This window comes from Diabrotica virgifera, chromosome 9 (genome assembly GCF_917563875.1).
Source record: "Diabrotica virgifera virgifera chromosome 9, PGI_DIABVI_V3a".
NCBI lineage: Eukaryota > Metazoa > Arthropoda > Insecta > Coleoptera > Chrysomelidae > Diabrotica > Diabrotica virgifera.
This window is the reverse complement of record NC_065451.1, coordinates 36,115,936-36,367,092: the sequence shown is the minus strand read 5'-3', so window position 1 is coordinate 36,367,092 and position 251,157 is coordinate 36,115,936. Positions and strand designations below refer to the sequence as shown.

Here is a 251,157-nt window from a genome sequence, read left to right as displayed (position 1 = left end):
GGTCAGATCTTCGTCCTTGACCAATTTTCGCGTTAAAATCTCCAATAATATATGTGATTTCGTTCCTTTTCGGAACATTTTACAATATTTTTTAAACCGGACTTGGATTTTTTTTATTTGTAAATAAATTAATTAATTGGGCACCTAAAAGAATATTCCCGTGTTAAATATAAAATGAATATACAGTGCGGTTGACAAGTTGTAAGCTGTATTTTAATTTTTTTCTAGTTATAGCTCTCGAAATTAACATAATTTCAGAATTTAAATTCAAAATTTGACCAGAAAAATCATTTTGCCAAAAATTCGAAGTATACCACTAAATTTAGTTTTTTATCCTCTTTTCAACTGAAAAATCCATTTTAAAAAAATTTAATGTACAGGGTGTTGTTTTTGGGTTGGAATATTTTTCCAATTTTTTTTAATCCGGACCTGGATTTTTTACAATTGTAAATAATATAATTTATTGTACACCTTAAACGATATTTGCGTGCCAAATATAAAATAAATATACAGTGTGGTTAAAAAGTTATGAACCAATTAAGAAAATGGCAAAATAGATAAAACACTCAGTATCTTTGTTATTAGTGGAGTAAGACCAATTAAGTATGGTATTTTTGAGACCGCCTAAGTGTCCTCTTTCTGCAGTTAACGTATGTTACTTTCCCAATGAAACACCCTGTATAATTTTTATTCTAATAAGTTACAGGGGTGAAAGGAAAAGAGAATATTGAGTGTGATTTTTAATTTCAAATTTCTCATTCAAAAGAAACATTTTGTTTATTCTAAGGGACTTTCGGCCATCGGTAATAATGTAATCTTTCATTCTGCGTTCAAATTTTTCAAAAATATTTATTAGTTTTCTCAGGATCCGAAAAAAATGAATACGTTTAAATATTATCGGTCCGAAATTTTGCGCCTACGCTCTTTTAACAACTAAAGATTTATTACAACTAAAACAATAGAAATGTATTTGACAGTCTTGTAGTTATTAAGATATCAAGGTTATTATCCATAATACCCGAGGTGCGTTCAACATTTAATGCCCGACTAAATAATTTTTATAGGCAAAAAATCTGAAGAATTTTTGAGTTAATTAGTAGATATCTAGATATTACTAGTTTCAAATAAGTAGATTTTTCTACGACCACTGTTCCAAATGCAATTTTCTGCACAATTTTATGTTAACAAACTTAATATTTTCTCACAGAATAACTGACAGTAGTGTGCAGAAAAGTGACGTTTCTGTGCCGGAAAGTTCTTTTTTGCATAGTACCATTACATTTCTCAAAATAATCATAAATATAATTAGGTATACCATGTTTTGATGAAATGGTTTTGTTTAGATATTAGATTTGACAGAACTTTACAAAAAAGAACCGATTTAACTACATCTCATGTCCGAGAAATCTGGAAAATTCGCTACTTTAACACATTATTTTTGAACTTTACATTTGGTATTCTACAAATGACTATCTTATTCTGAGTAACGCATATACTTATTCTGTGTACATATGTGGTTAAAGTGTAGAAAAATATATAACCTGTAAGACAGGTGATATTATCCTTAATTATCGCATAGAAATTAAATTATTTATTATTTATTAAATTATTAACTGTTTTATTTTACAATTTTATTCTTAATAAATATTTTATAATAATTATCAATTAATCAATAATAATTTAGCAATCTCAGCAAGATACGTCGAATGAAGTATGGTGGAAATCCGTGACCAACTCTCCTAGAATTTTTATTCAAAATTGTTCCAATGTTACAATGTACATAACTACAATTAAGGCAGTGCATTATATTTTTTTCATTATTTGATTTGGTCTGAAACAAATTCATTATTATATTTCAATATTCACACGTTCGTAAAAATTTTTACCCACCTTAACATTTTTTATTAACCATTTATCCATTATAAAAAAGTATTTTCACAAACCAAAACTTATTTCAACAGACGTTTACTTAAGCACTGCACTACATAAAATGAAAATGAAACTAAATCGTGCGTGAATTAGCTTTCATAAGTTTAAAGACTAAAAACTAAAAACTCATATATAACATCGGACGGCAGACGGTTTTTGAAATTTGAGGATTAGTATGCCTTAAGTGGACGCACTTGTGCATTTAAATTCTAAACAAAAAAATTGGCACATGTCCCTTTTGTCAAAAGATGAAATGTATCGGATGTCACTAGAATTCATCCAGTATAGAAATTTGGGTGGAACCAAAGAAAATTAATGTGTTGTTGGTGTTGGGAATATATGGATGAGAAAGTTTTAGTAGGTGGTAGATACACTGAAAAATATACGCAAATATCCGATTTATTTAAAGATACGAAGAAGATACGACAACTCTCAAAAAGGTACGCAAATCGGATAATTATCCGCCGATTGGCAACACTGGTTTTGACAAGCAGTTGGTACACACTAGAGAACACAGCAATCCGACTTTTTTACATCCACATTTGGCACTGCAACCTTTTTTGCAATTGCAAAAAATAGTGTTAAGGAGTTTTTCTGGAGCAGGTGGGAGTAAGGTTTTAATCGGTTCCAGGGTATTATCTATTAATTTCCAACCCCAGTCTTCTGGATTCAGTTCATTGCCTAGCCATGTTTGAACTTGATAATATACTCGATACAAATGTTGAAAAGCAGATGCTGATGTTGGAGGAAGACATGATACTTGTACTTGTTTCTTGTTTCTCGTATTTTTTACAAAAGTTAAGTGTCGGTATTTATCAAGACAAATAATTTTTTTTTTTGAGCTCCATAAAATGCAAGAAGAAAGCTGAAAGAAAGCTGAAATGTTAACTGACAAATTAACAGCTGCGAATATTGAAGTGAAACAAGCTAAAAATGACGCAGATGTCCTTATAATTGAGACAGCAATTGAAAAATTTAAGGCAACAAACACAACAATTGTAGTTGGTGAAGGTGTTGATTTGTTGGTACTGATTACTGCAAGGACTCCAGTAGATAAAGTTATTTATTTTCTGAAACCTGGAAGGGCTCAACAGCGAACAGAGATATATTCTTCGAATAGTTTATCGGCTTATCCCAAATGCCAAAAGTACATTTTATTTTTACATGCGATAACCGGCTGCGACACTACGTCCGCAATGTACAGAAGGGGCAAAACGTCAGTACTTAAATTATTCGAAAAAAAAAAGATTTGACTGACTGCTGTAAAGTTTTTACAGAACTTGATTCTACACCGCAAACAATAATTACGGAAGGAATTCGCTTTCTTCTTGCGGATTATGGAGCTCCAAAAAAATTATTTGTCTTGATAAATACCGATACTTAACTTTTGTAAGAAATACGCGAAACAAGAAACAAGTACAACTATCATGTCTTCCTCCAACATCAGCATCTGCTTTTCAACATTTGTATCGAGTATATTATCAAGTTCAAACATGGCTAGGCAATGAACTGAATACTAATACTGATAACTAATAGATAATACTCTGGAACCGATTAAAACCTTACTCCCACCTGCTCCCGAAAAACTCCTTAACACTATTTTTTGCAATTGCAAAAAAGGTTGTAGTGCCAAATGTGGATGTAAAAAAGTCGGGTTGCTGTGGTCTCTAGTGTGTACCAACTGCCAAGGTCAGTCTTGCTCAAATGTCTAGTTTAGTACAACAGAGGAAGACTCCTGTGATTTTAATGAAGAGACCAATGACTCAGTCACATCTGAACAATTTTTTGAACATCCAGCAAGAGGAAGAGGAAGAAGATCCACAAGGAAAAGAAAAAGTTTTCCTGTAGGAAAGGAAGAAGATGAAATCGAAGAAGACTTGACTGTTGAAGTAGACTTTCAAGAATATGAATCTGATTAAAATATCTAAAGAAATCAAAACAATAGTTAACCTAATAATCAATAGCCATATCAATAATCAATATCAATAATAAAGTAATATTTAGAACTTGACCGGTATTGTTTCCTTAAATTATCCTAAAATTGTCAAAACAGTTAGTGGAGTAGGCCTACAGGGGAAACCACGGTAAAAAAAACGCGCCGAGTACACTACCTCACAGGTGGTGTGGAAACGTGTGCATATCATGTATAATGTGACTTTTTGAAGCGCGATATCTCAGGAATGGCAACTCTCAGGAAAAAAATAGTAACGACTATTTTTGTAGAGAATTTTAAGATCTACAACTTTGGTTTAAGGTTTTTTTTTGATAAAACTTACCGTTTTCGAAAAAAATCCAAAAAATCTCAAATTTTGACCTTTGATCCCGAATAACTTTTGACGCACACATGGGATCGATGGGGACTTTTTAAACTTTATTTGTTATGGTATACCCTAGCTCTCCACCAAAATTTGGCTCTCCGGCAATTTTTGTTATTTGCCAAGCATTTTGATGTCTAAGTTGACCGGATTATTATTCGTTCTGTTTATTTTGCAGCATACTATACTGTATTAATTGTAGTTTAGCTCTAGGCCGTAAAATCATAAAAGTATCGCAAAAATCATTTTTTGAATAAAATTTCATTGTAAGGTTAGTTTTATAAGGGTTGAAGATATTAAATACTTAAGAAATTAAATTATACATATAAAATAAAGTTGCAGATATAAATAAGTACATAATTGCAGAATTTAAAGTTGCAAAATATTTTTTACAAATTTTTACTTAAAGTAAATAACCCATATATCTGCTATTTTTAATTTTTGGTAAAAAAGGGTAGTTTTCACCCCTTAAAATCAAGATCACCTATTCTAGTCATATCACTTTTGAAGAGGAAGGCAAGAAAAGGTCACTTGCAAAATTGCATCTAAATTGAAGCGATTCTTTAGAATTCGGAGGTTTTGCAATATTTTACCGTGAGTGAATAGACTATTGAGGCTAAAATATTCCCCTGTGTACGTGAAATCATGTGTTGCGTATTGGTATTATTCGTTTTCCATTCATTTCCATTGTCCCTTTAAGTGACGTTATTCTAGAACTATTAAATTTTTATTTGCTTACTTAGAAATCATAAAAACGTATTACTATAACATAATGTCCCCTGTTTTGCATTAAAAATGGTATTTTTGGTTTTATTTTTTCGTAAAAGTTTGAAACAATATAGTGGCGCACTAATCTGGTTTATAACCCATTAAGATACTTAGGACCGGGCTGGCTCAAAAAATACCTTGACTTCAATCGGAAGGCGCCAGACCAGCTCTGTTAAGGTGTGGGGTGCCATCGCTTTAGATTGAACACCGCAGCATTTTTGTGACACTTAAAGTCCATCCTAATGTCATCTAGGATGTGAGCACGCCACAACCGGTGTCGGAAAGTTGGCCGAGAACACTTCGTCGATGGAAAATTAGTCGACAACATTTGGTCGACAAACAGTTGGTCGAATGCACAATTCATCGAATGTACAATTCGTCGACGAACATTTGATCGAATGGAATTTTCGTCGACAAAGACCCAAAGGGAATACTACATGGCGGAAACACGCCAATATATAAAGTTAATTTCTTTGTACAGCATCTCGCATATTTCGTTTTGTCCACAAGTGCCCCCAAATTTGCTCCGTTCGCAAGTGCGCCGACACCAAAGAGAAGAACGGTACATCACTAATTAAAATATCGGTTTATATTTGCTGTCTACTCTCCCACAGCAGCCAATTTTTTCATCAAATTAAAAAATAATTACGATTTAGAAAAAAAAATTAACAAAAACCCCAAAAAAACAAATTTAAATATTTACGAGTAAAATACAATATTCCAGTTAACAAAATAAAAACCAATAATCCATCGTTTCTCGCCATTAATCCCTTTATCCTAAAGATAAATAAAAATTTGTTGACGAAAAATCCATTCGATCAAATTTTCGTCGACGAATTGTACATTCGATGAATTGTGCACTCGACCAACTGTTTGTCGACTAAAATGTTGTCGACTAATTTTTCGCCGATGAAGTGTTCTCGAACAACTTTCCTAGACCCCGCCACAACTGCAGCTCAAAGCTGATTTTTGGTGTTAACCGCTAGAAGACAACCAACAATTACAGCACCTGTATTGGTTATCGACTTCTAGAGGGCACGATGGGTAACCATAGGCTGTGATACTGTAGGAAATGGTCTCCATGAAACCAATCTCCACGATCGGAATCCATTGAGATGTCTATCTACCTCTAGAGGCAATCACGCTGCAAGATTAGAGTGATGTCAAGAATATCAAAATTGGGTACCACAGAGGTGGTACAGTAATGGTATGGAGTGGAATAATGTTCGGTCGGTAGCAGAACGCACCTAGCTTTTCAAACGACTTTCTTACAGCTCAGTAGTACCTCGATACCATTCTACAATTTGCTGATTCGGTTGGTCAAAACTTCCACCTCATGAATGATACGTTACACATGTCGCACGCCCAGTGATATACTGGCTTACCAACCTTGTGTTACCTTGACCAGCACAATCCCCCGACCTGACATCCCAAAATCTAGACATTTTTAAAATTGTCTACAAGCCCCAGATCCCCGAACACCCAAGGGCAGTCGATCTGTGCTCGGTGATTCCGTTGGTATCCCACTTCAGCATCGAAGTCCTCCGATTCTGCAGCACCTTCTTCTTCCAGCTAGCGTCCTCGGTTGTATTTTCAGCAACCAGCTAATCTCGCCTCATAAATTTAATTGGGTCTTTCGTTTGTTCCTATCATCGGGTCTTTTCTCGGCTTTACAAACTTCTTGGCACATGTTGTACCAGTCGGTTTCCGTATCCGCTGACTTTCTCTTTAGATGAACTGTTGTGGCTAATGGAATATCTTCCACCAAGAAAAACACTATTTCCAAAATATTTTATAGGGACAGCTTCGAATTGATCTTATTACTGAGATCGGTGTAGTGAAAAACATCATTACTCTGACGCACGGTCCGTGTTACTTGGCAGCCCTTGCGAGGACAACGCTAAACTGGCATCAGTTTTCCATCTCGATCTCTTCGTGTTTTCTGCTACATGGCACATGTGTTCGTGCATCTCGGTGAGCTCGCTTCTAATTTGCAGTACTTTTTCCCTTGCAGTAGTCTACCCAGTTCTTGGGGTATGTCATTCCATGCCCTAATTGTGGCAAGGTTGAGCATTATCTGCTTCGCCAAGAAGTCCGTGTTGTTGGAGAAACATCACAGCACACTCTTCTGATAAAATCACGCTTCTGTAGAAGTCTTTAAGCAACATTCTCGTTCCAGATATTGTGTTGTTGACAGTCAAGACTTAACTAATTTTGTAAATCTACCACAACATCTTATTAGAAAAGAAGGGTTGATATCTGCACAAACCGTTTTGGAAAAAGATTATGGTGTTATTTATATAATGGAAAAGAAAAAAGTTTATTATACAATGTGTCCCGAAAAGATTGGTCATAAATTATACCAGACATTCTGGGGTCAAAAATAGTTCGTTTGAACCTAACTTACCTTAGTACAAATAATGTGCTCATAAAAAAGTTACAGCCCTTTGAAGTTACAAAATAAAAAACGATTTTTTTTTCAATATATCAAAAACTATTAGAGATATTTTATTGAAAATGGACATGTTATCATTCTTATGGCAGGAACATCTTAAAACAAAATTATAGTGAAATTTGTCCTCCCCAATAAAAATTTTATGGGGGTTTTGTTTCCTTAAACCCCCCAAACTTTTGTGTACGTTCCAATTAATTCATTAGGGAGTTTTTGTTGCTACGTAACGTACGCATCTCCGTATACGTAAAGCAACTAACGTGTCGTAGAGGATGAATGTTAAAATAGGTAGTTTTTGTAACTGCCTTAACGTAACGTAAAGCAAATCGTAAAGTCATTTTTAAATTCCGTTGACATTAAAAAAATAAAACAATGTTCACACAATATACAATTAATATACAAATGTAAAAAAAGATAAATGAATGATGAAATTGTATGGTTTTAATTGCTTCTATTTAAATATAAAAATATTATTTTTCCTTAGGTTAAAATTTTTTATTTTTGTTTATACCTACTTTTTAGTTGTAAATTATTGTATACCTACATCAGAATTCCAGTAGGTATAATGTAAATAGTGTGGTAATATTTATTTGAAAATTTTACTGAAACTAGGTCATTTGTTTATCTAGTTATTAATTGTGGTGATCACTGTATTTCTTAAATTAATACAAGATTTGTTTGTTTTGCTTTATTAATAGACAACTTAAAAACAATAAAATTTTAAATCTATTATGAAGTTCCAATTTCCAATTACAAACACAGAATAATTTTACTCAAATAGACTAAACCAATAACCAATATAACCTTAAATTTAGAAACGAGTAGTACGCTGATGAAATGTTCATTTGGTAGGTAATCGGGCAAGATCCTGTGTGCATTCGGTGACTTTCGGCTCGATAGGGATGCGTATGAACCTAACGTACCAGCCCGTAACCTTAGGTAATACGTAGCGCGATACGGGAGTTCAACCATTAATGCGCAAGCGTATATGTCAAAAAGATGCGTTACGTTTACGTATTTGTGTGCACAAAAACTCCCTATTATTGTGGTACCATTAGTTAAACACCTACGTTTTTAAAACTTTTTTGCCTCTTAGTATTTTTTCGATAAGCCAGTTTTTATCGAGATGCGCCTTCTTTTTTAATATTTTTACATAAAAATTGTATGGGGGTTCTGTTCCTTTAATTCCCCCAAATGTTTGTGTACGTTCCAATTAAACTATTATTGCGGTACCATTAGTTAAACAAACACAGTGTTTTAAAACTGTTTTGCCTCTTAGTCTTCTTTTGATAAGTAACCTTTTATCGTAATGTGACTTCTTTTTCAAAATATACCTAAAAATATAAATTATAAATAAATTTTCAGATTATTAACAGGTTTCTATAATCGTACTTACCCATATACAAATATGTGGTGGATTCGACAAGTATTTAAAATATCTCGATAAACACTGGCTTATCGAAAAAGTACTATGAGGCAAAAATGTTTTAAAAACATTGTGTTTAACTAATGATGCCACAATAACAATAATAATTTAATTAGAGCTTACACAAAAGTTTGGGGGGGTGTTAAAGGGAACAAAACCCCTATAGAATATGGGGTGCACAAATTTCACTTCAATTTTTTTAAGATGTTGCTGCCATATGTATGCCACATGTCCATTCTCAATAAAAAATCTCGAAGAATTTTCGATATATGAAAATAAAACGATTTTCATTTTGTAACTTCAAAGGGCTGTAACTTTTTTTATGTGTATATTTGTACTAAGGCAAGTTAGGTTCAATCAACTTATTTTTGACACCAGAATGTGTGGTATAATTTATGACCAATCTTTTCGGGACACCCTATATATTCCTGAAAATGTTTATTACTACTTAGCAATAAACATTTTGCCTAAAAACGGTTGTTTCCCTTTAATTATTGTGTGCAAACCCTTCTGAGAAAAGATTAACGTGTTGTTTAGTCGCACAGGTAGACCGCATCCCTCGGTAGACCGCAAGCCATAGTAGAAATGTGACAGTAGACCGCATACTATTCTGGACCAATTCTTTTTTGAATAAATTAATATATGTCTACAAAGGCCCGCGGGCTGGTGGGCCGGTTGGCCAGTCCGGGCTTGGCTATACTGCTAGGATAGTATATAAGAATGCAATACAGTAACCTTCTACCTTTTACCTTGCACCTTCTACGTTATAAATCCATATTTTTTTTGCATATCTAGTATTACCAAAATTTGAATCGATTTTCGTGTTCAAAATGGAAAATTTTGCATGGAGTATTGCAATAATAATGTGTACTTTACTGCTCAACAACAATCCTCTTGCAGGTAAGCTAGAATATTCTATATCTTTCATAAGTGTTTCATGCAAAATAATATGTAGTCTAGGCGCCAAATAGAGGTCACCGTGTCCCTTTCAATTCTGATGGAGAAACTCAACGGTTTCTTATGGATTTTTAGCTGCTGATTACGAATTTCGAGGGGGGATTTCGATCCGAGTGGTCAAAAAATTGTTATAAACAATTTAATTGTTTATAAATTGTTTAAAGGCTCTGGCTCATAAACTAAAAGAGATAAAAAAGAATATTTGAAATAAAATTTGTTCGTTAATAAAAAACGAAGAAAAAACGTTTACTAAACGTAAATCCAACAATTATAACTCAAGATATTGTAAAATTGGTGCACACTGCAAATTGCAAATTGCAAAATAAGTATTTTTCGAAGCTTTATCGACCGTAACTCGGTTTCTACGGATGCAAATGAGCCTTGTTGAAACCTGTTAAAATTTTTCAACAGGTCTCATTGTAAAGCTTAATGAATAGGCTTCTAAACAAAGTTTATTAAATTACTTTGACTTTATCTATTTTAAAGTTATACCCGTTTGAGTTATAATTATCTTAAAAAATTGTACATTAATTTGTTTATAATGGTTTGAAGCAAATTTGAGCTATAAACATTTAAACTTTAATTAACAATAATGGTAGAAGAAATCAAAAGCAACATTTTGGGCTTACGAAAATGTTCGTAAGTTTATTTTTGGCCAAAATATATATTATATATTTTAATAGCGTGCTCTGAGGCGTAAGATCGGCTCGTAAAGGCCGCGTAAAGGTTCACGCGCTAACTTCTCGATGCAAATTATAATTTCTATGTATATATACGTTATCTTTATTTTTCTTTTTTAAAGATCCTAATAAAATTTTATCATATAATTCTTATAATTAAATCATCATACTGTACCTCGTATCACCTTTTATTCTATTTACTTTGTCTTCTATTTTTTGTACTAAATGAGAAAAAAAAAACATTAAAAACTAATATTTCAGAAATATAACTAAAAAGTAAGTTGATATTATTTATTAATATACTATTTTTACAAACATTTTGTATCATGCATCTGCATCCAGATATACAGGGAATCTCAGCTTTTTTTACATCTGCATAAGTTCTTAGAGAAATTTTTACAGTTACATGGTGGTACTAAGTCTGTTCTTGTAAGCAGTAGAACTAAAACTTTCTAGGGCTTCAGAGCTAATTATCTATATGATATCTGATATCCATATAAAGTGAATCCAGTTCTTTTGCAGCATCATCAAGGCACGTCAATTGTGTGTATGCCGCCTCAACATACATGCTCGTTTTATATGCAATGATGATGCTGCAAAAGAACTCAATCCATTTTTATATGGATATCTATACTTACATACTTGACTGTGAGACGATATCTTGTTGTCTCAAATTGTTCGTTTTGAGTTCTTCTATCATTATTGTTAATTAACCTTCGGAGTACGAAGACTGGGTCAAGCGTGACCCGAAATTCAGTTATTTCTGAATATTTTATGAAATAATTTTTTTACAAATCCGATTGATCGTAAGTTCTCCTTATTTGTTTCAATCTATTTTTTCGTATATAATTCGTGAACATGCAAATTGCAGTTTTTCCTCTACGTAACATCTATGATGCCCGGTCAGTCCTGACCCGGTCTTCGGATTTTGAAGAATATTTTCAATATGTTTGTAGGTACACCTAAATCGCAGCCGTCTCTGTTTACGGGTATACGTACAGTGGAACCCCGATAAGTCGGCCTCCGATAACCCGGAAGTCCGGCTAACCCGAACCGATTTTCATCAGACAAAACAAACATTTTTTCACTTTGACTAAGTTTTTTACCAAGAAATAAATAATACTGTATACAACTGTACGTAATTTAGATTTATTGTGCATATTTTATGTATTTCATGTTTTTGCAATTATAATGGAGTTTATCTGTAACTATACCGTGTTTTATTAATTTTTACCATATTCTCCGGCTAACTCGGATTTTCGATAACTCGGATCGGCCGCAGTCTCGATTAATCCGACTTATCGAGGTTCCACTGTATTCAAACATATGGCCGGAGCAAATTTACCTATGCCCGTTTTCTGTAAGGTATTAAAATCTGGCCGCTGGAGCGAACTAGTATATGCCCATGGGTAACCATCTTAAAAAATATAAATACAATAATTTAGGATTTTGTTTGTTTTTTGTTGAATTAAAGATACTGTTTAATAATACTGACTATTTAAAACATCCTTATAAAAAAAATGAGAATGGGTCACGCTTGACCCATCATCGTAATCTAAGTAAGTCAAATAATCTCCGTACTCCGAAGGTTAAGGTGATACAGTAGCGATCAACAGGTAGCCAAAACGCGTTCCAAGATTGCGGCTGTAATTTTGAATATTTTTTCGAGATATTTGGCACACGTATTCGTAATATAATAAAGAATGGCGGTACAGGGCCCAATTTAAAAAATATAATAATATGTGGAAATTACTCTGTAATTAAATACAATATTAAAAAAACGAGCCTGTACCGCCATTAAGAAGAACAAAAAAATACACTTTCTTCAAATAAACTTTTTTATCCGATGCCTAGATTTTGTGTCATTTTGGAACTACTAATGAAATAAAAAAAATTGGTAGTTCCAAAATGACACAAAATCTAGGCATCGGATAAAAAAGTTTATTTGAAGAAAGTGTATTTTTTTGTTCTTCTTAATGGCGGTACAGGCTCGTTTTTTTTTAATATTGTGTTTAATTACAGAATAATTTCCACATATTAATATATTTTTCAAATTGGGCTCTGTACCGCCATTCTTTATTATATTACGAATACGTGTGCCAAATATCTCGAAAAAATATTCAAAATTACAGCCGCAATCTTGGAACGCGTTTTGGCTACCTGTTGATCGCTACTGTTTCCTCTTAAAGTATAAATGTTTACAGCTCAAATTTGCTTGAAACCCTTATAAACAAATAATGCACAATTTTTTTAAGAAAATTATAACTTCAAACGGTCAGCAACAATACAATATACACTTTGTCATTTGCAGACGACCAACTTGTACTAGCGCAAGACTACGATGATATAGAATATATGACAAGGAAATTAATAGAGGAGTACAAAAAAGGTGGTTTGGAAATAAACATAAAGAAGACCGAATATATGTGTATCGGTGGGACACAGCAGGACCTTACACTGGGGAATGGCGAAATTATTAAACATTGCGACGCATATAAATACCTTGGTATGACCATCACACAAGAAGGAAGCGTAGACCGGACGATAGAAGAAAGAAACAACCAGGGAAGAAAAGCAATTACCCTTCTTAATAGCATCCTCTGGGACCAGTCAATATCAAACAACAACAAACATAGAATATACAATACAATTGTTAAGAGTATAATCACTTACAGCAGTGAAGTATGGCAAATAAAAGAAAGATACAAGAGAAAACTTGAAGCAACAGAAATGGATTTCTGGAGGCGCTCAGCAGGAAAATCAAGATTAGAAAGGGTAACCAACAACAGAATTAGGGAAATAATGAATGTGAAACACACAATAGTAGATGACATTAGTACCAAACAGCTTAGATGGTATGGACACGTACAAAGAATGTCCGAAGAACGACTCCCGAAACAAATCCTAACGTGGACCCCTCATGGTAGACGAAAAAGAGGAAGACCCCGCCTGAGTTGGAGAGAAGGCATAAATCGAGAAATGAGAGAAAGAGAATTGGATGAAGACCTTTGGATGGACCGAAGTGAATGGCGACTAGGCATCGGAAGACGTAGGAGAACGTTTTAAAACCGATATATATATATATATATATATATATATATATATATATATATATATAACTTCAAACGGGTATAACTTTAAAACAGATGAAGACAAAGTAATTTAACAAACTTTGTTTGGAAGCCTATTCATTAAGGTTTATAATGAGATCTTCTAAGGCTCATTTGTATGCGTAGAAGCCGAGTTACGATCGATAAAGCTTCGAAAAATAATTATTTTGCAATTTGCAGTGTGCACTAATTTTACAATATCTTGAGTTATAATTGTAGACCAGGGCAGATCTGTAAAAAAATGTCTATTTTTGAATGTGCGAGGTGGCATTCGGATTTTTCCAGACAAAGTTAGGTGACAACGTCAACAATAATAATTGACTTATGCTCCTTCTTAAATATGCCCGGAACATTAATAAAAAGACACATTTTGACTACAAAAGTTGATAAAAATATTCATTCTAAGCAAAAAATATTCTATACATTTTTTGATAAAATTGATAGTTTTCGATTTATTCGCTATCGAATGTGTTGGTTTTATATCGAAAAAATCAATGTTTTTCCATATACTCATTATTACGATTCACTCAATTTTTGCCGTAGAAAATAGTATATTAAGTATGAAGAACGGTAAAGGTTTTATACCGATCGAAGACAATTGTTTGGAGGAGGAGCGGAGCGACGACTCCAATTATTGTCTGAGATCGGTTACCCTTAACGTTCGACATGCTTATAACGTTTTTTGCACGATTGATACCATTATAAATTATAAAATTAAACATTTTCGTCATATTGACTAGTTTCATTCATTTTATCAAGATAGATACTTTGGTTGTTAGGTAGTAACTAGGGTGCATAACAACAATGGAGGATTAAGTTTTTATTTGGTTGTCAATAATTTTAAGTACAATTTTGATTATTATAAATTAAAATATGAGCGAAAGTGATAATATTACTAATGTATGCGATTCTTCAGGTGTTTCTGTTAGAAGTGAAACCACAGCCCAAACAAGTGGGATTTCATTAAATAATTTAACAAATTGTACCATAAGTTTCAATATTAATAAATAATTCGTTAGTTTTCTTTATTCTTTCAAAAAATAAATTAAAATTAAGAGATTTTTTAACTCGACGGTAAGTGAATTACTTACCGTCGAGTTGGAGTACTTACCGTCGAGTTGGATTACTTACCGTCGAGTTACTAATAAATGTCACCTACTGACGTAAAATCTGTCACGGTAAACAGTCAAAAATGATCAATCGTGCAAAAAATTTTTTCAAACCAAGTTCTTGGAAATTAAATTAGGTACCTACAATTTTATATTTAAACATTTTTTCGTATCTCTGATGCTAAGCTTTCCATTCTGAAGAAAATGACATTTTTTACCAAATTACAAAAATTCGTTACTTGATTGTAACTCCAGTTTTTGAAGTTATATTTCTTTACCGGCGATAGAGGGTGAATTTTTATATGTTAAAACCTATCAGCCCGGCGCATGCGCATTATAACTTTGTTCTGATTGGATGTTCAAATGACATGTCAAAAATTATCCGATATGGCAGCTGTAGGACAGCTGTGGTTTGGAGGTAAAGGTAAAGGTAAACAAATGTATAATATATTAGTTTTATTGTTGTGAGGACAGAAACAAAAAAGTACATAATATTGTAGTGACTTTTAAATAGTTTTTAAAAGCAACAGGTACGTAATAATTGTTAATGTATCATGGGTATAAACCTACCTATTTGATCTGCCAAAATACATAGTATGTAATACATACTTTTATTTATATAATTTGATTGCCATCAAAATTTCTATCAATATTCACCTAATATATTGTTTTCTTACTCTATGTTTTGTTGTATTTTTTCAATTCTAAATCATTTCAATTCAAAATTAAAATAATTTGACAATGTTCAAAATATCAAAATATCACAAGTTTAATCCGTTTAGTTAGTCGATCTTCGTAAATAATGACACATAGTGTCCGTGGCTAAGCGTTGAAGGCGAATGAATTCCAATACCAACCGCGCTTATCAGTGCTGGTTCGAGTCCCAATAGAATTTTTCTTTTTTGTTTTTTTTTAATACATTTTATGATTGTAAGTATATTTATTATATAATTGTATTTTCAGAAAATACGTATTTAGTTAAAAAAATTTTCGACAATTAATGTTCAGACATCATTTGTGGCTTGTTTAATGTGTTTGTGTGTGTTTTATTCTTTTATTATTTTAATTTTTGGCACTGTTCTAATAAAAATGTTTGAGAAGTAGTAAGTACAAATTAGTTTAATATTTAAACAAAATATAAATAAAAAGTATATTAATTTCGTTTAAATCATATAATAGAAGTATAACTTCTTACGTGCGTACAAAGTACACACATATTCTTTTTTTTTTTTTTAAACTAATCATTCTAAGCCAGTTAAACTTCTAGAATAGATTAATAATACATAAATAAAGAAGAACGAATAAGGCCATTGACTAAAAATACCGCTAACATACATTATTATGCTTCCAATTGGATTTCTCCTTCTTTTTTTCAAAAAAATATATTGATTTTTTAACCGTAACTTTTTTATTTTTTATCCTAGAAAGTTTGGTAAAAAAGAGTTTTGTAGGTTTTTACAAGACCTATAACCCTGTTAAGTTAAGATCTTTTTAAAATCCTCAGTCGCAAAAAGAAATGACTTTGAAAAGGTTGGTTAAGTTGGTTTTTGCATGCTATTCCAAGTTTTAATTGTCAACAGCTCACTCAATTTTTGCCGTAGAAAAATTTTTTTGTAAACAAGGTTCTTGGGAATTAAATAAGCTACAATTTCATATTTGAACATTTTTTTCGTATCTTTGATGCTAATCTTTCTATTCTGAAGAAAAGGCCATTTTTTCCAAACTACAAAAATTCGTTATTCGCTTTTAACTCCATTTTTTTAAACTAATCATTCTAAGACATTCAAATTTCTAGAACCTATTACTAATACATAAATAAAGAAGACCAAAGAAGGTCAAAGACTAATTTTAATTAGGGTGGTGATTAGGTGGTTGCTTCCAATTACTTTTTCGCTGAAAAAAATAGGAACTAACATTTTTTTCGTTATAAGTCACTTAATTTTTGAGCTAGAGACTTTTTTATTTCTGGAGATAGTATGTTGTTTATCCTTAACTGTCGAGCAGGTTGTTGCTTCTTGCTTATCAGCATCCACTTTGCCTTCTTGAAGTTGAGGCTCAGGCCGTATTCATCACTAAGTAAATTAACCCTTTCCATTGCCTGTTTTAATTCATGAATGCTAATGGCAAGGATCACCGTGTCATCGGCATATCTTATATTATTGGTTAACCCACCGTTTATTTTTATGTGCTCATTTGAATTTTCCATACATTTTTTAAATATTTCCTCGGAATAAATATTGAATAGGAGTGGGGAATAATATACACCCCTGCCGGATACCACTTTTGATCTCCACACTTTCATTAAGTTCGTTGCCAATTTTTACTACATATATTTCTGTGTTCCGTAATAATATATGTTTGCAGGCCTTTTATGCTGTATTTTGTCGAAGGTTTTCTCAAAGTCAACCAGACATATGAATACGTCACTGGTGACATCTCGACATCGTTTTATGAGCGTTTGTAATAGTAGGGGAGCAAAGTATGCTAAATGTGCAGTCACTTGAGCGCTGAGGGAACCTATTGGGTTGTGATTATTAGGTCCTCAAACCAAAAAAATTAAGTAAAATTTTCCATTTTAGTGGGGACTTTCCATTTTTTAATTTAATTTTCCATTTCCAACAATAGTTTTTTCCGATTATAGTGCCATCTATACATAATTCGAAAAAATATTTCGAATAAAAGTAGCTTATTTTTACGTAAAGAATTCAAATCTGCAATAAAAAATTGGGGCTCCTATTTAAGATTTTAAAGTAACCCCTCACCCCAGCTCCTTGGGGGGTCGTGTTTGCTACCATTAGATAGATTCTTCAAAAATATTGAATAAGTGTATTTTGCAGTTTTTCGATCTGATGTTTATTTTTCGATACACCGCGGGATTTGTATTTAAAATTTTAAATTTACCCCACACACCTCTCCGTGGGGAGTCACGTTTGGTATCATTCGATAGATTTTTGAAAAATATTGAAAACGTAGTTTTTAGTTTTTCGATCTGACGTTTATTTCGTGAAATATTCGCTTTTTTTGTGAAACTTTTTGACTCACCCATTTCCTTACGCCCCGCTCAAATCGTCAGATTTTTTAAATATACAGTCTTATGCATATACTTAACTTACCTTATCTTAATCTGACAATTTTGAGTATTTTTAAGGATATATTTTTTTCGGGCCCCCCTTAACGAACTCCCCTGTGTTAAGAGCCAATATATGGTAGAGGTACATCTGCAGGGTACCAGGTTTCTCCCCATATGATAATCTGACGCGCTTAAGTAACTGCTAAAATCCCCGCTTGGGCTCCCCTACCATAAGTATATTAAATAACTCCTCTTCAGTGACAAAGTCTTTTCTAAATCCCAGTTGGTTTCCTGTTATATACTATCGTTTAGTTTTTTGTAGACACATTCATGGATAGAAAACTTTTAAAACAAGGTTCATCAAATTGATCGTCCTATATTCCACACAATTCATTGCGTTGGGTTTTTTTGGGTATTTAGCCTAATAAATGACCGTTTTGGAGTGTAATTTCCAGGGGCAACTCCGAATTGCATGAAAATTTGGATTTATGTTCTACTTACCCTCCACTTTAAAGTTGAATTTGTGCCGTTGGTTGCTTTTACTTGGTGGGTGACATTTACCCCTTCTCGGGGGGTGAAAAACGCGTGTTTAAAATAAGGCCGAAAATGGATAAATTGACTTATTTTAAGCACCTTTTGTTCTATAAAGTTTTTTACGTAAGTCAATACTTTTCGAGTTATTAGCGATTTAAAATGTTTGTTCGACAAAAAACTACGTTTTCAGACCGTTTTTGCCAAAGAACTCAAAAAGTAAATACTTTATCGAAAAAAATATTTTTAGCAAAAGTGTAGCCTATAAAAAACGAAAAACATGGTGTACAAGTAAAGTCTACAAATTGAGTAGAAGCAAAGTTGTAGCTCATGAAAAATACGTTCTTATTCGTCTACTTCCAAATCGAATAATTCAACGCGAAATCACCGAAGAAAGAAGCGTTTTTCGGGAAAGCCTTAACATTTTTAAAGTATCGAAAAAAGCTTATTATTTGTTTTTTACAAAAGTTTACAGCATCAAAAATAAACGAGTTACACTGAAAAAAATTGGGCCCCTTTTTTTTGGTAAAAAAATCGTGAAAACCTCCCTCTATTTAACACCCTAAATGAAATTAATCATTTGGTTTTACCATCTATTTTAACTGTGTGTGTATTGTTTATATGATCTGTAAGTTTGATTGGTGTAAAGTGCTTATTTTTGAAAACATTTGGTTTTATATTAAAAAAAAATTTCTAAAAATTTTTTAAAAATTTCATTTTTTCAAAATAACTTAAAAAGTATTAGTGGTAAGAAAAATCCTAAAGAGCAAAAAAATGTAGGTTTTGCTATTGTAAATATGCTAGTCTATTTTGTTTCTTTGTATGACAAATATTGGTTAAGATATGGCTGTTCAAAATTTGCATATACTCGTGATTAGTGACCCATTCAAGCTTTCTCAATTATAACCCTTTCAAAAATAAACACTTTAAACCGGAGAGACTGACAGATCATGTAAAAAATAGATGGGTAAGTAAATTGTTTGTAAAGCGGTAGCGATTAATTTCATTTGGGGAGTTAAACACAGCGAGATTTTCATGATTTTTTACAAAAAAAAAAGAGGGCCAACTTTATTTTGAGCGTAACTTACTTATTTTTAATGCTAAAACTTTTGTTAACAATTAAAACAAAGCTTTTTATAAACACTTTAAAAAAGTTTAAATAGGTTTTTCCCGAAAAATGCTTAATTTTTCGGTGATTTCACCTTGAAATATTCGATTTGGAATTAGACGAATAAGAACGTATTTTTCATTAGCTACAACTTTGTTTTTATTTGATTGATATACTTTACTGATACGCCATTTTTTTGGGTTTTTCATAAGCTACACTTTTGCTAAGAATATTTTTTTCGATAAAATATTTACTTTTTGAGTTATTTGCGAAAGACCGTCTGAAAACGTAGTTTTTTTTGTCGAAAAATCAACATTTTCAATGGCAAATAACTCGAAAAGTATTGACTTACGTAAAAACCTCTATAGAACAAAAGTTGCTTAAAATCAGTCAATTTATCCATTTCCGGTCTTATCTTGAACGTATGTTTTTTCACCCCCAGAAGGGGTGACTGTCACCCCCCAAGCAACCAACGGCACAATTTCAACTTTGAAGTGGAGGGTAAGTAGAACCTAAATCCAAATTTTCATGCAATTCGGAGTTGGCCCTGAAAATTACACGGTATCGCCGAATTTCCCGTTTATTTACTGGGCTAATTGGGATGAACTCAGATATTAGCTATTCTTTCGGAATTTTCCCGGTATAATAAAGTTGGATGAATAATTTTACTAGTAGATATACCTATATGGTTCTCTGTTCACTCTGTTGTTGAATGAATTTTTATATGCAGAATTGGAAAATACTATGTATTTAGTATTTAAAATAAAATGTTCTTGGTCCATCTTCCATCTATTAATCTGGAAACATGTCCAACCCAGTTCCATTTTAGCGTTGTAATTCTTTTAACTGCGTCCGTAACACCAGTTTTTCTCCTAATTATTTTACTTTAAACTCTGTCTCTGAGGGATGTATGCAACGTTGACTGATTAAAAAAAAAAAACTTTTATTACAAAAATGAATTTTTTTTTGAACAAATATTTAATTTATGTTATCACCCAATCAACTGATTTATTCAAACTAGAAAAAAATCAGGCCCGGATTTAAAAAATTAGTTTGTTTAGGTCTTAGAAAAAATTTCACCTTGTATATGTTTTTTGAAAACTCTAATATGAATTTTACAAATAAGACAAATAGGCAATTAAAATGGCATATTTATTTTTTCCTCACACGATTACTTATTTTTTTTATTAAAAAATCAAATTTGACTATGCATAAAAAGTTTGGCAAAATTTTTGCATAGATTTAAAAAAATTAACTTTTTTTACAAAAATTAATTTACAAAAACAACGTTTTTCTTAAAATTAAAAGTTTTACCATTTTTTTTTCTATAACACGTCTAGATCTAAAACTTCCCATAACACTTCTTTTGGACTCTATAGTTTAACATAGACGTGATCAAATTGATAAATTTTAAATTTTTCCACCTAATTTTTGCGATTTACAAGTTTGCAACTTTTACAAGAAGAAGACTGAAAGTCTACAACAATTTTCATAGTCTTCATAATGGTAAGAGGTATGTGCTGTAAAAATTTCAGAAAAAAAAATATTAAAATGGAACAGAGTTGTAGCGAGTTAAACCGGAGTTCATTTTTTTTTCATTTTTAGAAAATTTCGATTTTGACAAATTTGATTTTTTAATAAAAAATTAAGTAATCGTGTGGGGAAAAAATAAATATGCCATTTTAATTGCCTATTTGTCTTATTTGTAAAATTCATATTAGAGTTTTCAAAAAGCGTATACAGGGTGAAATTGTTTCTAAGACCAAAACGAACTATTTTTTTAAATCCGGACCTGATTTTTCTCTAGTTTGAATAAATCAGTTGATTGGATGGTAACATAAATTACTTATTTGTGCAAAAAAATTAATTTTTGTAATAAAAGTTATTTTTTTTTTAATCTATGGTTCACTTTACCAAACTTTTAATTCATAGTGAAATTTGATTTTTTTATAAAAAATTAAGTAATCGTGTGCGGAAAAAAATAAATATGCCATTTTAATTGCCTATTTGTCTAATTTGTAAAATTCATATTAGAGTTTTCAAAAAGCGTATACAGGGTGAAATTTTTTCTAAGACCTAAACGAACTAATTTTTTTAAAGCCGGACCTGATTTTTTTCTAGTTTGAATAAATTAGTTGATTAGGTGGTAATAGTGTAACGATTGGCCAAAATAAGAGACACATCGATCTGACCGTTCAAAAATTATGACGAATACAAATTTCTGTCAAAATGCGAAACTCGCCCTGTATATTATTAAACAATGGGAGCAGACACTTTTTAATGGTCATTTGTTATTACCCATAGGAGCCTCTATACGAGGTAGGAGTATGTACAGTTCCTCATGACTCACCCTGTATAAACGAAATGACAAGCTGATAGGTCTGTAGTTTTCAATTTCTGTTAGATCCCCTTTTTTATGCAATATTATCATAATGGCACTATTCCATTTTTCTGGTGTAATTCCTTCAAAGAGGCAGTCATTTTAAAGAAATTTTATTTCTATACATAAAAAGATAATTCAGTAATTTTAGTTACTATTTTTCTCTCGATATTTTTAGATACCCACTTCAGAATATTTGGTGGAGATGAGGCTAATATAGAGGACCACCCTTGGATAGTTTCACTTTATTTGGGTTCTAGACGCCTCTGTGGTGGGTCCCTGCTGAATGAAGATACGGTTCTTACAGCAGCTCACTGCTTTGGATTGTAAGTTTTGTATAGTAAACTCTCTTGTAACAAACACCTCCCTTCGCCGACCACCTCCTCTTTGCGAACGGTTTTTAAAACAAAAATCAGTCTACGATATATAAACCTGTACTTTTTAACTCCTTTCAACGGACAATCTCAACAACGGTCGCAGACAGTAAATTAGGAATGGGAAAAACCTACCCGTTATAACCGAAACCTGGTTTTTTTTTTACTCTACAATAATCGGTTTTCCGGTTGTTGTTTGTCCCGGTTATAACCGGTTTTTCTTTTTACAGTAATAACCGTTGAAAACCGGATTAGCTACTACCTCTGGAAAAAATAATGCATTCAGAGCAAAAATGGGGAAATTTTTCACCCTCGAGAGCGCGATGAAGAAATTTTCAGCTGACCTAAACCGAAATCGATTTGACAACACTGTTGACTGATTTCTATTTTCAATCCCAATTAGGTACGATCCCAATACCATTTTATCGATCGATTATCTTGGTATCGATATAATTCTTTCGATAGTATCGATGTGATTAATATTTATATCGATTTGAATGGAGTATGGAGTATACAAACTAAATTAATGTAACATTGTAACTTAATGGTTATTGGCTATTGATTAAAACAACCGACAACCAGTTTTTGGATCAACCGGTTTTTTGGACGGTTATAACAGCCAGGTTATACCATAAGTAAAAAAACAGTATAACCGAAAACCGGTGTTTTGTCAAAAACCGCTATCTCTACAGTAAATGATGTATAAATGGATATACTGCGGGCAGTAAATGATAAAATGAACATTTTTTCCGAAATATTTAACAATATAATAGTAGATTATACCACGAGTCAATAATGATGGCTATTATTCCCGAGGAATATTTACGAACCGAGCCGCGTTAGCGGCGAGGGAGTAACATTCCGAGGGAATGAGAGCCATTATTGCGAGTAGTATACTCTACTTTATCTACGACAAATTAATTAATTTAAGATTTTTAATGAACAACTTTATTTGTTAAAAACATTAAAATTAGTAATAGTACAATTAATAAACTGAATTGGTTGAGAATCATCATTAACTTTAGTAGAGTTTTTAATACAAATATTTGGGATCTCGATTGCTGTAGAACAAGAAGATGGTACATTACTGTTTATCTCTTTAGCGATAGTATCTGCTGTAGTTGCCTTGTTTCTCATAGACTGATCAATGTATCCTTCAGCTACCTGTGTTGACTTCCAGCCCCCATGAAGCTTTAATCCAGTTAAATCGCCTCCTCCATCAATATACAGAGTGGCAGATGATCTGCGATAACAATGGCCGGTATAACTTTGAGGATTTGGCAAGTTTAAATATTTGGCAATCTGCCTATCAATATCTGCAAATTTGTTCTTTCCTATACGTTGTAATGTACATTTAGATTTTTGATAATTTAGAAAGAATGAATTTATTTTCACATGTGATGGACGGAGATCGATGTATTTCTTCACAATATTGTAAAACGTACTGTTTATGGTAAATTTTCGTACAATTTTGGTTTTAGACTTGGGGATTGTTATTAATAAATCTGTTTGGAGATCCTTCACGTCTTGTATATTCATTTGATAAAGTTCGTTTGAGCGGCATGCACCCATAATTCCAATGATCAATATTACCTGAAGCAAATAAGCATATGAGTTTTTGAATAAATCAAATTAAATATGTATATTTACCTTATGTAAAAGATAAATTTCATCAGGAGCTTTGTCAATAAATTTCCTAATTTGCTCTGGGGTTAGAGTGGAAGACTTTTTTGCTTGAAATCCTTCCGATTTTCTCTTTAGAAACGCTCTTAGTTTGCCGTATTTTTCCAGATCAACGTCATGGTTTATTCTCAACATAGATTTAATCATTGAATAGAATGACTATAATGAAGACGGTTTATATTTTGCACTTAATTCAGCGAAATAGGCCAGCAGAACATTTTCGGAAAATGATTTCGCGTTGTTTCGAACACGCCATTCGTTGAAGGTTGCGTACGTTTTATTATAAATGGATTTCGATGTTTCAGGTATTAAGGTAGATGCTGTTGCTGTAGCTAGTTCTACAATTTCTGGTGGTGTACAATTAAAAGATTCTTCATTTTCGTCCATCTCAACACAAACTGTCAAATATACTATTCGTTTGACAGTGACACTTTTTGAGGTTGATTATTTTGTTTCCGTGGTGAATTTTGTGATTGTTGTGCCAGAGGGATTAATAGCTATTAATCCCGCATTATTAATCCCTAAGGGATTATTATATGGCATTATATTGCAAACACGACAAGTATAATACATATATTATGTATCAGTCGTAGATAAAACAACATTATTTCTTATTTCAAATCAATACAGATATGCACGAGTGATAGTTGATATTACTGTTTACGTCATCAGTACTAAGTAATAAAAATCTTATATGAGTTTGTTGTTTCTTCTTCACACTTTTTAATTGTTTAGCAAAGCAAGAACAATAATAAATTTCACTAATGCGTGTGTGTCGGTCTATGAAAGAAATGGTGCTACCAAGAACATTACTCTGATAATAACGTTGTTAAATGAAACGTGGATTTTTGCTAAAGGTGGAATCAAACGGATTTGGTAGGGCAATGATATAGAATCCATAAAACACACCGATACTAAGGGAAGGAGACATATTTTATTGTATGCTTTTATTGATGGAGCGACTCTTGTGTTTTTTAAATTTTGAGTGTTTTGATATCATTTTATCGGTAAATACTTACCTCTACAATTTAGAAACAATAGAACTTTTTTCTTCTATTTTTGTTAATAACGTTGTAATTTTTAGCTCATCCCGATGGAGATCATACTCTATCCTAGCAGGAACTGATGATATAACTCAGTCAGGAACAAAAATTCAAGTTAAAAATGTGAAATTACATGAAAGGTACATACCTTTGTTGGTTATTAATGATATAGCAATTATTAAGGTATGTATCATTATATAATTTAAGTCAAAGTTTTGATTAAAATCATAACGGTATAAAAACATTTAATACAAAATACTGTATAGACCAGTAAGGATCTGTTTTTAGGTGGATGTGAGAGGTGACATTCAGATTTTTGCGGATAAAGTTAGGTGATAACTTCGTTAATAATAATTGATTTATGCTCCTTCTCAAATATGCCCGGAAAATTAATAAAAAAATAAAGTATTGAAAAATTAAAAAAAAAATCATTTTTTTTTTCTACGTTTTTGGTTATAACTTAAAAATATTTATTGTAGAACAAAGTCCTATAGGAATAAAACAAATATAATTAAATTTTCTATCAGATGCGATTAGTTAAAAATGTCTTAATTTATCAACCTTGCTTCAAAATAGCAATAAATATAAAATAAGGGGGCAAAATAAACCTGTCTTTATTCAATGATTTTCCATCACTTAGGTTACACTTGGAACCTTCCTAATTCACTTAGAAAAATTTTTATGATGTGTTAAAACCGTACACCAAATTTCATTAAAATTGACTTACTAGATTTTGCATAATAATTTTGCAATCTAAACGTTTTTTTTTTATTTAAATTTTTTAAAATCTTGCACAACAAAAACTAGAACATACAAAGATTTGTCAATTTTTTTACATATAAAGAAGTACTGCACCGATCTAATGTACTTTACAGAATTGAAATCGGATTATTTAAGGGGCCCCAGCAATGTTTTAAATTTATAAACAATTTTTTGGCTTATAAACAAATTAGTGCTGTGGTCAGGAGGGGGTGCTACGGGCTCCTTTATTTAGATGGACTTACCCAAGTTTTTTATGTATTTTGACCCGTAGAACACGAATTTTTTGGGTAACAGTTGATCCGGATGTCGATAAGATTGTTATAAACAAAGAACTTGAGGAATTACATAAAATCGATTTTTCGCAAAATAAAACATTTTTTTGTATTTCTTGGGTAATTCTAAGTAAAAAATATTCTTACAAGTTTTTTCGTAGGATGCATAGTTTTCGAGATAAACGCGGTGGAACTTTCAAAAAAGAAATTGCAATTTTTGAACGCGAATAACGTTTGATTAAAAAATAAAATAGCAATTCTGCTGACAGCATTTGAAAGTTTAAGTCAAACTATACCGATTTTAATTATTTGCATTGCTAAAAATTAATTTTTTTATTATTAAAAAAAGCTATTTGTTTATAAGCCAAAAAATTGTTTATAAATTTAAAACATTGCTGGGGTCCCTTAAATAATCCGATTTTAATTCTGTAAAGTGTATTAGATAGGTAGAGCACCTCTTTATATGTAAAAAAATTAGCCAACTTCTAAATGGTCTACTTTTTGTTCAGAAAGATTTTAAATCATTTGAACTTTTTTAAAAACATTTAGATTGCAAATTTATTATGCAAAATTTATTAGGTCGATTTTAATTAAATTTGGTACACCATTTAAGTATGTTACAAAGAATTTCCTAAGTGAATTACTAAGGTTCTAAGTGCCACCAAAGTGGTTAAAAAATATTGAATAACAACAGACTTATTTTGCCCCCTTATTTTGTATTTATTGCTATATTGCAGAAAAGGTAATACCTTAAGACATTTTTTTCCAGTCGTATATCATACAAAATTCAATTATCTTTATTTTATTTTTCTACGACTTTGTTCCAAAACGAGTCGTTTTAAAGTTATAAACAAAGAAAGCAGAAAAAAATCGATGTTTTTCGAAATTTTTAAATATTTAAATTTTTTTATTAATGTTCCGGGCATATTTGAGAAGGAGCATAAGTCAATTATTACTACTGAAAGTGTCACCTAACTTTATCTGCAAAAATCCGAATGCCACCTCTCACATCCAAAAATAGACGTTTTTTCGCATATCCTTACTGGTCTAGTATGCGGCAAGATAAACAGTACTGAAATGCATAATATGCCTTCAAATTTGTATGTGTCCTGCTCCGAAACATACTGATTGGTTTCCGAACGTAGTTGTTATAACTTACGTGAATGTCGTGTTAATGTTAGGTGCTTCAGGATGGTATTCAGTTCGGCAGAAAAATTTTATCGTGGAGTGCTATTTTCGGTCGTACAGAAAAAGGCGCAAAAACGGTGCAAGCTTAAAATCGCCAATAGTTTTAGCAGAAGGTGACAACCTGTCACACGACCAGAGAGTCTCTTTGAATACTGTAATGTACTCTGCCTGATACATATGATCCACCGACCGTTTGACGTTTCGTAATTGCGGACGAGAATTACAGATTTATTCGTGCCAGAGGGCATCTTTAACATCTGTTTTATCGGAAACGTCGTCGTGAATAATGTTTGCAAATCTATTAATATCATGTAAACCTTATTTTCTATTAACCTTACTACTAACTGAGTATCGGGACCAAGTTTTCGTTGTAATTCTGCCACACTGAACAGACAGGAAGTGAGACGGAAATTATAGATCTCCCCTGGCCTTCTATGATTTTAGCATTTCGTTGATTTGTAAATAATAAAAACCACGAAGGCGTTACCAGAAACTTCTTCTTCTTATACTTGTTCTAGATCTGTCGATCTATTAATTCCGATGTTGAAGTATTTCTTGATAGGTAGACTGCCAGCTATCTCTACATCTTTTTGGTGGTCTCCCCGGTGGACGCTTGTCTGCTGGTTTTCCTTCTAGAGCAATTCTTGGTAGTCTGTGCTCCTCCATTCTTTTTACATGACTGAACCATTCTCTTCGTCTTTGCCTGCCCATCTGACTACATCTTGCACGCCACATTGTTCCCTGATGATAGTGTTTCGTATTCTGTCTCTTCTTGTCTTCCCTGCTATTGATCTTAGTGTCTTCATTTCGGCTGTTCGTAGCATGCTTTTGGTTTTATTGGTGTCTTCTCTTGATTCAGGATGTCATAACAGGTCTGATGCAAATTTTATTAATTCTAACTTTGCTGTCCATTCTCATATATGGGTTATTCCAGACCACATCTCTCAAACATCCGGACAAGACAGCGGCCTTGTTAATTTGTCCTCTTAGCTCTCTGGCTGGTTCATGATAACTTGATAACTTTACACCTAGATATTTGAACTGGTTTAGCTGTTCTATGGGTTTCCCCTCTACTACGAGCTTGCATCTAATTGGGTCTTTCGCAATGGTAATGCATTTTGTTTTCTGCGTGGATATGTTCATGTTGAGTCGTCGACAAGCTTGATGAATCGATAAAGTTGTCTTTGTAGGTCAGCCTCGTCCTCTGCAATCAGGGCTGCATCATCCGATGAATCATCCTCATAGCACACTATACTGATTCTACTGTGGCTGAGTCTGTATCCTAGTTGGAGCGATTCCACCTCTTCTATTATTTCATCCATTAGCATATTTAATAGAAATGGACTGAGGCTGTCTCCCTACCTGATTCCTCCTGGTGTTGGTATGTTGGCCGTAGTGGTGCCGTTTATTTTAATTTTTGTCGTGTTGTTATTGTTCATTTGTTTTATGACTTCAAAAATGTTTACCGGTATCCTTTTTTGCTTAATTTTCTTTATTATATCGCTAAGACTGACACTGTCAAATGCTTTCGTTGAAAAAAACCAGAAACTTGGTTTCAATAAAAGTTTTATATTCAACGAAAACTTTTCGTTTATAAATTTGCAAAAGTCTGTGTGTTATTGCGTGGCCGCTCCTGCAATACTTAGGATGGACTTACAATACAAACTTACAATATCGATGGACTTATATGTAGTTTTGTCTTCTGAATCCAAATCTGAAAACGGCATTTCAATATCTCTAACCGTCTTCGAGATAATCCACCTCAAAATCTAAAATGTGACGTCACAATCACAATGAAATCTTTGATTAAGAAGTAGGCTACTTTTTTAATCTGAATTTGTTAAGCAAAGCAAATGTTATTATTTACATTTAAGTTTGACACTTCGTGAATTTAGCTATTAATAAAATATAAATGACATTTTATAGTGAATTTAATTATTATATAAAATAATATGTGTAATAAATGTATAAAAATACAATTTGAGTATATTTTGAAAGCAATAATACATATTATACTATATTAATAATAAATCAGTAGAAACGATTATATTTAAATTTGGTAAATTATAACTCCACTCGACCAGCGCACGACCACACAACTCGAAACACAAGTACGCAAATACAATTGCGTGAAGCGTGGCGCAAAGCCGTGGAATTTACGAGACTCGCTCGGTCTGTAGATCCAAGTAAAGTTCATCAGTAAAAAATATCTTTATCATGTATGTATTATTTATTTTACAATATTGGAAAATTATTATTTAAAATGTGGTTTGGAATAAAAAAAGTATGTCCTGATATATGAAATTACATCCTTCTAATGGAAAAAAATATTTGACCAATTTTCTCAAATTATGGATACCAAAATCATTTTCATTTATAACTGTTGTATTTTTAATTTGACGAAGAAAAGTTATTCTTCATAAAAATCTCTTCTTGGTCTAAGATTTATGATGAATCAAATTTTATTAATTTTATACGAGGTATGTTAAAAATATGAATTTCGAGTAAAGTATCTTTATAGTTCACAACATTTAAATTAGAATGATATACTTGCACACTAAAACATAATTTTTAATTCTAAACAGCTTTTCGTAATAGCAATTTTCTATATTATGAATTTAAATACGTATATAAACAAAGTTTTCGTTATGATAATGCTCGCATTTTCAGCTTGTTAATATTGTTTTTAATTTTAATAAAGTGGCATTTATATTAAACTATTTCAGCTGGTTGAAAAAGTTGAGTTTTCCACGAAGATTCAACCAGCAAATTTGCCAAGCCAAGGTGACCAATTACCAGTGGGAACATCGCTTGTAGCTGCCGGTTGGGGAGCATCTGAGGTATGAGTAGGCACTTGTACAGATATCTACTGGATTAGATGTCAGATTTTATTTTACACCATGTATGTTTTTAGATAAATGGGCCCCAATCGGATATTCTCAAGTCAGCTGAAGTGAAAGTTCTTCCTCAGAAAACTTGCAATCACCTAAAAATATTACGCAAATGGGTTATATGTGCTGGAGATAGAACAAACGGTGTTTATAAGGTAAATCTTTTTTGCTTCATTTTGGGGCCCCAAAATTAATATTTGCAGCAAAATTCAGCTTATTCGCATGATTTTGAGGTGAAATCTCTCTCGATTGGACTAATAATACTCTGGCAAATGTATTATATTCTTGTAAAAGTTTTAGTCCATTCTTTCACGATTTTTGCTCTAAATTTTAAAGAAGCGCTTGGATTGACATGAAATTTGGCATATGCATAATGTCAAAGAAAAAAAGTGATATTGTGCCGATGTGGGCTTTTGCTCTGGGGGTGACTTTCACCCCCTCTTGGGGTGAAAAAATGTAAGTCTGAAATAAGTCCGGAAATGGATAAACTGACTAATTTTAAGTAAAGTTTGTTCTATATAGCTTTTCCGTTAAGTCAACACTTTTCGAGTTATTTGCGAGTGATTATGTTCATTTTTCAACAAAATAACTACATTTTTAGACGGTTTTTCGCAAATAACTCGAAAAGTAAGTATTTTATCGAAAAAAAAAACGTTCTTAGAAAAAATATAGCCTGTAAAAAAGTAAAAAAAAAATGGTGTACGCGTTAGGTCTCTGGACCTCGTAAAACCAGAGTTATAGCCAATGAAAAATAGATTCATATTCACCAAATTTCAAATAGAATATTTCGAAGTGAAATATCCAAAAAATTTAGCACTTTTTGGGGAAAGCCCATTATAACTTCTTTAAAGTGTTTTAAATAAGCTTTATTTCTGTTTTTATAAAAAGTTTCTAGCATTAAATTTAAGCAAGACGCTCAAAATAAAGTTGGTCGCTTTTTTTGGCAAAAATCGGGAAGACCACCCCCTAATTAGCAACTTAAATTAAATTAATCGTTACCGTTCCACAAATTATTTTACTTATGTTGTGTTTATATGATCTGTAAGTTTCATCGATTCAAAGTGCTTATTTTGGAAAAAATTTGGCTTTAAAGTAAAATTTTTAAAAATTATAATTTTGTTTGCTTTTTTTCAAAATAACTTTAAAATTGTTAGAGATACCAAAAATCTCGAAAAACAAAAAAGACAGCATTGCTTTTCTGAATATCATGTGTTTTTTTGTTTTTCTCTTAGACAAAAATTGATTGAGATTTGGTGTTTCTAAATTTGCATACATTCGTGATCAGTGACTCGTTCAACCTCTTCTAACTACAGCCCTTTCAAAAATAAGGACTTTGAACCGATGAAACTTACAGATCATATAAAAAATACATACATGAGTCAAGAAACTTGTGAAGTCGTAACGATTAAGTTCATTTGAAGTTCTAATTAGGGGGTGATATTCCCGATTTTTTACCAAAACAAAAAGTTACTAATTTTATTTTGAGCGTAACTTGTTTATTTTTTATGCTAGAAATTTTTTTATAAAACAAAAATGAAGTTTTTTTTAAACAGTTTAAATAAGTTGTAATGAGTTTTCCCCGAAATGTGCTTCATTTTTGGTTATTTCACGTTAAAGTATTCCATTTGGAATTTGACGAATATGAACCTATTTTTAATTAGCTATAACTCTGCTTCTACTAGGTATCGAAACGTGATATATACACCATTTTTTTTTTAATTTTTACGGGCTATATTTTTGCTAGGAATGTTTTTTTCCACAAAATACGTACTATTTGAGTTATTTGCAAAAAACCGTCTAAAAGTGTGGTTATTTTGTTGAAAAATAGTACATTATATACCGCGGGACTGAAGTAGTACATTTAATCCTGAAGGTAAAGTTTATGGCCCGACCGCAGGGAGGGCCATAATTTACCTGAAGGATTAAATGTACTTCAGTCGCAAGGTATATACGATACTTTTCGTACTTCCGGTATGATTTTATTAATTATTTCAATAATTTCAATCAGTTTTTTCTCTCTTCAACTCATTTAATAAACTGTCTTTAAAATAAGTTACCATAGTAACATTGCGTTGTGACAGTTATAATTTAGAAACATTGTCATTACTAGTGTCATTGTAAAGAAACATTGTTTGTGATTTAATCGTTCCGGGAGTTTCGTCAATATTTAATCCCGGAGGGATTAAATGTGACACTTTAGTACCTGTCACAAGGGAGTGAAGTTGTCACTTTAGGCCCGGAAGTACGAAAATTAACATATTCACTGGCAAATAACTCGAAAAGTATTGACATAGCGAAAAACTCTATGGAACAAAAGTTACTTAAAATTAGTCAGTTTATCAATTTCCGGACTTACTTTGGACGAATACTTTTTCCCCCCAAAAGGGGGTGAAAAGCACCCCCGGAGCAAAAGCACATATCGGCACAATATCCCTTTTTTTCTTTGACTTGTTAGCTATGTGTATGCCAAATTTCATGTCAATCCAAGCGGTTCTTTAAAATTTAGAGGTTTTGCAATATTTTACCGTTAAAGAACGTACTAATATTTGGAATGCGTTTAATTAATAGATCAAATCTAACATTTGTTTTTAATAGAGATTTCAGTTCTCTGCAAATAGTTTTCTCATGACCTTTGATGTAAAATAGTTACAGGAATTCAACAATTTAGAATTTTTCATTGGGTTTTTTATGGCCCTTTTGACAGTTCACCACGCGGTATAAAATTTTTACGTGAAATCGATTTTTTCACAGAGAGGCTGGGGTGTACATACTCTTTACCTTTATCGAATATTACTGTCCGGTTTTGACCTTTAAGCGTGACCCATAGCAGTGATATGTCTACACTTTAATGTGTCTACACATATGAATATTCAAAAATATCATATTGGATGACTAAGGTTTTTGTTTTGTTTTGATCATAATTTGATATATTATATATAGAAGTAGACACACGAAGTAGTTTATCCTCTATCTTAGAATATTATTTAAAAGAAAACAGTAAATTTACATTAAAAATTTATCATTCATTCATGAAGCATTACAAACCCTAAACTAAGAACTAGAGTTAACGCCATGGCGTTCAAAATCCTATTCTTGGTTGAAGTGTATTACTCCTCTATGCCATTTTATAACTTGTTTGACACAGCTTTGCTGCCGTCGTGACTTCGTGACTCTTTTTCATTTCTTCTTGCCCTTGTACTGAACTTTCCACTCTTTAATACTCATTGCTCTTATGTCTTCTTCTATAGTGGTGTCCAGTTAGGTAACCTTTTCAACATATCTGAGTGTTGGTGCCTCTGTATATGTCCTATCCATTCCAAGCGAATAGCTTTTATCTATCTGAATATATTTTCGTCCCTTTAATTCTTCATCAAATTCCTTTTCTTGTTACATTGTTCTCATTTGTTTTGTTTCAAATTTCAGAAAGCTATCCTCCCTTTCTTGTTAATCGTCATTGTTTCCATAATAGTCTAAGATCCGAATAGAAGGTCGAAATGTACCCATCTGCTTGCCGGATGAAACATTTATTTTATTAAATTCCATACATAGACAAACACGACCAGCATGGGTTGCCTATCAAAATCGTGTCATAGCTATCCTTATGGAGGGGCCGTAGGGGTTGAAATCAACATTTCAAGCATATTTTTGTGAATTATTTTTGGAAGTATGATAAAATTATTTTTTTTTTAATTAAATAAGCGTATTCAGTATAATTCAAAGACTACTCAAAAAAAAAATTTAAAGAAAAATATTGAAAAATGAGCCAACGGTGGCGAATTTTTAAAGACACCTTGAAAAAAAATGGATTTTGCGGTGGACATTCGAACTAATCATTGGATCAGAGTAAACAAAAAATTCAAAAAGATTTTATTAGCTTATATATTTTTTGCACGATTGATAATTTTTGATTGTTTACCGTGACAGATTTTACGTCAGTAGGTGACATTTACTAGCAACTCGACGGTAAGTAATCCAACTCGACGGTAAGTACTCCAACTCGACGGTAAGTAATTCACTTACCGTCGAGTTAAAAAATCTCTTAATTTTAATTTATTTTTTGAAAGAATAAAGAAAACTAACGAATTATTTATTAATATTGAAACTTATGGTACAATTTGTTAAATTATTTAATGAAATCCCACTTGTTTGGGCTGTGGTTTCACTTCTAACAGAAACTCCTGCAAAATCGCATACATTAGTAGTATTACTAGTATTGCACAATATTTTTTCGGCAAAATCTATGTTATTTTGAAGAGAATCTTCTACATAGCTTTCTGCCACTGTCGATGAACGCCAACCTCCATGACGCTTTAATCCGAGGACATCAACACCTTTATTAGCCAAAAGCGTTGCTGATGTCCTCCTGAACGAATGGCTAGTATAGTTCTCGGGATTAGGCAAATTTAAGAATTTGGCAATTTGAGAAGGCCAGCCCCCGATTGTCCCTTTCCCTATTACTTGAGCACAACATTTTCCTTTGGCGTATCTTAAGAACAAATGATTTGATTTTACTTGTAATGGACGAAGTTTTATATACTTTTGCAGAATTTCTAAATATGGAATTTTATCGTCTGGTTTATTAACGACTGTAAAAGTACGCTGGATGTTCGTTTTTGTATTGGGTACTTTTACAATCATTAAACCATCGGTTTGTTGGATGTCATTCATAGTAATATTATATAATTCTTCTCTTCTACAGGCACCAGATATTGCCAATATCATTGCGACCTACAAATTATGAAAAAATCTTCATTAGAGTATTTCTTTTACCTAAACTAGCTTATATTACCTTGTGAACTAGAAATTCTTCATCCGGTGCTTCCATCAGAAATTTTTCAAATTGCTCCCGTGTAAAAATGCTCGCTTTCTTGGGCCTATAGCCAACATTTTTTCTCTTCAAATACGCGATCAAAGTTGAAAACTTGGAAATATCAATGCCATCATAAAGAAAAACGGTGGATTTAATCATTGAATATTCTGCCCAGAGGATTCCAGGAGCTTTCAACTGCATATGTCTTTGAACGAAATATGCCAATAGAGTCTTTTCTTCGATTCTTAAATTCTTGCCTTCGCACCATTTTTTAAAACTTTGGTAGGTATTTTGATAACGGATTTTGGATTTTTCGGGAATAATTGCGGAACACCCTTCTTCCCAAGCCCGTTCAATTTCTTCAAATTCACTTTCGCTCATATTTTAATTTATAATAATCAAAATTGTACTTAAAATTATTGACAACTAAATAAAAACTCAATTCTCCATTGTTGTTATGCACCCTAGTTACTACCTAACAACCAAAGTATCTATATTGATAAAATGAATGAAACTAGTCAATATGACGAAAATGTTTAATTTTATAATTTATAATGGTATCAATCGTGCAAAAAACGTTATAAGCATGTCGAACGTTAAGGGTAACCGATCTCAGACAATAATTGGAGTCGTCGCTCCGCTCCTCCTCCAAACAATTGTCTTAGATCGGTATAAAACCCTTACCGTTCTCCATACTTAATATACTATATCGAGATAACTCTGTCGTGTTTTTTTAGTTATAACGATTTTTGACTTTTTGGTATCACTCAGAATTCAAAACATCGAAATTTTTTACACAAAAAAGGGCGAACATTAACATATTTATTATTGTTAAATAAAAAATAAGCATAAAACAAAAAATATATCGACAGCGTTACCTCTAGGAATGTCTAAAGAAAATAGATACCAAATTCCAAGTGGGTCGGTCAAGTAGTTTTTGAGTTACAATGCTACAGTCTTAAAAAAACAGTTTTGAGAAAAAAAAGCGTTTAAAGTATTGCCAATTTTAAATTTTCTTTTTATTTATTTTATTTTCAATTTATTTTTTGTCTGTCAAATCGTAAAATGATCCACACCGGAATATCTTTTTGAATCGCGGAATAATTTACAAAAGAATATGAGAACAGCTGTTGACCGTTGTTTATTACGTTCAAGCGTGCTGGCGCGAACCTACTGCAAAGCGAGTCAAAGCGATATTCAACACTAGCTCCCTACCTTCGACTCGCTTTGCAGCATCTTCGAGCCAGCGCGCTTGAGCGTAGTGAGAAACGGTCAACAGCTGTTCTCATTTTCTTTTGTAAATTACCCCGCTATTCACAAAACATATTCCGGTATGCATCACTTTACCATTTGACAGACAGAAAAAAATTGAAAATAAAAGTTGACAATACTTTAAAAGCGTTTTTCTCAAAACTGCTTTTTTCAAAGCCTCTAGACATTGTAACTCAAAAACTACTTGACCAACTCACCTGGAATTTTGTACATATTTCCTTTAGACATTCCTTGAGGTAGCACTGTCGAGATATTTTTTGTTTTATGCTTATATTTTGTTTAACAATAATAAATATATTGATTTTCACCCTATTTTCTCTAAAAGATTTTGTTGTTTTGACCTTTGAGTGATACTAAAAAGTCAAAGATCATTAAAACTAAAAGAAACTTGACAGCGTTACCTCGAAAAACCCATAAACTAATAAAATATTTTTGAATTTTTTGTCTATTATGATCCAATGATAAATTCAGATGTCCACCGCAAAATTCATTGTTTTTTGAGGTGTCTTTAAAAATTTGCCACCATTGGCTAATTTTTCAATATTCTTTGTTGAATTTTTTTTAATATTCTTTGAATTATACTTAATATGCTTATTTGATTTAAAAATAAAATTATTCTCTCATACTTTAAAAAAAATTCACAAAAATGTGCTTAAGATGTTAATTTCAACCCCTACGGCCCCCCTTAAGGATAGCTATGACACGATTTTGATAGGCAACCCATGCTGGTCGTGTTTGTCTATGTATGAAATGTAATAAAAAAATGGTTCATCCGGCAAGTAGATGGGTACTTGGGTACATTTCGACCTCCTTTTCGGATCCCGTATAAGGTTTTATATTTCATCGTTGTTCTCTTAAGCCGGCCACTCACGACACTGTGGTGTCGTTCGACAAAATCGTCGATGATATCAATTATTCTGCAGTACTGTAGCATAGAAACCAGTTTCTCTGTGGTAAAATTGTAACGATTTGGTTGGATGCACAGTCATACACGATCAAAATTTTTGTCAATTAGTCGAATTAGACAAAACTAAACAACGCCGCAGTATCGTGAGTGGCCGGCTTTGCTTACAGTCTTGCTTATCAAGTAATAATAATTTAAAACATTTTAGGGTGATTCAGGAGGTCCTTTAGAACATGATGGTGTAGTAGTAGGTGTTGCATCGTATGTGACTCTAGATTCTAACACTTACGGAGCATTTACCAATGTCGCCGATTACCGTACATGGATCAAAAGAACAGCTGGTATTTAATTTGTCTAGAGTAAGATTTTTTTGAAAATAAAATGATGAGACTTGGTTGTTGTTATAAAATACGTATGTAAATATTGTTCGTTTCTCATTTCTCAATAAATTTTGATTAAACAGAAATATTAACTTTGATGTAAAACAGCAAAAGTTTTTTTTATGTATACTTATTGCAACCACCACATTTCTCTCTGTGTTTTAAAGATTCACTGTTTTCTCCAGATTAATATCTTTGGAACATAGTGTTGAATTTAGACACCCTAGGACCTTTTCCCTCGGCTAATCCCTTCTTCTATTTAAGTTTCAGCATACCTAGTCACCATGGCGATAAACTAAATAATAGGTTAAAACTCACGGTTATTAGACTTTATTACGGTTGTCTTGTCCGACGGTGGTGGGGGGACTTATATTTTTGACTTTACGTCAAGAGTTTACATTCCCATATTTTTAAATTATTTTCGAACATTGAATGTGTGTTATTGTGTATATATGTGTATTATTTGTGTTATTATGAAATAATAAGACAAATAGTACACATTTTATCTTATACCGGGTGGTGAATCGTAAAAAGGGCCATAGGAAACTCAATGTAATATTTTGAATTGTTGAATTCCTGTTTCCCTAATTATTTTACATCAAAAGTCATAAGAGAATACTTGTAGAGAATTAAAATCTGTATTAAAATCAAAAGTTAAAATTGTTCTACGATTTAAATGCATTCCAAAATTTTGAAAAATATGATACATTTGCCACAATAGGTATGCCTGTAAAAGTAAGGCCACACGTTACTATTTAACTAACAGTGCTCATACCATTGACTGAATAAAAAAATCTTTATTATTAATCCTTTCTCCGCAATTGAGGGTATCTTATCAACTGTATTGTTTTTAAACAATAGATGATAAAATAAAAATATTGACAGTTCAAAAATGTGAACATTATTGCATTGTGTGTGGCCTAAGTTTGGGCTGAAAACTAAAATGTATTACATTTTTACAAAATTTTGGAATATGTTTAATTACGTAGACCAATTTTAACAGTTATTTCCAATACAGATTTCAATCCTCTTCAAATAGTTTCTAATGTCTTTTGATGTAAAATAATTATTAGGGAAGCTGGAATTCAACAGTTCAGAATTTTACATTGAGTTAATGCAAAACTTTGACGCATGTCAAAATTCTCAATGTGTTTTAATTGTATTCATTTTTTTCGAATCCTGAGAAAACTAATAAATATTTTTGAAAAATTTAAACTCAGAATGAAAGACTACATTATTACCGAGGGCTGAAAGTCCCTGAAAACTTCTATAATGTTTATTTTAATAAGTTACAGGGCTGAAAATAAAAGAGAAATGTGATATTTAATTTCAAATATTTCATTCAATAGAATCTGCTTGTTTATTCTAAGGGGCTTCCGCCCTCGGTAATAATGTAATCTTGCATCCTGCGTTTAAATTTTTCTAAAATACTTGTTTTTCTCAGGATTCGAAAAAAATCATATTACGATTCAAATGACAGTAAACTCTCGTGACATAATCTCACCCTTAATGTTCATTGGTTAGTCGATTTAGGCAACCGTAGTAATGTCTAAGAACCGTGGTTAAAACTGAGAAATATCGACAGTCGCGACATCAGAGTAATTTCAAACCTCTACTGGAACCAAGAAATCAAAATATGACTTGAGGATCAAATGTCTGAAGAAATAGAATGTCTTCGGGGTGTAACACAGGGCTGTATATTGTCACCACTGCTGTTTAATATTAGGACCGTGCAAGTTCGGAAAAGCGACACCTGGTTTCATAGCTCAGCAACATTTTTCGCACTTTTAATTATATTGGCCAATTATATTTGTCCTGGTTACTGGATAATTATTGTCAAGGCCATAGTACAAAAAAATAATAAGAAGAAAAAGTAAGATTCAGGGTATGTGATTAAAACGTTTAAAACGATTAAAATCAAATGTTATTATAGTAGGGGAGCAAAGTATTAAGTTATGAAGACCTATTGGGTTGTGAAGAGTAGGTCCTTAAACCAAAAAAAGTTAAGTAAAATTTTCCATTTTAGTGGGTGCTTGCCATTTTTTAATTTAATTTTCCATTTCCAACAATCGTTTTTTCCGATTATAACGCCATCTATCCATAATTCGAAAACATTTTTCGAATAAAAGCTACTTATTTTTAGGTAAGGAATCCACATCTGCAATAAAAAATTGGGCTCCCATTTAAGATTTTAAAGTAACCCCATCCACCTCTCTGGGGGTCGTGTTTGGTGCCATTCGATTGGTTTTTCAAAGATATTGAATAAGTGTATTTTACAGTTTTTCGATCTGATGTTTATTTCGTGAAATATCGCGGGATTCGTATTTAAAATATTAAATTTACCCCCCACCCCTTTCTGTGGAAAGTCGTGTTTGCTATCGTTCGAGAGATTTTTAAAAAATATTAAGCATATAATATTTTTTAGTTTTTCGATCTGTCATTTATTTCGCGAAATATTCGCTTTTTATTGTGAAATTTTGGGACTTACCCATTTCCTTACGCCCGGCTCAAATCGTCAGATTTTTGAAACATACACTCTTTTGCATGTACTCAACTTACCTTATCTTTATCTGACAATTTCGAATTTTTTTAAGGATATATTTTTTTTTCGGGCCCCCCTTAACGAACCCCCTGTGTTAAGTGCCAATATATGGTAGAGGTACATCTGCAGGGTATCAGGTTTCTCCCCATATGATAATCTGACCCGCTCGAATAACTGCAAAAATCCCCGCTTGGGCTCCCCTACCATTAAAATGTAGTCTTCTTCTTCTTGTGCCACTCCTATCCGAGATTGGAAATCATCAAGGCTACCCTGACTTTGTTTACAGCTGACCTAAAAAGTTCATTAGTGGTGCAGCCAAACCACTCTTTCAAATTCCGCATCCACGACATTCTTCTACGGCCTGGATTCCGTTTTCCTTCTATTTTTCCTTGCATTATATTTTGAAGTAATGCGTATTTATGACCTCTCATCAGGTGACCCAAATACTCGAGTTTTCTTCGTTTTATCGTTAATAAAATTTCTGGGTCTCTTCCTATCCTTCGTATTACTTCAAGATTTGTGATTCTTTCAACCCAACTTATCTTCAGCATTCGACGGTAGCACCACATCTCGAAACTTTCAATATTTTTTATGTTGTTCTGTTTGAGAGTCCAGGCCTCTACACCGTATAATAGCGTGTTAAATACGTAGCCACTTAGCATTCTTAATCGTAGAGGGATGCTTATATCTCTGTTGCAGAAGAATTTTCTCATCTTTATGAAGGTGGCCCTGGAAATTTCGATACGTCTTTTTATTTCATTGTTTTGGTCTCCAGTTTCGTTTATTAAAGTTCCCAAGTATTTATAACTTGATACTTTTTCAATTTGAATGCCGTTTATACTAATATGTGCTGGTTGTGTCATGATTTTACTGAAGACCATATACTTGGTTTTTTTGATATTAATGTTTATGCCATAATTGTTGCAAGCAATATTTATGTTTGTAAGTAATCGTTGTAATTCTTCTACTGTTCTTGCAACTAGTACAGTGTCGTCTGCGTATCGAATATTATTTACAACCTCTCCATTGATTACGATTCCTTCATTTGCTTGCAAAAGGGCTTCCTGACAGATGCTTTCACTATATACATTAAATAGCAGTGGTGGCAAAATGCATCCCTGCCTTACTCCTCTACGTATTTCTATTGCTTTTGATATCTCGTTTTCTATTTTGATGTTAGCTTTCTGATTCCAATATAAGTTGAAAATGTAGTACTGCAAGCCAAATACAGTTAATTAAATTTATCTTTATATAATAATTTCATATCATGTCAATATTGTGGAGCAATACATTTATAATTTGTCTTCTTCAATGACAGTAGGTATGAAATATACGTCAATTTGACAATTTCAATTGACAATATGATTTGTTTAGGAAAGTTGCAAGGTTTGTCCGCTATTCGCGCACGATCGTTTTTCGTATCCCCTCCAAGTACTTGCACACCGCGAATATGCATTTTGAAAGCTATCGGTGTAAGTATTTCAGTTGAAACGATAAAAAGAAGAGCTTGTGTGTCCAAGGACTATATAGCAGATAGTTAGTTACAGGATCCCGAGTTAACCAGGAAGCACAAGATTGATCATCTAAATTGGTGTCTTCAACGCCAAAACAAAACTGGAATACTAGAAATTGGCAAAATTTGCTACCTATTTTCATATGAAACCATGATTTGTGTAAAATCAGATGTTCAACGAATTCGTATACTCAGAGAGCGAGGAAAACAAGCAAGAGCGGAACTGCCAGATCTGTTCAGAGATAATAGAGAGGAAGTAGTGTCATGTTCTAGCAAGGCATTATGATCGGTAAGAAATCCCTTAATTTTCATCCAACCAAGTTTAATAGCTCCAAGGTATGTTGATTTGATTCTATAACCTGTAGTTAATCTCCGTAGAGGTGCAATGGAAGACAATTTAATTTAGCTTTAATTCGCTAAAAATAATAAAATATATCAGTTGATCCCATATAAGTTTGGTTGTGTCTTAGTTGTGTGGTTGTGTCTATATATAGCGAAGCTGTCTACCAAGAAGCTTTAAGAGAGGGAATGATGGAATGATCATAAATGGTGAAATCCTTAACAATATAAGAAATGCCGATAACACTGTCATATGCACTTCAACTCTACAAAGTCTGACAAACATATTGGAACGGCTGACCGAAAAGTTTTTCCCATAATATTATGGTATTAAAATGAACTTCAATGAACTTTGAAGAAAACAAAATTCATGATCATTACAAAACATCCAAAAGACAACGAGACACTCCAAAACTCTATATTTAATATCAAGATAGAAAGGATAGATGTATAGAAATATTTAGGAATACTGTTTAGTCAAAACGCAGAATGAACACAAGGGATGAAAAGCCGTATATAAATAGCAAGGGAAAAATCTTGTGTAGTAGACCTAAGAATGGATATATGGTTAATCAGAGGGAAGAAATTAACAGACAATAGTTATACTATATATAGTATAAATATAGTATAACCTCGTTATACTATAGTCTGCTGCGTTTGATTATAGAGGACAAAATAAAAAGTAAAAGAGATGCAAGAAGAAGACGAACTTTCTGGTTACGAAATCTAAGGGAATGGTGAATGGTTTAATCTGAGGTCTAACCAACTAGGTATTTAGAGCTGCTGTAAGTAAAATAAGAATTGCCATGTTAATATCCAACCTTCGATAGAAGATGGAACTTTAATCAGTGGCGTAGCTAGCCCCACAGGGGCCCCATATCAAAGTTTGTCGCGGGGCTCTTTTTAACCTCTGATATGGCATAGTGCAAAAAAAAATGTTCAACAAAAGAGGCAAAAACCTTTGTATGGAATAGAAAACTATGCTTTAATGTCACTGAAAGTTTTACAATTTTACGGAAAAAGCTTACAAAGATTAGGAAAAGAACAATAACAAATACAGTTTACTGAAATTGCATAAATCGTCAATATTATTACAAAATAAAAGATAATGAAATAAAATAAAACAATACAGGGTGCTTCATTAATAATTGGAAATATTTTAACTGTAGATTCCTAGGCTCAAAATATTAAGGGTTAACCCAAATCACCTACTCCGAAACTGCTTCCTAAGGGAGCTGGAGTTCTTTGAAGATGGTGTCTTTTAATGACTTTTTTTAAATACTTCTAGAATTTAGAACACTTCTATTTATAAAAACGAAAACTGGTACGTCGATTTATCTTCCAGAGATAAATCGATTTCATAAATAGCGAATTTCTAATACCGGTCATATGCGTCCTCTTTCTGTAGGGCAACGGTTATTTTATCGCATAACTTTTTTGTATTTGACTTTTAAGCATTTTTGACACTGGATTATTAAATCATGAGGTATTCTAGTAATAAAAGTTACTCTTACTTTAATTCGGTAGGATACACCGTTTTATAGAAAAATCGAATTGAAAATGTTTCGTTTTTTGAATTTGAACAAAATTTGAAAAAATTTTCAAAAAAACGGTGTATTTTACCGACCTAAAGCAGGAGTAACATTTAGAACTAGAATACCTCGTAATTTAAAATCTAGTGTCAAAAATGCTTCAAAATTAAGACACAAAAAATTATGCGATAGAATAACCTACCGAAAAACGGACGGATTGACTTACCCAAAACGGACGCATATTACCTGTACTAGAAATTCGCAATTGATGAAATAGATTCATCTCTGGAATAAACGTACCAGTTTTCGTTTTTTTGTTTTCATAGTTTTTTTTTGAAAATTATTCTCAAATTAAAAACACAAAATTTTCAAATCAACATTTCTAGAAAACGGTGTATTCTACCGGCTTAAATCAAGAGTAGCTTTTATTACTAGAATACCTCACAATTTATAATACTCCAGTGTCAAAAAGGCTTAAAAGTTAAAGACAACAAAGTTATGAGATAAAATAACCGTTGCCCTACCCAAAACGGACGCCTATGAGAGGTACTAGAAATTTCCAATTTATGGAGACTATTTATATCTGGAATATAAATCGGTGTAGCAGTTTTCGTTTCTCTAAATAGAAGCGTTCTGGAGGTATTTAAAAAAAAGTAATTACAAGACGCCTTCTTCAAAGAGCTCTAGCTCCTTTAAGAAGCATTTTCGGACTAGGTGATGCGGCTTAAATCTTAATATTTTGAACCCAGGAATCTACAGTTAAATTATTTCCAATTAATAATGAAACACCCTGTATATTGCAAAATTTAAATAAAATGCAAATTCCATAATATTATAACCTTAGGAACTAATGAGTTCTGCGTATAACACGCAAATATAGATAATAATAATAAACCTAATAAACTGGAATAAACCAATGTCGAAAAATAGATTTGAATTGTTGAGACTCATTGTTCTAAAACAGATTCAGTTTTTTCAAGCCAAGGGTAAATGGACATTGAAAATGAACGTAAACTAAACAAAGAAGCTCTGTACTTTAACGGCGAGCGACCGGCAAATACATAGATATAGTATTTTTACTACAAAAGCGATATTTTTGACGTAAGAGAACTGTCAAAACATTAGAATGTGACTTTTCATTATTGCCATGTTTATTATAAACATGGCAATAATGAAAAGTCACGTTCCAATGTTTTGACAGTTCTCTTACGTCAAAAATTTTGACCTACGTAATATCGCTTTTGTAGTAAAAATACTATATACCTAAATACAATTTATAGATAAAAAACAGATTACACGAAAATATAAGCAAACAATACACAGTGTTTCAATGTTTCAAATATTCAAAGTTAAAGCCATTATAAATATTGCAATTTGGCATTATACATTAAACAATGTCTCACACACAGCAACGATGAATAGATAATAAAAAGTAGCTTTAAAACAAAAAAGATCTGTAGTTATAGAAAAGCGAGAGGCAGAAAATAGATAGATAGGCCTACTTGTACATAAATTTAGTTTATATACAGATAAAGAATTCATTTCACGAAAATGTCGATATCCAAACAATACGCACCGTTCAAAGCGTTTTAATAGTGAAGTAATTAATTGTACAATATTTTGTTCAATTTTTTGAATGGAATTTTATTTCGACATGCCGCTCTGGGGCCCTTGAATGTCGGGGCCCCGTATAATTGATACGGCTGATACGGCGGTAGCTACGCCTCTGAACCTTAAGAAGATACTTCTCTTGATACTTCCATAGAAAGCAAGTAACGTCACCCAAGTTACAAGTAAATAATAATTCTGTATAATAACAATAACAAAGAAACCTTTTATTGACTACTTGATATTAAAGTAAATACAATAGTTTAAAAGTGCTTAATTAACATTAATTAACAAGTAATATTGGAAATAATGAATATTCTAAATCCTATTATAAATAATGTTATCTATTCTGATGACCTTGACCAAAAAATTTTATCAAAACACATGATAATGAATAATTATTTAACTATTTGTTGCATTTTTGTAGTGTTAGTTTAAATATACCTACCTCAAAAATGGCTTAATTCGTTTATCATTCATTTCATTAAGTTTAAAAGCAGTGACATGAATTATAGCACTAGGAAAGCGTTGTATAGAGTCATCTTAGTGTTTAAACATCCAGTTAAATCCTATAAAAAAGTGTTGAAGACATACCCAGTGTTGGTGCAATCATTACAGACGGGTATTTTGTATGGATGTAGTGACGTGTTAGCACAACACTTTGTTGAGAGAGTGCCTTTGAGTGATATCGACACGAGGAGATCCCTTATTTTTTCAACGGTTGGAATAATCTATACAGTAAGTTTCCAAATTATCTATATAAATAAAAATGAATGTTTGTATGTATGTATGTATGTATGTATGTATGTATGTATGTATGTATGTATGTTTGTATTGTATGTATGTATGTATGTATGTATGTATGTATGTATGTATGTATGTATGTATGTATGTATATATGTTAGTGATGTAACGAATGTCATTTTTTGAACATTCGCGAATACGAATGCGAATGCGAATATCTGCTACCGACATTCGCGGATGCGAATGCGAATGTTAAGTTTTTTTTAATTTGTTTCTATTTTTGTAATGTTTCGTAAGTTTATAATGAAAAGTTAATTGATATTTAGTGTAAATCAATCTGAATCTTAAGCTTTATTACATAATACCAAATAATAAAAAAAGTGAAGGCTGATAATGTGATTATACAAGGTTAAGTTCTATCTATCTATTGCCCTTCATTTGTCCAAAGTTGAACGTAGGCCTCCCCCTTATTTTCCACTCTTCTCGGTTCGGTGCTAATGCTGTCGATCTGGTACCTGCGTATCTTTTTAGGTCATCCGGCCATCTCGTCTGTGGTCTGTCCCTTCCTCTTTTGTAATCCCAAGGTCTCCAGCGAGTTATTGCTTCTTTCCATTTTCCGTCTCTTTGTCTTCTGTTGTGTCCTGCATATTTCCATGTGAGAGTAGCTGCATGTTTGAGGTTGTTACCTTTTCTTAATAAAAAAAGATGAAAAGTGAATAGATTTTGATTTTATTAACCTAATATTATCTTAAAATTATTTTTTTTTCTGGTGTTCATATTCGCAAAACATTCGCACAAACTTCGCGAATGCGAATATGCAAAAACATGCGAATATTCGCGAATGCGAATGCGAATACGAATATTCGTTACATCACTAATGTATGTATGTACGTATGTATGTATGTACCTTACAGACTCGCAAACTATGCATTTCATCATATGATGACCTTAGCAACTTTGTCGTTATCGCGGGGCGGGAGTCGGGATCGGGACGAAATTAAATTAAAATTACGAATTAAAATTAAATAAAGTGTGCGATATTGTAAGATTTGTGAAAAGTCAAAGACTGCCATAGATGTGATATGTGTAGAGACAAGAAGATACAAAAACACTAAAGAAAATATTACAATAGATGCTGACACACTGACAAAAAAAGGAAGGTCCAGAAAGAGATGGTTGTTTGACTTAGAAGATGTTATAATGTGGTTTCTAATGTTATTTAAATGAAACCAACATTATTGTACTTTATTAATTATTTATTCATTTAACATGGTCATCCATTATACAATAATCATCCCAGTTGCCAACTTCTAGACAAGTGACAGCTGAAGTCGACAATCCCTCTCATGAGGTGTGTTCCGCTACACACATATTACTACAAAAGTACAATAATGCTGGTTTCATTTAAATAACATTATAAACCACATTATAACATGGCGCAGTCAGACCAGTCGCTGGCAAATAAGTAATCAGAGTGATTAAATAAGCAGCAAATTAAGTAATTATGGGTGATAATAGGGGCGTTGCTCCAATGGCCATGAGTGGCAATGTTGCTGAAAACTGGAAGATTTGGAGGTCCAGGTTTGAAAACTACCTTATTGCTAGTGAAATAAGCAAGAAAGATGGGGCTATACAATGTGCCCAGGTTCTGCACTACATTGGTGAGGAAGCCTTTCGAATATACACAACATTTTTGCTTGAAGATGAAAAAAAAAAATAAATTACAACCTTTATTAGATAAATTTGAGAGTCATTTTTTGTCAAAAGAAAACCTTACATTTGAAAGATATAAATTCTTCTCATATAAACAATTACAAGGTCAAACTACTGAACAATTTGTCACAGAGTTGAAGAAAATGGCTATGAAATGCAAATTAGGTGACTTGCAAGATGACTTAACCAAAACTATGGTAATCTGTGGCCTAAGTGATCAGTATGTGAAAAAGGTTTTACTTCAAGAAGAAGACAGCCTCAGCCTGGATAAAGTAGTGGAAAGGTGTATAATTTTAGAAGCCTCGGAAGAGCACAGCGAACATATGTCAGGAAACACTAGAATGGTTGATACAGTTAACTCACTGCACAGTTTCAAGTCCAGGAAGGAAGCCAGTCAAAGTCCACAGCATAAATCATGGTTTATAAAGAAGATTAGCGGCTGTTCAAGATGTGGGGTAGCCATTTGGTAAATAAGTGTCCGGCTTATGGTAAAGAGTGCAACTTTTGCCATGTTCCCAATCATTTTGAAAGCAAATGTATGAAGAAAAAGAACATGAAGGTAAATGAGATAATACAGAAAGTAAGTAAGTTTTGATAATTTAGTAGTAAATGATAATTTAGTTTTGATTGGTTCAATTGATAATATAGATTCTATAAATTCAGCTAAAGAATGGACCACTAATTTATGTATAAATAATAAAAATACAAATTTCAAAATTGATACAGGTGCAATGGTTAATGTTATTTGTAACGATTTGTTTAAGAAATTAGGCTTGAAACATAACATTATAAAAAAAACTGATTGCAAATTAAGATCTTATACGGGAGATCCATTAGCTATCTTGGGTAAATGTAATTTAAAATGTTTCAGAAATGATCAATGTTATGACCTAGAATTTTTTGTGGTTAAGGGAAATACACCAGCAATTTTGGGTCTGGACAGTTCTGTGTCACTAAAATTAATTAAAAAAGTTGATTCTTTAAGTACAATACAAAATAACGAATACAAAAATTTAATAAATGAATTCTCTAATGTTTTCCAAGGAATTGGATGTATCAAAGAAAAATGTTCCATTAAGTTGTTGCCTAATAGCAAGCCTGTTGTACAACCAATCAGGAAGGTACCATTTCCTTTAATGCAGCCTTTAAAAGTGGTCCTAGGGGAGTTGGTTGAAGAAAATATCATTGAGAAAGTACAAGGGCCTTCTGACTGGGTAAATGCTTTGGTTTTAGTCAGAAAACCGAACGATAAATTGAGAATTTGTCTTGATCCTCAGGATTTAAATAAAGTAATTAAGAGAACATTGTCAAATATCAACTTTTGAGGAAATTTCTAACAAGTTAGCAGATTCTGTAATATTTAGTACCCTAGATGCTACAAATGGATTTTATCAAATTCCCTTAGACAGCGAGAGTGCTAATTTATGTACGTTTGGTACACCCTATGGCAGATATAAATTTTTACGCCTGCCATATGGAATCAAATCTGCTCCAGAAATTTTCCAAGATCGTTTCAAAGAAATATTTGGTGGAATTGAGGGTACAGATATATATATTAATGATATAATAGTTTGGGGGAGAGATAAAAACGAACACGATGAAAGATTAAGGGTGGTTTTTAAAACTACAAAAGATATTGTTTTAAATGAATTGAGACAAGTTATTTTAAATGGATGGCCCAATAACTCTAAAAAACTTAAAGATCAGATAAAACTTTTTGCTCCTTTTAAATCAGAGTTGACAGTGGTAGATGGGTTAATTTTTAAGGGTAAGTGTTTGGTTGTACCAAAAATTTTACAAAGAGAAATGCTAGACCGCATTCATTATAGTCATTTAGTTAAAAATAAGTGTATTAAATTAGCCCAGGAGTCCTTATATTGGCCTGGCATGGTACAACAAATTAAAAATAAAATTTCTCTATGTCATCAATGCTTGACATATGCAAATTCACAAAATAAAGAACCTTTAGTACCACATGAAATACCACATCTACCTTGGAATAAAGTATCTTGTGATATTTTCAAAATAAAGGGTAGAAAATTTTTACTAATAGTAGATTATTACTCTAAATATATTGAATGTGAAGACCTTGATCATAACAATACTTAGTGATAATTTAATTAAAATTTTTAAGCGTGTATTTGCACGACATGGTATTCCATTGACATTAATCAGTGATGGTGGTTCACAATTCACATCAAGAGAATTTAATGATTTTTGCAAAAAATGGCAATTTTAACATATTGTAACATCACCTACTAATGCTCAATCGAATGGCATGACTGAACGAAATGTACAGACAGCCAAAAAAATGTTTAAAAAAATTATTGGAGAAGGGAAAGATATAAATATGGCTCTTCTCCACTACAGATCAACACCTGTTATTGATAATATATCTCCTTCTGAACTCTTAATGTCTCGGAAATTGAGAACTAATTTACTGACAACACAAAATGAAGCTCTGCCTAAAGTTGCTGACGTACCCTATAAAAATATTATTAAGAAAAATCAAATTAAACAACAAAATTATTATAATGTAGGTAAAAGATCATTGCCTGAACTGCAGCCAAATGAACATGTTTATGTCCAAACTCAGCCAAGAGGCAATTAGTTTCCTGGTAAGGGTTTAGATAGAGTTAGGGACAGAACTTATAAAGTACAAATGAAAAATGGTTCAACTCTATTAAGGAATAGAAAATTTATCAAAAAATTAAACAAAACAGACAATGAAATGTCAGAGACAAACCATTATTCATTTAGTACAGAGGAAAAAGACACACCTAGTTGTAGTAGTAGTAGGAGGTCAAATATTATATTGAAATGCCAATTGAGGTTGAACATTCTAGTGAAAACTGTGTAACAGATAACATTATTGAATATAATAGGCTCCAAGCAACAACCTCAAATCGTAACAATGAAACTCTTCTGAAAAGTGACAATATTAGTGTAAATTCGGATCCAGAACGGGACAGTGATGAAAGTGAATATGAGGAGTGTATTACCATAGTTGTTAATAAAAACAACTCATCTGATTCAGATTCAGACTTGGAGAGAAAAATTATAAAGAAAGTCAATGTTACGGCTTCTGGTCGCATTTCAAGACCTCCTCCAAATTTGAATAGTTTTAAGTAAGTTTAAGTTTTTTGTAATGTTAAATTTAATGCTTTTAGAAAGGGAGATGTAGTAATATGTGTGTAGCGGAACACACCTCATGAGAGGGATTGTCGACTTCAGCTGTCACTTGTCTAGAGGTTGGCAACTGGGATCATTATTGTATAATGGATGACCATGTTAAATGAATAAATAATTAATAAAGTACAATAATGTTGGTTTCATTTAAATAACATTAGAAACCACATTATAACAGAAGACGACCTGAAAACTATCAATGTAAGACAATGGATAAGAAGGACATAAAGGAGGTCTAAATGGAAGAACATAGTCAGACAAGCAAAGTTTATTTATGTTTATGATGTCAAAAGAAGAACCGTGTTCGATAACTGACCAATTATTACTAGACCAGTTATCCCCGCAAGGCGTCTACCGGTGTCACTTCTTACTCAGTAAACAGCAATATATTTGTTGATGTATGTATCAAGCGGAGCAGTGACGTTTATAATCGCAAGTTTTTTGGGAGTTTGCTGAAAACTTTGAGTGTCCATGTTCCTGGCAAATAAAATTAATCGTGCCTTGAAAAACCGAGATCGTTTAATATTTACCCACCGCAAAAATATTACTTATCAGAATGAATTAAACGATACTTTTATATTAGGTAATACATACATATATATTTTTTAATTATTTTTGATTTTCTGCTAATTTTTATTTATTGAACTTTGACACATTATTGATTTATTTCTAAGGCGGTACGAAGTTTGCCGGGTCAGCTAGTTAGATTATAATATATAGAGTCGGAAAAATGAAAGAATACCCATGAACGATCACATCAATCACTTATTTTGTATTTGCAGTCTTTTTCTATAACAAACGTTTGTTATTTATAGAAAAAGACAGCAAATACAAAATAAGTGATTGATGTGATCTTTCATGGGTAATATTTTATTTTTCCGACTGTAGACTGCTCCGTCTCCTTATAGTTTATCTAATTTTATTTTTTTCGATTTTATTTTACGATGTAAATTCATATCAGACCATTCTTAAAGTTACGGTAAATTATTTTCCAGAAATATCTTAAAAGATTAAAATACATTCATTCTTACCTATATTTCTGGGTAACATTTGTCATTTGTATCATAATCCTCTTTAGAAAGTAGGTATTTGAAAAGTTAGGAGAGTCAAGCAGTTATTGTCCCCTTCTGAGAAGGACAATGATAAACGGTTTTTAACGTTTTGTAATTAGGGAGTTTTTGTGCACACAAATACGTAAACGTAACGTATCTTTTTGACATATACGCTTGCGCATTAATGGTTGAACTCCCGTATCTCGGTACGTATTACCTAAAGTAACGCTCTGATCGTTCAGACGCATACCTATCGAGCGAGACGAAAGCACAGTATAAAGAGGTACAGTAAAACCTCTTCCATGTCGGCACTTTGATCTCAAGAAGTAATACCGGCAGTACGCAATTGGTAATTGTGACCCGTACGTTTCTATGCGACTAGCAATGCGAGAGTGGGGCAAAAGCGACTGAGAACATTGCGTGGTCGCCATGCGCGACTAAAGATTTTACTTCCAATTTTTTGGAGAGTGTTTCTACTGTCCCTCTTTATACTGTGACGAACGTTACCGAATGCACAAGAGGATCTTACCCGATTACGGCGATTACCTACCATATCAACATTTCATCAGCGGATTGCCCGTGTATAAACATTTAAGGTTATATTGGTAGTCCATTTGAGTAAAATTATTCTTGGTTTGTTATTGGAAATTGGAACTTCATAATAGATTTAAAATTTTGATTGTGTTTTAAGTTGTCAATTAATAAAGCAAAACAAACAAATCTTGTATTTAAGAAATACAGTGATCAGCACAATAACTAGATTAACAAATGACCTAATTTCAGTAAAATTTTCAAGTAAATATGAACAAACTATTTACATCATACTGGAATTCTGATTTAGGTATATTAATTTACAACTAAAAAGTAGGTATAAACAAAAATAAAATTAAAACTATGGAAAAATAATATTTTTTTCTACAACCGTGTTAAAAATGCAATTTTTAGCACTCCATACGAGCGTTAAAAATGCTACTTTAAGGCACTAGTGCTTTAAAAAAAAGTTTAAGGCACTGCAGTTCGTATTGACCGTATATGCAATTTTGATGTAATCTCAAAAAAATATAAAATTTGAATGTCAGTCAAGTTCAAGTAAAAGTTTTTGTAGATATTGTCCTGTAATTACGTTTGTAGAAAAAATATTGTATGATATGCGTGTTAAAAAGTACATTTTTAAGGCACTCATGTGAATTGCAGAACTCGCTTTCGCTCATTCTGCAAACTTTCACAAGCGTGCCTTAAACATGTACTTTTAATACTAATATCATAAATAACCATTATATTTAAATATAAGCAATTAAAACCATATAATTTCATCATTCACCTTTACCTTTTTTATATTTGTATATTAATTGTATCTATTTTGTGTAAACATTGTTTTATTTTTTTAATGTCAACGGAATTTAAAAATAACTTTACGTTACGTTAGGCAGTTAAAAAACTACCTATTAACGTTCATCATTCTTACGGTACGTTAGTGCTTTACGTATAGGGAGATACGTTACGTTAGGTAGTTACTAAAACTCCCTATTACGTTTTTTCCAAAGTGAAATTTTTTTGGACAGATATAGCCATTTTTATTTTCCCCACCACCAGGGATTTCTGGTCGAGAGCTCTTTTGTAATTTTAGTAGTATTCAGTAGCGAACGAAAATTAGATCTGTAAACACGTATAGTAGGGTGGGCCGAAAAAACTAAAATTATTTTTTCCAAGTCGTAATACCGCGGAAAAGTTGCGAATATATGAGACTAAAAAGGGGTAAGAATTTAAAAAATTTCGGTTTATACTTATCTTCCATTCGCGCATGAACCATAAAGTTTGCCGAAATTGGTAAAAAACTGATTTTTTGCGATAATTTTTAACAGATTAAATTTAGCGTGGTTCCTTTTGTAATAGCTCATTTTCTCATTCTTAATAACCATACTAACTAAATTTAAGCGTGTTATTAAAATCTCTTAACATTTTCCGTTCGCGCATAAGGCATAAAAATAGCCAAAATGTGACAAAATTGGAATGTGTTTAATTTTTCGTAATTAAGAGTTTAGTTTAGATGAATGAAAATAAAACTCACATATACATTTTGTTGAACTTGTATTGAGAACACTTAAAATAAACACACTTTAAACACATCATTTTCAGAACTTTAGTAGGCTATTATTTAAAAATATTGTTTTGAATATAGAAAAAACCAAATTTTTTTACGAGATGCAAGATTTCAATTCGACAATATGGTCCCATATCCACCAGTCCATTGTTCGTCCAGTTCATCTTGTATTATTTTAACACCTTTTTGCTATTACATAGTAGAAGGCACTTTGAACTGTGATTTCTGAGTAAAGTCCGGCATTTCAGACCTTGATAACAATGTTGTTCTTATGAAGCCGTCGCGATTCTCAGGTCCACAAACTTTTCCAGCGGCTTCTGTTACGAGTTTTACACATCGTTCTACTGCCTGTGTATGAACAGGAAAAGACTTTAATATTACATACCAGTTAGGGGCTGAATCACTCTGAATAATTAATGTTATTTCATCATCATTTATATCTTTTAATAATGGAGGAGAAGATAAGTCGCAGTCTAACCAATGAATTATTTCTGAATAGTCTCGACATTCAAAATTTAGTTTTGGCGGATTGAATATTCTAATGTTAGATCTTGTTTTATCTAGCTGTCTAGCTTTCAGAATTCTGCGAAGTCCAAGCTCTCTTATATGTTTTCTGTTATCTTGTGTCATGGCCAACATCAAATGTTCAGGATGGGCGAAAAAAGCTAGACAGCTAAACAGAGACAGCTAGATAAAACAAGATCTAACATTAGAATATTCAAACCGCCAAAACTGAATTTTGAATGTCGAGACTATTCAGAAATAATTTATTGGCTGGGCTGTGACTTATCTTCTGCTCCATTGTTAAAAGATATAAATGACGATGAAATAACATTTATTATTCAGAGTGATTCAGCCCCTAACTGGGATGTAATATTAAAGTCATTTCCTGTTCATACACAGGCAGTAGAACGATGTGTAAAACTCGTAAAAGAAGCCGCTGGAAAAGTTTGAGGAGCTGAGAATCGCGACAGCTTTATAAGAACAACATTGTTATCAAGGTCTGCAATGCCGGACTTTACACAGAAATCACAGTTCAAAGTGCCTTCTACTATGTAATAGCAAAAAGGTGATAAAATAATACAAGATGGACTGGACGGACAATGGACTGGTGGACATTGGACAATATTGTCGAATTGAAAACTTGCATCTCGTAGAAAAATTTGGTTTTTTCTATATTCACAATCAATAGTTTTAAATAATAGCGTACTAAAGTTCTGAAAATGATGTGTTTAAAGTGTGTTTATTTTAAGTGTTCTCAATACAAGTTCAACAAAATGTATATGTGAGTATTATTTTCATTCAACTAAACTAAACTCTTAATTACGAAAAATTAAACGTGTATGAAATATCCAATTTTGTCACATTTTGGCTATTTTTATGCCTTATGCGCAAACGGAAAATGTTAAGAGATTTTAATAACACGGTTAAATTTAGATAGTATTGTTATTAAGAATGAGAAAATAAGCTGTTACAAACGTATCCACGCTAAATTTAATCTGTTAAAAATTGTCGCAAAAAATCAGTTTTTTACCAATTTCGGCAAACTTTATGACTCATGCGCGAATGGAAGATATAAACCGATATTTTTTAAATTCTTACCCCATTTTAGTCTCATACATTCGCAACTTTTCCGTGGTATTACGACTTGAAAAAAATAATTTTAATTTTTTCGGCCCACCCTAACGTATAGTAATCAATAAAGTAATATTTTATAGTAACGTATACTCACGGTAAACTAACCGTGGGTCAAACATAGACTTTAATTAAATTTAATTAAATAAATTTAACCATATCTGATAATACATTTTTCTGTGTTACAGGGCCCCATTGTAACATTATGGTATAGATTTCTTTCCAGAAAGATTGGAACAACAGGCAATATAGTAACTATTAAGAAAGTAATCATCGATCAATTTGGTTTCGTACCATTCTTCCATTTAGGCTTGCTAACCACACTTAACACGTTGCATGGCCAGAACATTGAAGATCTTAGAGATCAATTGAGATTAAAATATTTCGATATACTTTTTGCAAGCGTTAGATTATGGCCCATGGTACAATTGATTAATTTTAGGTTTACACCTTTGAACTATCAAGTTTTGGTGAGCCAAAGTGTTGCTTTATTTTGGAATGTTTACGTATCTTGGAAAACTCAACAAGGCGTTACAGAGAACAAAAGTGGTAGTCATAAGGACATAGTCAAATGTCCTTTAATATCAAAAGCTGTTTAAAAGTTCAAAGTTTATAGACCTGGATCAAGCGTACCAAAAAAAGGTGATTAATAGAAAGCTAAAAATTTGTTAATAGCTTAACGGTGTCTAGTCGGACAAACTGTGATGTACGGGAACACTGGAACAGGGGAAGCTTTAATTGTGGAACAGGTTAAAAATTTGGAACGTCAGACTACGAAAACGTCCCATGTATTTTGTCGGACGACAGAACTTCCAATTGATTTGTTTTACCCTTTCATTAAATTCTTGTGTAAAAAACAGACTGGTATTTACCAACAACATAATTCCTGTCATTTGTCATGTTCTACGTGTCGGACTTATGGAAAATGCCCAATAAATTTGTCAAACAAACATTTTTTCACATATTATAATATAAAGTTTGCTATTCAATAAACTTAAAAACAACCTGCTAATTTTCACAATCATAAACTTTGTCACTTTCCAAAATTAAAATCACGTTCCACAATTAAAACTTCCCCTATTTCAGTTTTCCCCTACATCAAGTTTGTGCGACTAATTACCAATTTTCAGCTTGCTATTAACCAACTTTTTTTTGGTACGCGATATCAAGGCCTATTAGAAAAAATCAAACCTCATAAGATGCACAATAATGTATAAAACAAAATTTCTATTTTTTAATATTTTAAATATTTAAACCATAAACCGCACCAGTATTCATCTTTAGGTTGTTTAATAAAGTTTTAAATATTTATTAGATATATTATATTTAAATTATTATGGTTTACACGTGATTTTAATTAATTTTCTGTTAACATACTAAGTTAAGAAATATTTATTATTTTCTAGCTGTAGTTTTTACCTTCTAGTACTTTTAGTAAAAATAAAATAAAAATTTTACAAGTTGCAATTACCTAAAATAAATTACAAGTTGCTAAAATTGTAGTAGCCCCACAATTGTACATTGTAGACAAATACAAATATCTAGGAACATTGGTTAGTCAAAACGCAGAACAAATACAAGAGAATAATGCCTGGCTGCACCAACACATCATAACACATTCGCGGTCATGACTGCATATGAAGTCATTTACTCCATAAGAATACGTGTATCAAATGACAGCGTGTCCGCGAATGTGTTAAGCTTGAGATGTGCCTTAAGCTCAGCTTACGAAACATACGCGTTGTACCAAAGAGACTTAGATCAATTTTCAGCTTGCCACAATAGGGCTTTTCGTTCACAGTCATTTGTTTCGAGCTTCTGTCATATGTCGTATAATCCGTGTATTATTATATTATTCACAGATTATACAACATATGACAGAAGCTCGAAACAAATGACAATCGATGAAAAGCCCTATGGATTGCCATGTGAATTGCATAAATAAAAATTGAACATTATGGTGCAACGTAAGTGAGTCTTAGAACGGCCCTATCTATAAGCTGAGCTTGGCTAAGCTGTAGCTTAAAATTTGTTGAAAAAAAATGAAAGAATACCCATGAACGATCACATTAATCACATATTTTGTATTTACTGTGTATTTTCGATAAATAACAAACGAGAGAGTTAGATTATTAATAATCTGAATAATACGTGATTGATGTGATCGTTCATGGGTATTCTTTCATTTTTCCGACTGTATAAAAGCAGCAAGGGTAACATTTGTGAAAATGAAACATCTATTATGTAGTAGATACCTAAGAATGGATCTAAGGATAAGGTTGTTGCGCTGCTACGTTCTTACAACTTTGCTCTACGAATCTGACGTCTGGACATTGAAGCAATTCTTCTTCTTCTTTACGTGCCATCTCCGCGAGGAGGTTGGCAATCATCATGGCTATTCTGAGCTTAGATGTTGCTGCCCTGAATAGTTCGGTTGATGTGCATCCGTACCATTCCCTCAAGTTACGCAACCATGAGATTCTTCTTCCTGTACTTCTCTTGCCCTGGATTTTCCCCTGTATAATTAATTGAAGTATGTTGTACCTCTCATTACGCATAACATGCCTCAGGTACTGCAGCTTTCGTGTCTTGATGGTTTCCAATATTTCAGGTCTTTTTTTGACTCTTCTCATGACTTCGTTGTTTATTACATGCTCGGTCCATGATATCTTTAGGATTCTTCTATACACCCACAGTTCAAATGCTTCCAACTTTTTAGTAGTCGACGCGTTAAGTGTCCATGATTCTATCCCGTAAAACAGAGTCGAGAAAATATAACACCTTGCCAGCCTAACTCTCAAGTCTAATTTCAGTTCTCTTGCACAAAGTACCTTTCTCATTTTATTGAAGTTTGTTCTTGCTTGCTCTATTCTACCTTTGATTTCTTTGGGGTAATCGTTTATGTGATTAATTATTGTGCCAAGATAGTTGTAGTTTTCAACTTGTTCTAAAGTTTTACCTTTAATTGTCAGGCTTTCATCATTATTTTGGGTCTTTGATATCCTCATAAATTTAGTTTTCTTGATGTTTGCTTTGAGGACGTCCATTAGCTGTTTGTGGCGGACTTTATCGAAAGCCTTGTTGTAATCTGTGAAACCGACGTACATATTCTGGTTCATATCCAAGCATCTCTGGATTAGTACGTTGAATGCACAGAGAGCTTCACGGGTACCTACGCCTCTACGGAAACCAAATTGGGTTTCTTCTAATTGAAGCAATTAGAGATTAAGAAATTGGAACCTTTTGCATGGCATGAGCGTTGTTATTATTGAAGAATGCTGCGAATATCATGGGTAGACAGAATTAGCAATATTGAATTCCTTGCTAGGGTTAATAAGAGAGAAGAAAGGGTACATACAAAGTTAAGAGACGGAAGCTTGAATATTTCGGTCATATAGTAAGTGGTCACGAAATCAAGAAATTCATTAGGTTGTTTGTCGACCTACGGAAAACCTACGACAGCGTTCCACTGAAGAAGCTGTGGCAATCGATGGAAATAGAAACAATAGTTTGGGTTTTGTTTTAGTTTTTTTGTTTCTCAATTTCTAGAAAAAACGTAAACTTAAAACATAAACTCAATTGGCCGTTTAGGGGAAGATCGTGGTTATGACTAAGATTTAACTAAATTTAAATAATCTTCTTCTTCATTGGCGGATTGATACCTCTATGTGGACAATAGGGAACTTGCATAAATTTTTAAATTCGAAAAAAATGTTATAAATCACAACACAACATAATTTAAATCATGTATCAAAGATAAAAAAGTTTTGTTTGTCTTTCGTTTGGCCCCTAAAGACGATTAGAAATTCAAATTAAAACAGGTGGTCCAAAACGCTTCGTGACGTCACTTGGTTTTACATTTACATTTTTCCAATAAAATAAACAGAATTTTAAATTAGACGTTATAAACGTCAGTAGAAAATACAATTATTTTACGTTACAAGTGTTTTTGATCGTTTGAACTATTCATAGAAAAATTCGTACTTTTACAAAATTGTTTTATTTTCAATAGTAAACCTTCGTTCCTTTCCTTCAAAAACAGTATAAAACTACAATTTTAACAAACTGGTATATATTATTACAATGACATACGATAAATGTCATTAGAATATAAATATTTTTGACTTATTCCACGACGATGAGCTTGCCAAATACCCAAGTAGGTGGAGGCCAATAAACTAAAGAAGGAGAAGAAGAATATACCTAAATATAAGGTTGTGTCTAGGTATACGTTACCGTGTACGCAAATAAAAAAGTTAGAGTGTCAGTGATTTCTTATTTTTTATTTGTTTCGTGTTTGTTTTTAAATTAACTACGGAGTGTGGACAATTATTTAGTTCTTTTAATGAGTTTAAGAACATTTTAAAACAGTACGACAAAGATCAGAGACTATAAATTAATATATATTTTTTTTAGTTATAAATGAAATAGTATGTATTACCGTAAAAGATTAAAATAAAAAGAAGACCTAAAGCTTTCACAATAATAATTAACTTGTTCTGAAGCTATTATCCTTGTGGCATTTTTGTGGCATCAACTATTCTAAATGGGAACTAAGCCACAATTTAACCAAAAAATGATTTTATTAACGTTTCGACGTTTAAATCGGACGTCGTTGTCAAAATACAAAATATTATTAAATTAAACAAAAATGGTGTTGCTTAGTAAAAAATTTTTCTAATAATTTATTTAATCTGACTAATTTTTGTATTTTGACAATGACAACATATTTTGACGTCGAAACGTTAATAAAATCATTTTTTTAGTTAAATTGTGGCTTATTTCCCATTTAGAATAGTTGATTATAATAATTAACTTACGTATAAAAATTATTTTAGCAATATTTTGTACGTGTCATATCAACTAAATACATATATTTATTTTGCTAACCTAAATATATACTTTTATATATACATTGATTTATTACAATTAAGTTTGAAACATCTAAATAGTTCTGCTTCCCTTCCCTTAACAAGTATTTTTCTATCAAACAAACACTAAACATATCAAAATAGCATGTATCAAAATATACAGTCACTGCGCACGTTAAATAATGAAGTCACTGGCTTGATCAAGTTTAATTCGCGTGTACTTATAGTCGGTTCGCTAAACTCGGACGCAACTTTCTAGTGACTTTAGTAATTTTTTTTTTGGAAAGTTAGGTTGCCAGACTCGACTGGAAATTACTACACAACCCAACATACGTGCGCATAATCAACATTATTAATAGTAAACAGACACAAATAACATAAATCTTACGACAAGCAATAATTATTTATTTACACCATAATATAATGTATTGATAACAAATGAGAAAATTATTTATTGTACAAAATAAAAATATTTTGTAGAAATAAACTTCACAAAATTTTATGAGATTAGTAGACACTCCCACTATTTCTAATAATTCTTCTTTTTTTAATGAAAGATTAAGTTACTTTCAGCGGCTAATAGCGTGAGGTAGGAATTTTTGTGTTGTATGTTTCCTATTCCGAATGTGTCAAAAAAAATCTCGCGAGAGCGAATGTAGTATACCTAACTTTTTTATTTGCGTACACGTTAGAGTGTACCTAGACACAGCGAAATATTGTCCTTTTCATGATCATTTTTCAGTGCGTAACAAATGATAGGAAAAAGGGTAAGTCCGTGATAATACACATTTATGACATTTATTCTAACATGACATTTCAGTTAAATCTGACAGTTGTCACATTTTATTTTCAATTTGGAATAGAAACAAATCAAATGTGTTTCTTGCATTTATAAAATGGTATTTTCTTTTATTTGTATAGTCTTATAAATTATACAGATTATATTTGTAATATTATTATCTAATTAAAAAAAAATATTTTTTTATTATGGCGCCATCTATCGACAACTAGAATAACTAGAATAAATGTTATAAAAATGTCACCGACGAAATTTAATCACTGACGTGCCTTTTTTCTGTCACATACAATTTAATGCGTTAGAAAGAAATCGAAAAACTGTGACGCACTGAAAGATGATCATGAGAAATACTGTATAACCATAATAATAACTAATGTAAAACTATGTGACGTCACGGGTCGTATGAACTATTTTATACCGCAGAAGACTTTAAATATGTATTTCTAAGTTATTACGAGTTTTTGAAACGTGAAATTTTGGAAATCTCATTTTTAAACAAAACTGAACATTATTATGTAACAAAAAAAATGTACAAGTCCCCTATTCGATTTAAATATCAGGTTCGAATTGGTTTTTAATGCCCTATTGTCCGATTCTTCTCGATCGACGATGGTAAATAAATGGATGAAGTGTGGAGTAAAAATACGGTTTTATTGACGGCTACTGATAATTAAACTATAGTTGTAGTCCAGGAACCAAAGCTTTTTACCTCGCAATTTTTACAGAATGGATCAATGTGCTTGAAAATTTGAGAACAAGTAGTGGATAGTCCATGGATCAAAATCTATCCCAGCAAACAGACCGACGTGTTAATTACGTGAATTTTGGGTACATTTGTCACCAATATACGTAAATTGCTTACGTGAATTTCACGTGAAAATTTGGTTGGAATGTCACATTGAAAATACGTCTTTAAATTACGTGAATAACTCGTCTTCAATAGACGTGTTATTTACCTTAAATAGCAATAAAATGTTTCCGGAAATTCACGTTGCAAATACGTGTTGATTAACGTATATTTTAGGGAATGTATATATTAGTATTCACGTGAAAGATACGTCCTCAGTTCACGTGAATAATTCGACCTTAATTAACTTATGAATCACGTAATTATTATCCTCATATGATATAAATAAAACAAACATAATATTAAGTAATAACAATGTATTTATTTAGTAGAATTTAGAGACTTTAAAACATTTGTCTTGTATAATTATTATACAATATAATGAACCAAAAATGGTACCGACCTAAAGACACATTAAAAAATTTGCCAACACAATACACAACACAGGTCACTTTTTATTTCTAGGAGGACACTTCGACACTTTCTTGTTTTTTTCTAATTGCATCATCGGCGCTTCAACCCTCCAGCAGTGAGGTAAACGTTAATACGAAAGACATTATTATAAATAAACCCGCCTAAAATAAAACGAAGGAAATAAAGCTCTTCACGTTCAACTTTCACTTTTTGTTGTGAGAAATGTGAGAAGCTGATATTAGAGGTTATGATCATCGATTTTATAAATCGATTATTTTTAAATTACAGTTAAACTATTCTACTTACTTTAAATCAGTATTACGTATTTTATTTTTGTTTTTAAATTTCTTCTACTGTTAACTAATTGGTCTTACTAAAAATCTATTTCAATACCAGAATAATATAAAAAAAATAATCCTATCGAAACTATCTATTATTCGATAAATCGGTTAATTTAGTTTTCGAACCAACTATGTTAATCATGTACCGTGTGGTCACGTGATAGTATTTAAAGGAGGAGAAAGGCTTGGTAGTACGTCATCACCGCGGCGATTTGAAAATTAGAATCAACATCATTTTAGCTCCTGTAATATTTTTAAAGAAAAAAAATAGCGTAAAATCAAGGTTGGATTGGAATAGTTGTGCTAAATGATTTTAAAAGCGAAATCATAAACTTTTTGTTTAAATATTGGTATTATTTACATTACTTTTACGTAAAATACATCTAATTTTTCGACGTCCATAAAATACAGTGAGTAAAATTTAAACGATACGTATTTAACCAACACCGTTGTAAAATTTTGTTTTCCAAAATATTTCTCAAAATTTAACCAAAGGGAGTTATTTCTGTTTCGTGATTATTACGTGAAATAAACGTACCTTTGCAATGTAACCGACATTCACACCTATAATAAAAAACATGTACTATATTCGTCATTATGATTTTATATTATTCTTATGTCAAACATGTATAAAGGAAGCCCTAATATATAGGTGAATGATTTGGCACTGAAATACGTTTTTTTCCCGTCATAAATCGCCGAGTTACGTATTCGTTGAAATTTGCCGTAAATTTAACGTAATCATCACGTAACTGGGCTCAAACCTCTTTGCTGGGATATGATGCCGACAGGCGCTTTTACCATGGGGGTGGTTGCCACCCCATCTCGGGGTGGAAATTTTTTTTTATATTTTGACCACAAAATTTAATAAAAATATTCATTCTAAGCAAAAAATGTTCTATACATTTTTTTGATAAAATTAATAGTTTTTGATTTATTCGCTATCGAAAATGTTTTAAAATGTTTTAAAAAATCAATGTTTTTCGATGGTATACTCATTTACGATTCACTCAATTTTTGCCATAGAGCAAATTTTATCAAAGCAGGTTCTTGGGAATTCAATTACCTACAATTTAATATTTTAACATTTTTTCGTATCTCTGATGCTAATCTTTCTATTCTGAAAAAAATAGCATTTTTTACCAAATTGCAAACATTCGTTATTCGCTTTAAACTTCAGTTTTTTAAAAACTAATCATTCTAAGCCAGTCAAACTTCTAGAATCTATTAATTATACATAAATAAAGAATAACAAATAAGGCCAATGACTAAAACACCGCTAACTTACATTATTATGCTTCAAATTGGATTTCTCCTTGTTTTTCAGAAAAATATATTGATTTTTCAACCGTAACTTTTTTATTTTTTATCTCATAAAGTTCGTTAAAAAACAATTTTGTAGGTTTTTACAGGACCTAAAAGGTTATTAACGTCAAATATTGTTATAATTCGCAGTCACAAAAAGACGTGGCATTGAAAGGGTTGGTAAAGGTGGTTTTTGCATGATATTACAAGTTTTAATTGTCAATCGCTCACTCAATTTTTGCCATAAAAATTTTTTTTTGCAAACCAAGTTCTTGGGAATTAAATAAGATACAATTTTATATTTAAATATTTTTTCGTATCTCTGGTGCTACTCTTTCTATTCTGAAGAAAAGGGCATTTTTTTTACCAAACTACAAATACTCGTTATTCGCTTTTAACTCAATTTTTTTAAAAACCAATCATTCTAAGCCGATCAAACTTCTAGAACCTATTAACAATGCATTAATCAAGAAAACCAAATCAGGTCAATGACAAATTTTAATTAGGGTGGTGATTAGGGGGTTGTTTACGATCACTTTTTTGCTGAAAAATAGGGGCTGGCATTCATTATAAGTTACTTAATTTTTTTAGCTAGAGATTTTTTTATTTCTGGAGATATATATTTTCAAACACTTTAAATTAGATTCAACAAGTTATCCTCGAAAAATGCATAGTTTTCCCGTCCTTTGACTTTGAAACTACAATATTTAGCATTTGACGAAGAAGAGGCAACATATATAATAAAATATAGCTCGATTACTATTGGTCTTAAAGAAAATAAAAAAAAAATGGTTTTGTTTATTTTTTCAAAAGGTACATTTTTGTTAAGTAAAGTAGTTTTGATAAAACGAAAACGAGTTATTAGCAGAAAACTTATTAAAAACATTGATTTTTTCGATATAAAACTAACACTTTCGGTAGCAATTAAATCGAAAACTATTAATTTCATCACAAAAATATATGGAACGTGTTTTGCTTAGAATGAATGTTTTTACCAACTTTTGTGGTCAAAATATAATAAAAAATTTCCACCCCCAAGATGGGGTGGCAACCACCCTCATGGTAAAAGCGCCTTTCGGCATCATATAGATTTTGATCCTTGGACTATCCACTACTTATTCTCAAATTTTCAAGCAAATCGATCCATTCTGTAAATGCGAGGTTTTTTCCTATTTTAAGCTTCATTACTTGGACTAGAAGTAAAAAATGGAAATACCACGATTTGGCAACTTATTTAGACATTTCACTGGACTCTAATTATTAAAATATTACTCGATCCCAGTGTTTCAGTTATACACAGTGAAACTATAAAAGTTTAGGAAGTTAAGAATAATGTGAGATTACAAATTAAGGGATTAATTTGAGATTGAACACTATGGAAGGTTGTCACTCCATCTTTTGCGCGGTCGGCCGATATTTCTTCTACCAATTGGTGATTTATCTCTTGCTATTTTGACCACACTGTCTCCGCCATCCTGGTTATGTGGTTGTTCTATTCTTTTTATCTATTTAGTGTCGATTCGTTTATACACAGTACGTTACATTGCCTTCTGATATCTTCACTTTTCTTTAGATCTCCCAGTGTATTTCCTGTAATTCTTCTCGGTACTCTCATCTCTGCCGTTTCCAGTAGTCTTTGTGTTGGGGCTCTATCGGGCCTTGTTTCTGATGCATATGTCATTATTGGTCTTACACTGTCTTTATAAATTTTTGACTTCATCTCAGTGTTAATATGTCGGTTTCGCCATAATATAGTGTTATTAAGGCATCGTACCAGTCAATTTGCTTTTTGTACCTGATTTCTCACTTCTGTGTCCAGGTCTCTGTAACTTGACACTGTAATTTTAATGTATTGTACTTCCATTACTTGTTCAACACTGATACATATAATTCATATTAGTCCAGGAACCGAAGCTTTTCCCCTCACATTTTTTACAGAATGGATAGATTTGCTTGAAAATTTAAGAATAAGTAGCGGATAGTCCAAGGATCAAAATCTATATGATCCCGAAAGGCGCTTTTACCATGGGGATGGTTGCCGCCCCATCTTTGAGGTGGAAATTTTTTATTATATTTTGACCACAAAAGTTGATAAAAATGTTCATTCTAAGCAAAAAATGTTCTATACATTTTTTTGATAAAATTAATAGTTTTCGATTTATTCGATGTCGAAAGTGTTAGATTTATATCAAAAAAATCAATGTTTTTCGATATACATAGGTACTCATACACGATTCACTCAATTTTTGCCGTAGAAAAAAATTTTTTTAACCTAATTCTTGGGAGTTAAATAACCCACAATTTCATATTTAAACATTTTTTCGTATCTCTGATGCTAATCTTTCTATTCTGAAGAAAATGGCATTTTTTACCAAACTACAAAAATTCGTTATTCGCTTTTTCCTCCATATCAGTTTTTTTTAAAACTAATCATTCTAAGCCAGTCAAACTTCTAAAATCTATTAATAATACATAAATAAAGAAGAATGAATAAGGCTAATGACTAAAAACACCGCTAACTTACATTATTATGCTTCCTATTGGATTTCTCCTTTTTTTTTTTTAAATATATTGATTTTTCAACCGTAAGTTTTTCATTTTTTATCTTAGAAAGATTGGTACAAAATAATTTTGTAGGTTTTTTCAAGATCTAAAAGACTATTGATATTAAATTTTTTTAAAATCCTCAGTCGCAAAAAGAGGTGACTGAATGGGTTGATAAAGGTGGTTTTTGCATGTTATTACAAGTTTTAATTGTCAATAACTCACACAATTTTTGCCGTAAAAAAATATTTGCAAACCAGGTTCTTTAGAATTAAACAAGTTACAATTTTATTTTTAAACATTTTTTCGTATCTCTGTTGCTAATCTTGCTATTCTGAAGAAAAGTCATTGTTTTTCAAACTACAAAAATTCGTTATTCGCTTTTAACTCCATTTTTTAAAATTAATCCTTCTAAGCCGGTCAAACTTCTAGAACCTATTAATAATACATAAATAAAAAAGACCAAATAAGGTTAATGACTAATTTTAATTAGGGTGGTGATTAGGGGGTTGCTTGCGATCACTTTTTCACTGAAAAAAAAAATGGGGACTGACATTATTTTCATTATAAGTTACTTAATTTTTAAGCTAGAGACTTTTTTTATTTCTGAAGATAGATATTTTTAAGTACATTAAATTAGTTTGAACAAGTTGTCCTCGAAAAATACATAGTTTTCCTGTCTTTTGACTTTGAAACTACAATATTTAGCATTTGACGAAGAAGAGCCAACATATATTAAAGTATAGCTCGATTACTATTGGTCTTACAGCAACTTAAAAAAAAGTTTTGTTTATTTTTTCAAAAGGTACATTTTTGTTACGTAAAGTTGTTTTGATAAAACGAAAACTTTTGGAGTTATTAGCAGAAAACTTATTAAAAACATTGATTTTTTCGATATAAAACTAATACTTTCGATAGCGAATAAATCGAAAACTATCAATTTTATCAAAAAAGTGTATAAAAAGTTGTTTGCTTAAAATAAACGTTTTTATCAACTTTTGCGATTAAAATATAATAAAAATTTTCCACCCCCGAGATGGGGTGGTAACCACCCCCATGGTAAAAGCGCCTTTCGGCATGATATAGATTTTGATCTTTGGACTATCCACTACTTATTCTCAAATTTCCAAGCAAATCGATCCATTCTGTAAAAATTGCGAGGTTTTGTCGTATTTTAAGCTTCATTACTTGGACTATATATTTATCTTTTGTATTTGAAGTAGGTACTTAATTTTTTTACTAATTTAGTTCATTAAGAAATTGTGAAGGGTGAGTCATAAATGAAACATGACATACTAATTGTACGAGGACGAGGTATAAATCAAATACGCGTTTTCTAATAAGAAAACGAAAACAAAGAATATTCAAAAGTAATTCAAGGAAAACCATTGAAAAAACAGCTAGCCGTTCCTAATTTTTACAGACACCTCAAAAAATAGATTTTGTGGTGGACATTAGCACTTGTCATTGGATCATGGGAAACAAAAAATTCAAAAAGATTTTATTAGTTTTAACGATTTTTGTCTTTTTGGTATCACTCAGAAGTCAAAACAACGAATTTTTTTGCAAAAGGGGCGAAAATCAACATATTTATTATTGTTAAACAAAAAATAAGCATAAAACAAAAAAATATCTCAACAGCGTTGCCTCACGAAATGTCTATAGAAAATATTTACAAAATTTCAATTGGATCGGTCAAGTAGTTCTTGAGTTACAATGTCCACTACCTTTGCAAAAAAGCAGTTTTGAGAAAAACGTGTTTAAGGTTTTGTTAACTTATATTTTCAATTTGTTTTTGTCTGTCAAAGCGTTGAGAGATGCACACAGGAATATATTTTTGAATCGCGGACTAACAAACAACGTTAACTAAACAAAGTTAATCAACATTTTTTTTTTATTAAAAGGGGGTATTACCCTACCCCAAATTAAAGATAACTATGATCATATTTTGATAGACAACCCATGCAAGTCGTAATTGTCTATATATAAAATATGATAAAAAAATTATTCATCCGGTTACAAGAGACTGTAGATTCAGATTTGCAAAGAAATAAAAAACAAATGTTTTACTGTACAAATATTTATTTACAAGCTATTTAACTTATTTTCTACGTGATATCACCTGTTTTCTTATAAGAATACCAGCCACGACCAACACCGATAAAGAAGACACTGCTATTAGTCCGTATTTAACACCATTTGCTATTTTCACAACTTTGAAAAATTGGTTGTTTAGAATGTTTATAAGATCGTCTGTCAAGTCAGCACACTGAAATATAGAAATTTTGTGTTAAAACAAGCATAGTTGACAGGCTATTTCAGCTATAAACATGCACGTATACTTTAATTAACCATCATGATAGAAGAACTCAAAAGGAACGATTTGAGCTTATGAAAATGTTCGTAAGTTTATTTTTGGCCAAGATATCGATATTTTAATGGCGCAATATCGGCTCACAGTCAAGTAAGTATTTTTTGACTCTTTATCGATCGTAACTCGGCTTCTGCGGACGCAAATGAGCTTCTCAAGGTCTCATTTTAAAGCTTATGTAATAAACTTCTAAACAAAGTTTGTCAATTTACTTTATCTTCATTTGTTTTAAAGTTATACTCGTTTGAAGTTATAATTTTCTTAAAAAATTTGTACATTAATTTGTTTATAAGGTTTTTATTAAATTTGAGCAATATTTATACTTTTCTAAATCCAATTGCATATAAAACGAGCATTTTATGTGGCGTACACACAATTAACGTGCCTCGAAGATACTGCAAAAGAACTTGATTCACTTGTATATGGATATCATATAGATAACGAAACTCTGAAGCCCCAAAAATTTTAATTTTAATGCCTTCAAGATCAGATTTAGTACCAACATGTATTGTAAAAATGTCTCTAAGAACTTATGCAGATGTAAAAAAGCAGAAATTCCCTGTAGAGAATGTCATTAGAATGCCTATATCTCGATGCAGATACATGAAAGAAAATGTTTTTGAAAATAGTATTAATAAATAATATTAACTTACTTTTTAGTTATATTTCAAATATTAGTTTTTAATTTTTTTTTCTCACTTAATACAAAAAATAGAAGACAAAGTAAATAGAATGAAAGGTGATACTAGGTACAGTATGATGATTTAATTATAAGAATTATATGATAAAATTTTATTAGGATCTTTAAAAATGAAAAATGAAGATAACGTATATAATATACATAGAAATTATAATTTGCATCGAGAAGTTAGCGCGTGAACCTTTACGCTTTGATTGTTAATCGTCATTATTGTTAATTAAGGTATAAATGTTTATAGAAAAAGACTTATAAACAAATTAATGTACAATTTTTGTAAAGAAATTATAACTTCAAAGGGGTATACCTTTAAAACAAATGAATATAAAGTAATTTAATAAGCTTTGGAAGCCTATTAATTACGCTTTAAAATGAGACCTTCTAAGCTCATTTGCATGCGTAGAAGCCGAGTGAGGATCGATAAGGCATCGAAAAATACTTATTTCGCAATTTGCAGTTTCATTGTGCACTCATTTTACTATATCTTGAGTTTTAATTATTGGATTTAAGTTTAGTAAACGTTTTTTTTCTTCGTTTTTTATTAAGGAACAAATTTTATTTATAATATTTTTTTCTATTTTTTTTTTAGTTTATGAACCAGAGCCTTATAAACAATTAAATTGTTTATAACAATTTTTTGACCACTCAGATCGAAATCTACCCTCAAAATTCGTAATTAGCGGCCAAAAATCCATAAGAAACCGTTGAGTTTGTCAATCATAATTGAAAAGGACACGGTGACCTCTATTTGGCACCTAGACTACAAAACGCAACGGCTAAACTCACTAAAATACCGGTATTCATTTGTTTCGAAGTCGACTAGCATGCTGACTTATGCCCAGTCAGCCATGTTGGTAGGTAGCGCATGCTGAACGCGTGGGAGACTCCCACTGATTCGCCATTTCCGAGGACGCCAGCTGACTTATGGAAGCTAGGACAAATAATTCCCGGACAAATAATCCCGGACAAAAAATCCCCACAAATTATCCCTGGACAAAAATCCCCGGACAAGAAATCCCCGGACAAATAATCCCCGGACAAATAATCCCCGGACAAAATATCCCCACAGAAGATCCCGGACAAATAATCCCCACAAATTTGTTTGGACAAAATATCCCCACAAAATATCCCGGACAAAAAATCCCCAACAAATATTTGCTGCCGAATAGTTCTCTAAAAGTTTTCCCGAAAATTTACCAAATTTCGAATTCCAATTCCATGCCGAAAACTTCAAATTTTACGTGACAAAATGAGAATGAGCTAAAGCCCCGTTCTCTTGACAGGCGCTTAACGCGTGTTTTGATAACGCGCGATTAAAACTACATATTTATATTTTAGTGAAGACCGTTCACATGCTAACGCGCGTTTTAGGTTATTAGAGCAGGGCATTTAGCACTAAAAACACCCGTATAAATAAATTTTTAAATACAGCACCTAGAGACTTGCAGTTTTTTGTATTATGTTCAGGATGACGTCAGGAAAAAAGACTACTATTCAAAAATGGGTGGAAATGCATAATTGCACTGGAAAGTGCATAAAATGCATCCCAAATTGCACAAATATAAAAATAAAGTCAAAATCAGTATACTAAGGAACAAAATTTATTATTTGGGCGGTTTTGGGGGTCACTGAATACGATTACGCCATCAGAACTGATCCCCGGATCACCTGGTGCCCAAGGTCACGGCAAGAGACGTCATCTTCCGGAGTTTCGATGGTTTTCGGCATTAAATCGATGCAAACGGATTACTCGGGGGTTTTAGGGGTCTCTAAATACGAATATGATATAAGAATTGACCTCCGGAGTACCTGGTGTCCAGGGTCGCAGCTAAGGCACGTCATCTTCTGGAGTTTCGAGGGATTTCGGCACAAAATTGTTGTAACTGGACTACTCGGGGGTTTTGAGGTGGTTAAACACAAAGATGCCATCAGGATGGACCTTAGGGTCACCTGGTGCCCAAAGCCACTGTAAGGGACGTCATCTTCTGGAGTTTCGAGGGCTTTCGCTATCAAATTGATGCAAACGGATATTATTTACCGGTTTTTGAGGTCGCTAAACACGAATATGCCATCAACACCGAACTCCCTGTGCACCTGGAGCCCAAGCTCACTGCAAGGGGCGTCCTCTTTTGGAGTTTGAGAGATTAAATTATATTGATAAAAATGGATTAGTCGGGGGGTTTTTAAGTCGTTAAACACGAATATGCCATCAGAACAGACGTCTCGATCACCCGGTGCCTAAGGTCACTGCAAGGGACGTCATATTCTGGAGTTTCGAGGGCTTTCGGTTTTAAATTGATCCAAACGGATTACTGACGTGTTTTGGGGTTACTAAACACGAATATGATTCCAGAATTAAACTCCGGAGTATCTGATGACCAGAATCGCTACTAGGGCACGTCATCTTCTGGAGTTTGGAGGGTTTTTGGCATAAAATGAATGCAAATGGATTACTTGGGGAGTTTTTGAGGTCGCTAAACACCAATATGCCATTAGAATAGACCCACGGAGCACCTGGTGCCCAGGGTCACTACAAAGAACATTATTTTCTGGAGTTTCGAGAAATTTTGACATTAAATTGATGCAAATGGATTACTGAGGGGTTCTTGAGGTTGTTAAATACGAATATGCCATCAGAACCGAATCCCCGAGAACTTGGTGCCCAAGGTTATTGCTAGGGCCGTCATCTTCTGGAGCTTCGAGAGTCTTCGGTACTAAATTGATGCAAGCGGATTACTCATAGGTTTTTGGGGTTGCCGAACGCGAATACGCTATCAGATCTCACCCTCGGAGCAGCTGGTGCCTAATGCAGGTCATCTTCTGTAGTTCAGAGGGTTTTTGGCATTCAATTGATGCAAAAGGATTACTTATTAATCGGATTTTGGCGTTGTTGAATACGATTGCGTCAACAGAACAGACACCAGAGCACCTGGTAGCTAGGGCACGTCATCTTCTGGAGTTTTGAGGGATTTCGGTACTTAATTTATACAAATGGATTACTCATGGGTTTTTGAACATAAATACGCCATCATAACAGACACCGGAGCACCTGGTGCCTATAAGGCTCCTTATCTTCGGTAGTTTCGATAGTTTTCGGTACTAAATTAGTGTAAACGGATTACTCTTGAGTTTTGGGGTTGCTGAATATGAATATGCCATCAGACCAAACCCACGCAGCATCTGGTGATTAAGGCAGGTCATCTTCTGGAGTTTTGGGTGTTTTCGGTATTAAAATGATGAAAACGGATTACTCATGGGTTTCTTAGTTACCTGAACACGAAAACGCCATCAGAACAGACATTGAAGCACCTGGTGCATAAGTGCTAAAACACGTTATCTTTTGGAGTTTCGAGAGTTTTCGGTACTAAATTGATGAAAAATCAATAAAATCAATTTCTTTTTGGTTTTGGGGTTGTTGAACACGAATATGGCTTACATGAGGAATTCTGGAGTATCTAGTGATTACTGTAATCACTAATAATGTCAACGCATAATAAAACTCATGTAAAAAATTAAATATATAAACATAGTAGAGTTCGTATTCCGTGAACCCAAAAACTCATGAGCAATTCGTTTACATCAATTTAGTACCAAAATTTTTCTAAACTCCATAAGATCATATATCTTAGGCACCACGTGCTCCGGTGTTTGTAATGACGGCGTATTTGTCTTCAGCAACCCCAAAAACACATGTGTAATCCGTTTGAATCTATGTAATGCCGAATAATTTATTTTTAATAGTTTAATGCCGAAATTCCTTAAAACTTCAGAAGATGACGTCCCCTGGGCACCAGGTGCACAGGGGTTATTTGTGATGGCATATTCGTGTGTAGCGACCTCAAAAACCCTCCAGTAATCCATTTGCATCAATTAAATGCCGAAGACCCTCGAAACCCTAGAAGATGACGTGCCCTAGTAGCGACCCTGGGTACCAGGTATTCCGAAGTTCAAATATGATGACATATTCATGTTTAGCGACCCCAAAAACCCGTAAGTAATACGTTTGCATAAATTTAATACCGAAATCCCTCGAAACTCCAGAATATGACGTGTTCTAGTAGCGACCCTGGACACCAGATACTCCGGAGTTCAGTTCTGATATCATATTCGTGTTTACCGACCCCAAAAAACCCGTGAGTAGTCCGTTTACATCAATTTAATGCCGAAAACGCTCGAAACTCCAGAAGATTACGTGCCTTAGTAGCGATCCTGGGCACCAGGTACTCCGTAATTCAATTCTGATGGCATATTCGTGTTTGGCGACCTCAAAAACCCCCGAGTAATCCATTTGCACCAATTTAATACCGAAAGTCCTCGAAAGTCCAGAAGATGACGTCCCTTGCAGTGACCTTGGGCACCAGGTGATCCAGAGGTCTGTTCTGATGGCATATTAGTGTTTAACCACCTCAAAAACCCCCCGAATAGTCCAGTTGCATCAATTTAGTGCCGAAATACCTCGAAACTTCAGAAGATGACTTGCCTTAGTAGCGACGCTGGGCACCAGGTACTCCGTAGGTCAATTCTGATGGCATATTAGTACTTAGTGACCCCTAAAACCCGTAAGTAATCCGTTTGCATCGATTTAATGCCGAAAACCATCGAAACTCCAGAAGGTGACGTCTCTTGCACTGACCTTGGGCACCAGGTGATCCGGGGGTCAGTTATGATTGTGTAATCGCATTTAGTGACCCCAAAAACCCCAAATAATAAATTTTGTTTCTTAGTATACTGATTTTGACTTTATTTTTATATTTATGCAATTTTGGATGCATTTTATGCACTTCACAGTGCAATAATACATTTCCACCCATTTTTGAATAGTAGACTTTTTCCTGAATTCATCCTGAACATAATGCAAAAAACTGCAAGTCTCTATGTGCTGTATTTAAAAATTTATTTATTTTGTGCTAAATGCCCTCGTCTATATTAAAACGCTCGTTGACATGTGAACGGTCTCGAGTAAAATGTCTGTACATAGTGTAATCGCGCGTTATCAAAACGTGCGATAAGCGACTGTCATGAGAACGGGGCCTTAGCTCATTTTCCATAATCTTCCAGGATTTTTGAAAAAACTCACACTCTTTTGTCACGTAAAATTTGAAGTTTTAAGCATGGAATTGGAATTCGAAATTTGGTAAAATTTCGGGAAAACTTTTAGAGAACTATTCGGCAGCAAATATTGCTTGGGGATTTTTTGTCCGGGATATTTTGTGGGGATATTTGTATGGATAAGGACTCCGACTTATGCCCACCCCTGTATTTTCGCCATTGTAATAACTTTACTTAAACTCACCTCTTCAATCCATATCACAGGCAACACTGTAGGCTTTAATTTTTGAGTAAACTGGATGTATTCGATATTTCTTAACACCACGTTAAGTTGGACCCTCTTCCTTCCTTGTAAGGGAGTGCCAGTATTCTGCAATAAAATTAGTATGTGATTTGGTTATAGTTAAAAGAAGAATATTTGTTATTTGTTAATAACTATTTTTTTCGACAGAGCATGATAAAATCACTGGTGATATGTTTCAGGTCATGGGATATAAATGGGAGAAAGTATGCTTACAATTATTATTCCTGGAATTAATAAATAGTTCCAAATGACTGGAAGATGGAGATGATAATATCAATTTATAAAAAAGGCGACCAAAACATCTATAACAATTATCCTTCAATCACTCTACTAAGTATCTTCGTCCTCTTATGGTGACTATCCGTTCTATCAATAGACTTAAAACAACTTAAAGAGCTATTGACAGACTTATGATAAATGGAGAGATCATATGAGAAACGAAGATCTAATAAGAAGAACCAAAGTATAAGATGTTATCGAAGCTATGGCAAAATCTAAATGGAAATGGGAACGACATGTGGTAAGAGAAAAAGAAGAGAAGTCGGCAAAAAAATAGAACAATGGCGACTAAGAGCACATAAACGAGGCATAGAAAGAGCTTAAAAAAATGAATGACGGCATTCAAGAAAAGGTAGAAGGGAGCTGGCACCAGATAGCTCAAGAAAAGCGAATATGGAAAACACAAGGGGAGACCGCTGTTAAGGACTGAACCAAAAGAAGGTGATAAAAAAGAAGTGTTGTGTAGTATAGTATATATTAAATATATTTAAAATACTTACTGGCTCAATCAATAAATAGATGCCATGTTTTTCGGGATCTGGCGAAGTCACTCCTTGTACTCCATTAATGTATGACTCATCAGCGTGGAGGAAATGGGGAAAGGATAATAGCAGAGGAGCACCTAAAACAAATATATTTACAATAAGACACTGATGTGTTTTAGATGATGGTCTTATACAACCCCACTTTTCCTTATTATCTACTCTATTTAATGGAGTAAACCAAAATAATATTTCACAATACTAATACCACAATCGTCTATGCCGAACATATCATCAGAGCTTCTCTTAAAGATCGCCCTGAAGGGGCCAGAGTCAATGGAATTATCATTAACAATGTAAGATATGCCCATGACACCTTAATATTAGCGGAAACAGAAGACCAACAAATAATATTGATGAACATACTATCAGAAGAAAGTCACAGACTGGGCTTGGCTATTAATCTTTCCAAAACCAAAATCATTGTATTCCACAAGAACCCCCATGAACAAATTACACCCAACATACAAATCAATGGTATCACACTTCAGAGTTCCAAAAACTTCATATACCTGGGCAGAGAGCTAAACAGTCAGCTAGACCACTAAAAAGAAATTAGAAGACGCATTGAAATATCCAGATCTGGCTTCATGAACATGCGTAAAATGCTCTGTAACCCCAAGCTATCAGTCACAATAAGATTGAGAACACTAAAGTGTATGTGTGGTCTCTATTACTATATGGCTGTGAGACCTGGACATTAAAACAGTATGACGTCAACAAACTGAATTCATTCGAAATGTGGATGTACCGCCGAATGCTAAGAATAAGCTGGACCAGCAAAGCTACAAATGAAGAAGTACTGGCAATAATGAACACACGTCCTGATCTGGTCAATACAATCAAAATTAGAAAGACGTCATACCTAGGACACATAATGCGCCATAGGGAATTTGAGCAGCTTCAGGTAATATAGAAGGCAAAATCGAAGGCAAATCGAAGGTAAAAGGGGTATAGGAAGAAAGAAAAAATCCTGGCTCCGAAACATCAGAGATTGGACCCACACAACAGGGAATGACTTAATCCATCAAGCCCAGAACAGAGAGAAATTTGCCATATTGATCGCCAACCTCAATAGAGAAGGCACTTAGGAGGAGAAGGAATACCACAATAATTTTTCTCCTCGATGGAGGCCGTTGTAGACTTCATCCGTGATCCAGGACAAAGAAACCTTCGCAGGTACCTACTAGATTACCGGGTTAGGAAACATCTGGAATCTGCTGACAGCATTATCTATACCATAGGACTATCCTAAAGGAGTTCCTACTTGCTACCGGCTTTAATATGATTGTATGTATTTTATGACTGAAAACGAAAGTCAAATATTTGGTCTACAGTTAAACATATCAAAGACAAAGATCATGCTAGCGGATAGACTACATAACAACAACAACCATCCACACATAACCTCGATTGACCGGTTTGAGATTGTTTTTTTTTATTACTCCAATTTATTTAACAATCTGTTCCGTTAGGAAAAATCAGTTAAAGTTATGACTTTCTTAGGCTATGACATGTAGGTAAGAATTCCAATGAAAACTTTCCTTTCTAAATTATCAACAAATGTATAGATAGTACTACTAGTACCTAAAATAAAGTAATACTTAAAATAGTTCTAATTTATCTAAAACCTATTTTGTAAGTCAGTTGGTTTATAACGCTTCAGTCTGCGAACTTCATCCTCCTTGTTTAATAATTCACTCGAGAAATCATTTGGATGCGCACTAAGTCTTTCTTCATACTTTTCACTGTATTTGCTGATTTCTTCTTTGATGCTAGGAACTTTCAGGTCTCTGCCTATTATTGCGTTGGGGACGTACCATGGAGCGTGTACTATGGTTCTTAATGCCTTATTTTGAAAACGTTGTATGATTTTCAAGTTAGAATTGCTGGCTGAGCCCCATGACTGTATGCCAAAGGTCCATGTGGGTTTAAGTATGGCTTTGTATACCACTAACGGCCGGTTTCACAAAGTCAAGTTAAGAGATAACCAGAGGTCACCCCAATATATTATAATGGGGGAACCTCTGGTTATCTCTTATCCACAAGTTAACTTTACTTTGTGAAACCGGCCGTAATTTATTTTCAATTGACAGTCTTGAATGTCTGCCCAGAATCCAATACATTTTTTGAAGTTTGAGTCCAAGTTGCTTTCTTTTGGTGAAGATGTATTTTCTCCATGTTGGCCTTTTATCTAGATGTATGCTCAGGTATTTGGTTGTATCTACTTGTACTAATTGTTTGTTGTTTATTTATACTGGTGGGCAGCTCTCTCTTCGCATGGAAAATGTCATGTGGGTCGATTTTGTTTCATTAGCTTTCAGTTTTTTTTTTTAGGTTATAGAATGGGAAACAAAGAAGTAAGAATACTCTGCTATGCAGACGACGTAATATTGATAGCCCAAGATGAAGATAGTCTGCAAAGATTAGTCCACAGATTTAACATTAAGAGCAAAATAATTCAATATGACAATTTCATCTCAGAATACCAAAACAATAGTAATCAGTAAAGAACCAATCAGATGCAAAATAGAAATTGATGGTATCAGTATTGAACAAGTAATAGAAGTAAGATACCTTGGAATTACATTGTCAAGTTACGGAGAGCTAGATAAAGAAGTGAGAAATCAAGTATAAAAAGCAAATAGATTGGCAGGATGCCTTAATAACGCTATATGGCGAAACCGACATATTAACACTGAGATAAAATCAAGAAATTATAAAGCCAGTGTAAGACCAATAACGACATAATATGCATCAGAAACAAGACCCGATACAGCCACAACACAAAGACTACTGGAAACGGCAGAGATGAGAGTACCGGGAAGAATTACAGGAAATACACTGAGAGATCGAAAGAGGAGCGAAGATATTAGAAAACAATCATACGTACAGTGTATAAACGAATGCACACTAAATAGAAAAAATAATGTAACAACCACATAACCAGAGTGTGAGAGACACGTGTGGTCAAAATATCACGAGATACATCACCAATTGGCAGAAGAAGTATCGGCCGACCGCGCAAAAGATGGAGTGACAACCTTCCATAGAGGTATCAATCCGCCAATGAATAAGCAGAATTGCTTATAAAAAGGAAGAAGAAGAAGAAGAAGAAGAAGAAGCTTTCAGTTTTCATTTTTTAACGATTTTTCTATTTTTTTTAAGTGGGCTTGTAAGTTATGCGAAGCTCTTTGGGGGTCTGTGTGAGATGCGATAATACCTGTGTCATCTGCGAATGTTGCCACTGTTGTAAATCTAGTTGTAGGTAGGTCAGCAGTAAATAATAGGTATAGTAAGGGATCGAGTACACTACCTTGTGGGACACCGGATTTTATTTTAAATAGTTCTGAGCGAGCATTTTGAAGTTTTACTAATGAAAAGCGATCTGTCAGATAGTTTAAGATTGTGAGCCCATACTTAGGCCTGGGATCATTGATCACAAACACAAGGTCACTAAGCAAACATCTCTCCATCGAAGTCCATCTCCAACAATTAAAGTACTTTGGACATGTTACGAGAAGAGACTCAGAAAACTCAGAAAACTTATTATCCAAGGAAAGGTATAGAAGGCCAAAGATCACGAGGAAGATTTCCAACAACACGGATCGACCAAATTACAGAAATATTGAAAGAAATGACCAGAGACAGATCTTTGAAGACAGACAATTCACGACATTACGATGACCACTATACTCCCTCCGAGGGGAGGTCAGGACTGAAGAGAGAGATTATTAGGCGGACAAGAGAATTCTCCAGTTTATGATGTATATCAAGCCCATATATTTATCAAACATTTATCAAAATCAAATATTCTTCTTCTTCCTCTTTATTAAGGAATTCTTCTTGTTCTTTGGCGGATTGATATCCCAGCTAACAGTGTTCGTATATATGACGTCAAACAAACGTCAACATTTTGGGAGAAGTTTCGTCAAAAGTTACGTCAAATTTTACCTAAAATATACGTATAAAAGTCACAGCGATGATACGTAACAGTTTAACGTTATTTCTACATAAGCTTTTCAACGTCACAAAAACGTCACTTTCTAGCTGAATTTTCGGTATAAATAATATATAAAAAGGACTTAAAATTATTGTGTGAATAAAACCACATACATGATGCTGATGACACATTTATTAAATATTTGAAATAAACATTTATTATATATTTGACTTTTATATGAGAGGAAGATACAAAATTATTAATAGCTACTTTATATAATACATAAACATACCCTTAAAGTAATCTTCATTCTTAAAGTGTAAACTGCATACAAGGACTAGGCTCTTATCCCATGTTTAGAAGATACCTATTTCCATACATTTCGTTTTTCAACTAAACTGCCATTGAATATAATTCTATCTTGTTTATTCTTTTTAGGGAAATAATGAAACGATAAATTCCCAAGTAGCAATTTGTCGACGCGACAACGTTGTCTACCGCGTGGCAACGTTTTGTTACAACGTTGTTATTGCCTAGAAGACGACCCTATTCTGCACTAATTTGGTGGACGATTTTTGAGTTGTCTTGACGTTGCCTAGGCAACCTCCTATGAAGCAACATCGTTTCGTAAGCGTTGCATAAGACAACTGAAGCGACTATAAAAAGAACCTGCGCGTGCAATGGTTGCTCAAGGAGTCAGACTAGTTATGTTTTTTTACCTATATTTTTAACACCTGTATGGTGAATGCGAAAACCAAAATGGTAACTATTTTGACATCGTATTAGGTATTTAAATTTATATAAATACATAAAGGACTTAAACAAAATTACCTGATCTGAAAATTTATAAACGCATCTCAGATTACCGTCAAATATGGATATTTCACCTTTAAAAAACACACGCGCTACTTTTTTACGACATTTTTGACAAAAAAATATGCAAATTTAAAAAAATCAAATTTTAATATAAAAGTTAAAATTTATGTTAAAGATGTTCTGTATAAATTTAATGTATTGATGGTGCTTTTAAAGGTATCAGAAAAAGGTATCATTTTTTATATTCTGTATTTTCATTTTCTTTACATCCCAAAAATCTCAAGTAAAACCAAAATGGTGAATTAAACAATATTACCTTATTACTAAAAAAATACCTTATTACCAACCCTAGACCGATAAGACAACTTAGAAGTCCAATCGCCAACCAAGCCCGGCCGCGCTGACTATCCCAACCATTTTAGAACGCACCCTCTTATTGGGTGACAGAGAGGTCATGTGACCAGTGTCAAAAGTGTAGCATTCTCCTTAACAGCGTTGCCACATTTTGGAGATTTCTACTTTTTTGGTAGATTTTTGATATTTTTTAAAATATTCTAGTAGGTAATATTGTTTAGTAGATTTTTGTTATATTTCAACATTTTGTTATGACTAAAATAAAATTTGCTTTTTAATAGTATTTACCCCATTTCTAAATTAATTTTCACACATTTGGTTACAATTTCCCAATCCGAAAATAAGACCGAAAATAAGATTCAGAATAATTAGGTCATTACCGAAAATAAGATTCAGGACGTAGATGATGAATATTACAGAGAAATGAAACTGGAAACTGGATTCTTGTGTAACAAACTTGCAGATTTCAAGTAACAGTGCAAGCAGTATTTCAGGTGTTATTGAAGAGTTCTGGCATTCGGTGAGCCTATTAGAAGCTAACGATGGAAAACTAAAATATCTAAACATATGTAACTTTGCAAAACACAAAATGTTGTGTTCACGTGTTTCTAATGTTAAATGCGAAACAATTGTTTGAAGAATTTGATCCAGACATGCAGCTGTTAAAATTAGTGGATGACAAAATATTCTAGTTGTTAAATGTACCTATTCATTTTTTTCGAATCATGAGGAAACTATAATAAGTATTTTTGAAAAATTTAAACGCAGAATGAAAGACTGCATTATTTAGAAAAACCAAAACGTTTCTTTTGAATGAGATATTTGGAATTAAAATGACACTACCTTTTGTCTTTTTTTCACCCCTGTAACTTATTAAAATAAACATTATAGAAGTTTTCAGGGACTTTCGGTCCTCGGTAATAACGTAATCTTTCTTTCTGCGTTTAAATTTTTCAAAATACTTATTAGTTTTCTCACGATTCGCAAAAAATGAAAACATTTAAAATACATTGAACATTTTAACGGGCGACATTTTGCGCCTATCCCCTTAAGTTAGCTGTTGTTTTTATTATCAAAAATCCCAAATATATCCCAAAAATCCTTAAGTATATTTTAGTTTTTGATTTAGTAGATTTTAGCTAAAAAATGGTAATTACCAGTTGTTGTTTGGGAATAGTTAGGTTTCCAATTTTTTGGAATTCCTCTTGGGACAGTTAAGACGGATATGCAGATTACTGTATAAGTATACTGTATTTACATGGCCTAAAAAGAATCTACTGATTTTGTGAAAGCAAAACTACTGAAAGAGTAAAAACTGACCTGGCAACCCCCTCTAGCAGGCAACCCCGTCTAGCAGGCAACCCCGTCTAGCAAAGCTGATACAAAGATTGAAAGATTAAGGTTATCAAATCTACTGATAAAACAGTGGACAATGGAATGGAAACCAGCTATTAAAAAAACAAACAAACAGGTTGTTAAATAAATCGAAAATTTCCAGCAAAATAAAACATATAATAATAAGAAAAAAATAAGGCTATAAATTCTTTTTCTCCTTCTGAAGTTGCCGCAAAGGTGTCACACACCTAGAACAACACCTAGGGTCGTGACAGACAACTTCAGAGTCGGCCAGGGCGTAAATTAGTTTAGCATTATAACGTTTTTAAGTCGTTGCGATTGTTGAAAAAACTGAACTGTGATACAGTGGAACCTCGTTAACTCGGATTAATCGGGACCGCGGCCGATCCGGGTTATCGAAAATCCGGGTTAGCCAGAGAAAATGGTAAAAATTAATAAAACACGGTATACTTACAGATAAACTCCGTTATAATTGAAATAACATGAAATATATATGCACAGTACACATCTAAACTACGCCTTTATCAAGAATTAGTTTCTTTTCCATTGTCACTACAACATTTTTATGTTTTTTGCCATTACGTAGACAAAAAAACACGCAAACACAAAATATGAATAGATTTACGAACGATTACAGAACGAAAGCGAACAATACAACTGTACTACACACAATACCCTCTCAATCCGATGTTATGTTATTTAATAACAGTGAAGACTAAGACCATTGTTTAAAAAAATAATTTTTTAATAGTCTTTTTAAACAATGCTAAGACAGTTTGAAATAAATACTACAGGTGCTTGTTGTTTTCGATAACTTGACAATGAACGTCGTGTGCCATGAGTCATTTTTACTATGGTATATGTAGTTCAAGTTCAAATTACACAAATACCCATTATCTCTCAAATATTATATTACATACATTTTTATTGATGAAATGTTTGTCTGATAAAAGTCGGTCCGGGTTAGCCGGACTTCCGGGTTATCGGGGGCCGACTTATCGGGGTTCCACTGTATGTAGTTGTCACAATGGTAATAAATTAGTTGCCCGTGTAACTAAAGGTATTACTTAAAGTTGTAACATCGCAATGTCAGTCGGGATAGGGGACGTTGGCCGAAACAACTTAAAATGCTCTCGGGCAACGTTATATACAGTGCATTTGTTTGTACTGACAACCAATGCGTCGAAAAATTGCTACTTGGGTTACTATTACGCTTTATACAAGAATCACATTGAGGCACACAACAATAATAATTTGATTTTTTTGCCATAACTCAATTAAAACAAACACATTTTAAGCACGCAAATGTAAGGTTATGTATTAATATCTATTTGAAAGGTTCGAAATAAATACGCGATGGCGCTGCAGTCTTAAACGAGATTGCCTTACGTAGCCTTACTTACCAAAAAGCCACGTTTTAGGGACGAATAAATTCATACGTATTATACCTACCAAAAAGCCACGTTTCAGAAACGAATAAATTCATACGTATTATATAAGTATTAAAATTTTGTATCAGTAACGTCATTTTTTGATAGATGTTACGTAACAATACAAAAAAACCTAAATTAAACGTTAAGGTAACGTTATCTTGCTAGCTGGGATGTCTATGGGAGGTTGTCACTCCATCTTTTGCGCGGTAGGCCGATGTTTCTTTTAGAATAGAATAGAATAGAAATATGCTTTATTGCCATGAAAAATTTTACAATTTTATCGACAAAGCTTATAAATAGTAAAAAAAACAAAACAGTAACAATCCAATTTACTAAAATTACATAAATCGTCAATATATTTAAATAATAATAATAATAATGAAGTTAAAACAGAAATAATCAATTGCAAAAATTTAAATAAATTGCAAATGCATAGTGTACCTAATAATTAATAAAAAAGGTTTAAAAGTTAAAAAGTTAAGCTGCTGCATATGACACCCAAATATAGATAAAAAAATAATAAAAATACTACTTGTGCAAAGGGTACTGTAATTTCTTAGTTATTGACTAAAAAAATCTTCTACTGAATAATGTGGTCTTTCAGACAGGTAGGCTTTTTTCAGTTTACGGAATTTGTGGAAAGATGGTGCCGATTTTAGTTGTAGGGGGAGATGGTTGTACATTTTTTTTGCGGAATATAATATCGATTTCTTTGGACGGGGTCGGCAAATAGACGTCAAACGTAGAATTTCTCGTGAAGTAGTCATGATTAGGTCTTGGTGGAAAGACATGTAGATGTTTACGAATTAAGCAAACAGTTTCTAAAATATACAAGGATGGAAGGGTTAAAATTCTGTGATCTTTGAAATAACTTCTGCAATGTGTTGTTCTTCTGATGCCAAACAGATATCTTATTGCTCTTTTTTGTAATTTGAAAATAACATCAAATTGGGCAGCTGTACCAGAGCCCCAAAAAAGGAAGACCATAACGAAGATGTGACTCGAACAAAGAAAAATATTTTATTTTGGAAGATGCTAAATTGAGTTCATTCGAAACAGATCTTATATGTATAGTCGGTTCGCTAAACTCAGACGCAACTGGCCAGATATTTTAGTCGATAATTTTTTTGTTTTTTGCCAATTTTGCAAAAATTGGCAAAATTACTAACTATTTAGTGATTATTAACTATTTAGTAATTATTTTTTGCCAAGTTTACTAAAATTGGCAAAATTACCGACTAAAATATCTAGAAAGTTGAGTCTGAGTTTAGCGAACAGACTATAGCATAGCAAGCTGAAGAGAGTTTCTTCCGTAACAAATCGATATGGAGGGACCATTTAAGCTTGCTGTCTAAAAAAATACCAAGAAATTTTACAGAATCAACGGTACTGATCTGGCTGTTATTTAGAGGTAAGGGTTGAAGAGCTCCTTTATAAGACAATGCTACTGTTTTATCTACGTTAAACGAGAGTAAATTTGAGTCAGACCAGGTTTTTATTGGAAGTAGATCAGAAGTTATAGTAGCATGAAGAGTTGCAATATTTGAGTTGCTCCAAGTGATACTGGTATCATCAGCAAAAAGAAAGATTTTTCCATCGATTTTTAAATTAGTGGTGTTATTAATAAAGATAAGGAAAAGTAGAGGACCCAATACTGAACCTTGAGGTACACCACATACAATGTTTTTGAGACTAAAGTCTGTATCATTTGCTCTAACCAGTTGTTTCCTATCATCCAAGTAAGATTGGAACCAATCTAAAGAAATTCCTCGAATTCCGTAGAAATTTAGTTTTTTTATCAAAATGTTGTGATTTACACAATCAAAAGCTTTGGCGTAGTCACAAAAAACGGTGGCAGTGTGAAGATTATTGTTCAGTGCTTGATAAACCTCATGTAGTACAGAAAACATGGCATCAGTGGTGTATTTATTAGTTAAAAAGCCGAACTGATTTTGTGATAAAATGTTGTTTTCAACTAGAAAGGACATAAGTCGGGCTTTTATGAGTCTCTCAATGATTTTGGAGAGTACTGATAGTAGTGCAATAGGTCTATAATTGCAGGTATTAGATATTTCACCACCCTTATGAAGAGGAATAATGATGGCTGTCTTCAGGCACTCTGGAAATTTACCTTTCTCAAAAGAATCATTAATTAGTGAGATGAGGACTTCTAACACATTTTCTGGAAGATAAAAAAAAATTTTTATCGATAGACCATCAGTACTACAGGAAGATTTGCTTTTTATACTATTGATTGTTTGGATCATTTCAAATTTATCGACTGGTTTTATAAAGAATGAATTCGAGACCTTTCTTGAATTAGGGAGATAGGAAATGGGATCTTGTTGTGGCAAAATAGTTGATGTAATATTTTTAATCACATTAACAAAGTATTCATTTAGATTTTCAGGGTCTGGAAGGGAAAATGTTTGAGCAGTGTGGGTTTTATTTCGAAGATCGTTAATTATGGACCAAGTTTCTTTTGCAACACTTTTGGAGCTTCCCAGACGGTTCTGGTAGTAGACTTTTTTAGCTGATTTTATAAGTTTAAGATAGGTTGCACTGTACTTGGTGATATATTCAGTAATAGAGACGTTGGTAGTAAATTTCTTGATATAGAGAAGAGAAAGCATATTCTTGGAAGATATTCGGATACCTTTAGTAGTCCAGGGTTTGTGATGTTTTGGCTTAATTGCAATTAAAGGAAATGCTTTATTGAAGATGCAGATAAGCTTATCTAAGAATTCACTGAAATTATTATCCACGTCCATGGCAGGAAAGCGCCACTAAGTGGTTAAGCATAAATTTTGGAATTTACGAAAGTTCCGGATGGAAAAATCCTGCCTAAACGTCGGGTTTTCGAGGAGGGTTTGCTGGAGATATTAAACTTCGTATAAACTGCTTCATGATCAGATAGTCCTGCATTAATAATTGTAGAGTGGACATCAAGGGGTGAGAAATCTGAGACTGTATAATCAATTATGGTAGATGAAGTTTTTGTAATCCTTGTAGGAGAATCAACGTGCATTGTTAGACCATACGATTCAAATATGTTGACCAAGGATATTTGTGTAGCACAAGCAGCAGCATAATCAATGTTAAAGTCCCGCATAAAATTTTTCTACTTTTATGGGGCAGGTCATCTAACAAATTTAGCAGGTTCTGAAAAAATAGTTCCGCGGAAGAAGCAGGTGATCTATAAATGGAAATAATATAAAGATTTTACCGATTGGTGATTTCTCTCTTGCTATTTTGACCACACGTGTATCCTCCATTCTGGTTATGTGGTTATTCCATTCTTTTTATATTTATTGTCCATTAGTTTATTCACTATAAATTACATTGTCTTCTAATGTCACTCCTCTCTTGAGCTCTCGCCGTATTCCCTGTAATTCTTCTCAGTAGGTACTCTCATCTCTGCCGTTTCCAGTAGTTTTTGTATTATGGCTGTATCGGATCTTCTTTGTGATACATATCAACTATTTTTAATCGAAAATAAGCCACAATTTTACTAAAAAAATGATTTTATTAACGTTTCGTCCAAATCTGATGCTGTTGTCAAAATAATAAAATTGTGGCTTATTTCCCATTAAAAATAGTTAATTGAAAAAATTCCACAAGAAAATAGCTTCAGAACAACGTTATGATACATATCATTATTGATCATATATACTGGCTTTATAATCTCTAGACTTTATCTCAGTGTTAATATGTCAGTATAGCCATATAGTGTTATTAAAGCATCCTGCCAGTCTATTGGCTTTTTCTACTTGATTTCTCACTTTCTTTGTCCAGGTCTCTGTAGCTGGACAACGTAATTCCAAGGTATTTTATTTCCATTACTTGTTCAATTCTGGTACCATCAATTCCATAGTCTTTTGCTCTTATGTTAAATCTGTGGACTAATCTTTGCAGACTATCTTCATCTTGGTCTATCAATATTGCGTCGTCTGCGTAACAATTTTTACTTCTTTGTTTCCCATTGCGTATCCTCTTCCTTTGTTGACGCCTTTGATGGCTTCATCCATTGAAGAGCATATGACTCAATGAGTCTCCTTGTCTTTTATTCCGCTGCCTATGTATAGGTTCTGTAATTTGGCCATCTATTCTGACTTTTACATTTTGTTGTTTTGGTAGATGTTTTCAATAGCTTTTATGGTATCTAGGTGGACCTATTATACAGAAGATGGAATATATCTTTATATCTCTATATTTTTTACATTTATTAAGTTAAATATTTAAGGATAAAAGTAAATACAAGAAATGCCTGTGCTATCATGTGTATTATAGCAATATTGGTATTCAAAACTCCATGTAAGTTACTTACCAAAACAGTCGTATACATCTATAACTCCATTCAGATAGCAGTCACGTACACCGTTGGGATTGAGAGTTCTCCCTGTACAAAAGCAATCTTCCTCAACGTTTGCTAATTTCGAATAGAACGTATCTGATTTTGGCTCATAACGGTATCCTTCTATATCCTTGTATGTTCCTGTGCTACTGTAAGAAACTTCCACTCTCCTAAAATTATATTTAAATATTAAAACATCGTTACCTTATTACTTATATACAGGGTGGGGCATTAGTGTGACAAAGTCCAATTACTCGTTTGTTGTAAGAGATACGAAAAAAAGTTATTTAGGTAAAAGTTGGGGCACACATAGTACCATATTTTAAAAATATCTTCAAATATACAGGGGCGTCCGTATTGACAGGGTGACACAAACTTATGTTTTTTTAAATGGAACACCCTGTATATTTTTACATTGTTGAATTATTCTCGAAGTTTACTTTCTTAAAATATATGGTTTTGTAATATTATACGAGGTAGTTTAAAAGTTAATTACGTTTTTTTGTTAATTTCGTAGCAAAATCTACACCCTGTAGAATTGTAGTGATTTGACATTAAATTTTCTATTTACATTTAAACGATTTTTAGTATAGTCTACTACTGTTAACCATTAATAGTATAGCGAAATGTTTAATTTTAGTATACAGGGTGGGTCGAAACTCGGAATGAGTATTTTCTGAGTTTTCTTAAATGGAACACCCTGTATTTTAGCATTGTAATGAAATTATATTTTATGGTACTTTTTTATTTCTTAAGCATTCCCTATACCTAAGTGCTTTAATTTGTAAGTTATTCGTTATTCTTTAAGAAAACATTAATTGCAACAAAAATTACGTAAAATTCCATTAAGTAGCCGTGAAAATATCAAATCAAAAGTAATTTTCCAAAAAAAAAATCCATAATAATCTAGCCGGATCCTTAATTTATTAATATTGGATGAGATATCCAAATACATTTGTAGTTAAGGTTGTTGGTGCTTAAAATATGAATCAAACATACACAATTCTGCCTAGTTGGCTATGTCACAAAATTTGCTTAAACATTTGACATTATACTATTTATATAGTTCCAGTTGATTTGATACCATTACTAATATTAATTTTTCTAATGAGGAACGGATTAAAGTGGCTTTGTGCTAGGAGAATATAACAAAAATGAGCTACTTGCAATAAAAATTTATCATCAGCAATTTCCTGATAGACGACAACCAAAAGGAGAAACTTTTGAAAGTATACTAAAACGGTTTCAACAGACTAGATACTTAGATTGTAAGAACGATTGTACTAATATGCAGATCCTCAGTGACACTAAGGATTACATTTAATTGCTATTTTCTTCACTTACAATGGTTTTTATTCGAGCAGATTTATCATAATCTAAGTGATCAGTCCGTTGAAACCGTTCTAGTATATTTTTAAACGTTTCTCTTCTTAGTTGTCGTCTATCAGGGAATTTCTGATGAAAAATTCTTATTGCTAGTAGCACATTTTTGTTATATTCCACTAGCACCAAAATCTTATTATTCAGTTTCTCATAAGAAAAATACATATTAGTAATGGTAACAAAGCAACTGGATCTATAAAAATAGTATAATGTCAAATTTTTAAGGAAATTTAGTGTCATAGCCGACTAGGTAGAATATTGTATGTTTTTATTAATATTTTGCGCACCAACAACTTTAATTAAGAATTTATTTGGATATTTTATGCAATAGTAATAAATTAAGGATCAGACTAGATTATGATGTATTTTCTTTTCCAAAAATTATTTTTATTAAATTTTTTCACAGCCACCTAATAATATTTCACTTAATTTTTCTTGCAATTAATATTTGGCTTAAAGAATCACGAATAACTTACAAATTAAAGCACTTAGGTATAGGGAATGCTTAAGAAATAAAATAGTACCATAAAATATCATTTCATTACAATACTTAAATACAGGGTGTTCCATTTAAGAAAACTCAAAAAATACTCATTCCGAGTTTCGACCCACCCTGTATACTAAAATTACACATTTCGCTGTACTGTTAATGTTTAACAATAGTAGACTATATTGAAAATCGTTTGAACATAAAATAAAAATTTGATGTCAAATCACTAAAATTCTACAGGGTGTAGATTTTGCTACGAAATTAACAAAAAAACGTAATTAACTTTTAAACTACGTCGTATAATATTACAAAACCATATATTTTAAGAAATGAAACATCGAGGAGAATCCAAAAATGTAAAAATATACAGGGTGTTCTATTAAAAAAAACATAAGTTTGTGTCACCCTGTCAATACAGACGACCCTGTATATTTAAAAATATTTTTAAATTATGGTACTATGTGTGCCCCAGCTTTTACCTAAATAACTTTTTTTCGTATCTCTTAAGACAAACGAGTAATTGGACTTTGTCACACTAATGCCCCACCCTGTATATTTAATAATAGTCGAAGAGCTGGGAGCGGATTTTGTGCATGATAAGTAATATGGAAAAACTATACGTGGATATGTTGAATTAGTTGTGTACATGACTTTCCCCAACGGCCGGAAACCAGAGTGGGGGACGAGGGTAGTTATAAGGGGTCAAAGTCGCGGTTTTTATTATTTTTTTATGACGCTTACGATCGAGATAATGCACTAAAATTTGGAAATAAGTAGGTCATCACGTACCTAAATAAAATCTTTAGGGGCGCAACGCTGCGAGGCCGACAAAGGGGTGAGGGTAGGGGTGAATATAAAAAATATAAGGGGCTTTTTGCGCCGTTCTTGATTGAGATAGTCCACCAAAATTTGGGTGTAAGTAGACCATGGCATAAGTAACTAAAATCCCCAGAGCCGGAAACCAGAGTGGGGGAAGAAGGTAGTTATAAGGGGTCAAAATCCCGTTTTTTATTATTTTTTTTTGTGACGCTCATGATCGAGATGGTGCACCAAAGTTTGGAAATAAGTAGGTCATGACGCAACTAAGTAAAATCTCCAGGAGTGGAACGCTGCGTGGCCGACAAAAGGGGTGGGACAGGGGTGAATATAAAAAAATTTAAGGGGTTTTTTGCGACGTTCGTGATTGAGTGCACCAAAATTTGGGAATAAGTAGACCATGACATAACTAAGTAATATTCCCAGAGGCGGAAACCAGAGTGGCGGACGAGGGTAGTTATAAGGGGTAAAATTCGCGGTTTTTATTATTTTTTTTGGGAGTAAGTAGATCATGACATTACTAAGTTAAATCTTCAGGAGCGGAACGCTGCGTGGGGGACAAATGTTGTGCCAGGTCACAAAAAAAATAATACACACTGCGACTTTGACCCCTTAAAACTACCCTCATCCCCAACTCTCGTTTCCGGCTCTGGGAATTTTACTTAGCTAAGTCATGGTCTACTTATTCCCAAATTTTGGTGCGCTATCTCAATCTATAACGTTGCAAAAAACCCTTTATATTTTTTATATTCACACCTACCCCCACACCTTTATCGGCAACGCAGCGTTCCGCCCCTGGAGATTATACTTAGTTACCTTATGACCTACTTATTCCCAAATTTTGGTGCACTATCTCGATCATGAGCGTCACAAAAAAAATCATAGAAACGGCGACTTTGACCCCTTATAACACCCCTCGTCCCCCACCTAGGGTTTCCGGCTCTGAGGATTTTACTTAGTTATGTCATGGTCTACTTATTCCCAAATTTTGGTGCACTCTCTCAATCAAGAACGTCGCAAAAAAATCCTTATATTTTTTGTATTCACCCTTGCCCCACCATTTTGTCGGCCACGCAGCGTGCCACCCCTGGAGATTTTACTTAGTTACGTCATGACCTACTTATTCCCAAATTTTGGTGCACCATCTCGATCATGAGCGTCACAAAAAAAAATAATAAAAACAAAGACATTGACCCCTTATAACTACCCTCGGCCTTCGGCCCCCACTCTGGTTTCCGGCCGTTGGGAGTCATGTACACAACTAATTTAACATATCCCCGTATAGTTTTTCCATATTACTTATCACGCACAAAATCCGCTTCTATCTCTCTGACTATAACTTTATTTTAATTTAAAACACTTAATTTATTAGTCTTTATTTTTAACTTATTTACACACCCTATTAGGTATGTATTATTATTTCATTTTTATTACATTTACTATTTACAGTAATAGGCGTGGATCTCGCATACCAAAAAAAGTTGATTAATAGCAAGCTGAAAATTTGTTAACAGTTTTAACGCTGTCTAGTCGGACAAACGTTGATGTACGGGAACACTGGAACAGGGGAAGTTTTAATTGTGGGACAGTTTAAAAATTTGGAACGTCAGATTACGAAAACGTCCCATTCATTTTGTCGGACAGAACATCCAATTGATTTATGATGCTTTCATTAAACTCTCATGCAAAAATCAGACTGCTATTACTAACCAGCATGATTCCTGTCATTTGACATGTTCTTCGTGTTCCACTGATTAAAATGACCAGTCGGCGTGATAAACACCAGTCTGATTTGTGCATGAAAGTTTATTGAAATGGTAACAAATCAATTGGACGTTCTGTCCGACAATATACATGGAACGTTTTCGTAGTCTGACGTTCCAAATTTTTAATATGTTCCACAATAAACTTCCCCTGCTCCAGTGTTCCCATAAATCAAATTGTCCGACTAGACACCGTTAAGCTATTAACAAATTTTCAGCTTGCTATTAATCAACTTTTTTGGTACGCGGGATCCAGGTCTATAAGTTTTCGACACACACTGAAACATATAAGTTATATACAATTATTTATTTATAATTTATATTTGACCTTTATAATACGCGACATTCAGATAACGACTGTGTCCGATTCATAAAAGTTTTCAATTATACAGGGTGTAACGAAAATACAGTTCATAAATTTAATCACATATTCTGGGACCAAAAATAGTTTGATTGAACCTAACTTACCTTAGTACAAATGTGCATATAAAAAAAGTTACAACCCTTTGAAGTTACAAAATGAAAATCGATTTTTTCCAATATATCGAAAACTATTAAAGATTTTTTATTGAAAATGTACATATGGCATTCTTATGACAGTAGCATCTTAAGAAAAAATTATAGTGAAATTTGAACACCCTATAAAAATTTTATGGCGGTTTAGTTCCTTTAAACCCCCCCAAACTTTTGTGTACGTTCTAATTAAATTATTATTGTAGTACCATTACTTAAACACAATATTTATAAAACTTTTTTGGCTCTTAGTACTTTTTCGAAAAGTCAGTTTTTATCGAGATATTTTGAATATTTATCAAATCCACCACATATTTGTATATGGTTAAGTACGATTATGGAGACTTGGTATTAATATGAAAATTTATGTATGATTTACATTTTTAGGTATATTTTGAACCGTATTAAAAAAGAAGCCATATCTCGATAAAAGGTGCCTTCTCGAAAAAATACAAACAGGCAAAAAAGTTTTAAAAACATTGTGTTTAACTAATGGTATCGCAGTAATAGTTTAATTGGAGCGTACACAATCATTTTGGGGGTTTAAAGGAACCAATCCCCCATAAAATTTGTATGTTAACATATTAAAAAAGAAGCCGCAACTCCATAAAAACTGCCTTATCGAAAAAATACTAAGAGCCAAAAAAGTTTTAAAAATATTGAATTTAACTAATGGTACTTACTACAATAATAATTTAATTGGAACGTACAGAAAAGTTTGGGGGGTTTAAGGGAACAAAACCCCCATAAAATTTTTATGGGGAGCACAAATTTAACTATAATTTTTCTTTAAGATGCTGCTGCCATAATAATGCCACATATCCATTTTCAATAAAAAATCTCTAATAGTTTTCGATATATTCGAAAAAATCCATTTTCATTTTGTAACTTCAAAGGGCTATAACTTTTTTTATGTGCATATTTGTACTAAGGTAAGTTAGGTTCATTCGAACTATTTTTGGTCCCAGAATATGTGATTTAATTTATGACCTGTATTTTTGTTACACCCTGTATACAGGATGTCCCCGAAAATAGTGCGATCTTTTGAGGTATGGAAATAATACGCAATGTAAAACAAAAAAGTCCTATAGCATTTTTTTCTAAAGTTAACCGTTTCCAAAAAAAAATTACATTGTTCTCCATATAAGCGAACTTTTATTTTCATAAAATTAAATAATCCGGCATCACTGTATAAGAACTGTTTGTGACTTAGGTTATTGACACCAGAAATATAGGTCAGACAGGTAGATACCTGCAAAATAGGTATACCACACCATGTTCGAAAATCAAACAAAACAAGAAATGGTTTGTTGGTTCAGGAGGAAGACAGGGTTTAATGTAAATACTAAAGGCCCATTCTGCAACTATTTTTGGATTGTAATTCTCTATCTTTAGATTTTTGTATACATGGTTGTCAGATTTCAATTTGCATACCAAAATGTATTTTGGTTTTTTGGCCAAACGATTGAATTTAGATAAAAATGTTATAAGACATTTTTGCTCTACATGGTGCCTTCTACCTATATCTTTAAGGAACGAACTATTTTCAGGGACACCCTATATTAGTCCACCTCTATTCTCGAACCTTCTATTGAGGCGACATCCAGTCTGCTAAGGCTTCCAGTCTTTTCCATCCTATTCGACGCGAACGCCGAATAATACGGAATCAGTAGACTCTGGTAGACTCGCAGTACCTGAAAAGAGGTACTTGGAGACGGTTATTTACAAGGGTCCGATTTAGAGGTCACTTTCAGGTGACTGACGTATAGTCGGCTCGGAAATTCAACAGCAAGTCCTCTGATATCAACAAAACCGTAATTTAATCCAGACATATTAATATATTTTTTACCAATAATAATAAGATATTTTAACCAAATAGCGTTTCAAAATGTGCAGAATAGTTTTTTATTCGGTTCCGCTAATGAAATTGCTTTTTTGTCCTTAAAAGTAGAAAAAAGAAGTTAAATTTCTCTTGTTTATTATTTTATCCTCTACTAATCTTAACTGTACTAATATGCAAGTTGACTACTAATGACGAATATACATTATTAATGTCTCTTTGGACATGTCCATCTTTGGATATGCAGGCCTCCCCAATAGGACCGGATTTAAGGGAGGGCAGGCTGGGCAGCTGCCCGGGGCCCCCACAAAGCCCAAACTTAAAAAAATCAGCACATCATTCACACATAATAATTTTTGTGAATCGATTAACTATGGTATTTCGGTATATGGAAGGTTTCACTGCTGTTAAAAGGTTTCTCATATTTTTGCCAAATCACGGTCATAAAGCAGAAGATATATTAATGACATTTTTGCAAGAACATGATACCGATTTGAAAAACTGCAGGGGACAGTCCTAAGACAACGCGTGGATTCTGTGTGCCGTCCACTCTCTAAATTTTGTTGCAAAAGCTGCAGCTGAGGGTTGTCCTGCTGTCACTGCATCCTTTGATTTCTTAGAACAACTATATGAACTATATGTATTTTTCACTTCCTCTCCATAGAGATACAACTTGTTAGTCGGATGTTTAAAAGCTGCGCCTTTAAGAGAAAGCAACGCCGACCGTTGCAGAAATATTACTTTTCCTAAAAGAGTAGGTAAATACTACTGCTAAGATGATCATCTAGAAATGATGCCGCAAAAGCACTAGTTAAAGGTTATAAATCAGATTAAAGGAGCAATATCAAAAATTTCAGCAGACGGTGAGCAACAATTTAAAACTCGTAGCGATGCAAATGGTTTGTATAATCGAATGTGTTTACTGGAAACAGGAATATTCCTGTTTCCAGGAAATCATAGAGATGACAAACAGCACAATTCGTATTCCCCAAGATCCAATTATTGACCTTAATTCAGTAGTGGCGGCACTTAAATCACTTAAAGAATTTATACTCCTTTTAAGAATATTCGACTGACACCACTGCTCACTCATTGAAGCTTACCGCTTACCGCCTTATATTAGCAATGATTAAGATAAAAATCTAGTGGTCGACTGGTACAATATGTACAATTTTTCATTTAATTTAAAGAGGAAATCGCCTCATCAAATATAAGTTAAGAATTTCAAATGTACCGACGGCTAAAAGAGAAGAATGTGAATGATGCGTTTCCAAACGTTGAGATGACACTTCGTTTAATTATATTTATTTCTGGTGCTAACTAACTGAATGGAGAGAGATCAATCTCAAAATTTAAGTTAATTAAAAATCGACATCGGTCTATGATGCGCCAAGAGCGTTTGAATCATCTCCCTATAATGAGCATATTGAACACGATGTAGGGCCCCTAACAACCCTAACTTTTGTTTTCTCTCTTATCCACTCCGTTCTCCCTTTATACATTAGTCTTATGTGCAACATTTGCCTTTCCATTGCTCTTTGCGTTTTTATGATTTTGTCCATGTTTGCTTTTGTAAACGTCGTGCAAGTTTGGGAACCATAAGAGAAAGAGCAGGGAGTACGCATTGATTGTATACCTCAGCCTTAAGATGTGGTGGATATCTTTTGTTTTTAAGGATGTAGCTTAGTTTACCATATGCCTCCCATGCTAGTTATGACGCCCATGGGCGGTACGTTAATTATATAAAAACGAAATAAAAGAAAAAAATTATTGAAACACTACATCTTAAATTAAAAATAATTAGAAACAATTAGAAATTCTAAACCAAATAAAATTTTTAGCGAATTAACTGTTCAAACAAACCACCACCTTGTGCCGAACAAATACTCTATTAAGCTGTAAGCCGAATTTAGTTAAAACGAAGGGGGCATGCACCACACGTGATAGAAGGCGCACGTCCTCGGTGTCGCCCCGTTTCGTTGTATGATAAACTAGCTAATACTTTTTATATCAGACGATCCGTCAACGTGCCCGGTAAACCCGTAAGACAGCCGTGTCGTTCCCGTCCTAACATAAATGCGGCTTTATACAACACCTTTCTCATTGAGTTCATTAACCTTCATGTTTTGGCTAAGTTGGATTATCTTTTGTATCAGTTGCTCCAAGTTGGTGACACGCTGGAATATTAAATAAAATTTAGTTATGTTTACGACTTTCTATTCTTTCCGCAATAGGACCACTATTATCTATTTAAATTGGACCTCTATTTGACATCTAAACAGTGTTGCCACATCTAATAGACGGCCATAATACTACAACAGTTCCTATTGCACCCACCTCTCTTTTTGTATAAAGATAAACACCAACAAACCAACATAGAAAAAGAAGAAGTGAAGAAGAGGTTGAGGTTAGACAAATTCTCAAAAAGCCGGTAAAGTAAAATAACGCCAAAAAACTAAGAAGATAGTAGTGTAATTTTGATTATAAAAATACACAATTAACTCTTAAATACTTAACAATCAATATAAAATGCCAATAACCAGAAGCGGTGCAGGTGCAGGCGCATCAGGAACTAAACAATCAGAGCAAAATGGTAAAAAATCCGCTAAAGTAACAACTAAAAAGACGAAACCCAAAGCATCCAAAAGGGACGCTGGTGAGGAAGTAAATGAAGTACCAAAAAAATCACAGAAAGCAGCTGTTGATGAAAATAATGTTGCGCCCAAATCGAAGAAATCTAAAAAAGTGAAAGATGCAGTTACTGAAGAAGCTGAATCTGATGCGGAAGTAAATAATGATGTTCCAAAAAAATCACAGAAAGCAGCTGCAGATGAAAATAATGCTGCGTCCAAATCAAAGAAATCTAAAAAAGGGAAAGAGGCAGCTGATGAAGAAGTAGAATCTGAGGATGCCGATGGAACCATATACCAGTTTAAAGCAAATGATATTAAAGGTAAGGAAGGTGGGAATAAGCCACAGAAATCAAAATTTTCATTACTTAAATGTTTAAATTGGCGTTCGAAAATTGTTATAATGTGTTTATACCTTATTTTTTTAATAACATGTTAGGATCCCATTATACAGGGTGTCAAAAAACTCTCCTTACAAAGACTAGAGATTCCTCAGATAATTTTAAGACAATTCCACCCAATTCATCTAGTGTGAAAAATGCTTTCTACAGTAGCTAGGGCTCTTTTGATACATCCAGAGCGCTTCTATTTAGCAAAACGAAAACTGGTACACCTATTTTTATCTTCCAGAGATAAATTGATTTCATCAATTATGAATTTCTAGTACCAGTTATTTTATTCAGTTTTGGGTATGCAACAGTTATTTTATCAACTTTTTTGTCTTTAATTTTTAAGCATTTTTGACACTGGGTTATGAAATCAACCCATGCAAGGAAGACTATAGTAACTCAAAAACGTTACATTTCACTTACTATTACGGTATTATTCTTCTTTTTAAGCTGTATTTGGTAGAAAAGTATGGTAAATCAGGTATGAATTTTAAGGCAACCAGTAAAGCATTTGCATGTATATAGTAAGTTTACTGACCCACACTCCTGCAGGCAAAAACCATAGTAAGTTGAGTTACTTTAGTCTTCATTGCAAGAAACAGCCGAAGGTATTGCAAGTTTGAGTCAAACTGTTTGACTTACTATAGTTTTCTCTAGTAAGACTCTAATTTTAGTTATTCCGATTAACTATAGAAATGTATTTTATTATAATTTTTTAAATAGTACTGCTTTGCTTCAATAAATCTGTTACTAATAAGTCTAGTCTAGAATAAGTATTTTTTCATTAACTGTTTCGACCAAAAATATAGAAAGTCTACAAAATTTAGCAAAAAACCTATTTTTGTTATCTTTGATCTGTGAAATCCCTTAAAACACGTTCGCACCTAACCTAATGATACTAGACGTTCCTCAGAAACGGATATGGGTTTTTAGGTAAAAAACAGGAATATTGGATTAAAACTCAGACACATGGATTAGTATACAGATATTTAAACATTTTTTTTTATTTACTGAGCCTGTCAGTAAACTGGTAGTCAGGATATAGATGTATGTTTTTAACTATATACTGAATACTAGTATACTGGCAGGCTAATCTAGACAAAATAAACAACAATATTCGCTGTATAATTGGGAAAAAATTGGTCTTATTTTATTATTTTTTTTATTACCGTAAAATGGGGTGAGATTGATCTCCCGGGGTGACATTGATCATTTGTCGTTGTATCACATATATGTAGATACAACCGGCCACAATGTAAAATTGTTTCTGGTTGTGGCACTATTCATTTCTTGGATATTGACTATGATCAGTTCACGTCGTTGTTAGTTTGCAATTGCCATTGGGAAGAAGTTTTGTGGCTTTGAAATTAACCATAATTTTTGGCCTATTTTTATACTTTGTGTACTTTTGATGGTAGAGAAAGAACAGAGGTAAGTTTGCTATTTCTAGTGTTATAAAATTATTTTGTATGGTTCTGTAATAATAATTTTAAGTATCTAGCATTTTAACTAACGCCAGCTTTTTTAAGATGGCGGATAATATTGAATGGGGTGACATTGATCAAGTAATCAATCTAACCCCACGTTACGTAAGTTCCAGAAATTAATTTATAATTTTTGTCACAGATTTAAGAATATCAATCACAATGGGAAGAACGTACAAAAGACAATTAGGCACTAGAACGTATGGCAATTTTAATGAAGAACAAGTTAATCAGGCGCTGCACGATGTATTGGAAAATGGATTATCGCTAAGAAAAGCCGCAAAAAAATTCAAATTGTCCTACGGAACTTTAAATAACAAGTACCATGGAAGGAAGATTAAGAAAAGAGGTGGACAATCTGTATTCACATAATATGAAGAAGAAGTAGCCATTCTAGCCATTATAGAAGTAGCCATTTTAACGTGTGCAGATTAGGGATATCCTCTAAGTGCAATGGATTTGAGAATGTGCGTTAAAAGTTTTTTGGACAAAACTGGTAGAAGTGTATCTAGTTTAAGGAGAATATTCCTGGAATTGACTGGGTAAATAGCTTGTTGAAGAGACACGGAGGTATTGCTGGTAAAAGATTAGCAACTAATATTAAAAAAAGCCGAGCAGAAGTATCTCCGGACCTGATTAAAAAATACTTTGACAATTTAGAACAAACGATTGAAAATGTTCCAGTTGAAAATATTTTTAATTACAACGAGTCCAACATCTCAGATGACACCGGAAAAAAATTGTGCATCTACCGAAGAGTATCTACCTATGTCTGTCAGGTAAAAGGAGTTTTAGAAGAAGAAGAAATCGAAGTTCAAGGCCTTAAATCAGCAGGATCGAGGAAGATTTTCAAAATAATTAAAAATGACATATCCACTGTTCCCTTCAAGGAAGTAGTTGCCTTACTACCAGATCCAACACTTGAGACGATTTCTGATAGGATACAAAAATATCATTTTCGCGGAGAAATTAATATAAAAGAATGTTAAATCAAATTTTTTTTTATATATAAATTGTTCTGAATTACATTTTTAGTTGTTAAAATATGTTTTTTTTTGTATAAATAAAGAATAGTACAATAAAAATAGTGTGATCATTCTCACCCCGCATGATCAATCTCACCCCTTTGTAAAAATTCGAAAAACTGTCTGACCGAATTAGTCAGGGTTAAGATTGATCATATTCTATTTAAAAGCACTACTGTTTCATGCTATAAAATCATCATGATCAATCTCACCCCAGTCACGGGTCTAAGATTGATCACCCTTTTTTTTATGAGATAAGTGGATTTTTTTAATAATTAAAACAAAACTAGTGTTAAATCACTACTCTTTAGATATTATTATAACACGTGAAGTGTTTAAATATAGAACAGTAACAAAAACGTTTAAAATATAAATAAAATAAAGGTAAAATTGATCAATCTCACCCCATTTCACGGTACAAAAGAAACGTAATTATCATTCTAAATAACTATAAGAAATAAATTTATTGATTGACTTGTGTATGGAACAGTTTGTAGCAAGGAACTATGCATAGTCCTGGTGAGTCGGGGCAGCTGGGACAATAATAACTCGACCTTTTTCGGGCATTTTGCTTAGTGCAATATCGGCACCGTAAAGTGGAAAACTGACGGAACGTGGCGCTACATTCTGAGTGAAATAGAAAAATGTAACAGAAAAAGATAAAAACTGAAGGTGGGATTCACCCCACGTGAAATAGATTAAACGCAACGTGAAATAGAGAAATTTCTCTAAAAATTTTGTGATTTACGATCCTTGAACAAATACAAATCCCTTATTTATGGTTATTTATGGTGAGAGTGGAGTGGATTGCCTTGTTTCATCGGTTGGCGGTGTTGGCGGTACAGTGACACACTTCAAAGACCCTTCAACTGGGCAACTGAGGGTACAATCAGTGTCGTCGTAATTGTGTGGTATAACTACGTTGGACGTTGAAATTAGTAGACACTTGAAGCTCGCTTTAACACATGCTTCAACCTCGTCGTGAGATTGGGGTTTAACATACCACTTTAATTTTTTTCCGTGACCGGAACTTGTTCTGGGTAATGCATATTGTTTGCAGTTGTTTGAACCTGAATAGCCTTGTTATTGTCGATAACGTCCATTACTATGCTCTCACGAAATTGCAAAAAAGAAGTTTTCTTATTCGATGCTCACTTGTAGATGTAAAAGCTGTTCCAAATGCATATGTCTAATAGATGGAAAAACAATTTTCTATACCACCGAAGTGTTTTTCCTGGTACCGAGTAATATTTAATTTAATATTTCTTACCCTGGAATATTTGTATTATCCATATTTCATCAATAAAATTCACCAATATCACCATATAACCTTAAAATTATCACGTGCTCTAAATGTGTCGATAATATTGTTTAGGAACGAACTACCAGTATACTGGCAAAGATTACAATATTAGAGACTACATACATATACAGCGTCTACATCTCGTTCCTTTACTCCTGGTCTGCGTGAATATATAAAGCATTGAATTTAGTAGAGCTGTGAGCTAGTAAAGTGGTAGTCAGTATATTACCGAGAACTCGAACTACCAGTATAGTGGTAGTCAGGTGCGAACGTGTTAAAACCCTCTATATACAGGGTGGTGAATCGGAAAACGGGCCATAGGAAACTCAATGTAAAATTTTAAACTGTTGAATTCCTGCTTCCCTAATTATGTTACATCAAAAGTCATGAGAAGTTATTTGTAGAGGATTGAAATCTGTATTAAAAACAGAAGTTACAATTGTTCTATGATTTAAACACATTCCAAAATTTTGAAAAATATAATGTATTTACCGCAGTAGGTATGTGTGGGCATGTTAGGCCACACATTACTATTTAAGTGACAGTGAGCACACTATTGACTGAAGAAAATATCTTTATTATTAATACTTTCTCCTTAACTGAGGGTATCTGATCAACTTTATTGTGTTTTAAACAATAAATGATAAAATAAATAAAGAAATTGACAGTTCAAATTGTTAATATAATAAATTCATTGTCACCGAATGCAATCTTATATACATTATTGCACTGTGTGTGGCGTAACTTTGGCGCATATTGTATTATATTTTACAAAATTTTGAATAATTATTGTTCGTAGAACAATATTAACAGTTGTTTTCAATACAGATTTCAATTCTCTACAAATAGTTTCCTATGACTTTTGATGTAAAATAATTAGGGAAGCAGGAATTCAACAGTTTAGAATTTTACATTGAGTTTCCTATGGCCCGTGTTCCAATTCACCACCTGGTATATAATATAACAGAAATTTAAATTTGTAAGATGTAAGTCTTCCAAAGATAACGTCATTTACTGTTACTAAGTATAGAGTAAGTATGTTTTTTTCCCTAATTGCTTAACTAACTATGCTAAGTCTACAAAATTTAGCAAAAAAATGTGTTTTTTGTTACGTTTGAACTGTGAAACCCTTTAAAACCCATTACATATAATATACCTAAAATTTCAGGTTGTAAGGCGTATTTCTTCCAAAGATATCGTCATTTCTTAGAGCAATCTCTTTGCGAAAAATTTTCAAACTTGATTTCTCAGTTCAACGTCAAAGTTCAATGTCGAAATTATGAGGTATTCTACTACTAGCAGGTTTTCTTGCTTTAAGTCAGTAGGATACACCGTTTTCTAGAAAAATCAGTTTGAAAATGTTTCGTCTCTTGAATTTGAAAGTTAATTTAAAAACTATTCAGAAAAACGAAAAGTGGTACGTCTATTTATCTTCCAGAGATGAATTAATTTTATCGATATTGCCAATTTGCGTTTTGGGTAGGTCAAGGGTTATTTTATCTCATAACGTTTTTGTCTTTAATTTATAAGCATTTTTGACACTATGATTATTGAATTATGCGGTATTCTGGTGCTCAAAAGTTACTTTTGCTTTGTCGGTAAAATACACTGTTTCTTTTTTGAAAATTTGTTTCAAATTTTTTTCAAATTCAAAAACCGAAAAATTTTCAAATCGATATTTCGTCCTCGTGGATGTGAAGAGAGCTAACCCACATTTGCTTAAAAATGATCTAACTCCAGCATCGCAATCAGAAAGAAAGATTTCATATTGTAGTGAAAAGATCTAAGTGAATATGTAACATGTTCACTTAGATCTCTTCACTACAATATGAAATATTTCTTTCTGATTGTGATACTGCAGTTAGATCATTTTAAAGCAAATGTGGGTTAGCTCTCTTCACATCCACAACGACGATTTCTAGAAAACAGTGTATCCTACCGACTTAAAGTAAGAGTACCCTTTTAATACTAGAATACCTCACAATTTAATAATCTTATTTATAATAATAGTAAGGGTCTTCTAATGCGGCCGATATTATAGTGGTAATTACATTGTCGTCACATCTTCCGTATTTCTGGAAATCTAATAAACTTTCTTATTTTAAATGGAACACCCTGTATAATATATTGTTTGCGTTTTGAAGTTCTTACAAGATACTGATTATTTTTCATGTTATATTCCCTATACCTAAATGCCATAATTTCGGAGTTACTGCTACATTTATTAAAAAAAATTTTTAACCAAATTATAAAAATCAATGTTTTTGGCCTGGATATACATTATTTTAGGTTCTTTGGATAATTGGAAACAAAAAAGGTCTTTTGTATTTAGGTTCTTTGGATAATTGGAAACAAAAAAGGTCTTTTGTAATTTTCCTCAAAAGTTAATCGTTTCCGAGTTATAAACAATTTAAACCTGAAAAAAATCAAAAAATGACGATTTTTAAGGTTCAAAACACAAGTAAAAAATACTATTTTTGAAACCACAAAGCATCTAAATTCAAGTTCAAACCTTATTTTATCAGGTACCGATAATTAATTTGGTCTTATGTAATTTTAAAACATTAGTTTTTAGTTGTTGATCACCAGTCCTCTCATATGCGCTTTATTAACAATTAAAAAAAAAACAATGTTTTAGAATAAAATATGCCAAAAATTCTTATAGAGAGCTGATAGAAGATGGTTTAAGCTTGAATTTAGGTACTCTGTAATTTCAAAAAATTTTCTTGTTTTTGAACCTTGATAATTGTCATTTTTCGATTTTTTTTTCAGTTTTAAATTTTTTATAACTCGGAAACGATTAACTTGAGGGAAATTACAAAAGATCTTTTTTGTTCCCAATGATCTAAAGAACCTAAAATAATTTCTACACTGGCCAAAAAAATGTAATTTTTAAAATTTGTTTAAATTTTTTTTTTAATAAGTGTAGCAATAATTTCGATATTATGGCATTTAGGTATAGGAAATATAACATGAAACATAATCAGTATTTCTTAAGGACTTTAAAACGCAAAAAATATACAGAGTGTTCCATTTGAAATAAGAAAGTTCATTAGATTTCCAGAAAAACGGAATATGTAACAACAATGTAATTACCACTATAATATCGGTCGCATTAGGAGACCCTGAGCCACCAAAATCTATAAAAGTTAGTCTAGTGGTTTCCGAGAAATTGCTGTGTTTCCATACTTTCTCGTTCCCCTGTATATATTTTGCAAAGGAGAATAGGGAGATTGCATAGTTTATGGAAACAATGAGTTTTTTATGCAATGTGACATTTTTTGACACCAATTTTTTGTTAAAACTCGTTATTTTAAAAATGTCATAGACGTGTCAAATTACATCATTGGAAATTGGACGTCTATAGACGTTCTGTCCGTCACTGTGTTAAAAATGTTTAAAGCATAGAGTTATATATTAGCATAGAGAGAGTGTCTTTCAAAGCGAAGTGACGACACCATCTTTTTTATTTGGTTTAGTGCTGTTTCACTCTTGCGCATAGTAAAGCTGCTACAGTTGTCCTCTTCCGTGCCTATATTCACACTGAATGTCATCCTAGATTTTCGATACAATGTGTTAGAAAGAGATGCAGCAAACCAGTCCATGAGATCTTGTCGTCAGGAAGCGCGGAAGGTAGGCTCTCTCTATGTTAATATATACCTCTATGGTTTAAAGACAAAAAAGTTATGCAATAAAATAACTGTTGCCCTACCCAAAACGGACGCCTATGACCGGTACTAGAAATTGGCAATTGATAGAATCGATTTATCTCTGGAAGATAAATAGGCGTATCAGTTTTCGTTGTTCTAAATAGAAGTGTTCTGAAGGTATTTAAAAAAAAACTAATTACAAGGCGCCATCTTCCAAGAGCTCTAGCTCCCGTAGGAATCATTTTCAGACTAGGTGAATTGGGTTAAATTTTCTTAAAATTATCTGAAGAATCTCCAGTTTTCATTTGGCAGGAGAGTTTTTGGACACCTTGCATAAATCATACGTTTTCTTAAGAGCACACAGTAGTGATCAACAGGTAGCAACAAACACGGTCCAAGATTGCGAAAGTTCTTCGAACTTGCAAAAGTGAGGCAACAGTGCGTCGGTAATTCGACACTGAAAGTAACGTTTATACTATCAAAAACAATAATTTCTATACACATAGGCGTGAAATGTTGCCAAGTCAGTGACGTTTGATTTCTTGTTATAAAAAAATCGATTTTTAGTAGTTCCAATGTGACACAAAATCTAGGCACGGGATAAAAAAGTTTATTATTTAAAGAAAGTGTATTTTTTTGTCTTTCTTAATGGCGGTACAGGCTCATTTTTTTCAATATTTTATTTAGTTATAGAGTAATTTCCACATACTAACATATTTCTGGAATAGGGAACTTGCAAAATTTTTAAATATTAAAATGATATTAAAAAACATAAGGTAACATGATCTTAAAACGCTTGCATGCGAAAAAAAACCAATATTTTTAACCCGTACGCTAATTACGACGCTTTGAAAATGCTATAAAATTGAAATATCTTACGAGGCTCTTGAACGTCCTTCTATTGGTTCGACGTCACGGGCCACGGTCAACCGGGCCTAGCAGTCGGAAACAACGCGATTAGGGTAGGTATCACCGGTATATTACATTTTAATCGTCTTTAATGGAAAATTCCTAGGTATTATTTATGTTCATCTTATATATTGTAATAAGTAGTTCCCCAATCAGCTTAGTTTTAAACTGAAATTGATAAAGTTGAGTGCTACTTTGTAAAGAGTTTAAAACGCATAGGACGAGGGTTTTTCAAAAGGTCAACCTGACTAACTTACCTACCGTTGATGTGTTCATGGTGGCAACTTTTATAAAAAGTAGTGAAAGCTATTCTATTGGAGAAATGCGAGGTGTCAAGGCAAATAAGTAAGAGTTATTAATAAGCATGTTTAAACCGTTTATAACAATAGTTTGGTACCATTATATTATAGTATACGGTTTACCCCTTGGGTTTGATCTACCTACCTCTAGCCAAAGGATTTCGTATATCCTGGAAAAGATTATGGTGTAATTTGCATTATAATAAAGATTCTATTTTATTGTAATGTTTATTAGTACCTACTGGAGCCAACAAAATCCTTCTTTACAAAGTTAATAATACGCATAAATAAGAAGAATCATTATTGTAATTTTACAAGTTAATATCTTTATCATCTCAGCTTATACTTACACCGCATCCCTCGGTAGACCGCAAGCTATAGTTGAAACCCGACTGTAGACCGCATACTATAGTAGCACCAATACTTTTTAGTTACTCTTACTTTTATTACTAAAGTTTTGTTTATTTTTAAGTTACTTGTTTCTTCTTTGTTCTTCAACACAAGAAACGACAAAAGTAATTTCATAAAAAAGAACTTTTTGATACATGTCAACAGAGATAAAATGTTAATATTTTGCCTGTCACAGAAAAAATCATTTTTGCCACAGAGTAAAACAAGATATTTCAACTATATTATTTATCTATGGGCAAACTGCATTAAATGCAATAGCCCACCGAACGGGCAAACGATACAAGTGGCCTGTGGCGTCAGACCCCAGCTCTCGCTTTTGAAGTTGTTTGAAACGGAAATTTTAGGCGCGGAACTTTGACCATATGTTGTACGTACACTATTCATTGTTTAGACGTAAAATTTTGAATATAACATTTTAAAACATAAATTAACAATTTTATGCAAAAAAATTTTTTAGTTCAAGTTCCCTATTGGGCTCTGTACCGCCATTGTTTATTATATTACGAATATGTGTGCCAAATATCTTGACAAAATATTCAAAATTAGAGTCTCAATCTTGGAACGCGTGTGTTGCTACCTGTTGATCGCTACTGTTTGCTCTTAAAGATATCGTTTATTTTCACCTAAAGTTTGATATAAAATTTGTTTGAACCTGTACTGAATTACATTTTTATTTTATTTTACATATTTGATCAGGCTATTTATTTGATGTTTATTTATTTATTTGTTTATTCACGGGCAAGCCCTATTCAGATATAAATGTTACAGTGTTCTAAATTATATAACATAATTATACAATTATATATAACATTAATGTTAACCAATTATATAACATAAATTATCATAATATAACATAAAGTGGTTTGAGAAAAAATAATGCTATGAGTAGTACAGTTACAAAAAAGAAAAAAAAAAAGGAATAAGATAACATTAGGTCAGTACAAGTACAAACAAAAGATATCACTTAAATCAAGGTATAACGGTTTTGAGTTATCTAATACATACAGGTCATGTAACACTTACTAATCACAATACAAAAGCTCTGGCCGAAAATATTAAAAAGTTAAAAAGTTAGGGAAGAAATATGGTTTTTAAAGCGGGAAACTGATATATTAAAAATTTCGAGGTTATTTAATGAGTTAGCTAATCGAAGAGTTCTAGGAATAAATGTGTTGTAAGAATAATTGAATCTATGAAAAGAGACATGAAAGGTTTGCACCTGCCTAGTCGAACGACTGGGGACAAATAGAGATATTTTGGAGAGAAGCTCGGGGCAGTTACACAGCCCCGTTGATAATTTTAAATAAAATTATCAAGTCTCTTTGTTTTCTGTGTACCTCAAGAGGAGGTCAGTTCAGTATACGCTCTAATACAGAATAGTCGTAGTATACATGCATCTTAGTGGCAGTATATCTCAGAAAATTGTGTTGGACAGCTTCAAGTTTCAGTTTATGAGTAAAGTAATAGGGGGACCAAATTGTGGAACAGTAATCGAAATGAGATCTAACCAGGGAGAAATAAAGGGATTTAATAGCTGAGATGTTTGTAAAGTCTCTGGTGGTTCTTTTTATAAAGCCAAGCATCTTCATAGACTTCTGTATTGTACTGTAAATGTGTGATTTATAACTAAGGGCGGAGTCAAGGATCACACCTAGATCCCTAGTTTCAGAGGCAGAATGTAAGGTCAGATTATTTATACTATATTCGAAGATGATTGGATGATGAGTTTGGTGGAAACGAAGAATATGGCATTTGGATGCATTCAAACACATACCATTTTGCATACACCAGTTAGATAGGCGATCAATATCACCTTGTATACTAAGTGAATCAGCCTCACATGTGATTATTTTAAAACATTTTAAATCATCAGCGAATAACAAAGTTTCACTTACTTGGAAACAGGGTATTAGATCATTGATAAATATATTAAACAACAGAGGTCCCAAGTGTGATCTTTGTGGTACACCTGAGGTAACAGAGATGGTATGAGAATAGTGATGATTAACCCTGACAATTTGTGATCTTTGCGTAAGATAGCTCTTGAGCCACTTCAATATAAGGCCATCAACTCCGTATAAATAAAGTTTATGAATCAAGAGCTCATGGTTAACTTTGTCGAAAGCTTTGGAAAAGTCAGTATACACAGAGTCAACTTGTAAACCCCTCTCAAGAGCATCTGTCAAAAAATCAACATATGTTATGAGACCCAATTCTGCTGATTTTTTGGATGTAAATCCGAATTGTTGGGCCGAATAGCTCTAAGAATACAAATGGGACGATAGTTACCTATATCCGATTTTCGACCTGATTTATATATTGGAGTGACATAAGAATTTTTCCAGTAGTCTGGAAATTCCCCTGTTAATAAAGACTTATTAAATATATAAAAAAGTGGGCGCGATAGAATGAAGCTGAATGCTTTAAGGAAAGTGGGGGGAATTCCATCAGGACCAGGACCTTTGTTGGTATTGAGTTCAGACAGTTTTTCGTAGATTTTTGAAATTTCAATGTGATAATTAGACACATTAACCAAAGGTGAAATCTGGGTTACATGCGGATGTAAGGATTGGTTAGTATAGATGGAAGAGAATTGGTTAGCAAAAAGATTAGCAATATCAGTTCCATTGAAGGCAGTACGATCTCCAAGAGTCATTGTATTTGGTATAGCGTTATTTTCCCTTTTACTACTTACAAATTTCCAAAAGGATTTAACGTTATTAACAATAGAATGTTCGGTACGTTGAATGTAATCAGCATAACACTGTCTTGATAAAAATTTACATCTAGTTCTTAAGTTACTAAATGCTGCATAACTTTCTGGACACCTTGTGCTCTTATATATCTTGTGCGCTGATTTCTTCTCGTGAAGCAACTTCTTCAGTTCAGAGGAGTACCAGCATGGAAATTTCTTATCACAGATTTTTTTTAGCGGAACAAAACGATCAATGATGGAATAAAAAATGTCGTAAAATACAGAAACTATGTCAGAGAGCTCTTGTCCTTGAAGTGCATCATCCCAATTAATTGCTTCAAGAGAAGAACGAATTGCTGCATAGTCAGCATGAACAAAGTCATAATAATACTCTTCACCAGATGAATGATCATTTGTGATTTTGAGTGGCAAACTGCATTCAAGCGGATGATGATGTGTGTCCACTGGAATTAAAGTGTCGATAGCCTTCAATACAGCCTTCAATACATCCAATACAGTGTCGATAGCCTTCAATACATACAATCCCAATGGAGATAAAATGAGATCAAGTGTAACTCCTCTATCGTTGGTTATTTCGTTGGTCTGGAAGAGATTGAGAAAAGCACAGATATTGGATATAGTTTCAATAGAATCAGCTTCAGGTTGTGTAGCTGTAGGCTGAGGAGAAGCAACGGAACAATAATCATCGACATCCCAAACTGCAGATGGAAGATTAAAATCACCCAATAGAAAAAGGTTTGCTCTATCGTATTGCTCGCTTATAGTGATAAGCTGTTCAAAGTATGATTGGTATAAAGTAGCTATAGATTTAGGTGGAAAATATACTGTACCGATTATAGATTTGTTATTAAAGAGAACAAACAACTGTTCAATCGAAGGATCAGACTGAATTTGATAAGAAGGAATTGAGTTCTTAATGGCAATCAATACTCCCCCACCTCTACTGAAGACACTGGAGTCCTTAGAGCGGTCGGTTCTGTAGATATTGTAGTTGAGAAGCCCAAGTTAATGTAGTTGATGTTGCGATTTCCATATTGGAAATCGTTCTAAAGAAAATACATTTTATATTATAATTATTGTTCTTTATAGGTAACGAAGTGTCTCTGGATAAGTACAAAGGACATGTATGCATTATAGTGAATGTCGCATCTAAGTGTGGACACACTAAGACCAATTACGAACAGTTAGTTGAGATTTTTGATAAATATTCCGAAGATAAAGGGTTACGGATCCTAGCTTTCCCTTGCAATCAATTTGGCAAGCAAGAGCCTGGTGATAATGATAAGATCTGTGAATTCGCTGAAAAGAAAAACGTCAAATTTGATTTATTTGAAAAAATTGACGTGAATGGTAAAAACGCTCATCCCTTATGGAAATTTTTGACCAGTAAGATAAGTGGACCAAAAGGCAGCAGTATAGCTTGGAACTTTGCAAAATTTATAATTGATCGAGAAGGACATGTTGTGGAAAGACATGCTTCAGCTGTTAAACCATTAACACTAGTAGAAAATCTTGAAAAACTTTGGTAATGTTTAGAATTAGTCATGTATCATCTAATAATTTTGTTATTGTATCGCACTTATTTAGAATATTTCTTGTTTTTGATCCATGTTTAACGTTTTTCATGTAAAATGTTTTGTTGTTTTTGGAAATTTTTAACTGATAAAGTACGTGGACCAAAAGGCAGCAGTATAGCTTAGGATTTTACAACATTTGTAATTGGTCAGGATGAAAACGTTGTGGGAAGACATTCTTCAGCTGTTATGTTAAACATCTTTAAAAATTTTGGTAATGTTTAGAATTATTCATGTATCGTCTAATAATTTTGTTATTGTATCACATTTATTTAGAATATTTCTTGTTTTTGATCCATGTTTAATGTTTTTCATGTAAAATGTTTTGTTGTTTTTGGAAATTTTTAACTGATAAAGATACGTGGACCAAAAGGCAGCAGTATAGCTTAGGATTTTACAAAATTTGTAATTGGTCAGGATGGAAACGTTGTGGGTGTGGGAAGACAACCTTTAGCTGTTAAATCTTTAACACTATTAGAAAATTTTTAAAAACTTTGGTAATGTTTAGAATTATTCATGTATCATTTAATAATATCATGTATCATCATTATTAAATGATACATGAATAATTCTAAATGTTACCAAAGTTTTTAAAGATTTTCTACTAGTGTTAAAGGTTTAACAGCTGAAACGTTGTGGGAAGACATGCTTCAGCTGTTAAACCTTTAACACTATACTAAATTTACAATCAAGATGCAGTAGTAATAAACAAAACAAAACACGTTAAATGCTACTAGGAGCACTCCCGAATCATAATTTACAATGTATATACATTGTAAATCCCAAATCATGATTTCCAAAGTTTATACATTGTAAATTATGATTCGGGAATGCTCCTAGTAGTATTTAACGTGTCTTGGTTTGTTTATTTCTACTTCATCTTGATTGTAAATTTAGTATAGTCGAAAATCTTTAAAATCTCTGGTAATATTTTGAATTGTTTACGCATTATTAAATGATACATGAATAATTCAACATTACTAAAGTTTTTAAAGATTTTCTACTAGTGTTAAAGATTTAACAGCTGAAGTATGTCTTCTCACAACGTTTCCATCCTGACCAATTACAAATTTTGTAAAATCCTAAGCTATACTGCTGCTTTTTGGTCCACGTATCTTATCAGTTAAAAATTTTCAAAAACAACAAAACATTATTATCGTATCACACTTATTTAGAATAATTCTTGTTTTTGTTCCATGTTTAATGTTTTTCATGCAAAATGTTTTGGTGTTTTTGGAAATTTTTGACCGGTAAGATTAGTTTGGACCAAAAGGCAGCAGTAAGACATAGCTTACAAAATTTATAATTTATCAAGATAGACGTGGATCCCGCGTACCAAAAAAAAGTTGAGTAAGAGCAAGCTGAAAATTTGTTAATAGCTTAACGGTGTCTAGTCGGACAAACTTTAATGTATGGGAACACTGAAACAGGGCAAGTTTTAATTGTAGAACAGGTTAAAAATTTCGAACGTGAGTACCACGAAAACATTCTATGTATTTTGTCGGACAGAACATCAATTGATTTGTTACCTACCCTTCATTATACTCTCATGCAAAAATCAGACTGGTGTTTATGACCAACTGCGAATTTTATTGAGTGGAACATGAAGAACGTGTCAAATGACAGGAATCATGTTGGTTAGTAATAGCAGTCTGATTTTTGCATAAGAGTTTAATGAAAGGGTAACAAATCAATTGGATGTTCTGTCCGACAAAATACATGGGACGTGTTCGTAATCTGACATTCCAAATTTTAAACTGTTCCACAATTAAAACTTCCCCTGTTCCAGTGTTCCCATACATCAAAGTTTGTCCGACTAGACACCGTTAAGCTATTAACAAATTTTCAGCTTGCTAATAATCAACTTTGTTTGGTACGCGGGATCCAGGTCTAAGAAGGAAATGGCGTGGAAAGAAATGCTTCAGCTGTTTAACCTTTAACATTAGTAGAAAATCTTTAAAAAAATTTGGTAACATTTAGAATTATTATTCATGTATTACATATTTTTTCATATATTATTGTCATCGCAAGTGTTAAGATGTTTTTGTTCCATGTTTAACCTTTTTCCAGTAAAATGTTTTTGGTGTTTATATTTTATGATGTTTCTGCAGGTATTGAAATAAATAAACAACATTTCAAAATAAATAAATAACGTTTTTATTAATAAACTTATAATTGGCCTGATTTGAAATATACAAAAAATTATATACATGGCAGGGCTGGATTTACATATGGGCTGAAGGGCCTTTAGCCCAAGGCTCTAGAATTCAGGGGGCAGCAAATTTTGTTAAAAAAAAATAAAAAATGGCAGGGAGGCGGCAAATTGTGGATAGCCCAGGGGCGGCAAATCTTCAAATCCGCCTCTGATACATGGTGTGGGATTAGTGCTAGGAAGTCCAATTACTTGCTCATTTTTCATAGGGGATACGAAAAAAATTTAAGTTGGATATACAGGGTGTCCAGAAACTCTACCGACAAACGAAGACAGGAGATTCCTCAGATAATTTTAAGACAATTTAACTCAATTCATCTAGTCCGAAAATACTTCCTAAAGGAGCTAGAGCTATTTGAAGATGGCGTCTGGTAATTAGTTTTTCTTAAATATCTTCAGAACGCTTCTATTTAGAAAAACGAAAATTGGTACACATATTTATCTTCCAGAGATAAATCGATTCCATCCATTGCAAATTTCTAGTACCGGTCATAGGTGTCCGTTTTGGGTAGGGCAACAGTTATATTATCGCATAACTTTTTTGTTTTTAATTTTTAAGCATTATTGAGTCTGGATTATTAAAATGTAAGGTATTACAATACTAAAAGATACTCTTACTTTAAGTCGATAGTATACATTGTTTTCTAGAAAAATCGATTTTAAAATTTTTCGTTTTTTGAATATCAAAAAAAAATAAAAAAAAAACTATTTAGAAAAACAAAAACTGGTACGTTTATTTATATTCCAGACACGAATCGATTTCATTAATTGCGAATTTATAATACCTGTCATATGCGTCCGTTTTGGGTAGGTCAACGGGTATTTTATCGCATAACTTTTTTGTCTTTAATTTTTAAGAATTTTTGACACTAGTTTATTAAATTATGAGGTATTCTAGTAGCCAAAGTTACTCTTGCTTTAAGTTGGTAAAATACACAGTTTTTTTTTTGAAAATTTTTTTCAATTTTTTTTTCAAATTCAGGAAACGAAAAATTTTCAAATCGATTTTTCTAGAAAACAGTGTGTCCTACCGACTTAAAGCAAGAGTACCTTTTAGTACTAGAATACCTCACAATTGAATAATCTAGTATCAAAAATGCTTAAAAGTTAATGACAAAAAAGTTATGCGACAAAGAAACCGTTGCCCCACCCAAAACGTACGCCTATGACTGGTACTAGAAATTCACAATGGATGGAATCGATTTATCTCTGGAAGATAAATATGTGTACCAATTTTCGTTTTTCTAACTAGAAGCGTTCTGGAGGTATTTAAGAAAAACTAATTACAAGACGCCATCTTCAAAGAGCTCTAGCTCCCTTAGGAAGCATTTTCGGACTAGGTAAATTGGGTTAAATTGTCTTAAAATTATCTGAGGAATCTCCTGCCTTCGTTTGTCGGTAGAGTTTCTGGACACCCTGTATATTAGGCCACACTTTAAAAGTATACATCTCCACCCATGCTGACAGGATGCAACAAACATATTTTTTAATAGAACACCCTGTACCTATATTTTTAAACTCTCCTCGATGTTGTCGTTTTTTAATGAAAGGTTTTGCAATGTTGTCTGCAGTAGTTTAAAAGATAACTAAATGTTTTTATTAATTTTGTAGCAGTATTAATACCCTGTAGAATTCTAGAGTTTGACATCCAAAAATCTATTCATATTCAAACGATTTTTAAAATAGTCTATTGTTGTCTAAAATGATTTACATATCGAAATATTTAACTTTGGTGTACAAGTCTAGTCAAAACTTACAATGAGTATTTTCTGAGTTTTCTTCAATAGAACATCCTGTATTAAATTTTACTTTTATTATATCTTAAGCAGTCCTTATATATAATTGCTTTAATTTGTGAGTTATTCAAGAGTGTTCAAAAATGTAAAAACATACAAGGTGTTCTATTAAAGAAATTAAATTTGGGCCACCTTGTCAATATCTCCTGAGACCCAGAAACTGTAAAAGAAGCCGAGGACGACCAAAGACGACATCAAAAGAGTATCCTCAGAGTAGAGAATACTGGAAATAACTGAGAGAGGCCTATGTCCAGCAGTGGACGCGATTGGCTGATTAATGATGATGGTCCAATAATTTGGTATATTATGCATGTTATTAGAAAGGGTACCCCCCGTTAAGATAGGCAAAATGCCCTCACTCTCAGAATTCAATTTTTTAAATTTTTTTACGTTCTGTGCAATTAAAAAATGAGATAACGCGGATTTTAACTCGCCACCCCCTTACCCCTCCCCCCACAGCCAAAAACGTAGATTTTTAGATTTAATTTTTTTTAGTTGGGTTGCAATTGCTTTAAAAATTTCAAAAAATTCACACGTGTAGCTGAGGCTTTTACAAAATATGTCCATTTTTTATGCAACCTTAGGTCGAGTTTACTTAACCTCAAATTTTTTTTTAACTTTTTTAAAACCTATAACTTTTTTTTGGAGGGGGCTGCAGGTCCAATTTTTTTTGGATTTTATGTATTTTATCAAAAGCTATCTCTCTGATTTTTTTCAGATTTTTCTGTCAGGTGCGCCATCTTGAAAAATCCGGAAAACTGTTTTTTTAGGGGGGTTTTAGGGATTTTCTCCATTTTATAGACTGCAACATAGATCAACTCAAAGTTTTGTTAATAGATTATGTATAATTTGAAATAAATGAGTATTTTAGGATTATCAAAAATTGGGCAAAATGCCTTTAAACCCCCCAAAAACCATGATTTTTTAAGTTATGTAAGGGTTTTTGCGGGCTTAATGATATTATTTTTTGAGATCGATACAGCCTGAATATTTTTTTTTTATTTTTTTACGTTATATGTGAATAAAAAATAAGACTAATCGCATTTTTAGCACACCACCCCCCCCCCCCTGCCCTACAAAAACGTCAATTTTTTTATTATTTTTTGTTTAAAGTTGCAATTAATTTAAAATTTTTATGAGGCGTCTACAAAACATATCTATTTTTTATAGACCCGTGTTAGGTCGAGTGTACAATACATATAACCTCAAAATTCCTTTTTTATTTTTTTAAAACGTATTTTTGACTTCCAATCGATATTTTTTTAAAACGTCCAATGAATATTGTACTTCTCTCTCTCTCTCTCTCTCTCGCGGACGGCAGCTTCAATACATGCTTAGCGCTCATTTTTAAATTTAAAAATAATAGTTAGTAATAAAATAATGACAAAAATTTCTTTAGGCTATTGCAGGGGGGCTTTAAGCTTTGAGTTGGTCACTTTATGACTTTCATAATAATAATTTTTAATCGAGTTATTAAGCCTTGAAAATGGCAATTTTCGCGTTTTTCAAATTTGAAATTGTATGTAACTCGACAACAGTCAATTTTATAGAAAAATCACAAGATACCTTTTTTGCTCAGCTTGATCAAGAGAATCTAAAACAAATTTGTCCGAAGTGAAAAAATTGATTTGTTGAATTCGTTTAAAAAAATGTTTAAACAATTTTCCGACCGCGGTACTGCCTGGCACCTTGTGGATTTGTTATAAGGACCTGTTTTTGAGTAAGTTTGTGCAAAAAAATTAATCGGAATAAGTTACCTAACGGGACAAGCATACAGCGTGGACTATTTGCATTAGGAGCCAAACGTAGATGGTTTGTAAAATACACAAAAGACAAAAAAAATTAGCAGCCATCGCCAAAAAAAATTATACGTACCTATTAAAAAACAAAAAAAAATGAGGTTATAATATGTACACTCGACCTTCGGGTCCATAAAAATAGACGTTCTGTAACAGCCTCAGCTCTGCGTGTGAATTTTTTGTAATTTATAATTTAATAATTAGGTACTAACTATTCTAAATGCGACATAAGCCACAATTTAACTAAAAAATGATTTTATTAACGTTTCGACGTCCACCACGGACGTCGTTGTCAAAATACAAAATATTAATAAATTAAACAAAAATGTTGCTTGGTAAACAAATCTTCTAATAATTTAATTCAATCTGACTTAATTAGTTCTATAACGCCACATGAGGCATATTTTCGTTTTTGGACGCAAAAGTTAGTTTATTTATTTTCATTCAATTTGCAACCCAAGCAAATAACCTATACCGTACCGAGCTGTACTATCTGATTGTCTTATCGATTTGTTTATTTTCAATAAAAAGCTTTATTAATCGTCCCAAACCATTTTTTCAGTGCGTCACAGATTATCGAATTCTCTCTATCGCATTACAGATGGACAATAAAATCATTTTTTAGTTAAATTGTGGCTTATTTCCCATTTAGAATAGTTAATTACAAAAATGCCACAAAGAAATAGCTTCAGAACAACATTTATAATGAATGTAATTGCAAACCAACTTAAAAAAAAAAAAAAAAAAAAAAAAAATTGATATTTTTGGCTTTGGGGGAGGGGGAATAGGGGAAGTGGGCTAAAATTGCGGTGAGACCTAATTTTTTAAAATCATATAGAACGTAAAAAAATATAAAAAATATTCAGGCTGTATCAACCTCAAAAAATATAATTAGACCCGCAAAAATCCTTACAAAACTTTAAACAAACACGGTTTTTGGGGGGTTTAAAAGTGTTTCGCCCAATTTTTGAATATCCTAATATACTCAGTTATTTCAAATTATACATAATCTATTAACAAAACCTTGAGTTGATCTATGTTGCAGTCTATAAAATGGAGAAAATCATCAAAACCCCCCTAAAAAAACAGTTTTCCGAATTTTTCAAGATGGCGCACCTGACGGAAAAATCTAAAAAAAAGTAGAGAGATAGCTTTTGACAAAATACATAAAATGCAAAAAAAATTGGACCTGCAGCCCCCTCCAAAAAAAAGTTACAGGTTTTACAAAAGTTAAAAAAAAATTTGAGGTTATGTACACTCGACCTAAGGGTCCATAAAAAATGGACATGTTTTACAAAAGCCTCAGCTACACGTTTGAATTTTTTAAAATTTTTAAATCAATTGCAACCCAACTAAAAAAAATTAAATCTAAAAATCTACGTTTTTGGCTGTGGGGGGAGGGGTAAGGGGGGTGCCGAGCTAAAAATCTGCGTTATCTCATTTTTTAATTGCACAGAACGTAAAAAAATTAAAAAGATTGAATTCTGAGAGTGAGGGCATTTTGCCTATCTTAACGGGGGGTACCCTTTAATGTGTCAAAATCGAATTCAAAATTAATGTTGATATAAATATACAATTTCAAGATAACCAACTTTTGGTTACATATATATTAGGATCGAATTTTGATAGTAGGTTAGAAATGATCAGTGATGCCCATATCACTGGAAATGATTGACTCGTCACCGGTGTTGCCAAACTGATAGAAATTTCCCTTTTTGCGGGATTTCTTTAACATAAACACAAAAGGGAATTTTTAGTCCAGTCTAATTAAAAAAAAATCAAAAGATGTGAAAATAATTAAACTTGTCTTCTCCCTCTCTCTTTGCAGCAATTAAAATGATAAAATTGATCGAAGTTGAAGTTATTTCTTTCTATTTAATCTATTTTATTATGAGTGGATCACAGTCTTACAGATTACAGTCCAAAACCGACCGAATGGGGAACTTGCGCATTTTTTTATTACATAATAGTGTTCAGTTTTGTATAAAATTTCCAAAATTTCACGCCTCAAAAACTCCTAATAACTTAAAAGTAGGTACCTACAAATTTAAAATCTGTGTATTTAAACCATTTCAAACGACCCAAAAAGCGCACGAACACTTGTCACGTCAATGAACATCACTATATTTTATAATGACATTTATCGAATGTCATTGTAATAATATATACCAGTTTATATAAAACACTCTTAGGGGAGTGCATATAGATTTTCACTTTGGAAAAAATCAAACAAGATAGAACTTTTTGTAATTTCATTAAGAAATGTTTAATAAACAACACATCAAAACGTTCTACTCGAGAAGTGGGTGCTTCATTTTTTATTAAACAAATGAACTACGAAATTAAACAAATGAACTACGAAATTAGATGTTTTTTTAAATAACTCCGAAAATATAAATTTTAGAAAAAACTGACTTTTTTTAATGGCATGGACTTGTCATTCAGCCAGTCACAACATTAGTATTAGTGTCATGTGTAGTGTGTATGTTGAGTAAGTGTCTTGTTACTTTGCAAAGTCGACGTCATTGTCTTTGCAAAGAGACGCTAATTGTATCCGAACGTCTGCGGTCCCTCCGGTAAAATTGACTTGACCATTGAAAAATTCAGAAAATTTTACAAAAAAAAACCTTATATAAAGAATTTTCTCAAATTAAATCTGTATCTTCTATATTTTTTTATTTATAACGCTAAAGTCACCCTTCTCACAAACATTGGCGCACTGTAAACTAACGTACGGCGAAGTGCACGGTTGAGTTATTTTAATGTAATTCTTTAACTAATGGATCAAATGAAATTTTACAAATTAAACATGAAAGACGAATATTTAAGCTATCTTATGGTTATAATAGAAAGAAATAAAATGTATGGGCATAAGTACGGTGTGGGCGGAAAGTGAGCCTTACATGAATTTTGTTTAAAATTATTTAAAAATGTGTAACTAATACAATTTTTTCAAGCATCTTTCTAAATGATGTTTCATTCAAAAAAAAAATATCAAAAATTTAATTCAAATGATTTGTAAGTGCTTTTTTAAAGCTTAGGATGTAATCTTTAAAATGCACTAAATTATTTGACTTTAGAAAAGAAATAAACTATTTCTTTTTAAGAAAATTAAGAAAGATAATAAAAACCGAAAGTTACCAGCTAAAAAAATGTCTATACAAAGTGATCAAAACTTTGTTCTGTAAAACTTACCTAAAGTACATTTAATAATAAGCTTTAACAATAATAAATGTTCAGCAAAAAAATTTTTTTTAGCTCTTATACAGTATGTCTGCGTAACTTGGAACCTATTGATAACTTTTTTATTATTTTTTATTCTTTATAAAATACATCGTATATAATCTAAGATGCAATCATCAAACATCAAATTTAATTACTGTTATACGAGGTATGTCAAAAAATATGAATTTCACTCAAGAGCAAAGTACCTTTACATTTCACAATATCGAAAATTGTTATTAAGAAAAGTTGTTTGGAATTAAAAAAAATGTTTTAGTGTTTAATTACATCCTTCTAATTAAAATATTGTGAATAATAAAGGCACTTAACTCTTAGAAAAATTAAAAAATTTTACATACCTCGTATAAAATTAAAAAAAGTTTGATATCTGCTGGTTTTATCTTAGATTTTAGACCAGGGAGAGCATTTTATGAAGAATAACTTTTTTTTCGTAAAAGTGATAATAAAATAGTTATCATGATGATGGGTATCCGTAATTTGAGAAAAAATTGAATTTTTTTTTCTATTAGAATGATGTAATTTTATATTTAGACATAGTTTCTAATTTCAAACAACTTTTCATAATAGCATTTTTTGGTATTCTGGAATATAAAGGTACTTTACTCTCTAACGAAATTCATATTTTTGACATAACTCGTATAAAATTTATAAAATTCGATATCTGATGGTCGAGTTTTAGATTTTTGACTATCCAGAGCATTTTATTAAGAATACCTTTTTTTCGTAAAATTGATAATAAAAAAGTTTTCCATGTGGTTCCTACCTACGCAGACACACTGTATAAGAGCTTATCTGTACAAGAATTTTCAAATTGCAATGCCATATTCGATTTCAGCATAATCAAAAACAAAATAGAAACATATTTGATCAAAGTGATATGATGAATTTAACGCTATTTTTATAATTATTTATACAAAACAATTGTTATTGTTTAAACAATTAATAAACAATTAGCGGCCAAATCTGCGAGTAGAACTTTTTACTTTAACATGTATATAAACTAACAAAAAAAGTTTTAGAAAAATAGAAGCTTGTTTGAATTTTTCCGAAACAATGCATGTTTTCGTTCTAATTGCACTCCCCTATCAAATAGTAGTCAGAAATAACAACTATCAAAATATTTATAAGACTGACTGTCAAATGAATGCCAAACCTAATGAATTAATGGCGAGGACTTCAAATACTATGATATGATGCCACGACCAATGAGGGCGTCTTTTGGGCTGCCTGCTATAATTGAATTTTCTCTCGATTTTAATCGTCTTTAAGGGCCAAACGAAAGCCAAAAAAACTGTTGTTTCTTTGATATATGTTTTAAATTACGTTCTCGTGGGCGTACTGCGAAAATCCATTAACTCCATTTTTTTCAATTTTCTCATTTTAATACCATTTAATCCGCAAACATCAATATGAACAGTAAAAACCGTATATCTCCAAATTCGTCCTCCACCGTGCTTATATCGGTTCATTCAATGACACAGAAAATCAACTATCTCCATCTTGTTTTAAGTTTTCATGAATAAAATAATGTTTTTCGAAATATCTTTATGTACATGTATGTGCACACCACCTGTGGATAAAATCCTTCAAAATCATATCCAGGTACCAAAACTTGAGCAGCCAGGGTACCAGATTTTTAAGAGGTAGCCATAAGGTATAATAATGTTTAAATGCGTTTTTCTCAAAACTTTACTTTTGTGAGTTAGTGGATTTTCCCAGTACGCCCACGTTCTGTTGTGATTTATAGAAATTTTTTCGAATTTAAAATTTTATGCAAGTTCCCTATCGTCTTATATTTGGTACCTACTCTCTTTATGCCTTACGTGTTAATTATAAATTGTTGGGGTTTGGAGCTGAGTATTTAATAAACATGAGTGATAATAATAATAGTAATTTATTTAGTGATATCGAGGTTAAAAGTAGTCGGCAAGTAAAAAAATAAAATAAGCAAACAAAAGAAAAAACATTGATGTTAACCCTTAAGTACTAACATCTTAAATCAATTACGTAAACACTAACTAACCGCCTGACAGACCGGTTTAACATTTTAGCATTCATTTTTGTTTTTGTTAAATATTTTAATGCAAAAAAATATCTCGATGACTTACTGAAAGTATTGATTATCTAAAAAACACAGTAATAATTACTCTAGTTTTTCTGCATTTATTAAAATAAAAAACAACAAGAATGGAAGGATTGTTTGTGTACCTTTTTACTCCTGAAAAAAGTGTGATAAAAATTAAACAAATTATAGAATCTTATTAAAAATTTATAATCGAGTTAAACAAAGAGTAAGAAAAATGAAAATAAAAAGGTTTTTAAAAAATGTTAAAACAAAAAAAAACTGACAGGTACTATAGTTAGTACAGTATAGCAATGGTAGTCAGTAGCAACATTTTCATCGCAAATTGATGCCACTTGGCTTATGTCGACTTCTATCATCTTCAACCTCATCAATCCATTTCAAAAGAGTTTTCTCAGGGTCTTTATTCCTATTTGATGTTTTTTGACGAACTGGGGCACATGTGTAATGAAACTGGGCACAAGCACTAACCGTCTATTAGACGGAAATCACACTTTGAGCCTAAATATCTTTCTAATAACAACCTGCCGCAAATTGCCGAATTCAGTACTATTAAAGAACAACCCAACTTGAAAAGTCATAAACGGGTGACCTTCAAAATTTTCTAGGAAGGGAAAATCCCACTTTCGACAAGCGATGCCGTCTGAGAGACGGGGTGTTAGTACTTAAGGGTTAAGTGGTTAGAAGTTAATTAGTTTTGATGGGAAATAAGCCACAATTTAAAAAAAAATGATTTTATTAACGTTTCGACGCCCAAATCGGGTGTCTTTGTCAAAATACAAAAAATATTAATGCATTAAATAAAAATGTTGTTGCTTAGTAAAAAAAATTCTTCTAATAATTTATTTAATCTGACTCATTTATATCGGCAATTCAGACATATATCATCATCATCCAGCCTTCTGCATCCAAAGTTGAACATAGGCCTCCCCTAATTTCTTCCAATTTTGTCGGTCTTGGGCTTTCTGCAACCAATTCCCAGCAATCCTTTTGACGTCGTCTGTCCATCGTGTAGGTGGTCTACCTCTACTTCTTCTGTCTTCTCTTGGTCTCCACACTGTAATTTTTTGGGTCCACCTCCCGTCCTTCATTCTGGCTACATGGCCCGCCCAATTCCACTTCAGCCATGCTACTCGCTCTATGACATCTGTGACGCCTGTCCTTCTGATTTCTTCGTTTCTGACCCTGTCTCTGAGAGTCAGTCTAAGTAGTGACCGTTCCATTCTTCTTTGGGCCACTCTAAGTTTCGTTGCTGTAGCCTGGGTTAACGATAATGTTTCAGCGCCGTAAGTCATGACTGGAAGCACACATTGGTTGAACGTCTTCCTTTTCAAATAATTTGGCAAGTTGCTCTTGAAGATGTCTGATAGAGCTCCATATGCGCCCCATGCTAAGGTAATCCTTCTCTGTAATTCAGCAGTTTGATTGTCCCTGGCAATTTGGATTTCATGCCCTAAGTATTTATATTTATGGACCAATGCTATTTCGTTGACGTCGACTTTTGGATTTTCGCTTTTGGTACCAAGTTTGTCATGTATTGTGTCTTTCCAAAATTTACGTTTAAACCAACTTTTTTACAGGCGGCATCTAACTCAGTAAGCATAGTTCTAATCTCTTTTAAGTTGTCTGTTGTAAGAACTATGTCGTCTGCGAATCGTAGGTGGGAGAGCCTTTCACCGTCGACATTTATTCCTTTGGCGTCCCACTCCAATTGTTTGAAAGCATGTTCAAGGACTGCCGTAAAGACTTTGGGAGATAACGTATCTCCCTGTCTAATTCCTCTTTTGATTTTTATAGATTTGGTATCTTTGTGTAGTCGGACGGCCATGGTTGCATTATTGTATATGTTCGCTATCAGTTTAGAGTACCGATAATCTATACGACTTTCCTCCAATGCTCTCACTATGCTGTTAATTTCAATCGTATCAAATGCTTTGCGAAAGTCTACGAAAGCCAGGACCAATGGTCGGTTGTATTCGATAGATTTTTCTATAATTCCTTTTATGCAGTGTAGGTGGCCGTTATAGTGCCAAAGTTTTTCCTAAAACCCGCCTGTTCTCTAGGTTGGTAAAAATCCAATTTTGTTTCCAGTCTATTTGTTATTATTCTTGTGAATAACTTGTATAGGTGGTCTAATAGGCTTATGGGCCGGTAATTTTCGAGGTCTGTTGGATCGCCCTTTTTGTGTAATAAGATGGTAAGTGCACTGTGCCATCTTGTAGGTGTTTCACTTTGGTGCAGGCATAAGTTGAACAATTCCTTTATGTTGTTTAAAAGTCTGTCTCCTCCAACCTTTACGGCTTCTATAACGATATTGTCTTCTCCCGGAGCTTTATTTCTTTTCATTTTTCTCAATGCGTTCCTGATTTCGTCTGTTGATATATCAGACATCAATTCCGATCCTTGGTTGACTAACCTTTTTCCTGAATCTTCTAGTGACTCATCATGGTTTTGTTGGCTGTTGTACAGTTCTGTATAGAAGTCTTCTACACCCAACAGTGATGTTTCTGCATCGTCTGCCTTTCTCCCCATTTTAGCGTTAAAGTCGCCGCATATTATGGTATAGTGTGTTGTTGTATCATTTAAGGCTAGAACAATGTCATCGTAGAATTTCTCTACTTCGTAGTCCGCATGGCCACTTGTTGGGGCATATACCTGTACGATTTTTAAGGCATACCGTTCATTTACTTTTAAGGTTAAAGAAGCTACTCTAGTACAGAAACTTTTTACTGATATGATGTTGCTTTCATGCTTTCTATGTACAAAGAAGCCAACGCCTCCTGTTGTTTCAGTTTCACTACCGATCTGATAGAATAAATGACCTGATTTCAGCTTTTTCAGGCTTTCTTCTCTCTGTTTTACCTCGCTAACGCCTATCACATCCCATTTAATTTTCGACGTTTCTGCTTCCATCTCTATGATTCTGTTTTACCTCGCTAACGCCTATCACATCCCATTTAATTTTCGACATTTCTGCTTCCATCTCTATGATTCGTTCTTCAGTTGCCAGGGATCTAGCATTATATGTAGCGACGTTGAGTTTTAAGGGTTTTCTAGGTTTGGTATGTTTACTTATGTCATAATCTTGTCCCCCCCAGAATCCGAGTTCGTGGGACAGACTATCAGCCCACATAACAATTTCATGTTCTTAGTATATTCATAGAACATACTTTTCAGAAAAAGTATATGCTGAGAATATGCGTAATTACCATTGGGAATGTGCAGAGCAGATGCTGAGTATATACTACATTACAGTACTTAAACGTTCTATGTATATACTTAGAATGTACTACCGCACTTCTTTTCAGTATATACCAAGAATATCCGTTTTAGAACATTCTAAGGAGGTGCTGTAAACCTATTTATATACTTAGAATGTACTACCGCACATATTTTTAGTATATAGGAAGAATGCACTTTTTAGTATATGGGAAGAATATTCCAAGAGTGCTATATATTGCTCAGAAGTATGTTTTCAGCATCACCGAATCTCATCCTAGGTTCTACTTTCTACTAAATTTACATATTATATATGAGAATGTAGTTTGTACATTCTACAATATTACTTAAAAAGTAAATATGAAAATATATAAATTTTTGTTAGTTATATAAATATTATATAGGTAAGTAGGTATATATATATTTAGGTATATATTATATTTAGTTTATTTGCATATAAAAATAAAAATGCTGAATATACCTATAGTACCCAAATATATATTATGTAAAATATGTATGTAAATAACTAAAATTTATATGTTGTTTATATGTACCTATATACATACTTACTATTTAAGTATATAATATTGAAGTACCAAAATGAATTTTTTATTTGTAAGTTGACCGCAAACAAAATAAATAGGTTAATTATGCATGTTCCTATTCCTTGTAGAAATACTCGGTCTTCCTCATAACACAGCACAAACCAAAATACACATCCCGCATAGACAGTGATAGTGTTGAGTGTAGATACAAATAAATGCCAAATGCCTTGCCTAACTGTTTTTCATATTTTGTATTTTGCCTTTGTTCCCAACCCCTTACCCCTTATGCAGGTATGAAGCGGTCGTTTCCTCTTTGTTTGTGGGTTTTGGCTCAGCTTATCTGAATGTCAATTCCATGTAAAAATAAAATTCTAAGAATACTCATGATAAACTTATTAAACCAAAATAGTAAATGCATTTCAATGATGAAAGCGAAACGAGAATTTCTCCTTTTTCGTTAATACAATTAATTTTTAAACATTTTTACCATACAATTAAAACAATTTTAAATAATGAATTCGGTAGTTCAATAGTACTGCCTACATACATATATTTTTAAATTTTATTAATTATTCATAACGAAGTTGATAATCTGTTAGCCTATATATAGGCTAACATTATTCTTCCTATCCATACACATATTCCTTTTAAGATATTTTAAAAGTACTTATAAGTATGTGTCAAGTATATACTTTTATGTAATATTCGATAAAGGTATATTCTAAGAATAAACTTTTTTAAATATTCCGAGATACTACTTACACGAATGTACTCAGTATATTCGGTACGAGGATATTCCTTAAAGTATATGCAAAGAACATGAAATTTAGAATGTTTTTTACGGTACATGCTACGCTTGTACTACGCATATACTAAAAAGAATTTACTCCGACGAATGTTGGTAGTATATGCTTTGAACATGATGCGAACATCATTGTTATGTGGGAGTTTAGTGCGAGATTCTGGAAGTTTTTTCCTACTCGCCTGGGGTACTTCACTTTTAGATAATGACATTTTCATTTCGTTTTAGGGGGTATTTGGCGTGATTTTAAAACCTGCCGCGCTTGCCAAGAGGTGTTGGCCGGTTTTTATCGGAATTACATTTCCTTAATTCCAGTTGTTACAGTTATTCCCCTGATACTCGGTCGTCAGGGCCTCGTTTGTGGTAACAGGGTTCACCAACGTGAAGGTGAGGTTGACATTTGAGTAGGAGAGGCTATTTGAGACGCATCACTACCCCACCAGAACCCCCCCCCCCCCAGACATATATTATACATTTTAAAGTAGAAGACATTTATATTTATGAGTTGCGTTCCTGGGACGACTTTATTGAAAGATAGTTCATTCGATTACATGAAATCAACCCCAACTCAAGAATATCCGTCACAATAAAACCATAACATGTGATCTGTCTTTAAAAAGACAACCACATGCAATGGTGATAGTAAAATTCTCGCGCTAGAGATTCCATAGTAAATCACGAGGGAAAACCAGGAAAAAACCTCGTGATACTATCCCGACATCGTAAGTATTTGGTCTTACTTTAGTTTACTCTCAAAACTAATACCAAATTCTGACCTTAATTTTAGAAGTGGTTAGAAGATTTTCGTGTTATACTCTTTATCCTTTGTTATGAACTTTTATGTACGTTTTATGAACATATTTTCAAATTATCACAAGGAAAAAAATTCCTGTAAGGTGAGTCGGGGTAAAATCGCACCAAAAAATGTAAACATGAAATTTGTCTGACAATTGTAAAATGAAAATTAGGCACAGAATTATAATAATATGCATACTCTACTTTCAAGACATACTCTATTCATCTACAAGGTTAGATTTATAGTTAACAAAACTGTATTACTGAAATATTAAAAATAATAATATATAGTCAGTGTCCGATCTTATACCTACTTATGGGGCAAGACCGAACAAGAGGTCAAAATTGTACAGAACATTCATTTGTCCTAATAAGGTGGAAGTTCGAATTCCGGTCTTCCCCAATGAGAAAATAAATTGTCTGTGCAAACGATGGCAGTAATTTAGTATTTTATTTAAGTCAGTATATAACAAGAAATAATGTAATGCTTATGAACAAAACGTTTTATGCTTTATGGACATAAAAGAAAGTCCCATTATAACTAAATGTGTGCTTAAGTAACTACAAAATAAAAAGTAATTTCTGGTGAAACTTAAAAAATACAACATTAATAATTTTAGCACAAGTTCATGCCAGAAAATTCAATATTGAAAGTCATATATGAGCCTCGACGATCTTTCTCAGGTTCTGGTAAAATCATTACAATTGTATCTTTCGTTACAGTATTTTCGTCGGGTTGCTCGGGCCAAAAAAACTGGGCACTGTTATGCTTATGTTTTAAGCATTTTACCAGGTATTCATCATTCAATGTGTTCACCTTGAATAAGGATTTATTTTGTGTGGGGCAAGACCGAATAGCTAAATTTAGTTAAAAAAAACACACTAAATCTAAGAATATTCACTTCCTAAAATAAGTGTAAGTAAGCACGCTCAAACTTTGGTACCATCCAACTAATCCGTAAAGCAAGCGAAAGCACTACCGGTGACGTGATTTTACGAAGTAATCCGAGTTACCGCGACTGTGGACGGTCTTCCCCCAGATTCGATCTTACCCCGACTCACCTTACTGTATATATAATACTGTATACCATAAATCATAAAAAATAAAAACCTTATAAGAATGGATAATGACAGAATACCTAGTAGAACGCCTAGTGGAACGATGGTGGGACGTCGGCCAGTAGGAAGACCAAGGAAGAGGTGGATAATTGGAGGAGTGCAGCCATAGACGGAGATACTTGGAGACAGATACTGGGGGAAGCCAGGGCTCAACCTGGGCTGTAGCGCCTTAGGAGAGAGATAGAGCTTGTTCAATAGTAGAGATAGAGTACAATCTGAATTTCTTAAGCTTCTTGATGATGAATCTTTAAGAATACTATGTAATATCTTCAATAATATCTATGACACAGGTAATATTCCAAAAGATTGGCTAGTCTCAGAATTTATTACGTTACCAAAGAAACAGGAAGCAAAACAGTGCGGAGAATATAGGCTAATAAGTCTAATAAACCATACATTAAAACTTTTTCTTAAAATTATACATTGTAGAAGAATATACAAGCTATGCGAAGAGAGAATACAAGACACACAGTTTGGATTCATGAAAGGCGTAGGTACACGAGATGCACTGTTTAGTCTACAGGTATTATTTCAAAGATGCAGACATATGACTTGCGATATTTACACCTGCTTTGTGGACTACCAAAAAGCATTTCATATAGTTCACCACCGAAAAATGATGGATGTTCTAACAAAAGCCCAAATGGATGAAAAAGACCGGCGTATAATACAACATTTATACTGGAACCAATCAGCTACAATAAGAACAAATCTTGGAGATAAACCAACGAAAGCGATCCAGATTCTACGAGGCGTTAGACAAGGATGTATACTTTCACCTATATTATTTAACCTATATTCAGAGGACATATTTAGTGAGAATTGCGAACATGGAATACTCCTAATAATGGAAAACGCCTAAAAAACATCCGTTATGCAGACGACACCGTTATTTTTGCAGACAGTTTGAACAGTTTACAGCAACTAATAAACAAAATAAGTGAATAATTGATAATATTGCTATCGATAAAAGTGACTATATAATAACAAAACAATAGAATTTTTAAATAACCAAAATAGTATAACACTAAACAAAAACCCCACAGAAAAATACCGAAAACAAATTAAACTAGCCATTGAAAATTCAAAATCAATACTAAATCCAACAGAACAGAAATACCTTAATATTATGAACCCACAACCCCCTAAATTATACTCTTTTATTAAACTACACAAACCTGACCACCCAATAAGACCTGTAGTTTCTTTTTATACAGCTCCGTCATATAAACTTTCAAAAAAACTGTCAGATATTATTACAGAATACACTAAATTTTCACCTAAATTCACCGTAAAAAATACACTAGAACTAGTTAATAAAATACAACATTTTCAATTGCCCAACAACTCCAGACTAATTTCATTTGACGTAAAAAATCTTTTTCCTAGTGTTCCTCCTACAGAAACTTTTGTTTTAGTTAAAAACCTTTTAGAACATAATAGTACAAATCCGATCATTGCATCTGAAATTTTACACCTTCTTGAAATTTGCATAAATCAAGACTATTTTGAATTCAATAATTAAATTTACACAAACAACAGTGCAGGACATATTATGGGTAATCCTCTAAGCCCATTACTATCAGATATATTTATGAACCAACTTGAAACAACAATTTCTAAACACCCCTTATTTAAACAGTTCTTATATTGGTGGAGATACGTGGATGACATACTAGTCTGCTTTACAGGAACTAACAGACAACTTGACCAATTTCTATCATACATTAATTCACTTCATAGTAATATTGAGTTCACAATAGAAACAGAAAAGAATAATTCCATAAACTTTCTAGATGTAACGATTACCAGACTACACAACAAACATGAGTTCTCCGTATATCATAAACCTACCCATACTGACACAACTATACACAATTAATCATCCCATCCTACACAACACAAATTAGCAGCCTACCATAGCATGATACATAGACTGACAGAAATTCCTATGACAAAAAATAACTTCGAGACAGAACTAAATATCATTAGACAAATAGCAGTAAACAATGGCTATAACGAACAAACAGTTAACAACATTTTAAACCAAAAACTCCATAAGAAAGCCTTGAAATTAGTGTATCCACCACCACAGAAAGAACCCAGTACCTTCTGCTCTCTCACATATACTGGCAAAATAACAACAAAAATAGCCAGATACATAAAAAAGAAAGGAATAACACCAGCTTTCAGAACTAACAACAACTTAAGCAAACAATAAAAGCCGAAAGAGAAAGCAACTACAGAGTGGTGTGTACAAACTAACTTGTGGTGACTGTCCGAAAACTTACATCGGTCAAACTGGCAGAACTTTTGACAAACGGATAGCAGAACACAAAAGGGCTTTCAACAATAGAAAAATAGACACTTCTACATACGCACTTCACCTTCTAGATCATAATCATTCTTTCAATGAAGAGTTTCAAATTCTACATATTCAAAATAAAGCTATCACTTTTAGAATCAATGGAAATTAATAAATTGAAAAATACAGATATAATTCTGAATGACCAACTCGAGACAAACAGCTCCCCACTCCTCAACCTCTTCAGTTAAAGACTTAAAAAGGCAAACACATTGTAAAATATATCACTTGAGAAAGGCACTTTGCCGAAACAGCTGTAGTAATAACATAGTTGTAATAAATTTTGTGGAAGTATAGAAAAACAAACGTTTTTCAGTGTTTTATTGTGAGATAAAATAAGTGAAAGATTTCTACTACTTACAAGTAAATATATCAAAAACTAAATTTATAGTCATCAGCAAAAATAAAATTAGAGACGTCCAACTGCTCATGAAGAATACACCAGTGGACCGAGCAAAACAGTATACTTATATGATTCAGTCAATTTGTACTCTACGAGCTCTTTATAGTGGGAAAGTTTTGGGGTAGTTCTGATTTCTTTCATTATATATGGATTTTGGGCTGCTGAGTCCGAATATGAGGTTTGCGGACAAAATTTCTTGCCGAAACATTGAAAAAATCGCGAGAAAATCGAAAAATTTGAGCTTTTTTCCGCTTTTTTGCTCAAATCTCGAAAACTATTAACTTATTTATTAAATGGTCTGTTAACAGAAATTAAAGTACTTAAAATTATCTACAAATATCACTATTTACTTGTTTTTTCAGACAAACTGTTCGGTCTAAAATGCAAGTTGAAAATTGCCAATTTTTAACGGTCTCGACAAAATCCACTTTTTACATTCCAAAATTTAGTTTTTATTAGAATGCTGTCATTTGATAAATTTCTGCTAGTTTTCTGTACAAATAATAAATGTTCGTTCATATATGAATATGGTATGTCTCTACTCACAGCTTCCATGAATCCATTCCATCCTAAAATACCGAGAATGTCTTTGCTTTTCCCTTAGAGCCACAGAATATCAGGCACAGATGGAGTCACAGTTTCAGTTGGTGTGAACATTCCCTTCGGATCTTGATTTCTGATAAACCTTGAGGTTTTGTCCTTTCAAAATGTATAAGTTGACTTCCATAAACCTTAGGTGCGGGTTTAGTTTTTAGCCGAGGAATGGATTGGTTAGGAGCTATTGCATGTTTTGGTGCAATACAAGAAATGCCACTTATGACGTAAAAAGTGTGGTGGTATCCGTCGATTGTATGTACGTTAACCCTTTCTGTCCCAACGCTGCATATATCTGTTTTTGAAAAAGTGGCTCTGTAGTCCCAGCCGCCGTATATATACGTTCAAGGTGTTATGATCTCAATTTACCAAAGCCGAAAATATGCGTTGCCTATAAAATTTTAGACTCATTGGTGTCCCAATGCCGTAGAAATATGTCCGAAAATGTTAGATTATTGTTCCCAAAGCCTCAAAATGTTGGCACCTAAGACAGGTCATGCGGACCCATTGCCGTATATATCTTTTCACATATAAGATTTTAGATGTAGCACTGGTGGCAACGCTTATAGGTAGCTGCTAGAAGGTGAAGCGTTTGTAGCCACAGAAAAGACCAGAAAAACAAAAGAAGCGAAACGAGATACATATGTATGCAAGATGCGGAGTCGGCCTTTGCGTAGTGTCATGTTGAGGAGTACCACACAAAAGAAAACTTTTAATGTTATTAATTTACATTACATTATTTTTTTAAAGTTAGTTACATTGTTTCAAGTTGGTTTTGCTCTTTGATGCGAGTACTTTTGAAAAGAAAACGTTTAAGTTGGTTAAAAAAACTCATTAAAAAACATGTTTTGGTCATTTATTTGTTTATTTATATGCGACGTATATATAAGGCAATGGGACTCTAAGCATGAAAAAACCTTTGTGATTGAGGGACCAACATGCAAATTAAGGCCTGGCATAGAAAGGGTTAACAGCGTTTTCGTACACCTGTTGTTGTTCCGTACACTTGTTGTTGTGCACCAGATAGTTGGTCTCACCATTCCTTACAGGGTTGGCCGTTAGCTCTACAAAAAGTACGGCTCAAGAAAATAGGTTGATGTAGTTTCCTCTTTGGGGTTTTGTTCATCCTATACAGAAGCTGTTCGCCTGGAAGTGTCAGCATTCGCAGGCGATCCGCAGAAAATTGACCTGCCGTGCTTTACACATCAGGTGTACGATAACGCTGATTTTAACGCATATACAATCGACGAATACCACACTTTTCACGTTATATGTGGCATCTTGTATTGCACCAAACATGCATATAGTAGCTCCTAAGCAATCCATTCCTCGGATAAAAAAGAAACCCGTGCCTGAGGTTTGTGGAAGTCAGGGAGCTGTTCAACTAATTCATTTTAAAAGGACAAAACCTCAAGGTTTATCAGAAATCAAGATAACAGATCCGAAGGAAATATTCACACCAACTGAAACTGTGACTCCATCTGTGCCTGATCTTCTGTGGCTCTAAGAGAAAAGCAGAGACATTGCCGGCCTCTTAGGACGGAATGGACTCATGGAAGCTGTCATGGAGACATACCATACCTATGAACTAACATTTATTATTTGTACAGAAAACTAGGAGAAATTTATCAAATGACAGCATTCTAATAAAAAATAAAGTTATGGAATGTAAAAAGTGGGTTTTGCCGAGACCGTTAAAAATTGGCAATTTTCAACTTGTACTTTAGACCGAACGGTTCGTCTGAAAAAAAAGTAAATAGTGATATTTGTAGATAATTTTAAGTACATACTTTAATTTCTGTTGACAGACCATTTACTAGAAGTTAATAGTTTTCGAGATTTGAGCAATAAAGCGGAAAAAAGCTGAAATTTTTCACCTTTTTCGCGATTTTTTCAATGTTCCGGCAAGAAATTTTGTCCACAAACCTCATATTCGGATTCAGCAGCCCAAAATCCATATATAATGAAAGAAATCAGAACTGCCTCAAAACTTTCCTAGTCAAAACACAATTTTATTGAATCAATAGTCGGTTCGCTAAACTCAGACACAACTTACTAGGGATTTTAGTAGGTAAGTAATTTTGCCAATTTGGTAAAATTGTCAAAAAAAATTACTAAATAAGAAAAAGAAAATAATCGTTTTCGTTTTGATTCAATTCGAGTCTCTTGCCATCCTCTGACACAGTGTTTCTGGGTCTCTACCCTTTATCGAAGAGGCTATTGCAAGTAGACTAGGCAAGTAGAGTCTACTTGCAATAGCCTCTTCGATAAAGGGTAGAGACCCAGAAACACTGTGTCAGAGGATGGCAAGAGACTCGAATTGAATCAAAACGAAAACGATTATTTTCTTTTTCATGCTTTACTCGGTTTAGAGTACAAAATGACCAAGTGTTCTTAAGGTATTCTGAGACGCATTGTTGGAGAAGCTCCTCCTAGCGGCGCCGCTTGATACTATCGTATCTCGGTTAACAGAATCCTGACTCTTGGTCGAAATTTATTTTATTTAATTACTAAATAGTTAATAATTACTAAATAGTTAGTAATTACTAAATAGTTAGTAATTTTACAAAATTTTGGCAAAATTGACAAAAAACAAAAAAATTATACCTACTAAAATCACTAGCCAGTTGTGTCTGAGTTTAGCGAACCGACTATATCTTGGAACTTGGAACAATAGCAAACGAACAATGGGATCACTCACAAGAAATAAAATGTAGAATAGAGAAGGCTAGGAGTGCATTCAATTACATGCCCAAACTCTTTAAAAGCCACAACCTTAATCTGGAGATAAAAGTAAAGCTCCTACGATGTTATATCTTATCAATATTATACTACGGAGTTGAATCCTGGACACTCACTGATGCGATGGAGAAAAAACTTGAAGTCTTCGAGATGTGGCCTTACAGGCGAATCCTAAGGATATCATGGACGGACATGATAACCAACAAGACCGTATTACGAAGAATGGGGGAAGAAAGAGAGGTGATGTATACCATAAAAAGGAGAAAGTTAGAATATCTCGGACATATAATGAGAAACGGCACTAAATACAGATTACTGAAGGTTATACTTCCAAGGCAAAGTTTGCGGAAAGCGAGGAATTGAGAGAAGAAGAATATCATGGTTAAAGAACCTGAAGAAATGGTTCTCCACAACAACTAATCTATTTAAAGCACCAGTTAATAAAATAATTATAGCCAGAATGATCGCCATTATTCGAAACGAATAGGCCCCAAAAGAAGAAAGTATTTAGCCGCCTTTCGGTTTTTTAAATTAGAATTTAGAAAAAAAGGTCATTTTCACGCGCACCTGAAGTGCATCCCTTGCAGGCATTATTATCGCTGACCCTGATGTATATCCTTATATTTATTTCTGTTATAAAACCGGTTTTGTAAACGGGGGGCAATTTTTTCATAAAAGTGGTTATTTTTCCGGTGAGGGAAAAGCTCGCTTGAAGGTTGGCAACACTGCACACACAACAGATTAATCGATTAACCAGAGAAGGAGTGGTGGTGGATGAATAGGTATCGATATCTCGAAAAAATTTGAAGTTTATCAAGAATATCAAAATAAAAAATAAACTATCATAGCCGAATATTGGGAATGGGATATTTAAATAATAATTATTATTTTCTTAAATATTGACTGCATAAAAAAAGTAATACATTATCAGAAATGTAAGTATTAACACAAATAATAAATAAAACTGGACATACATCTGATATGATATTTTTAACATTTATTAATCTTTATTAAGATAAACATTACCTAAGTGAAATAATAACAATATCGTGAAAGTATATTTTTATATGTTATCAGTTACATTTAACAACAAACAGCTCTTAAAAAATAATAATCTTTATCTTTAATGAGAAATCAAGGCGGCGAGGCTTAACAATGGCAACACAGCGGCATAGGTCAGCTGATTAGTTTAAAAATAAAAATGTTGAACAAAGAAAAAGAAAGATAAATACACATAAATTATTCTGTCTACAAACAACCCCAACTTAGGGCATAACATAACCTATAATTTAGTTTCAAATTACTCCCGGGAATCATACTTAATCATTAAATCAATATTTAATAAGAAATACAAATGTTAATTCTCAGTTATAGAACCGTCTGCAAAGCAGCTGTAGCCTTTCGTAGTTTGGCTCTTATATCAAACAATCCAAAGATGTCAAATCCGGAGAACTACAAAGAAGCCTCCTCCATTTACGATTTCAGTGCAAAAGATATCAAAGGTGAAGTGGTCTCTTTAGAAAAATACAAAGGACATGTCTGCATAATAGTGAATGTAGCCTCCCAATGTGGTTACACAAAAAATAACTATGCAGAATTAAATGATTTGTTTGATGAATATGGCGAATCCAAAGGGCTGAAGATACTTGCGTTTCCGTGTAATCAGTTTGCGAATGAAGAACCAGGAGATAACGCCACCATCTGCCAGTTCGTGCAAAACAAAAACGTAAAGTTTGATGTGTTTCAAAAAATCAATGTTAATGGTGACGACTCTCATCCTCTATGGAATTATCTGAAATACAAACAAGGAGGCACCCTTGGAGACTTTATCAAGTGGAATTTTACCAAGTTCATTGTTGACAAAAATGGGCAACCAGTTGAGAGACATGGACCAAGTACGAATCCCAAAGATTTAGTGAAGTCACTTGAAAAATATTGGTAAATAATGTTACTTGTATATTTGCTTTTTATCTAAGTCATGTAATCTAAAAAATATTTATAAGTGATACCTACAATTTTATTTATGCTAAAAACTGTTAAAAAATCGTTTATATACCTATTCAATGTCTTTTTTATTTGTTTCATTTTAATGCTTTTGTTTTCAAAATTCTGTAGGTATAGCTTTAGATTTGACTGTATTCGCTTTCTAGTATTTTATTTCTTACAATAATTGTTAATCAATTTTGCACCAATAAAGGTATTTTTTTAGTCTTTATTATATTTCAATACCTATAAAAACAGCACTTTTCAGTTTTTATTTACTTAACAAAACACATTTAAACACTAATGGCCAGTTTCACCAACAACAAATCTAGGTGTTTGTTAAAAAGAGTATAAAGTCAAAAATGGTCAAAATAATATTTGTACCGAAAAAGACCATAAAGGACTATATCTCTACTTTGGCATCTATAGAACAAGTCAATATGGTAACACAGTATACTCTCTCTATAACGAACACGGGTATTATGAGGTTTCACTTATAACAAGGTACATTAGGTGTCCCATGAAATTCCTATTGAACTATAACCCTCTATAACGAGGCATATTTGGTTATACCAAGAGAAAATGAGATTGATGAACATGTTTCTTTACCTTTTCTTGGTATGGTATGGTGATGGTTATAAATAAATACACCAGCTGTCTGTATACAGAAATGCCTAAAATATGTGTGATTATCGAGACCAGTGATGTAATAAACTCCACCACCTATCAACTTCTTCCTGTTTATCAATCGCCTTTTTTTCAAAAGTGCCATTCAAACAATATTTAGTATAGGATCGGTACTCACTGGAGCGACCACAGACGTTCGGATACAATTAGCATCTCTTTGCAAAGACAATGACGTCGACTTTGCAAAGTAACAAGACACTTACTCAACACACACACACACACTACACATGACACTAGGTACCTAACTGCAATAATTCACCGTACCTACCATGCCAATGGCCATTAGTTGTCAAGGCATTAGCTAAATAAAAAAAAATATTTAGCATCTTATATTGCTTGGAATGGCTTCACTATAGGAAGTTAATGTTATAGAAAACTACATATTCATATGTATGCACAATTTTATTGTTGTCTGATATAACGAGGTAATTACTCTGCCATTTCAGTTCTCGTTATAGAGGTAGTCTACCTACTGTATAAAGATAAATAAAATTATTTGGTAGAAGGAAAAATTGGTATTGACTATCTTTTTTTGCTTCTCCTGAAAACTTGACTAAATTGATGGATACTTCTTTTAGAAATTTACCCTTAAAAATAGGTAAAGAAACATGTTCTTTAATCTCATTTTCCCTTGTTATAACAAATATGCCTCATTATAGTTCAAAAGGAATTTCATTTGACACCTAATGTACCTTGTTATAAGCGAAACCTCGTAATACCTGTGTTCGTTATAAAGCGGGTATACTATATTTTGCATACTATATGTACTCTTTCACTGTGGTCTGTAACCCATACCAGTGTAACACTGTTATGTTCCGCCAGTCTGTCATAAGCCCTAGAGTTCACCTTAGGGCATATGAGTGCTTGGCTCTATGTGTATATATATATTGATCCACTTCAGTTCTTGCACACTGTAAGATTGCAAAAATCTTTGCCTGAAGTATCTTCTAGTAGAGTCGTAAATTTCCACCACTATCTAATATTCATGTCATGCACCCGATCCTTCTACAGTTTTCGACCTCTCTGTATACCAGTTATGTCCACTTGGAAAGATACTTCAGCCTTATATCTGGGTATCATGTGGTCAGAAATCATGCTCTTTTTGGTATCCCTAATATCATGTTACTATACCCTATGCCTTAATCTAATCCCCATTTGTTTGATACACTAGAAACTCATAGAGTCTCCGAGAACACCATTAAACTTTGTTATAATAAACAAGTCCAAGAAGGAGTGTCAAGCAATGGAAGGTAGAGGTACACCGTACAGATAAGACATCAGAGCCAAACTGCTGGGGCATCATTCGAAGGGGACAGGTCAGGGCCGTTACTACCATTGGGGTAACCGGGGCCCCCGGCGAAGGGCCCCGGTTACCCCGGGTAACCGGGGTAACCGTGGGCCCCCCTTCGCCGGGGGCGCCAGTAGCGGCTCCCTTTTGGTTGGCCGTGCATAGATTTTAACGTGGAAATAAAAATATGTATTTTGAAAGCCGATCCCAAGGAAATATTTTCAAATAACACAATTTTAAAAACTATAGGGGCTCCCTAGACCTCAATATAAAGTTTTAATTTTTCACTGGGGAAATTAATCTTTTCGACTAAAATGCAATTAAAACAGAACCAGGGCCCCCGACACCTCAATATAAAAATTTAATTTATTACTTAGGAAATTAGTTATTTGGGCGTAATAAAACCGTTTATTTTCTTCTTTCATTGCTTGTATTTGATTTGTTTGTCTTTATAAAGCCTTCTCTTGTGATTTAATCATTTGAAACCTTGCTGATTCAAACATTGCTGATTCTTGTTTGCTTCTAGTTTCCATCTTTATTTATAACAATTCTAAACATACTGAATAAATCTTCAAAATGTAATAAGTGGTATATAGAGTGTATGTTAAACTACCTTTCACTCTGTGTCTCAAGAGAATTCAAACTAATAAAATATAAATGGTAAAATAAAATTACAATTAATAATAGAAATCTTTTGATAATAACAACATATTTGTAAAAATGCAAATTGCCTTTTACATTGTTCGGCTACAGGGCTACACTGTAGGTTTGTAATCGCTTTATACTGCCTATAGGCAATGTAGGTAACGCGTTTGTAATCGCGTTATACAGCCTATAGGCAATGTAACGCGATTACAAAACTACATTGTAGCCAAACAATGTAATTAACGTTATAGTAGGTATACTTTTTTATGAAAACAGAAAAAAATTTACATATTATAGTGATGGTACTCGCAAAATTATTTAGCTTAAAATAGGGTGATTTCAAATTTTTTTTTGTGTTGGTCAACCAAAATATGTAGGTGAGTACAAGAAACTTCAGTCATGGAATGCAATAATGGGTTATCAAGGGGTTAAATATCAAACATTTTTTCGGACCCCCCTTCCACTGGAGTGTAAACCCACCAGACTCCCCAGTGGGAGTCCCAAGATCACGTTTGCCCCAGGGCCCCCAACATCGTACTTACGGCTCTGGGACAGGTATTTAAATAATTGCACAAAATCTGACAAGAGTCATAAAACTAATTCATGGCCAGAATATGGTAAAAAATGAAATTTTTGTAAAATTGAACATATTATTTTGCTGTTGTGTTTTAAAAAGGAATCAATGAGTTAATTTAAGATAGATACAGTAGCCATGCAAACATATTGTATCGTTAAGATTAAGAGTACCTATACCTATGTAAAAAGGAGAAATTGTGGCAAAGTTAAAATGTAAATGTAGAGATAAAGTATAGGTACAGTATTGATCTTTTTGGTGTTAAGTAATTCAGATAAAGACTCTAGGATTACATATTAAGAATTGAAAACTTCTTGTGATTTAAATTTAATTAAGAGGGTTAAATCAGTTAGCATTAACTGTGAAACTAATTCATAATAATTAAAGACTATGGAGAGGTAGGTATAGTAGAATGCCGAGGAAGTATAGCGACCCGACACTGCGTCACGGAAGCAGCGCAACGAAAAGCATAGTTATAGTGAAGGTACTGCTAAATGTATTAATGAAATTTTAAAATGATGGACAATTGTTAATAAAAAATCTGCTAAAGACTGAAAAATTTTTTTAAATGTAAATATCGCAGTTAATAATAAAATCGTCAAATAATATTTAAATTAGAATAAAGATAAAATTTATTATGTTCATGTAATCAACCTCATACTGAAGCATAGGCGTAACCAGGGCATGGGGGTTATAACCCCCCCCCCCATTGGGATGTACTTTGAGTTCTATACTCTTAACACCATACCCCTAGAGACCTTTCCAGTAGTTGTAACCCTCCCTTAAGGATCATCCTGGTTACGCCGTTGTAGTCTTGTTGATTTAAATGTTATCTATTTTAGCTAATATTTTTATTAATATCTAATTATACTAAAAAAGTGCACAAAAAAAGAAAAATATATAAACTTCAATAAGTAACCAAGACATTTGTTTAATATGTTTAATTTTGATCACAACTTTTTTTTAATATTCATATTATATTGCATTTATAATAAGTGTTTTTGTTTATTAATGACTGTGTCTATTATCTAAGTAAAATAAATATACCCAATTCCACGAATATACGCCGTGAGCTCCTACGTAGAGGGGATATATAAATTCGCGAACGCCAGTAGTGGCAAGTCTGTAAACGTTTACCGGAAATTTGACATAAATGTCAAAGTGATTAATTTAAAATTAAAAACATTAATTATAAAAAATATTAGTTGGTCAAAGCTGTGGTATATATTTTAACCTTAAATATACTTACCTATGTTTTAAATACTGAATTTACGTTTTTTTAATGTTCCGTAATATGTAATTATAAATTAATCTTAGCGCCATCTACATGATAATTGTGAAAATATCCGAAGTAAAAAATTAATATTTCATCAATAGAACGTCAAAATGATTAGCAAAATCTTAAAAAAATCTGTTACAATTTAATTACTTTTTAGCGTTGTAAATATTAAGCGATAACAATTAAATAATAAATTTAAAAATTACCGGTGAAAGTTGAATTAGTAATCCGCCAGGAGCGACCCTCTTGGCTCTTGGATTATCGCGACAACGAATATTTTCTGTGTGCAAATACTTTCGTACTTCTTTGTTGCTTGCACACTAAAATATTCGTTGTCCCGATAATCCAAAACAGTCGTATATTCGTGGAATATACCATAATACTTTGTGGTCAACGGTGTAACCAGGACGATCCTACTGGTGGGTCTCTGTCTCTGGGGTATGTAATTAAGTGTGGTGTAAGCATATAGAGCTCAAAGTACATCCCAATGGGGTGTTATACTAACACCCAAAAATCCCTTTGGTTACGCTATTGCTTTGTGTTATTGTAATCAAACATAACTCTTTAAAATTATACTCTTCCCTTACATATTTGCTTTTATATGTATAAATAGGCCCTCTCTTTGACATATCGACAGTGTTGCCAAATCAAATAATACTCTGTTCTAATAGAGATGGCGGTGATTCAGTCAAGTTCTATTTTTTTTCGCCGCAAAATAGCAGTCTTCAATTCTGTATTTTAATAAGATTATTGAAGGGAGGTTATTTAAAAGAACTCTGCGCGTTTAATTTAAAAACGCTTCGAAGAGACAGTATTCAACTTATAATACAATTGTTGGGAAATATTTATGAATCAGTCCAAATATAACAGTATTTTGAAATAGCGCTATTATAACTTCCATACAAAGATACCAATTAAAATAGGACTAGTCCAGGGCGCATCTGTTTTGAGATGGACGTTGAGAGGTGACTCAAATTTTTTTGCAGAAATTGCTTGAAAATAAATCAACTAATAATATTTGGGTTATCCTCCCTCTCAAAAGGTCCGGAACATTGTTTAAATAATCAAAATGTCAAAAATTGAAGGAAAAATTCGATTTTTTTCTTGGTTTTTTGATTATAACTTTAAAAGTATTCATTTCCGAGAAAAGTTGTACTGACATAAAAGTTGCGTAATTAAATTTCCTACAATATAGAATTGGTAAAAAATTTAAAAAATAGTCACCCTAGTTGCAAAATAGCAATAATTGCGAAAAAACCATACAAAAACAAGTATTTGCATTTTACGTTTTTCAACCATTTATGCTACCCTTAGCACCTTCATATTTCACCCAGAAAAACTTTATGATACAATAAAACAATACTGTAAATTTCATTAGGATCGGTTCAATACATTTTGCAAAATAAATTTTGCAATCCAGCTTTCGCAAAAAAAATTCATTTTTTCAAAATGTTACAGGACCGAAAATAAAGCAGATAGCAAGTTGATTTTTTTTTTGCTTATAGAAATGTACTGTACCTTTCATTTGCAATTTTCAAAATTAAAATCGATTAATTACCACGGCGTCAGAAAATTTTGGAAATAAACAATAATTTTTGGTGCTACGCGCAGGACAGCGGTGTTCGATTCACACGAGTTGATTTCCACCAAAATTTCTTCCAATCTTTATCTAATATATTATTATATTATTCTATATTTTGTTGTATTGTAATATTTTAATTCCACAAAAATCAAACTAATTTTATTATTGTTTGTGAAATATTGTTTAAACAATTGCATATGTTTAAAAATAATAAACTTTTATTACCTATTTAAGTTAAAATATATGAACAAAGAAAGTTTTTGCGAATAAAAGTATTATTTCAAAGGATAGAGTACTTATGTGTTTTTATTTTGCAATAAACAAATTTATTTATTTATATCGAAATGTAATAAAAATTAAAATTTATCAATCATTATCAAAGGTCATTGGAATGCCCAATCAGAGCAAATCAGCTGTCCTGCGCGTAGCACCAATAATTAATGTTTATTTAAAAACATTCCTAACGCCGTGGTGTTAATCGATTTTAATTTGGCAAAATTGCAAATGAAAGGTACAGTACACTTCTATATGCAAAAAAAATTTCAACTTGCTATCTGCTTTATTTTCAGTCCTGTAACATTTTGAAAAAATGAATTTTTTTTAAGAAAGCTGGATTGCAAAATTTATTTTGCAAAATCTATTGAACCGATCTTAATGAAATTTACAGTATTGTTTTACTGTATCATAAAGTTTTTCAGGGTGAAATATGAAGGTCGTAAGTGTAGCATAAATGGTTGAAAAACGTAAAATGCGAATACTTGTTTTTGTATGTTTTTTTCACAATTATTGCTATTTTGCAACAAGGATGACTATTTTTTAAATTTTTAACCAATTCTGTATTGAAGGAAATTTAATTACGCAACTTTTATTTCAGTACAACTTTTCGCGGAAATGACTACTTTTAAAGTTATAATCAAAAAACCAAGAAAAAAATCGAATTTTTCCTTAATTTTTTGACATTTTGATTATTTAAACAATGTTCCGGACCTTTTTGAGAGGGAGGATAACTCAAATATTATTATTTGATTTATTTTCAAGCAATTTCTGCAAAAAAATTTGAGTCACCTCTCAACGTCCAAATGTACCAATATTTTTACAGATGCGCCCTGGTCTAGACGGAGTCACAAAGTTTCATTATCCGGATACGGATAAGTGTAAAATAAGTTTTTCAGTTAACCACATTATTTAAAGGCCCGGTCTTTTCACCTCCTGATAACTATTTTCTTAGTATCGGGAAGTTTATCTGACAGATTACATGCTAATCTGTCTGATAAACTTCCCGATATATATAAAAAATAGATATCCGGAGGTGAAAAGACCGGGCCTTAGTTGCAAACTAAATTTAGTTGCAGAATACACGTAGAAACTTTTTAATTATTTATAAGTGGGTCGGCTCTGTGGTCGGCTGACGTGTTCCGATTAATTATAATCGAGAACGATCAGAGAACGATCACAAATTCAACATCAACACGTCAACGCGAATCGATACATGCGCAGATTTTTATTCTGACAGTTTTATTGAAAGTCAAAGTCATCAAGTCATGTTTATTACTCGTCCTTGTAGCACCGGCATAGGTATACCAGGTATAGGTGTAACCTTATTATTAGCACCGTTATTAGTTATAGTCGCTATAGTAAAAGCAAGTGCTAAACTAGAAGAGCAGTTTTGTTCCAGTGACAGTCTTGACGGTTGTTCTCAATCCACTAATACCATGTCGAGTCCCGACAACTACAAAAATGCGAATTCTATCTACGAATTCACAGCAAACGACATCAAAGGAGAGCCAGTATCTTTGGAGAAATACCGGGGCCATGTATGTATCATAGTTAACGTAGCCTCACAGTGTGGATATACCAAAAATAACTACGCAGAATTGGTCGAATTGTACGATGAGTATGCAGAATCTAAAGGCCTCAGAATCCTTGCTTTCCCGTGTAATCAGTTCGCAGGCCAGGAACCGGGAAGTAATGCAGAAATTTGCCAATTCATGCAGAACAAGAATGTCAAATTTGATATGTTCGAAAAAGTTAATGTGAATGGTAATGACGCTCATCCCTTGTGGTCATATTTGAAGCACAAGCAAGGGGGTGTTCTTGGCGATTTTATTAAATGGAACTTCACTAAATTCATCATCGATAAAAACGGACAACCTGTGGAAAGACATGGACCTAACACCAATCCCAAAGATATGGTCAAATATTTAGAAAAGTATTGGTAAATGCTTATTTTTTTAAATTTTCTTGATGTTAGTATGACTCTATATTCATTGTTAAGTAATGTTTTTATATTTTTATTTTACTATACCAAAATAAAATGTTTTAATTATTCTTGATTTTGTTTTCCAGGCAAGATAAATATAGTTTGTAGGTTCTCCAAATTGAATATTGCACATTTTTAATGAAAACAAAACAATTATGTAGTTATACAACTCATTTTTTAATTTGATCAAAGTCTAAAAAATTGTCACTTTGTTACCATGATATCTAGCTAGGTATGTTATTGATAAGATAAAAATTGATTCTAAGTTTTTTAATACAGCGTTGCAGTATTTCCTTTCTTCAAGAGTTTTTGATATTTCATTTACTATTTGATGGACTTGTTGTGTGGTAGAGTGATTTTCCCGAAAACCAAACTGATGTTCTGGTAGTAAGGTTAGGAATTCATGATCTGCGTATATTTTTGTAGCAGCAATCTTTCAAAAACTTTGCCAACAATTGCTGTATTCCTAGATATCTCACCAAGGATTTGACAAAGTTTGGCACAGAGGTCTGCTTTACAAAGTAAAATTAGCACTATCTAGTAACTATTTCCTCCTAATCAAATCCTACTTATCAAATAGATATTTCTCTATAAAATTCAAAGACCAACAATCCAGCCTCGGTCCCATTAACTCTGGAGTTCTGCAAGGTAGTGTTCTCGGGCTGCTGCTTTTCTCACTCTACACAGCCGATATACCAGAGTCTCATAATACTACAATCGCTTCCTTTGCTGATGACATAGCAATACTAGCTGTAAATGAAGATCCCATACAAGCCTCACAAGACCTGCAACACCATCTGAACATACTCAGTGAATGGTACACAAAATGGCGAACAAAAGTAAACAAAATAAAATCATCTCAAATAATGTTTACCAACTGCCACAACACATGCCCACCTGTAAGAATGAAAAATGTAGAATACCAACAGTAACAGACGTTTATACCTTGGCCTCCATCTTGACCAACGTCTTACTTGGAAGAAACATATCCAGACCAAAAGAAGACAGCTAGATTTGAAATTCCGGCAAATGTATTGGCTCCTTGGGAGCAAATCAAAACTCAACATCCAAAACAAAATTCTTATGTACAAAGCAATACTCAAACCTATTTGGTACTACAGACTACACCTCTGGGGCTGTGCAAAGTCAACATCACTGATTATCATCCAAAGATTTCAGTCTAAAGTTCTAAGATCAATAGTGAATGCACCATGGTACGTAAGCAATCAAACACTTCACGAAGACTTAAATATACCTTTCATCAGAGAAGAAATCCATCCAGCCACTGAGTTACAAAATGAGCGTACCATTCACCATGAAAATGAGTTAGTAAGGGAATTATTCCATAATGGCCCTGCCACAAGGAGACTAGATAGAACCTGGCCTCAGGACCTATTTTAAAACTTAAACATAAATAGAATAAGATGAGACATCATTGGAAGTCTCTTCTTCATGCCCAAAAACATGGAACAAATTTACTTAATACCCTTTTAAATAGGTAGATTGTAAATAAACATAATTACATAAAAAAAGGTATTTAATATTTATTTTGTTATTCATAAAAATTTAAGTCATTTAAAATACCTAATTAAATTTTTAGAAAATAACCTAAGAAGATTTTTTGACGATTTTGACATTGGATGTAAGATAGATGTTTAACAGTGTTGCCACATTTATACCACAATTTATACCCTTGTTTTTTAATTGTTAAATATGCGTGTTTATCCGATTTTTTTGCCGATGCGGCGCGTTCCGTTTCAAAAATCTCCTATTTATCTCCGAAAAATATTTTTTCTAGATTTTTTGGGACATTCTAAATAAAATAAGTTTCTTGACATTTTTCTCAAAAGTTAACAGTTTTAAAGTTATAAGCGATTTGAAATCCGAAAATGCGTTTTTTTGTCATTTTTGGTAACAAAGCAACTGGAACTATACAAATAACATAATGTCTAATGTTTAATCAAGTTTAGTGTCAAAGCCATAGCCAACTAGGTAGAATGTGGTTTGTTTTTATTAATATTTTATGCACCAACAATCTTAAGAACGTAGGCATTTTTGTATCTTATCCAATATTAATAAATTAAGGATCATTCTAGATTAACATGAATACACATCATGAATTAACATGAACTACGAATAACTTACAAATTAAAGCATTTAGGTATAGGGAATGCTTAAGAAATAAAAAAGTACTATAAAACATCATTTCATTACAATATAAAAATACAGGGTGTTCCATTTAAGAAAACTCAGAAAATACTCATTCCGAGTTTCGACCAACTCTGTATACTAAAATTAAACATTTCGCTATATTATTCATTTTTAATAATAATAGACTATATTAAAAATAACTTGAACATAAATGGAGTTTTTGATATCAAATCAGTACAATTCTACAGGGTGTAAAATTGGCTACAAAATTTATAAAAAACAGTAATTATCTTTTAAACTACCCTGTATAATATTACAAAACCTCATATTTTAAGCAAGAAGATATGGAGCAGAATCCAAAAATGTAAAAATATATAGGGTGTCCTATTAAAAAAACGAAGTTACTATCAACTTCCGGTATAACCGGAAGTAGCAAAGAGACCAAAATATTTTCGTCAAATAGTTCATTCCTCAAAACACATGTATTCCAATTTTCATGATTCTCTTACATTTAGTTCTCGAGATATTTCTAATAGGCCCTTTATCTGCCTCACCCTATATAGAAGTTAATAGTTTTGAAACAACAAAAAAGTAAACAGTTCTAAAATATAAATACTAAAATATCAGTGTAAATACTGCATACATGAAATGCAAAAGAGAATGAATGCTAACAGTAGTTTCTTATAAAATCTATCATTGAATCATACAGTGTGGCAAACCCAAATGGAACAAGTAATTGGACTTCGTAAGTCCTAGGTTTTCACCCAAAGTAATACCCAGAAAGTAGAACTGGAAGTCGATATTTGAACTCTTCGTGTAACTTTGTGTCGCCTGTATGTAACGCGATTTTTGACCTCTCCCCCCCCCCTACGTAACGCACTCTAAATGGGCGTTTAACTATTGCGTAACGCAATTTTTGAAGATTTTTGACCCCCCCCCCCCCAACCTGCGGTTACGTAATACTTGAGCGGCCAATAATAACTCTAAACAGGGGAGTCATTTGAAATTTTGATTGCAATATACAATACATTATACAATATTATAGTAATAAAATTGATGTATTTTTTGTAAATTTCAGTCAAATGACGCCCCTGACTCTAAAACTCGAAGTCCGATGTCAAATTTCTCATCTTTAATACTATCCTTGGGTTATAAGTTTATATTCGGCACCTTATTTGTCATTCTATCTGTATTAATCACAATCACGGAGGAGGTGTATTCACGGACAGACAGACAGTCATGAAACCGGAAGTATATATTTGTTCTCGTCTTGCAAGGGCGCGTCGAATAATATATCACTTGTACTATTCCGGTGACTTTAAAACAGTACTTCTGGTTGCTTTTCTAAAACCGCAAGTCCTAGGTCAACTTTCTCACCTTTACTATCATTCTTGGATTATAAGTTTTCATTCGACACCTCATTTGTCACTCTACCTGGTATAGTGACAGATGAGTTATATTCGCGGTCGGACAGACAGACAGCCTAGGTCAGATTTCTCACCTTTAATACCATCCTTGGATTATAATCTTTCATTTGACACCTTATTTGTCATTCTACCTGGTATAATGACGGAGGAGTTATATTCGTAGTCGGACGGACACACAGCCTAGGTCAAATTTCTCACCTTTAGTACCATCCTTACGACATACTTTCTTCTTTTTACATACTTTCTTCTTTTGACATACTTTCTTCTTTTGGACAATAATTATGCTAATGATATTACTGAATTGAGAGTTGAATAACCTTTTAAATCAGATAGCACACGACCCCCATTCTCATTCAAAAAAATCATCGATTACGTCATCACGCCTTGATGGATGACGTCACTAGTATGACATATATGCCAAAAAATCATAATTTAAAAATAAAAATCGACCTGTTTTGAGATATTTTCTTAAAGTCGCTGGTTTACGAAATAATGAATTTATTCCATTTGGATTTGACACACTGTATACATATTTTAAACTGCTGTACAGTAGAACCCCGATTATCCGTGTGCGGATTATCCGGGCTGCGGATTATCCGTGCTATGATTTTCTATTATTGAGATTGCTTCTTTGAGGTTTTATCAAAATAGCGTCATCTTATATCACTCGGCGGAAACTCTGCACTCAAAGAGGGAGACTCATAATGAAAGATTTTTTTTTTCTGTTATATTTTTATGGCAGGTACACATGCATGTACAGGGTAGCGAGAAAGTATGGAAACACGGAAATTTCTCGGAAACCGCTGGAACGATTTTTATAGATTTTGGTGGGTAAGGGTTTTCTAATACGGCCAATATTAAAGTGGTAATTACATTGTTATCAAATCTTCCGTTTTTCTGGAAATCTAATGAACTTTCTTATTTCAAATGGAACACCCTGTATATTTTTTGCGTTTTGATGTCCTTAAGAAATGCTGATTATTTTTCATGTTATATTAGCTATACTTAAATGCCATAATTTCGGAGTTATTACTACATTTATTAAAAAAAAACATTTTTAAACAAATTATAAAAATCAAATTTTTCGACCAGGGTAGACATTATTTTAGATTCCTTGGATCATTGGGAACAAAAAAGATCCTTTGTAATTTTTCTTTAAAGTTAATTTTCAAGATTCAAATATACACGTATTTTTTTTTAATTACGAAGTACCTAAATTCAAGCTCAAACCTTCTTTTATCAGCTCCCTATAAGAATTTTTGGTACGTTTTATTCTAAAACATTGTTTTTTTTTTAATTGTTAATGAAGCACATTAGCATGAAGCATAATATGAGAGGACGGGCGATCGGGCTTAACGGCAGGAGCGTCATTTGAAATTTTGATAGGGGGGGCAAGCATTATATATACAATACATTTATATGCATACATAATACAAAATTGATCTATTTTTTGTAAATTTCAGTAATTTTCAGGGTCAGGGGGGGGGGGGCAAATGCCCCCCCTGCACCCTATCAAATGACGCCCCTGCTTAACGGTATTAACAACTAGAAAAGAGTAGGGTTTTAAAATGCAATAAGCAAATAATTACTTATCAGTAACTGATAAAATAAGATTTGAACTTGAATTTAGGCCCTTCGTTGTTTCAAAAATAATATTCTTTACTTGTGTTTTTGAGCCTAGAAAATCGTCATTTTTCGATTTTTTTCAGTTTTAACTTGTTTATTACTAGGAAACGATTAGACAAAAATTATAAAATACCTTTTTTGTTTTCAATGATTCAAAGAACCTAAAATAATGTCTATCCGGGCCGAAACATTTAATTTTTATAATTTGTTTAAAAACAGTTTTTTTGAAGTGAAAACTTCTTTAGGGACGTTGTGCGATTTTTGGATAGGGGAAAAATCATTGAATTCGCGACCGTCATTGCGACCGTCATCGCTTATTCTATATATTATTTGTATGTATAAATTGTATAGAAGTATTTAAATTTAAAATAAATGTAAAACCTATTTTAGGATGGGGAAAAAAGATTTATTTCGCGACCGTCATCTCTTCGACGAAATAAATTTTGTACGTATCTATATTATGTGTATCTATACATAAATTGTATAGAAGTATTTAAATTTAAAATAAATGTAAAACCTATTTTTCGATAGGGAAAAAGGATTTATTTCGCGACCGTCATCGCGACCGTCATCTCTTCGGCGAAATAAATTTTGTACGTATATGTATTGAAGTGAAACCTTCTTTAGGGACGTTGTGCACTTTTTGGATGGGAAAAAGTATTAAATTGGCGACCGTCATTGCGACCGTCATCGCTTCGAAGAAATAAATTTTTGAAGTGGAAACTTCTTGAGGGTCGTTGTGCACTTTTTGGATGGGGAAAAATTATTAAATTTGGATGGGGAGAAAGTAATAAATAAGCGACCGTCATCGCTTCGACGAAATAAACATTTGAAGTAAAAACTTCTTTAGGGACGTTGTGCTCTTTTTGGATGGAAAAAAGTATTAAATTATCGACCGTCATCCCGACCATCATCGCTTCGATGAAATAAATTCGTGAAGTGAAAACTTCTTGAGGAACGTTGTGCACTTTTTGGATGGGGGAAAAGTATTGAATTATGGACCGTCATCGCTTCGACGAAATAAATATTTGAAGTGAAACTTCTTTAGGGACGTTGTGCAATTTTTCGATGGAAAGAAGCATTAAATTAGCGACCGTCATCGCTTCGATGAAATCAATTTTTAAAGTGGAAACTTCTTGAGGGGACGTTCTGCACTTTTTGGATGGGGAAAAATATAAATTAGCTACCTTTATCGCTTCGACGAAATTAATAAGCTTTTGAAGTGAAAACTTCTTGAGGGACGTTGTGCACTTTTTGAATAAGGAAATATTATTAAATTAACGACCGTCATCGCTTCGACGAAATAAATTTTGTAAGTGAAAACTTTTATAGGGACGTTGTGCACTTTTTGTATGGAAGAAAAGTATTAAATTAGGGCCGTAATAGCTTCGACGAAATAAATATTTGAAGTGAAACTTATTTAGGGACGTTGTGCACTTTTTCGATGTAAAAAAGTATTAAATTAGCGACCATCATCGCTTCGACGAAATAAATATTTGAAGTGAAGACTTCTTGAGGGACGTTGTGCACTTTTTGGATGGGAAAAAGTAGTAAATTAGTTATCGCTTTGACGAAATAAATTTTTGAATTGAAAATTTCTTTAGGGACGTTGTGCACTTCTTGGATGGGGAAAAAGTATTGAATTTGCGACCGTCATCACTTCGCTGAAATAAATTTTGTACATATATAAATTATGTGTATGTATACATAAATGGCATAGGGCATACGCATCGCGTATATCGTATATGATATAGGTATAGCACTTCTTTTAGGATGGGGCAAAAGCATTGAGCTCGTAATTTATATACTATAAGAAGTTTTCACTTCTGTCGGTACTCCCATGTAGCAATAACTCCGAAATTATGGAAAGTATTTCTTAAGGACGTCAAAACGCAAAAAATATACCTACCGGGTGTTCTATTGGAAATAAGAAAGTTCATTAGATTTCCAGGAAAACGGAAGATTTGATAACAATGTAATTACTACTATAATATCGGCCGTATTAGAAAATCCTTAGCCAACAAAATCTATAAAAGTCGTTTCAGCGGTTTCCGAGAAATTACCGTGTTTCCATACTGTCTCGCTACCCTGTATACACGTCCATATCTTTTATAATATAAGAAATAAATAGTCCTGCATTAGGTACAAGGGGGGGTACAAGGGCCTCCTTTATTCAGATGGACTTACCCAAGTTTTTTTATGTATTTTGACCCGTAGAACACGAATTTTTTGGGTAACAGTTGATCAGGATGTCAATAAGATTGTTATAAACAAAGAACTTTAGGAATTACATAGCGATTTCTCGCAAAACAAAACTTTTTTTTTGTATTTTTTGGGTCATTCTAAGCAAAAAATGTTCTTACAGTTTTCCTTAAAGTGTTTTCGTAGGATGCATAGTTTTCGAGATAAACGCGGTTGAACTTTAAAAAAATCGAAAAATTGCAATTTTTGAATCCGAATAACTTTTGATTAAAAGAGAAAATAGCAATTCTGTTTACCGTATTTAAAAGTTAAGTCAAATTATATCGGCTTTGATTATTTGCATTGCTAAAAATTTATTTTTTTATTGTTAAACAAAGCTAAAAACACATAGTGTTTTCCGTGGACAATACATGCGTTTTAACGCATGCTACGTAGAAATTGCCTCTCTTGCACTTGTACCTACGCTACCTACTCGTTCGATTTTAAATGGGAGATCATTGAAAACATCACTCAAACACTATGTGTTTATAGTTTTGTTTAACAATAAAAAAAATTTTGCAATGCAAATAATTAAAACCGATATAATTTGACTTGAACTTTCAAATCCGGCAAGCAGAATTACTATTTTGTTTGTTAATCAAAAGTTATTCGGTATTAAAAAATTGCAATGTTTCGATTTTTTTAAAGTTTAACCGCGTTTATCTCGAAAACTATGCATCCTACGAAAAAACTTGTCAGGATATTTTTTGCTTAGAATAATCCAAAAAATACAAAAAAATGTTTTGTTTTGCGAGAAATTGCTGTTATGTAATTACTCATGTTCTTTGTTTATAACAATCTTATCGACATCCGGATCAAATTTTACCCAAAAAATTCGTGTTCTACGGGTCAAAATACATAACAAAAACTTGGGTAAGTTCATCTGAATAAAGGAAGCCGTTGTACCCTCTGGCGACAGGACTAAAATGTTCGGATTATCCGTACACTTCAATTATCCGCGCCAGGTCCGGTTCCGAGGAGCACGGATAATCGGGGTTCTATAGTATTTGAGGATTACTGGAAGAATGAATAACGAGAGAACACTTAGTAGAACGCTTAGCTCGACTATGATGGGATGTTGACCAGCAGGAAGACCAAGGAAGATGTGGATAGACGAAGTAAGAACAGATGCTAAAGAGATATTGAGGGTGGACAACTGGAGGAGAGCAGCCAGAGACAGAGATACTTGGAGACGGATGCTGGGGTAGGCCAGGGCTCAACTTGGGCTGTAGCGCCTTAGGAGAGAGAGTATAAGATTCGTTTCTTTGTTGAAGAGTCTTGTGTGAAGCATTATTTTCTCTAGCTTTTCCCATAATAGTAAGTATCCTTAATATTTTGTTTCTTTAATACTTTTTGACACAAATAGTCCTTTAATAACTTTAAGAGAAAAAAGTTAAGCTCAAGTGTATGCTACATAAATATGTCATATGTATGTGGCGTCCTTTATCAGCTACATCAAAGTATGCTACAAATAATAATTCTTCATATTCAGAATAGGCCTGGATCCCGCGTAACAAAAAAAGTTTACTAATAACAAACTGAAAATTTGTTAATAGCTTGTGTCTACTCTCGGTGTCTAGTCGGACAAATTTTGATGTATGGGAACACTGGAACCAGGGGCGTCAAATGATAGGGGCAGGGGGGCATTTGCCCCCCTGGCCCTGAAAATGCCTGAAATTTACAAAAAATACATCAATTTCCATCATTACATCATATATAATGTATTGTATATATAATGCTTGCTCCTGACACTCCTGACTGGAACTTGTGGAACATGCCATCCTGGCAAGTTTATGATTGTGAAAACTATTTAGTAGGTTGTTTTTAAGTTTATTCAATAGCAAACTTTATATATATGATACATGTAGGATTCGTTAAAGACAATCGTAATAAAAGTCCGTGTGATGTTCAACAATTTTAATTAATAAAATAGATAACTAAATTAGAGATGCTATTAAATTGACTGTAAAAACTCTTACTAAAAATTTACATATTGCCCAAGAACTGAATAAAAGTAGCTATAACATTGATCAGAAATGGGAAAATATAAAACAAGCAATAATTAAAACAGCGAGTGAAAACTGAAAACCAAAGAAAAGAAAACATAAAGGCTGGATGACTGAAGAGATAATATTATTAATGAATGAAAGAAAATCATTCAAAACAAAAAATCCAATTAAATATAAGGTAACCGATAGATTAATTAAAAAGAAAATAAAAGAAGCTAAAGAGAGAATGTTACATAAGCAGTGCCAAGAACTGGAAGAATTTGAGAAAAAATATGACTTTTAACATGCCTAAAAGAATTAGAGAACTAACAGGAATGAAAAAAACACTTCAAACTAGGCAACTAAGAGATGAAAGTGGTGCACTTATGACAGATATAAACCAGAAAATACAAAGATTGACACAATCTGTAGCACAGTTTTTTGAAGACAAAGAGAGATCAGAAGCACCAAAAGAATTTAAAGATGATACTGGACCTGACATTGTTCGAGAAGAAGTCGAATATGCAATAAAACAAGCTAAAAGTGGTAAATCTCCCGGGCCTGATGAAGTTCCTATCGAATTACTCAAAATTGTGGATACTGAATCTATTGACCTTCTTTTGGATTTATTTAACACCATATATAACAGGTATAATACCTAAAGAATGGCTCCAATCGACATTTATACTGCTACCCAAAATAGCCAATGCAAAGGAGTGAAATGAACATCGCACCATAGCCTTAATGAGTCATGTCTTGAAATTGTTTTTAAAAGTGATTCACAATAGAATACATAAGAAATTAGACGAAGGCATAAGTGATACACAAATGGGATTTAGGAAAGGTCTGGGAACACGGGACGCACTGTTTGCAGTAAGTGTTCTTTCGCAGAGATGCCTAGATATGAATCAGGAAGTATATGCCTGTTTCATTGATTTTGAGAAGGCATTTGACAAAGTGCAGCATAATCGCCTAAAAGAAATTTTGTTAAATAAAAACATAGACAGTAGAGACATTAGAATTATATGTAACCTCTATTGGAATCAAACAGCAAAAGTGAAAGTTGAAAATGAACTGACTGAGGATATCCAGATTCGTCGTGGGGTGCGCCAAGGGTGTATTTTATCACTATTGTTATTTAATTTATATAGTGAAGCCATCTCAGAATTAGCTTTGGCCGAAGTCAATGAGGGCCTAATAATAAACGGTGAGCCACTTAATAATATAAGATATGCTGACGATACCGTACATTGCAACGATTATGGACTAAAAATAAATTTGAAGAAAACCAAGTTCATGGTATTTACAAAAGCACAAAACAGCAGAGTTAGACTAGTACTGGATAATACAGAAATTGAGCAAATATCTTCGTACAAATACCTTGGAGCATGGATCACAGAAGATACTGATCAGACAAAAGAAATAAGATGCCGCATTGAAATTGCACGATCCATTTTTAACAGAATGAGGAAACTTTTCTGTAATCGCAATATCAATATAAGGCTCTGGATAAGAATGCTTCGTTGTTATATTTTCTCCAACCTTTTGTATGGGGTTGAGGCATGGACACTAAAACAATCCAACATTAAAAACCTGGAAGCATTCGAAATGTGGTGTTATAGACGTATTCTAAAAATATCATGGACATATCGTAAAACAAACGCACAAGTGCTCGAACAACTAGGAAAACAATGCGAAGTTTTAAATTCCATAAAAATCAGGAAGTTGGAATACTTGGGGCACATCATGAGAGGTGAAAAATACGAACTATTAAGGAATATAATGCAGAGCAAAATCAAAGGCAGAAGAAGCGTAGGAAGACGTAAAATCTCGTGGCTACGCAATCTCCGTGAATGGTTTGGATGCAGCTCAATTGAACTATTCCGGCGCGTAACCAACAAAATTATAATTAATTGGAAATTGGAAAAGACTGTAAGACTTGTACACACTTTTAAATAGGTCAAAACGGCAAACAGGTGTATGTTCTCAAAAAACTTTTGATAGTGTAAAAAATGTTTTATTATCAGCTAAGTACTTTCAACACATAACGTGCCATCATCAGAGCTTCGTCCTCTTATAAAACCTTCATAGAAGAGCAATTGCTAAACGACACAATGAAATACATGGATACTGGGCAAAAGCCACAGATATGGGGTATAACAACCCCTTAAAATGAATAAATCTTGCCGTTTTGACCCAAAATTATAATTGCCAGAATGATTTCCAATCTCCGATAGGAGCGGAACTTTAAGAAGAAGAAGATTAAATTGACGAAATGTAAAAGTGTTTGTGTAATTGCGACAAAAATTTTACGATTTCTCACAAAAGAAAATGTCTTTGAAATAATTGCGTTTATCTACTTAATATATGACCGGCTTGTCAATATATAAGTTACGTCTTTGCGTCCTTTCGATTATCGCCAAATACAGCCTCTTTCATTCGAATCTAAAAATCGACTGACTCTCGCACACCTACGCTAAAACAAATTCTCTTCTAATCTCCCTTTTCCGTTTTCCCCTGAAAACCAACTTACTAAAATTGGATCAAAGTATGTACCGACTTTTTCCAATAAACGAAAACCAATAAAATTAGTCAAGGCGGCTACTGTTTATCTTAAACTCCGATTCCACACGATTCGCACATGTGGCATATGTCTTAGTATGCGTGAGACCCTTTTTCGTGCTCGTAATAATAATTAAAAAAAAATATATACAGTAGACTTAAAAATATAATGTAAAATATTTACAATTCTACATACATAATACATGAAAAAATGTTTGTCCGACAAATATGTTGGGCATTTTAATAATAAGTCCGACACGTGTAGAACATGTTATATGACAGGAATTATGTTGGTGATAGATAGCGGTCTCCTCCTCCATCTTCTCCTGGCGCTTTGTTGTTTTTCATCTTTCAGCATCCATCAGCAGGAGAAGATGGAGTCGTAATAGAAGCTATAAAGATGGGTGGACGTGCCCTTCTCAACCAAATAAAATTTTTGTTTAACCTTTGTCTAACAGATTGTTGCATACCGGAAACATGGAACAATGCAGTAACAATTTTACTACACAAGAAAGGAGACAAGGCGCACCTAGAAAACTATAGACCAATCAGCTTATTGAACCACATCTATAAAATGTTTACCCGAATCATTACGACAAGACTAGAAAAAAAGTTAGATTTCTACCAACCCCCAGAACAAGCTGGATTCCTCTCAAAATTCGGAATAAACGACCACCTACAAACAGTAAAAACCCTAATAGAAAAGCCGATAGAATATAACAGACTACTGGTACTTATCTTCGTAGACTTTCACAAAGCCTTCGACACTGGAATTAGACAGCATTATAACTGCTCTGAACAATAGTAGAATAGATTACCGGTTTACAAAGTTAGTGCAAACATTATACCAAAACGCCACATTGCGTGTAAAACTGCATGATACTACCAGAGAAATTCATATCAAGCGGGGTGTGAGACAGGGCGACACTCTCTCACCTAAATTATTTATAGCGGTCCTCGAATACGCCTTTAAAATGCTAAAGTGAGAAAATAGAGGAATAAAAATAGATGATGAAATGCTCAATCATCTGCGTTTTGCCGACGATATAGTACTTAGATCTGGGTGAAGCACAACAAATGCTACTAGAATTAGAATACGTATCTTCAACAATAGGTCTAAAAATGAACATCAGCAAGACCAAATTTATGACAAATTTAGTTCCCAGCGAACACCTAACCATCCAAAATCAAGTGGTAGAATTGACAGAAAAGTACATATATCTCGGTCATGAAATCAGAATAGGCAAGGACAATCAGACTTGCGAATTTCAACGACGAATAACATTTGCTTGGGCGGCGTATGGTTCACTAAGAGACATCTTCAAGAGCAACATCCCGACAGCTATGAAACGGAAGACATTTGACCAATGCGTTATTCCTATTATGACATACGGAGCGGAAACTCTCACGCTCACAAAAACAACAGCACTAAAAATGCGAGTGGCACAAAGGCGTATGGAAAGATCGATTCTCGGCGTGACAAAAAAAGACAAAACAAGGAACCAAGACTTAAGGAAAAGAACAGGTATCACTGATGTCGTTGAACGTATAGCCAAGCTGAAATGGAATTGGGCAGGTCGCATAGCGTGACTGAAAAACTCAAGATGGACCAGAAAACTAATTGACTGGCGCCCAAGAGAAGACAAACGCAGCAGAGGACGACCACCAACACGCTGGATGGACGACATTAACCGAATATCCAAGAAATGGCAACAAGAAGCACAGAACCGTGAAGAGTGGCGAAGAATGGGAGAGACCTATGTCCAGCAGTGGACAGAAGAGGTTGCATGATGATGATGATGAGATAGCTGTCTGATTTTTGCATGAGAGTTTAACGAAAGGGTGATAAATCAATTGGAAATTCTGTCCGACAAAATACATGGGACGTTTTCGTAGTCTGACGTTCGAAACCTGTAATACATGTTCCACAGTTACAACTTCCCGTGTTCCAGTGTTTCCGTACATCCGACTAGACACCGTTAGTGCCGGCGCAAATTGATCCTAAGCGAACACAACCTGGCACCGGCGAGGTGCGTAGAGAGTTCTGCGCATCCTAATATCAGTCAATACGGTGCCAGGTCTAGCCATGCGAACGTTTGTCATCGGCGTACAGTTTTCTGGTGTCGTGGGACGCGTGACTCAATTATCAGTTGCGGTTTTGTTTTCGAGATGGACGTAGAAAAGCTAATAGAACTCGTTCGGAATTACTATTATTATAAACAACACTGATTGTGATTGGATTGTCGTTGCAAAAACTGCTTACCTATTACATATATTTTTATATCTTGTCTACATATTTTATTTTTAAGCATGAACAAGCCCGGTATGATGACACATTTTATTTGAGGGTTGTGCGATATTCACAGATATGCTTAACGGTTTTTAATGATAATGTTGTGTAGATTTAAGAAATGAATGATATTTACAAAATTTTTATACCTATAGAAAAGGGATTACGTCATCCATTTGTGACATTGTATTTCTAGGCCTGGATTTCGCGTACCAACAAAAAGTTGATTAATAGCAAGCTGAAAATTTGTTAATAGCTTAACGGTGTCTCGTCAGACAAACTTTGATGTACGGGAAAACTGAAACAGGGGAAGTTTTAATTGTGGAACAGGTTAAAAATTTGGAACGGCAGACTACAAAAACGTTCCATATATTTTGTCGGACAGAACTTCCAATTGATTTGTTACCATTTCATTAAACTCTCATGGAAAAATTAGACTGGTTTTTATCACTAACTGGGCATTTTAATGGGGCGGGCATGTTTTCGACGCTAAAGTACCTGAGGGTCTTAAAAGTACCCGTATTTTGGACGCTGCCAGAAAGTAAAGTTAGGACCGAAGGGTTGGGTCTTCCTCCTTTGGGTCTTTTAAATTTAGCGTCCAAATCATGCACATCCAATGGGTTGTATAAATTCCACTGATGTAGAGTAAGAGGTAGAATAGGATTTATTCGGTGAGACATTCTGTATAGTAACATCTGATGACATATTGATAATTTATTTACGGTACTACCGAAACTAATTACTTTCGTTTCCCGCAAAAAACAAACTGGTAATTTGTTTGTAATCCATAAACCTGTGTCTATTTACAATAACTCATGTACTAGACAGGAATATAAACTAATAGTGAATATGGAAATTTCAACGTTAGTAAGTAATCGTGGTAAAATTTTGCTCAAAGTGAACAGTTTTACTTTTTCTCAAGATAAAGTACTAAAATCGGGAGAAACGTATTGGAGGTGCGTAAAACGGTCGTGTAAAGCGAAGATATTCACGAAAGGGCCAGAAAAGTTAGTGATCCGAAGTAATCTAAAACATAATCACGAGTGTGATATCAAGACGCTTAATAGACAGAATGTACGTAGCAGTGCCAAAAGGAAGGCTAAGGATAATTTGACCGAAAGGCCGTCCAAAATCATACATAGTGCGTTGAAAGAAAATGTAGATTGCTTGAGCCATTTTTACCTCCCTCAGAAGTCGAAGAATCTTTCATATATGATTGTATGGCTATTCAACCAAAGGATGCCAAAATTGAAAAGTTTTCCGACTACTTATTGGACAACTACATTGGCGACCACGCAACATTTCCGCCGGAAATGTGGGCTACGATGAGTGAGAGTTTAGAATTAACAACTAATGCTTGTGAATCGTTCCACTCGCGTTTTAATGATAATTTTTACCATCCTCATCCAAATATTTTCCATGTTATTGATGTTTTAAAAAATTTTCAAACTGAAACTTACATTAAAATTAATAGTGTCCATGAAAGTAATAGACTTAAAGATCCAAAGAGTAGAAAAAAAATTATGTTCGTTAGAGGTTAGAGATAGGATACATGAGTATCAAACTAACTGTATCGATCGATACCATTTCGTAAAATGTATGTCGTATTTATTTCAAAGTGACAAATAAACCTTATCAAGCTTAATCTCTAGAATTTTATTACCTGACTTTCCATTTACATTTCAATTAGACCCATCGTCCAAATCATGTATGCAGAAACAGGTAATTTTATTTTTCACCGTCGAATTTTAAATTTAGCGTCCAAATCATGCACGCCCTTTTAATGAGTGAAACAGGAAGAACATGTCAAATAACAGGAATCATGTTGGTTAGTAATAGCAGTCTGATTTTTGAATGAGAGTTTAATGATAGGGTAACAAATCGATTGGTTGTTCTGTCCGACAAAATACATGGGACGTTTTCGTAATGTGACGTTCCAAATTTTTAAACTGTTCCACTATTAAACCTTCCCCTGCTCCAGTGTTCCTGTACATCAAAGTTTGTCCGAATAGACACCGTTAAGCTACTAACAAATTTTCAGTTTGCCGGATCCAGGTCTATAAAGTATGTTTTGCTTTTAAAATAAAAGGTGTCCTTCATTTTGTGTAGGTTCATTTAATAAAAATAAAAGTTAAGTTTCTGTAATACTTAAGAGGCGGCATTTCGAAGACTTGCATCATATTGAAAAGATGTACCGCACGGCTCTGTAGTTAGTGTGGCTTTTGCCAATAAATCAAAGTTATGCGTTTAAAAGAGCATATTATTTGAAAAATAAGGAGGACCATAATGTGTCATAATTATAATCTCCTTTATACAGATCAAAAAATTGTTTAGTATGTATTTCTAAATCCACACAATCATTGGAAAATGATTCATGGTAAAAAATATCTATTAATGACACTGTTATCAACAAAGTCGATCAATTTTAAACTTGTCATCATATATTTATTAGACTTTTGTTTATCGTTATAAATTAAATGATGGTTGTGAATTGTATTTTTTGTGTTATTTAATATTTTAGCAAAAACATAATCAGCAAAAATCTTATTTAAAACATGCGAACCGTTTTTGCAATCACAATCAATGCAGTGTTTAACTTATGCTTGTTATTATAAAGGTATGTAGAAATAGAATACTCAGTGTAAGATATCTTTTTATGCACCCCGCTTATGATCAAATTCGATGTTTTCGAAAGTCATACCGCTACGACTACTAGGGACGTGTAAGATATTTTTAAAACGTTACTAGTTACATCTACGGAACTACCGTTTTTTAGTTGCCTACTTAATTCAGTACAAGGATCAGATACATCAGTATTTGTACTCAGTACCACTGAGAACCGGTATCAATAGTAACCGTTACACGTTTGCACTTATTTTGCCCGTCTCTATTCGTTACGGCGACAGCCGACGGTCGGGTTAACTTGTGTTTAATATGCGGCACGCTAGAAAAATAACTGCACAGGTCAACCGTCCCACCGGCGCCGGCGCAGGTTGTGACCCGCTTAGGTTCAATATGCGCCGGCAGCTATTGGTAAATTTTCACTTGCTATTAGTAAGAAACTTTTTTTGGTATACGGGCCTAGAAGCCTCCAGTTATAAATTTTTATAACTAAATATCCATAAACATGAAAATTATAGCGAAAAGTAAAATTTTTAAATTTCAACTTTAATACACTGTATCTTTAACAGCCAACAAGCTTTTAATAACTTTAATACACTGTATCTTTAGCCAACAAGTTGGCTAAAATCGCTATATTTTAAAGTGTAGAATCTACTGTTTCTTTTTTTCACAATTATTTAAGGACCACCCTGTAAAAAGTGTAAAAATCTAGTCACTATAAGATCATGTCAACAATGACTGAAACTTTATCTACGCAAATATTCGATTAGATTAAATTTTATCAATAAAAAATTATGAATGTTATTTGTGTTTTATCAACAATGATTTCGCCAATAAAAGGAAATTTTATAAACATCTTAGAATACGTTATTATAGTACTGATTCACTTAGATTATATTTAATTCATTTCTAATAAAATTTTATTGAACATTTAAAAAATTGCTACTTAAGTGCCAGTGGCGGCTCGTGACCTCAGTATCCGGGTAGGCGACACATATAGTGTATAATAATATGTAAATACCTGTATAGGTACAGGGTGTTTGGTAAAGAATGGGCCATAGCTTAACCTTACATTCCTGAGCTTAAAATTGGTCGATTTAAGCTAACTTACCTTAGTACCAAAGTTGATAATAACCGAAATACAGGGTGTCAAAGTTAAACTTTTATTTTATTTATTCTTGAATATTTCCTGACAGACATGGGATAACAACAGGAAATTTGGTAGGTAAGCGGGGTTTTTTTGGGATTAGAAATCTAAATTTGCCACCAAAAATGATCTATTACCCAGAGGGCGCTACGTACGTATTTCAGCGCTCATTTAATACGTTCAATTTTTTTTATCTCCCACTCCACGTAGTTTTTGAATCAACATTTTTATTCTCTTAATATTTTTACTTTAAAAAGGTATACTACATTCATCTCGCTAAGCTCGACTGTTTTCGAGATAAACGCATTTTAAGTCTGCGATACAACATAAGTTTTGCATATCATTGTAGTTAGACCTGAAAAATAAACTTGAAACCATAATAATTGTGCCAGTTCTCATATTTATGTCATTGCATCGCAAATTCCATTTGAAGAAATTTGAGATACATTTTTGTAAATTTTTATGATTTTGTTATTTTTCGGGTGTAACTGTAACTACAATGATATGCAAAAAATTATGTTGCCTTGCAGATTTAAAATGCGTTTCGTTGAGTTTAGCGAGATGAATGTAGTATACCTTTTTTAGGTAAAAATATTAACAAAATAAAATTTTTTATTTAGAAAGTATATAGAGTGGGTAATAAAAAATTGAACCTATTAAATGAGCGCTGAAAGGCGTATGTGGCGCCCTCTGGATAATACGTCATTTTTGGTGGCTAATTTAGATTTCTCGTCTCAAAAAACCCCGCTTACCAAATTTTGTGTTATTATGCCATGTCTGTTAGGAAATATTCAAGAATGAATAAAATAAAAGTTTTAACTTTGACACCCTGTATTTCGGTTATTCTCAACTTTCGTTGGTAAGGTAGCTCAAATCGACATATTTGAACGTCAGGAATCTAGTGTTAAGCTATAGTCCATTCTTTAGCAAACACCCTGTATACAGTGTGTCGCATTTAAGATGAAGACACCCTTATATTTCGGCTATCAAAATAAATACAGATTTGAAATTTTGCAGTCATTCATTTTGATGGTTTACACTTTTTAAGATAGTCAACTGAAATTTAAATTTTAAACGCGGCCTACTGCGAATTCACAAATACGACGAATTTTCAATATTTTGTTTCGCGTTAGAGATATCGCAAAAAGTTATTTGGAAAAATTGTTAGAAATATTATTCTAACCCCACATACCAAATTTCATGACAAAATTCGAACTTTTCGTTTTTTTCAGAATTGGTAGTCAAGATGCAAAATCCTAAAACATGCAATTGGCAGTTCCGAGATGCAGCTCCGCAAAACCAATGTCAAAGGCTCAAAAAAATCTAGCCTACCTATAGCCCGAAAATACACGGCCAGGCAAGTGACAATACAGCCGCTGTGCTTAGCGTAAAGAGTGAGACAAATGCGAATTCTGTTCGGCTACTTTTTAAAAAGCCTGCCCTAGGGTAAAGCCGTCGTAGTAATGCTACGCTACGGGGACCGTACAATAATTATTACAACTTCAGAGATGAATTAAAAAGTAGCTTTGTTTTATTTTAGATTTTTAGATACTTAGGTACTGTATCAAAATTTATAAATTACAGTTTTGAAATAAGTACTTTATATTAATAAATAATTTATTATTGTACATTTGAAGAGGTTAGGCGGCGCCTACCTTGCCTACCCTGACGGGCCGCCCCTGTTAAGTGCTACTTGTTACAAAAATAGAAAAAAAATACCCAGAGAGAAAAATAAAGTGATATTTTATATACACAAAATTATGAAAAAAAATTAAACAAAGAAGAAAATGCATATGTAAACGTGAAATCAATAGATCATTTTTTTAAAACAACACAAACTATTATGATAACATCTTTGTTGGTTATTGTCAACTATACGAGTAGTTGCTTGAGGTCAACTATTCCTCTCCAGCCATGATGTTTTAATGTGTTTGTAACGTTTGTGTGGAAGTTTTTCCATGTTTTTTTCTATTTGTAGTAGAAGTAAAGAGAGATGAAACTAGTAGAGGTGGAAATTATCGATATAAACGTATACATTAACATTATATTACATAGTTTCCCACCTTTAGACGTATCGAAGGAATATGACAATTGCCACTGTGACAGGAGAATTTTATAAAATACTCCCGTCACAGACGTCTAAAGGTGGGAAACTGTGTAATGTATGTAATGTTAATTTATACCGATGTTTATACCGATAATTTTCACCTCTACTAGTTTCATCTCTCTTTACTTCGCAATGTATTATGTTTTCCATCTTTTGCGTTATTCTGCCGGTTATTGGCTTGCTCGTCACAGTATATGTTCGTCCGCTATAACTTTTCCCATGCGTCACGATTCATTTGCAAACAAATTAAGTCAAAACATAAAATGAAACGGACGTCGATGTGTATATGCTTTTTCTCATGAAGAGCTTTCAATGCGTCACAGTTTTTCGATTTCTTTCTAACGCATTAAATTGCATGTGACAGAAAAAAGGCACGTCGGTGATTACATTTTGTCGGTAACATTTATAACATTTATTCTAGTTGTCAATAGATGGCGCTATAATCGAAAAAAAAATTATTTCCGAATTATATAATATATCTACGAATATAATCTGTACAATTTATGAGACTATACAACTCAAAGAAAATACCATTTTATAAATACAATAAACACGATTGATTTGATTTTATGCCAATAAATTGCAAATAAAATGTGACAACTCTCAGATTTAACTAAAATGTCATGTCACTAAAATGTATATTATCACGGACTTATCCTTTTTTCTATCATTTGTGACACACTGAAAAATGCTCATGAAAAGAAGCATAACAACTTTTGAACGTAGGACCAGGATAACGTACCACACAATTTGTAGTACAATGTGGGTAGTACAATACATATGTGTGGCCTTTGGCGCTCTATGAACTACCTAAATAAAATAAGACGGCTCTTGTTACGCTTCACACCGAAATGATCATTTCCCAGCAAACAGACCGACGTGTTAAATACGTGAATTTTGGGTACATTTGTCACCAATATACGTAAATTGCTTACGTGAATTTCACGTGAAAATTTCGTTGGAATGTCACATTGAAAATACGTCTTTAAATTACGTGAATAACTCGTCTTTAATAGACGTGTTATTTACCTTAAATAGCAATAAGATGTTTCGGGAAATTCACGTTGCAAACACGTGCTGATTAACGTATCTTTTAGGAAACGTATATATTAGTTTTCAAGTGAAAGATACGTCCTCGGTTCACGTAAATAATTCGACCTTAATTAACTTATGATTCACGCAATTATTATCCTCATATAATATGATATAAATAAAACAAGCATAATATAAAGTATTAACAATGTATTTATTTAGTAGAATTTAGAGACTTTAAAAACATTTATCTTGTATAATTATTATACAACATAATGCACCAAAAATGGTACCGACCTAAAGACACATTATAAAATATGCAAACACAACACAGGTCAATTTTTATCTCGAGGACACTTCTTGTTTTTTCTAATTGCACCATCGGCACTTCAACCCTCGAGCAGTGAGGTAAACATTAATACGAAAGACCGGAAAGACATTATTATAAATAAACCCGCCTAAAATAAAACGAGGGAAAGAAAGCACTTCTCGTTTCACTTTTTGTTGTTAGAACTGTGAGAAGCTGGTAGCAGATTTTAGAGGTTATGATCATCGATTAAAAAAATCGAATATTTTTAAATTAAAGTTAAACTATTCTACTTACTTTAAATTAGTATTACATATTTTCTTTTTGTTTTAAAATTTCTTCTACTATTAACTAATTGGTCTTACTAAAAATCTATTTCAATACCAGAATAATATAAAAAAAATAATCCTATCGAAACGTGTTATTCGATAAATCGATTAATTTAGTTTTCAAACCAACTATGTTAGTCACGTGACGGTATTTCAAGGTGAAGAAAGGCTTGGTAGTACGTCATCACCGCGCGCGATTTGAAAATTAGACTCAACATCATTTTAGCTCCTGTGATATTTAAAAAAAAATAGCAAAAATAGCTTCAAATCAAGGTTGGATTGAAATAGTTATGCCAAATGATCTTAAAAGCGAAATCATAAACTTTTTGTTTAAATATTGGTATTATTTACATTACTTTTACGTGAAATACATCTAATTTTTAGACGTCCATAAAATGCAGTGAGTAAAATTCAAGCGATACGTATTTAACCAACACCGTTGTAAAATTTTGTTTTCCAAAATATTTCTCAAAATTTAACCAAAGGAAGTTATTTCTGTTTCGTGATTATTACGTGAAATAAACGTACATTTGCGATTTAACCGACATTCACAACTATTATAAAAAAGCATGTACTATATTCGTCATTATGATTTTATATTATTCTAATGAAAAACATGTATAAAGGGAGCACTAATATATAGGTGAATGATTTGGCACTGAAATACGTTTTTTTCCCGTCATAAATGACCGAGTTACGTATTCGTTGAAATTTGCCGTAAATTTAACGTAATCATCACGTAACTGGGCTCAAGTCTGTTTGCTGGATTATTATTATTATTTCGCGCAAATACCTATGTTAACATAAATTTTTTAACCATTTTGGTTTATTTTTATAAATATTTAATTACTAATAACAAAATTGTTTTCTATTACTTCTATTCGCGATTGAAACGGAATATAGAGGGCAGGTCGAATGCAGGAAAATGGCCCATATAAATGGTATAAACAAACATTCAATTGAGGAACAGAACAATACCAAATTGATTTAAAATATTTTAATGTACTCATCATGCTGAAATTTACTAAAAATTTGTTGATAGTGACCAAATTCCATTCAGATCAACAATTTTCTTGTTTGTTTATACCACTTATAGTAGTTTAAATTTATTCCACCAGAGGTCAGATACTTTGTTTCTCATCGCGAATATAGCGCGCCTGTGAGTTAATGTCACATTCAATTTATGTCAAACAATTCCGAAGCACTGTTGCCAAAGTTTCGCAGACCTTACGAAAAAAGGTGTACGATACTATCTCCCGAAGTTATATTGATGACGCGCTACTGTATACTCTTAATTCAACTATTGTCTGTATAACTTAATTACCCCTCCTAATTCTTGTGAACCACATTTATTGATACAGTTCTAACAAATAGGAAATTATTTTAATGATTTCGCATATGTAGGTATATGAACCCTAAATTATACAAAAGTTTTCAGTAGTAATTGCACAAGAGCTCTGAAATTATTGAATTTTTCCCGAGTGACACTTTGACAGTTTTAATTTCACGAGCCGAAGGCGACAAAATTATGTCAAAGTGTCACGAGAGCAAAAATTATATATTAATTTCAGAGGTCGAGTGCAATTTGTTGCGATTATTTCATGAATAAAACTGTTCAAAACCAAAATTTTATTGTAATTTATTTATGTAAGTACCATTAAACACACAGTTTTTATAAATATTTGACGATTGAAAGTCATCACTTTTATAATTTTTAAAACATTAATTGTCATTAATGTCACTGAATGTATTTTTTCGTAGCAACGAAGGGCATCTGACGTAATATACTTAACGACGGGAGATTATCAAAAATTATTGATTTAATTCAGATTTCTGTAGCTTTCTATTGGTCAGAATCTCCTATGAATGAAATAGTCTAGTAAATATTAAATAAATCTTAAATAATACATACCTACATATATCAGTTGAAAATATTACAAAACCTTTGTCTTTGGTAGCATGAGGCGGGTACATAGTCGAGTCTCCACCTTCTACTAATTGACAGGTGTCGTTGTTAATGGATTGTGACGTGCCCCAAAAAGGTAGGTAATGGGAATTGTTCCATTGCATAATTCTTCCCAATTTAGAGATATCGTCAATTCCTCTATTTAAAGTGTAGATTCCGTCTGGGCTCTCCGTTTTCTGCAATCAATGGAAAGTTAATTTTAAAGGCTATAGCGGGATAAGATGGTCAAAAATACCTCCGCACCGATCAGCCCCGCTACTTATGTTGTCGATAAAGGATATAAAATTATGCACTAATGCAAATTTTTAGCTTCCCAGAGGTCCTAGAACGTCTCAAATCGAGAAAAGAAGAATTTTTAGGTTTTATTTTTTTGTGAGCGCAATTTTACTTTAAAAAATCTGAAAAAATTCAAGAGGTTGTATCTTTTGAATACAAACCAACCTGATTTTTTTTCAAATTTTTGTAATGAAAAATGAGACCAGGAAAATTTTTTTAAATTTTCAAAAAATTTTTAGGTCATGATAATTTGATTTGACCAACCTTTAAATAGTATTTTTTGTGTACTTTTTGCCGTTCTTTTGAATGACAAAGGCAGAATTTTTAATGTCTTAGCGGAAAGAACGAAAAAATCGAAAAAACCGTTTTTGGCTGTAGGATTTAGGATCCTGACTACAACTGAAAAAAACTATTTGAAATAAGAAAGTTAATTAGATTTTCAGAAAAACGGAAGATCTGACAACAATGTAAGTATTGCTATATAATATCGGCCACATTAGAAAACCCCTACCCACCACAATCTATAAAAATCGTGCAAGCCGTTTCCGAGATAATTGAGGGTTTCCATACATAAAATTCACTCATCTGTGTATTATATTATATTATTACACATTAATTGGTTCAATACTTCAATGCAATCAATTTGAACTTTTTATGATAAAATTAGTGAATTAATCAGTATTTTGATTGTATATGTATTTTGACTCTATAAAAAATACGACTATGTTAGTTGCAATAAATTATCAAATTGATAAGATACAGTGTGTCGCATTTAAGATGAAGACACCCCTATGTTTCGGCTATCAAAATATATACAGATTTGTAATTTTGCACAGTCATACAGGGTGATGTTTCACAATTTTTAAAATAGCCAACTGAACTTTAAATTTTAAACGCGGCCTACTGCGAATCCACAAAAAGGGTGAATTTTCGATATGCGATTCGCTTTGCTTCGCGTTAGAGATATCGGAAAAAGTTATTTGGAAAAGTTGTTCCAAATATTATTATAACCCTACATACCAAATTTTATGACAAAATTCACACTTTTAGTATTTTTTTCAGTTGTTGTAGTCAGGATCCCAAATCCTAAAATTGGCTGTCCCGAGATGCATCTCGAGACAGCAAAAAACGGTTATTTTGATTTTTTCGTTCTTTCCGCTCAGATATTAAAAATTCTGCCTCTGCCATTCAAAAGAACGGCAAAAAGTACATAAAAATACTATTTAAAAGTTGGCCAAATCATATCAAAACCTAAAATTTTTTTGAAAATTTCAAAAAATTTTCCTGTGCTCATTTTTCATTATAAAAATCTGAAAAAAAAATCAGGTTGTTTTGTATTCAAAAGGTACAACCTCTTGAATTTTTTCAGATTTTTTAAAGTAAAATTGCGCTCACAAAAAAATAAAACCTAAAAATTCTTCTTTTCTCGATTTAAGACGTTTTAGGACCTCTGGGAAGCGACAATACAGGCTGGGGAGGAAATGTTACATGTGATATCCGCCAACAGAACGGAAAGGTGGTGCAAGCTGGTCACGAGTCTGGACATGAAACAAAACAGCAGACGTGCCTGGGAGCTGATTCGGAATCTTGGCAACGATCCCGCTGCTCCGGCAGTGAACATGACAGAAGTCACATCCGGTCAGATAGCCCATCGTCTTCTAATGAACGGTAAGACGACATCAAGAAAGAACAAGGTGAGAGCTCAACGGAATATCGACGAAGAAAGAGATGTTCTAGGTAACTCTTTTTGTCTAGAGGAGATGAGAGGCGCGATCCACCAAATTAAAGATAATAAAGTGGCTGGACTGGACGACATACGAACAGAACAAATAAAGAACTTTGGACTAAATACCGTAGAGTAACTCGTAAAAATGATGAATTGCTGCATCCGTACATTGCAAATCCCCAAAATCTGGAGGAAATCTAGAGTGCAGCCCTCTTAAAACCAGGGAAGGATCCGGCGGATACAAGGAATTTTAGACCTGTCTCTCTCTCTTGTGCCACCTTTTCAAGGCCTTTGAAAGAATGATACTGAACCGGATCGCAGAATATGTGGAGACTAAAATTATTCCAGAACAAGCAGGATTCAGACCCGGAAAGTGCTGCTGCAGTCAAATTCTTAATTTCACCCAACATATTGAAGATGGTTTTGAAAGGAAGGAAATAACAGGAGTAGCGTTCATAGACCTAACTGCCGCCTATGACACAGTTAACCATCAACAGCTACTCGCAAAACTCTACGAAACTACAAAGAATTTCCGACTAACAAGGTTAGTGAAATGTCTCCTCCAGAAAAGACGCTTCTACGTAACGCTCCAGTCCAAGAACAGTCGGTGGAGGGACCAAAAAAAATGGGCTACCACAGGGAAGTGTCCTCGCGCCGATTCTATACAACATATACACCAACGACCAACCAATACACCAACAAACAAGGCAATTTATTTACGCTGATGATATAGCTGTGACAGCTCAGGAAAGAACCTACAATGAAGTCGAAGTGAAACTGACATGCCCTGGGAGACTTAGCTTTATAATACGATAAAAACCATCTGAAAGCCAATTCCACAAAAACCCAGGTATGTGCTTTCCACCTGAGAAACAAGCATGCCCGAAGGCCGCTGGAGGTGGAATGGCGTGGTCAGATGCTGTAACACAACGAGACGCCAAAATAACTTGGCTTCCGTCTGGATAGAACTCTGTCTTACCGATACCACTGTCAAGATGTCAAGAAGAAAGTGAGTGCCAGAAATAATATCATCCGCATGCTAACTAATACAAAATGGGGAGCACAACCACATACTCTCCGCACTTCTGCCTTCGCATTTTGTTTTTCAGCCGCGGAGTTTGGAGCATCAGTATGGTCAAACTCTGCTCAAGCAAAGAACGTCGACGTGGCTCTAAAGGAAACGGTTCGTATAATATCGGATTGCCTGAAACCGACATCCATCGAAGAGGTATACCCCATAGCTGGAATTGCTCCACCACCTATCAGGAGGACGGTCTCGTCAGAGGTAGAACGAAAAAAGCAGGAGACGGACCGAAGACACCCCTTATATGACCACCAAACTCAGCCAAGCAGACTAAGATCTCGGAAAAGCTTCCTGAAAATATCAAGATCGATCCCCGAAGCGCCAGAGACGCGCCGAATACACCTATGGCAAGCATCAGCTACGGCGATACATTTTCCTCCGTCAGAGGAAATGGCTGCTGGACCCAATTTACCGTATCCGACTTAGAAAGCGCTAAACAGACTAAGAACCGGCGTTTCACGTTGTGCTAGTAACCTGAAAAAATGGGGATACCAGGAGGACGATACCTGCGACTGTGGCGCGGTTTAGACCAGCCGGCATCTACTATCATGCACAGAGATGAGAGAGACCTGCACAGAAGAAAACTTAATTATAGCAAATGACAGGGCCATCTATGTGGCCAACCATTGGAAATACAGAATCTAAAGTTGTTGGTGTTCCGGACACGGAAAGTAAGTAAGTAAGTATTGACTATAACAAAGCATTCGACAAAGTATGATATGAACAATTAATGCATGTCCTGAAATCAAAGAAGTTACACTGCAATGACCTTATATGTATATTATATCGAATTTATACTATAAGCAACGAGCAAAAGTAGGTGTTAACGAACAGCTGTCAGAGGAAATTAAAATCAGACATGGGGTGAGATAGGGATGCGTGTTGTCGCCAATTCTTTTTAATGCCTACTCGGAAGAGGTCTTGAAAAAAGCTCTTGAGGGTGAAACAGCTGGAACAAAGGTAAATGGAGTTCCCATTAACAAAATTAGACTGTCATAACCCACACAAGATTTCAGCATAAAAACATACATAGACACACATGGGACGAACTTAGTAGAAACCAAAGATCAATTATTGATTTAATATTAGTAAGAAAAGACAGCAAAATCATAATAGTAGATGTAAGAGTATACAGACAAGCAGAATATGCAAGTAACCACAGAGTGGTACTAGGGAAATTCATATATACCTACGGGAAGATGACAAAAAGACAATATCCAGAGAGACGAGAAGATGCAATAAATCGCAAATACGGGGCAAAAAGTAGAACTTCTATAATTTAATATTCTTTTTCTTTCTTTTATATAGGCAGTACTGCCTGTTTTTCTTCAACGGTGCCTTTCGTTCTGCCCCTAAATTGTCATTCCATCTTTTCCTTGGGCGTCCTATACTTCTTCTGCGTAACGGTGACTTGTCCCTGGCTATTCCTACTATCTTTGATTCAGACATCCTGCTTATGTGCTCATTCCACTCTTCTTTTCTGTTCTTTGCCCAGGTATTTATATTGTCTACCCCACATGCGCGTCTGATTTCCTTACTTCTTACCCTGTCCTGTAGTCCTTTTCCAGCAATCCTTCTTAAGATTTTCATTTTGTTGGTCTCCAGATGTCGTCGTGCTTTGCTTGTATCTGGTCTTGTTTTGGCCATGCAAGTCATAACTGGCCTAATAACTGACTTATATATTCGGGCCTGTGTTTCCAATCTTAGATGCTTTGTTTTTCCAAATTGTGTCGTCGTTTAGGCATCCGGCCGTTCTACTGGCTTTAATTATTTGGTCTTTTACCTCTTCTTCGATATTGTTGTCGGCTGATAGATTAATTCCCAGATATTAGAAAGTCATTGATTGTTGTATAATTTGATTGTGTAACTCCAATTTGCATCTTATTGGTTCTTTGGCTATTACCACAGTATAAAGAGGGACAGTAGAACCACTCTCCCAAAAAAGTAAAATCTGTAGTCGCGCATGGCGACCACGCAATGTTCTTAGTCGCTTTTGCCCCCACTCTCGCATTGCTAGTCGCATAGAAACGTACGGATTTTAACAGGGAAAACCCGCATCCACCACTGGTGAATTACCAATTGCGTACTGCCGGTATTACTTCTTGAGATCAAAGCGTCGACAGAGGAGTGGTTTTACTGTGGAACCTCTATATACTGTGCTATTACTAAGCTTTTTAAGTTTTTAGCTAATAGACGAGGTTAGCAACCTACCTATCGTACAATGAAGCAATGCTCAAAGAACCAACGGGATGCCTCGGAACAATTTAATATTCGAACACTATAATATCGGAATAGGCTACAGATTATGCTACAGATGAATGAAGATTAAATCCCAACACAAATTTATTAACGTATAAAGAAAAAAATAAACAAAGCGGCAAATGAAATGCTGGGTATAGAATAAATATTTGAAGAAATATAGTGACGACCTAGAAGAGATGATTAAAAAGAAAAAGGTACGTTTCATAAATGGCCAAAGAACAGAACCCCAGGAACAAGAGAAGAATATTTTACCCTCAGACAACAAATGAAGCAATGAATAAAGAACCAAAGGTCGACCAGAACGAACACTGGGAGGGAATGTACAGAAACATAGATAACACGATAGGGTATATCAGATCAATGGAAGCATGGAAAAAATAAAAAATATCAGAAGTAATAGACAAAGTAAAATATCCTACAGATAATTACATCAAAGGAGTGGGCAACGCATTACAGAAAACTGCTATAGGAGAATAGACTTGAGTACCTATATCTCACAAGATCTTGTAACAACAATAATGGAGGAAGCCGAAATCACAGAGAAACATATAACTAAAGCACTAAAGAAAGCCAAAAACAACAAAGCATCAGGATCAGGGAACATAAACATGAAACTGCTGAAATATGGAGGCACAAGGATCGTATCCTTTATACGGGTGTTGTTCAATAAAATCGAAGCAGAAGAAGAGATTCCAGATGAGTGGAATCTAGGGTATATGTCCTACATTTTCAAAAAAGGTGACAAAAGTCAACAAAACTACAGAGGGATGGTGAAGAAAAAGTCGGATGTCGAAAAGTCAGATCATATCTAGCTAATAGATAATATATTCATCATGAGACTAGTGAAGATAACACAGAAAAAAATATTGAAATGCATATGATTTTTATTGACTTGGAAAAAGCATATGATAGCGTGCCCAAGAAACAACTATATGGGAAGCAATGAGAAGAGTGCACGATTTTGTAAAAATTTTAGATATGAACAGTAATTACTTACAAATCCTAAAAATGAGAATCTTAAAGCTTCCACCATTCCTGGATATTCTTTACTGTATATCCTTCGTATGTTTTTCATTTTTTTAGTTTTTTCGATGATCTGCTGTCTGATTACTTCACAAGCATATCCAACATCTGATGATGATCTGGCAAACTCAAATCCCTCGAACATCACTGATCTTATCGTTGTGGTCATAAAAAGGTCTCTGTAGGTAGGTGTAAATATTTTGTCCAGGCATCCGACTACGACGAGTTGTTCCACGACGCTGGTAATTTGGGTTAGTACCTAAAAAAAATTCAATGGTTAACTCAAATAAGTACATAATATTAGTATAGACACTATAGGGTGAGGCAGATAACTGGCCTATTAGAAATATCTCGAGAATTAAAGGCAACAGAATCATGAAAATTGGAATAAAGGGGTTTTGAAGGATGATCTAGATAGTAGAAGATATTTTCATCTCTTTGCAACTTCCGGTTATACCGGAAGTTGCTTATAATTTCGTTTTTTTAAATGGGACACCCTGTATATTTTTACATTTTTGGATTCTCTTCGATGTCTTATTTCTTAAAATATGAGGTTTTGTAATATTATACAGGGTATTTTAAAAGATAATTACGTTTATTTATTTATTTCGTAGCAACATTCACACCCTGTAGAATTGTAGTAGTTTGACATCTAAAACTTTACTTACGTTCAAATGATTTTTAATATACTCTACTATTGTTAAGAATCATTGGTATAGCTAAATTTTTAATTTTAGTATACAGAGTTGGTCGAAACTCGGAATGAGTATTTTCTGAGTTTTCTTAAATGGAACACCCTGTATTTTTGTATTGTAGTGAAATGGTATTTTATAGTACTTTTTTTATTTCTTAAGCATTCCCTATACCTAACTGCTTTAATTTGTGAGTTATTGGTGATTCAAGCTAAACATTAATTGCAACAAAAAATACGTCCAATTTTATTAGGTTGGCCCTGAAAATACTCAATCCCAAATAATTTTTCAGAAATAAATACATATTAATCCAGACTGGTCCTTAAAATTACCAATAATGGTTTAGCTATCAAAATACCTACGTAGTTAAGATTGTTGGTGCGATTAACAATTAAGCACAAATTAAAGCAGTTAGGTATAGGGAATGCTTAAGAAATAAAAAAGTACCATAAAATATAATTTCATTACAATACTAAAATACAGGGTGTTCCATTTAAGAAAACTCAGAAAATACTCATTCCGAGTTTCGACCAACCCTGTATACTAAAATTAAAAATTTAGCTATACTAATGATTCTTAATAATAGTTGAGTATAGTAAAAATCATTTGAACGTAAGTAGAGTTTTATATGTCAAACTACTACAGTTCTACAGGGTGTTAATTTTGCTACGAAATTAATAAAAAAAACGTAATTATCTTTTAAAATACCCTGTATAATATTACAAAACCTCATATTTTAAGAAAGAAGACATCGAAGAGAATCTAAAAATGTAAAAATATACAGAGTGTCCCATTAAAAAAAACGAAGTTATAAGCAACTTCCGGTATAACCGGAAGTTGCAAACAGATGAAAATATTTTCATTTAATAGATCATCCTTCAAAACCCCTTTATTCCAATTGTCATGATTCTGTTGCCTTTAGTTCTCGAGATATTTCTAATAGGCCCTTTATTTACCTCACTCTGTATAGAGAGTATACAGACTATACAGGGTGATTGATTAGTGGGGTGAAGCTCAATAGATCCGCTATAGTAATAGATAGCAATAAAAGTTAATAACAAAAATTGTAGCCAACTTTAAGGTGCACATTACAAAATTAGTTATAGTGTTACAGGGTGTTCTGTAACACATTGTTAGGCCAAACATATGTTTTTTTAAATAGAACACCCTATATTTCATTTTATATTCGAAATCCTGTTAACTTCTCCATCACAAAAATATAAAGGTTTGTTATGTTATACAGGGTATTTACAAAGTTATAACCAATTTTATATGAAAATCGTAACAAGTTCAACTTCCTGTATAAATAAAAATAAGCACAACAGCAATGGTTTATTAATGCCATATTTTTTTATTTATTGTCAAAATTTTCAAAAATTATTGACATTGCTAACTTTCTTTATATCAAATACAGGGTGAGTCAAAACGCAAGTACATTATTTTCTCAGTAATTTTAAATGGAATACCCTGTACTTGTATTATATATTACCATTGAAAAGTACCATTACCGTACTTTAATTTTTATATACCTCGTCCAATTTACTTACCGTTGCACGTCATCCGCGCCATAGCCTGTGACACGATACCAACACGAAATATCTAGGCGGTAGGTGTGTTCCCCTTTAGAATCATTTTGATTCTAAAAAAGAACACACCCACGCCTAAATATTTCGTGTTGGTATCGTGTCACAGGCTATGGCGCGGATGACGTGCAACGGTAAGTAAATTGGACGAGGTATATAACATTCCCAATGTCCAAATTTATTAGTTTTCGAGATATTTTCATTTTTCAGAGCAAATTATTTTAGGTGTCTAAATTTTTTCAAATTTTAAGTAAGCCATGACTGAATTGACAATTGACGATTACTGATTATCAATCCGGTAATCAATGTAACAATGTAGCAAATAAAAAGAGAAAAATAATTTATTAGTAAAACATTTTACAAAAAACACAACCACAACATGCAACATTTTTGAAACAATTAAAAACTACTTTTGTATGTAAATGTAACAAACAAAGAAAGAAAAATAATTTATTAGTAATAAATTTTACAAAAAAACACACAAACACAACATTTTGTGAAAACAATTTAACACTACTTTTGTATGTAAATGTAAGAATGTAACAAATAAAGAACGAAAAATAATTTATCAGTAATACATTTTACAAGAAAAACATGTTTGAAAAAATTAAAAGCTACTTTTAATAAAATATTTTGAATATTTAATTACATAAGGTGTTCAAAATACCTAATAACACATAATATGTGCACGCCTAAAAACGATCATTGAATAAGCTACTTACACTACGAAGCATTTGTAAATTAACACATCGAAATACACTGTGTGGTCCATTGAAAAATGAAAATATCTCGAAAACTTATAAATTTAGACATAGTGAATGTTACCTAAAAATAAAGTACGGTAATGGTACTTTTTAATAGTGATATAAAATACAGGGTGTTGCATTTAAAATTACTGAGAAAATAGGCGATATTATGTTATGCAGACGACGCATCGCCGCGGCAGAAGACGATCTCCACATATTAACACACATCTTCAATACAACAGTCAAAAAATATAATAAAATCAATGGGAAAGTCCCTGTAGCTGGCTGTATACCATAGTTAAAAAACCATACAGAAGTAAAAACTTCTTTTGTATATTGGTATAAAAAGTTTTATTAAGAAACATAAAAGTCCTCCAAAAGGATTTGCAAAACGTTTTCAATCTGAATCAGATCATCCTCAGTGCGTTCTGCTTCGTACAAGAAACTAGCAACTTTTTGAAAAAGATTACATCGATATTTATGGTTTACATAATAAATAAGTGGTAATTATAGCGACTCCAAGTCGATGTTACAAGATGAAATGTGTTAGGAGTGCTCAAAGGGCAACAGGGTTGGTCTGTGTCCATTGAACTGGCAAGAACCACAAGTTCTTAACGAGCAGGGAACCATGTTGCCCTTTGAGCACTCCTAACACATTTCGTCTTGTAACATCGACTTGGAGTCGCTATAATTACCACTTATTTATTATGTAAACCATAAATATCGATGTAATCTTTTTCAAAAAGTTGCTAGTTTCTTGTACGAAGCAGAACCCACTGAGGATGATCTGATTCAGATTGAAAACGTTTTGCAAATCATTTTGGAGGACTTTTATGTTTTTTAATAAAACTTTTTATACCAATATACAAAAGAAGTTTTTACTTCTATATGGTTTTTTAAAAAATATAATATGATAATATCAGCAAAAAAAATTTATGACAACATCTAAATACCCACTACGATAGAAAATCGAAATTGATGGGAAAATAATAAAGCAGGAAGCAAGGTTTAGATATTTAGCAATAGATAGGTATAACTAGTTACGGAGATGTTGAAGTACGACAACAAAGCTGAAAAGCAAGTAAGGCGGCGGGATCTCTTAATGGCACAATCTGGACGAACAAACACCAAAGATAAAACACAAAAGCAAGAATCTATTTCCGAAGGATTTCCTGGCTGAGAAATCTACGAACGTGGTTCAACACAACCACTACAAATCTTTTCAGAGCAGCAGTGTGCAAAGTGCAGATTGCCATGATGGTCGCCAACATCCGAAACGGATAGACACTACAAGAAGAAGAAGAATCTATAAAGCAGCTATTAGACCTATATTTACATAAACGGCAGAGACAAGACCTGGCACATCTGAAACGAGACGACTACTAGAAATAACAGAGATGAAAATATTTCGACGAATATCAGGGAAAAGTCTGTTGGATAGGGACAGAAGCGAAAGCATAAGAAAAGCGTGCAATGTAAAAGACATAAATGGATGGGTGACAATATGACAACATCTAAATACCCACTACGATAGAAAATCGAAATGGATGGGAAAATAATAAAGCAGGAAGCAAGGTTTAGATATTTAGCAATAGATAGGTATAACTAGTTACGGAGATGTTGAAGTACGACAACAAAGCTGAAAAGCAAGTAAAGCGGCGGGTTCTCTTAATGACACAATCTGGAAGAACAAACACCTAAGACAAGACACAAAAGCAAGAATATATAAAGCAGCAATTAGACCTATATTAACATACACGGCGGAAGAAAAGACCTGACACATCTAAAACGAGACGACTACTAGAAACAACAGAGATGAAAATACTCCGACGAATATCACGGAAAAGTCTGTTGGATAGAGAGAGAAGTGAAAACATAAGAAGATCATGCAATGTAGAAGACATAAATGGATGGGTGACAAAACAGAAACAAGAGTGAAACGAAAACATTAGTAGAATGGCAGAGGATAGGATAGTACGAATAGCATGAGATAAGTCACCAGATGGACAAAGAAGTATTGGCAGACCAAGAAAAAGATGGTGCGATAATTTAAACAATTTAGGAGGCTAATATTGAAGAAGAAACAGACTACATATAAGAAGGAAGAAGAAGAAGAAGAAGAAGAAGAAGAACTCAGATAATAAAATATTTAAAGGGAATATTGTGACTGTCCCTTGTAGGCCAGTAAACGAACGTAAAATACGGCGATACCGCGTAATTTTCTGTGTCACCAGAAAATTGCATGAAAGTTTGGATTTAGGTCCCTTTTGCCCGCTACTTCATTATTGGACTTGAGCAAAGGATTGCTTTTACTTGGTGGGTGAAAGCCACCCCTTCTTGAGGATGAAAAAAACATATAGTCCTTCCCCCACGGTAAAATATTGCAAAACCTCCAAATTTTAAAGAACCGCTTGGATTGATATGAAATTTGGCATAACAGAGAAAAAGTGATATTGTGCCGATGTGTGATTTTGCTCCGAGGGGTGTATTTCACCTCTTCTCGGGGGTGAAAAAATAAATGTTTAAAATAAGTCCGGAATTTGATAAACTGACTAGGTAATTCTAAGCAACGTTTGATCTATAGAGCTTTTTCACTAAGTAAATACGTTTTGAGTTATTTGTGAGTGAATATGTTCATTTTTCAACAAGAAAAAAACGTTTTTATACGGTGTTTGGCAAATTACTCAAAAATTAGGTATTTTATGGACAATAATGTGCTTGGCAAAAATATATAAAAAAGTAAAAAATAGTCTATAGACCAAAAATAAGAAATCTACAGACCAAATATAAGCAGAGTTGTAGCTAATGAAAAGTAGGTTCTTATTCGTGAAATTCCAAATCAAATATTTTAACGTGAAATAACCAAAAAATTAAGCACTTTTCGGGGAAAACTCATCATAACTTTTTAAAATTCTTAAAGAAAGCTTTGTTTTTGTGTTTTTTTTTAAGTTTGTAACATCAAAAGTAAGTAAGTTAGGCCCAATATAATTTTAGTCACTTTTTCTTGGTAAAAAATCGTGTAAATCACCCCATAATTAGCAGCCCAAAAGAAATTAATGGTTACTGCTTTACAAGTTACTTTACTTATGTATTGTTTATATAATCTGTAAGTTTTATCGCTTCAAAGTGCTTATTTTCGAAAAGGCTGTAGTTCAAAGGGCTTGAACGGGCCACTAATTACGAGTGTATACAAATTTTTAACAGCCTTATATTTTAACCAATTTTTGTCTTACAGTAAAACAAAAAGTGCAACTTATTCAGAAAAGCAAAACCTACATTTTTTTACTCCTAGAGATTTTTGGTGTCACAAATAATTTTAAAGTTATTTTGAAAAAATTTTTTTTTTCAATTTAATATAGGGGAACCCCATTTTTTTTATTGCAGATTTGGATACCTTACTGGTAAAATCACTAATTAGTTATCATTAGGGAGCGGATTTATATGCGATCAATTTTGATGAAATATGCGCATATATATGCAGTAAAAAATTACGAAATATGCGCAAGATATGCACAAAAATTAAAAAATGCGCATTTCGAGAAACCACAAATTTTCTGTTCTATTGTATTCTAGGGGGGCGGCAATCTTATTTAATTATTATCTTTCAAATAAAATCATTATTTTTTATATATGCAATTTATTCACATTTTTTACAAAAACTGATACCAACAGTTACCTATTTAAAAGAAAACAACAATATTACTATATTATATCTTCGATTATAATTCACTACAATGTGTTTTTCCAAATTTTTTACGAGGAAACATTTTCAGATAGAATATTTCAGATAGAATCAGATAAAATATTTTTATAACTTGGAAAACGCCTTTCAACATCAACAGAAGTAATCGGGGCGTATTTAAAATAATTTGTTAAAGCCGAAAATTCTGAACCAAAATCAATTTCAAAATTTCCATTAAAAATTTCGCATATGTCCTCAAAAGTTTTAAAGCCGTTTAAAGGCGGGATCTGATCTAAAGCACGATTATTTCAATTTCCGTTAGAAAATCGTAAAAGTAAAACAATATTCTCAAACAAATTCTCTTAACAATAGGGGATTTAAAAGAATCACCAGAATTATAGGTACCTACTAAATCGGGATACAAATTGTACAATTAATAAAAGTAAATAAAATTCGGATTTCCCGGTAAACCATCATCATCATTCATCATTTTAACATCCTACAATCATTTTATAACGGCACAGTATAAAGAGGGATAACAGCGTACTATAAGTACTCTGTGCAAAGATCGGGTATTTTCTAAGAAAAAAGGCAGTGAATGAGCCGTCCCTCTTCAAGTAGTTCTCGAATTAATAGAACATCCTGTGCGGGGAAATATTAATTTTGTGTCGAATTAAAAAATTAAAAATTTTTTTGGACTTAAATGTTTTTAACTAGGCACAAAATATGCATGTTTCTTTAAAAATATGCAAAATTTAGTAAAGTTCTCAAATATGCGAAATATGCATGCAATATGCATTTAGCATAAAATCCGCTCCCTAGTTATCATATAAATGTTCATTATTACTCACCAGTAACGGGGGGTTAACAATAGTAACATTATCATCTAGAGTCAACTGACCGGATCGCTCTTGTTCAAATGACTGTTCTGTAAACTTTTGGTACGTTACACTATCGTCATCTTTATTAGTCGATAGTACTTTCTTGCTAATGTCTTCTCTACAAAAAAAAACAAAATATTTTAGCAAACTTTTTTAAGTCGCAAAATTATTTATTAAATTATCATCATTCTCTTTGCCATTCCAGTCTGCTTGCCTAATTACATTTCTCCATAAATTTCTATCTTGGGTCATATCAATATCAACCCCTTTTACCGACATGCCCTGCCCGAGTGTCTCCCCGCAGGTCTTCATTGGTCTTCCTCCACTGCTTCTTCCAGGAATCCGAAGTTCAGCAAAATCTTTGTATTGGGTGATTAACCTCTCGATGTTGAACATGACCAAACCATTTTAACCTATGCTCCCTCCTTTTGGCATCAATTGGTGCCACCCCTAGACTTCCCCTAATATCATCATATCATCCAGCCTCAAAAGTCCACTGCTGAACATAGGCCTCCTCCCCTCGTTTCCAACCCCATCTATCCTGCGCCGCTCTTATCCAGTTTTTATTTACCTTTCTTAAGTCGTCAATCCATCTTGTAGGCGGTCGACCGACGCTTATCTTGTCTTCTCTTGGCCTCCATTCCAATAACCTCTTCGTCCATCGCCCATCTGTCATTCTGGCTATGTGTCCTGCCCATCTCCACTTCAACCTGGCTATCCTCTCGATGACGTCAGTCACCTTTGTTCTTCTCCTGATTTCTTCGTTTTTGATTTTGTCTCGCAGAGTTATTCCTAACATTGACCGCTCCATTCTCCTCTGCGTGACTCTTAGTTTGGTAGCCGAGGCTTTAGTTAAGGTAAGTGTTTCTGATCCGTACGTTAAGACTGGGAGGACGTACTGATCAAATACCTTTCTCTTTAGTCATGTGGGCAACTCACTTTTAAAAGTTTCTCTCAGTTTTCCAAATGCTGCCCACCCAAGGCCTATTCTTCTCTTCAGTTCATGAGTCTGATTATCCCTGAAAATCGTAATTTCATGTCCTAGGTATTTATATCTATCTACGAGTTCTAAGTATTTCCTTCCCACCAATACTGATGTTCTGGTTGGGTACCAAATTTGTCATTATTTTTGTTTTCGAGATGTTTATATTTAAACCTACATTTTCTGTAGCCACAACGAGTTCTTGTACCATATCTCTTGCCATACCTAGATCCTCAGCTACTATGACTATATCATCGGCGAAACATAAGTTGTTTAGGTATTCTCCATCTATTTTTATTTCGTTTGTCATCCAATCCAAACTCTTGAAAGCATGTTCTAAGACCGTATTAAAAAGTTTAGATGACATTGGGTCTCCTTGTCTAACACCCCGTTCTATTTTTATGCGATTACTGTTAGTATGTAATTTGACAGTGGTTGTTGCCTGTAAGTATATTGTGTGTAATAATTTTGTATTCCTATAATCTAGCCTGCATTTTTTAAGCGCCTGTAATATTTTGCTAAGCTCAACTGTGTCAAAGGCTTTATGAAAATAGATAAAAACTAGAACTAGAGGTGTATTGTATTCCACTACTTTCTCTATTAGGGTTTTTATACTTTGTAGATGGTCATTATTGTTCCGTAACTTTTTCGGAATCCTGCTTGTTTTCTTGGTTGATAAGTCTCTAACTTTCTTTCCATTCTCTTAACTATTATTCGCGTAAATAACTTATATAAATGGCTGAGGAGGCTAATCGGTCTGTAATTCTCTAAATTGGCTTTGTCTCCTGCTTGCTGTAATAGAATCATAGTAGCGTTGTTCCAGTCTTTTGGAATATTGGCGTTGTAAAGGCAGATATTGAAAAGTAGTTTAATTTTTTGAGGTAGTATATTTCCTCCAATTTTTAGTGCTTCTGATACTATTCCATCTTCGCCTGGGGTTTGACTATTTTTTATTTTCTTCAGAGCCTCTTTGATTTCTGATTTTGTTATATCGGGCATTAAATCTGATCCTTGATTTAATACCCCACTTTTTACTGTAATTGGAGGTTGCGTATTGTCATCTTTTTTCTTGATTTATATAACTCTGTGTAGAACTTTTCGACTATTGTTAATATTTCATCTCTGTTTGTAGTTTCTTTTCCAGTTCTCTTTCTAAGTTTTTTGATTTTTATTTTTCCTTTTTGTACGCTTTTCTTCAAAACTTTTATGTTCTTATTTTGCTCTATTGCTTGTTTTGTTTTTTCTACATTGTAGTTTCTTATGTGTTTTCTTATTGCCTTTGTGATCGTCTTATTTATTTGATTTAGCGCTTCTTTGCTGGAACTGTTATTTCCTTTCATCTGTCGTCTTAGTTCTATAAGGGTTTTAGTAGGTTGACTTAGTTTTTCATCTTTTTGGTTTGTTGGGTTGGACAATATTTAGTTTGAGCCTGTTGTATTGTGGTGATTATTTGTTTGTTCAATATATTAATTTCTGTTGTTGTTGTATCTTTCAATGTTTCACTAATATATTTTTAGAACTCCTGAATATTAGTTGGCTTTGCCCATTTCCCCTAATATACTGATTTTTAATTTTATCCTTTTTTGTTACTCCACTCATCCATGTACACATTCTCATTTCCACCACATGCATTCCTTGTTCCTTTTTCTTTTTAACTGTCCAAAATTCAATTCCATACATCGTAGCCGGTCTTATTGCTGTTTTATAGAATTTTCCCTTCAGCTTTATTGGAATTTTTGTCACACAAAACATCACTCGCTTCCTTCCATTTCATCCATCCAACCTTAACTCTATCGCATGCATCTCCATCGATTTCCCCGATACACTCTGTAATACTGATCCTAGATACTTTAAACTCTCATTTTTCACAATCATTTCACCATCCAAAGATATCATTTTATTTGTAGTAACTCCATCTTTAAACGAACATTCCAATTACTCTCTTTTTGTCCTACTAAGTTTTAAAACTTTTTCCTCAAGAGCTTGTCTCCACTGTTCCAGTTTTTGTTCTAAGTCGCCTTCACTATTTCCCACCAACATTACACAATCAGCAAACATTAAGCACCAGGGAATGAATGTTACCCTCTAGTTTCGCTGTAATCTGATCCAAAACTAATGAGAATAAATAAACAAACGATTATACTAATACGCCAGGGAAATAAGGCAAAAATATACCATGTTCGGGACACTTGAACAGCCAGGTTGAGGTTGAAAATTGGTTTTTTGGATACTATATACCTAATAAATTATAAATACAAAAATGCCCGTCACAGTTTGGATGAGAAATTTAGTTATTAACAAATAAGGGTCAAAAATGGGAGTTTTTTCGTTTAAATCGCTACAGGTAAAAATAGGGTAATTAAATACCTTATTTATAATCTTTTTCTTTTAGTAGATGAGCCAAGGTTTAAAATAGCGCATTTTGAATTTTGATCCGATCATTTTTTGCTTCGGATATTGCAAAATTAAACTAAAATTTCTAAAATAAAAAATTTGCTATAACTTTTGCGAAAATGAATTTAAGACTTTCATATTGCACGAAAAGTTGAGTCAAAGAGTCCACACAATGCACAAAAAGTTTTAAGAGTTATTCTTCAATTAGTTTAAATTTTATTTAATTTTTACCATGTTATTGTTTAGAAAATAATAATGATACAGCAATTCTGTGGAAATAAAATGAAAGAAGAATAGTCATATTTTCAACACATTTAAAAAAATCGTAAAAAAGTCTTTTTTATCACTTCGAAAACATTATACTAAAATAGAGTCATTTTTGGGTTATTAACAATTTGAATAACTTTGTTAATATTGACTGTAGGCTAAAACTACAATGGGATTTGAAAAACTGGTATTTTTATACGAATTTTCAAGGAAAAACTTTGCGCCTTGGTTTATTACGGTCAAAGTTAGCCACTTTTTTTAATTAATTGACGGCTACTTTGTTTATAACAATTAAGCAACCTAACAAGAGCCATTTTGAAGTTGAAGGTATATAGTTTATGTGTAAAAGTTTAAGTAAACTTTGAACTTCAACAGAGTGGTTAATAAAGTTTTAAAAATGGCGTCCTAACGGAATGGATTCGTGGTCGGTGGAGGGGAATTATTAAAATTCGTGCACTTAAAAAATGAAACTGATTCTTCAAATATGCTGCGATTAATATCGCCGGAGCTTGTTGATGGATTGTGATCATAATTTTTTTAATTTGTATGTACTTGTAGTCTTATAGAGTACGTTATGTACACACATCCCCACTTAACATTACAAACTGTTAGAGGGAACTCCGCTTATCACTCAGGGATATGAAAAATAGATTACGACCAATTCTTAGACCTACCGAATACACATATATTATAATTTTATAAAAATCGGTCAAGCGGTCTCGGAGGAGTATGGAAACTAACACTGTGACAGGAGAATTTTATAGATGTAAATATATAGATGGCTATTAACAAATAGGGGTTGGTGATAGAAGAGTAAAAATTAAGGGTTGTATGTATTTTTTAATTCTACATTATATAAAATTAAGGTAGATAATTTTGTCTAAAAAAATTTAAAAAAAAATGTCAGGCGGGCAACCCCCCTTATAACTAAAGGATATAAAAAATAGATTAAAACCCATTCTCCGTCCTATAGGATGTACGTGTAAAATTTCATAAAAATCGGCCAAGCCGTTTCGGAGTAGTATGGTAACTAACACTGTTACAGGAGAATTTGATGTATATAGAAGTAACTGTGAATTAAATAATAAAAGTGGCTAACTTTGACCCTAATTAACCTAGGCAAAAAGTTTTTTTCTGAAAATTCGTGTAAAATACCAGCTTTTGAAATCCTAAAGTAGATTTACTCTATAGTCAATATTAACAAAGCTATTCAAATTGTTTATAAGCCAAAAATGAGTCTATGTTACTAAACTGTTTTCGGAGTGGCAAAAACGACTTTTTAAAGATTGTTTTCAATACTTTGAAAACATAGCTATTCTTCTTGCATGTGGTTTCCACAGAATTTCTATATAATTATTATTTTCTGAACAATAACATTGCGAAAAAACAGCTCTTTGCGATAAACAAATTGAATAAAATTTAAACTAATTGCCGAATCGTCTTAAAATTTTTTGTGCATCATATGGAATGTTTGACTCAACTTTTCGTGTAATTTGAAAGTCTTAAGGCCATTTTCGCAAAAGTTGTAGCATATTTTTTATTTTTAAAATTTTAGTCTTACTTTGCAATTTCCGAAGCAAAAAATGATCGGACCAAAATTCAAAAAGTGCCATTTTAAGCCTTGGCTCATCTACTAAAAGAGGGATACTATAAATAAGTTATTTAATTACCAAATGTTGAATGGGTTGCATGCGAGAGTTCATTTTAAATGAAGTAAAAGACAGACGTACTCTCAATCATTTATTGTAACTTCCGACGACCGGTTTCGCTCTCTAAAGTATGCAGAGCATCTTCAGGTCAAGGGTTAAACTCACTAAATGCTACAAATAAAAACCAGAGTTAGACAGAGAACAATGTCTGGTTGTAAAAGATGCTAAAGATCCATAAGATCAAGCCAATATTGAACAACATACATAAAAGTAGTTAAGATAGCAGACAAATACATATGCATGTAAACTCGGGGGCGGTAACAAACGTCCCCAAGCTCACAAACACATGCAGATGTATGCCGTCTATAATCATGCAATTATAACGTGTCGTACTTACATTCGGTTACAAGGAGCTACTACCTCAGTATTCATTAACATGATATTTCTGCTTAAGTTATGCTAACGGGATATGGTGGAATAGACGGAGAATGTTGCAAAGGTAAACAAGTTTATGGAATTTGGGAATTCTTGAGGGTGAAGAGATAGTTGGTGAAAGACAACCAACAAAACAACAACAACAACAACAACAACAACAACAACAAACAAACAAATATGTGCCTGTTATAATAACAGGTACAGATTTGTTGGTTGTCTTTCACCAACTATCTCTTCACCCTCAAGAATTCCCAAATTCCATAAACTTGTTTACCTTTGCAACATTCTCCGTCTATTCCACCATATCCCGTTAGCATAACCTAAGCAGAAATATCATGTTAATGAATACTGAGGTAGTAGCTCCTTGTAACCGAATGTAAGTACGACACCTTATAATTGCATGATTATAGACGGCATACATCTGCATGTGTTTGTTAGCTTGGGGATGTTTGTTACCGCCCCCGAATTTACATGCATATGTATTTGTCTGCTATCTTAACTACTTTTATGTATTTTGTTCAATATTAGCTTGATCTTATGGATCTTTAGCATCTTTTACAACCAGACATTGTTCTAACTCTGGTTTTTATTTGTAGCATTTAGTGAGTTTAACCGTTGACCTGAAGATGCTCTGCATACTTTAGAGAGCGAAACCGGCTGTCGGAAGTTACAATAAATGATTGAGAGTACGTCTGTCTTTTACTTCATTCATATTTAATTACCCTATTTTTACCTGTAACGATTTAAACGAAAAAAAATGCCATTTTTGACCCTTATTTGTTAATAACTAAGTTTCTCGTCCGAACTGTGACGGTCATTTTTGTATTTATAATATATTAGGTATATCTTCTTCTTAAAGCTCCTATCCGTTCCGGATGTTGGCGATCATCATGGCTATCTTGACTTTGTTTACCGCAGCGCGGAACAGTTCAGTGGTAGTGGTGTTATACCACTGTAAATTTTGAAGCCAGGAAATGCGTCTTCTTCCCGGTCCCCTTTTATTATTTACCTTCCCTTGGAGAATCAGTTGGAGAAGGTCGTAACGTTCTTGATTTCTCATTACACGTCCTAGATATTCTAATTTTTTTGTTTTGATGGTTATGAGAATTTCACACTCTTTCCCCATTCTACGCAGGACTTCCACATTAGTAATTCGGTCAACCCAGGATATACGTAAGATGCGCCTATAACACCACATTTCGAAAGCTTCGAGCCGATTCACAGATGCAACAGTTAGTGTCCACGCTTCCATTCCGTAAAGCATAACTGTGAATATGTAGCTTTTCAACAGACGGTATTTTGTTTTTAATATGTCTTGACTGTTGAAAATGGGTCTCATTCTAACGTATGCTGATTTCGCTTTTATTATTCGCTGTTTAATTTCTGTCGAGTGGTCCCATTGTCTATTTAAATTCGTACCCAGATATGTACATTGCTCAACTCTTTCGATATTCTGTTGGTTGACTGTAAGTTGAGCGTTTAATATTGGTTTTTTACTAATTGTCATAAATTTGGTCTTCTTTATGTTAAGAGCTAGTCCATATCTGTTGCTGACTTCTATTATACGATTTGTTAATATCTGTAAATCATTCAGATTATCGGCGAAAACTATGGTGTCATCTGCATATCTAATGTTATTCAACCATTCACCATTTATTAATACTCCCTTCGCACAACCGTCTAAAGCTTCCTTAAATATCCATTCAGAGTAAATATTGAATATTAGTGGAGATAAAATACAGCCCGGTTATACTCCTCGTTCTATTGCAATTTTATCAGTTAACTGGTCTTCTATTTTGATTTTGGCCGTTTGATTGTAATAAATGTTTCTGATAATTCTTAGATCTTTGTCGTCAATTCCAATTCCTTGCATTAGAGTTAATAATTTGTCATGTTTTACTCTGTCAAATGCTTTCTGGTAATCTATAAAGCATACGTATATATCACAATTTACATCCCTGCATCTCTGAAATAGCACTTGTACAGCAAAAAGGCCTCCCGTGTTCCCAGAGCAACACGAAATCCGAATTGTGTTCTTGTTTAGGTATATAGTACCCAAAAAATCCATTCGCAACCTGGCTGCTCAAGTGTCCCGACAAAAACCTTATTTATCTGGACTATAAAGAAATCAGAGTTTGAATAGAAAAGGCTAGAGGTGCATTCAATAATATGAAACAAATATTATGTAGTAGTTACCTCAGCCTAAATCTTAGAAAACGAGTACTAAAGTGTTATGTATTTTCGGTTCTTTTGTATGGTGTGGAGACGTGGACTCTTAATAAACAATGTCTCAATAGATTGGAAGCATTTGAAATGTGGATATATCGAAGAATGCTGAGAATCTCCTCGACAAACAGAATAACAAATGAAGAAGTACTAAGAAAAATAGAGAACAGCAGGGAGATAGTGGATTCCATCAAAATAAGAAAACGACAATATAACACTACATATAACACGTGGTGACAGATATGAACTCCTAAAATTAATAATGCAGGGAAAGACTCCAAGGAAGGCGCAGCCAGTGGCGCACCCAGTGGGGTTTTGGGGGTTAAAACCCCTCCCAGGGCATATAAAAAAATATATAAAGAATAGTACAAAAATGTAACTTGTCTTTCAGAAACAATACAAAAAAAGTTCGGTGCCAAGCCATGCTAGGACAAATAATCCCCGGACAAAAAATCTCCACAAATTATCCATGGACAAACAATCCCCCGACAAAAAATCCCCGGACAAAAAATCCCGGACAAAAAATCCCGGACAAAAAATTCCCAAGAAATATTTGCTGCCGAATATTTCTCTAAAAATTTTCCCGTGAGTGCAATCGACTCAAATGTTTTTCAGCCTTAGTGCGTGAGAGCTATAGCAATCGCCATGAAACCGCTTTTTGGCACGAAAATAATGATTAGCAATTAAGATTAAGCGTGAATTGTAATTTCGACTACCAAATTTCGAATTTCAATTCCATGCCGAAAACTTCAAATTTTACATGACAAACGAGTGTGAGTTTTTTTCAAAAATCGTGGAAGATATGAGGAATGAGCTAAGACTGTGGGTACCATGCTGTAATTATTCGCTTAAATCTTTTACACCCTGCTTTGAATAACTATGTTCAAAACATTCCCTATTCGTGATGATAGCTGCTGGTCCGAAAAACGATAATCATGATTGTAATGCAAAAAACCTGTTCCTTTTTGTAAATTTAACGTCAAAAATATTTAGCCACTATCATTATCAATGGCGTTGTAATTCTTCGAGTGTCTTTGCGAGTGGTTTATTATTGCCTTCCATGTTTGTTGGTCCTGTTCCACTATTTCCCATTGTCTCACTCCCATTTTCTCCAAATCATCTCTGACTGTATCTTTCCACCTTTTTCTAGGCTGTCCTACAGACTTTCACCAATCTGGCCTCTCCCCGAGCAGCTACGTCTGGTTTGATTTTTGGATAATTTTTCGCATGGCATATTCTAAGGCCAGGTTAAACAACAATGGGGATAACGGATCTCCCTGTCTCTGTCCAGAATTTACGCAGAAAGCATTTGATATTTCCCCACCTTCTTTAACTTGTGCAAAGAAGTTACTTACACACATTTACGTTACCGCAGTTAGTTTCTTAGGTACGCCCAGCTCGACCATTATAAATTCCATAGTGTAGGATGATTAATTAAATCATAAGCCTATTTGAAATCTATAAAGATCTGATGCACGTCTTGATTATACTCCCAGTCCTTTCAAGCATTTGTCCAATAGTAAATATTTGATCAACAATCGATCTTCCGGGCCTGAAATCACACTGGTACTTAGTCACCAACTATTTCTTCGACGTAAGGTAGTAATCTTTTTAGTAATACATAACGAAAAATATTTAGTGATCAGTTTCAATTCACTGCAAGCAACATGTCAGAAACCTGCTTTAACAGCTTTCAAAAGCTATGTCAAAAACCTGTGTTCTGCGTTTTCATAACAAAGCTAAATACTCCTAATAGCGCAAACATTTTTCATCGATGCACACAGATAATAGGCAATGTTTTGAATTTAGTTATTCAAGTCAGAGTGAGCAAAAGATTTAAGCGAATAATTATAACATGATTCCCGCACTGCCTTAGCTCATTCCCCATATCTTCCACGATTTTTGAAAAAACTCACACTCGTTTGTCATGTAAAATTTGAAGTTTTCGGCATGGAATTAAAATTCGAAATTTGGTAATCGAAATTACAATTCATGCTTAATCTTAATTACTAATCATTATTGTCGTTCCGAAAAGCGGTTTCATGGCCATTGCTACTCTTATGCACTGAGGCTGAAAAACATTTAAGTTGATTGCGTTCACGGGAAAACTTTTAGAGAACTATTCGGTCGCAATTATTTCATGAGGATTTTTTGTGGAGATATTTTATCGAAAAAAATCTGTCAAGATTTTTTTCCGGGATTTTTTGTGGGGATTTTTTGCCCGGGGATTATTTGTCCGAGGATTTTTGTCTGGGGATTTTTTGTCCAGGGATAATTTGTGGGGATTTTTTGTCAGGAATTATTTGTCCGAACCCCGTATAAGCCAACCCCCCCTAGAGGAAAATTCTGAGTGCGCCACTGGGCGCAGTATACATAAGTAGAAGAAAAATGTCCTGGCTGAGAAACCTCAGAGAATTGTTTGGATGCAGCTCAAGTGAACTCGTATCGGGCTGTAGTGTCAAAAGTTAGAATAGCAATTATGATTGCCAACCTTCATCGCAGAAATGGCACGTAAAGGAGAAATTATGTTAGGTACTTACCTAAATACATAGGGTCCTACTTCTTCAAGTTTAGGAACTGCCCCGTTCATAACAGCCGGTCCATTTCTTACTGTAAACAAATATACCCCTATGTATATCGGTATCGGAAGCTTCAGAAATCTCCCCCATTGATCTGAGTTTTCGGTCAGCCTAACTGACTGAAAAACGTAAGTAAATAAATAGATAAATAAATAAATAAATAAATATATAAATAAATAAATAAATAAATAAATAAATAAATAAATAAATAAATAAATAAATAAATAAATAAATAAATAAATAAATAAATAAATAAATAAATAAATACATAAATAAATATTAAAAAAATCAGTAAATAAATAATTATTTTTTAAATTTCTATTTACAATTTACAATTCGTCTTCTTTAGCCCTTTTTGCACCCAAAATTGAACAATTTGTAATTTAATCACAATAAGTAAATAAGTATTTTTATCCACAAGTGACTTGCGGGAATTGATTTATTCGTCTACTTGAGCGTTTAGTATCTATATCTATAGAATAGTATTCTATAGCAGAGGTTTGCTCAAGCGTTTGCCAAGGGTGACGTGGAACATTTAAGAAAAGTCGAACAACCGGCTGCTGCTGCGCCACTGTCCAATCGAAACATGTTGACTAATTATTTTAGTCCAGAAAGCCACTGCGCATCCGCTAGGAAAAATATTCCGATTCGGATTTTTTGCACAATCTTACTCTAAAAGGACCCCTTTTAACAAATTTGCATGTTGCCAGGACCAAAAGTTGGTCAAAAATTTTTTAAACGTTTCTTTTTTTGTTTTTTTCCTAAAATTTATTTTTTTGCATGGAACAAAGTTTTTTTTAGGTTTTTTGGATCATTCCAAACAGAAGGTCTGTAGTGACTTTTCTCTAAAGTCGATAGTTTTTGACATATAAGCGATTAAAAATTGAAAAATTGCGAAATCGGTCATTTTTAACCTTCAACCACTATGCGAAAAACTTAAAATTTTAATATTGCCAAAGTAGGTAGGTATTCTTTAAACATCGATTGATGAAATCCCGAAGAGTTTTTTGCAATACAGTAGGTATTCAAAACTCCTTTGTTGTTTAATTTCTAATCACGCGTGCGCGACACTTTTTTCCACTGTTGCGTTGCATGTGTATTATACAGTATGGTGCAAATGAAAGGAATAAATTCGTTATTTCGTAAACCGGCGATTTTAAGGAAAAATCCCGAAACAGGTCGATTTTTATTTTTAAGTTATGATATTGTGGCATACATGGTATACTAGTGACGTCATCTGTCTGTAGTCCTGTCGCCAGGGGGGGTACAACGGCCTCCTGTATTCAGATGGACTTACCCAAGTTTTTTTTATGTATTTTGACCTGTCGAACACGAATTTTTTGGGTAACAGTTGATCCGGATGTCGATAAGATTGTTATAAACCAAGAAGTTGAGGAATCACATAACAGCGATTTCTCGCAAAACAAAACATTTTTTTGTACTTTCTGGTCCATTTTAACCAAAAAATGTTCCTACAAATTTTTTCGTAGGATGCATAGTTTTCGAGATAAACGCGGTTGAACTTTCAAAAAATCGAAAAATTGGAATTTTTGAACCCGAAAAACTTTTGATTAAAAAATAAAATAACAATTCTGCTTACCGCATTTGAAAGTTCAAGTCAAATTGTATCGGTTTTAATTATTTGTATTGCCAAAAATGTATTATTTTATTGTTAAAACAAAGCTATAAACACCTAGTGCTTGAGTGATGTTTCAATGATTTCTCATTTAAAATCGAACGAGTACGTAGAGGAGGTAAAAGTGCAAGCGGGCTATTTCTAAGTAGCATGCATGCATTAAAACGCATGTATTAGGCACGGGAAACAGTATGTGTTTATAGCTTTTTTTAACAATCAAAAAATAAATTTTTAGCAATGCAAATATTCAAAACAGATATGATTTGACTTAAACTTTTAAAGGCGGTAAGCAGAATTGCTATTTTATTTTTTATTCAAACGTTATTCCGGGTCAAAAATTGCAATTTTTCCATTTTTTGAAAGTTCAACCGCGTTTATCTCGAAAACTATGCAGCCTACGAAAAAACTTGTAGGGACATTTTTTGGTTAGAATGACCCAAAAAATACAAAAAAATGTTTTGTTTTGCGAGAAATCGCTGTTATGTAATTCCTCAACTTCTTTGTTTATAACAATCTTATCGACATCCGGATCAACTGTTACCCAAAAAATTCGTGTTCTACGGGTCAAAATACATAAAAAAAACTTGGGTAAGTCCATCTGAATTAAGAAGGCCGTTGTACCCCCCTGGCGACAGGACTACTGGGCGTGATGACCTAATCGATGATTTTTTTAAATGAGAATAGGGGTCGTGTGGTAGCTCATTTCAAAGTTTCTTCAATTATCTATTCAGTAATGTAACCATTTATATAATTATTTTATACAGGGTGTCCAAAAAATTTTTATTAAATTAAATTATTTGACAAAAAAGAAGTAGAAGAACACCCTGTATAAATAATTATATAAATGTTTATATTACTAAATAGAGAATTGAAGAACCTTTCAAATGAGCTAGCACACGACCCCTATTCTCATTTAAAAAAAATCATCGATTACGTCATCACGCCCAGATGGATGACGTCACTAGTATACCATATATGCCACAATATCACAACTTAAAAATAAAAATCGACCTGTTTCGAGTTTTTTCCTTAAAGTCGCCGGTTTACGAAATAACGAATTTATTCCTTTCATTTGCACCATACTGTCGGTGGAAAATAGTGTCGCGCACGCTTGATTAGTAATTAAAAAACAAAGGAGTTTTGAATATTGTATTGCAAAATACTCTTCGGGATTTCATCAATCGATGTTAAAAGAATATCTACCTGCCTTGGGAACATTCAAATTTTCAGTTTTTCACATATGTAGTTTTTGAGAGTTGAAAATGGCCGATTTCACAATTTTTCAATTTTTAATCGCTTATATGCGAAAAAGCTTTATTCCATGCAAAAAAATATTTTAGGGAAAAAAAAAACAAAAAAAAAACGTTTAAAAAATTGTTGACCCACTTTTGGTCCTGGCAACATGCAAATTTATTAAAAGGGGTCTTTTTTGAGTAAGATTGTGCAAAGAATTCGAATCGGAATATTTTTCCTAGCGGATGCGCAGTGGCTTTCTGGACTATTTGTGCATGTGCATTCTTGATGGCGACCGAGAAACAAACAACCGAATTCGACCGACGCGACTGCTACCTGCATTGCATTCATTCCACAGTTTAATTCTTGCAGCCGATGAGTGAATTTTGTAAAAATTAGAGTTAGATTTCAAAGTGAAAGTTTTAGATATAACTGCAGAAGAAAAGTGACGACGTCAGTAATTATATTCATTGGAATTAATATGTATAATATTATGTACTTTTGTTGCTATTTTTGCCATAAAATATGTCTTGCCACTATTATGGTTGGAAAATACCTTTCATTGTTGGCAATTTTTTGCTCTCTTTTATTTGGGACATTTTTTTCATTCCATAATAACGAAAAATTGGCTGAAATCTGGGTCTTTGAAAAGGAAACGTAGTGAAGCATCTAAATCCACTGATTCAGTGACAACTAGCAGATATCGAGAAGATTCAAATGTCCACGAGATCCATCCGAGTCCAGCTCATCCAAGTTGTTCTCCCTCAATTCGTGGAAAGGAGGTTCCTTACCAAAAAGAAATTCAGGGAAAAATAAGAAGGTATGATCCTAGCTATCTCACGTTATATGGTTTTATTTAAGTTGGTAACGAACAGGCATCAGCAGGCCAATGCGAAGGCCAAATTGTTGATAATGAGTGCTTGGTTCCATCTAAATTAAAAAGACATTTGGAAAGTAATCATCCTGGTTTAGCCGATAATGCCGAAGAAACCTTCAAACGTCGTGCTTCATCTCATCAGGCAGGGTCATGCATGATGGAAAGAGTCTGCAAAAATGAAAACGAAAACGCCACTGAAGCATCATTTATTGTTGGTTTGCACATTGCAAAAGCTGGAAAACCCCATACCATTGCCGAGAAACTGATTAAACCTTAAGGCCACCCATGAGTAGATATATAAGAAAAAAATGATATAGAGTGGAGTAAATGTGTGGATATTTGTAGTGATGGAGCGGCTGCAATGATTGCTAAAATTAGAGGTGCGGTGTCTAGAATAAAGGTAGTGGCAGAAAATGCCTCCAGTAGTCATTGTGCAAGTGTAGTACAAGTGATGTAACAGACATCATGAAAAGCAACTTGGGGTACAAACCAAAGAACAAGAAGCAAAAATGGATGACAGAAGAAATACTATTACTAATGGATGAACGACGACGACACAAGAATGACCCAGAAGGCAATATTATATTCAAAAAACAATAAGGCACCTGGACCTGATGAAATCCCTTCAGAAATACTCAAACTACTAGATGAAAGGGGAATTTCAGCACTACATAAAATATTTAATTTTATTTATGAAACTGGTTGCTATCCTCAGCAGTGGTTGCTCTCTACATTTATTCCCCTACCCAAAAAAGTCAATGCAAAAAGATGTGAGGATCACAGACTCATTAGCCTGATGAGTCACACTTTAAAAATATTCTTAAAAATACTACATCAAAGATTATACAAAAAATGTGAATGGGACATCAGTGATTCTCAGTTTGGGTTTTGGCAAGGTTTGGGAACAAGAGAAGCAATAGTAGCAACACAGGTGTTGGTCCAAAATTGTTACGATCAGAGGAAGGACGTATTCCTCTGCTTTCTAGACTACGAGAAAGCGTTTGATCGTGTCCAACATCACAAGTTAATGCAGATCCTCAAGAAGCTTGATATAGACCAAAAAGACATAAGATGCATTGAAAACTTGTACTGGTATCAGGCAGCACAATTAAAAATAGACAATTCTATATCCAAATCCATACATATAAGAAGGGGTGTTCGGCAGGGATGTGTGCTTTCCCCTCTTTTATTTAACATTTATTCGGAAGCCATATTTCAAGAGTCTTTGGAAGATGCAGAGATGGGAATCAAAGTGAATGGAGTATTAATCAACAACATACGATATGCTGATGATGCTGTCTTAATTTGCGACAACATAGCAAATCTTCAACAACTTGTCACTATAATCGGAGAATACAGTAAGCGAATGGGATTAGAGATTAATACCAAAAAGACCAAATTCATGATCATCTCCAGAAACTTGGATGCATTTGAAAACTCCACCATAACACTGAATACTAAGTCCATTGAGAGAGTGAGCAAATTCAAATACCTAGGAACGTGGCTTTTTGAAGACTGGGCATCGGACAGGGAAGTAAAATGTCGCATTGAGCAAGCTCGACAAGCTTTCGTAAAATTCAGGAAGGTACTGAGCTGCTCAGAGTTCGACCTTACACTGAGACTAAGGTTTACTAAATGCTACGTGTGGTCGGTGCTGCTATATGGCATAGAGGGCTGGACACTCAAAACGAGGGATATAAACAGATTAGAAGCCTTCGAAATGTGGCTTTATCGCCGTATCCTAAAGATACCATGGACGGCGAAAGTCACAAATGTGGATGTCCTTAAAAGAATCAACCAAGAACGTCAGCTTTTCGAAAACATCAAGAAAAGAAAAACGGCGTATTTGGGTCACATCATGCGACACGAAAAATACCAGTTCCTTCAACTTAAATCCAGGGTAAAATTGAAGGCAAGAGAGGAATAGGACGCAAGAAAATGTCCTGGCTCCGAAACATAAGGCAATGGACAGGGATTACCGACATACAATCACTGATCCACATTGCAAGAAACAGAGAGTTAATGGAAAATGTGATCGCCAACATCCATTAGTGGATTTGCATTGAAGAAGAAGAAGAAGAAGTCATTGTATCTTACATCGACATTCTTTGGCAACTAAAAAAATGCCGCAAGATTTGAAAGACGTATTGGATGGTTCTGTGAAAATAATTGACCATGTGAAGAGCCATCCGCTTCAAGCATGCCTTTTAAAGCTCACCGCTGAAGATATGGGTATGGATCACTTCAATCTTTTGCTCCACACAGAGGTCCGGTGGCTATCGAGAGGAACAATTTTAGGGAGACTATTTGAACTAAAAGATCCACTTATTATCACATTTACAAAGAAGTCTTTAATCCAAGAATTAAAAGATGTCAATTAGCTGCTAAAATTGGGATACTTTGCAGACATCTTCGAAATAATAAATAAAACCACCTACATTTTTCAAAGCATGTGTTGAAAAAAGGAACCTCACAAATTTCTCTCGATTACAGGAATTTGTTATAACAAATGAAATCAATCCCCAAACGAACTTCTTTGAAATTGTTATTGCTCATTTGCACGGTTTGGAAGAAAGCTAAACTATTTTCCTGACATTGACTCAGATGACTTATATAGCTGGATGATGGACCCGTTTTCGTGCGACCCAAAAAATAAAACTGTGGGAATGACAAATGAAGTTCTTCAAAATTTACTTGAGATCAGCGAAGATAGCAGTTTAAAACTCAAATACCGTGAAGGAAGCCAAAATGAGTTCTGGATGCAGGTATATTTAGAAAACAATGTTGTTGGCAAGGTTGCAGTGAAAAAACTTATGTGTTTCACATCGACTTATCTCTGTGAGTCTTCTTTCTCCGCATATGCTTACATTAAAAACAAATACAGTAGCAAACTTCAAGCATCAAGGGATTTGAGGGTCAAACTTACAAAGATTCCCATAGTTATAAAGGATAGAATGAAAACATCATCGAAACAGTTTCATTTATTACATTAAGTAAGAATATTTGAATATCAAATGTACTGTATTTCATTGATCTGAAATAAAGTTTATATTAAAATCAAATGAGCCTCAGAATTGTATTTTTTTCATTTTTTGTCATTTCTCAAATCCCTTCAAGGGTTGGTGTGCCTAGAAATATTTTTAGCCCTACAAGGGTGCCGCGATTAAAAAAGTTTGAGAACCGCTGTTCTATAGAAACGTAACACCAATATTTCGGCTAACAACACTACCAACACGGCCACGATTATCGCCAAAATTTTAATACTGCAACATCGAAACTGACATTTTATTATAGCCCTGTCGTCATTCAGACCACCGTGTTAAATGCCGCGAGGTACTACGTCCAATAAAGATGAATTGAAAATAATATCAAATAACACATTCCTTACTATTAGGTCTGGATACCGCGTACCAAAAACAGTTGATTAATAGCAAGCTTAAAAATTTGTTAATAGCTTAAGGGTGTCTAATCGGACACACTTTGATATATGGGAACACTGAAACAGGGGAAGATTTAATTATGGAACAGGTTAAAAATTTGGAACGTCATACTACGAAAACGTCAGATGTATTTTATCGGACAGAACTTCCAATTCATTTGTTACCCTTTCATTAAACTCTAATGCAAAAATCAGACTGCTATTACTTACCAACATGATTCCTGTCATTTGACATGTTCTTCGTGTTCCACTCATTAAAATGCCCAGATGGTGATAAACACCAGTCTGATTTTTGCATAAGAGTTTAATGAAATGGTAACAAATCAATTGCAAGTTCTGTCCGACAAAATACATCTGACGTTTTCGTAGTCTGACGTCCCAAATTTTTAACCTGTTCCAGAATTAAAACTTTTCCTGTTCCAGTGTTCCCATACATCAAAGTTTGTCCGACTAGACACCGTTGAGTTATTAACAAATTTTCAGCTTGCTATTAATCAACTTTTTTTCTTATGCAAGATCCAGACCTATATGAAATTATGTTTTGGCATGTCCTACATATTATCTTTTGCCTAATTATTGCGTGCATCCTCTTGTATTCGTTTTTCTTGTATCTTTATTTCTGACTTCTCTGCTTTGGTCCATGAGATTAAGTGTTTCTTCTGTCATCCACTCTTGCTTCCTTGTGGTTGTTACTGCACTTAGTTTTGTTTCTTAAACGGTCTTTAATATATATTTTATTTTCGTCCAGTTTTCCTCTCTACTTGGATCTTCGCTTGATGTCAACTTTATTATTTGTTTTTATACACTGGTTATTTCTTATTTTATAGTATTATTTACATACTGAAACGAATAGAAGAATTTTACACGGAACTCTACAGAACACATCAACAAGACGATGAAATGAGACCAGCACGGAAATTAATAAAAAATGCTGGATCGGAAATAATGCCAAAAGTAACAATTTCAGAGGTAACTACAGCATTGGAAAACATGAAGAGAAATAAAGCTGCAGGAGAAGATAGGATTACCACAGATATGATATTAGAAGGAGGTAAGGAACTCATTGCAATTGTAAATAAGCTTATAGACAGTTGTTTACATCAGGGCAAAGTCCCTAAGAGCTGGAACAACTATAAAGTAATCTTATTACACAAAAAAGGTGATAATCGAAAGTTGGAAAACTACAGGCCCATCAGTATACTGTCACACCTGTTTAAAATACTCACCAAAGTCATAACTACCCGACTAACAAGGAAATTAGATGAATACCAACCATATGAACAGGCAGGTTTTAGAAAAGGCTATTTAACTTCCGATCATCTGTTAACCACAAAAATATTAATAGAAAAATGTAACGAATACAAGTTTCCAATTTTTATAGCATTTGTAGACTACGAAAAAGCTTTCGACAGTATAGAACACACGGCCGTAATAAACGCAATGCAAAATTGTAGAATAGACAGCAGATATATTAACTTAATAAAATAAACTATGAACCAAGCTACAGCTACATACTACCTAAATGAAAATGAATACACGAACACTGTACCATTAAACAGGGGAGTCAAACAGGGAGACACTCCATCACCCAAACTGTTCACCTTAGTTTTGGAGGACGTGTTTAAAAATCTAAATTGGAAATATAAGGGAATAAACATCAATGGCCGGTACCTCAGTAATCTACGATTTGCGGATGACATAATCCTAATAGCTACTGACCTTCCAGAACTGCAAACCATGCTTTCAGAACTACACACAGAATCTTCTAAAATAGGACTGAAAATGAATTTAAACAAAACAAAAGTCATGCACTCCAGAGAAACCGTGACAATAATAAACGACAAAGTTATAGAAAAAGTTGAAGAATATATATTTACTTAGGACAAAAAATAATACTAAATAGGGAAATTCAAACGGAAGAAATAAAAAGAAGAAGAAAGTTGGCAGGGACAGCATTCGGCAAACTGAACTATATACGCAGAAATCAGTAAATTCAACTACATCTTAGATCTAAAGTTTTTGATGCATGCATTATTCCGATATTCACATATGGGGCACAAACATGGACAATCACAAAAAAGAATATTAACATACTCAGAGTCGCTCAACACGCGATGGAAAGAGCAATGTTTGTCATATCACTTAAGGACAGAAAAACAAACATATGGATAAGACAGAAAACCAAAGTCACCGATGTGGTACAAAAATAATTAAAATTGAAATGGGAATACGCTGGATATGTAGCTAGGAGCGATCTAAACAAATGGCACAGAACAATTCTAACCTGGAGACCATACGAACACAAAAGACCCAGAGGCAGACCTCCTATGAGATGGACAGATGATCTGAAACGAACTGCCGGAAAAAATTGGCTACAAGTAGCGTACAACAAAAAACAATAGAAAGGAAGACTTGAAGATGCTTATGCTCTGATGTGAACGTGAATGACTAGACGAAGAAGAAGAGGAAAGTATTATTTGACATATTTTCTCTATCTGTAACTATTTGTTTATTCTTCCTCATAACCCTTTTCAATTTTTCTCATTTTCTTACCAAAATATGGTAATCTGTTGGTATATCTGCACTTGGATATGTTTTGATTGCTAATACTGAATTTCCTAATCTTTACATTATACATATGAAGTCTATTTGGTTATGAACCACTCGTTCAGATGTATCTGCTGGTGTAAAGACGTGTGAAGATGACGCTTTTAAGTTCTAAAAGTCTGTTTGTTAATACTATTTGCTTATCAACACAAAAATATGTCATACATATCTCCTCTTTCATTTTGTATTCCCAGACCATATTTTCCTATGACACCTTCCTGTTCTCCTTCGTCAATCTTCGCATTAAAGTCTCTCATGAAAATATTGAGCTCGTGTTTCTTTTTAGATGCTAGTCTAAATCATGATAGACGTTTTTAATTTCTTTTTCTTTATAATCTTATGTGGGTGCATATGCGTGTAATATATTCACATTTATTGTTGTTGTTTATATTTTGTAACACAAGTGTCTTGTCTAAAAATATGACATGTTTTACAGCTTCATTTGGTTCCTTCGTCGCAATTGTTGCTACACCATTTTTTATTTGAATTGTCTTCTCCTGAATAGTATACAATGTGATTATTTATCGTTTGTTTGTCAGATCCTGACCATCCTATTTCACTTATTCCAAGGATACTTATATTTGGGAGCTTCATTTTTTTATGGTGTTCTGAATCGTTCCTGTTTCATGCTGGTACATGCTTCTGGTACATGCTTCTTATATTCCACGTATTTACCTATTTTTCTTTTTTCAAAAAATGTATTCGTGCTTCTATCTGATGGGGAGATTCTTAACACCCTGCTCCATTTAAGGAGCAGCCATACTCGAGGTTGTTGTATTTATCAGCCATTCCCATGATTTTTTCTTGGGAAAGCTAGGCTCTAGGTCATCATCATCATCAATGGCGCTACAACTCTTCGTGAGTCTTTGGCGCGTTTACTATTGCCTTCCATGTTTGTCGATCCTGTGCTATTAATTCCCATTATCGTACTCCCATTTTCTCTAGATCTTCTTTGACTGCATCTTTCCACCTTTTTCTAGGCCGCCCTACAGGCCTTCTTCCATCTGGCCTTTCCCAGAACACATTGTTTATAAGGCGATTGTCGTTACTGCGTATCACATGCCCTGCCCTTCTGAGTCTATTAGCCTTTATATATCTGACTAGATTTTCTTTTCCGAATAGAGACTCTAGCTCGTTATTGCATCTGCGCCTCCATTCGTTTGTGACGCTATCTCTGTAAGGGCCATATATTATTCGAAGGGTTACGTTCGAACACCAACAATTTATTTACTTCTATTTTATTAGCGTCCATGTTTCGCTTCCATACGCGACTGCTGGTCGTAATATGGTCTTATATATTTGGATTTTTGCACCTCGTGAGAGAAGTTTTGACTTCATTAGATGTTTCATTGCAAATGCTCTAGGTGGTTTCCCCTTATCTTCCTAGAGTGTCTAGTAGAAGGAAATATAGTGAACAGTCTGCTTTCGGAAACCTAATAGCCAGTCGGGGTCAATAGAAAAAAGAGTTAGCAAGAGAGGCTGATAGGAAAGATTAAAGACATTTCAGTCAAGACAAATTGAAAAAGAGTAAGATATGAAGGCCCTTATGATCCTCCAGGTGCGTACCATAAGCGTATAAGTATTCATACACTTTGTGTTCTCGCTCATATTTCGTGGTGTTGACTACATACTGTATGGCTCGTCCAGCATGCCATAGCGTGGATGATAGGATGCATGTCATTTTTACAATGTAGATACCCCACTTCATGGCCTGATAATACATAATTCTATATAAGACTGTATAAATATTAATAAAAATTGATCACAGACATAGCAAAAGAGAGAAACCCATTAAATATTAAGGTTGTGTATGTTATCTCCTTCAAGAACATAAAAAAACGTGTTTGGTGACATTTCTCTTATATAATCTAAAAAAATGATAATAGAAGTAGATTACTTACTGCGTCTACTTGAGAGTTTACTATCCGTGGTATTCCATAGAAACTTAACAACAATATTCCTGCTAACACCACTACCAACACGGCCGTGATTACCGCCAAAATTTTAACACTACAACAAATACAGGGGCGCTTCATGATAGTCCTGTCGACTAATTTACACCGTGTATATAGCGAGGTGCTGTGTCCAACAGAGAGAAACTGAAAAGAATATCAAATAATGAGCTTTAGGACTAAATCAGATCCACTTGAAATATTTTGATTAACAATGAACTTCATTTGACTGATAGGTATTAATTGTTTATCGCTTTCTATCGAATTACAATAGCGGTGAGTACATGTTATCATTGTTGTTATTACCTGATATTATTTGTGACCGATTTATGGATACTTAAGATTTTTAGATTTTTATTAGAAAGACTTATTTTATTAGAAATGTACATAGATATAGCACACGTTTATCAATACATTGGAGAATACACTGCCGAGATTAAAATTAGGGCCACCCCGTAATGTGTTTTTCTCTTCTTTCTCTGTAAATTTATTTTTCTCATCTTCTTCTTTAAGTGCATTGCCCTCCCTGAATATTGGCGATCAGTCGCATGATTTTTACTTTGTCCACAGCTGACCTAAATAGTGTCGCAATGCTCACTCCATACCACTGACGAAGGTTCCTAAGCCAGGATGTGTTTCTGCGTCCGGGGCCGCGCTTTCCCTCTATATTTCCTTGAATAATCACATGTAGCATTTCATCGGATTTTTTATCACGTGGGAAAAGTACTCTAGTGTTGTCCTTTTTTTTATATTCAGTACCTCTCTAACTTTGGTTAGCCGCTACATTACCGCTTGATTTGTTACTCTATTCATCCACGATATCCTCAATATTATGCGGTAAGCCCATATTTCAAAAGCCACAATAGTCCAAGGTAATAAGGACTTTCTCGGGACACTCAAAGATCCAGGTAGCTGACTACTTTTTTAGTTATTGTAGACATATAGGAAGAAAACCTACCTGTTTTCTGCCTAGAGGTCGCGTCCGTTTTTTAATTATTAACAATTTAGTGCATAAATCACGATTTTTTTCGATTTTTTGCACTCCATTCAAAAACTAAATAGTTGACATTAAATTACAAAATTTAGTTTTTTATAACATTGAAAAACCTTCAAAATGCCGATTTTTGAAAGTTAAAAAGTTAGTTTGTTGCTACGCAAACTGCAAAATAAGTGAAAATCGTTATTTGTTAATAACTTTTACTAAAACTACCTTAAAACCTTAGTGTTTCACTCAAAGTTGGATATTGGGGTACTTAATAAACTCTCAAAATTTGAGACTGATCCATTAATTAGTTTAAAAGTTATTCTATTTGTTTATCCCAGAGACCTTTATTTTGCAATAAGATAAGACAGAAAATAATGAAGATAAAGCAATTCTGAGTATGCCAAATGAAAGTAGAAGAGTGATAGTACCAAAATGTATTAAAAAAAGATAAAAATTGATTAACATAGTCAAAAATCCTAATGCCAAATTTTTAAAATTTTGTAGTTTATAAACATTTAGAATAACTTTAAAAATGTTGTCCGTAGAAACAATCTTTTTATATATTCGAAAAGATAGTATTCTAACACGAATTTTCAAATAAAAAAAATTAGCCTGGGCTCATTTGGGACAAAGTTAGCCACATGTTTTTTTTTAATTCACAGCTAATTTGTTTATAATAATTAAGGAATCTCATTAATGCCATTTTAAAGAAGGGGATTTGTATTTTTTCTTAAAAAATTTTCACAAACATTATACCTTCACAGCACCCTCTACGATTTTTCAAAAATATAGTGCAAACGATTACTAGGAGGAACCTACTTAAAATACCGAAAAAGCAATTTCAAACGAATATAATTTGTTGTATCTCCGGATCAACTCAATGGATTTTGATCTTTCTTTTTTTAATTGGTATGTAATTTTTACGTAAATTACAAATATGCAATTTGTTTATAAATTTATTAATTAATAAATAGCCTAATTTGTTTAAACAATTCTTGAAAAAATATTTTTTTTTACAAAAATCGATTTTTTTAATCATAGTATCATTAATGATCACAGAAAAAGTTAAAGTACACTTTAATAAATAAATGATTTTTATTAGATAATTATTTATTGAAGATAATTTATTTATTAAAATATACCTTAACTTTTTCTATGATTAATAGGGATAGTATTATTAAAATCATGGAGTTTTGGGAAAAAATTATTTTTTCAAAAATTGTTTAAACAAATTAGACTGTTTATTAATTAATAAATGTCTAGACAAATTACATATTTGTAATGTACAGAAAAATTACATACAAATTAAAAAAGAACGATCAAAATATATTTAGTAGATCCCGAGATATAGAAAATGATAGTAGTTTTAAGTTGCTTTTTTTAGTTTTTGAACTCGTGCATTTGTCGGCTCCCAGCTCCCCCTTCACTTCCCACGACTAGTCACCAGTTAAACTGCATTTTTAAAAATTCGTGTAAAATACCAGCTTTTCTAATATGTAAAATGACTTTTTCTACATATAATATTTTTAAAGTTATTCTAAATGTTTTTAAACTACAAAATTTCACAAATTTGGCATTAGGATTTTTGACTATATTTGATAATTTTTTTATCGTTTTTAGTACATTTTGATAGTATCAGTTTTCTACTTTCATTTGGCATACTCAGAATTGCCCTATCTTCATTATTTTCTGTCTTATGTTATTGCAAAATAAAGGTCTCTGGGATAAACAATTCGAATAACTCTTAAACTAATTAATGGATCGATCTCAAATTTTGAGGGTTTGTTAAGTACCAAAATAGCGAACTTTGAGTGAAACACTAAAGTTCTAAGGTAGTTTTAGTAAAAGTTATTAACAAATAACGATTTTCACTTATTTTGCAGTTTGCGTAGCAACAAATTAACTTTTTAACTTTCAAAAATCGGCATTTTGAAGGTTTCTTAATGTTCTAAAAAATTTAATTTTGTAATTTTATGTCAACTATTTAGCTTTTGAAAGGGGTGCAAAAAATTGTTAATAATTAAAAAACGGACGCGAACTCTAGGTAGGAAACAGGTAGGTTTTCATCCTATAGGTATCTTCTTCTTCTTAAGGTGCCGAGACCGCTTGTCGATCGTTGACTCTCATGTTGCGCAGCATATTAACAATCATTGTCTTATTTACAGCCGCACGAAATAGTTCAGTGCTAGTTTTCCCAAACCATTGGCGTAGGTTTTTAAGCCAAGAAGTTGTACGGCGGCCCACACTTCTTTTTCCCATTATTTTACCTTGCATTACAAGGTGAAGTATGTCATATTTTTCTGGGTGACGCATTATATGACCAAAGTATTCCAATTTGCGCCTTTTAACCGTGTTCACTACTTCGCAACTTTTATTCAAACGTTGCAAAACCCTTTCGTTTGTGACTCTTTCTACCCAACTGATCTTCAGAATACGGCGGTAGACCAACATTTCAAATGCTTCTAGGTTTTTTAAAAGCGATTCTGTCAGTGTCCATGCTTCAACCCCGTAAAGTAGTACTGGGAATATATAACATCGGACCATTCTTATGCGAAGTTCCAAATTTAGATCATGACTGCACAGGATTTTCTTAAATTTCATAAAACTTGTTCTTGCTTTGGCAATTCTACTTTTTATTTCTGTACTAGGGTTCCAGCTTTCATTAATATGAGTACCCAGATATACAAGATTACTTACTCGTTCAATTGAGTCATTACCGATTGTTACGTTATAGTTATTATTATTTACGGCTGCCTGTTTACTAATAACCATAAACTTTGTTTTTCTTGCGTTGAGTTTGAGTCCATATATCGCGCAGAATGCCACCATTCGATTCAATAACGCTTGAAGATGTTCAATTGATCCAGTCAGCAACAAGGTGTCATCTGCGTATCTGATATTGTTCATAAGCATACCATTAATGAGTATTCCCTCTTTTGCGTTTTCCAAGACTTCATTTAAAATTGTTTCAGCGTAAAGATTAAACAACATTGGTGACAATATACAGCCTTGTCGAACTCCGCGCTTGATTTTTACTTCTTCAGAGCACTGATTCGCAACCCTAATACATGCAGCCTGGCCCCAATACAAATTTGCGATTATTCTAATGTCCCTACCGTCCAGACCGGTAGTTTTGAGAATATGTAGCATTTTTTCATGGCGAACTTTATCAAAGGCCTTTTCAAAATCAATCGCGCACATGAAAACGTCATGATTTACATCTCTGCATCTTTGAATTAAAACTTGGGTTGCGAATAGTGCATCACGCGTTCTAAGGCCACAGCGAAAACCGAATTGAGTACTTGAGATTCTTTCCTCAATTTTTCTATATGTTCTTTGATGAATGATTCTAAGAAACGTTTTCAATACATGACTCATTAGGCTGATGGTGCGATAGTCGCTGCATTTTGTGGCTCTGTGTTTTTTTGGTAGTACAACAAATGAGGATTTAAGCCAATCTTTAGGAATTTTTCCGCTTTCATAGATTAAGTTGAACAATTTCGTAAGTATCTTAATGACCTCGACACCTAAAAGCTTTAGTGTTTCTACGTAAATCTCATCTGGTCCGATCGCCTTCCTGTTTTTTGCGTTCTTTATAGCGTATTGCACTTCTTCCTTAGTTATTGGAGGACCGCTTATGTCATTTAGCGTTTCTAGTTCGCTTCTTTCATCATCGAATAATTCCTTTATATATTCTTTCCATCTTATTAGTTGACCTTCGATATCGATTATAATTTTTCCGTTTTTATCTTCGATTAGTGGAGGATTACATTTTTTATTCAGTCCTGCAACTTCTTTCAGTTTTTTGTGCATATTGAATGCGTCATAGATACGCTCGTAGTTGTATACCTATAGGTCTACAATAACTAAAAAAGTAGTCAGCTACCTGGATCTTTGAGTGTCCCGAACATGGTCTATTTCTAGCTTATTACCCTGGTCTACAATCCTCTTGCACATTATTTCCGTGCGGATCCATGGCTCAATTCCATAGAACAAAATGCTGAACACATAGCAGAGTAATAAAAGTATTTTTAGCGTAATTTTTAGCTCTCTGTTGATTATCACCTCTTGCATTTTCCTATACAGTGAGGACGTTTGAGTTGGAATAAATTCATTTTCTCGAGAATGAGCGACTCTGGAGATTTTAAATTATAATTTTTTGGCATATATCATACTAGTGACGTCATCCATCTGGGCGTGATGACGTAATCGATGATTTTTTTAAAAGAGAATCGGGGTCATTTGATAGCTCTTTTGAAAGGTTATTCAATGCTTTATTCACTAATATAAACATTAACAAAATTATTTATACAGGGTGCCCAAAATTTTTTTTTAATTAAATTAATTGAGACAAAAAGAAGAATGTACCGTAATTTGGGTTGACTGACCGATTTTGTACTTTAATCCTATAAAAACCATATTTTAAATTTTGCTACATTTTTGTATATACAAATATTTTATGTGCTTTGGCGTCTACTTTCAGTAGCTTAGATTATAATTACAAGAAAATAATCATGGCTTAGAAAAAAGAATAAAAAATGACTTTGGCATTCACCCTATTTGGGGGGAAGTTGAGCGTATATGCTTTTTGGCTGTTAAACTTAGTTTTCTTTTAGGATGTGTTAATTTGACCGTTTTTTAAACCTTTTTGTCTTAATTGTTTATATCGGTGGATTTAACAACCCTTGGACTATTGATTCTTTTTTTTTTTATTTAAAAATGAATTCTTAGATATTTATAAATGTGAATCGTTAAAAATGATTTTAAAAATTATACAGGGTGGCTGAAGTATATCACAATAAATCTTTTTCTATGTTTTTGGTCAAATTCACCCCTGCGGTCAAAGTAACCCCATTTTACGGTATATAATTTATTTAATTTGAAATACATTTTACTGTTGTCGGAAAACTGGAAAAAATGTTTATTTGATAAATAAATATTGTTTTTCGTTTAAATTCAATATTAAAGCTGCCACCCACCTGCCTCTTAACAGTTTGGAACATTTAATTTAAGCGAAAAGCAATATTTATCTTTCATGTAAACATTTTTTATGTTTTCTAACAGCAGTAAAATGTATTTTGCATTAAATAAATTACATACATTCTTCGTTTTGTCTGAATTAATTTAATTCAAAAATTTTTTTGGGCACCCTGTATAAATAATTATATTAATGTTTATATTAGTGAATAGAGAATTGAATAACCTTTAGAATGAGCTATCAAACCAACCCTATTCTCATTTAAAAAAAATTATCGATTACGTCATCACGTCCAAATCGATGACGGCACCAGTATGATATATATTTGCCAAAAAATTATAATTTAAAAATAAAAATTGACCTGTTTCAGGATTTTTCTCCAGAGTCGACCATTCTCGAGAAAATGAATTTATTCCAACTCAAACGTCCTCACTGTATATGATGTTCTAGCTTTATTATTCTTTTAGAACTATTAGAAAAAATTATTATCCTTTTATACATATATAGTACAGAGAACAGTAAAAGCAGCGAAGAAAATAGTACATAAATGAAACTAAAACAAAATGTGTGGAATGGACAGATGGTCAGTTTAGAAATGGAGAAAAGTTTAAAGCAGAAATAGATGAAGAAAAATCATACGAATTCGAAATGGTAATCAACAAAGGCAAAAATACAGTTGTACGAAACAACTTTACATCCAATAGTAACATAATACAATGAGACATGGACAATGACAAAAAATGAACAAAATTTACTGGAGATCTGAGAAAAAAAAAAAGAATGTGTGTGTACTTTGTACGCACGTAAGAAGATATTCTTCTATTATATAATACGTAATTTAAACGAAGTAAATATACTTAACAGGTTATTTGTATTTTATTTAAAAATCAAACTAACTTTCTTATCTACCACTTTCAAAAAATTTTATTAAAACAACCAAAAATAAAAAAAAAATATGAATCGCCCAGGATTTGAACCCGCGTCATTCCAATCTCAGAGCTAACGCATTACCAACTACATACTCCAGCGAGGTCCTTGTAATTGACATGTAAGTTTCAGATATAATTAAACAACACGGCGACATATAGTGTAAAAATGTTATGCTTACATAATATTTTATTATTTTACTACAGAGAAACATAAATCCAAAAACACAAGAATTATAATAAATAATACATTTCCTAAAAACACTAATATATTCTTTTAATGACTTATTTGCACGGTTACAGATACATACATACCTATATTGAAAGATTAGCAATGAACTACATACTGTCTGTGTACATACTGTCTGCGCATGCGCGCAGATTTATGTACAATTTTACCCTCAATCGAATCGCGCCTAAAGAAGAATATCTTCAAAATTCCTGAGGAAGATAGATGGAGGTATAATAAAGGATAGTTTATGGCTAAGAAGATCAAATGATGAGTTAAAGGAATTATACACCCAACCTAATATAATAAAAGTGACAAAGGCACAAACATTTAAATGGCGGGGTAACCTAGAAAGGATGGCGAACACAATGACTCTAAAATGGGTACTAAACTACACTATAGCCTCAAAGAAAATAAAAAGGAGACAGAAAACTAGATGGAAGCAAAAGGTCGAAAAAGAAATGGAAAGAATGGGGCTAGAAGGCCAGAAAAGAAAAATTAATAATAAGAAGGAGTGGACAATTCTCAGTGTATATAATATAGTAAAATATTTGATTTAATATCGATATAATCGATAATATAATAAAAGTGACAAAGGCACAAACATTTAAATGGCGAGGTAACCTAGAAAGGATGGCGAACACGGTGACTCCAAAATGGGTACTAAACTACACTATAGCCTCAAAGAAAATAAAAATAAGACAGAAAAATAGATGGAAGCAAAAGGTCGAAAAAGAAATGGAAAGATTGGAGCTAGAAGGCCAGAAAATAAAAATTAATAATAAGAAGGAGTGGACAATTCTCAGTGTATATATAATATAGTAAAATATTTGATTTAATATCGACTGTATATTACTTAATAAACTTACTAATTACTTATAAAATCTTGGTATATTTCGGGTTAGTCGTTCAGGAATTAAAACAATTCAATTTTTTGTCACTAATATTTTGTCAACTAGTGGTTGACTTCATCAGAAGTGCACTATAATTTACTAGGATAAATATGTAAGCCACAGAAGAATAAAATTAAATGAAACTCTACTTACAATGGTGGAATTGTTGACAAATAAACAAAACAAACATTGGTCACACACTTTTACAATTAAGACTAACATTTTTAAAATGAAACAAATTAAAATACCCATAAAACGATAAAAACATGTACATTAGAGTGTCTAGTTTCTGTATATAGATAAAATAAGGTTTAATTGCTAAATATTGGATCAATTTTTAAATTAAATGAATTGCAGAATATTGCAGTATATTTTGCTAAGTTGGTTGGTATTTGCTTTATAATTTATTACATTTTTTGTTTTTGTGATGGATCACATTTGGAGAAATAGCCTGTTTTGATAGTTATTTACTGTTTGTAATATTGCAACATTGGTATAGTCAAACTGATGACCTGTGTTGATGAAGTGATCAACTACAGAGTATGTGTTTTTATATATCTGTCAGTCACTTTTTTGCTGGGTAATACGTTGTTTAAGCCATTGGCTTGTTTGTCCAATATAGCAACCTTCACAGTACAGCCCAAACATGGTAGTTTATAGATCGTGTTGGTATTGTACATTGTTGGTGTCTGATCTTTTACACGCGAGAATAAACTTTTGTTGTTAGTACAGCTGTATTCTATAACTATATTGTCTTCTCCGGGGGCTCTATTTTTTTTCTCTTCCTCAATGCGTTCCTTATTTTGTCTGTGCACATATGAGGCATCAATTCCGATCTTTGATTGACTAATATTTTTCCTGAACCTTCTAGTTGCTCATCATGGTTTAGTTGGCTGTTACATAGATCTGCACTATAGAAGTCATTGCAATATACAGACAGTGAAAACAATACACAAACAATTTATAATTGACGTTAAAACCACAGAAAAAAACTATGCTGATAATAGTTTTTAGGAATTAGGGTAAGGGCCTCTTTTTATCTCAAACGCTTATCGAAACCGCAACAACAACAACTTTTTTTCGAGCAGTCCATTAGTAAACTAATATGTTATAACAGAAAATAGTTAAAAAAGAAAAATAATTTCTAAAATAAATGCAAATTACAGGGTGACCCCAATTTTATGCTCGGCAGTGTATTTTACAATAGACTTGCTAGATGATAGACAATAAGTAATAAGACCGACAATTCAAGTATTATGATAGGTAGGGGGCATCCAGTGATGCATCCCTTTTTAAACTTAATTTTCTTATTTATACACATTTAGTAAATCAGATTACAGATCTACACAGAATTTTAGGTAAGGTTGTAGCAGCGAGTGAATAATCTACACGTAAATAATAAGATGATAGAACAAGTTCAGAATTATAACTATTTAGGGACAAACATTAATGAAACAAACACTTATACCAAATAAATCCGAGTTAGAATAGAAAAAGCTAGAAATGCATTCAATAATATGAAACAAATCTTATGTAGTAGAGACCTCAGCCTAAATCTTAGAAAACGAGTACTAAAGTGTTAGGTATGTATTTTCTATTCTTTTGTATGGGGTGGAGACAAGACTCAGTAAACGATGTCTCAATAGATTGGAAGCATTCGAAATGTGGATATAACAAAGAATGTTGAGAATGTCCTGGACAGACAGAATAACCAATGAAGAAGTACTATGAAGAATAGACAACAGCAGGGACATACTGGATTCCATCAAAATAAGAAAACTACAATATCTGGGTCATATAACACGTGGTGAGAGATATGAATTTCTAAAATTAATAATGCAGAAAAGATTCAAGGAAGGCGCAGCATAGGTAGAAGAAAAATGTCTTGGTTGAGAAATTTCAGAGAACGGTTGGAGTGCAGCTCAATTGAACTCTTTCGGGCTGTGATTGCCAACCTTCGTAGTAGAAACGTAAAGAAGAAGTCTTAATCAATTAACTCTAATGAAACTTTACGTTTTAACCGCCGAACTGTATGCCGTTTATTTATTAAATATTTTGCAAACACATTCGGATGCACTTTAAGTTTTTCTGTATGTTTTTTCGCTCACTTTTTGATATCATATTTGACGTATGTTAGCCCGGCGTCTTGATGGTTGACTTAGTTGGTTATGAACCAACGTTGGTAAATGTTGTTATCTAATATTGTTATCAATATTTTGGATTGAAATCTTTATATTATTTCAATATTGGAATGTGTTTCGGTTCCCCATCATTCTATCCCATAAGTACATAAAAACTGGTTTCAGGATGGATCTGTAGATTAATATTTTATTTTCATTGTAGTAAAGAAAAAAGAGACGTTCTCACAAACAATTTATTTTACAACTGACGACCGGTTTCGCTGTCTACAATATTCACAGCATCTTCAGGTCACGGTAAAAGTAAAATTAAATGCTACAAATAACAAAAAAACAGAGTTAGTTAAGTGGTCTGGTTGAAATCAAAGGGTAAAGATCAAGCCAATATTAAAGTATATATATTCATGCATACATATAAATACTAAAATGTACGTAAATATGGTTTAACAACCCTCACACTCACATACATGCAAGCATTCAAATGTAGTGGCAACTAAAGTATGTCAAGTATAAGTATAAAATGTACACTTACTTTCCGGTATAAGGGACGAATATAGTAGTATTCAATATCATACTTTTTCTTCAAATTATGCTAAAGGGAGAGATGGTAGAGGGACAGATTTGATTGTAACGTACAAACAAAACAAAATAAAATAATTGGCAGGATCTTGAGGGGATTAGTAAGGGAACACGACATTAAACCGTGAAACCAAAAATTGTTAGTTATATATAAAGTGATGTTATTTTTAAATTTTTTAAAGTGTATATTTTTAAATTTATTGGGATTATTAGATGTTGTTCTGGATGTTCAAGAACTGATGGATGTAAGATTGGTTGTGCAATTTTCTTAAAACCAGAATTGGTCAGTTGTGTATTATTTGTGGTGTGATTGTGAAAATGTTTTAATTTTTATTTGTTGGAGACATTGAAATTAAACTGAACAATAGTAAATAGGTAAAATTTGCTAAAATTTAAAAGTGTCAAACAATAAAATCATTAATAAATAATTCAGAATTAAATTCAAATGTGAAGGTAACTAACTGTACATGAAATTAAATTTATAGTAATATAAAATTATGATGATTTGTGCAGCAATGAATGAGATTTTATGAGATATTACTAAAAAGTTAGAAAAAGGCAAATATGAAAAAATAGATGAAAAAATTATTCATTTATGTTAATATCTGTTGAATGTAATAAATAGTTGAGTAGATTGAAAAAATTAAATTAAATAATTAATAAAAATTAAATAATTTTTGGTAAATAAAACCAAATTAGAGGAATTTTTACAATTCTTAAAAATCAAAAAGAAATAAGATGTAGTAGTACACAGTTTGCTTTCCTCATCAAAAAATTCCCAAACTCCCGTTGTGTCCACGTCCTTTGTGTGCGTTCGAGAATCTGTTATGTGTTATTTTCATCGACTTTAAAACAAAAAATATTTCAAAAACTTTTTTAACTTTTCAAAGAAACCATATAATTCAGCTCAACCAGGTAACTTTTTCAAAGATTTTTGAGATTAATTTTTTCAATATACTCAACTATTTATTACATTCAACAGATATTAACATAAATGAATAATTTTTTCATCTATTTTTTCATATTTGCCTTTTTCTAACTTTTTAGTAATATCTCATAAAATCTCATTCATTGCTGCACAAATCATCATAATTTTATATTACTATAAATTTAATTTCATGTACAGTTAGTTACCTTCACATTTGAATTTAATTCTGAATTATTTATTAATGATTTTATTGTTTGACACTTTTAAATTTTAGCAAATTTTACCTATTTACTATTGTTCAGTTTAATTTCAATGTCTCCAACAAATAAAAATTAAAACATTTTCACAATCACACCACAAATAATACACAACTGACCAATTCTGGTTTTAAGAAAATTGCACAACCAATCTTACATCCATCAGTTCTTGAACATCCAGAACAACATCTAATAATCCCAATAAATTTAAAAATATACACTTTAAAAAATTTAAAAATAACATCACTTTATATATAACTAACAATTTTTGGTTTCACGGTTTAATGTCGTGTTCCCTTACTTATCCCCCAAAGGTCCTGCCAATTATTTTATTTTGTTTTGTTTGTACATTACAATCAAATCTGTCCCTCTACCATCTCTCCCTTTAGCATAATTTGGAGAAAAAGTATGATATTGAATACTACTATATTCTTCCCTTATACCGGAAAGTAAGTGTACATTTTATACTTATACTTGACATACTTTAGTTGCCACTACATTTGAATGCTTGCATGTATGTGAGTGTGAGGGTTGTTAAACCATATTTACGTACATTTTAGTATTTATATGTATGCATGAATATATATACTTTAATATTGGCTTGATCTTTACCCTTTGATTTCAACCAGACCACTTAACTAACTCTGTTTTTTTGTTATTTGTAGCATTTAATTTTACTTTTACCGTGACCTGAAGATGCTGTGAATATTGTAGACAGCGAAACCGGTCGTCAGTTGTAAAATAAATTGTTTGTGAGAACGTCTCTTTTTTCTTTACTACAATAGTATGGACTCACACATGCAACCCATTCATTATTTTATTTTCAGTTCATAGTTTTGATTTTTTACCTAACAACGAATACATGTTATGGCCCAGTTGTTTTCGCTTAGTAAATATATGCTTCCTCAAGTTTAATCTTCCGTCCAAAGACATACCTAGATATTTTACTTCCCCCTGTGGAATTCCTTGACCGATTAAGAGCAAAGGCGCAAAATTACGGGTCTTTTTTTGATTTTATGGCATAAATTGGGTGTCATTTAGCCAGTCATAACTTTTTTTTAATTCATGTTCATATATAAAGCCAAATCGAAATATCATAAAGCCCTGCATAAAGCCAAACTGAAATATCCGATAATCAATTCGGCTTTATGCAGGGCAGATCAACAACAGATGCAATTTTCATTGTAAGGCAACTTATGGAAAAATACAGGAATAAAGAGACCAACGCTCATATGGTATTCATTGATCTTGAGAAAGCATATGATAGAGTTCCTCGAGAGATTCTGTGGTGGGCACTCAATAAGAAAGGAGTCCCTGGCTAATATGTAAAGATTGTGAGAGATATGTATGAGGGAGTAACGACTAGTACAGTCGAACCCGCTTATTAGAGTCCCGGTTATAGGAATATCCCGGTTTATGGAATATAAATTCGGGTCCCGAAACGTTTCCATTTACTCCTTGATAAATTTATCCGTTTATCGAAATACGTATTAATAAAAAAATACCGCTTATTAGAATATTTTTCAGGTCAACGAATAAATTTTAACCTACACTTTCGAATTTCCTAAAAATTTAAATTATGTCTTGTATTATGGTATCTCGCCAAGGGCTTCGAAGGTCTGTAGTGCTGTTTTATTTATATTATTTGGGTTTGTCAGATAGGCAATAAATATTTTATTGCGTTGTTATGAGTACCAATTCAATCGTTTACCGACAAATTCAGTCGTAAAATAATTTCCTTTGTCTACAAACTATACATATTGCCACCCACTGGCTTGTTATTAAATTTTTAAAAACAGCTCGCCCATCCTAATCGATTGTAAAGTTTTAAAACGTTTTCGGAATGGCCAAACCATTGTAAATTTTTCTAATTTTTGTAATTCAAAGCAACAAAGTGACTAGTATTTTATGAAACAAAAAAATAAGCTACATTTACCGATTATTTTTCAAGACAGACTAAATAAATAATTTTCTTATTAAGTATATTTATGTACTTTAACACGAAAATATTTACATAATCTGTATATTGCATACATTTCATATTAATTACTGTATGCATCCACATAATAGGTATAATGTAATTTGGTGTTTTAATAAATACGTTACGCTATTGTATTATTGACATAAAAAGACCTAAAACCATATACATATACCTACATATAAACATAGTATGTACTATTATTACGTATATTCGTTAAACTTATTACGGCTAGCCACCAATGATCGGTTATTAGAATATCCCGGTTATAAGAATATTTTTGCTTGGCACGAAGGCTATTCCAATAAGCGGGTTCGACTGCATTAGGGCAGGTGTGGAAGAGACTGATAAATTTCAGGTGAAAGTAGGATTGCAACAAGGCTCGGTACTTAGTCTTTATTTATTCTCATTAGTTTTGGACCAGATAACAGCGAAACTACAGGGTAGCATTCCATGGTGCCTAATGTATGCTGATGATGTAGTGTTAATAGGAAATAGTGAAAGAGACTTAGAACAAAAACTGGAACAGTGGAGACAAGCTCCGGAGGAAAAATGTTTAAAACTTACTAGGACAAAAACAGAGTATTTGGAATGTTCATTTAAAGATGGAGTTACTACAAATAAAATGGTATCTTTGGATGGTGAAATGATTGTGAAAAGCAATAGTTTTAAGTACCTAGGATCGGTATTACAGAGTAATGGAGAAATAGATGGAGATGCATGCAGTAGAATTAGGGCTGGATGGATGATGTGGAAAGAAGCGAGTGGCGTGTTGCGTGACAGAAAAATTCCAATGATGCTGGAGGGAAAATTCTATAAACAGCCATTAAGACCGGCTATGATGTACGGAACTGAATGTTGGGAAGTGAAAAAGAAAGAGGAACAACGAATGCATGTGGCAGAAATGAGAATGCTTAGATGGATGAGTGGAGTGACAAAGAAGGATAAAATTAGAAATGAGTATATTAGGGGAAGTCTAGGTGTGGCACCAATTGATGCCAAAATAAGAGAGCATAGGCTAAGATGGTTTGGTCATGTTCAACGTCGAGACGTTAATCACCCAATACGAAGAATAGCTGAAGTGCCGATTCCTGGAAGGAGTAGGAGAGGAAGACCAAAGAAGACCTGAGGGGATACGATAAGGCAGGACATGTTAATTAACATTGATATAACCCAAGATAGAATTGTGTGGAGAAATGCAATTAGGGAAGCCGACTCCGCATAGGGATAAGGCAAAGAGAATGATGATGATAGAAAGAAGGCAATGAGGTCCTCAGAGTTCCGCAGCAAACTCTTCCACAGCTCTCTACTCAGTTCAAAAGCTATGGACTGTCCAAGTTGCTCACCACAAAATTCCGGGTTAATGCTTTTTAAATGCATTTATTTTTTTTTCGAATCCTAACAAACCTAATAAGTATTTTTGAAAAATTTAAAAGCAGAATGAAACATTGTTACCGAGGGCCGAATGTCCATAAAAACTTCTATAATGTTTATTTTAATAAGTTACAGGGGTGAAAAAAAGAGAAAATTCGACCCATACCAAATAAAATTTTAAGAGTTAAACTATCAATGTTGTATTGCAAAAGATTAAAAAAAAATTATAACCAAAAATCATTATTAAAATTACTGTTATTTTAACGGATATACAATTATTAGAATAACTTTTAAGCTATTATTACTCGACAACGAAATATTTTTTCATATTTAAAAAATGACAGTTTTACACGAATTAAAACAAAAACAAAGTTATTCTAGAACGATTAGCTAAAAAGTAGGGATAAAATTACTTTTTTGCACGATTGATCATTTTTGACTGTTTACCGTGACAGATTTTACGTCAGTAGGTGACATTTACTAGCAACTCGACGGTAAGTAATCCAACTCGACGGTAAGTACTCCAGCTCGACGGTAAGTAATTCACTTACCGTCGAGTTAAAAAATCTCTTAATTTTAATTTATTTTTTGAAAGAATAAAGAAAACTAACGAATTATTTATTAATATTGAAACTTATGGTACAATTTGTTAAATTATTTAATGAAATCCCACTTGTTTGGGCTGTGGTTTCACTTCTAACAGAAACTCCTGCAGAATCGCATACATTAGTAGTATTACTAGTATTGCACAATGTTTTTTCGGCAAAATCTATTTTATTTTGAAGAGAATCTTCTAGATAGCTTTCTGCCACTGTCGATGAACGCCAACCTCCATGACGCTTTAATCCGAGGACATCAACACCTTTATTAGCCAAAAGCGTTGCTGATGTCCTCCTAAACGAATAGCCAGTATAGTTCTCGGGATTAGGCAAATTTAAGAATTTGGCAATTTGAGAAGGCCAGCCCCCGATTGTCCCTTTCCCTATTACTTGATCACAACATTTTCCTTTGGCGTATCTTAAGAACAAATGATTTGATTTTACTTGTAATGGACGAAGTTTTATATACTTTTTATAATTTATAATGGTATCAATCGTGCAAAAAACGTTATAAGCATGTCGAACGTTAAGGGTAACCGATCTCAAACAATTGTCTTCGATCGGTATAAAACCCTTACCGTTCTCCATACTTAATATACTAAAACATCATTTTCTGCGAGTGTTAAAAAACTAGGCAGAAATAAAGTGTACTTGAGTCATGTTAAGGGGGAACTAAAATGGAAGCGTTCAAAAATGTTAATGAAATTCAAAATACTGTAATGGTAGGGAGCAAAAGTGGGGATTTTGCAACACGGTAAGTTAATTACATGAAGAACAGTGTATATTTCAAAAAGCTGACGATTTGAGCGGGCGGGCGTAAGGAAATGGGCGAGTCACAAAGTTTCACAAAAAAGGCAAATATTTCGCGAGATGAACATCAGATCGAAAAACTGAAAATACATGTTCAATATTTTTCAAAAATCCATCGAATGACACCAAACACGACCCCCACGAGAGTGTTGTCGTGAGGGGGTTACTTTAAAATCTTAAATAGTAACCCCCATTTTTTATTGCGTGTTTGGATTCCTTGCGTAAAAATAAGTAACTTTTATCCGAGACATTTTTTCGAATTATGGAAAGATGGCGCTATAATCGGACAAAAACGAATTAAAAAATGGAGAGTCCCCACTAAAATGGAAAACTTAACTTTTTTGGTTTTAGGACCTAAAATCCTTTACAATAGGTAGTAGGTCTGGATACCGCGTATGAAAAAAAAGTAGATTAATAGCAAGCTGAAAATTTGTTAATAGCTTAAGGGTGTCTAGTCGGATAAACTTTGATATATGGGAATACTGGAACAGGGGCAGTTTTAATTGTGGAACAGGTTAAAAATTTGGAACGGTCAGACCACGAAAACGGCACATTGATTTTGTCCGACAGAATAGACTTAAACTCTACGAACAGAAATTAAACTCTCATGCAAAAATCAGACTGCTATTTTATCATCTGTCATAATTCCTGTCATTTGACATATTCTACATGTTCCACTCATTAAAACGCCCATTTGGTAATAAATAGCAGTCTGATTTTTGCATGCGAGTTTAATCTCTGTTCGGAGAGTTTAAGTCTGTTCTGTCGGACAAAATATATGTGCCGTTTTCGTGGTCTGACCGTTCCAAATTTTTAACCTGTTCCACAATTAAAACTTCCCCTGTTCCAGTGTTCCCATATATCAAAGTTTGTCCGACTAGACACGCTTAAGCTATTAACAAATTTTCAGCTTGCTATTAATCAACTTTTTTTTACGCGGGATCCAGACCTATAGGTCCCTGCTTATATGATGCTTTAGTAACTGCAAATTTAGCATCCAAAGCTCCCCACTATACGTTTATTTAGAAAATTATAATTAAATAAACAATTTAATTTGTTTAAACATTTAAAAACAATGTATTATTCCAAATAATTCTAATTGTTTGTTATATTCTAATAAATCTTCTACGCAAAATTTATTTGCCATGCTTTTTAAATGCATTCATTTTTTTCGTATCCTGAAAAAACTAAACGGAGATTGAAAGATTACATTATTACCGAAGGCCGAAAGTCCCTTAGAATAAACACAAGGTTTTTTTTGGGTAACATATTTGAAATTAAAAATTACACTTAATTTTATCTTTTTTTAACCCCTGTAACTTATATAAATAAACTTTATAGAGGTTTTCAGGCCCTCGGTATAATGTAATCTTGTATTTTGCGTTTAAATTTTTCTAAAATACTAATTAGTCTTCTCAGTAATCGAAAAAAATGAATGCATTTAAAAAGCATTGTAAGCAAATTTTGCTCCTACCTACTTAAAATGAAATTATTACTTTTTTAAATCATTATAAAAAATTAGTTCGGAACTAAAAATGTAATTTTTACTGTTTATCTAATCGTCCCAGAATAACTTTAGATTTCTTTCTTTGTGTAAAAATGAACAGCATCTTGAAAATAAAAAAAAAGATTTTATCTGTGACATCAAAAGAAACCGTAATTTTTCAGAAGAGTTTTGTGCCGTAAAATTTTATATACAGGGTGTTTGGTAAAGAATGGGCCATAGCTTAACCTTAGATTCCTGAGGTTAAAATAGGTCGATTTAAGCTAACTTATCTTAGTACAAAAGTTGATAATAACCAAAATACAGGGTGTCAAAGTTAAACTTCTATTTTATTTATTTTTGAATATTTCATGACAGGCATGGGACAACAACATGAAATTTGGTAAGTGGTGCTGGTATTGTACACCCTACTAAATTATGTTAAACAAACGTTTCTGGCTACTACCAGAGGCGTACGACTGGGGAACATGAATGGTTGACCCTTCCCAAATTCTGCGCCACTGGCGGAATTTCTATTTTAGTACAATTTTTTGATTCTTCAATACGTTCTATGTAAATGACATAGTTTTCATTCGTAACGATAAAGCCATTAGTTTTCGAGATATTTGAAGCTAAAAACAAAGGAGCATAATATATTAATCAAAATAAGTGTGCCTTTTCATTTTAACTTCAAATATCTCGAAAACTAATGACTTCATCGTTACGAATGAAGAGTATATTATTTGCATAGAAAGTTTCCGAGAATCTAAAAATTATGCTAAAATAGCAGTTTCATCATTAGCGTAGAATTGGGAAGGGTCAACCATTTACTTTCCCCTGTCGTAAGCCTCTGGTATTAACCAGAAACGATTATTTAACATAATTTAGTAAAGTGTACAGTACCTACACTTTCTGCCCAGTTTCATAAGGATATGTCAAATAGTTTTACAGTACCGTGCATACATAGTTATAGGTCTGGATCCCGCGTATGAAAAAAAAGTTGATTAATAGCAAGCTGAAAATTTGTTAACAGCTTAAGGGTGTCTAGTTGGACAAACTTTGATATATGAGAACACTGGAACAGGGGAAGTTTTAATTGTGGAACTGGTTAAAAATTTGGAACGGTCAGACCACGAAAACGGCACATGTGTTTTGTCCGACAGAACAGACTTAAACTCTCCGAACAGAGATTAAACTCTCATGCAAAAATCAGACTGCTATTTATCACCAAATGGGCGTTTTAATGAGTGGAACATGTAGAATATGTCAAATGACAGGAACTATGACAGGTGATAAATAGCAGTCTGATTTTTGCATGAGAGTTTAATCTCTGTTCGGAGAGTTTAAGTCTATTCTGTCGGACAAAATAAATGTGCCGTTTTCGTGGTCTGACCGTTCCAAATTTTTAACCTGTTCCACAATTAAAACTGCCCCTGTTCCAGTGTTCCCATATATCAAAGTTTATCCTACTAGACACCCTTAAGCTATTAACAAATTTTCAGCTTGCTATTAATCAACTTTTTTTCATACGCGGGATCCAGACCTATTATTAAAGTTTTAAATTAAGAATAAAGAATACTTTAAAATAATTTGACATATCCGTGTCATACTTGCCAGAAATTGTAGGCACTGTACACTGTGTACACCCTAATAAATTATGTTATATAATGGTTTCTGGCTACTAACAGAGGCGTGCGACAGGGGAAAGTGAAGGGTTGACCCTTCCCAAATTCTACGCCACTGATGAAGTTGCTATTTTAGAATAATTTTTACATTCTCCAATACTTTCTATGCAAATAATATACTTTTCATTCGCAACGGTAAAGTCATTAGTTTTCGAGATATAACAAAATCTAGTAGGGTGTACAGTGCCTACACTTTCTGCCAAGTATCATATGGATATGTCAAATTATTTTAAAGTATTCTTTTTTAAAATAATTTATTCTTTATTTAAAACTTTAAGAACTATGTGTGCCCGGTACTATAAAACTATTTGACATATCCTTATGGTACTTGGCAGAAAGTATAGGTCGTAGGTACTGTACACCCTACTAAATTATGTTATATAATTGTTTGTGGTTAATACCAGAGACGTTCGACAGGGGAAAGTGAATGGTTGACCCTTCCCAAATTCTACCCCACTGATGGAACTGCTATTTTAGCATAATTTTTAGATTCTCCAATACTTTCTATGCAAATAATATACTCTTCATTTGTAACGATAAAGTCATTAGTTTCCAAGATATTTGAAGTTAAAAAGTAAAAGGCATACTTATTTTGATTAATGTATTATGCTCCTTCGTTTTTAGCTTCAAATATCTCGATAACTAATGGCTTTGTCGTTACGAGTGAAAAGTATATTTTTTACATAGACAGTATTGGAGAATCACAAAATTGCACTAAAATAGCAATTCCGCCAGTGGCGTAGAATTTGGTAAGGGTCAACCAATCACGTTCCCCCGTCGTACGCCTGTGGTAGTAGCCAGAAGCGTTTGTTTAACATAATTTTGTAGGGTGTACAGTACCAGCACCACTTACCAAATTTCGTGTTGTTGTCCCGTGCCTGTCAGGAAATATTCAAGAATAAAAAAATTAAAGTTTAACTTTGACACCCTGTATTTCGGTTATTATCAACTTTTGTACTAAGGTAAGTTAGCTTAAATCGACCTATTTTAACTTCAGGAACCTAAGGTTAAGCTATGGCCCATTATTTACCAAACACCCTGTATATGGATAGCGTAAATCTTAAACTTTGATTTGTATGCGTAGAATTACTGCATCATCATTACTATCTGACTAATGGTTTGCAAAAAAGAGTGGTCTCTTGGATAAACAAATTGAATAACTTTTTAACTAATTAATGGATCGATCTGCAATTTTGAGGGTCTGCTAAAGGCAAGCGTCCACAGGTCCGCATCGTACACATCGGACGCATCGTACGCATCGGATTAATTTTTCATACTGCGTCCACTGTATCGGCAGAGATCGGATTGCCGATGCCACTAACTGCTAGGGTAGAAAAATTACTAGGTAGGCTTTAAAATTGGTTGTTTATTTATTTATTGGTTGTTTATTAATTGGTTGTTTATTTAATTTAATAATTAACTTATGCATATTAACTACATTTATTAGTATGATATTTTAATGTATCTCTTTAGTAATAAAAGTCCACAAAAACGTAAAATGTATAGTTCTTCTTTAAATATCTACAAAACGAAACATGCTAGTATAGATACATGCTAGTATAGGTACATACAACCTGATAGTAAAAGAAAGCCTGTAATATTTACTACAAAATACAATACTAATATACAATATACAGGGTGTACCACTTAAAAAATGAAAAAAAAAAATGTATTTGCAAATAGTGATCACATTGTATTTTATATTGATATACTATATACCTATGTCAAAGATATTAAATTATTTAAAAATGACACTATACTGATAAAACTCTCATATGCCATTTTAAATATTTCGAAAATTATTAACTTTGGACCTATAAAACCTTACACAAACTCTACATGTTTTTAAAAAATAGATTCAAAAATTATTTGTAAACTTTTTGAAGTTATACTTCTTTACCGGCGATAGAGGGTAAATTTTTATATGGGAAAACCTAGCGACCGGGCGCATACGCATTATAACTTTGTTCTGATTGGATGTTCAAATGACATGTCAAAAATTATTCAATATGGCGGCTGTGGCACAGCTGTAGTTAGATTATTTATGGTTGTTGCGTTTTAAAATTTGTGTGAAAAGAAACAACAAACAAAAGTTAGTTAATAGTTATACTGCCTTTTTAAATAGTTTTCATATACCTATATTTTTGGACTTTTGGACTATTTTGGACAAGAAAAACTCATTCTAATTTGGTAAGTAGTTTTTATTATAATCATATTGTAATTATACATTTGGATTAGGTTGAAATACATACATTTATTTTCTCAAGAATGCGGATTTTAGAGAGAAATCCCGAATTAGGTTCGATTTTTATTTTTAAATTATGATTTTTTGGCGTAGATTTATTTATCTAGTAGGTATGTAATGCTTTGATTTACATACTTAATTTGATTACCAACAAAAGTTCTACCAATCTTCATCTAATATGTTGTTTTCTTACTGTTTTGTTATATTTTTATATTTTCTTCCACAAAAAACTACATAATTTAATTTTCAAAACAACTGTCAAACAGTAAAACGTTCAGTTACCGTATTTTTCCACATGATAAATAATGTGGGATTGGACGAGTGAGTCTACGCTTCGGTTGCGAGTCAAAGCGGCACGAAATTCAAGGGTTCAATTCCCGATGCAAGTTTTATTTTTTTATTTTTTTATGCATGTTATGATTGTAAGTATATTTGTTATATAATTATTTTTTCAGAAAATGCGTATTTAAAATTTTTGCCAACAATTATTATCGTTCAGAAATCATTTTTTCTTTGTGGCATTTTTCAATGTGTTTGTGTGCGTTTTATTCTTTTATTTTTAAAATTTTTGGTATTGTCTTAAAAATCACATAATATGTAGTAGAAGTATAACTTCTTACGTGCGTACAAAGTACACACACATTCTTTTTTTTATCGGCATAGTAATATTACAGCTTACACACTAATTCTCTTGGTAGACCGCAAGCTATAGCAGAAACACGATGGTAGACCGCATAATGGCACCCATTTTTCTAAGTTATTATACATTTGAATATAAAGGAATACACAAAGCTGTTACAATTTGATTTAAATGGAAAATAGTAACTATATATAGTAATAAAGAATGGCGATACAGAGCCCAATTTCAGAAATATGTTAGTATGTGGAGATTACTCTATAACTAAATAGAATATTGAAAAAAGGAGCCTGAACCGCCATTAAGAAAGACAAAAAATACACTTTCTTCAAATAAACTTTTTTATCCCGTGCCTAGATTTTTGGTCACATTGGAACTACTAAAAATCAATTTTTTTATAACAAGAAATCGAACGTCACTGACTTAGCAACATTTCGCGCCTATGTGTACAAAAATTATTGTTTTTGATAGTATAAGTAAACGTCACTGTCAGTGTCGAATTACCGACGCACTGTTGCCTTACTTTTGAAAGTTCGCAGAAATTTCGCAATCTTGGACCTCGTTTGTTGCTACCTGTTGATCGCTACTGTGTACTCTTAATACATTTTTTGGTTTTCAACTACATACTTGTAACACACTTTGGTTGCTTTTTCATCTTTTGTGAGGGACAATAAAATGTCTCGCATCAATTTTACACTTCTCTCAGAAACATCATTAGCAAGTCTAATATTTTTTAAAAAGTTCATTGTTGTGATAGAAAAATGTGTTGTTTTTTTAACGAGAATAATTTTCATAGTTAGATACTCAAGATATCTTGAAAAAGACTAATAAACATGAAAAGTGAGTAATTTATGATATTTTAATCCCCATAATCAACTTATCATGGCCTGTAATATTTTTTTCTGAATATACCTATATTATAAAATAACAGTTAAAGCCAAGCGTCCACAGACCCGCATCGTACGCATCGTACGCAACGGATTTTAGTTTGACAATCGATAATGCGATCCGTACGATGCGGATCAGTGGACGCGGTTACGTAAGTTTCTGTACAAGGCAAACTAAAATCCGTTGCGTACGATGCGTCCGATGCGTACGATGCGGGTCTGTGGACGCTTGCCTTAAAACTGAGTTTACTTGTTTCATTACGGACAAGACGATCGTCAAAATGCAAATAGCCGTATATTAGTTCCCACTGGCTCAAGCGAAATTCCGTGGGGTGCGTCCACTGATCGGCATTCCGAATGATTCATCGGCACGCATCGCAAAAGTTGCCTCTTGAAGCAACCCTTCGGCATTCCCGATGGTGCGATCCGTACGATGCGGGTCAGTGGACGCAGGTACATAAGTTTTTGTACAAGGCAAGCTAAAATCCGTTGCGTACGATGCGTCCGATGCGTACGATGCGGGTCTGTGGACGCTTGCCTTAAGGATCACAATACACAAATTTGGGTGGAATTATAAATACCTAGATTGATTTTTGACAATAGTTATAAACAGTTAACGATTTTGACTTATTTTGCAGTTTTCGAAGCAACAAATTAATTTTACAACATTTAGCCATCGCCATTTTAAATGTTTCGTATATTTAAAAAAATAAAATTCTCTCAAAACATCGAACAAACTCCATTTTTGTTGTCCCCATTAAAATGTAAAAACCTTGAATTATCCATGTCTGCCTGTCCTGTAAACACAACTCCGCCGTTATTAGGACAGATATATGTAATGACAAAGAAGGTGTCAAATGAAAGATTATAACTTAAAGATGGTATCGAAGGTGAGCAATTTGACCTATGACTTCCAATTCCAGAGTTGCAACCGGAAGTAGTGTTTTACATTTACCGAAATAGTAGAAGCGATATATTATTCAACGCGCCTTAGCAAGACAAGAACAAATATTTACTTCCGGTTTCATGCCTATATGTCCGTCCATCTGTCCATCCATAAATACAACTCCTCTGTTTTATTAGAACATACATATTATATAATGACAAAGTAGATGCCGAATGAAAGATTTTAACCCAAAGATGATAATAAAGGTGAAAAATTTTACATCGGACTACTGGTTGCAGATTTGCAACGGAGGTAGGTACTGTTTTAATGTCGCCGAAATAACACAAACGATATATTATTCGACGCGCCTTAGAAAGACGAGAACAAATGTGTATATACTTTCGGTTTCATGACGGTCTGGTCGTCCGTCTGTCTGTCCGTGAACACAATTCGTCCGTTATTAGAACCGATATAATGACAATGGGATGTCGAATGAAAGCTAATAACTCAAAGATGATAAAAATGTGACAAATTTGACCTTGACTTCCGGTGCCAGTGTTTTAACCGAAAGTATTGTTTTAAACAACGTGGAATGAAGTAAACACTGCTGTTGTATGTAGGCATATAAATTTATTAAAAAATCCTTAAAATTTATCCACGAAGGAGTGGAAGTACAAAACGTTTTCGGTTAGACTGACCATCATCAGTGTAAACGTCCAGTGTACAAGTAATTGTAACTATCCACTTCAATAGGTATAAAAACCTCTAAAATACATTATTGTTACATTCTATATTAAAAAGTGATCGACATTAAGTCGATGTCTTAAGATTTAAATATCACATGTGAATGTATTTCATCCTTGCTCGAAAATTGCACAAGGTATGTACTTGTGTTCAGGTGAGAGGTTACGAACCAACTCTGGTTATAGTATATATAATGTAACAATAATATATTTTAGAGGTTTTTATACCTATTGAAGTGGCTAGTTACAATTACTTGTACACTGGACGTTTACACTGATGATGGTCAGTCTGACCGAAAACGTTTTGTACTTTTATTCCTTCGTGGATAAATTTTAAGGATTTTTTAATAAATTCATATGCCTACATAAAACAGAAGTGTTTACTTCATTCCACGTTGTTATATTGGAGGTATACAGCCAACTACAGGGTTTACCCCCTTTTTAAAGTTTTATTGTTTTAAATTTCCAGAAATACCACAAGCTACTTAAATTCTGGAAATTTAAAACAATAAAACTTTAAAAAGGGGGTAAACCCTGTCGTTGGCTGTGTACTCCAATATAACAACGTGGAATGAAGTAAACACTTCTGTTTTATGTAGGTATATGAATTTATTAAAAAATCCTTAAAATTTATCCACGAAGGAATAAAAGTACAAAACGTTTTCGGTCAGACATATATTATATAGAGCGGCAATTAGACCAGTCATCACCTATGGAGCAGAAGCAATGTGCCTTACAAAAAAAGATGAAGAAAAACTGAGAATAATAGAAAGAAAAAGTATGAGCAGAATACATGGTCCAATCAAAACAGATCAAGGAGAAATACGAATTCTGATAAATCACGAAATAAGAAATCTAATGGAAGGAGAAGACATAGTGAGATCCATTAAAGCACAAAGACTAAAATGGTTTGGCCACATCCAAAAAAGAGGAGCTGATGAACTAATTAGGCAGATAACAAATTGGACGCCAGTAATAAACAGATCTAGAGGAAGACCCAAAATAAGATGGGAAGATCAACTGCGAGAGGATATATCCAATATGGAAATTACAGGCTGGTGAGAAAAAATACAGAATAGGAAAGAATGGAAACAGATCACAGAGAAAGCAAAAAAACACGAAAATCTCTAAAGGATAATGAAGAGGACTTATGCGGACTAATCCACCGCATGAAATGGATTAAAAGAGCTCATGAACCTGAGGGACCTCTACTAGAGTGACCGGTCTATATATACAGGGTGTAACAAAAATACAGGTCATAAATTAAATCACATATTCTGGGACCAAAAATAGTCCGATTGAATCTAACTTACCTTAGTACACATGTGCACATAAAAAAAGTTACAGCCCTTTTAAGTTAAAAAATAAAAATCGCTTTTTTTATATATCGAAAACTATTTGAGATATTTAATTGAAAATAGACCTGTGGAATTCTTATGGCAGTAGTATCTTAAGAAAAAATTATAGTGAAATTTGTGCACCCCATAAAAATTTTGGGGTTTTGTTCCCTTAAACCCCCCAAACTTTTGTGTACGTTCCAATTAAATTATTATTGTGGTACCATTAGTTAAATTCAATATTTTTAAAACTTTTTTGGCTCTTAGTATTTTTTCAATAAAGCAGTTTTTATCGAGTTGCGGCTTCTTTTTTAATAAGTTTACATAAAAATTTTATGGGGGTTTTGTTCCTTTAAACCCCCGAAATGTTTGTGTACATTCCAATTAAACTACTACTGCGATACCATTAGTTAAACACAGTGTTTAACTAATGGTATTACAATAATAATTAAATTGGAACATACACAAAAGTTTGGGGGGGGGGGGGGGTTTAAAAAACAAAACCTCCATAAAATTTTTTGGGGTGTCTAAATTTCACTCTAATTTTTTATTAAGATACTACTGCCATAAGAATGCCACAGGTCCATTTTCAATAAATTATCTCAAATAGTTTTCGATATATTGGAAAAAATCGATTTTTATTTTGTAACTTCAAAGGGCTGTAACTTTTTTTATGTGCACATTTGTACTAAGGTAAATTAGGTTCAGTCGAACTATTTTCGGTACCAGAATATGTGATGAAATTTATGACATGTATTTTTGTTACACCCTGTATATTGTTTTAAAGTCGCCGAAATCGACATACAGTTACACGAGGAGTTTAAATATCGACTTCCGGTTCAACTTCCGGTCAGGTTGGGGAAAACTTAGGGCTTACGAAGTCCAAAATTACGTGTTTACACTAAATTGTTGATAATTAAAAAATGACGCTGAAAAATTTGTAGAAAACGTATAGCTTTTCTTTATATAGGCCTATAATACCTAAAAAAATCCAGATACCTGTATTTGTGACAGTCCCTAGAGAAATCTTACTTCCCGAGCTATTAAGATTCTCCCTTCTGTGGTTCAGTGGTAAGAGAGCCTACCTTTGGATTCAGGATCGTGAGTTCGAATCTCGCCAAGGGTAGGAAAGTTTTCATTTATTAAGAATTAATAGTTTTTATCCTTATGGGATCAGTAGTCACCGAAGCGAACGCAGACGTTTGGATACAATTAGCGTCTTTTTGAAAAGACAATGAAGTGGAGTTTTCAAAGTAACAAGGCATTTACTTAACAGACATACATATTACACACTACATTAGGTAAGTGTCTGATTCCAAAATTAACTGTATGATGCCAAAGGCCATTAGTTGTCGAGGCATTAGGCTAAATAACAAAATAAGATTCTGCAAGCTACAGGAGCTACTGAAAAGTTTACGGTAAGTAGCAACATGTTATTTAGGTACTCACAATTTATTAATAAAAAATTCACATACTCTTCTTCACCTATTCACAGCATTATAATAAAACTAATTTTATTTATAAAAAACTACACCACAACAAACTTCTAGTGACTAATTCTATAAGAACTAATCACGGCTTCACATTAGTACGTAATAGAGGCCTGATAAAACTAATTGTTTTGCTAAAAGAAAAATGTTTACTAATTTTAAATTTGAACTGAAGGTTTTGAATGTTTTTATTAATAATTGTTGACCAAATGCCGTGTATATTTTTTAAACAATCTCCAAAATGATGACCTTTATACGGAGAAATCGTGTGACTCCTCGTAGTTTTACAAAATAATTTAATTTCTGTGTCAAAAAGATTAAAATGCTTCTGATAACTATCATTCAGAACCGTTTGAGAAAATGCCAGTAACGAAAAATTACATTTTTGGATTCTCCTAACAATATTTACTTTTTTTAATTATTATTAAGCTTAGTAGGCTTAGGACTAAAATGTTTATATTTATGATTACATGTTATTTTAGTTTAATAAATTTTATTTAATTACATTTCAGTCTTTTTGTACAATTTTTCATCACCTCCCTTCATTTCCTTCTGTCCAATTTAGTTCTTTCCATCTCTCAATGTTACTTTTCTTCAGGTCTTCGTACACACTGTCCTTTCATCTTTTTCTTGGCCTGCCTTCCCTTCTCTTTTGTATTGGTCTTCGTGGGAGTACCATTTTTGTCATGTTTTTACTTCCCATTCTTTCTGTGTTCCAAATATCGTATTCCCTGTGCTTTGATCGTCGTCGTGATCGTTGGCTCTTTATACAGTTCTTGCAATTCTTTACTGGTTCTTCTTCTCCACTGACCTTCTATTTTCACACCTCCATATGTTGCTCTTTGCATTTTTCTCTGCCATCTTTCTAAAAGGTGTGTTTCTGACTTTTTCAGCACCCATGTTTTGCATGCGTATGTTACTGTAAGTCTGATAACAGTCTTATAAATTCTGATTTTTGTTTTTCTTGATACGTATCTGAATTTCATTAATGTTTTTAATGCTTTAATACTTTTTATTTCCTTTAGCTATTCTGGCCTTTATCTCCCTTCTCCATAACCATTTTCATCTATTTTGGCACACAGGTAATTAATTTCTTTGGCTGTTTTGAACGAGTATGTTTTTTCTCCATCTATTTGTACTATGATGTTATTTTCTTTTTCTTTTTGGATCTCTCCCATTATCATATACTTTCTCTCTTGTTCATTTATTTTAAGTCATAATTTTCTGGCTTCTGTTATTATGTTTCTCATTAACTTTTGTAGTTCTTTCTTGCTTGTTACTAATAGTGTCATATCATTGACAGAGCATTGGTGGTCGTTTTTAAACATCGTTTCTTGCGTTGACTGATAAATATACTGGTATATACACTCCGTATTTATCAATCAACGGTTTCTTGCATGTTTATTCTGTTTTTCCTGATTATTTCTTCCAATGTCAGATTGAATGCAGTTGTTTATAGTGGGTCTCCTTATCGTATTTAATCGTTGTTTGGTTTCAAACTTTTGGAATGTACCTATACCATTTCCATGCTATTTCGTTTGTTGTGTGTTCCGTCGTCATCTTTACGATCCTGAGAATTTTACTTGGGATCCCCAATTCTTTCATCAGTTCGTACATCTGCTGTCTGTTTACTGTGTCGTAGGCCTGCTTAAAGTCGGTGAACAAAGTATATTGTGAAATAGTTCAAGAATGAACAATCTTCCAAAATGATAACCTTTATACGAAGAAATCATGTGACTTCTTGTAGTTTTAAAAAATAATTTAATTTCTGTGTCAAAAAGATTAAAATGCTTCTGATAACTCTACTATCTAAAACTTGTTTTAATATCCGTTTGGGAAAATGCCAGTAACGAAAAAACAAAAAGCAAAAGCAAAAATATAAAAATCCAAATATATACATCGTACATGTGGCACAACTGTACCACTTGTGTGGCACTTCAATAACACAACTGCAAAAAAATCGAATTTTGGGTTAAGGCTTTAAAATGTTGCCTATATAATACCCCTTCTAATGCAATACAGCTTTAACTGAAATATTGTCTTGAATAAGTACAAAGTAAGATACTTCGGTATTACACTATAAGGTAATAACATGGGTTTTGAAACGCAATCTGGCCATAACTGTAAGATGTTGCGATAATCCACACTGCCACAATACAACCGATGAACCGATGTAATTTAATACGTTCCATACGGCCACAACTGCAAAAATCAATTGATTTTTTTATTATATCGCCGCCGTATCTCCTAGGTATCGTTTTATAAATGACTTTCTTCACAATGCAATATCGCCATAACTATCAAAATACAATTAACGTTTTATTTGTAATAAATTGTAATAAGATATCCAGCGAATAACTTGTAATTTTACGAAAATTACATTTTTCTATGGATGCTATACAATGTGCAACTTCTCTCACTACTTACATACATTCAAAACGAACAATTTCTCAGGCAGTGAGAAAAGTCGGCCATAGCAGTGAGAAATATTTTTTCTCACGGGTTCACCGCCGATTTACATACATATGATCGACATTTCTATGGTAACATGCACAATACAAACACAATTATTTTTGTCAAACAAATGGCAAACAACTTGTCAAAACTTATCAAAAATTACCTTTTAAGACTGTTCAACTGTGAATTATAATTTTAAATAAATAAAGTATATAAATATTAAGAATATTAAATACCTATGTGTATATATGTACAAATGTACATATTTGATTTTAATTTAGGCATATAATATACCTAAAAGCACCTAAATTATTCAATTTTGAATTTTGAACTCTTGACAAAAACGCATCCATAGAAAAAGTACAGTGTACAACACGAGAGAAAATGACATATTTCTCTCTAGCTTGATTTGCGGCACTCGCCTCGTGCCTCGGCTCGTGCCAACAAACTTCTGCGCTCGTGAGAAATATGTCTTTTTTCTCTCTTGTTGTACAATATACTATTTTCTGCAGCCGTCCCGAAAATAAAACATTCGGTATGATTTATAGTGCAGTCTCTGAAGGTGGATATGAGCTATTACCTCCGATTTCGTTGAACCTCCATAGATTTGCATGAAAATTGGTGACTGGTTAGAGGATATCTCAAGGAACAAAGGTGACATGGTGCGAACTTGCGCTTTTACCCTGGGGGTGGATGTAGCCCCTTCTCGGGGTGAAAATTGTTTTGTTGAAAATAACCCCATAATTTGATAGAGGAACAAATTCTAAGCACAATTTGTTATATACAGTTACTAAAATAAATCAAAACTTTTTGAGTTATTGAAGATCAAAGATTTTAATTTTTCTTGAGAAAAATGCATGTTTTTAACCTATTTTTCATCAATAACTCAAAAAATATAAGTTTTTACAAAAAAGTTATTATTACCAAAATTGAAGCTAATAAAAAACGAAATAAACTTTATTAGAAAAACCTTTTATTTTTAACTAAAAGTGAGTTATAGGTAATTGAATATATATTTTTTTCGGTGAGTAAAAAAATCTAAGTATTCAAGCTGAAATAACGGGAAAATGATGCATTTGATATGTTGATAGCATTAAAATTTTAGCACACAAATTTTTTCATAACTTATTTTTTTAAATTTTTCCAAAAAATGTTATCGTTTTTTTTAATAACTGTTTATTTTTACGATATCAGGTTTATCTAAAAACCGTTCTAAAGTTAATTCCAAGGGCTATTTAACCACGTTGAATTTAATCTCTTAGACCCCTTACTTTTTTAAAATAAAAGGTTAAATGGCCCCGGTTACATGGTTTTCACAGCAAAATTTAAGATTTAAACGTTTCTATCTCGGTTATTTTTTGCCCTATGGAAATAGTAAAACAGGTAAAATATTTGACACAGAAAAAACTAAAATTTGGTAATATATCAATTTTAACGTATATTGAGTATTTTTGGAGTTACTATCAAAAGACTATGAAAAATACAATAATTTTAAAAATTATGATTTTTTTAAATTATACCTTTTTTTCAGAAATGTGCATTCTAAACCGGTCAAAATTGTTGAAATCATTACTTATGCTAATATAAAGAAGTTCTTGTAAGGATTCCTATAAATTTTAATTCTTGTGGAAATGCCGTATGTTTTATTTTTCACTTTTGCCTAAAAAATTCGAAAGGGTTTGCATGGTTTTCCCGTTATTTAAGCTTGAATACATAGATTTGAGTACTCGTCGAAAAATATACACATTCAGTTGCCAATAACTTACTTTGAGCTAACATTAGTTTAGTTCTTTAAGTGAGGAATGTAGTCAGTTTTTCTTACCATCAATTTCAGTAATAATAACTATTTTGTAAAAGCTTATAGTTTTTGAGTTATACGTGAAAAACCGATTTAAAACATGCATTTTTTTTACGAAAAAATAAAATCTTTGGTATTTCATAACTCAAAAACTGTTGATTTATATTAATAACTGATATAACAAATTTTGCTTATAATTTGTCCCTCTATCGATTTATGGTATTATTTTTAATAAAATAATTTTCACCCACGAGAAGGGGTGGCATCCACCCCTAGGGTAAAAGCGCAAGTTGGCATCATGTCACCTTTGTTCCTTGAGGTATCCTCTAATTACTCACCAATTTTCATGAAAATCGATGGAGGTTCAACGAAATCGGAGGTGAAAACCTTCAGTGACTCCACTATTATTAAATCGAAAATACCATTTTACACAACTCGTACCGAAAGTAAGTAGCTGCTACTTTCGGGACTATTTTTGTCACTTTCTGAACGCTTTTTTACTTTCGGGACGATTTTGGTTAGCTAGGTAACGGCTTTGACAATAACATCAACTTTGTATTTTATTATGACAACGCTTGTCTAACACTAATTTCAATACTATCACTTCTGTTAATATTCCTAACAATATCAATGTAAATAATTATTATAATAATTGTGTATGAAATGACGAAAAAGTGCGCGCCTGGATGGGTAAACCTCTGCACGGGCGACATCCCAATGAGGTCAGCCAAGATTATGTCGACAATATAGCGTCGAACTACTGGCTGACATCAGGAAAGGTGTTCCCTGAAACTAAGGGTTCATTACTGGCCTTTCAGGATCAGGTTATACCAACCAGAAATTACCTGAAATATATCATCAAAGACCCTCAGGTTCAAAACGACAGATGCCGATATGGATGTCAAGCCCAAGAAACCATACAACATCTTACAGGGGGCTGCCAGGCATTTGCTGCAACTGAATACAAGGAACGGTATGACACAGTGGGAAAAATCCTTCATCAAGAGATAGCTATCAAGCTGGGACTTCTCCAAACGGACCATTTCCCGTATTAACAATACGTCCCTGAGAGTATGCTTGAGGATGGCAACTACAAGCTATACTGGGACCGGACTGTGCTCACAGACCAAACAGTGGCACATAATAGACCAGATCTCGTACTAGTTAATAAATTAACAAGACAAACAACACTAATTGATGTGGCGATACCTAACAACAATAATCTACGTAGTAAATTCACTGAAAAGATCGCCAAGTACAGAGATCTAGAAATTCAAGTACGAAGGCAATGGAGAATGCAAAGTACCCAGACGATACCGATTATTATGGCTACTACTGGAGTTATTCCGAAGACCCTCCTCGAAAGCATAAAAAAAGCTGGGTCTGAATGAACATCTTTATAAGACCATGCAGAAAGCTGTGTGGACAAAAATGAACCAAAGTTGTGCAGCCAAAGAACTTGGGAAAGTTCAGAGGCTAGCACTACTTTGTGTTACCGGGGTAATGAAAAGTACCCCGACGGCAGCCATGGAGGTACTCATGGGACTCCCTCCCCTGCACCTTCTGGTGATGGCCGAGGCGAGGCTAGGGGCCTACAGGCTGCAGTTAAATGGTGTCTGGAGACAAAGGTCATACGGGCACACCAGGATTGTGGGGCACATTCGTGACCCCATCCTGGATATGGTGAGTGACTGGAGTCCGGTCACTCACAAATTTGATCCTCCCTTCAAGCTGGGGTTAAAACCCCCGGTGGAGGGGGATAAAAGACCGCAGAGTGAGCTAACATGGTTCACGGACGGTTCAGTGATGGGCGGGCGCTCTGGAGCTGGAGTGTATGGTGTAGAACCCGAGGTGTGCATATCTGTGCCTCTTGGGCAGTACACCACTATATTCCAGGCGGAGGTGGCTGCTATCACGACTTGCGTCGTAGAGAATATTCGAATGGGCCTTGAGAATAGGACCATACGTATTCTCTCGGACAGTCAGGCAGCACTTAAGGCCATTGCCAGCTGGAGAATTAACTCTAAGCTTGTGCTGGAATGCCGACAACACCTGGAAACCCTGGCCTACCGAAACCGAGTGGAACTCGGGTGGGTGCCGGGACATACGGGGGTTGAAGGAAACGAAAGAGCCGACTCACTTGCGAGAGAGGGTTCGGCTGTCCCCCTTACTGGACCTGAGCCTGGCCTAGGGGTGACCAAATCGGCTGTCAAAGGAGCTGTTGCTAAATGGATCCTTGCGCAGCACACCCGACACTGGAACGATATTTCGGGACAGCGGCACAGCAAGTTAATGATGGGGCGGCCAAACCCCTCGTTAACCGACGAGGCCCTACGACTCGGAAGGAAAAAGCTTAGGGCGGTAACTGGCTTACTAACCGGACACTGCACCCTAAGAAAATACCTGCACAACATGGGGATCTTTCACGGAGACTCTGTTTGCAGGAGATGTGGGGAGGCAGATGAAACTGCCTCACATGTCATATTTGACTGTCCAGCCCAAACCCGATGGCGACTGCAATACGGGGTCGAAAACTCGAACCTAAGTGTCAGAAGTCAGGTAAAGAACCTAATAAAGGGTCTTGTCCTGCTAGCTGGGAGAATGGACCTCTTATAGGTAACAGACGACTTAACTTCAAGTTAAGTAATCCCGAACCCATTGGGGACAAAAACCCAATGATGGTTAACCCGAGACGGAACGGTGTGCAATAAGCCTACTCAGGCTGCAGTACGGGCCCCATGGCCACCCGGTTCGATCTAACAATCAAAAAAAAATGCAGAAAGCTGTAGGTACTACTCGCGACGGCCAGAATTGTACAAAAATTTTTGCGAGATACACCTGCATTCCAAGTCACCTAGGACTCGATAACACGGAAAGAGTCCCACCAGAGCTCAATCCTTTTGATACCGTAGGTATCTGGGATGAGTCAATTTTCCCCTTGGAGGGAGTGTGAGCCGTATGGCTAAATCTGTGTTATTAATATTCATAAGTAGATTTTTCTAATGTTGAATTCACGAAACTAACTTTAAAGTATTTAATAAAAGTTAATAAGTAAAGTTTATCCATATGTTATAGTCAAAGCCCGAATTTCAGGCACTCCTAGGTTTGACTAGGCAATCCTCAGGTCTGACTGACGGTCTTAGTCAAAGCCCGAAATAAATTACAGTTTCGGCCTTTGACTAGTCAAACCTAGGAGAGACTAAGTTGGTCAGACAAAGGTCGAAATTTAATTTTATGAAATCGGGGTTTGACTAGTCAAACCCCGATCAGCTATTAAAATGTCGTAATTTGTTAGATTAGGTTTAATAAAACGTTCTTTTTTAATTTTAATGTTTATTATTTTTATATTGTCGCAATTAAAATAAAAAAATAGTGTTTATTTCTAGTCCTGTCGCCAGGGGGGGTACAACGGCCTCCTTAATTCACTCTCTTAATGAATGGACTTTATCTTTGGACCGATATGAACCGATTGACATTATTTATATAGATTTTTCCCGTGCATTTGATAAGGTACCCATACAAAAATTAATGCTGAAGCTAGAACATTACGGCGTGCGTGGTGAGTTGCTATTGTGGTTAGAAAACTTCCTCTCTGAAAGAACTTTTTCGGTCAAAGTGGAAAATGACTGCAGTGTTCCACGTGCGGTAGCCAGTGGTGTCCCTCAGGGATCAATATTAGGGCCTATTCTGTTTTTGTTGTACGTATCTGATTTAACGTGCGGATGGCAGTCAAAATCAGTTTCATATGCCGACGATTTAAAGTTATATTACTGTCCCGATATTGTTAATACTCTTCAGAGTGACCTTAATCAGCTATCAGAATGGAGCATGAAATGGGCTATTCCATTAAATTCGCGTAAGTGTTGTGTTGTTCAATGTGGATATAATAATCCACATATAACATATTTTTTGGATGGAGTTCCTCTGAAATCGGTACAGGAAGTTAATGATTTGGGCGTTACGGTCAACCAAACGTTAAGTTGGTCTACTCAAACAGCAAAAGTAGTCGGTAAAGCTAACTCTGCTTTATACCTCATATCAAAAGCTTTTCCTAGAATGTCTCCAGACTTGTTTTTGAAACTCTATAAAAGTTATGTCAGACCTCACCTGGAATTTGCGGTATCTGTTTGGTCACCTCATTTACAAAGAGATATTAATTTATTAGAAGGAGTACAACGAAGAGCTACTAAGCTACCTTTTAATTATGCAAGATTAAGCTATGAAACTCGATTAAGAAAGCTTAAGTTGTCTCCATTGACTCATAGAAGAGAGAGAGGTGATTTAATATCTACTTACAGAATTCTTAGGGGAGAATTTTGGGGAACATCGAATTTTTTTAATATCAGCGAAGATGCTAGACTACGAGGTCATCACTATAAATTGAAAAAGGAACCTTTTAAAACTACTGTAAGGCAAAACTTTTTGGTAAATCGAGTTTTTGATAAATGGAACAGTTTAGGTGATGACATCGTAGGGGCTATTAGCTTAAATAGTTTCAAAAACAGGTTTGATGAGAACTAACTGGACATTGTATGTGTAATGTTAGCAATTTTTGTTAAAATAGTTGTTGTAAAATATAAGGATATATTTTATGTTTTTTTTTTATGAGAAAAAAAAATTTGTAATTTTTAGGTATACTTACTTTCTAGTTTTTGTATCTTTTTTAATTTGCTATTGTTGTAACAACTTTTATGAAAACCAATTCTTTTGAATATTTACTTTAATTTAATTTTTATTTTGTAAGAATTTGTTTTATGTTATATTATTTAGTTTAAGACCTACAATTATTTTTGTACTTTGAGCCATATAAGCTCTGCTTTGGCTCGATATTATTGTATAATAATAATAATAATAATAATAATAATAATTCAGATGGACTTACCCAAGTTTTTTTATTTATTTTGACCCGTAGAATACGAATTTTTTAGGTAACAGTTGATCCGGATGTCGATAAGATTGTTATAGACAAAGAACTTGAGGAATTACATAACAGTGATTTCTCGCAAAACAAAACATCTTTTTGTATTTTTTGGGTCATTCTAGGCAAAAAATGTTCTGACAAGTTTTTTCGTAGGATGCATAGCTTTCGAGATAACCGCGGTTGAACTTTCAAAAAATCGAAAAATTGCAATTTTTGAACCCGAATAACTTTTGATTAAAAAATAAAGTAGCAATTCTGCTTACCGCATTTGCAGGTTTAAGTCAAATTATATCGGTTTTGATTATTTTCATTGCTAAAAATTTATTATTTTATTGGTAAACAAACCTATAAACACCTAGTGCGTGAGTGATGTTTTCAATGATTTCTCATTTAAAATCTAACGAGTAGGTAGGGTAGCTACAAGTGCAAGCGAGGCAATTTCTACGTAGCATGCGTTAAAACGCATGTATTAGGCACGGGAAACACTATGTGTTTATAGCTTTGTTCAGCAGTAAAAAAATTAATTTTTAGCAATGCAAATAATCAAAACCGATATAATTTGACTTAAACTTTCAAACGCGGTAAGCAGAATTGCTACTTTATTTTTTAGTCAAAAGTTATTCTGGTTCAAAAATTTTCAAAATTTTGAAAGTTCAACCGCGGTTATCTCGAAAACTATGCATTCTACGAAAAAACTTGTAGGAATATTTTTTGCTTAAAATGACCCAAAAAATACAAAAATATGTTTTGTTTTGCGAGAAATCGCTGTTATGTAATTTCTCAAGTTCTTTGTCTATAACAATCTTGTCGACATCCGGATCAACTGTTACCCAAAAAATTCGTATTTTACGGGTCAAAATATATAAAAAAAACTTGGGTAAGTCCATCTGAATGAAGGAGGCCGTTGTACCCCCCCTGGCGACAGGACTATTCCACATGTTGAGGCATTATGGCATTTAGAGTTGCACAATACGTTAGACCTTTTACACTTACATAACTTTGAAGAGCATTTCTTATTGCAGTAGCGTTTTATAAAGCCTTGTCCTGCAAATTTATAATTTTTTGTACTAATTTCTCTTTGAGACAGCTTAACGTCTGGAACATCTTCGAAATTAAGAAAATTTTCTTTGCATTCTCTTATTTGATTTCTTGAAAAAGTGTGTTTATTGTTCCTATCAATTGTTTTATTTTATATTATATCCAAAATATTTCGAGCATCGTCTTTGACCCTATCAAAGCTGGGGAGAGGTATTGTTACAGTTTTTCCGATTGAAATTGAAGGAATTTTTTTTTCACTTAATTGTTTCATAGCATTATACTGGGCATGAAGACCTTTAATCGTCTTTCCTTTATTTATTTTAATCTTTTCTGTCTGTGCACAACGCATGCATGTACCTTTTCTGTCAAAACCTTCATAGTATGCACCAAGTGTGCTGTCAGCGCACACAACATGTACCACCTAATTACCAATTATGCACTTGTTTGACAATTTTTTTCCTCTCCTAGTGACGACGGTCCAGGGGCTTGCTTAGTATTATGGTGATCCTTAGTTTTTCCTCGGATTGCAATATCTTCTTTCACAGTTGACGATGACATTCCAATTCCATCTGTTTGTGCTAAAATAAAATTCATATACTTTGTCAAACCAAATTACGTTTTTCAAGAAATCAAATAAGAGAATGCAAAGAGAATTTTCTTAATTTCAAAGATGTTCCTAATGTTAAGCTGTCTCTATAAAGAGAAATTTGTACAAAAGGTTCTACATTTGGAGGAAAAGGCTTTATAAAATGCTACTGCAATAAGAAATGCTCTTTAAAATTATGTAAGTGTAAAGAGTCTAACGTATTGTACAACTCTAAATGCTATAATGCCTCAACATGTGAGAATAAACACTAATTTTTTTATTTTAATTACGACAATATAAAAATAATAAACATTAAAATTAGAAATGAAGTTTTATTGAACCTAATCTAACAAATTACGACATTTTAATAGCTGATCGGGGTTTGACTAGTCAAACCCCGATTTCATAAAAATAAATTTCGACCTTTGCCTGACCAACTTAGTCTCTCCTAGGTTTGACTAGTCAAAGGCCGAAACTGTAATTTTATTTCGGGCTTTGACTAAGACCGTCAGTCAGACCTGAGGATTGCCTAGTCAAACCTAGGAGTGCCTGAAATTCGGGCTTTGACTATAACACATATATTCCTTTTACGGCCGGTTTCACAATCTGTGGTTAACCCTAGCGGTCAACTAACCTTTACCCACAGTCTAACTGACAGTTGCTGTTTCACAACCACAGATTCAATCATGGTTAGTTGACCGTAAGTTTTGTTTTATTTTTCTTATGTTGGTAGGAAATTATGGACAATGATCACCAGAAATAACATTTTTATGGAAGAATTATCAAATCAGCTGATCAGTCAGATGAGTTTCGATTGGTTTTTATTAGGATAAATTCAATAAATTGTTATATTTCTTTATGACTATTAATTTGTTGTATATATTTTTTAAGGATTTTATATTTAGTTGTGGAGTTTATTTTGCAGATTAAGGAAAAATAAATGTGTGTATATGTGTGGTTAGGGTATTCAGTCAGACTTGTAGTTGATTTGCATAATCATATTTTTGATGTTGATTCTTGCTACCTTGCTTTAAAAATTCATATATTTTAACATTCCTCCTATGGGATTAATAAAATTTGATACATGATGGTTGCATCTTAGATTTTCGACCATAAAAATTACTATGCAAAACTTTTTTGAAGTATCTTTTTTTCGTAAAATTAATATTAAAAATGCTTCCCATACGTGGCCAACTAAAGTACACACACTGTATATTACATGCACATTATACATTTTAAGTTTTGTTTAAGAATAATATTTGTTTTGAGGTCTTCCGCCAATATTGTTAAAATTAAATTGGTACCTAATATAAAAACATGTAGCAAGCAAGAGACTATAGTATGTATTAATAATTACCCCAGGAAGCAAATCATTTAAAAATCGAACAATTATTGGCCGCTGAAATGCTAAACGCATTTAAGTACATAATATAAATTCATATCTGTAATTAATAATTTACGTGTATACACTCTGTCCTGTCAATAAAACGAAATTAGGTTAAGACCTCTGGTTAAGAGCTTAACCATCACTCCAAGCTCTGGTTAAAAATTCTGTCGGTTAACCACAACTTCGCCGTTGACCTGATATTGTGAAACACATATTTCGGGGTAACTTCTGGTTATCTCTTAACCACAAGTTAACTTCGACTTGTGAAACCGGCCGTTAAAGTACAAAACGCCTGCAGAAAAAATATTGTACGTAACACGATCCAAAAGTGATTTTACGAGACTCGCAGGATTCCAGGACTCGCCTAAGGCTCGCCCTGGAAACTTCCTACTCGTCTCGTAAAATATCACTTTCGGAACTTGTTACGTAAATTACTATTTTTGAGACGTCGTATCAGGGCCCTTGCTACCATATGTGCAAAGTGTGCAATGCACACGGGCGCCATACTTTAGGGGCGTCAAAATCCAGGGTCAAAAGTAGAAAAAAAAATTTGCAAAAAAATTAATATTAAAACAAAAGTTGAGAAATTAAATAGGATTAGGTATAAATACACACGAATCATATTATTTAAAGCAAGTGACAGCGATCTTTTAAAATGTTGTTTTGTTCTTGAAGAACGACTGATAGATCAGGATAATAAGGATATAGACTCCAATCATTTGTATTGAAATTAGAGCGTTAGAGTTATTTTCATTACAATATTTTACAATATATCGTCAGCTTACTGCCAAAACCAACAAACTCCACTTTTTAAATTTTGAGACATCTACCTTTTAAACTTTAATTTAAAATGAAACAAATATTTAAAAACAATTTAATCTCCACCCTTTCAAACGTATGCATTTCACTAAGAATTCTTTTGACATTGCCTAATCTGTAGCTTTTGGCGAGCGATCTTTTTCAAAGTTACCAATCATTAAAAAGCATTTAAGGATAATTCTTCGAGAAAGATTGCCTAAGCTAGTAATATGAGCAATTGAACAAGACATTTTTGATGGTATAAATTTTAGAGCGATGTAATTTACAACAGCAAAGTCTCTATTTTTTATTTTTCTTTTGTACCTATAGCCCAGTAAATGAATGTGAAATACAGCGATACCGTGTAATTTTTAGGGTCACCACCGAATTTCATGGGGATCTAGGTTCTACTTCCCTTCACTTCAAAGTTATACTTTTCTGAGTTATTTGCGAGTGAAAATGTTTATTTTCCAACAAAAAAAAAAAACGTTTTTAAGCGGTTTTTCGCAAATAACTCAAAAACTAAGTATTTTATCAAAAAAAATATTCGTATCAAAAATGTAGCTTATAAAAAACGAAAAGAATGGTAGATATATGAAGTCTATAGACCTAGTAAAACCAAAATTGTATCCCAAAAATGAAGCACTTTTCGGGGAAAATTCATTAAAACTTATTATAACTTCCTAAATAAACCTGAACCAAAATGCCTTCTATCTTCTTGCAGTACCGTCTCCTATCGGAGGTTGGCTACCATCACAGTAATCTTAACTTTGTTGCCTGCAGCTCCGAACAATTGAACTGCACACAAACAACTCCCTTAAATTTTGCAACCAGGAAATCCTCCTATGTCCCACATTTTTATTTCCCCAAATTTTTCGTTAGATTTTGAGCCTTTTTTTGCTTGTTTAATGGGTTGGACTTTATGTCAATCAGCCAGTCACAACATGATTACTATATCAAGAAGAATAAGCATTTGATCCTTAGCAGGGAGTACTTTTTCCCTCTCATTAGGTGGCCTAGATATTCCAGTGTTTCAGTGTTCTCGTTTGTATGATTTTTATGACTTCGCCTTACTTCCTTATCTTCAGCAAACTATCTTGATTTGTTACTCTTCTGTTCATGGTATTTTACACATCCTCCTGTAGCACCACATCTCGAATGCCTCAATTTTTTTATGTTTATCATTTTTAGTGGCCAAGCTTCCATACCATACATTAAATAGCATCTAACATTTTCGTTCTCAATTTCAGATTTATATCTCGGCAGCATAGGAACTTTTTCATTTTGATAAATAGGCCAGGGTAATACGACAAAAATATCCCTGTTCGTGACACTTCAGCAGCCAGGGCACTGAAGCGTTTTTTCGACAGGTAATACCTATAGGAACAAATTGTAACTATTTCCTGCGTAGGATCTGGCGGCCATTTTTGTTTATAAACAATTAACTCTTAAAAAATGGCATTTCCCCTTTTTTTCAAATCAACGGAAAACAGTGAAACTTGATGATTTTTTAGTACAAATATCTTCGACATTATGGAAAATGCTTTAAAATGACGTATTACAAAGTTTGATATACTCATTTATTGTTAACATAATTGCGAAAAAAGGTCGGAATTGCAAAAAAAAAATTTCCCAATAACTGTTGTAAAAATTAGTGTACAGCTTTGAAATTTTTGTCAAATGAGGGTTCTTTGGTGTTTAATATGTGATAAAAATTTCAAAGCGATTCATTCGATTGTTTAAATTTTATTCAAATTGTTTATCCCAGAGAGCATTTTTTTTTTTGCAATAACATAAGTCAGAAAAAAATGACCTTAGAACCATTCCACAAGTGTCAAATGAAAGATCATGAGCTACATTTTCAACATGGTTTAAAAAAGTGAATAAAAATGCATTTATTAGTAATAAATAATTAGGCAAAAGTATCGTCAATTTTTCTTTATAAACTTTTTGAATAACTTTTTCCAAAAAAATTAACTTTTTTACCCTGTTTTAAGTGCACAACTACCAAGTAATGTTATCTATATCATAATTTGATAAAAAATTGTAATAAATATGTATAATTTCTTATATAACAAAATAAAAAGTTTATAAGGAAAGATTTACGATACTTTTGCATAATTAATTATTACTAATAAATGCATTTTTTATTCAATTTTTTTAAACCAAGTTGAAAATATAGCTCATGTTCTTTCATTTGACACCTGTGGAATGGTTCTAACGTCATTTTCTTCTGACTTATGTTATTGCAAAAAAATGCTCTCTGGGATAAACAATTTGAATAAAATTTAAACAATTGAATGAATCGCTTTCAAATTTTTATCACATATTAAGCACCAAATAACCCTTATTTGACAAAAATTTCAAAGCTATACACTAATTTTTACGACAGTTATTGCGAAAACATTTTTTTTGCAATTCCGACCTTTTTTCGCAATTATATTAACAATAAATGAGTACCTATATCAAACTTTGTAATACGTCATTTTAAAGCTTTTTCCATAATCTCGAAGATATTTGTACTAAAAAATCCATAAGTTTCCCTGTTTACCATTGATTTGAAAGAAAAATGAAAAATGCCATTTTTTGACACTTTGTTTATAAATAAAAATGGCCGCCAGATCCTACGCAGGAAATAGTTACAATTTGCTCTTATAGGTATTACCTGTCGAAAAAACGCTTCAGTACCCTGGCTGTTCAAGTGTCATGGAAAAAACCTTATTACCCTGGACTATAAATGATTGTCTCAGTATTTCTATTCGCCTCTTAATTTCTCTTGTCTGGTCCTTAGTATCAGTGAAACAAACCCCTAAATATTTGTTGGTAGGTCAAAATGCCTTAAGGGGCGCCACAATCCTTTTTGCACAAACGCGCAAGTTGAATTTACGGGGGCCCTGCGTCGTATCATTTGAATAATTAAATTTTTAATATTTTTTTGAATAAAACGCCATTTAGTAAGATGTTTGAAAATTAAGTTGTGCAAATTTGAGAGGTATGTAAGTAAAATTGTTGTATGGTGTATTCCACGAATATACGACTGTTTTGGATTATCGCGACAACGAATATTTTAGTGTGGAACATAAGAAGTACGAAAGTATTTTGCTCTAATAATTGCTCCAATAAACAACAATATAATTTGCAATTTACTTTCGTTCTTCATATTTTGCACAGTAAAATATTCGTTGTCGCGATAATCCAAGAAGGTCGTATATTCGTGGAATGGGGTATAGTTACACATTTATAAATCATTTTTAATTAAAAAAAAACAATAAAGACAACAATAAGAAGCAAACATCTTGGTGGACGAATGAAATTAAAGAACAAGTAAGAAAAAAGAAGAAAATATGGAAAGAATATTTAAATAATAGAACAGAAGCAAATTATATAAGCTACAAGGAACAGATAAACATAGTAAAACAAATGGTAAAGAGCAAGAAACAGAGAAGTTGGACAGAATTTGGAGAAAACATGGAAAGAGATAATAAAGGTAATCAGAAGCTATTCTACAAAGTAATCAAAAATCTGAGAAAAGAAAAAGTAGATATAAATGCAAGTGCAATAAAAAACGAAGCTGGGGAGATACTGATCGAGGAGGAAGAGATAATGGAAAGATGGAAAGAATACTTCAAGAATCTGCTAAACACAGAACAGAAAGTAGAAAATCAAGATGACGAAATGGAAGAGGAAGAATGGAATGTAGAAAGAGAGGTAATAAATGAAGATATAACTAGAGAAGAGTTAGAAGAAGCTATAAGGAGTCTAAAGAACGGGAAAGCACCAGGAAGAGATAATATAACATCGGAAATGATAAAATATATGGGAAATAGTGGAAAACTAGTATTATTAGATATATATAGACAAGCATGGCGGGAAGAAACAACGCCTGAAGATTGGAGAATGGGCTTAATATTGCCAATATACAAGAAAGGTGATAACAAAGATTGTAACAATTATAGGGGACTAACATTATTAAGCACAATAACAAAAATATACGAGAAAATAATAGAGAAAAAATTGAGATTGATCACAGAAAACACATTAACAGAATCTCAAACTGGATTTAGAGAAGGTAGAAGTACACAGGATCATATATTCACTTTGAAAGAAGTTATTAGCAGGAAGTGGATAGCAGAGAAACCCATATATTTAGCCTGTATGGACATGGAAAAGGCATTTAATAAAGTCAATAGAGAAACAATTTGGAAATGTTTAAAAAGGAAAAATGTAGATCAGAAACTAATAAGGGTAATACAAAGTTTATATAAAGAAACAAATAACTGTGTAATAAGATATAATATGCTATCAGAAAAATTTGCTACAAATGTAGGAGTTAGACAGGGAGGGGGATTGAGTCCGCTTCTTTTCATAATATTTATGGACGAAATAATAAGAGAAACGAAACAAAGAACTAAACCAATATACATAGGATATAGGAAATTAGAACAAATAGGGATGACAGAATGTGCATTTGCGGAATATGTGGTTATTACAGCAGGAAACGAGAAAGGCCTACGAGAAAGCTTGATAGTATGGAATGAGGTATTAACAAAATACGGTATGAAATTGAATAAGAGTAAGACAAAGACAATGGTAATAGATAGAAATAGGAAAAGGATAAATGTGCAAATAGATGGAGTAGAAATAGAGCAAGTCAGTAAATATCAATACCTAGGTGTAATATTTGAAGAAAACGGAAAACAAGAAATATATATAAATTATAGGATACAAAAAACAAATAGACTATATCATGCAATAAACAGTGGATTTGTAAATAGACGAGAAATATCAAGAAAAACGAAAATGAGTGTATACAAAACTGTGTATAGACCTGTACTCGCATATGGATGTGAATCGTGGGTATTGACAAA

General features: G+C 33.2%; 6 protein-coding genes across 6 annotated transcripts; 5 read left to right on the top strand and 1 right to left on the bottom strand.

Annotated features, from left to right (window-relative positions):
• The first annotated feature begins 9,634 nt into the window (after window positions 1-9,634).
• Window positions 9,635-37,500, top strand: LOC114329381 (mast cell protease 1A-like). Its single transcript, XM_028278461.2, has 6 exons — window positions 9,635-9,790; window positions 22,014-22,161; window positions 24,977-25,118; window positions 29,884-29,997; window positions 30,072-30,203; window positions 37,243-37,500. The coding sequence occupies exons 1-6, from the start codon at window positions 9,721-9,723 to the stop codon at window positions 37,381-37,383; spliced, it is 747 nt and encodes a 248-aa protein (XP_028134262.1). The 5' UTR covers window positions 9,635-9,720; the 3' UTR covers window positions 37,384-37,500.
• A 7,853-nt stretch (window positions 37,501-45,353) lies between these two features.
• LOC114329380 (protein Mpv17) lies at window positions 45,354-56,787 on the top strand. Its single transcript, XM_028278460.2, has 2 exons — window positions 45,354-45,686; window positions 55,571-56,787. The coding sequence occupies exons 1-2, from the start codon at window positions 45,453-45,455 to the stop codon at window positions 55,979-55,981; spliced, it is 645 nt and encodes a 214-aa protein (XP_028134261.1). The 5' UTR covers window positions 45,354-45,452; the 3' UTR covers window positions 55,982-56,787.
• Window positions 56,788-68,567: 11,780 nt separating this feature from the next.
• LOC114329376 (sensory neuron membrane protein 2) lies at window positions 68,568-233,423 on the bottom strand. The gene is made up of 10 exons (XM_028278453.2): window positions 233,264-233,423; window positions 205,187-205,384; window positions 193,455-193,612; window positions 182,932-183,079; window positions 175,352-175,636; window positions 168,953-169,182; window positions 87,975-88,171; window positions 75,704-75,825; window positions 74,865-74,990; window positions 68,568-68,772 (listed from the first exon to the last, which is right to left on the bottom strand). Exons 2-10 carry the CDS (start codon window positions 205,319-205,321, stop codon window positions 68,605-68,607), a joined length of 1,569 nt encoding a protein of 522 aa, XP_028134254.2. The 5' UTR covers window positions 205,322-205,384; window positions 233,264-233,423; the 3' UTR covers window positions 68,568-68,604.
• LOC114329377 (uncharacterized) lies at window positions 97,149-113,348 on the top strand. Its single transcript, XM_028278455.2, has 2 exons — window positions 97,149-97,759; window positions 110,712-113,348. Exons 1-2 carry the CDS (start codon window positions 97,336-97,338, stop codon window positions 111,149-111,151), a joined length of 864 nt encoding a protein of 287 aa, XP_028134256.1. The 5' UTR covers window positions 97,149-97,335; the 3' UTR covers window positions 111,152-113,348.
• Window positions 135,671-137,126, top strand: LOC114329379 (phospholipid hydroperoxide glutathione peroxidase). The gene is made up of 2 exons (XM_028278459.2): window positions 135,671-135,848; window positions 136,282-137,126. Exon 2 carries the CDS (start codon window positions 136,349-136,351, stop codon window positions 136,853-136,855), a length of 507 nt encoding a protein of 168 aa, XP_028134260.1. The 5' UTR covers window positions 135,671-135,848; window positions 136,282-136,348; the 3' UTR covers window positions 136,856-137,126.
• LOC114329378 (glutathione peroxidase) lies at window positions 144,295-145,277 on the top strand. The gene has a single exon (XM_028278456.2). It carries the CDS (start codon window positions 144,493-144,495, stop codon window positions 145,168-145,170), a length of 678 nt encoding a protein of 225 aa, XP_028134257.1. The 5' UTR covers window positions 144,295-144,492; the 3' UTR covers window positions 145,171-145,277.
• Window positions 233,424-251,157: the final 17,734 nt, after the last annotated feature.

Bases quoted from the DNA above. Each gene is read 5' to 3' on its own strand.
- LOC114329381 (XM_028278461.2), top strand. From the start codon at position 9,721: ATGGAAAATTTTGCATGGAGTATTGCAATAATAATGTGTACTTTACTG. The intron at 25,119-29,883 runs GTATGTATCATT...AAACTATTTCAG, and splicing joins ATGATATAGCAATTATTAAG to CTGGTTGAAAAAGTTGAGTT. The intron at 29,998-30,071 runs GTATGAGTAGGC...GTATGTTTTTAG, and splicing joins CCGGTTGGGGAGCATCTGAG to ATAAATGGGCCCCAATCGGA.
- LOC114329380 (XM_028278460.2), top strand. From the start codon at position 45,453: ATGAATTATAGCACTAGGAAAGCGTTGTATAGAGTCATCTTAGTGTTT. The intron at 45,687-55,570 runs GTAAGTTTCCAA...TCTGTGTTACAG, and splicing joins CGGTTGGAATAATCTATACA to GGCCCCATTGTAACATTATG.
- LOC114329377 (XM_028278455.2), top strand. From the start codon at position 97,336: ATGCCAATAACCAGAAGCGGTGCAGGTGCAGGCGCATCAGGAACTAAA. The intron at 97,760-110,711 runs GTAAGGAAGGTG...TGTTCTTTATAG, and splicing joins TAAAGCAAATGATATTAAAG to GTAACGAAGTGTCTCTGGAT.
- LOC114329379 (XM_028278459.2), top strand. From the start codon at position 136,349: ATGTCAAATCCGGAGAACTACAAAGAAGCCTCCTCCATTTACGATTTC.
- LOC114329378 (XM_028278456.2), top strand. From the start codon at position 144,493: ATGTTTATTACTCGTCCTTGTAGCACCGGCATAGGTATACCAGGTATA.
- LOC114329376 (XM_028278453.2), bottom strand. From the start codon at position 205,321: ATGAAGCGCCCCTGTATTTGTTGTAGTGTTAAAATTTTGGCGGTAATC. The intron at 169,183-175,351 runs GTAAGTAATTAC...CATTGATTGCAG, and splicing joins GATTCTCATTTTTAGGATTT to AAAACGGAGAGCCCAGACGG. The intron at 75,826-87,974 runs GTAAGTAACTTA...TATTTGTTTTAG, and splicing joins AGATGTATACGACTGTTTTG to GTGCTCCTCTGCTATTATCC.